Source organism: Notamacropus eugenii, chromosome 1 (genome assembly GCF_028372415.1).
Source record: "Notamacropus eugenii isolate mMacEug1 chromosome 1, mMacEug1.pri_v2, whole genome shotgun sequence".
Lineage (NCBI taxonomy): Eukaryota > Metazoa > Chordata > Mammalia > Diprotodontia > Macropodidae > Notamacropus > Notamacropus eugenii.
In genome coordinates this window covers 212323603-212566227 of record NC_092872.1, presented here as the reverse complement: position 1 = coordinate 212566227, position 242625 = coordinate 212323603, and the positions used below count along the sequence as shown (strand labels likewise).

The window sequence follows — 242625 nt, the reverse complement described above, 5'->3', positions numbered from 1 at the left end:
AGTTACAGGTATAGGTCATTTTGTAAAGTGTTACCTGAAGCCACTGAATCAAAAAGGCTAAGGAAATGCAATCATTAGGGAAAATATTACACTTTTAGATCTGACCCATCAATGATCCAATCATGTAACTGAGTCAAGAAGCCCTTCAACATTTTACCCAAAGGTGATCAGCTTGAAGATTTTAAGAGAAGAGAATTTTATTGTGAGGTAGTTCTAATTGTGGGGCAGCTAGATGGTACAGTGGATAAAGTGCCAGGCCTGAAGACAGGAAGACTCTTCTTTGTGAGTGCAAATCCAGCCTCAAACATTTATTAACTGTATGACCCTGAGCAAGTCATTCAACCTTGTTTGCCTCAGTTCCTCATCTGTAAAATGAGCTGTAGAAGGAAACAGCAAACCACTCCAAAATCTCTGCCAAGAAAACCCCAAATGGAGTCACAGAGTATTAGAGACAACTGAAACAACTCAGCAACAACAAAGTTCAAATTGTAAGAAGGAATTGATCCAAGTATTGTCCATTTGTTCTCAAACTGTTCTCTGGAGCCAAGAAAAACAAATCTAACCTCTCTCCTACATGGCAATCCTTAATTAGATATTTAAATATAACTATTATTCTTCCCATAAGCCAGCGCCAAGCTAAAAACATCCTCAGTCCTTCCAGTGGGTTATCATGGGGCGCGTATATTCACCATCTTGGTTACCTTTTCCTTGCCAATATTCCTACATGATACTTAGAACTAACCCTGAAACTCTGGATATGATTTAACCAGGATAAAGTACATCAGGACTTCTGCCACTATTCTCCTTACCAAGGCAAACTACATGCAGTAGTGGTTCCATTCCATCCCTACTTGTCCAGCATGTCTCTCTCACTTATCTTCAATCTTTCCTTGTCTGTTGGCTGCTTCCCTACTGCCTACAAATAAATGTCCATGTTTCCTAGCTTTGAAAAGACACTCACTTGATCCTTCTATCCCCCACTAACTATTGAACCATATCTCTCTCTTCCTCTTTGTGACTAACTCCCTTGAAAAGTCCATCTATAACAGGTGCCTCTGCTTCTTCTCATCTCACTTTTTTTTTTAATTCTATAATGGGAGTTTATGTTCACCATTTAACCAGCTAAAATTATTGATATCTTAATCACCAAACCTAATGACCATTTCTGATCTTCATCCTTCTTGACCTCCGTGAAGCCTCTGACACTGCTATTCACCTCTTCTCTGGATTTTTGGACACTGCCCTCTCCTAGTTCTCCTACTTAATCTTCTGGGATATTGTTCTCTGCTGATGTTCATTCTATTGTCTAATTTTTGCCCCAGTCTCCTCTACTTGATCATTTTCTCTTTGATCACTTAATATGACAGTTTCCAGGACACCCTTCTTTTTCAATACTGTTTCTTAGAGATCTCATCAGGTCCCATGGGTTGAAGTATGGTCTCCATGCACATGACTCCCAGATCTAGTCTTAATCTCATTCCTGAATTTTAGTCTCACGTTATTACCTTCCTGCTAGAAATCTCTACCTGTTCCATAGGTGTCTGATACTCATCAGATTTATTCTCCAAAAGCCCTTCCCATCTCTAAAATAACCTTGGTGAAAGTATCACCATATTCCAAGGTTTTTTACCTCTCTGACATCCCCCATTCAGTCTTATTTTCCATATACAATTGCCAAGTTTTACTGACTTCCTCCACAATCTCTCTTAAATTCATTTCCTCCTTCCCATACAGCCCCTACCTTAGTACAGGCACTTATCACTTGGACAGATCTATTTAAAAGACTGAATAGGTCTTCCCACTTCAAGTCTCTCCTCTGTCTAGTTCTTTTCCTCCACAGGTGTCAAAATAATCTTCCCAGTGCAAAAGTCTGACTATGTCATTCCCCCCATTCAAAACCTTCAGTGGCTCCCTATTGGCTCTGGAACAAAATAAAAACTCTTCAGCCTGGCATTTCAGGTCCTCTGCTTTCCTGCCTTATTTCATATGACTCTTCTTTAAGAACACTACATTAAACTTTATGTGAGCTACTGGATATTCTTGTACTCAGTACTCCACCCCCACCCCACCCCCACCTCAGTGCATTATATAGTCTGTCTCCTGAGACTGGAATAAATTCTTTCCTCATTTCCACTTCTCAAAATTACTATTTTCTTTTAAGATTTATCTCAGGTGCCGCCTGCTCAGAGAAGCCTTCTTTCTTCTACTCAGGAACTCTGTACCAGCCCCAACGACCTAAATACCCAAGGAACTATTCCATATGTATACAGCCCATAATCTGTCGCTTTGAATTCATTCAACTCACATGCCTAGAATGCATTTCCTCTTCCTCTTTCCTTAGAATCCTTTTCTTCCTTCAAGGTTCAGTTCAGTTAAATAACTTGGCCAACATAAATCAAGCTCCTAACGTGTGCAAGTACTGTGTTACACACTGAGAATACAAAGACAAAAAAGAAATAGCACCTGCCTCCTTGATAAATGTCCAGCACTTAGTGGTGGACCACTCTGACACTAATTAGTGGCTTTGGGCAGCTAGGTGGTACAGTGGATAGAGTACCAGTGCAGGAGTCAGGAGGACCTGAGTTCAAATCTCACCTCAGACAGTTGACACTCATTAGCTATGTGACCTTGGGCAAGTCACTTAACCCCAATTGCCTCATCCTGGGTCATCTCCAGTCATCCTGAGGAATATCTGGTCACTGGATCCAGATGGCTCTGGAGGAGAAGTGAGGCTGGTGACCTGCACAGTCCTCCCTCACTCAAAACAAAGTCAAGAGCAAGTCATGTCATCATTTCTCTGATGACATGGGTTTTTTGGCAACGAAGGACGAACACATACACAATTAGTGACTGACATATGGTAGGTGCTTAATAAATGTTTATTGAATAAATGAATAAATTGTTATGCTTTTTGGTTTAGCAAATGCATACTTTGGTTTCCCCCTCCCTTTCTTGAGACCCTTTGGAATATAGCCATGAGTATCCAGGGAACTGGGTTTTTCCCACTCTTTCTCTGCCTAAGACTCCACCCTTCTAGTATCTTAAGCAATAGTCCAGAAATTCCACTCCCTTTTTCCTGACATCAGCTGTTAGCCAGCTGTTTCCATTATCTTCCTTTCCTCTTAAGTCCTTCCAGCAACTGATCACCAGAATTAACTAGTAGTTTGCCAGTTTGGAGTCACCTTATTCTCTCCATCACATTCTGGGTATTCAGTGTGGAAAGAGCAATTTTCCTCAGTTTCAGAGTGGGAAGATAACCTCCAAGATCATCCAGAGTAACTCTTTCTGAACAGAAATCCCCAGTACATCCAACAAGTGGACATGTAGATGCTGTTTGAAGTTGCTCCTGTGATCAGTTACTTCCTGAAGCATCTCATTCTATTTTTTAGATGTAAAAATAGTTTTTCTTTACATCAAGCTTCCCTATAACTACTCTCTGTTGTTCATAATTCAGTTGTCTGGGGCCAAACAGATAAAAATCCAAACTACCTTTACATGAACAACTCATCAAATGTTTGAAGACAATTATGTTACACTAAAGTCTTCTCTAGGCTAACCATTCCCAGCTCCTCAACCAATTTTTGGTTTTATTTCTATTAAATTCCAGCTTATTAAATCCTGTCTATTCTAATTTTTCAATTAGATGGATCTTGGATCTTGCCTTCATCATCTAACATGCTAGTTAGATGTCTTTCCACCCTTTTCATTAATTTAAAAAGGCTGATCTCCTTCTGCCAGTCCTCATGTCATGCCTCCTACCCAGCTCCTCAGTCCAAACCCTTCCTCACCTCTTGGGCCCTGCATTTCTGATTGGTGAGAATTCTCCATCACTAACTCAACCCAGACCCACCATCTTTGAGCCATTCCCAAGCCATGTTCCTGCCTGCTTGCCCCAAAATCCTATTGAAGCCAGAGAGAAATAAGGGAGCTTAAACTGTTGAGTTAAAAGGAATCTTGGGGAAGGGGAGAGAGGGCAAATTCCTTCCTCTTCTTTTCCTTTCTATAGTCTATAGGAGCTTTTCTCTCTTTTCAGAGATTTGATTCATTGGTAAGATTTCCCAAGATATCCATAGCCAAGGGCTGTTAGACACAAGTCAACAAAGTCCTTTAGTTGAAATAATAGAAAAAAGAGGTGGTGTGAGGTGAACTGAATTTTAATTCTGACTCTGCCTTTAGTTAGGTTCTCTTCACTAATCTAATCTTCATAGTAAACTATGGGATTTGAAATAATAGAGTTGGTTCTAGTCTGAGCGTTGACACTAATTAGTTATTTGACTTAGGACAAATTACCCTCTGGACTTTAATTTCTTTGTGTAAAAATATAAGGAAGTTAGACTAAATTAATTTTTAAAATTTCTAAGCTATAGATGTGTATGACTTTTATAGCCCCTGAAAGCAAAGCCTCCCCCAGGATATGGATCTGGGTTTCCCATTGTCCCTGGTCTTACAGAGGGCCACCCCAGGGCCACTGCCCAGTAACAATACCATTGCACTGACCATCCCCAATGTTTGAAATGTTCTCCCTTTTTACCTGCCCCCTCACAGAATCCCTTACTTCAAGACTCATCTTAAGTACTACCTTCTTATACTTTCCTTATCCCTCTACCTTCTATTGCCCTCTTATTCCCCAAACCACCTTATATTAATTTCATATTTATTCTATATGTAATTATATTTGTAGACATATAATTATATAATATACATGTACATCTCCCCAGTACAATCTGAGCTCCTTGGGAATCTCAGACTTTTTTTTTAATTCTAGGGCCTAGCACATAGAAGGTACTAAATTAATGTTTATTGATTGACTCCAGGTAGCATATTTCCTCAACACCTTTGTCATCTCATTAAAGGATCACTTAGTAAGTCTTTAATAGATGTTTATTGAGTGCAGATAGTCATCTTCATAGGTAGACTCAGGATGTGTTCCTTAGTGGTTCTTTTGGTCAGACTGAGAATCATCTGTTGCATCAACTAAAAGATAAGAAGGTAACATTAAATTTGTAAGAGGCACACGAAGAGAAATTATGGCCACTAAGAATGCATAGATTTCAAAGTACAGTCACTATTAACGTAGTACTCCCACCATGTTTTTGTTGTTCAGACAGAAGTCGCCAAGTGTGGAAGATATGATTTGAAAAGTGTACCTGATTATAAATTAGGAGATCTCAGTTCTAATATTGTGTCTACAATGAATTCTCTTTTTGACATTAGAACCAAACATACAACCTTTACCTGGGCTTCAGCTTCCCTGTCCATTAAATGAGGATAATAATATTTAATCTACATATCTTCAAAGGTTGTTTTGAGGATTAAATGAAATAATATATAGCAAAATGTTTTTTTAAAAAGTTAAAATCTTTCTGCAAATGTACAGGGTAATTATTAGCCTTTTCTGAATTTTAAGCAAAACATGATCTTCAATTCAGAATAAAATTCTGACTGCAAAAAAACCCCACAACCTTTAAATAATTTCAAAGAGGAAGAAAAGGGAGACAATAAAAGAGACTGAAGGATACATAACAAACTTAATCCAGTTCAGATGTAAAAAACACTTCTAACTGAAGATGAATACATAACATTGGCATGGTCCTGTAGGGATAGAATTAGGAGCACTAAAGCCCAGAATCAGCTGAGAATGGTAATGAGTGCTAAAAACAAGAACATTCCCTTTTAGGTATATTGGGGACTATAGCTAGAAATAGATGGAACAATGGGCTACATACATCAATCATTTAATAAACACTTATTAAATAGCAAAGAGGAATAGTTTTAGGACTCAGAAGGATAGACTTTGGTTATTTTTTGACTCCCCCTGGCTTAGAGTGAATGTAAGTAGTAACTGATTCTCTTTTGGTCAACAACCCAGAGGGTCTTCTCCTCCCAGTTTGAAACTATTTGATTTGTAGTAGGTGAGAAGAGAACATATATGTAGAAAAGACTTCTATGTAAAGAAAAGAAGCATCCTTGAAACTTTTTTTTAAGTAGGTCATGTCAAACTAACCTAATTTTTTTTTGTTTTAGACAGAGTTAGACTGATAGATCAGGGGAGTGCTATAGATAGAACACTGTTATTTCAGCAAGGCATTTGACAGAGTTATTTCATTTTATCCTTGAGGTTAAGAGGAAAAGATGTGGACACTTTCATACTATAATCATACAGACTTGGAATTGCTTGGATTACTAGACCAGAGAGTAATTATTACTATTGAGGGGTGGGGTTGGGGAATGGAGAAGGAAGAAGAGGAAGAGAAATAGGCAAAAGGGGAGGAAAAGGAGGAGTCTAGGTGGTGAAATGAATAGAACACTGGCCCTGGAGTTAGGAAGACCTGAGTTCTAATTTAGCCTCAAATACTTACTGGCTGTGTGACAAGTCATTGGCAAGTCATTTAACCTTCCCCTGTCTCAGTTTCCTTCTCTGCAAACTAGGGATAATATTTATACTTGTCTCCCAAGATTGTTATCAGGGTAAAAGGAAAAAAAATATGTAAAGTGCCTTGCATGCCTTAAAGCACTACATAAACGTTAGCTGTTACAATTATTAATCGTTTTAATGTAAGAAGGTCCGAGAAAAAAAAAGGAAGGTCCACGACCTGGAACATCCTGTTTTCTACCCTTCCTAAACACCTTGTGTTTAACTCTCCTGTATTTATTTTGTATTTCCTTTATCTATGTTCGCATATATACGTCTTCCCGTCTTTGCCTCTTGCTATCTCCCCAGGGCTTAGCACAGTACCTGGCACATAGTAGGCATTTGATAAACGTTTATAGATTGATTGATCGATAGAATGCAAGTTCCTTGAGGGTAGGGATTAATATTTTCTGTTTTTATATCTGTATACCAAGCTCCTGTAGAGAAATGCCTGGCACATAGAAGGTACTCATTAAATTCTTGAGGATTGATTGTGATTAGATTGTTTCTAACTGAAATTCTCTAATTCTGTGAGGATTCTGAGTTGGAAGTTGGAATGGGGTTGGAATAAAAATAATTTCTCATAGATGAGAAGACTGAAAGTTAAGCAACTTATCCAAGGTCACATAGATATTAAGTTGCAGAACTACAATTTGAACCCATGTTCTCTGACTCCAGGTTCCCCATTCTTTCACCCCTCTGATATAGTAGTGAACAAAACATTTATAGACTCTTTTTTTGTTTTTTACTCAAAGGTGTCTTGGAAAGAATAACACGTCCTAGGAAAGTGACACTGCAGCAATACAAGTTGTTTGTTTTTTTCTTTTTAGTGAATTAAGAAATCATGAAATTAAAGAAATCCAAAAGTTATGACAAGTTATAAGTATTCCTGTATTTGGAGTATAAGATTGGAGCTGAAAATTAGTTTTTTCTTTAGTTCAAAGAGGTCAATAATATTTGAATACAATATGAAAATGAAAAGGTTGTGTTATAAACATTCATTTCTTGATTGTTTGAAGGTTGTAAATTGTAAGTCGATTTCCACAAAAAACTACTCAGTACAAAATGTAGCTACATTAAAGAGTTGTTGAAAAGTACTATTTGTTGAAGTAATAGCAATTAAAGCAGAAAAATATTTTAAAGTTTATTTGTGTTAGGTACCAGTGTTTCAAAGGGAGGGGGAAAGGGCTTTAATTACAGGAGAGCATAAAAGTACTTAGAAGTATTCTGAAGGGGACTTCTTGGAACTTTGCAAGGTTTTCGGGTTAATGTCAATATTTACACTGAGACAACTGCAATATGCTGACACCTTCCCACTGTATACACAGACTTCCCTTAGAAGAATTCAGGACCAGCTACGTCCAACAAACAGAAGACAGACACTGGTCTTTGGTGGTCATTCATGGACATGCACGTATAGCTTTGTGGGCATTAAGCCAACTTGAGTATTTAATGATAACATCTAAATAACTCCTAGCTTCATGTAAGTCTGAGTGATTTTTATATGCAGTAATATGTATATTTTCCTTATTGAATCAACTGAACACTTGACTAACAAATTATTTTATAAAGTAGAATCATCTTTAATTGAAGTTAAGGTATGTTACATTTTAAAGAAAGTTTCACATGTGAAAATCTTCATCTATCAAAAGTGTAAGTTAGGGAGTGATTTTTTTTTCTACATTATTAAAGAATTTTTTTAAATAAAAAGTTCACATTTAGCTTTTTCATAAATTATTAGCTACTTCACAAAAAGTCAGAGTAAAAAAGAAAGTTGTCACAAGTCATGACAAAATATTCCTGAAATCAAAATGTAATCCTGACAAAATGTGATTGTTATCGAGCCAGCTGTTGAAATGCTAAAAGGCCAACGTTTCTACTAATGTTTTAAAAAGTATAAATTATGTATTTAATACCTAAACAAAGTTGTTAATCTAACAGAATCTTCAGTTCTTTTTTCCTACCCTAACAAAGAAAAGAAGGGAAAAAATATCTTTTTTTATGTTAAAGATTATGAGCTATAGCAACAAGGAATTTCTTTATTTTCCACAAAAATGTAGGCCATGTCTTGAGATTTTCGGAGAAAAGAAATGCTAGCCAGAAAATTTAAAACTTACATGCTTAATGGACAAGAGAACATCCAGTAAATTAAATATCTTCCCTATAAAAGGGTTCTTACGAGTCCTATGATTTGCATCATTGGAATATTTTCTCATAATTGTAGCTTTTTGTGTTCACAGTAAATGAAGTACTGTGACACCCATTGATCAGGAACCCATTTTATTGCCTTCAAAGTGCCTTTAAAAGGGGTATGTACAATTTTATCCAGTTCATAATGAGAAGAATCTATGATAATGGGATTTGTATTTTTTTCTTAAAAATTAAAGTTTTATGTTTCTAGTAGACTTTTCTAGCATATCTTCCTCCCCCTACAAAGAATACAACTTTAATATTTTTAGACTAAATAAATAAATAAATAATCTTCAGTTACCCAAAATGGAATAGAGAGGAATGAATTCATTTTACATCATAGATACTTGATTTTGAGCATTGCCCAGTCTGTCAGATACAATTAATGCCGTGTCTGTTGGTTTAACATAACTTTTTCTTTGATGTTAGGGAATTAATTATATTGCTGCAAATTTAACATCCTAATTATGCTTTGCATAGGCTAAAGTTACATATTTGCTGTGATAATCTTTTTAAATTGTTAGTCTGAGTGGAATTCAGGAAGCTATAAATAAGAAATCCTGTAGACAGAGGCAGTAATCAGTCAGTGCAGCTGTAGAGGGGTAATTGGCTTGCTTAAATGAACCTGCATTTAGAGTAAGTAGCACCATCCAGAATATTTATTTATGAAGAATGATGAGAAAACAAAATTCCATATAGGTCTTATTCATATAAATATCTTGCTAGAATTCTTTGCCCAAGACCTCTTCCACTTAGTGCATTTTCATTCCTTGCTCTCCCTGCCCCCCTTAATTTTGTTTTATCTAAGATGTTTGTAGTTTCATTTATAGACCCTAGTCTTTTCCTTTTTCACTCTAGGCCCTCAGCGACTTACTACAACCCAAAAATTTATGCCAAAAGACTTGATTGGTAAAATAGTGCAATAAGAACACTAAATGTTGAGTTTGGATTAATTATTGACTTAACACATCCCACAAGATATTATGAAATTAAGGTAAAATTTCACCTGTATTTCATTTCCATTGGTAAGACTGGTGACATTCAAGATTTTTAATTAGTGATAACAAAGTCATGCAAAATATTCCTTTCCTTTAACACAAACATTTGCAATTTCATGGCAAAGTTCTATTAAATCTAGTAGCAGATGTAATATTAAGTGTAAAGTACTCGTTCTGTGTACTTTCTGAGATTAGCTCTTTTTTTTCCCCAGAAAAAAGGCACTGCTTAAAATTTCTAATTGCTTCACATGGTAATGACAATCTTTATTGGGCAGAGGAGAAACTTCATGGATGCAGAGTGTGTTTTAACTCAGCTCCCATCTTATTTTACTACAAAGTCTAGAGCAGAGGTTCCCAAATTTATTTGACCTACTGCACCCTTAAAACAAAAACTCAGTGCCCCTGGAAATCTACTTTCTTTAACCCTATAACAGTGTTGGTTTTTTTTTAATATGATTTTTGAAATGATGCATCTTCAATTTAGTAAGTTAGTGTAAATTTGTGATTTTTTTCCTGCATTGAAATTATGATGATGTAATATTGCAACATGTAACTGCATAGTGTTGTATTGTAAAAAAGTCATTACACACCCATGCTGGACTTCCCGACAATGTGTGACAGGCTCACCTGCCAACACTTGCTTATTAAGACTTGTAGGCAGACTTGACTACTGATTAAGTTATAATTCGCGTTTTGTGTGTTTATTTGGAAAATAATGTCATCAATACGACTTTAACTCTGCTACGCAAACAGATGAAACATGTACAAATGTTTTTTTTCAAAATTTTCTTCTTTTCTTTCCTTATGATTCTACCACCACCTTATTTTTATTCACATCCCCAGTTGAACCTGAAGTTACTACCATCCTCTTGGATGGTTCCAGGGCCCTCTAGGGGGCAGTATTGCCCACTTTGGGCTCTAGAGAAAGAGAAATAGGTCACACTAGCTTTTTCAAGCACCTCCTTCCCATCTCAATTTTTGGTTATGGCAAAATCCTTGTTTTTGCCTACCTGAGATACTAATCCTAATGCCTCAAAGCTGTTAAAATCATCTGTGTCAGATGGAAGCAGAAGCAGATTATACCTAGTAATTACCATAAAGTAAACAAAAGGAACACTAAAATTGAATGTCTTGTGATTGCAATGATGTATTTTGCCCCCTCTCCCTCTGAAAAGATGAAGAAACATATTTCTTTGCTTTCCTTGGAGAAGCAGAAGCTGTGGGTCCCAAGCACTCTATGGCTACAGGACGTTGCCTACCCCATCACATACCACTTCCTCTATGTCTGTTGGTTTGACATCACACTTTTTCTTTGATGTTAGGGAAGACTCATTGGGATAGAGGAGTAATAATCTGAAAATGACCCAAGACATCAAAAACTGAAAAAAAGAAGGAACAAAGATGTAAGATTTAGAAATAGATTAGCAACTTGTACAGATTTTAAGGCACAGATATAAATAAGTGGAGGAAACATAATTAACACTGCAAGGTTTTGTTTTCTTCTTCATGAATGATAATTTCTCTTATCATTGATATAAATATATATCAGTAATATAAAATACGATATACAGGAAATGTGATATATGTATGTATGTATGTATTATCAAGGGCAGCTATGTGACCCAGTAGATGGAGTGCCTGGCCTGGAGTCAGGAAGACTCATTCTCATGAGTTCAAATTTGACCTCAGACCCTTACAAATTATGTGATCCCAGGCAAGTCACTTAACCCTATTTACCTCAGTTTCCTCATCTGTAAAATGAGCTGAAGAAGGAAATGACACTCCAGTATATTTGCCAAGAAAATCCCAAATGGGGTCAGGAAGGGTTGGATATGACTAAACAATGACAATTTTATTAAAAAGTCCTAGTAGTTTTTTTCACTTCTTTCTTCCACATCAACACACCTGATTATACATGTACATTCTCCACCCTCAGAAGGGAACCACCATACTTCCTAAAATGAATCACTCCACCTATGTCCTTCTTGACTCTCACATAGCTTCATTTTCATATCTATCCTTTCTCTGCCCTGGATCTTCTTCAAATATGCACAGGAGTCTCTTTTTTAGAAAAAAAAAATAAACATTTACCTTTCCTCATCTGGTGATTACCCTCTTGTAACTACAATCTTCTTTTTTTTCCTTCTTTTTCCCCATCCCCTCCCTAACCTAGTAATCCCAGCACTTTCTGCTGGATTTAACTATGTAAGCCTCATGTTCTCTTTGACCTCTTTGTTGCCGGTTTCTGATCAACCACTCCTTGAAACTATTTCCTTTTCTATTTTATTTTATCACACTGTTGTTCTCCTGCCTTTCCAGTTGTTATTTTTTTCTTTTCCTTTAATGATTCCATCTAGGGGTATTCCCTCAAGGCTTAGTCTTTGATTTGTCTCCTCCTCCTCTTTAATAGAGTCAACGTAGAGGCAAAATTTCTTAGATTCATCTTTGATTCATCCTTGCCTGCCTTCTCCACTCCTAGTTTCTTTGTATTGTTTCTGATGTACAGTGCCTCATTAAGTCACTCCTAGGTTACTTTCCTGGTTGGTTCCTCATACTAATTCTCCCCCACTTCAAACCATCCTACATACTTGTAGACTCATTTTCCTTAAATATCATGTTGATCATGTGATTTCTCATTTGAATTCAGAGCCTTCACTGAGGCTCCATTTTCCTGGATTTAAAGTGTTCCATGATCTCTCATTTTCTGCCTCATATTTAACCTTATTCTCTATAAGCTTGCATCTCTTTGTATTATCTACAAATCTCTGTACCACTCACTGCATGTAATTATTCTGAGGAAACCACTGTCATCCTCAAACCACTCTATTAACTGAGCTGTTATCGCTGCCTTTGTTATGTTTATACTTAGTTTGTGCTTGTACTACGTGATAAAAGCCCACTCCAAGGGGCTTGATTTCTGTTGGCTGTCCTGCCTTCAGATAAGGCAAACTGAGGCATTTGAGCATCCCTGTACTCCCTTCTTTTTCCTTCTTCCTCACCCTCTCCCCAAATTGCAAAGCTGTGGTATTTTTTTTTATCTTAGTCACCCTTTCTACATCTAATCCCATCCTTTGCTGCTCTCTTCATCTTCCCTTACCCTTTTCCCTGCTGTTTCGTATCTGTTTTTGTAAGAAAAAGGTGACCTTTTAGCAACGTGGTCAACTAATCAGAATGTTCCTTTACTATTAGTTAGCAAACCAGAGACAGCATGGGAATTTACATCTTCAGCTCATCCCAGGGGTCCCTGGTCTTCCATGCTGCTCCAAGGGCTGCCCCTTGGTCCCATAGACTTGAAAATCTTTTGATCTGCTTCCAGCTTCTAAGCCTTTCTGAGAGTACCAGAGAATTGCCCCCTAGCTAAGGTTTTGATGTACACCCAACTTATTTAGACCAGGAGTTCTTAACCTGAGGCCTGTAAACTTTGTTAAAAAATAATTTGATAACTATTTTTCAAGATAAGTAGTTTTCTTTGTAATATTATGTATTTTTAAAAATTCATTTAAAGACATTATTCTTGAGAAAGAGTCTATCCAGACTGCTAGAAGGGGTCTATGATACAACCACACACAAATAGGCTACAAATTTCCTGTTTACACTGTGCCAAAGAACCAGGTAACAAAGGGAAGTACAAAACTATGAGTTGGAAACAAGCTCTCTATATAAAACATTTGAAAATTTATTTTATTGTTAATTTATGGAATAAAGCAAGCATTTCCATAACATAGTATAATGAAAAAAATGATTGCACGCGCAACTGCTAATCTATTATGTACAACTTCCTATTCCTTTTAAATACATAATAAAATTATCATGTAAATTTAAAAAAAAAGATTTAATGCCATCTCATATAACAAATAATATTTTTTAAAACAAAATAGGAAGAGGAAAACCAATTAGCAAAATCAATCAGTACTCATCCTCTTTTCTGGTGGGGAGAGGGAAAAGGGGAAAACTTAGGCATATGAAATCAAGAGGTATTAATAAAAATTTACTGTAGAAAATTTTTTAAAAGGAGGCTATTGCAATAGTCCAGGACAGAGGTGCTAAAGGCCAAATAACAGTGAGGGTTAGGTATCCCTTATATATCCTTCCCCTCCCCTTCTCTTCTTTTTGTCTCCCCAAAGCCTTGGACGTGCACTCTGAAGCCCATGGACTGAACAGTGAAGGGTCCTTGTCCAACCTCTGCTCAGTGGCTGTTTTTGGAACCTCCTGGCTTAGAGTGAATGTCAATAGTAACAGTATCTCTTTAAAACAACAACCCTGAGACTCCTGCCTCTCCCAGAATGATTTAGCTGTTTATTTTTTCTTTTCTATTAAAGGCCCCCCCCCCCCACTACCTTTTAAAGAGCCCTATTCACTGAATGTGCATTGCTTCACTTTAAGTGAGTATCTGAAAATTCCCTAGACTAAAAGGCCAAGGTCTCCCATTGCATCCTGGGCCATCTCCAGTCATCCTGATGGATATCTGGTCGCTGGATTTGGATGACTGAGGAGGAGAAAGGGAGACTGGTGACCTTGCACAGCCCTCCCTCACTCAAATCAAAGTCAACTGCAAGTCATGTCATCATTTCCCTGATGTCATGGTCCTCTTTGAGAATGAAGGATGAACACAGCACAACCTTGGAGCACAGTAGGTGCTTAAATGTTTGATTCTCCTCTTCAAGAAGGATGATTATTGAGAAGGGGCCCTTAGATCCTTTAATACACCCTTTTTTTTAGCCCTTATCATTTCTCTTCTGCTTGGCACATGCTAACCCTGTGTTTTTTGGGGTTTTTATTTTCAATAGGGGTAAAACTATCAGGATCCAGAGTCAAGTACCAAGTTATATCCTTGAAAAAAAAAGTCCTTGTCTCCTTGTAACTATTTCCCTATATTTTTCCTTTGATTTCAAATTCTGGAATATGGAGCTTGTACCCACTCTCTTCCTGTTTTTTTCTTAAACCCTTACAATATGATTGCCACCACCAATGAAAACTGATCTCTTAAAAGTCACTGAACCAAGGACCTTTGGCCCTTTTGCAGAGTTTGGTTCACATCCTTGTTCTACCCTTCTAATGTCTCCTGTCTCCACTTCTTTTTTTCAAGTACACTCCTCTCCTTATACACTCACTTTCTCAGAGACTCATCTCTTTATGGCTTCACCCACCACCTCTACAGGAACAATCCCTAAATCTTCATCTCTTGTCCTGGTTTCTCAACCGCATTGTAGTCCCACGTTTATAATAGTCTATAGGGAGTCACTTCTTAGAATCTTAAATTATCTAAGTTATTTTTACATAACAATAAATGTCATTCAAAAGCTGTCTTAGTCTTTGAAAAGTTAAGAATTTCTCATTCCACAGTGTTTAAAGGTTATGCTTGACAGGGATCTCAATTTGACGTTAGATAGCTGGATTTGTCCTATGAACTAGTTCCTGCAAAGTTAACTTTTTTAAAATTAAATTTTACATGATTACATTCAGCCCAGTGTTTTAACCTACCAATATTGTTGGAGATCCTACTTTGTCATCTACTATGTTAGCTCTCCTTCTCAGTTTTGTGTCATCTGCAAATTTGATAAATGTGCTATTTTATAAATGTGTTTTTATTCAAGTCACTGACAATGATGTTGAAACAGCACATGGTCGAGGCCAGACCTCTGGGTGTTCTGTTGGAGATACTCTTCCAAGATGACATTGAACCATTAAAGACTACTCCTTGGATTCAATCCTTTAACCATTTCCAAATCTAGCTAACTGTATTGATCTAGCCCATATCTCCTCATTTTGTCCACAAAGATAGAAAGAAAGACTTTTTCACATGTTTTGCTAAATTATTTCTAGAATACTTCCCTATATCTACCAATCTAGTAAACTATCCAGAAAAGGAAATAAATTTGGGCCAGCTTAAATAAGTTTAAGCCATCCTGGCCCTCTTAATACTGCTTCCTTTTATATATGTTCACTGGCCTCCCCTTTAATAATACACATTTAGAATTTTGCCATGAATAACAATCAAGTTCTCTATCATTTTATTTGCAAACTCTACTTTCATCCCTTTAATAGAGAGAGAGAGAGAGGGAGAGAGAGAGAGAGAGATTTGCCCTTCTCAAATTTCTCTCCCATTACCCATAGTCTTTCAAAATTCGTAGACAGTGGTCCACTTCCACCATTTTTTTCCTCTAGGATGTAATAACCTGGACTTGGTAACTTTAACTCATTAAAAGATAATAAAATATGTTCTGAATCAATATAATTTTTTAAGTTCCCAATACATGCTTAGGCACAGTGCTAAATGTTGAGAAAACAAAAACAATGAATGAAACAATCCCTACTTAGAAGGAACTTTGATATTTCAATGGATTCTTGCTTTCATCAATATGAGTAGTCCCTACCCCAGCACAAATTGTGGCCCCTGCAGCAGGAGAAGAAAAACTTTCTCTCTAGGTGCCATTCCTGCACCCAGTCTGTACCCAAACACTCCACAGTTGATATGCCCCATATGCTACTAGCTTTCCTCTAGGCTGGAGCTCTACTGTGTGTCATGGCCTCCACTGAGCAGTCTTGTGAAGCTTTTGAAGCCCTTTTATGAATAAAATAGTTCAGTGCGTTATACAAAATGCATAGGATTGCAAAGGAGCCATTCTATTGAAATATGGTCAAAAATATTTTAAAAAACAAGTTCACTCCAGGTTAAAGACCCTGCTCTAGGTCTTTTATTTTGTATTACCAGTGCCACACTTGAGCTACACCTCTGTCTCTAACCATACATGTTCTTCATGTCTTCTGTACTATTTCCTATGTCATTTGCAAATTTTAATGCAATGTAACCTGCTTAGGCCTAGAGACCATGTCTCCATTGTCCTTTAGCTCCCCCACAATTCTGATTCTTCAGAGATGATAGAATTCCCTGATTTTCAGACATAAAGCAACACAGGAGAGTGTTAGAAATATTTATAGAGATTGCCAGATACTTGTGTAGTCATTTATGTTTCTATAAACACATCTATTGATATGTAAAGTTTCACAGGTTCCAAATGCATTTTCTATTGTTCTGCTTGTTCTTTCATCCTTTAAATGGTGATACTATTCAGTGGTCTGAACCAAAAACTCATTTATTCTTAAGAAACTGTCGCTGAGTGAATTTTGTGTCTCATACTTTTCTTGTAGTAATATTGGAACAGATGCCTGGGGTTCTGATAAAAGTGCAAACTGAACTCTCAAATTCTATGGAGGGATCCAGAGATTGGACCTCAAATGAAACTTTTTTGGTCTTATTAGTAGGAATATAATTTACTTCAGTCAGATGACTTTCAATAAAGTTAGAAAAATACAATCTTTGTAGCCCAGCAATATCTTCAGATGTTATCGTTCAATTTGTCCCCATAGGCAAGTCAAATTCTGAAGTATAGGTGCCTTATATAGATTGTGTTGTGACATTAATACACACCCACATACCCATTTAAATAACTTTTTGCAAATTAGTCAATTCAGGAAAGAGCTTTAATTCAAGGAATTAAAATAAATGTCATTTGAAAGATTTTTTTCTTCATTTTTATTGAATAAATATTTGTTTTCTTATTTGTTCACCCTCCTTTTGACCTTTGTAACCTTATATATGTGCATTTAATATAGCTAATTTGCTGATGGGAAGAATTCAGTTTTTTGTTTAGTATTTAAACAAAAAAATTAAACTGTTCTTTGTATTATAATGAGAGTTTATGAAATACTAATCTAGCCAATTCCTTGCTACTTTTTTACCTAGTCTAACTCTCACCTGAAATAATTTTAGTGACTTAAGAACTATCCAGGAATGGATTTTCAAGAGGAATGTTGATTTTGGCTGTAGCCTCTATCAAATGAAAAAAAAATCAGCACTGGAAGAAATGACTTGGATTTCAGGGATAAGTATATGATGAAGATTCGGTGGTTCTTTAGCCTAATGGACCAAATGAGTTTTGACGAAGTTGCCTGTAGAGCTATAGCGTGAGCCTTCAAGTGGAGCTTCAAAAAAATGAAAAAAGAAAATTAAAGCGATCTCTTTTACTAAGAAAACAAAAGGATAGAGGCTAAGAAGTAGACTGTATTTGGGATGAATAAGCAGCACAGGTTTTACAAGGCATACTAGATACAATTGGACCTCTCTAACTTCTGTTAACACGTAAACAGTTGTACTTTGATGGATGGCTGAACCATCAGTGTGGATGCTCCCTCCATGGGTGATGATTGCAGACCCTCTAGGCCTTATCTTGTGAGATGTCTTGTACAATGTCTGTCTGTGAATCCTTCATAAAGAATCTATCCAATGTGTTGGAGGCTTTCCTTGGTTCTTTTCATTGTTTATGAATAGCAGTACAGCTCTTGGGCTTTCCATCCATTATCCCTCACTCTGCATATATGAATAACCCACCACTTTAAATGATGTTTTAAATGCTACTTTGTTTTCAGCATGCAGTGTTAAGTGCATCATTATAAATTAGCATTGATGTGTAAAGATTAGAACTTATATTGTTCATTTATTTTTTTCATCAACTGAAGGAATTCTTAAATTTAAGAAATGTTATGTAAAAGTATTGGCATTTTTTAATCTAGGTGTTACATTAAGCATTTTGCATAGCATAGGTTACAGGCGTTACATTTACACAGGTTTGTGGAAAGACACTATCTTTTCTTCCAGTTGGCTTAGTACTTAAAGAAGAAAAAGAACTTATCTATAGTTTTTGATGACAGAACTCTGGGGAAAGAACAGGACAGGACTTGATAGCAGTCACAACAATAATGATTTGGTAATATGGCAAACTCTTCCCTATCTAACTACAGCCAATGTTTCATCCCAGGTTGGTCTTCATGGTCTTTCAGCCTGTCCTTCAGAATCTTCTGCAAAGCCCCCCAGTCAGTGTATGTGCATCCCTGATACCCAGCTTGGTGTCTTTTCCCCACCTCCCAAAGACAGTTAAGGGGTGGGGAACCTGTGATACATTCTAGAGGGCCACATGGTTCAAGGCTGCAGGTTCCCCACTCCTCTAATCAATGAATTTAGAACAAAAATTTTCATGGTTGCTCCACAGAAACCCCCCATTAGCTTTCAAGATCATTTCAGAAAATCCCAAGCAGGACCCTCCTCATTTACAAGCTTGTATCTGGGGTGATTCTCCTCCTCCCACCCAAATGGGATATCTACTACTTATATAATTGCACTATCACTTCCCTCAAGGTGGGATCACTTCTCCCGGAGCAATAATCTCCTGGATTATTAGGTTGTTTCTTATATTCAACTGAGGCAAGATCTCTCCAACCCAGATTTATGCAAGTGCATTTCCAGTGGTCTTAGGTTCCCAGTCTCTCCATCAGGAGTCCTACTCCCACTGTTGTGCTACCCATTCCCACCCTGGGAGGCATAGATCCCAATAGTGGTGTCAACAAATTCAGGTTCTCATTTGGTTTTGAGGGACAGGAAGAATACTGGTTTCATCATCATTTTTATCTTGCCCCCTCTATCCATTCCTTGGCTGTCTTCTTATCCATTCCATTGACATGTTTTCATTTAAGACTACCCCACAGAAGATATGTACATCTTATAGACCACCTCCTATGAGGCATACTGCTTCTGATTGATAGGGGATATGATATAAATAACAGATGCCCAGGTTAGACCTACTCAAATGCAATCCATCCTTGCACTCAATGGAGAAAAATAGATTCTATTTAAGAACATCATTGGTGGAAGCTAACGGGAAAGTGGGTGAGTCTGGATTGTGCAAAACCAAAAACAATCTATATAAGGACATACTTCCAACCTGTGAGATAACTATTTCACAGGTGAAGAACCTAAGGCTAGAGAATCCAAGTGACTTGTCCAGGAAAGCTGCAACTCAGGTTTGCTAACTCCCTGGCTAGTGCTTTTCCCATTACACCATGCAGGGTTTTTTGATCAGTGTCTATTTTGCTATTAACATGAATACTTTTCTTTTTCTGTATTTTTTTTTAAATAGACTTAGGTCTTAAAAGACAAATTAATGTATTTCATTAGATAATGGAAGGAAACACACTAATTCCTAGATAATTACATGTATTAAAAATAGTAAATGACTAAAGTAATTGTGAGACAGTTTAGATAGACTTGGACTCTTACCTAGAAAATTCTTTTAAGATGGGAGAGTAGGAGAGGGGATGGCCCATAGCTTAAATGAGCCAGATTGGCTGATTGGATTTAGAGTCATGGAACACCACTATCATTGTGACATTGGGCAAATTATTCAACCCCCTTTGTCTCAGTTTCTTTATCTGTAAAATAAAGGGGTTCGAGTAGATGCTCTCTAAGATCCTTTCCTGCTTTAAAATTCTGTCATCCAGTTCAAGTAATAACCAAGTGTGATAACCAAGAACCATAGACATAGCAGTTGAATATGAAAAGAACCTTACCAACCTGAGTATGCATACTTGTCTCTCTTACTCTGGGCAGCTTGGTGGTGCAGTGGATACAGTTCTGGCCCAGAACTTAGAAAGACTTATCTTTCTGTGTTCAAATCTGGCCTCAGACACTTACTAGTTGTATGACCCTGGACAAGTCACTTACCCTGTCTATGTCAGCTTCCTTATCTGTAAAGTGATCTGGAGAAGATAATGGCAAATGACTCTAGTAGGTGCCAAAAAAAAACCCAAATGGGGTCACAAAGAGTCAGAGACAACTGAACAGTAACAATTATCTTACTTACTTTGTACCCCTGGTATTCTCTTAATTTGTGTTTTGTCAAGAGCATGGATTCAATTCACCTTGGAATCAAGAAAACTTGGGTCCTCTCTTTGTCACATGAAACATGCAACTAAGGGCAAATCACTTAACCTTTCAATGCCTCAAGTAACTAAGATGATAAGTTGTAGGAGAGTTGTTGAACTACATTGGCAGAGATAGTTTTCACACCAAGTGTTCCAAATATTGTCAAAATCACAGATCCAACCAATCTAATCACATATCTAGACCAAAAAACGAACTAACACATCATACAGCAATGCAAACCCCAATGTTTGGGGGCCCATTCAGCTCAGCTGCCAGTCATAGCAGAGCTGACAGCCTCTTGGTTGACCCTCAGGTGTACTGGAATATGTCCTGGAATGAGGCTCAAAGGAAACCAGATGGCTACATTACAAGCTAGAACATGTCTCAGCTATAGCCTTTGGTTTATATAAATGAATTTGGCAAGGTAAATTCCCTGGGTGTGTGTTGAGTCTTTCTCCCTTAAATCCTAAAACAACTGGAACATTTTGATGATAAGAATGGGATGCTGCCACCATTGTATCCAGTCCAGGCCATTAGCCTATATATCAGCTCCTGCTCATGCTTCACTAATGATTCATTCCCATAGGGGAAGGGGTAGGAACATTTTTGTATTGTCTCAGTGTTGTGAGGAAAACATTTTATAAACTAAGGCACTATGTCAATGAACTGTTATTATCCTTATTACAAAGATATTGGTCAAGAAACTGTGTACTGACAGTTGCCAGGTAGAAGTTGATGAGATCAGAAAACAAAAGTGGAGAGAGGTGAAAAATGAGTCAGGTCTGTGTCTATAGCCATGGCTTGCTATTTTAATTAATTTAGAGTATAACAAAGTGATTTTTTATTCTATTAAGTTATGAAAATAGAATTCTATCTGTAGGAATAGCTTTAGTTTCATATTTGTTATCAAAATTCATATGTACTACTAAATTCAACTTTTTTTGTAGGTCTGGGGGAAAATAAGACCTATTTATCATCACTCTTGCAGTAATTAACAGATAAAAGACTTTAGCTACATCAGCAATGGACTTTGCAATGAATGCAAAGCAACAGACTTTTTCATGACCCACCAGTATAATGATAACTTGCAAGGAGAAAATAAGCTGAGAACTTGGAATTTTGTCAAAAAGGGGCACAGACCAAGTTGTGTACTTTCTCCTAATCACCAGTGTTACAGGGACTTGCCAGATGTGATGGATTTCTGTAGCAAAGGACCTGACCCTTTCATGGCCCCTGGTCATACAGTGAGGAACCCAGGAAGGGCTTCCTCGACATGATTTTGATTTGGTTAACAATGGTCATTGGCAGAGCATGTGATCTTTTTATGACCATCAAGCCTATGAGCAGCTTCCTATGAGCAGAAAGATGCTGGGTTTTGGTTTTTTGGTTTTTTTAAACAGAGGACGGGGGCAAAAATGGAGACTTTTCTATGACTCCCATGAGTACTCACCTCTGGGTGATTTTCAGAACCAACTACAGCCGAAAGGGTAAGATTTTCTTAGTATCTGTAGAGCCCCAAAGCAAAGACTTCTCATGGGGCTTATCCTCATGGTGAAATGCATTGGGAAGATGTGCAACGCTAATTATGAAAAGCCAGAACAGGAACCAACATCTTTATATGACCACCAGTCCAACAATGGTTTCCAGGAGAAAAGTTTTGATTTTGTTAATAGAGATCTTTTTGGAAAAAATACATCACCTTTAAATGATAACATCCAGTCTCATGAAAAGTTTGAAAAAACTAATATATTTTAAAAATTTTAGCTTCAATAGTAGCACTGAGAAAAGGCCTTACTCTGACCAACCATTTTATAATTCACAAGAACAAATATCATTAAACAACTTTGATTTTGTAAATGAAACAACTGAACCAAGATAGAAATCCTTTCAAAATCACACACTACCAGATGATCTAACTCCTGAGTGGTATTTGAACAGATAAATTAATCATTTTGTTCATTCCCATCAGTAACAGAGTGTTGGATTTATAGAAAACTCTCAGACATTTTTAACCTTAAGGTCATTCTTAAATGATTAAAAACTATTCTTTAAAAAATCTGATATAAAACTAAGAAACAGTCAAATCTGTTCTTCCTGTTCAGTCTGAAACAAAACTTCCTCTCTGGTTACCTTCAGTTACAAACTTCCTTTTGAGTTATTTCCTTGGATAGATGGAAGTGTCATCCAAATATATTGGAGTAACTTATTCCTTCATTCATAAATAAGAATACATGTAGATGTCTTTTTGTATTCACTACCAAAATGTACAAATTTTGGAGAAAATTTCTATACCTTGCTGGTTATTTTAACACCAAATAACCTCAAGCTCCTCATATGACCCTTAATCCCCACCCTAGCAGCAGCAGCCAGTATGGAGCTGTCCATAGAGCTTCAGAGATGGAGAGAAGAAGAAGAGGAGAGTGGAAAGAGGGAGAAGACAAAGAGGAAGGATTCGAAAAAAGGGGAAGGAGAAAGATAAAAATGGACAGAAAAGAGAAAAAGGATAATGATATAAGAGGAATACAGACAGGGAGACAAGAAGAGAGAGAAGTAAGGTGAGGATGGAAAGGAGAACAGAGAAAGACCAAAAAGCCTGAGGAAAAGAGAGATAGGCAAAGGGAAATGACTTAAAATGGAGATGAGGAGAAGAACCCAATAATTGTCAGGCACACATTGTGTGCCAAGCACTATAGAGAATATCTCTTCCTTATAATTTTTTTACTTTAGATATAGAAAATGAATTATTTCCACCTCTAATCTTTCCTCCTGAGTCTTTCCTGCATTTAGTAGACATCATGTTAGTATTTCTTTAGAAACTGTTACTTTTCCACCCTTCACTTGCCTTTACTATAAATATTTTATCTTCTTTCCTCATATTCGCTTTACAGGAATTTTGAAATTGGCAATTGCAGTGGCAGAAGTTACAAGCAAATAGGTGGTGTAGTGGATAGAGCTCTAGACCTGGAGTTAGGAAGGCTTAAGTACAAATCTAGCCCAAGACACTTAGTAGCTGTGTAACCCTGGGCAACGCATTTAACTTCTGCCTGCCTGTTTCCTGAACTGTAAAATGGGGATAACAATAGCATCTATTTCCTAGGATTGTTGTGAGGATAAGTGAGATAATATTTGTAAAGGTCTTTGCAAACCTTAATGCTCTAAATAAATGCTAGTTATTACATTGATCTGTGCCCCAAGAAAATATTTCAGGGGACTTTTGAACAGGCAAAAAGCCACAAGGTATGGAACAGCATGAGAAATGACTTGTCTTAATGATTGATTACAATTATGGTTGGCCTTTAGATTTTAGACCAGAAAAGGAAAAAGGAGAGCAGTCTTTGCAAATGGAGCTGAATGGCTAGTTGTTTTCATGTGAATTGTCTATATGATCATTTGATTTGTATTTGCTTCCTTTACCTTGTTAATGGACCAGATTTTGTGAAAAAACAAGGAATCTTTGCATTTCATGGGAATAGAGAGCTTGTGTTATTGGCAAAGTAACTTCTCTGGGTAGATGTGGTACTTTAATTATCTCTGTCTCATATGGGTGTTTCCAAAGACCTATGGGGAAAAAAAGCTGAAAATGTGAAGTACAAAAAAGTTACTTATTTTTAAGCTGGAAACTGATTTAATTTGTTGAGATTATAATTTTAGTTGTATATGCTTATGGAATTGTGTTTCTAGTTGTACTGGAAATTAGGAAGCAAGCATTAGTAAGCCCCTACTTTGTGCAAGACACTGTGCTGGGCAATGGAAATACAAAGGGAAAAAATGAAATATGATTATCCCTTCCCCATCTCAGAAGTTAGGGGTGTGGCACCCCCTCTCCCCAACCTGGAAAATCCTCATAATTTTTTTTTGGCCTGCCTTTGTACTGGAGAAGAAATCTGATTTTTTTCTTTTCTTTTATGGGGTATTTTCAGTACTTTATTGTAAAATTTGGGTTAAGTATTTGATCAAAGGCTAAATAACACAAGATACCAGAAACTCCAGATTCAAAGATCACTGCAAAATCACTGAAAGATGTCAGGTAAGAGATTTTGAAATATACTTGGCATCCCCAAATCAGTATGTAGAACCACAGTTCTTTTACTACAAATTTAATTTTAAGAAAAGAATTGTGTAACTGTTCATTTGTGTTGTTAAACAGTAAAATACCTACTACATGGGTAATGTTATACATAATAGTACATACATTTTATGCATTTATGAGTTACTAAACTTTTTAAGATACCTCTACATTTCTAAGTGTTATGTGTTTGTCTGTTGGCTTTCTGCATTATTTTCTCAAACTTTAACTTTTTACTTATTTTAACTTTAAAAAAGAAATTATATATGTTCATGGTATTAGAAGACAAAATATGTTGTTATCAAATGAGATAATATTTGTAAAATACTTGTGCACAGTGCCTGGTACATAGTAGTAGGTGATTAGAAAATGTACAGGGGTTGGGGGGAGCGGAGCCAAGATGTCCAAGTAGGACAGACCTACTCTAGCTCTCCCCCATAACCCATAAAATACCTATTAAAAATTACTCTAAACAAATTCTGGAGCAGCAGAAGCCATCAAATGACATAATGAAACAGATTTCCAGCCCAAGACAGCCTGAAAGGCTGACAGGAAAGGTCTGTCTCATGGGTCTGGGAGAGGAGCACAGCCCAGTCTGGGACATGCAGCACAGACAGGACTGGAGCAAGCTCCATGGCACAGAATCATGAGTAACAGCTACTGTTCCCATATTTCTTAACCACAAATGCCAAAGAGAACTTCAAAGGTCAGTAAGAAAGCTCTTTCACCTGGGTGAGAGGGGAGCTCAGTCTGGCCCCAGGCCTGACCTCAGGGTTGTGGCAGCCAAAATCACTGCCCCCATATATTGAGAAATCATGCTGTGAATAAATACTATCCAATGAAGGATAGAACATAAAGAGACTCTAGTGTAGAGAAAAGGTTTGTAAAATCTTGAGAATCTCTAAAAGTAGGATTGGATCAATGAATTTGTGAGTAGTTAGAAATAAAGGAAGTTTAAGATGAAATACAATATCAATCGGGCAGCTAGGTGATGTAGGGGATAGAGCGCCAACGCAGGAGTCAGGAGGACCTGAGTTCAAATTGCACTTCAGACACTTGACACTCACTAGCTGTGTAACCTTGGGCAAGTCACTTAACCCCAATTGCCTCATCCTGGGTCATCTCTAGTCATCCTGATGAATATCTGGTCACTGGATTCAGATGGCTCTGGAGGAGAAGTGAGGCTGGTGACCTGCACAGCCCTCCCTCACTCAAAACAAAGTCAAGTGCAAGTCATGTCACCATTTCTCTGATGGCATGGTCTTCTTTGGCAACGAAAGATGAACACACATGTATGTATGTGCATATTATATATGTGTAGGTATATATATGCACATGGGTGTGTGTGCATGTATATATATGTGTACATATATATACATATACATAGACAGAGGGCACAGGGTGAGTTGAATATGAAGGGAGAATACCTAAAAAAGTAAAATTTACTGTTGAATGGAATGTATTAGGAGTAAGAGAAGGGAGAGGTAGAATGTAGCAAATCATCTCACATAAAAGAGGGAAGAAAGAACGTTTACAATGGAGGAGAAGAAGGGGGAGATGAAAGGAAATAAGTGAGTCTTACTCTCATGGGATTTGGCTTAAGGAGGAATAACACACACTCAATTGGATATGGAAATCTTTTTTTACCCTGCAGGAAGGCAAAGAGGGAGGGAATAGGAGAGGGAAGATAATAGAAAGGATAGCAAGTTGGGGAAAGGATTAATCAGAAGCAAACACTATTGTGGGAGAACAGGTTAAGGAAGAGAATGGAATAAATTGAGGACAGGGTAGGACAGAGGGAAATGTGGTAAGTCTTTTACAACGTAACTATTATGGAATTACTTTGCATTGTTACACATGTATGACCTATATTGAATTGCTTGTTTTCTAAATAAGAGTGGGTGGAGAGGGAGAGAGAGAATATGGAACTCAAAGCTTTAATAATGAATGTTAAAAATTGTTTTAGCATGCAACTGGAAATTAAGATATACAGGCAATGAAGTATAGAAATCTATTTTTCCCTACAGGAAAATAGAGGGGAAGAGGGATGGAAGAAGGGTTGGTAATACAAGGGAGGACAGATTGGAGGAAGTGGTAGATAGGGTGCATGCTGTCCTGAGGTGGGGGGTGGGGAGAGATGGGGAGAAAATTTTGAATTCAAATTCTTATGGAAGTGAATGCTGAGAAATGAAAAATAAATTTTTTTTATTCTTTTTTTAAAATAATTTTTAAAAATTTATTTATTTTTAGTTTCCACAAGATTTTGAGTTCTAAATTTTCTCTCCATCTCTCCCCTCCCCCACCCCAAGACATCATGCATTCTGATTACCCCTTCCCCCAATCTTCCCTCCCTCCTATCACACCTCTCCCTTCCCTTATGCCCATCTCCTCTATATTCTTGTAGGGCAAGATAGATTTCTATATCCCATTACCTGTATTTCTTATTTCTCAGTTACATGTAAAAGCAGTTTTTAATATTTGTTTTTAAAACGTTGAGTTCTAACGTCTCTCCCTTCCTCCCTCCCCACCCATCCCCACTGAGAAGGCAAGCAATTCAATATAGGTTATACATGTGTAGTTATGCAAAAGACTTCCATAAAAGTCATGTTGTGAAAGACTAACTATATTTCCCTCCATCCTACCCTGACCCCTATTTATTCTATTCTCTCTTTCGACCTTGTCCCTCCCCAGAAGTGTTTACTTCGAATTACCCTCTCCTCTCATTTGCCCTCCCTTCTGTCATCCCCCCGCACTCCATTTATCCCCTTCTCCCCTACTTTCATGTTGTGTAAGATAGATTTTCATACCAAATTAAGTGTGCATGTTATTCCCTCCTTAAGCCAAATGTGATGAGAATAAGCTTCACTTTTTCCTCTCACCTCCCCTCTTTTCCCCTCCATTGAAAAAGCTTTTTCTTGCCTCTTTTATGAGAGATAATTTGCCCCATTCCATTTCTCCCATTTTCCTCCCAATATATTCTTTTCTTACCTGTTAATTTTATTTTTTTAGATATCATCCCTTCCTATTCAACTCACCCTGTGCAATCTGTCAGTATGTATATAATCCCACCAACTACCCAAATATTGAGAAAAGTCTCAAGAGTTACAAATATTATCTTTCCATGTAGGAATGTAAGCAGTTCAACTTTAGTGAGTCCCTTGTGATTTTTCTTTCCTGTTTACCTTTCCATGCTTCTCTTGATTCTTGTATTTAAAAATCAAATTTTCTATTCAGCTCTGGTCTTTTCATGAAGAATGTTTGAAAGTCCTCTATTTCATTGAATAACCATTTTTTTCCCCTGAAGTATTATACTCAGTTTTGCTGGGTAGGTGATTCTTGGTTTTAATCCTAGTTCTTTTGACTTCTGGAATATCCTATTCAAAGCTCTTTGATCCCTTAATGTAGAAGCTGCTAGATCTTGTGTTATCCTGATTGTATTTCCACAGTACTTGAATTGTGTCTTTCTGGTGGTTTGCAATATTTTCTCCTTGACTTGGAAACTCTGGAATTTGGGTACAATATTCCTAGGAGTTTTCCTTTGGGGATCTCTTTCAGGAGGTGATTGGTGGATTCTTTCACTATTTATTTTATCCTCTAGTTATAGAGTATCAGGGCAATTTTCCTTGATAATTTCATGAAAGATGATGCCCAGACTCTTTTTTTTATCATGGGTTTTGGGTAGTTCCATAATTTTTAAATTGTGTCTCCTGGATCTGTTTTCCAAGTCAGTTGTTTTTCCAGTGAGATGTTTCACATTGTCTTCTATTTTTTCATTCTTTTCATTTTGTTTTATAATTTCTTGATCTTTCATAAAGTCATTAGCTTCCATCTGCTCCATTCTAATATTTAAATAATTATTTTCTTCAATGAGCTTTTGGATCTCCTTTTCCATCTGGCCAGTTCTGCTTTTTAGAACATTCTTTTCCTCATTAGCTTTTTGGATCTCTTTTGCCATTTGGGTTAGTCCATTTTTTGAAGTGTTATTTTCTTCAGCATTTTTTTTGGCAAGCTATTGACTTGCTTATCATGATTTTCTTTCACTACTCTCTTTTCTCTTGCTAATTTTTGCTTTACTTCTCTTACTTGATTTTCAAAATCTTTTTTGAGCTCTTCCATGGCCTGAGACCAATTCATATTTTTCTTGGAGGCTTTGGATGGAGGAGCTTTGACTTAGTTGTCTTCCGTTTGCATGTTTTGGTCTTCCTTGTCACCAAAGTAAAATTCTCTAGTCTGATTCTTTTTCTGGTTTTTGCTCATTTCTCCAGACATTTACTTGACTTTTGAGCTCTTTGTCAAGGTAGTTCTCTGCTTCCAGTGGGGAGGGGGATGTACTCTCAGTCACTAAATCCCCACCCCCCCAATCTGTGGGCCTAGAATTCCAGAAATAGTTGCTGTCTCTGCCCCTGCTGCTGCTGTGGCTGCTGTGGGTTCCTTCATCCCCTCCCCACTCTGCTGCCCTGGGGTGGGGCCAGACCACTCCACTTTCCTGCACTGGTCCCACAGGCTTTTTCCACTGACCTTCCAATTTGTCCTCAGCATTATGGGGTCCTAAAGTCTGGAAACTACCATAAGTGTGGGAGATTCAATCTCCCCAAGGTCTCCTCAGGACCCATCTGTGCCAGTGTGGCCCGCACTGGACTGTGCTCTACTCCTAATGTGGTGTGATAGATACTTCTTGGTGACCTTCCAGGCTGTCTTGGGCTGGAGATTTGTTTCAATCCATCATTCTGTGGGTTCTGCAGCTCCAGAATTTTAGAGCCATTTTTTACAGGTATTTGACTGGGCTTGGGGGCAGCACTCTAGAAAATGTGTGCTGTTACTCCCAATAAATTATTTTTTTTAAAATGGAAAAAAAATGTATCCTCCCTTAAATACTAGTGTTATCTGGCCCATATTTCCATATCTTGTCTACATGGATAATGTGAGAAATCATACTTTCTGCAAACTGATTTGATTTAGTGGGATTATATTTTAGTTATATGTACTTTTCTGAAATCTAGGTAACATAGATGTGTCTATCACTATTAGGAATTCTCAATCAACAGAATGTTAAGTGTGTACTTACACCTTTGCTGCATAGATCTGGGTTAAAATAGAATTATTTAGGAAAAGAATTTTTGCAACTGGTGTCTGTGATAAAGGCCTCCTTTCTAAAATATATAGAGAACTAAGTCAAATGTACAGGAATACAAGTCATTCCCCAATTGATAAATGGTCGAAGGATATGAATAGGAAGTTTTCAGGGGAAGAAATTAAAGCTATCTATAGCCATATGAAAAAATGCTCTAAATCACTATTGATTAGAGAGATGCAAATGAAAACAACTCTGAGATACCACATCACACCTATCAGATTGGCTAACATGACAAAACAGAAAGATGATAAATGTTGGGGAAGATGTGAGAGAGTTGGAACACTAATTCATTATTGGTGGAGCTGTGAGCTGAGATAACCATTCTGGAGAGCAATTTGGAGCTATGCCCAAAGGGCTACAAAAATGTGTATACCCTTTGACACAACAATACCATTTCTAGGACTATATCGCCAAGAGATCCTAAAAATGGGAAAGGGTTTCATATTTATAGCAGCACTCTTTGTGGTGGCCCAAAACTGGAAATCAAGGGGATGCCCATCAATTGGGGAATGGTTGAATAAATTATGGTATATGAATATAATGGAATACTATTGTGCTATAAGACATGATAAACAGGAAGACTTCAGAGAGGCTTGGAGAGACCTATATGAACTGATGCTGAGCGAAAGGAGCAGAACCAGGAGAACTTTATACACAGCAACAACCACAGTATGCGAGAATGTTTTCTGGTAGTCTTAGAACTTCATTGCAATGCAAGGACTTAAAAAATTCCCAATGGTCTCTTAAGGCAAAATTCCTTCCACATCCAGAGAAAGAACTATGGAATTCAATCCTAGAATGAAGCAGATCATTTTCTTTTGAATTATATTTTGTTTTGTTTTATGATTTCTCCCATTCATTTTAATTCTTCTATACAACATGACTAAGGTGAAAATGTATTTAATAGGAATGTATGTGTAGGACCTATATAAAATTGTATGCCATTTCAAGGAGGGAGTGGGGAGAGAGGGGGAAAGAGGGTAAGGGAGGGGGAAAAAATCTAAGATATATGGAATGATTGTAGAACACTGAAAACAAATAAAGTTTTTAAAAATAGAATTATTTACTAAAAGAAGAGAAATGAATTAGTTGACAAAGTGAGTTGGTTGTAGGGAAGAAAAAAATGTATCAATTGAAATAATTACCTTTCTACATATACACAAAGCAACTAGCAATATGAAGTCCTTGTCCTGGTAAGCTTGAGAGAGATCTCAGATATTTCTTTGTTGAAATAATCTACATATTCACCTTGAGCAGGAAGTCTTTTTATACCCAAATTTTTGCAGCTGTGGACTTGAGATGACTTCCTACAGATGTGGGTCTCCATATGTTCCCAAAATTCTGGCTGCTGTTACAAGTCCATGCATGTTCCATAAGATAAGAACTATCTTTGTTTCTTTTGCCAAAAAGCCAACTCACAGCAGCAACTGACAAGCTAGGGAAGGACACAATGGGGAGTGTGTCGAAGGAGATCAGACCTAAAAACTCTCATTTCACAGTGGAAAATGTTAAAATCTGTTCCCCAGGTATCTGCTTAATATCCCTTCTTGGATTTGTCTACTAAGCTAGTAGTGGCAAGTGTAGGTTCCATCTGTTAAGAATAACTGCGTTGAAATCTAGCCTCAGATACTTACTAGCTCCATGGGAAGTGATTTTCTGGGAAAAATCACTTGTCTTCTCTCTGCCTTAGTTTGCTCATCTATAAAATGGAAATAATAGCATCTACCTCCCAGAGTTTTTGTGAGGATAAAAATAAGATAATGTTTTTAAATGCTTTGCAAATGCTGCAGAAGCCTGATCAGAACTCCCACCTACCCTTACCTACCAACCTCCTCCCTAGCTCCACCTGGTCTGGAAATACAAGCCACAGAATCCAATGTCACTGCTAATACTATCTGTGCTTCGTTCAGTTATCAAAGGACCCCAGAGGGTGGGGCCCAATGTACTGGTCCCTTCCCCATCTTGTAACTGGTGTGCTAACTCATCTCATTCCTTTTGTCACTCTGATTCAAAATTACTATCTGCTAAGATCCAAATCCTTTTATATCTTCCCCTGTTCTCCCATTCCACTAAGGCTTTTGGAACTTCTTTCTCCTAGATATCAGCTCACACTCTTTCCATCTTCTAAGACTCTTGGAAACCTTCTCCAGGTAACACTAATTTAACAGTCACTCTCTTGAGGTCAAGTTATGTGCCTCATTCTTCCTGACACATTGGACCAGAGAGAAGTAGCCTTCTCTTCATTCTCTACTCCTAATTCCATACTCTTTGTCATCATCACTCTGCAGTTCTTTTCATGATGAATTCTCCTGTTGAATATACAGGCCTCCAGGCCATTCTCCTTCCAAAGTCCTGATGGTGTAAGGGCAGATAGCTAGACTTGGAGTTAGAAACAAGTTAAGTGGTTTTAAAATCTAAAATTTCCCCTCCTAGGCTTACATCTGTCTTCTGACTGATTCAACCTGAACCAGTTCTGCATCCTTACTATTAACTCTAATTCCTTCTATCCCTCTGTTTTTCTAATACAAAACCCCTGCTCTAGTCTCACTTTTCTTCCTTTGCTGTCTTGACTCACATAGAATGTCAGATGGTGGAGGTGACCTAGGCTTGAAGATTTGTAGGATTGTGAACAGCAGTAGGATAAAGGGGCAAGATGTTTCATTTGTACTGGTCAACTTTGGAGCCAGGACAGGCATCATTCCTTTCTTTTCTTTCATCTTCAGTGTCCCTTTCTACTGCCTCCACCCCTATTTCCTAAAAACATGCTTCTAGGTCTCCACAATTCTTTAAAAAAAACAAAAAAAACCAAATCCTTTCCTTGATCCCTTTATCTCAAACTATTATTTATCTCCCCTCCCTTTCACTATTAACCTCATAAAATGAGTTATCTATTTCATTGTCTTGACTACTGTTTCCTTTTCTTTTGCCTACTATTTTCTTTCCCTACTATTTCCTTGTCTACTAACTTTTCAACCCTTAATAATCAGGTTTTTAACCACAGACTTGTTTCTGTCTAAAATAATCCATCCAGTTAACAATTATCTCATAACTTTTTAATCCATTAGATTTTCCCCCTTCAATTTCATCTTTCTTGACCTTTCTGCAGTATCTGACACTGCTGACCACTCCCTCTTAGGAATTTTCTCCTCCCTTGACTTCTATGATACTGTTCTTTTCTGATTCTCCTACCTCTTACTACTCTTCTTTAGTCTCCTTGGTTGGTCCAGCATCTGTCTCCTCTTCCTTACCCATAGTTGTCTCAAGGCTCACTCTGTATTCTCTCTTGGTGTCCTCTTCAACTCCTCTGTGTTTGTCATCTCTACATAGATTACATGGCTCCCAAATTCTTATCTCCAGCCCAAATGTTTCTCCTGATATCCTGTCCTGAATTATCACATCCCTCTTGGACATCTTTGGATTCCCCACACTTTCTGTCTTATGTTTGACACATCTTAAATTCAATTTATCATCTTTCTCCCAGAACCCACCCATCCCTAAAATTTCCCTACTCCTTCCAAGGGCATTATCATTCACCAAGTTTCCCAAACTCATGACCTCAGAGCAGGAATATGCTGATAAATATCAGCTGTCTGGAAGAAAAAAAATTACACATGACACAGTATGAGAAAAAAGAATTATATTTGTTCTTCTTGAGTCCAGAAGGCAGAACTCAAAGCAGTAAATAGAAGTGACAAAGATGCAGAGTTTTTCTCCTGGCCCTCTTCTCCCCACCCCAAATCCTTTCCAATAACAGTAGAAAGGGCTATATCAGGAGGTTTCTTATCACTGAGATTCTTCAAGCAGAGGATGATGGATGGTCTCACTTGTTAGAGGGGATTTCTTTTCAGATACAGATTGAACTACATGATCCCTTCCAACTTTGAGATTCTCTACTTTGGATGCCTCTACTCAATTCGTGGCCTTCTGAAGCCACAGTTTGTGACTTGAGTCTCCATTATTAAGAGCAAAAGATGAGAGTGAACCAAACTAAAACAAAGCACGATGTGGTGAACTAGTGGCACAGTTGAATTTTAGGAAATTATTTCTATATTAGAGTTTCTGTTTACCATTGGCTCCAAGCATAGTATACTGGAAAGATCAGTGAACTAGATGTTTGGGGACCTGAATTTTTTTCATGACTGCCACTTACCTACTTCACCCTTCTAAGCTTCAGGTAATAGAAGGAAAGATTTGGGGAAAGCATTTATTAAGCATCTTCTATGTGCCAGGTACCATTCTAAGTGTTTTACAAATATTATCTCATCTGATCCTCATAACCAACCGTGGGAGGTAGGCATTATTATTATCTCATTTTATAGTTGAGAACATTGAGGCATATAGAAGTGATTTGTCCAGGCTCAGCTCTCTCTCATACCACCTAACTGCCTCTGTTTCCTGAGGGGCTTAGAATCTATGATTTTTAAGGTTTCTTCCAGCTTTGATGTTCTACAGTTCTAGAAGCAGTAATATTATGGCCTTGTGCGGCATTACTTTTATACCGAAGTCCACCTGTTTAGTTCTCTATTCCAAATGCTCTTTTTTTGGAGGAGTGTAGACTCAGAACTGCTGTTTTCCCACTGATCACGTAATAAAGAGGTAACTAAGACATTCAGGACACCATGTTAGCCAGGTTGTCAAGATGTCATTCATTCCCACGTAGAGGGTCTGGAGTATGGTAGATTTGAGACATGGATCTGGCCACCAGAAAAACAAAGCATGGAAAGAAGTGGGCAAAATGAACCAGAAATAATGAAGGTAAGCACAGAGAAAGACAGGGTGGTATCCACTACTGAGTTAGTAGACTGGTGTGAGAAAGCTCTGGAATTGGTGTCACAGAACCTAAGTTTTGTATCTTGCTCCCTTCTAAGTCTAAGACTCAGTGAAGTGTCTTTAGACCTCACTTCCTTCATCTAAAAGATAACAGCATCGTTACTCCATGACTACCTGATTTCTAAAAAAATGTATAACCCTAAATGCTATGAACTTATGATCTTGATCTCGCCACTGTGTGAGTTTGCCAGTCACTCAATTTCCCTCAATTTCTTTCCTTATTAGTAGGATGGATATAATCATGAAAAACTGATCTAGGACCAATATCTTAATTTCTGAGTGAAAAAAAAGATACTACCCTTAAGATATCTTACTGATCACATCTGGAGAAGAGTCATATTTGACTATTGCCCTTAATCCATTTTCCTAAGAAAGGCCAGAGTTTTTGTTTCGTCCACTTTCCTAAAAGAGAAAAAAAAAGCCTGCAAAAAAATTTTAGCCTAGAGAAAATACTGTTTCTTAGTATACTAGATCTTACTAAAAATGAGGGTTTTAAAAAATATCCTCCCTTTGCTAATTCTCTTTCTTCTGTCAAATGCATGTGCTTGTTGGTATGCTTAAGGCCTGCAACACCATTCCTAAAACATTCTCCCTTCTCATTTCCACCTCCCAGCTTCCCTGGACTTCTTTCAAGTCCAGCTTAAGTTGCATCTTCCACAGGAAGCCTTTCCCAACCCCTCTTCATTCTAGTGCTTTCTCTTGTTTATTTTCTATTTATTCTATTTGTTTGGTTGTTGTCTTCCACTTTACACTGTGAGCTCCTTGAGGGCAGGGACTATCATTTGCATTTTTTCTGTATTCCTCCAGTTTAGCATAGTGCCTGGTATATAATAGGTGCTTAATAAATATTTATTGACTGACGGATCATTAATTCTAGGATCTCAGTTTTATACCTGTTACTCAGTAGTAGTTGATCCAAAATATAGAGTTTTCTGTGTTTTGCTTTAATACAACAAATGTAGCAAAACACAAAGTTGTTGAGAACCATTCTAGGTGTCATAAAAGTATAGCGAGTGACATAATAGGATTGGGTCATTGCCTTGACCTGGGGACAGAAAACAAAGCAGTGAGTAGAGACACAGTTAAGGTACCCCTCCTGGTCATTGGTGTGTCCATGTTCCACCATCAGGAAGTTAGTCTTGACTTCTTGTCATGAAGTCTACTAATCATCTTTTCTTTATGAAAACACAATTAGCAAAACCTTTCTCACTATACATTTGATCGTTGTGAAGAAATAGGCGCAACCTGATTTTATATATAGCTCTAATTTAGTCAGAGGAGAAAGATTTATATATAAATTGTTTGCAGATTTTATAGTGGTACAGAAAAGTCAGTTACCATTTATGTCACTGTTAACAGTGTTCGTTACAGTAATAGTATTATTAGAAGCCATATTATTGAATGAAAGGACAATTCACCTGGATGGAGGGAGTCTGGGATACAGGGAAGTTTATATGCTTTTCTAAGAACAGTCCAGAAATATGTGGCAAAGGCAGAGCATAAAGGGGATATTTAGGGATATAGAGTGGTCAAAGTGTGCTTTAGCAGAAGAAAAATTGAGCAATTAATGTTCCAATAGGGGGTGTTAAAGGGATAATTAATTATTTCCTAAATTGCAGCTGAAAACTAGTTAGAATAGAAGACATCAAAAGGTGCTGGTGAAGCCTAGAGGTAGGGAAAAAAAAACATCAAAAAACTTAAAAACAGTTAACTGGTAGCAGGGATAACTAATTTGTTCTTAGAGATTTATATTTTTATTAATTTTTAATACAACTGGTATACTATGCATTTTGGTGTTCAAAAGGAAAATAGAAAAAAAATTCTTTCTTCTTAATATGGAATTATATTTTTGTTGGAAAAACAGTGAAGGTGGATCATATATCCCTATCTCACTCACCTAAAAAAAAAAAAAAGCCTAAGGAGTTAGGAGACATTGATTATAGCCAGTTAGTGTGTATACCAATTAGAGAAATGACTTGGGTCAAGCCATTTAACTCTCATGGTTTAAATTTTCTCACCTATAAAAGAAGGGATTTGGATTAGATCATTTCTAAAGTTCCTTTCATCTCCAAAATTCAATCTAATCTGTGAAATCTAAGCCTAAATTACCTAAGTGGGCACCACTGTTTCCCTGCTGTTCTAGGAATTCATTCATTAAACTCAGGCCTAATATTACTTACCATTTTTAAATCATTGCATTTTTATATTAAAATGACTTAAGTATCTTCTCTACTTTGAAGCAACTTGTGTTTTTCCCCATTATTTTCAAAGAGAAGCCATTGTATAGTTTATACAATCATGCCCAAATTTTAATGTGCTCTAATGGTCCCTATCCTCTTTAAGCATTTACATCAATCAATGGATAATTGGATGTTCTGTGCTCATACTTGCTGTTAAATTCTGTCTCCTAAGCAAAGACCAGGAACACATTTCAGATATCAGCTGCTGAAGACAGTATTCATTCATTCAAAGACATTTATTAAGTTCTTACTATGTGTCAAGCACTTTATGAGCTATAATGGATGAAGCAAAAAAGGAATCCAGTAAATTGCTCTTGAGAGCCTTGAATGCCACTGAGAGTTTATGTCTGATGCAACAGGGAATCACTGTAGCTTCATATATAAGGATAGGAAAACAGGAAATGATGTTTGAAAATATTGACCTGGTGACCTTTTGCGGGGAGCAGAGAGGGGAGTCATGACACTTCTGAAAGGTCCCATGAAATTTCAGTGCATTTTTGCAACAAGCGAATAACAAGGGTTCCCCTAGTGAGAGGCTGGATTTTCAGGCAATTTTCTTAACACCCAATTCTCTTAGCATGACTCTTTCCTCTAAAAACTTCCTGAATAGTTAAGCATCTGCATAGTCTACTCTATCCCTGCCCATCTGTACAAACCCTTTCTTTCCCTTCCTTCCTCTCCACCCCCCTTTTCTCTTTCCTTCCCTTCTTCCTCCATATTTTCCCATTCCACTCCCTTCTCTAGGTCATAGGAGGGAAGAGGGGGTGCCATAGCTTCTCAGAGGGTTCATTCAGGGATGTAAAGAGGTGTTGTCAAAGCCCTTTTCAGATGATGCTCTGTTGCAAGGTATCTCTTTACAACACAAAAACGTGGAGTCAACTTAATTGCTTCTGTCTGTAATACATTGTCGCACCATTAAATACTTTCAGACTCATACACATGCATGAGTACATGGACACACACACACACACAGAGTCTGAAAGCCTATACCAGTATTTACATGCTGTTTAGCTACCATAAAGTTCATTTAATAAAAGGACCTCAGCAAAACTTCTAAATATGGTACTACTCCACCAGCCCCTCTGTTAATCAGAGACCACTCAAGGAAGCCTATAGTGAATTAGCCCTTTTCATCCTCATTTCAGAGGAAATCTATGAGGCCAAGTCAATGATGTCATATGATTTAGAGGTTCATGTTGATTTTACAAGCAAGGGTAGGGGACCTGTAGTCCATGTACTTGGATCCAGCCTGTAATAAATGTGTCAAAATGAAATGTCTTTTGACCACCATTTCTTCCACTATTAAAACACATCTATGCCTATGACAAAACCAGCTTTAAATTTTATTGTATCTTTATTAAACTGAAACGGTTTTTCCTTTTTTTTTTTATTACATAGGGCACTGTGTGGGTAAATGAGAAAGAAAAGGGGGTACATGAGTCTTTAAGGAATTCTGTCAGTTTAAAATATGAGGCCATATGAGCTGCAGGGAATAACCTGACTGAACCTAAGAAGAGACTCTTCAGGGGAGAAAACAGCCCCAAGCAAGAGAATTAAATTTTTAATGAGAAAGAATATACTTCTAAATTAGTTCTATTAATAGAACATTAACTGGAATAAACAATTTTGCAGCTAACACTGAGATACTGTCATATTTCATTGCTAATGACAGGTGAGGTTCAAAGGTTGACTAGGCTGATTTCTAATGTAGCATTTCTAATGTAGAACTCATTTGATATAGCAAACAACTGTGTCTTTAAGCTAGCTGAGAATGACATTTAATGGATTATAATTTCATTATTTTATGTATTTTGCTCTGAGAAGACAGTGAGTTTTCCTTTCCCTGTCTCCCCTTGTATAGTAGAATAGAAATTCTTTGAGTTTGAGGACTGTTTTTCATTTTTTGTCTTTGCCCTCTCCCTTCCCCCCAGTGCCTAGCACAGGGCTTTGAACATAGCAGGTACTAAATGAACAATTGTTCATCAGTTTAATTTAATTTTTACTTATAATTTAAGTAATTGTCTTTATCAAAAAACCTAGCATCCATTTTGTCTTATCTCAGAATTAAGATTAGTATATATGTGTATATATACATATATATACACATACATACATACATACATACATATATATATATATATATATATATATATGCATGTATTCCTGAGGTTGCCAGACTCTTTAGGTATTGATACCAAATAACTGATGCTTGTCCTCACTTAAAAGGCAGCAAAACCTGAATATTGAATAAAAACTATTAGCTGAAATGTTAAAATCCTAATGAAAAATTACTTCAAAACTCAAATGCAATAAATGTCCAATGGAAACCACGTCATAGTCCTTGTGGTTCCAAAACTAAAATATGGTTATAAGTATCTCCTTCCATGAGGGTAAGTGAGGAAAAAGATATGTTTTCTCTCTCCCCCTGTTGTATTACTCTACCTGTCTTTTCTTGCCCTGAATGTCTCAACTTTCTTTGCCTTTCCTAGGCTTTCTCATAGACCATAATATGGAAATCGTATATGCTTTCTGTTATTTATTCTATTATTAACAAATTTCTGCGTATGTATTCTATAACTTAATGTTAAAAGTATATCAGTTGAATTCTATTTTTTTTTGAAGAAAAAGAAACACCCTATACTAATTATATGGTTTTATGGTGGTATATAGATCACTATGATTTTTTTTTTTGTGATCCATAATGTAAAAAAAAAAAGCCACTCACACATACAGCCCACTCCTCCCTCTCATCTTCTCTCTCTACCCTGTGTTAAGGAATGGGATTGCCAAATCACATAGGATTCTCTTGACTTAAGGCTCTAGAAAGAATTGCAACTAGCTGTAACTAATGATAATGGAAGTCCGATATCTAAAGATTTATCTGCCCTGACCTACTCCTGTATGTTAATCTGATTCTAGCTTGGTACTTGAAGTGAGCAGAGCCTTGGCCTTATTCCTTCCATATTTTTTCTGAGATTTGTAGAGACTAGTAGCTTGTCTCCTGAATTTTTTGATGACCAAAAGGTGTGAAGAAGCTCACTGTTGTCAGAAATTGACTTTGGAATGCATTGAATTGGTCAAGGAATTTAGAAGTGAAATGCTAAGAAGCCTTTATTTAGCCTCTTGATTTTTTTCTTGCTGTCATTATCAAATCCTGTTTAGAAGTGGCAGAAACATGATATTCCCCTGTAAAATGAGTGGGATAGAGCAGAAGAGCACTCAACCTGGAGTCAGAAGACCTGGATTTGAATTCCAGTTTTGCCACAGGCTAGCTATGTGACCTTGATGCATTTAAACTTTCTGAGCTCTAGTTTTTCATCTGTAAAATGGGATAAATAATCTTTGCATAAAGTTGTTATGGAGCTCAAATAAGATAATGCAGTACTTTATGATAATAAACCATGCCATAAACATAAAGGTCTCACAGGTTTGGAATGGATGTTTGCATGTTTTTCATAATTGAACTCAGAGATCCTGAAGAACTCAGTTTTTGCTCAGAAGATTTGGGGAAGAAGGCAAACAGGAATGGGGAGGATTCTCATCACTGATTAATTGCTTTGTCATAAGAGAGAATTAAAATGCCCAGATTGGACATCTGGCTCCTGCTTAAGGTCAAAGAGGTTCAGCTAGGGATAACTATAGAAGAGAAGGTGGTTCCCTCCTCACCAGTTTATACCCTTTGGACATGATGAAAAGCCAATCTGTTCTTGGGGAAAGAGACACCTACTCAGTGATGAGCCCACCGAAGGAGATATCAGAGACCTTGGAACAAGGTCAAAGTCATGCAGCATTATTCTTGCCTGTGAGGCAGTGCTTATAACAGTAGGTAGGTAGTAGTGTAGGTAGGTGGCACAGGGATTCTTTGCCCTCCTACCCTCCCCCATCCCACCCAGAATTAACAATCTCCCACATCTCCCACAAAAAGAAATGGGTCCGAAGGCAAGTGCTGCATCACTGTTTCTTGAAGCAGGTTAATTAACTTTACTGCAGATTGTCATGACAACCTAATGACCTGTTGCTCCATAGCAGCAGTTCTCAAAGTATGGTCTGGAGACCCCAAAGAGTCTGGGAGTCTGGGAGGTCAAAACTATATTTATAATAACACTAACATTTTAATTTCTAATATGGTAAACATTAGCAGATTCAACCCACACAAACAAAAAGTCTTTGGGGGTGGAGCATAGTTCTCAATTTTTAAGAGTGTAAAGGGGTCCTGAGACAAAAAAATCTGAGAATCTCTGTTCTACAACTGATACATAGGTTTTTCCACTTTTATCCAAAGCTAGTAGGACTCTCCCCATGCTAAAGTCTGACACAGCATTAAGATGTGCTACTCCCAACCCTGAGTTGAAAAGATATCCTTAATCTTGACATACATACACACACCCTACATGATACGTGCCCTAGGACTGGTATGTTTGTATGTTTAGCAGCTCTAAGAACAAACTCTGCACTGGCAGAGATGGGGCTGCCCCCAGGAGCTCACATCCCAGGGATGATACAGCATGGTACTGAGGTAAGCATTGTACTACCACAGAGGATGACCGTGTGATACTCTTTGGCCCTAGCCAATGTTGCCCAAGTCTAAGGACCTTTTCTACAGAGTCCCTTGGACTCTGCTCCATACAGAGGCACCATCTGCTCCTCACAAATGGGAGGCAGGAAAATAGAAGGAAATCCCAAGGAACTCAAACAATTCCTGAGATGAGGTATCGTCCAGCCATTTCAGCCTCCCCATATATCCCACTGGCCTTCACTAGTAACTGTTGCTGATTTGTAGCTTCATCATCTCCTCTCTTCCAAAGAAATGCAATCCAATAAAGCAAGGTTCTGAACAAATGGCGAATCCTTGTGACCCACAAAAGCATAAAACACACAGGAAAAAGAAAAGAATGACAAGAAGATGCTGGATTTCTGCCCTGAAGCATGAGACATAAGATAGCAAGATAGCCTCCTGAGAAAAATTGTGCAGCAGAAGTCAAGGGAAGCTTTGTGCTGGTAAAGTCTGACCCCCAGGAGGGAGTGCAGCATGAAATTGCAGAAGGGAGAAAAGTCCTCCCTATGAGTGTTTCTTCCATACTCTGCCCAGTGGAGCTCAGGCCAACTTGCTATACGACTCCTTTCCGAAGGCATGAAGGCTTTCGAAAGATAAGCCATCCAATGAAGAACACAGCCGCCAGCAACAGTGAGAAGAGGACCATGAGGAAAACATATGTTGAATGGGAGAAAGGTGGATACAATGGCTGCTCTGCCGGGATCATGTTGGTCAAGTTCAGCATGTAACCCAAAGTCCATCCAGCATCACTTCCACTAATCTGTAGACAGAAAGAAGGGGAGGGATTGGGCAGGATGGAAATTTTGTTATTCAAGGTTTGATTTTAAAACAACAAAATACCACCAACCTTCTGTACTGATTATTCAACAATCTTATTCACTTTTATACTTAGCCATGGGCCAATCATTCACTCAATAAGCATTTATTATATAACTACTGCATTTATCATTGGGCCCTTTTGGAGTGCATGGCCTCTGCATTCCTTTTCAAGGTTCATTCTAGATTTTCTCTACAATGTCCTCTCCGTTTCCTATCTCCCTGTCGCCTCCTTTTATGGCTTTCTTTTATGGGTTGGCCTCCTTGAAGGCAAGGACTGTCTTTCTTTCTACTTGTATTTGTGTTTCGAATACTTAGCACAAGTCCTGACACATAATAAACCCTTTATAAATACTGGCTCCTCATGAACCTCAGTAGTCCTGGACATTTACCTGTGACCATCTAGTGTCTAATGCCAACCCTTGGATAACTACTTTACAGTTTGTTGAGGAAGGTGCACTCAGCCTCATTCTAAGGGTGTTGAAAGGACAAATGGGGATGGGGTGTATATTGTATCTAAGGATACAGTTTATGATAGTAACATGATCAGAGCAAGGACAAAAGTCAAAGGCGAGAAGGATATGTATTTCCATGAAAGTACAAAAAACTTTTCCCCAGATGTTTGGAGATTTTGGATACATTCAATGTGTATTTGTATTCAAATTTGTATTCAAAATGACAGAGCTGTCAAACCCTCTGTGAGTCAGCCATCAAACCTTCAATATTCCTCTGATGAAGTGACTTCATTTTTAGCTCTTAAGTAACTATTTATGTAAAGAGTTTTTGTTTCTCCTTCCCCTCCCACCAACAGAACAAAACAAAACAAAACAGCAACAGAGTCCAATCTTAAGCAACAACAACCGAGAATCTCAAGGAAAGAATTCCTTTGCAGCATTTGTTATTTGGCTTTAATTTTTATCTTGGATAATGCATTTGCTTCTTAAAAGCTGTACTTTTCCACAAATGGAAGCATTGGCTGATTTGGAAAGCAGTATTGCTAAAAGGCATTGTGATAATTCATTCAACAAAATATTTATTGAGCTCCTCCTACTGTGTGTAGGATCAAAGATACAAAGATGGAAGTGGAATATATTCTGTCTTCAAGGAGTTTACATTCCATTAGGGAGAAACATGGACACAGAAAAATGAAAATAGTGTAGATTAAAAAGGCACTAGCCACTTGGGAGGATCATAGGCGTCCTGTTGGAAGGGACACCTGAGCTAAGTTTTGAAGGAAACTGGAGAAGACTGAAGAGTCCCTTGAACAGCATGGAGATCTAATCAGTTAATACTTAAATTAATTCAGTGGAAGGTCAATCTGATGCCAAAACTTAAGTACTTTGGCCACACAAGAAGATGATGGGACTCATTAGAAAAGACCCTGGTGTAGGGAAAGACTGAGGCAAAAGGAAAAGGGAATGGCAGAGAATTAGATGGATAGTATCATGGAAACAACAAACATGAGCTTGGATAGGCTTTGGGAGATAGCGGAGGATCTAAGGGCTATGTGGTTCATGGGATCACAAAGAGTTGAACATGACTTACTGAATGAACAGCAGAAAGAAATTCTAAAAGGTGGAGGGGATGAGGGAGTACATTTGAGGCATGGGGGATAAAGGCACAGACATGGGAGATGGACTCTCTTGTGCTGGGAACAATAAGGCAGCAAATCTGGCTGGAATGTCCATGAAGGAGAGTTAAGTACAGAAAAACCTGAAAAGTAAGTTGGAGCCAAATTCTGGAGGCTTTAAAAGGATTGGGAATCAGGAGATTCAAGTCTTAATGCTGCCAAGCTATGATTGAGTCACAGCTTTCTAATTTATAAAATGAAAATAATCATATGTGCCTTATCTACTTCATAGGTCTACCATAAACCCCAAATGTAATTCTGAAAGTGCTTTTACAGAAACATAAAGCATTTGACAAAGGGAAAGTTGCAGCTAGGTGGTACACAGAGCACTGGACCTGGAGTTGGAAAGACCTGAGTTCAGATCCAACCTTAGACACTTATTGTTTGACCCTGGGCAAATAAATCACTTAACCTCCTTCTGCCTCAGTGTCCTCAACTGTAAAACGAGGATAATAATATTATTTACCTCTCAAGGTTGTTGTGAGGATCAACTGAAATAATATTTGTAAAGTACTTCTGGATACCTGGCATATGGTACATAGGACCTTAATCAATGTTTATTACTTTCTTTATCCCATTAGATTGTAATTTCCTTGAGGGTTGCTACTGTCTTGTGTCTCTTTTTGTGTCCCCAGTTCTTCACCTCCTTAGCACAGTGTCTAGCCCACAGTAAGGGCTTAATAAATGCTCATTCATTCATTGATTGATCCTGCTCAGGTCACAGTACAGACAGATTGTAGGAGGGAAAACTCAGGAAGAGTTTTACGTGCACACACACACACACACACGCACACACACACACACACACACACACGTTTGCTTAGAATAAAAAAACAAAACTAAATAGACAAAAAAATGTAGTTATGGATCAAACTATCATGAGGATGATGCCCAAGAAAAGACACCCACTTTCATACCCCTGGGACCTTGACTGGAGCATACTTTCCCCCAATATCTGTCTCCCCATATATACACAGTGGTTACCTTGCCCATAAATTGGATATGTTTCCAGTTATTCTCAGTGAATCCATATCCCAGCTGTAAGAGGGCAAGAATGTAAGTCCCAGAGAAGCAATATTCACTGAGGTACTTCTTTTTGATGTCAGGAAATTGTGCTTTCACCTTTGAAAGAAAAAAAGATTTTTAACTTTATTTGACTACAATATACACCTGTCAAGAGAACTAGTTTCCAATTCTAGGGCTGATGAAGGATAAGGTATTTGGGATTGCAGTATCCAAATGAAACAGGTTGAAAGTTATAAGGCCCAGCTTTGAGAAGGGCAGAAGGCTGAACTATAGGAGATGATCTAGACTAGATCAAGGATTCATAACCAGTTTTGTACCATGGACCCCTTTGGCAGTCTGGTGAAGTCTATGGACCTCTTCCTCAGAATAATGTTTTTAATTGTGTAAAATAAATACAAGGACTGCACAGGAAACCACTTATATTGAAATAAAAAAATTTTCCCATCCAAGTTCATAAATGATGCTGAAATTTACCCACGGACCCTTTGAGAACTGTAGCCCCAAGTTTAGAACCCCTGAACAAGATCTAAAGGTTTTTTTCATCTCTAAATCTCTGGCCCTATCTCAGTGAGAAGTGGAAGTGAGACTGCTGTTTTTCCACTGGTACAAGAGTACATACTGTGGACCCTGTCTATTGAGGATATCTGTTTGAGGAGTCTAGAATTATTGCCTCACCCTACCTCATACTAAATTGTGTGGTACAAAGTAGAGTATGGATCAATGGAGTCTACCGAAAATGCAAATTCATTTTTTAACCTCTTCTTTCACCAGACTTTTTTTTTTACTAAAGGTATTAAAAAGTAGAAGAATAAAATTTGTTGCACCCCCTTTGATTTCCTTTACCTACTATTATTAATGAGGAAGGAATTTATTAGGCATGGAAATGGCCAAAAGAAAAGGAGCCATCAGAATTAAGAGAAGCCAAAGGCTGTCTGAGCCTTTATCCCCCATGCCTCAAATGTACTCCCTTATCCCCTCCACCTTTTAGAATTTCTTTTTGCTGTTCATTCAGTATCACATGTATGGAGCTGAGAGTTGGTTGTATTGGGTATTTGTGGGCTCATTACTATTCACCTCTCCAGAAGGACAAGGAGCTGGAATTCCCAGCAATGAGAGAAAACTGATCCAGTTCAATGTGATATCAAAGCAGGTCAAACTCAAAATCAATTTTGCCACACTTTGGAAGCTCTAGTAGAAAGTCTGGTGAGGGAAAAGGTTGAAAAGTGAGATGTTTTAATTTTCAACAGACTTTACTCATCTATGCTTTCCTCCATTTTCCCAGATAATCGAGTGCTGTCTTTACAGTGGGGCTCCCAAACTGAAGTACATGTACTTCATGGGGTACAAGAAGTTTATCAGGTGAGTACAAGTGATAGTTGGTAAATATATCATCCTATTGAAATTAATGATTTTATTTATTAGGTGCACATGCATGGTATACTCTAGAATTTAATTCCGCTGTTATTGCATGGGGGTAATGGGATCATTTACTCAAATCCAAAGAGTATGGGAATAGGTTGGGATATAAAAGATTGGAAACCCCTGTTACAGAGTGCAGAGCTAAGTTCAAATTCCATAGATATCCTTAATGGAAAAGATGAAAGCCACAAACTCTTTCAGTCATGGAAGGACAAAAGCCCTATGCCCAGTTCCCATCAGGTTAACAACTAAAATATAGTCTACTTTTGGTATAGTACAGACTTTCCCTTAATACTTATAACAGCTGCTTTGGCCCTTGTAGATGAGGTCTCTTCTGTAATCTGTCAGGGTTAGGCCCCAGGTCTCTCTTTCTTAACATGAACTATGAGATTAGGCTATGAGTGATACAAGTCTCCAGACCAGCTAGTTCTTTAAGTATAGGGGCAGCAAGGAAGGAGGGAAGGTATGCTGATTTTAGTTCTAGTTTTCTTATATTTTTTAAACTAAGTTTGATTGTATTTAAAAATGTAAAAATCAGTAGCTGCTTGGCTGTAGTTTGCTGATTCCTGGTCTAGAAGATGTCAAAGGTCCTTTCGAGCTCTAATATTCTGTGACTATGAAATGGTCATCTAATTGTCTAAATCATCTATAAAATCATTATTACTAGCTGTGAGGCTCTGAGTAAGTCACTTAACCTTCTTTAGTTTCCTCATCCATAAAATGAGAAAAATGATATCTATACCATCTCATGGAGTTGTTGTGAAGATCAAATGACATAATATGTGTAAAGTGCTTTGCAAATCTTACTGTGATACAGAAATAACTCACTTACCTCATTCCAGGGTTGGGAGCAGAAAGTTTGCATTTTGGTAATCACTTTTTCCAGAGTGGAATCTGTCATGTTCAGGAAATCCATCACAAAGTAAAAAGCAGAAAAAGCCTGAGACAGAGAGAGAGAGAGAGAGAGAGAGAGAGAGAGAGAGAGAGAGAGAGAGAGAGAGAGACAGAGACAGAGACAGAGAGAGAGAGACAGAGAGAGAGAGAGAGACAGAGAGGAAAGAGAGAGAGAGAGAGGATTAACATAGTCTAACATGCCCAGCAAAGAAAAATTCTCATGCCTAGGAGGCTCAGATGCAACGAATACCCAATCTAAAATTTGAGAAGGTCAAAGAGCATCAAGTCGTATTTCCTGTCTTTCTCAAAAGAGCAGTATCCCCCTAGGGCAAAAAAATAAAGGCTTAGTGAACGGGATTCACAAAACCTTGTGTTGGCAAGAAATCCCAAAGACTTTACTTAGTGAACAAAAAGCTACAGGCCTCCAAAGTGATATCAATCCCCAAAATCTAAGAGGCAAAATATGATAAAAATGACCCTTTCTTTGTGAACTATATCTGGTAATTACTATGAGTGTAATATACATATGGCATTTTCAAGTTGTCAAGGAAAAAATAAAAAGTTGTCAGGGGTCTTGAGTGGGATAAGAAGTGAGTCAGCAATCAGGGCCTGGGGAACAATTTGTATTGAATGAATATTTGATTCAATTTATTTCAACAAATATTGATCTACTATGTCCAAGGCACTGTGTTCATGCCTTGGCATGTAAAGTCTAGAAAAGAAAGAGTCCTGTTCTCAAACAGCCTGCATTTGGTTGGAGGGTGTTACACAAGTAAATACAAAGTCATTTTAAGAGAGAGAAAGTGAAAATAATTGGGGGCCAGGTTGGGCAGAATAAGAAAAACTCTCCTACAGAAGATGGTTCCTAAACTGTACTTTGAAGGAAACCAGTGGTGCCTATTGTGTGTAGAGCTCTGTGTTGGGTCCTGGGTCACAGGAATGTAGTTTAGCTAAGAGAGAGTTCTTTGCTAGTAGTGAAATAAGGTAAGAAGGTACTTTCCATCCAGGAGTAGAAGTAAATAGAGCTAGCAAGAGGGGTTGGGACAAGTGTATCATGTGTAATTGCACCCTAATAGCTGCCTGCTCTAGTCATAGTAAATAATGAGTTAAAAAAAAAATTCATAGGCGGGACTGAGTCTTAAGTGCTACAAGTGCATTCCTGCCTATAGTGGAAGTGTACTGCATAGGAAGCTGAAGCTGAAGTCAGGAGGACCTGAGTTCAAATCCAACCTCAGATATTTACTAGCAGGGTGACCCTGGTCAAGCCACTTAACTTCTCTCTACCTCCATTTCCTTTCTGTAAAATAGGGATAACAGTAGCACCTAGGCTTCCATGGTTGTTGTGAAGTTAAAATGAGATAATATTTGTAAAGTGATTTCTAAGCATTAGTTGGTTGTTGTCCTTTCTTCTCTAAGAGGACCACAATGACATCACCATGATAAAGTGAAGTTTCAGTGTGTCCGACTGTGACTGGTCAGACCAATACAAGCTCAGAATGCTCTGCCACAGGTTGGGCACAGATAGCCCATGTGAACATTGGGGGTGGATACTTCAGATTTGGCATCCTACGTTGACTTGGTGCTGTCTCAATCTTCTTTGCTCATAGAGCACAGCACCCTTTCTGATGTGGGCACCCTATGCTGAACGGTCCTGTGCCAGTGTCTCCCTTGTTGCAAACCAAATCCAAAGTTCTAGAGAGTGTCCTTGTATCACTTCTTCTGACCACCATACCTGCTTCTCTATGAGATTGAAGCATTATGTAAACACTAGCTATTTCTGTTAGTCGCTTCTTTACACAAGGTAAGAAGAAGGATAAGACACCCAGCTAAGGGAAGAGTTCCCTTCTTTAATTGAAAACTGTGAATTAAGGTGTCTCTAACTGGACCACTGAAGACTAGAGAGCTTGAAATGCTTTGACAGAAGCTATGCAGGCAACTCTGGGAGCTCTGTGGGTACAGAATTTCCCTGGGATGAAGGAGACTTGGGGAAATTTCGGAATAAAATAATTAAACCAATGTTTATATTGAAAGATTACAGAGGAATATTTTTGATGCATGCATAATCCCATTTAATATTTCAGAGGACAAATGATGGTAACTTCAAAATTCTCATCAAACCCTTACTCAGATTGCTCAAAGTACAATTTAGGAAACAGCGTCCTAGTAGTAAATGAAGATGCCCTCCCCCAAAGGCATCCATAATCCCAACATGATTCTTAATAATTCATTGCAAACTTGGAAGTTGTAATCTGCTGTGAAAATACGTTGAAATGATGTGTAATGACAAGTACAAACAAAAGACTAACAGAAGGCTAGAGGAGAAGAAAAGAGAGAGCTGGAAAATAAGTAATATAATACTATTATCCTCATTCTATAGATTCTATAGATTCTACTCAGTAAGATTAGTTGACTTGCCCTAGGTCACTATGATTAGTATCAGTGTCAGAGACAGATTGGAAATCAAGTCTCTGCTGACTCTATGTCCAACACTTTCCACTAATCCATAACCCCTTTCCATTCAAGCTATTGTATTTATGATTCTTTATTGACCAAGAAACATTCTTGGTTAAACCCACATAGATTTTCCTGCCAGCGAGAGGATAAACTTGATTGCTAACATGATTACCTGTCCACTGGGCATATTTCTTTCTGTGACTTGACAAATTGGTTTTCTGGTACTAACCAGGTTTGTATGAGTTTAGGTAATATAAACTAGTCTTCTTAGAGCCTTATCATTCTTGGATATATCTCAGAGCATAATCATTCTTGGATAAACAGGTTTCCAGGTTTCCATAGTTCAAAGAACAAATACAGAATTTGGGGGCATCCCAACCTGCCTACAAGGAATTGTTTGGTGGTACTAGAAATGTTTTAGTTCAAAACAAACACTGAAATCTGAAATTCTCAAACCACAGATCCAGAATACCTTGAGATATGGTGGATGCATTTGTTCATCTATGTAAATCTCTTCCACTCACCCATTTTGGGGGGGTGGGTGACTTCACACACACACACACACACACACACATACACACATACACACACACACACACTCCCTCTTTGCTTTCTTTTTCTCCTCTTCTTCCACCCTAGTTCTCTAGAAATGGTTTCTAGTTTCTTACTCTGCTATTTTGAAACCATGCCTAAATCCAGAATCCTAGAAACTGGCTGAGATAACTAATTTCTTTTTCCCTAGTCTAGGAGCCTGCATACCTTTGGGTATATTCTTTAGAAATCTGCTTTGTTTGGTTTTACATAGTCTAGGTAAACAATGGTGGTTTCCCCAATTTCCTCAGGGAACATTGTTCATCATCCTAATAAATCTCATTAAGAAGTCTTTGAATTTGATTTTTGATTTATCCCTCCTCATAATGTTCTAGTCAATTCTGTTTTCCTAGTTGTGCTGTTAACATAATATTCACAGATGTCATTAAAAATAATTTTAAAATTATCTCATTATCTCATCCCTGCAGATGCTCAGTCACTTATTCCCTCCCTTCTTGAGATGTTTCTAATTTGCCTACAAAATGGGATTCAGTCCAACAGCCCAAGAGAACAATTTAATCAAAATGACAGGAACAGTGACAGTCTTTGAGACTCTATTTACATCTAGAGAATGAGGTCATAAGTCCCAAACCCAACTGTGGCAAAAGAAAAGGAATCTGGGGCTAAAATCACATGTGGATTGAGAAACTTCGGACTGGTGGGGGGCTGTGATAATTTGATGATAGTTGGACTTTGGAAATGCTAATGATTATGTGAATGCTGGTGCTGAAATGCTAGGAAAGAATAATGAGATGGGAGGAGAGCAAGGTGAGAGAATGGGACCTAGATGGATGACACTGGGATGGTAGGTGGGGAGGGGAGAGTTATGAAGATATTATAGCTATTTTGAGAAACTTTTGGGATGGGGGAGGAGGAAAATGCTTTTAGAGCTAGGGTGGTTTAATGGGCTTTATGCTCAAAGAAGAGAGAGTCTGATTCAGGGAAATAGGCAAAATCATTAGGAACTACTGAGATGGTGTTTGGATGACTAGAGACTGAGAAGTTTCACCCTGGGCCTGAGCATGACCCTGGAGTCTGGCTTTTATGGTGACCCTAGAAGCTGAGACAAATGGCTCTGACACTGGGAAAAATCATGCACAAGAAATGGGAAACGTCTCTGGAATTCTGAGCCATGTACCATGTAAACCTGTGTCAGTCCAAGTAGAGTAATGTGAGACTAACCTTGTACTTTTTTATTTGGTATACAAACTGCACCCCAAAGTTCTATCAGAGTATGTAAAATAGTGCATTCTAACCAGGTGACTGGATGACTTTTTGCTCAAAAAGGCCATTACAGAAACAAGGCCATTCCTTGAAAGGGAAACCCTAAAGGTGATGATAACAAAGTGATGGCAAAACCAGTGAAGGAATCCACTGTTTCTGGGCTACACTTTTTATTGCAATATTCCATTTGAAGGCTGAGAAGCGCTTTCTTTCTCCTCCTCATTTAGGGTCATTTAAAGAGCCAGGACCCCTCTACCAGCAAAAACGATTGCCTACCATCATTTCCTAATCCTAAGAAAAAACAGGTGGCATAAGAGAATGATGCCAATCTTCCCTTCTCAGTCTTTCTTTTATTGATGCTATAAACTTTGATTTCCTCTCCCAAGGTTAGTAATTTCTTCCCTTCCTGTCCCTCTCTTTCACCTCCCTTTTATGTATCATCTTCCTTCCTTAGAAGGCAAGATCCCAGAAGGTGAAGACTTTTTGCCTGTATTTATATCTTTACCAACCATTTAGTACAGTTCCTAACATATAGGAAGCACTTAAAAAAATTCGAGTTTGCTGCCAGGCTCCCTGCAGGGCCCCGCCACCCCCCCCCCCCTCTCATTCTTGGTAATCAGTTCCCTGGGTAAGTAGGAAGGGGTGTGAACTCAAGAGGTGCTGCTTTCTTGCTCCCTTGAGGCTATCCCATCAAAACTAGTGCAGCAGCCAGGTGTGGCTTCCCATCACTTCCACTAGGAATGATCAGCAAACATGAGGTCGCCAAGTGTGAATGCCAGTCAACCGCTTATCCTCAACATGGGAAAGATTTATATCTTTTCATTCTAAAAAGCTATGAATCCATGAAATATAGCATTCCTAATTATGTTCCACACAGGAAAATCAGCCTTAACCCAGACCATAACCAAATTTCTCCTGCTCAACTTTGAATTGAAAGAAAGTCTCCTCGGGACTTTCAAAGTCAGTGATCAAGTATCTCACCTCAGGAAAAGCATTCAGTCATGGCATTTATTTCTGCCTGCTTAAGAACTAAGATCTGAAATGTAAATCATGTCCTCTACTTACCCCAAAATCTCCTTGTAAGAATGGTAGGAAAACTCCATTGAAAGAACACCTTGAGTAAGGACAATAGGTGGTGTTGAAGATCTTCTGTATGCTCTGCAGGCATGCTGAATAGTTTCCAGTACCCTGTATCAGAAGTCTCTGGAATGGAAATGATTTCTTATCCTTTGTGACGCAAGGTGTGTTGAAGAGCTCACTTATATTCATATCCTTTTCATAGCCAGGGTGGAAGCATGGATCCCTTAGGAGTCCATTCTCTGCATCCTACGTGAGAAAATACGGAAATCCATGACCTACAAGGTCATGGGAAGGGAAGGAGCCATCACACGATCTCACAACATACATCTTAGGTTTGTTTTTGTATCATCAGGACTTAGGACTGTTATTAATGCCCTCCTTGCTCCTTACATCCTGATTAAGCTGAATTAGAATAGTATATTAATTCCTTGATATAATACATTCACTGGTATAATACTTCACTTATCCAAGCATATTAAACACTTAGTAGGTGCTTAATAAGCACATAGAAGTGCTTCTGAGATTCAAAGATAAGAAAGACTGAGTTTCTGCCTTTTAGGGCCTTGTAATCAGAATACAAAATGGAACATAAGTATTTAAGAATGCTAAACTGTTATAGCCTTGTTTTTTGTATGTTTTCTGTGGCAACAAGAAAACAGAAGGATGAAAGCACAATCTGGTAGACAGAAAGTTAGTCAAAGTGTCAGGAAGACCTATTTAAGGACCACAAGCTGGTTGTTTGGTCCCAGGCAACATTCAAACTCTTGGAGCCCTAGGCAGGCAGACTATGGAGCCAATTAATCTGCTTTGGTAGAGGGGGTTTCCTCACTGGGAGTTCTCCACACCAGTGAAATCACAAGTCTAGTTCAACACCGTAAGTTGGAAACAAGGTGAGCATCCATCCATTGGGGATGGCTGAACAAATTATAGTGTATGATTGTGCTATAATAGATGATGACTATGAAGAATTCTGAGTGGATAGAGCACTGGGCCTGAAATCAGGAAGACCTGAGTTTAAATCTAGCCTCAGACACTTACTAGCTGTGTGACTCTGGACAAGTCACTTAACCCTGTTTACATCAGTGTCCCTGGTGAAGTGACTTTTCCAGGGACACACAGTTCCTAAGTGTCTAAGGCCAGATTTGAACTTAGGAAAATGAGTCTTCTTGACTCTCGGGTCAGTGCTTGCTCCACTGTACCACCTAGTTGCCTCTTTATCATCTCTGTTACCTTAAAAAGGTCGCCCTGATCTCCATGCCTTCATTCCTTGATCTGTAGGATTTGATAGATTCTAAAGTCCCTTCCAACCCTACAATGACAATGGTATGATGCTAAAACTTGGGGGAGCCTGAGTTAATTTGATGGAAGTACACACAGCTATAAATGTAAAAGTGAAGAACCACTGTCAGGGCCCAGAGAAGGGAGGCTGTAGAGAGCAATGAGGGGGACCAACTTTGTAGTGAAAAGAGACACAATTGGGAGCCAGCCAACCAGGTCTGGCTTGCTATGCCTTTAAAAACAGAAAGTGTTTGGACATGGAATTTAATATTCTGGACATGGTAGACTGAAACTATGGCTTTTACTATTAATAGACATTTAATAACAATCTTCCTTCTGTTATATTTATGAAATGAAGATGAAAAATTCCTAAAAAGGATGAGAAAAACTCATACCAATTCTTTCCTCTTTGTAATGGCCATGTGACCATAGCAGGTAAAGGCCACAGTTACCATCCTCAGAGAATATCACCCCTTGCCAAGCTATTTTCATTGCTAGTCCTATAGCAGTAAGAAGTAGTCCCCCAGGGAGTTTGAAAATTGTGGCTGGAGATATTTTGTGAGAGGTAGGACACTAGATTTGAAGTGGACAGGCCTCAGTTTGATTCTTGGCTTGGCCATTTACTGTCTTTGTGCCCATTAATACAAATTGTTATTGTTCAGTTATGTTCCACTCTGTGATTACCATGGGTCATGTTGTCCATGGGAATGTTTTGGCAAAAATACTGGAGTGGATTTCCATTTCCTTCTCCAGCTCATTTTACAGATGAGGCAACTGAGGCAAACAGGGTCAAATGACATGCCCACAATCTGGACAGAGCTAGTAAGTGTCTTAAGTCAGATTTGAACTCTGACCTTCCTGATTCCAGGCCAAGTGCTCTATCCACTGAGCCATCAAGTTGCCTCCTTTACATTGCTGGGCCTTACTTTCCTCATCTATAAAATGAAGAGAAATAGAATAAATAGTCCCTACGGGTCCTTTTTCTAGCTTCCAGTCTTTGATATACTAAAGAAATGTGTGGGATGTGTAAGAGGAGGAGATGCTGGGAACAAACAACTGTCAGAATTAGGGTACACCAAATTTTGTCAGATAACCTGCCAAATATTGTGTCTTTGGGGAAAGGGGGAGGGGGTTACTGTTGAGCCCAACCTCAGTCATGATAATGTGTGAGACAGAGAAAACAGGATGTGAGGTCATGCTTGCAGATGTGGGGGAGGCAGGATCTGGAATCAGTTAGACTTGCCTGAATGTTGCTGACCAACTTGAGCCGGAGAGCTTGATCCTTCCCATAACACAGGAAACTGTGTGTATACACATTGTAGCTCTTGCCATAGAGACGGAAGTGCAGGGAGTTGTTCTGGGACTCAATCTCCCCGCTGAGGGGCACGAAAGTTATTTGTGTTGAGGCTCCTCCAAGGTCCAAGGCCCCAGAGGTTTCCATGGGACCTTCTCTTCTGGGCAGAAATCTGAGCCAGCTGACAGTCTAAAAGAGACAATGCTTATTATTCTTCTCTAGGCAGAAATGGATATCTCTGCACCTATCATATGCCCTGTAACAAACCCCTTCCTAAACTCAGGTACAGGAAGAAAAGGAGCCGGGGTCCAGGGGCAAGGCTAGGCATGGCCATGGAAGAGGGATGGAGTCCAGGCCAAAATCAACGGCTGGGAAAGAAGGGTTCCCAGTAAACATTTAGGACACAAGTCCAGAGATTTTCCATACCATAAGACTCTCCCATTAGATCAGTGCTTTCAGGGATCTATGGTTTCATCAATGGGAGTTCTCCCTCCACTGAAACAGATTGCAATCCTTCTGTGCCTCAGTAGAGGGTTCTGGAGAGATGTTATGGCCCCAAAACTTCATGCTTCCTTGGCCCGCCTGCTGATAACCCTTCTTGAACTTGGCTAGGCTGGTCCTCAGAGGACAGTCCTTTGCAAGGAAGGCTGATCCTCAGACAAGCATCCTTTGCCAGGCTCTTGCATGAAGCCTTTGTAATTTGCTAGCATCTTCTACCAGCCTGGCCTTTTGAACACCCTGCTACCACAGCTAGACATCAAAAGAGGACTTTGGTAAAGGTTAACGTGTTATTATAATTATTCACTCAAAAAGTCATTTCCTCATTAGGGGCAGATATCTCTAGTTCTTTGAGAAAGATTTCACTCTGAAATCTCAGACCCGTATTTACATATCAATCAATAAGCATTTAATTAGTATTTACTGTGTGTGGGTGGGGGGTGGGGCTTCAAGTTGGAACCGAGGATGCCAGTAGAATCACACATTCTTAGCAGTGGAACTGGAGCTGCTTGTGACACTGGCCAATATACTTCCCTGGACACAAATTGTGCTGGCGTCCAGGCAGCCACTCCCACACATCCTAGAGAATTGATATTACCTGGTTGAATTTGCCTAACAAGTAGTTAATGGTAATCCAGCCATAGGCACCTTCTTCCTGGCCAGTGATGATCCTGGCCCCTTGAAAATCAAAAGGGTAAGAAGTGAGGCTCTCCTTCACAGCCTTCAGCACTCTCTCCGCCAGGAAATCGCTTTCCATTCTGGACCCCCAACACAAAGAATAGTTCTGTTAGCTGCTAATCCTGGGATCCCAACCTCCTCATCCACCCTATACCAGGGCAAATTACCACCAGGAAATGAGATCCCTAGACCTGAAAGGAGATAAAAGTAACTAACTAGGGACTCCTACTCTCAGACAACCTCAGTCTGCCATGGAAAGGGGTGGTGGCAGTTCAAGTGACAGCTCTTTCAAAAGGCCCTTCTTGATTGCCCCACTTGTCAGTTTGGCAGTCAACAAGCATTTATTAAGTGCTTAGTACCAAATAATGTACCTTGACCCCAACATTCACTATGTCATTTTGGTTCTCTTTGCCAACCAATGAATACTAAGTGCTTGCTAGTGCCCATGCCTGTTCACTTTGTATTTGTTTTGTACTGACTTGTCCATTAATACATATTCCTACCCCCCAGTTGTCCTGATCTGTTTCTTGCCACTAGACCCAGATGGCTCTGGAAGAGACAGCAAGACTGGTGACGTTACACAGCCCAGCCTCACTTAAATCCAGTTCACTTACAAGTCAAGGTATCACCTTCCAGATGTCATGGGTGCTCTTCAAGAACAAAGGACAAATAATAACGATCTTGTAGAATATAAGCTCCTTGAGAGCAGGACTTGTCTCACTTTTTAAATTGTATTCCCAGCACCTAGCATAGTGCCTGGTATATAGTAGGTACTTAATAAATGTTTTTAAATTAATTAAGGTGACTACCAGAATGGTGAAAAGCCTTGAGTTCATGCCATATGAGGAATGGTCAAAAGAGTTGGAGGTGCCTAGCTCGGAGAGAAGATTTAGGGAGTATATGATACCTGGTTTCCAGAATCTGAAAGGCTGTCTCATGGAAGAGGGATCAGACTTATACTTTATCCTTGAGGACAGACATAGGAGCAATGGGTGGAATTTTACAAGAATCAGATTTCAGTTTGCTAAGAAGAGAGACTTTTTGCAATGAGAACTGATCAAAAGAAGAAAAAAAGGGATGTGGCTTGGGAGTTTCTCATTAAAGACTGGATAACCACTGAAGCACAAGTAGCAATTTTGTCACTGCGGGCAATCGCTGCCTGGGAAAAGCAGCACCAGCTGGGTCAAGGGACATAAAATGTACCTTCAAAACAACTTTATGATTCGTGATGTGGCAAGACCAGAAGAAGCAATTAAGTCAGATTTCATTGAGAGGGAGGGAAAATGAGTTATCATGCAATCAACAATCACCTGAGCCAGGGGCTGAGGACACAAACATAAAAGTGAGACGGCCCCTGTCCTCAAGGAGTTCCCATTCTACAGGAAGATTTTACAACGTGTTCACAGATATGATCAATAGAGAATATTTGCAAAATAAATACAAAGTGATTTTTTTGAGTGGGAGGGGGGACTTTAAAAAGGCTTCTTGAAGGAGATGGCCCTTGAGCTAAGCCTTGAAAGGAACTGGGGTCCTAGGAGACTGAAATGAGAGAGAGAAGCCTTCCTGGTATGGGGACAGTCTTGTGTGCCAAGGCATACGAGAGAGAGAGAGAGAGAGAGAGAGAGAGAGAGAGAGAGAGAGAGAGAGAGAGAGAGAGAGAGAGAGAGAGAGAGAGAGAGAGGAAATATCATGTGTTGGGAATAGGTACATAGACTGGTTTGGCTGGATTATGGAGTGTGTGAAGGGGAGTAAAGTGTACTCAGCTTGCAAAGAAAGGCTGGAACCAGATTGTGAAAGGATTGAAATGGCAAACGGATGTTTGTATTTTATCCTGGAGGCAAAGGAGAACCAAATGTCCTCTTCCCAACTTTTTAGTTGGCATCTGAGCCCGCACTCCCTTCACCTCTTTCTAAAGAAGTATAAGATTCAAATTTTTGCAGCCTCTAAATTCCTCACCCTGGTGAAAAGTCTCGGTGGCCAGAGGCTAGTTATGTTTCTGCTTATTGGGGATATTATAGAAGAGATTCTCAGTTGAGTACAGGTTGGATGAGATGGTCTCTAAGCTCGCTTTGCACTCTGAGCTCCAGTTATTCTATTTAATAAATCTTGATTGAAATCCACGTTCCCACCCTTGGACTTTTCTTGAAACCCAAAGCCAAACTCTATCATAGGTTGCTAGATGCTGCTATACCTGAGCAATCTCATACCAGCTGTGGCTCCTAGATACACAGGAGTCTGTTGGTGTTGCTCCTTGGGAATCACTTGCCGAGCTCTGTCCATGCATTGGTTTAGGTAAAAGCCCATTTCTTCCACCTTCTGGGCATACTCTGAGATGCCAGGACCTAGAGATAGCAAGTACACCATAAAGGAAGGACTCTAATGCTGCTGAATAAGTTCAAAAGGCTCATAGATTGTACTGTGAGAAACCACGGGATAGAGCTGAGGTTGTATTCCCTGGGTTTGCATGCCATACCTACCCCCAGACCTCCCAGAGGCTTGTTTTTCTTTGCAAACCTCTGGTTTCCTATGTCCACTCTTCAAAGTTAGGACTAGAACCCAGATCTTCAGACTAACTCCATTGATATTTTTACTATACTATAGTACCTCTCCAGAAACATTTGTTCTCCAGCTTTGAATCAAATTGAACTCTTCTTAACCCCTACCCCCACTTCTTTGCAGAGGTGGAACATCCAAGGGTTTGGAATATTTTTCAGATTGTTTTCAATGTTTTGACTGGTTTTGCTAATTGTTTTATCTGTTCTTCCTCTTTTCTTTATTTCTTCTAAAAATATTCTTTGTTATAAAGAGTGGCTCTCTGGAAGGGGCAAAAGGAGAGGTAAAGGGGAAACTTTACACAATAGGTACCAATAACATTTTATTTTTTAAAAAAACCAATGTAGAGGACTAGATTATGGATAGATGGCCTCAGCATGTAGAGTCCCACATGTGCTATAAACTCTTTTGAAGGAAGCGACCCTTGAGCTGAACCTTGAAGGGAACGGAGGGTTCCAAGAGGCATAAACGAGAAGGAGAAACATTTCAGGCATGTGAGACAGCCTGAGCCAAGGCATCCAGGTGGGAGATGGAATGCTCATAAATATGAAAAATGTTATTATAATCCCCGCTCATAAATATAAACCTAGGTTGGCCTGAGACATCTTGCCCTTGCTGTACCAATGGGGCCTTAGGATATTGGCCTAAACACTTTAGGAAGCATAGGAAGAGGAAGAATGAAGAATGGGGCAAATTCAAGGCAATGAGAGTTACAGAAATCAGTCAATCAGTAAACATTTATTGTGTCTACTGTGTGCTGGGTACTATGAAACAAAAGGAATTAGTGGCCCAAACCCCTCATTTTACAGAAGAAGAAACAGATCTTTAAAACCCAAATCTTTAGGCTTTCATTATAGTGCCTTTTTCCTACACCAGGCTATAGAAGCTCAGTACAGCCTTAAATCTCTAGAAATCAGCCTATTAAAAACTTAACAGCCTCTGAGGTGGCAAGATCTCAGCCAAGCAACATACCCCAAGAAAGTGCTCAAGACAGTAGGTTTTCTTTTTATTTAATTTTTTAAAAATTCCTATAAGCAACCATCAGTAAAAACAAATTAATATTCATTATGAAGAAATAAAATCTTATATTAGAGCCCTGAGCATTTAAAAAAACAGAAGCAAGTGAAATAACAGGAAACAACCCCAAATCATACTGGTTCTTTGTCCTTTCCAAGCCTGTATATATTTACCACTTCTGATTTAGTTTTTCTTATACTTATATATAGGTATACATGTATGCCTATATATAACATGTATACATATATATGTATACCTATATAAGTATACCATATCCAGTCTCTAAATGTATACATGCGGATAGTACATGTATATAAATATAGGTATATATGTATTTTTTATTTTGAGACTGAATCTCCTTATTTTGCCCATGGTGGAAGAAAAACAGCTATTCATAGGCTCCATCTCAGTTCTGATTGATACAGAATCTTTAACCTGCTTAAGAGGGATTGGTTAACCCCTCTTTAGGAAGCCTAGTATCCCTCTACTCTGGCGGGATCACCATATTAGTGGTCATAGTGCAGAAACACAATTAGCTTTAACTTTTCTGAAGCTGAGAACTCCTTAACTCAAGAGATCCACCAGTCTCAGCCCTCCCAGCCATGAACGATATATGCTACCATGCCAGTCATGAATGTATTTATTTATAAAGCTTACACAGGGCATGTGTACATATATACATATACAGATAGATGGACTATAGATAGACTGACAAACTGACAGACCGACAGCCAGATAGACAGGTAGACAGATAGATAGATAGACAGACAGACAGACAGAGAGACAGACAGACAGACAGACAGACAGATAGATAGATAGATAGATGATAGATAGATAGACAGATAGACAGACAGATAGGTAGGTAGACAGACAGACAGATAGATAGACAGATAGACAGACAGATAGATAGACAGACAGATAGATAGATAGATGTAGTTAATGCGGAACCAGTTCTGGTATTGATCTCATTTTGTTCTTCATATAGGTCTTTCCGTATTTCCTCATATGTTTCATGTTTATTATTTTTTATCATCACAATAATCCATTACATCCATATAGCATAACTTATTCAGGTGTTTGCCAATCATTGAACATATAGGCTATTTCTCATGTTTTGCTATTACAAGAGGAACAATGGATATTTAGACACAGATGCGTACCACAGAGGTGTGGCAAGAGCAAGGAATCTGGACTCAAATGACTGGGGTTCAAATCCTAGCTCTGCTTCTTGCTGCCACTTTGTACTGGGCAAGTCACTTTATGTTGCTAGGCCTAAAAAATTCTAATGCTGTTTTACGATATTTCTGCAGATTTGCATGTAGTACTTTAGAACAAATTCTGCTGAAATGAACAGTATAAAAATTAACTTTGGCCCACTCTATGTGTAAATTAGTGATTGACTCTGGAAAACTTGTCCAAATCCTTTGGGAAGCATGCATATTGTGTTTCTTAAGGAATGAATCCAACTAAAGGACTTTGGCATGGAAACTGTTGCGTAAATTCCATTCTCCCCCTTGCCTGGGCCTCCAATCCTTCGTGACTCTTTTCCTTTTACTTGTTACCACTTGTTGGGATGAGACAGAGCTCTGTTTCTAAGTTGATACGAGAGAAATGAACTAAGATTCCTGGTTTCCATTCCAGTAGCTTTACTATTTATTATACTCTGATCTTCATAATCAGAGGCATTTGGTTCACCATGCAATTAAACTCTAGATGTTTCCAGTCCTTCACAGATCTGTGTAGATGTCCTTTCTCCTTAACAGGCTCAAGTCAGAAGGGGATGTTTAGTGAGAACTGATTAATTACAGGGGAAACAGACCACATGATTTACAGAGCATATAGAAGTTATGGAAAAGAGAAAGAAAAGAGTATAGGATCTCCTAAAGTGGCTAATGAACTGATTGGAACCAAAATTCCTAAAATAAGTAGCCTCAACCCTTGCTCCCCAGCTTGGATCAGTGGCTCTGGATGCAACCATTTTGTTCCCGGGAGTTACTCTCTCCACTTTCAGTGATTCGTTCTCTTTTCCAAAGCACACAACTTTTTAAGGTTTATCCAATTTTGTCTGTCCCAACTCCTGGTAGGGTCTCTTTCCTTGGCCTGGCCCCTTTGTGCCCCATGGCCCCCATCTAAGCTTTAATCTGCCAAGCCATAACTGGGGGATGATGGGGAGGGATGATATAGCTCTAGATTTTATCTCCCTTGTCTCCTAACATTCTCTAAAACTGTTTTCTTAAGGGTTAACAATAACCTTAGCTACTAAAAACGGTTAACCTTTTCTCTCTCCTCCTCCTCCTTGAACTTTCTATATTTTCTTATACTATGAATCAGCTACACAGTAGCTGTAAATAAAATGTTGGAGTTGGAGCCAGGAAAACTTGAGCTTAAATCCTGCCTCCGATAAGAAGTGTGTGACCACTGGCCAAGTCACTTAACCCCCTTTCAGCTCTGGTTTCCTCACTTATAAAATGGGGGTTATTCCTAGCCCCTACCTCAGAGGTTTGATGTCAGGCTCAAATGAGAAGGCATGTAATGTACTCTATTAAAAAGAACTGTTATTACTGCTATGAGCCACATTTTCCTCCTAGATACTCTCTCTTCCCTTGGCTTCATGACTGCTCATTCTTGTTTCTCTAGTTTCCTGCCCAACTGTTCCTTCTCAGTCTTCTTTGATGAATTACTATCCATCTCCTGTTTCCTTGAGATGAGTTATACAGAGTTCCATCCTGCACCCTCCTTTCTGTCTATACTTTGTCCCTTACTGAGCTCATCCATCCCCAAAGGTTCAATGATCATGTCTATACCTACAACTCCTGAATCTCTATGTCCAACTCTAGCCCCACATTGCCCAATGCTTCACCTCTCCACTCTAATGTCCCACTGGCATCTCATACTCACCACGACCAAAGTCATCTCCCCTCACAAACTCTCCTCTCTCCTAATTTTCTCTGTTTCTATTAAGAGCATAACCATCTTCCTATTCATAATAATTATAATAGCTACATTCATATAGCTGTTAAAACTTTGCAAAGTGCTTTCTTTAAATAGTAAATCACATTTGATTCTCACAACAACCCTGTGAATTAGGTGCCTTTATTATTACCATTTTTATAAGCTGATGAAGGTTTAATACTTTGCCCCTAGTCATACCATTAGTATGTGTCTGAAGTAGGATTTGAACTCAGATCTTTCCTACTCTAAGACCAGCACAGTAACTTGGAGCCCCCATCCCTTGGCTCTTTCTTTTCTGTCATCCTCCATATCCAAAAAGTTTTCAAGTGCTGTTGATTCTCCTTCCCTATCTTTAACGCCCATCTGCTTCTTTCCATTTATCCTTAATACAGGTTCTTAGAACCCTTTGCCTGTATTAATAGACTAGTCTCCTAATTGATCTCCCTGCTTCCAGTTTCTTCCTTCTCCAATCCATCTTCCACACAGCTGTCCAAATAATATTCCTAAAATACAGTTGAACAAGGCCACTCCCCTGCTCCAGTGACTCCTTGCTGACTCAAAGTAGAAACTCCTCCATTTCTAAGGTCCTTCAAAATCTGGATTCAAACCTGGTTTCAACTTTCCCAGTCTTCTTTCCCATTACTCCCTTTGAACCCTGTGTTACAGCCAAAATGAACGGGTAAGTTTTTTTTGAAGTTCAACGTTTCATCATGTCCTACCTCTCTGCATTTATAGAAGTCCCTCCCCTCGAAAGCCCTCCCTCCTCATCTCTACCATTCAGAATTCCTAACTTCCTTCAAAATTGAGCTTGGGGGTCATCTCTTCCATGAGAGCTTCCCTGTTCCCCCTCTCCCCAGTTGTTAGTGATTACATCTTTAAATTGCCATATATTTATTTGCATCTTTACATTTTGTGTATGACTACTTTTTGGGGGGGGTAGTAGGGTGGCATGGGGGGAGAAGGACATGGGGTGGGAAATCTGAACCTGTAGACTTACAGGTGTGAAAACTTCCTCCATCAATGTAGATCAGCAATTTATCTGTCAGTTACAATCTTAGATCACTGCCTGGAGCACTAGGAGGTTATAACTCACCCAAGATCCCTTAGTCAGGATAAATCAACAGTGGAAATTGCATTCCAGTCTTCTTGATTTCATGGTTAACATTCTACTGACTGTGCCCCCCCCCTTCTCATATATGTCATAGCTCTGCAGTAGAACGTAAGTTCCCAGAGGGTAAATTAAACGTTGTTTTTATTTTTATTTTTGTATCTCCAGGACTTACCACGGTGCCATACGTAAAACAAGATACTTCATAAATGTTTGCTAAATTGGATTGCATTCATGTCAATTATAATAGTGCCTACGTGGTAATATCAACAAATTTCCCCAAAGTTCACTGGAAGGGTCACTTCTTAATGTATGTTGCTCTACAGTCATGATTTCTCATGACCCTCTTGGTGTCCCTTCTCCTTTCCACTTCCAGTCTTTCCCACATTTCCACACCTTACCTGGTACCTTGCACTCTTCCACCTGTCGTACCACTCCGGTGTCATTCTCCTTCTCTGCTGACCAGTTGTAGATGTACATGCTAGTGTGAGAAGAGCCTGCATCCAGCACAATCCCATACTGAGGACAAAGCAAGCCAGGAACCAATCAGCCACAAACACCCTCCTAACCAGTTAGCTCACAGCAGGACACGCTGTTCTTGTGTTGTCAAGAGCCTTGGAACAATGTGTATTTTCTTCAAAGGCGGTAGTGGCAGTCCTTTTACATGAGAGCTGAGAGCACCCCAGTATCTCTGGTAACTGAATCTTTTTCAGATCACATGCCAGCAATCATGCTGATGCACATAATATGCTAGGCTGAGGGTGGGGAACCTTCTTTCCTCCAGAGCCTTCTAAAAGTAATAATAATAGTTCCAATTTATTTAGCCCTTTACAGTCTGCAAAGCACTTTACTTGCCTTAGCAACCTTATGAGGTGAGTGCTATTACTACTTCCATTTTACAGAGGGGGAAAATGAGGTTCCTAAGGATAGATGATTTGCCCAGAGTTACGTTGGTTGTTGTTCAGTCATTTCAACTGGGTCCAACTCTTAGTGACCACATTTGGAGTTTTCCTGGAAAAGATTTTGGAGTGGTTTGCCATGAGTTTCTCCAGCTCATTTTACAGATGAGGAAACTAAGGTAAAGTGACTTGCCCAAGGTCATATAGCTAATAAGTATCTGAGGCTAGATTTGAACTTCAGGACTTCCTGACTCCAGTCCTAGCACCCTATCCACTGTGCCACTTAGCTGCCTGCACTTACATAACTAGTAGGTATTTGAATTCCAAACTCGTTTTCACTGATTCCACTGTGTTTTATCCACTGTGCCATGCTGCTTCTTTCAAAGTAAAAAAATTAAAACAATTTAATTTGTTTAAAATGGGTTGTGCTTGTTTTGAGTGAAAGAGACAGAAACAGACAGAGAGATAGAAAGAAACTCACTTAATTTTTAATTTACTAGGAATGTGAAAATCTATTTAATAGACACAACAGATATTTTAAAATGGATTTTAATTCCATTATCATGCTTCAAAAATCCATGATTTCATTAGCAGGAGACTTTGCTCCCTCAGTGCATATCACAGCCCCTCAAGTCCATAGCAGATGAATTTTATGGGTTTCTGTGGTTGAAGTAATTTGTCATTGGTAGCATGTCTCTGGACTGAGCTGGGCTGGCCTTCAAAAAACATGCATACTGTCACCAGGCCTATTTATTCTTTCTAACCTTCTGATGGACCCTGCCAGAACTTGCAGTTCCTTGACAGAACTTTATAGATCCCACAGGCAACTCCACACCATGATGAGACATTGGATCAGGACTTTGGTGGCAATTCCATATTCCATTTTCCATGGACAATTCTCTGAGACTAAACATAAAACATTGCTATCTGCACTAGCAGAGGGAATTTCTTTACTGGAAGTTCCAGACATCAATAAAATCACAAGTCTGATCCAAAACCAAAAAATATCCACATTATGGACACTTAAAAGTAAGGGGAGAGGTAAAAGGATAAAGCGCAGAAGGGAGAGAGATAAGTATGGATGGAGGAAAAGAAAGACAAAAGGGAAAGAAAGGAGAGGCAAAGGAGAGGAGAAGACAGACAGACAGACAGAGAGAGCTATGAAAAAGCAAAAGCAACATAGACAAGAGAAAAGGAGACGGAGCAAGCATGAGACAGTGTTGGGCTCCTCAAACCTCACAATCAGGCTTTATTTCATTTAAAAGGGCTGTGAGGAGAAGAGATCTTAGAAAGTCTGAATCAGTCTTTATTGACTCTGAAGCATGAACTCAACACATACAATGCAAAACCTGGGGCAGGTCTTGTGAAGCCCCAAAGGAGCACTCACAGGATAAGGAAAACATAGACTAATAGATGTAAAATGATCCTTCCTCTTGCCCCAAAGGACACCATGGAGCCCTTGGCTTTTTCTCCAAGTATGAAAAGTCTAAGTCTCTGAAAATACATTATTAAGGGGTAAATTTCCAATCAGCAGCATTAGGAATAAGAGGTCTCCTGACTCTTATGAATTCTAAATTCTTTCTCCTAGTGAGCCACCAACCCTCCACCCCTACCCCCTAACCTGAAGTAATACTTTAATCCTGAAAGACCTAGGGAAGCTGAGGCCCTCTAGAAAGTTGTTTAACTCTCAGGCAATCTCAAATTCTTTTCCCTTGGGGTGGGGTGGGAGATGACTCTTAATAGTACCATTAATTGAGAGAGCTTTATTGTTCTCTAGGGAGGAAGAGGTCTACCACAAGGAAAGGAAGTTTTCTTATAAAAACCTTTCTGTGTTTTTTACTATGTAATTAAAATCTATTCTTTGACATCCAAAAAGGGGAAAAGGAAGTATTTATACAAAAATATTTATAGCAGCTCTTTTTGTAGTGGCTAAGAATAGGAAATCAAAGGAATGCCCATCAATGGGGGAATAACTAATCAAGCTGTGGTATATGATTGCAATGGAATATTATTGTGTTATAAGAAATGACAAGCAGTATGATTTCAGAAAAACCTGGAAAGACTTACATGAACTGATGCTGAGTGAAATGAACAGAACCAGGAGAATGTTGTACACAGTAACAGCAATATTGTTCAGTGAAGAATTGTGAATGACTTAGGTATTCTCAGTAATACAGTGATCCAAGACAATCCCAAAGTTCTAATGATAAAGCATATTATCCACCTCTAGAGAAAGAACTGATATTGAATGAATACAGACTGAAGCTTGCTATCTTTCTACTTTCATTTTTTTCTTTTCTTTTAGTTGTTTTGTACAAAATGACTAATATGGAACACAACTGCACCTATATGACCTGATTACTTACTGTCTCAGGGAAGGGCAAAAGGAAAAAAGGAGGGAGGGATAGAATTTAGAACTCAAAATTTTAAATAAAAATATTTTTAAAAATTGGGGGAAGATCTAGTCTTTGTTTAATGCCTTGTGATTCTGGGTGCTTTTAAGGGGAATTGATGGTTATCTGTTGGCAGAGTAACATGCATTAATATTCTCATCAGTCACCACCTGAGTAGAAGATAGTAAGTCAAATAAGTGAACTGATGACTACCATTCCGGAACTACCAGATACCTATGCTCCAAGGTTCCACTTGTGTGGGGAGTAGACAGAAAGAAGAAATTAAAGGTCCCAAATTGTATCCAGGCTTCTCATATAAAGCGAAAGTCTCTGATATATGAGTTACAACAAGAAGAAAATATAGGAGATACTGTTGTAAGATAAGATTATTACTTCCCACTCTCCAGTACACGCCATTATAATACCAAATAATAATAATAATTCCAAAATATGGATCAAAGAGTTTTGTACAAGGATGGCATAGATCAATGCCAAAGAGCCTTCTCATGTCTCACAAGTTTTAACCTCCCAGTCCAAAAGACCAAGACCACATCACCTTTCAGAGTACAAATGGACAATTCTAATAAAGAAGGTATGTCATGTTCCATATTCCCCTGACAATAAAAGGTAGAGAAGAAAGACCCAGGAATGAGGTAGTGTTCATTTTGTTGACACCACCCCCATAAGAGACAGATAGATTCAAGACATTAGAGAAGAGCAGTTTATGAGAGAGAACTAGCCCTATCCGTATATCTCCACAGAGAAACCAGAGCAAGAAGCCTTGTCCAGAAAGACTGGAATGAAAAGTGGTGGACCCTGATCAAACAGAAAGGTGAGGTATCAGAGAAACACAAGGGTAAGGAATAAACATTTTTCTCTTAAAAGATAGGTTTTTGCCCTTATTCTGAGCCATAATGTAAATCTTCATATTCTCGGCTTATCATGGGACATTGGTGCATGAGTAAAGAGGTTTGGTTTCTTCTGGTTCCACTTTTATCACTGTGTAACTTTGAACAAGTCATTTCACCTAACTAGGCTTGTTTCCTTAACTATAAAATGAGAGAGGGTTAAATTAGATATACTCAATAAACATTTATTAAGCACCTAGTATGTACAAAGCATAGCACTGGCCCAGGGCAGGGCTGGGGGAGAGAAAAGTTTAGACAAGGCCCCTGTCCTCAAGTTTATTGCCTCTAAAGTCCCCCACTCCAATATTTTCTCATTCTAAATCTAATGAGGTAGATCGCCTAAGGTTAACCTTAAGATAATACCAATACCTCTAAATGGAATGACATGAAAAATAACAGAAGAAACTCCTTTTACTTTCCTTAGATGCATTGTTTTTATGAGCCCTAAGATCTTTTTTTTTTTTTAAAAGCACTTGTTCCTTTAATACTCATTCCTGCAGCTCCATCAACCAGTCTTAGAAATTCTGATGGTTTATAAGCAGTCAGTCCTTCTAAATGTTACTTTAGTGATCTGTAAACAAATCTTTCTCTGTCCTCATGGAACCACTAATCTGGCCTGCTAAATCTTTAGTTTAGAGGGATGGGAAGAGGAATCTTTTTTGCAAGTGACAATAGTGGGTCCCCCTTGAAAACAGGGCCAAGATTTTATGTCCAACTAGAAAATATTTTGCAATTCAGTTTAAAAAATATTATATGGAACTGTACAAAAGTCTGGATACTAAAATCAGAACTGATCTTTCCAAATTATCCATAGATACATCAAACCACAAAATCTTTCTCATCTGAGGACAATCGTTTGATCCAGTTTTGAAGTGGAACTCTTGGGAAATTCCATGAACGTTGAACACCAGATGCATGTCTCAGAGAGTGCCAGCAACGGGAAATGTCCCAAGTGAAATGTTCATAGCAGAGTTCTGTTTGTAACATTGATTGGTCAAAGCAGTCCAGATGGGAAGAGGGGAACTTCACTCAGATACAGAGAAATCAAAGCTAATAATTGGCTGCCCAGCAAAGGTGTTGTGTCTGGAAACTGCCTGCCTGGAAGTAGAGGGAGAATTCTTTTCTATTAGCTGTTTTGTGTAAGTCTTTCTAACTGTTCCAAAAAAGGTTTGGCATTCAGGAATGGACAAGGCTGAGAATATCTTAAAACATGTACTTTTCCAAATGCACTTGAGACCCAGAAGCTTTGGGAAAGATGTGTGGAAACAGAGAGTTTTCTGATGTAACAAAGAACTGTTAGATATAATAAATATAATAGTAGCTCATATTTATATATTATGAGGAGGTTTTCCTTTGATCTTCATGATAACCCTGTGAGGTAAATGCTGTTACCATCCCTTGCTTACAGATGAAGAAACTACAGGCCTTGTTAGTGAGGGTCTGAGGGGGAATATGAACCACTGCTTTCTTTGACTCCAAGTCCAGTGCTCTGTCCACCATACTCCATGCCTCTCCAACTTAAGTAGGATCCAAGAAATGAGGACATGATTAGCATGTTTCTGTGACCCTCTGTTTATGTGCCAAGCTTCTCTTCCTGACTGATATTATCACCAGTTCCATCTGTTCCAAGTCCAAGCTGGTGTCTCTCTTAGAGACTGTAAAAGACCTTAAGAGATACATGCTTCTCTTCATTCTGGCTCGTGAGAGAGGCTGAATCATTCCTAGGGAGAAAAAAAGCCAAGAGGAAGAAGATTGCAAGATGGAAGACACTGACCCAGAGGAGAAGACAAGGAGTTACACCACTGCTTCCATAAAACATCTGTAAATAAGGTTTTCTCATGAAGAATGTTCTCAGATGTACCAAAAAAAACTTTGAGCCATGCAAAGAAAGATTCTCTGGCAATAGCCAAAATGCTGTTTTGTTTCCCAGAGTGGTTGGTGGCACTCTACTGAGAACTCTTGCTTAACAAGGCTAAGACTCACTATCACAAGTCCATGTTTCTGTAGAATACATCCAAGTTGTGACAGAGCTCTAGCCAACGACCTATGAACTGCTATCCATTTCAGCTCTTCTGTGTGAGAATGAATGAAAACAAAAAAATTAAATGCATTTCTAGAAGATTTTAAGGTCTGAGAGGGAAACTGAAAATCTGTGGTACTTAAATCTCTCTTTTTTTTCAATTAATAAACATTTTCTTTCCCTTCCACCTTGTCTTTTCTCATGGGGAAAAAACTCCTTGTAACAAAAATGCATGGTCCAGCAAAAAAATTTTCACTTTGGGATATTGAAGAATACATGTCTTGTTCCACCTCTTGAATGTATCACCTCTCTGCCAAGGGATAAGTAGCATAGTTCATCATGGGTCCCTCAGAATTATGGCTGATTGTTGTACTGATCAGAGTCCTTCAATCAGAAAGTTTTCTGTTGTTACAACATTGTGATGATACAAATTATTCTCCTGATTTTGTTGACTTCACTTTGCATCAGAAAGTCTTCCCAGGTTTTTCTGAAAATGTCCCTTTAGTCATTTCTTATTGCATAACAGAATTGTATTACCTTCATGTGCCATCATTTGTTCATCCATCCCCCAATTGGTAAGAACTCCCCTGGTTCCCAGTTCTTCATCACTATAAAGAGGCTACATAGCCTGTATATTAATAGGCTATGAGGAGCTTATTAAGATATAGACTATTAACATTTTTGTACTTATGGGTTTTTTTCCCCTTTTTCTCATCTCTTTGCTGGTAAAGGCCTTGTACTAGTATTACTGGGCATGCAGTGGATAGAGTGTGCTGGGCCTTGAGTCAAGAAGACTCATTTTCCTGGGTTCAGATTTAGCCTAATACACTTACTAGCTAAATGACTCTGGGCAAGTCATTTAACCCTGTTTGCCTCAGTTTCTTCATTGGAAAATGACCTAGAGAAGGAAATGGCAAACCATCCCATTATCTCTGCCAAGAAAACCTTAAATGAGGTCACAAAAAGTCAGATACAACTAAAACAATTAAAAACATCAACAAATAGCATCACTGGGTCAAAGCATATGCACACTTCAGTAACTTTGGGGGCATAGTTCCAAATTGCTTTCCAGTATGGTTGTACCAATTCACAGTTTCATCAATAGTATATTAATGTACCTACTTTCCTGCAACTCTTCCAACATTTGTCATTTTCCTTTTTTTTTTTTTTTAACAATTTTGTCAGTTTGAGGAGTATCAGATAGAAACCCAGAGTTTTTCATTTTCATCTCTTTTTCCAGCTGAGGTCATGACTTTGGAAGAAGGCAGAAATGAGGAGGCAAGAGCTGGCTATGTAGATGGTGACTATGATAGCAAGAATGTGGTTTCCTGGATGGTGATCCATAATACCAGATTGGAAGGCAACTGTCCAGGTGCAGAGACTGAGGAGGATATATTTAGCAAGAGACTAATCAAGAGGGCTTTAAATTAAATTCTGAAGAGGAGGGAGAAAAACCCCAGCTACAACTGCAAATCTGAATAAAGCAGACAGAGCACTGCAAAGATGGTACCATTAAATCTTAAATGAGAATAATGGGGAAGCTGGTTGGGAATGCAGCTTCCGATAGCTCTATTGACCTCCTTCCCTTTCGATTTTGAATTTCCTTTGTTAACTCTACTCTGTACCTTGATTATTATCACAGCCTTGGGGAAAATGACCATTCTACAAGCTTGGTCTTGAGGGAAGAACCTTACTGTGATACCATCAGGGCTATGAGGGATTCTCCGACTGGTTGGTTCAGCCTGACTGCTGCCTCTCCTAATCCTTCAGTCCTGATGATTACACACCTGGTGTCACAGGATCATGTAGTCATAGATTTAAAGTTGGAAGGGACCTGAGAGAGCTTAGTCTCTAACTTCTCCCCCATTTTGCAGAAGAGGGAACTGTGGCATAGAGTGGTTAAGTGGCTGGACCAGGGCCACAAATTATGAAGTGTTTGAGGCAGGATTTGAACCTAGGTCTTCCTGTGAAACAGTGGATAGAGACCTTGGATACAGGAAGACCCAAGGCTATGACAATAATCAATGCACAGAGTACAGTTAACAAAGGGAATTCAAAATTGAAAGGGAAGAAGGTCAATAGAACCTCAGGCTTTAAAACTCCTTGATTTGGTGGATTACAGGTAAGGATATCCTGGAACCAGCTCAAACTAGTTCAGAGAACTGATTGTGAAATTTTCAGTGTTAATATCATCACTTCAGAAATCAGCAAATGCTACAAATCAGAGCTTGATTTATTGTTTTGTCGATTATCTAGACTTAAGAAAGTGATGAGAAAGATGCTAATAACTAAGATTAAGCTTAAAAGTATGTCTTGGCAGCCAGTTGTTAAACATTTACCAGCAAATCTCTGACTGTAAGAAGCTTGGTGGGGACACAAAGAGAACTGGAAGGGTCAGGGCAGGCTAATTTACTCTCCAAATTCTTATAAAGTCTTTGACTTACCTTAACATTTTCTGGCAGTGGCTTGTTCTGGGTTAGGCCCACTGTGATTAAAGCAATCATAGCCAGGAAAAATAAGAATCCAAGGATGACCAGTACATTCTTGGACCCACATCTCTTTGGTTTAGTACCTGTAACAAAAACAAGTGATAGTCAGCCAATAAGCACTTATTAAGCTCCTACTATATACCAGGCATTGTGTCAAGTACTGGGGATACAAAGAAAGGTAAAAGACAGACCCCACCACTGTTTAGTCAGCAAGTATTCACTGAGTGCCAAAATGTGCTAAGTCGGGGGAAGACAAAGATACCAAAACATAAAAGCTAGTCTCTGTCATGGATAACTTGCAATCCATTGGAGAGGAGAGGACATATACATATGAGCAGTTGCAACACAAGGCCAGACATCACCCAACAGACCTGTGATAGCAACAGTAGGAGTGTTCTCCTCACCCACATAGGTCACCATTTCTATGTACCTTTTCACCCTTGAGATTAAATGATGAATAAATGTTTACTGACTGGCTAATTGAGTTGCTCCATAGTACAGTGCAGTGGCTACTGCTTAGTGATTCACAGATCTCTTGTGGGATCTGAGTCAATAGTTCAAGGGCTTATATATATACTTTATCCTGCAATAAATTAAGCAATAAATAATTGCCCAATTACATTACAAATATTTTTTCCTCTCTGACAACAAGCATGAGCATATTTGAAACATTATAGGTAGAATAAAATGTTATAATTTGTAATTACAGCCTATACATTTTAATCTGGAGCTTTTTGGAGAGGGTAAAAATTGTCATTGTAGCTTTTATGAACAGTTAATGAATAAATCTAAAAAATATATAAAGAGTGGTTTATTAAATTACCCTGGGAGTTCAAAACACAGTTTTGTTGCTGTTACTGTTGTTGTTCAAGGAACTAAAAAGACTGGGAACCAGTGTGGAAATATCGCTGGGCTAGGAGTCAAAAAGACCTGGGTCTGAAACCTGCCTCTAAGGCTAGCTACAGAACTGTGCACAAATCCTTTAACCATTCTGAGCTTCAGTTTCTTGATCTGCAAAATGTGACTAATAATACCCATAGCAAAAGTTCCCACAGTTGTTGTAAGTCTCTAAGGAGATAAGGCCTATAAAGCATTTTGCAAATTTTAAAGCAATTATTTATATAAATATCAATGGTTATTATTAACTTGTGTTGTTTCTCTTATTCATTTTCTCCCATAGATATTTCAGAGGATGTACCTAATATGAAGGGAAGGTCTAAATTTCATATTAATCAGTCCATCAACAACCATTTATTAAGTACCTGCTGTGTGCCAGGTACTGTCTTCTAAGAGCTGGGGATTCAAAGAAAGGCAAAGAACAGTCCCTGCTCTCAAGATCACATTCTAACAGTAGAGACAACATATTAAAAAAAAATTAGGTAGATATGAGATATAGAATAGATGGAAAAGATTCAATCAAATTGGTCCATGCCCTTTAGACTAAGTCTCAACCTATTAATCTAAGACTATGGATTAAATATGAAAGTCCTTGGATGAACCAAAGTGACACTGACAAGAATGTTCAGATTGACTGAGAAATCTTAGTCACGTATGCAGGTCCTGCATAAAATAGCAGACCAGTGAAAAATCAGAAATTGAAGATTCAGAGTTGAGAGATCTGAATGTGGAAAGAATGTAAAAACAAAGAGAAAGTGGGACTTCCCAGTGACAAAAAAGACAGAAAGTGAGGAGGACCAGACCATTTGAAATACTGGTTGTACCTACCCCATCAAAGATTTAGGGAAGTTTTCAGAAAAGATCTATTCTTTGTCTAACTTCTCTTTCCAGTACCTGTCAACAGACACTATGATATAACACTCTACTACCGCTTTTTTTTTACCCAAACATTCCCAGTAACCACAATTTCATTTCATTCACAGAGACCACCAAAGATTTACTAGAGATCAAGAGATAAAATGTAAATTAAAGCAGAGAGTCAAACCTTTGCCAGAATGTTAGAAATTTTTCTAACTGGGAACATGGAGAGATTGTGACTGTACACTTAATTTTTTTTGTTTAATATAAATTCGTTTAAAACAGTATGTGAACCTGAAGGGACATTCTACTGCCCCTAGGCTTAAAACGAGTCAGTTATTTTAACAGTGTGTTGCACTAAAATAGCAACAGCCTTCCCTTGTAACAAGTATAATCAAATGAAACAAATTTACACATTGGTCACATCTGAAAATAGATGTCTCATTTTGTACCATCTCCCTGCCAAAAAGTGGAAAAGAGGAAAGCATGCTTCATCATTAGTATATTGGAGTCATAACTGGATACTGCATTGGTCTGAGTTCTTAATTCTTTTAGTTAGTTTCCTATTGAGAGGATGCCCATTAATTAGGGAATGGCTGAACAAGTTGTGGTATATGACTGTGATGGAATGCTATTGTGCTATAAGAAATGACAAGGAGAATGGTTACAGATAAACCTGGGAAGTATCATATGAACTAATGCAAAGTGAAGTGAGCAGAACCAGGAGTATACATTGTATACAGTATTAGAACTGGGGAAAACTTAGCTACTCTGATCAAGACAATGATCCAAGACAATTCCAAAGGACTCGTGATGAAAAATGCTATCCACCTCCAGACAGAGAACTGATGGATTCAGAATACAGATGGAAGCATAATTTTGTCACTTTAAAATTTTTTCTTGTTGTGTACGTGTGCGTTTTTTCTTTTGCAACATGGCTAATATGGAAATATGTATTTCATGACTTTCCATGTATAATCAATATCATATTGCTTGCCTTCTGAAAGAGTGAAGAAGGGGAAAGAGGATGAAAGATAATTTTGGAACTCAAATTGTTAGAAAATGAATGCTAAAAATTTTTTTAATGTAATTGGGAAATATTTACTGAAATAAATTTAAAAATATATTTTAAAAAGTTAGTTTCCTTTAAATTATTGTACTAATTGTATAAATTGGTTATACTATTGCTCATACTCACTTCCTCTGTTTCAGTTCAAGCAACTCTTCCCAGACTTCTCTGAATTCCTCCATTTTGTAATTTCTAATAATGCAATAGTAATCCTTTACATTAATGTATTATACATTTGTTAAGCTAGTCTCCAGTTAATGAGCACCTACTTTATTTCCAATTCTTCCTAAAACAAAAAGTGCTGTTGTCAATACTTTTTGGTACATTTGAATCCTTTCCCTTTGTCTTTGACTTGTTTGAGGGTAGTAGCAGCATTTGGTAAAAGGGTCAAATTTGGTTAAATCCTGCATATGCATAGTTTAGTGACTTTGGGGGCATAGTTCCAAATCCCTTCTAGAATGGTTGAACCAATTCATAGTTCCAACAGTCCATTGGTGTGCCTATGTTCCCACAGCCCCTCTAACATTTTGCATTTTCCTTTTTTTGTCATCTCTGTCAATGATGGGCACAAGGTAGAACCTCAGTGTTGTTTCAAAATGTATTTCTTATTATTAGTAATCTGGAATATTTCTTCATATGGTTTTTGTGGTTTGGGTTTCCTCTTTTGAAAATTGCCTATTTATATCCTTTAACCATTTGAATGGCTCTTGTTCTTGTATATTTGCTCAATTCCCTAAATATCTTGAGTAACAGACTTTTATCAGAGAAATTTGTGCAAAGATTTTCCCCAATTAATTGTTACTCTCCTAATTCCAACTGCAATGATCTTGTTTGTGCAAAAGTATTTCAATTTTATGTAATTAAAAAATTTTTCCATTTTATCTTTTATGATCATCTCTATTTCTCATTTGATCAAAAACTCTCACTTTGTTTATAGTGTGAAAAGTATTTTCTTTCCTCCTTCTCTGATTTGTGTCTGTGTATGTGTCTGTGTGTACATATCCTTTTGTTTCTAAGACGTATATCACTTGGAGCTTATTGTGATAAATGGTGTGAGATGTTGGTCTAAACCTAATTTCTGCCTGGTTGCTTTCTAGTTGTTTTTGTTTATTTGTTTGTTTTTTTTGTAAAATAGTGAGCTCTTACCTAGTAGTCGATATTCTTGGATTTTTCTATTCTACTATGCTACTCTATTTGGCTGCTTCTGGGTCTTGTCTATACAATCTGTTCCACTGATTGACTTTTAAAAAATTAACCAATACCAAATAGTTTGGATGATTACTGCCTTTTAATTTAATTGAAGATCTGGCATTACTCTCTTCTTTCCCACCTTTTTTCATTATTTTCTTAAGATTCTTGACCTTTTACTCCTCCAGATGAAATTTATTTCTTTGTCTACTTCTACAAAGTAACCCTTTGTTAGTTTGATTGAGTCAGCATTGAATCTCTCAATTAATTTATGTAGTATTTTCATTTTCCTTCTAACTATTCAATGCCTGATACTTTGATGATCTACCCAGGCCTACCCTCCTACAAAATGTCCCATGCTCCAAAACTATTCCTTCTTTGTCTAAGATCTTTTCCCACTCCAAATTCTTATTTCCTCAGTGCCAGGGACTTCAGATAGATATTCTGATTATCTGATTAAAACAAATCGCACTGAGATATTGAGTAACTGATCATCTTAACCCCCACCCCCCCATACGCATTCCCTTAAATTTTTCTTGCTCTTCTTTTAATTTCTCTTCTATTCCACACCCAATCATTCACTGCTGAGATAAACAGGGTTAAGTGACTTTCCCAAGATCGTACAATTAGGAAATGTGTCTCAGGCTGGATTTGAATTCAGGAAGACGAGTCTTCCTGACTCCAGGGCAGGTACCCTATCCACTGTGCAACCTAGCTGCCCAAACACAGATAGCACGGCTGTCTTTTTTCCAGCCATCAGGATTTTCTTTTATTCTACACTGACAACTCAACGACTGGTTTTGGACCATCCTGGATTAGAGTGAATGTCAATAATAACAGTTTCTCTTCAAAAAAACAACCCTGAGGCTCCTGCCTCTCCCAGTGTGATTTATCTATTTATTTTTCTTTTCTATTAAAGGGGCCATCCCCCGACTACATTTTAAAGAGGCCTATTCACTTTAAGTGAGTACTTGAAAAGGCCTTAGCGTAAAAGGCCAAGGTCCCCCACTGCTTCCTGAGCCATCTCCAGTCATCCTGATGAATTTCTACTCACTGGATCCAGATGGCTCAGGAGGAGAAAGTGAGGCTTGTGACCTTGCATAGCCTTCCCTCACTCAAAACAAAGTCAAGTGCAAGTCATGTCCTCATTTCTCTGATGTCATGGTCCTTTTCGAAAATGAAGGACGAATACAACAACAACACAGGCTTTGTGAATAGGGTAGAAAGTAAAAGAAAAGAGGAAAAAAAGGAGAGGAGGGTAGAAAGTGAGCCAGTATTCCAAAACTGTATTAATTAGAATTGTATAATGTTAGAACTAGAAGAGAATATTGAGAGACATATGAAAGAGTGTAAAAGTATGGAAAGGGAAGCTAAATGGCGCAGTGGATAGAGCATCAAGCCTCGAGTCAGGAAGACTCATCCTTCTGAGTTCAAATCTGGCCTTAAACACTTACCAGCTGTGTGACCCTGAGGAAGTCACCACCCTATTTACCTAGGTTTTCTCATCTGTAAGATGAACTGAGGAAGGAAATGGCAAAGTACTCTGGTGCCTTTGTTACCAGAACCCCAGATAGGGTCATGAAGAGTCTGACATGACTAAATAGTGACTGAACAACAACAGAAAGTGTGGAATTTGGAGTCAGGAGACCTGAATTCAAATTTTGGCCATGATACTTATTAGTTATATAGCCTAGGACAAGGCATTTAACCTCTTAGAACCTCAACTTCCTCATCTGTAAAAGGTGACAATAATACCTTTCCTACTTACCTCATAGGTTGTTATAAAGCACTTTGCAAAACTTAAGACACCATGGAAATGTGAGTTGCCATCATCATCATCATCTTACTCTACTTCTCGTTTTAGAGATGAGAAAACGTAAGCCATTAGAGGTAAAGGGACTTCCCCAAGCTCAGAGCACAGAGAATGGAGCCCAAGTGGGGTCCAGTACTCTGTCCATCAAAGGGGATCTCTCAAAATTCATAGTGCAGCTTTAAGCTTTAATAGCTACTTTACCTATAATTCATTTTATGTAATTTTGATAGTTATTTAATGGTATTCAATTTAAAACTGCACTAAGAATTGCAAAATACCCCATAGAACATGGCCAGTGTTTTGAAATGAGTAAGTGGGATGATGACTGCTGAAAGAATCTAGTCATTACCTACTCTCTCTTCTTCTGTTGTATATGTAGCAGCTAATACCTCCCTCAAAAGATAGAAACCCTTGTCTCTATCTTGCCTCAAGAGCTGACATTCTAACATTGGGATTGGACTTGAAGTCAAAGAATTCCAGCATTGTCATAGGCTGGTGAATGTAGCAAAAATCAGGAATCTCTATAAGGGTCTTTGTATCACCACTCCCCATGTCCCCAGTGCAAAATCAGGGGAAATGGCACATTTTGGGAAGACTATTTATATTCTTCTGTTTGAGTTCTCTAGTGCCTCATTGTAGCATGGACTGGGCTCTGAGTCTAAAAGGCTATGTGAATAGGATGCACATTCTAACAGGTCCTGTGAAATAGTAAAGGCTTTGAGTACAGGCCTGGTAATAGTGTATCTATCACCCAAGGACCAGTGTAGTTAGCTAAATTCTTTACTGACAGTAGGTTGGCCACTGAGTGATGAATTTATGAAAATTCTTAATAATCAAGAAGGGAAGTGCAGTGGAAGGAGTGTCTACATTGATGAAATTATTGATCCTTGAAATATTGAAGCATTGAATTCAATTGCAGTTACAGAGGAAGGAATACAGGGTGCCCCAAAGGCTTAAAACTGCACCAAGACTTTTGGGACACCTGTAAAAATACTGGCAAAACAGAATAGAAAGATTTTGTGCTTAGAGGATTCTGAGAAGTTTTAAAACAAGTTGGTCCTTTTGTGCCTCTGGTTTTTGATGTAGAAGCAAAACCCTAGAAGATATGTACATTTAAAGAAGAGAAAAGAGAGGCTGCAGAGAGAGACGACCATGAGGGAGAAGAGAGGATTTTGATTATGGAGCTGAGAAGACAAGGCAGTAATAGCAGATCCCCGGCAAACCCTGGGTGTTCCTGAGTCAAGCTGGGAGCTGAAGAAGTCAGACAATGCCATGCAGAAGGTGGCAGAATGGTGGAACCCAGCGAGGCTCACTGGGTACCCCAATACCAACAACCTCCTGGAGCCAAGATACCAGGAGAAAGTAAAAAGGTGTCCTTTCCCCCAAACCCCCACCTCTTCTCAACACCACTTTCACTACTGGGATGCTCTTGTGAGTTCACTTTGTGGCTATTATGACTGACTTTCTGTGGGGGAGGAACAGCCCTCGCTGTAAGGTAGACTTTACCTGTCCTCTTTGTAACTGAGATGAGATCTGAGTTCTTCCTCAGTCTTTTAGATGCATTTTATTCCATGCCTTATTTACAGTCATCCTTGATTCTTGACTCTCTCTCTCTCTCTCTCTCTCTCTCTCTCTCTCTCTCTCTCTCTCTCTCTCTCTCTCACACACACACACACACACACACACACACACACACACACACACACGCATATGCACTCCTCTCTCCATATCCAATCAGTTGTCAAATATTATTGACTCTGCCTCCGTAACATCTCTTACAAATGTCCCCTTCTCTCCTTTCATGAGGCCATGACCCTAGTTCAGGCCTTTATTATCTCTCAACTGGATTATGGCAACAGCCTCCTCAATGACCTCCTTGCCTCTAGGCTCTCCCCAGTACAGCTCATGATCCACAGAGCCGACAAAATGATGCGCTTAAACTACAAGATTGATCCTGTCCCTTGCCTACTTGGGAAACTGGTGGCAGCTTGTGGCTTCTAGAACAAGACACAAACTCCTCTGTTTGTCATGTAAAGCTCTTGACAATCTGGATCTAGGCTAATGGTGCATTATTCCCTTTCACACATTCTACATAACAGGAAGTTATTCCTGTTCCTCATACACAATATTCTCTTTCCCATCTCTGGTATTTGCACAGATCGTCCCATACCCTGCACCCCAGTTCCTTCATCTGTATGTTAGTCCTTCTTCATCTCTATCTTTTAGAATTCCTGATTTCTTTCAAGACCCAGCTCAAGTGCTGCTTCCTATAGGAAGCCAGTCCCAATGACTCTCCCTGTGCCAAAAGAATTCATTGATTTTTGTAACGTGTTGTTCCCTTCTAAAAGAACACAAGATACTTAAGAACTATTCTACTGTATTTTGTTTTTATCTTTTTAACCTCAGTACCTCAGACATTTACTTCCTGTGTGATAACTGGCCAAATCTCTTAACTGTCTGCCTCAAACTCCTCAGCTGTAAAACGGTATCATAACAGAGCTGAATTCACAGGGTTGTTGTAAGAATCAAATGAGGTAATACTTATAAAGTGCTTAGCATAGCACTGGCCACATAGTAAGATCTTAATAAATGCTTATTTCATTCCCCCTCCATTTTAACATGCAATTTGTATGTCTATTATTATTATATTACAGTGAAAAGATCATTGGAAAAAGAAAGAAGGAATTGTTTTGGAGCATAGAACATTTTGTGGGAAGGTAGAGGATCTGCATTGAAATCTCATCCTCTCACTACTTGTGTGATCTTGGGCAAATCATTTAATTTTTATTGGCCTCAGTTTCCTCATCTGGACTAGGTAGCTTCTGAGGTTCCCTAAGATTTCTTCCAGTTTTAGATTTAAGATCTTATAACTCTTGAGAGAAGATATTACCCATTTGCTCATCTTAACCATGATGTAACTTGCCTGGTATTTTCAATTTTGTCTTCATAGCTGTCACTGTACAAGAGAATGCCCTTTGCTTGCTTTTTTTTCTTCTCTCCAAATGATAGCATTTACTCATTGGTTACTGTCTGTGAACAAAGTGGCTTACATTTTTTCCCACTTACCCTACTCTTATTATGCTGGCTACAGACTACATTTCAGACCACATAAAATATCCTCTCTTTCTCTCTCTCTCTTTCTCTCTCTCTCTTTCTCTCTCTCTCTCTCTCTCTCTCTCTCTCTCTGTCTCTCTCTCTCTGTCTCTGTCTCTCTCTCTCTCTCTCTCTTTCTCTCTCTCTCTTTCTCTCTCTCTCTCTCCATTTGCATGAGACCAAGAAGAAGAGCTAAATTCAGTTAAACTCTTAAAATAGTTCAACATTTACTTTAGATGATGCTAAAGGCTACATGTCTAATAACAGAGATAAGGTCATTCCCACCATTGATCACTCCACCCAGAAGGAGTGGAATCTGTGAGGGACCAAGTGCTCCAGGCTATGTCTACCAAGGTTCTAAAATTTACACAAAGGAGAAAGTGGGGGGGGAGGTGGGAAGAAAAGAAAAAAAAGGCTAAGTTTTTGTTCAACTGATGGCCTTTATCTATAGGACTGCACTCTCAACTGATATCAAGCACTGTGGGAAAAAGCACTGGATCTGGAGCCAAAAAACATGGCAGGCAATTATGGTACAGTGGGAAAAGCTCTATATTTTTAGTCAGAGGACCTGAGGCCAAATCCAAGTTCTGACACTTACCACCTTGCAAACTTTGGCAATTTCCTGCACCCCAGATTCTTCATTTGTATTATAAGAGAGTGAAGGTGGGACTAGATGGAGCAGGGAGGGAAGTGTGGAATTTGAAAGGACCTGGGGTTCCAATCTAGACTCTGCTACTTACTGTGTACCTTTGGGTTTATGACCTTGGGTGACCATAGGCAGTCACTCAACATCTCTGAACCTCAGTGGATTTTCTAACATCTCTTCCAATTCGAAATCTGTGAGCCTGTTAGACATAGCACGAAATGTTCAATGTCTCCATGTTACTGAGGTAGATAATGGCATCTCCAGGAGAGTTGGCAAACAGTACTAGGAGTCCAGATCAAATGATTTGGGATAAAAATGACCCCACTATAAATCTCTTTTGCTCCAGACTTACTTCATGTCTTGACAACTTCAATCAAGATTTATTATGTATACTTGGTCTAGTCCAGTTGTACTTTCCTCCTCTTTCTCTTTTATCTGATATCTACTTCCTCATGTAGCACAATGGGGACCATGTTGCTAAAGTCCAAATTTATGGTTCACTGAAGTTCCATGGATAGCTCACAAAACTGGCCCATCAATGAATATGGCTTGGATAGATGCTGCAGATGGATAATCAACTGGATCCAGAATTAAAGAGGAGAAAGGAACAAGCTGAATTGCATTTGGGAAATTACCTATGTTTATTATGATCTCAAGTTTCTTTCTGAAACAAAGACTCATCATTTTAACGTTATTCTTTCAGTGTATGGTTAAAATTCATAGAATGCCACAGGACCCAAAGAAAAGAAACTGCATGTCATCTAAAGGGTATATAGATGATAGGCATGAATAGGTGGCAATGTATTGCTAAAGAAGAATGAAGCAAAAAAAGGGTATAAAGGATATATTATCTAAGAGATGTAAGACCAGAAAAGGAGACATGATAAGCTTAATAACGAGCATGAAGTACAATTGATGGGCAACTTTTGTGCTCCATTGTTTTCTAAGCAATGCCAAGACATCTCGGGGAAGGAGCTTAGCATATAGGGTAGATCCTTTGTGATGAATTTATGGAAGGATATGGACAAGATTCACACAAGATGGAAAGGCATAGATGAGTCACAATCTGCATCACTGAAGGGAGTCCTCACATTGATGAAATCAAAGACCCATTGAAAGAGGGAAGACATAACCAAAGAGACAAAACTGAGGCAAATGAGATGCTTTTTGCATGTGATTAATTTCAGCATCATTAGCTATGTTCAAAGCAAGAAAGGAAGAGCCATCGTAACTCTAGTAGAAGCAACCATTGTTACATGCATAATTAGCAGCCTCCAAGGCAGCTTAAGAAATACCTGTTGAATTGAAGTTAATTGACAAAATCTATTTTTTCTTTTCTTTAACCCACAGTCTACTTTCAGTATTATCTCACTATCTCAGCCTAAAGATAGGAAAGAAATCTTATCATCTTGCTTTTGTAATCTTATCAAATTAACAGGAGATTTGGGTACTGGTGGACATACTGGTTTTCCAGTGAAAGAAAATACTGGTTTCCCTTTTCCCCAGATACAGAGAAAGGCAGTGTGATAGAGCTATTTTTCCTTGAGAAAGTTATTTCCTCCCTCTGGGCCTTAGTTTCCTTAACTATCAATGAAGGGGTTGCAGTAGATGGTCTCTAAGTTTGCTTTCAGCTCCAAATTTTTGATCTTGTTGAATTCGTTTAGTTGGTTGTAAATATTAAACCGGTCACGTCTGAAACAAAGCTTAATAAGTCTTAAGGAAAACAAAACATTGGAAATTAAACATCTGGGCAGCACACACTCAATTTGTTCCTGCATTTACATGGACCACAAAGCCAGCAGAAATAATGGAGTCAAAATCTCTTAAAATAAATGACCTTTATTAGACCTAAATATAGAACTATGTCCTCTGCATTCCCCATGTTCAAGATCATAGCAGCATCTTAAACTTAGCTCTTGTCTTTCTTCTAACTTTACCTTCTACCTTTAGGCCACCACTGAGTTCTCTCTGGCATAGGGACTATATTATTCTCTAATATAATCTGATAAGCACTTATTAAGCACCTACTATGTGTAAGGCACTAGATGCTGAAGGTACAAAAACAAAATGAGCAGTTTTTGACCTCAAGAAGCTTACATTTTCCTTAGGGAAATCATCTTATAGATGTCTTTTTTAAAAAATAGATAATTTTTTCATCCAGTGCCACTTGGCTCCTCTTCTTCCTTTCCCTTCTATAACCGCTTCACCCTGGAGATGTTAGGGTCATTGAAAACCTTGGAAACATGCTGGATTTCTTTCCAGTCCATGCTACCATCCATCTCCTCACTACCTGCCCTGCCAGAGTCACCACTTTCAATTTCTTGTTCTGGGTCCAGCAATCAAATCATTATAACTATTGCTTCTAGAAAGAGCATATCACTTCTTCTCTGTGGTTCCACTCACCATCCCTGTAACTGCCTAAACTAAAACATCCTTCCCTGGCCACCATTCTTTTCATGTGTTAGAATGTGAGCCAAACCTCATTGCAGACTGTCTTTTTTTTAGACAATAAATGACCACCCTAAGTGATGTATTCATAGATTATAAAGCCTACAAAGCTTGAAGTAGCACATTCAGCACTTAAAGAAGGAGTAGAACCTTCTACAAGTAAGTGAGTCACCCTCTGAATAACCCAATCCAAGATTATAAAAAGTATTCCCCTTACAAACTTTTGTTCAGCAGCTAAAGAAGTATTCACATGACCTCACTTCTTTAGGAGGTATAAAGAAACAACTTAATCAACTGGAGAAGATTATAGGGCATTGATGATTGGAAGAAGGCACTTGACACCCCACAGGGAACACATAGTAATTATATGGGAGGATCAGCTATCCCCCATATCCCAACATTAAAAACAAAAACAAGCTAGCCTAGATTGAGTTGAAAGAAGAGCTCTGGCATAAGAATTTGGGACGTTGGAGGGAATGATCTTTCATCTTCCCCCTGAAGTTAAGACATGGAGAGGTGTGCAAATGGGAATACAACAGAATGACCTGCCCAACAGAGATACTTCACCTAGGAAAAGCAGAGTGAGGACTCCAGGAGAAAAGACATAAGAACCCTTCAGTACCAGAAGTGTGAGTTGGCTTGGCCACATCTGTTTGCTATGTGAGTGCCTCTCTACTAACATTTTTTTTGTGTGTTTAATTACTCTTCTCCATTGAGACTTTTGGAGAGTCCATCCCAGGTTTACATAGGGAATATATTGTTAATACTGTTCAAGCTGTTACATTTCAGTTAAATGCCTTTCTTTGACTTAATTGGGTCAAATGGCTGACTATTACGGATGAAAACATAAGTTGGGGCTTGTGATACATAGTTTTAGGAATGAGGACCCATAAAAGTAGCTTGAACTCAGGGTAATCATGTCCCAATTTGTTGGATGAAAACTGGGGGTAATCCTGAGTGGGTATACATAAATATCATTTCCATCTACTAGCATTTAAGTTCATTGAAGGTAGATGTTTCTATGCACATAGAAGATAGAATTGCTGTCTTCCTTTTGTATCAGAATTCCTAGAACTTGGCACATAATAAGTTCTTAATAACTGCTTTTCATTTATTCATTTGAATGACTGGTTTCAGACAGTGTTAGCTACCTATTTTACTAAGTTTTTAATTTGGAGATCTTTTAGCCAGCAAGAAATCTAGAATGAACAAATAGAAACTTGACAAGATACTTCTATACTCTAAGCAAAGGACTGAAAGCTGCATTCCCTGTGTGCGCCCCCAGGGAAAACTACACATATAACAGTAACTTGGATTATTGCAAATAAAACCATATAATGGAATAGAGATAACAGTTTTCTGGAGTTAAAATATTCACTTTTATCTTTAAAAAAAAAAGAGAATACATTACAAGTGTTGCTGTTTATGACTCTCATGACATGCTACCCCTTTCATGGCTGCCTGCCTTCCCTGCTTCTATATCCTACTCTGCTAGTAGATAACACCACTCTATAAAACTGTCCTTGTGTACAGATTGGCTTTTTCCTTGAGGGAGGGAAATTGTGTTCATTTTGCAACCTTGACCCCAAACCACACACATGTCTAGTCTTTTGCAGACTGCAGCTGCTTCATAAAAGTGGACTTGCTGACTAATTAGAATGAAAGCTTTTCTGCTCCATTTTTTTCCTTGTAGATCCATAGAGAAAGGAATACACTGAGGCCGAGGAGGTCTTTGGCTGGTTCCTTTTAACCCACAGCTGTTTAGACATAGAAAGGGATAAGATTAGTCATAGCGTAGACTCAAGAGTCCTGCCCTGATGCATTGTTTATCTTAGTGAGGCTCTTTGCTCCAGGATGGTTCTGGAATTGATCCATTCTTCCTGAGGTCTTTTGAATCTATACACTTGGAGCAGGGCTGAAAGTGAAAATTCTATGATCTGTGATCCATTGATCGATCTATCCTCCTATTCAGAGGCCTCATTTGCCTTTATGGTCCAGCCAAACTGGATTATGGGACATCCCCTCGAATATGTTCAGTATTTTCTCATTCCCATGCCTTTGCTTATGCTGTGACCTACTCATAGATTGCTGTCTATCCACTATCTCTGCTTATTGTATATCCAAGACTCAGCTTAAATCCTTTTCTTTCATATGAAGCCTTCCTTTCCCCATCCCTTTCTCCCCTCATCTGACTTCAGAGCACTTTTATACTCTCTTATGTACTTACCTTGTAATTTATATTTTATCTTTGAGATAAAATCTCTCATCTCAGAGATATCTTATCTTTTCTCTTATCTCCTCTAGTAGACTGTAAGAGCCTAGAGGGCTCTTACACTGAGTTGAATTTGCCTTTGTATCTTCTCTAATGCATAGCACAGGTAAGTGCAATTACATAGTGGGTACGTAACAAATCTTTGTTGACAAGATTGGAAGGAAAGCAGAAAGCTGGGAAAGAATTTTTACAGCCAGAATACGATAAAGGCCTCAATACACAGACACCTGAGTCAAACTCCAAAGAATACAAATCATTCCCCAACTGATAAATGGTCAAAGGATATGAACAGATAGTTTCCAGATGAAGAAATTAAAGCTATCATAGTCATATGAAAAAATGCTCTAAATCACTATTAATTAGAGAAATGCAAATTAAAACAACTCTGAGGTTCTGTCACATCACACCTATCAGATTAGTTAACATGACAAAACAGGAAAATGATAAATGTTAGAGAAGATGTGGGAAAACTGGAACACTAACATGTTGGTGGAGTTATGAACTGATTCAATCATTCTGGAGAGCAATTTGGAATTATACCCAAAGAGTTATAAAACTGTGCATGCCCTTTGATCCAACAATACCCCTACTGGGTCCGTATCCCAAAGAGATCATAAAAAGGGAAAAGGACACACATGTACAGAAATATTTATAGCAATTCTTTTTTTGTGGAGGCAAAGAACTGGAAATTGAGGGGATGTCCATCAACTGGGGAACAGCTGAACAAATATATGAATGTAATGTATCAATGGATCATTACTGTTCCATAAGAAATGGTGAACAAGTGGATTTCAGAAAAACATGGAAAGACTTGCATGAACGGATGCTGAGAGAAGTGAGCAGAACCAGAACGTTGTACACAGTAACAGCAGCTTTGGGCAATGACCAACTTTGTTAGACTTAGCTCTTCTCAGTGATACAATGATCTAAGATAGCTCCAAGACTTATGATAGAAAACACTATCCACATCCAGAGAAAGAGTCTGAAGGAAGACCAAAGCATACTGCTTTCTCTATCTTTTTTGTTTTTTCTTTCTTGTGGTTTTTCCTTTTTATTCTGATTCTTTTTTCACAACATGACTAATAGGGAAATGTTTAATATGATTGTACATGTATGGTCTATATCAGACTACATGCAGCCTCCTAGAAGGGGACAAGGGGAGGGAATGTAAAACTCAAAACCTTATAAAAGTGAATGTTTAAAACTAAAAATAAACTTTTAAAAAATTTTGTTGAATGAAGTTAATGCAAAACAAAACTAAACTATACTGTAGAAGTCTCTTTTCTACCAAACCTTTTATCTAAATCCAAAACATAAATGCATAGTGAATTAATAACTGTGTATAACTTTTGCATTAGAGTTACCTAATGCAATGTAACTGCTGATAATGACTCCCAAAGCTTGCCTGCCTTCCTGGCTCAACCTTGCCTTTTATGGACAAAGTAGGAGCAGTCTCAGCCAGACCCTTAGAAACGTTTGTTTATCAATTTAACACATTCCCAGTTTATTCCATCTCATAGGCTGGTTCTTTCTGTAACCTGAGAAGTCAAGGCTGTATCTTGGCTTTCTCCTACAAATCCCAAACCTCTGCCAAGGTCCTTGTTCTGTCTGCATACTCCCTCCTCCCTCCCCCATTCTCTCTGCCTAGTCTCTCAACAAAGACTCACAGGACAAACCTGCTGGGTTCTTAACTCTAAAAAAGGGAATTCCCCCTTCATTCCAGGCTGCACTCCTGACTCTCCTGGTGTTTTTCTATAATGCCCCAGAAACCTTTTCACCTGGAAGCTCTCTGGACTCCCCATATTGAACGCATCTTCTACCCCTGCATTCTATCTCTCTAAGTGGCTGATTCCACACAGAACCTCCATTTTAAGGAGGATGTCCAAGCTAGCCATGATTTCATTCCTCTCAGGCTTCATGCTTGATTCTTCTGGACTTGCTCTTAATGTCCTAGATCCCCTTACCTTCACCTTCCCTCCCTACTGCCTTTTCAATTCTCTTTTGTGTGTTGTCTGTTCTTGTTAAAATGTAAACTCCTGAGAATAGGGGCTGTCTTTCTGTTTGCATTTATATTCACAGCTCTTAGCAGCTCCTGGCACACAGTAAGTGTCTCATAAATTCATGTTGATTTGTTGACTGAATTTTAGAAGCTTACAACCACTCATCCACAGAGACAGAGGAGGATGGAGTCCCAACGCCAATGTAAATATAGAAGTTTTCCTACATCCATGTTATGGGACTATGTCTGAGGAAGGACCAGCAAATGCCAGGAACCAGAGAAATTCTCAGGATGGTGTAATCCTCACCTGGGACAGGGTTGGGAGGAGTGTGTACACAATTCAGACTGAGAGGAGAGCGGAATGATCCAAAGGTCAGGCTAAGGTGAGTTACCAGAGTGATTATGGTTGCCAGTAGCCAAGGAATGAGAGGAGTGTGTGTAGTAGTACCAGTCAGAGTCCAAAATCAAAGGAGATAATGCTATGCTCTTGCCAAAGTCCAGGGGCTTTCAAAAATTCAGGGAATACCCTGGAGTTGACACTTTAAATTCAGACTGCTTTCCAGAAACTTAGGTCTTTTTATTTTGAACTCTTTTTCATCATACCACCTATTGATGCCAATACCCAATGGAATCTTGAATGGACCTCACTGCCTCCTGCTGACTTACTTACTCCAACAATTCCCACAGACACATGGCCCTGTCCTAATCTCCTAAATATCTACGGCATGATAACTGCACTGGCTTCTTTAGAATTAAGTGGTTAAGTCATCACCAGACTCAGATCTGAACTCAGCATTTCTTCAGCAGTCTTCTTCCTAATGAGCAGACTGGGGAAAAATTAGAAACAGCTAACTCCTTTGGGTTGGCAAGTGATTGCTGTGCCCACACCATAGATCTCCTTTCCAATGCACCCTCAGATTATGTGAACTATTGAATTGTAAAATTAGAACTGAAATCAATCAATCAATCATCAAGCATTTATTAAGTGCCTATTGCGTGCTAGGCACTGGGGAAGCAAACACACAAAAAAGAACCAGCTCTTGTGGGAAGAAGTAAATATATGGAGGAATATTCAAAATATAAGGTAACTTTGTGACCAGGCACTAGCAACTGAGGGCACCACAAAAACCTGAAGTAGGAAGTGGTTTTTGAGCTGTTTTGAAACAAACCAGGCAGAGGTAAAAGGGAATGGATTTTAGGAATGAGGGGCAGGCTGTGCCAGTGCATGGAGATGAACAGCAAGAAGACCAGTTTAGACACTTTGGAGAGGTATTGTCTAGTCTGATTAGCCCATTTTACAAAGAGAAAACTGAGACCCAGATAGGTTAAGTGATTTGTCAAAGGTTATGCTGGTAGTAAATGGCACAACTATTATTTGAACACAGGTCCTCTGATTCCAAATTTGGTAATTATTCCACTGTATGTATGCCTTTGACTCTGAGGTGTCAGTCTGCCTCCTAAGTGACCACATATCAGTAAGAGTTGCTTTTTCCTTGTGTTTCTATAGCAAATAAAGATGCCTCGTAAAAGGCAATCTAATAAAACATAATATAATATTAGCATCTATATAGTGCTTTAAGGTTTATAAAGTATGTAACACACATATGTCACTTGCTCCTCACAATAGCCCTGAGCAGTAGGTGCCATTATTATCCCCATTTTATAGATGAAGAAATAGAGGCAGACAGAGGTTAAGCAAATTGCCCAGGATTATACAATTAGTAAATACCTCTAAGGCTGGATTTGAACTTCTTGATTCTAAGAAGTCCAGTATTCTACCTATCTGCTTCCATAAATTCTATGTCCAAATATAGTTTCCTAAGATAACATGCTTCATCATAAGTCCCTGGAGACATGACTGGCCATGGCTTTGATCAGAATGCATCTTTTAAAGTTTTCTTTATATTTTTTGTTGTCCATGTACAAATTGTTCTTTTGGTCCTGCTTACTTCACTCTCAGTTTATACTATCAAGAATTATCTGAAATTGTCTCTTTTGTCATTTCTTATTGCTCAATAATATTCCATTACATCCACATACCACAATTTGTTCAGCCATTTCTCAATTAATGAATAAATCACCTTCCCTTCAGCTCTAGTTCTTTGTTTTTCTCCCTGCCCCACCCCTTTAATTTTCCATTCAGAATCAGGAAGTTTGCTTTGCTTATGTCTTATTTCCTACCCAATATTATCCACCCTCTTAATCCCAGTCCTCATCCTACTTGTTTCAACATATTAAGTTTGATGATTTTCTACACCAAATTGTATGTGTGTTCAATTTTCATTTGTCCATTTCAGATGAATACAATTCATCTGATGCCTGTTCCCTTCACTACTCCCCTCAAGTTTATATATTCTTTTCACATGTCAAACTATAACAAATTCCACCACATTTTCCTTCTTTTCTACTTTTCTAATTCTAGCCTATTCTCACTTTATTTCCTTTTTAAAAAATCCTCAGAACAAATCCATCTGAAGATTCTCTGTTTTTCGTATTTAACTTCTTCAATACCCTTTGAAGATATTTAGGTTTCGAAGGGACACTTATTTCTGCTCTCCTTATTGGAATATTAGCACTATATCATCATATAGCACCTTCTAATTGTTCAAATAAATGTATCTTTCTAGGTTTCTCTATATTTTTGTATTTGTATTTCAAAGTTCCTATTCAGTTCTAGTTTTTCATCAGAAATTCTTATAATTCCTTTATTCCAGTGGTGTCAAACTAAAATAAAATGGAGGCCATTAAACCATATATACCCATCTCTGAGGACTGCATATTGACTTAGTTTTAAAATGTAATATTATATACACTGTATTTTTTTTCTTTATCTTCCAATTATATTTTAATCTGGTTTGGGTTCCACTCAAAAGTATTGTGGACTACATGCAACCTTCAGGTAGCATATTTGATACCTCTGCTTTATATGGTTTTTGTTTTTCCCCTTTAGGGTTAAAATTAACTTTGCAGATTAAATTTTTCTTGGTTTTAAACCTCTATTTTTGGCCTTTAGAAATATGTATATGCTCTCCTTGCATTTGCACTAGAAGTTGTCACGTCTTATGTGACAATGAATGTAGTTCCTTGGTATTTGTACTGTATCTTTCTCTATGTTTGCAATATATTTTTCTTTGATGTGGGAATGAGGAATTTTGGCTGTGACATTCCTGGTACTTTTCCTTTTGGGTGCTTGTTAGGAGGTGATCAGTGGATTATTTATATCTCCACTTTGCTTTATGGTTCTAATACATTAGAATACTTTTCATTTTTCTTGAAATATGTGTCCGGTCTTTTTTAAATCAGGGAATGCAATGATTCTCAAATTATCTTTTCCTGACCTCTTCCATGCCAGTTGTTTTTATTATCTGATATCTTGTTTTCTTCTTTTTGTTCAAGTTTTAATTTTGTTCTAAAATTTCTTGTTATTTTATTGAGTCACTGATTTCTGTTTGGTTTATTCCAATTTTCAGAAAGTCCTTACTCAGGTAATATTTTCCATTTTCTTTTCTTAGTTTTTTATTATTTTGTCTCTTGCTTCATTTCCTTCTAGATAATCATGTAGTCCTAGTGGAACATCTTAGTTTTTCCTTGAGTCTTTATATTGATGTTATTATGGAGATACTCTCCTTTTTTTAGAGGGATCTATGAATTTAATCTCTCTCTCTCTCTCTCTCTCTCTCTGTAAATTTATATATATATATATATATATATATATATATATATATATATATATATATATATATATATATATATACATATATACTTTTTTGTATTGGATGGTGTGTCCTTTGATTTACTCATCTCTCCAGCTTTAGTTCTTAAGTATGAATTTTATGTGAGAACCTGCTTCTTGTGCTTTTGAGTGGAGTAGGTAGGCTCTGCTTGGTGTCACTCTGGTTCCCTTGAGTTCCTGCATTGATGTCTCTTTTCTGGGGTTAGGCCCCCCTAGATCTTTGATATTTAGAGGACTAGATCTTCAGAACCTCTGTGATATTTCAGGAGAGAGTGATAGGGACCTGAGAGGGCCTGAACACTTTACATTTTCCTATTTGAGCACCTTTGTCTACAATGATCTCCAAAATTTCTAAGTTCTCCAATCTAAGACTGCCTATCTTGGGGATTTCTGACCTCTCTAGGTCTGGGGCATGGCAGGATCTACTCTTGCTGTCTCCAGATACAAAACTTTGCAATTTATGTGTGTCTCTGGCCCATCACAAGCCATGCTAGAGGGCTGGGCTTTCTTGACTTTGGCCCCCTTTTCTATTGCCCATGGGCTTCTGGTTGATTTTTTAATGTAGCAGGGGAGAAGACACTTAGTACGGTTTCTCATCAGATTCCTTGATCCTTATTCAATATGATTCAAATTTCAGATTTTTGCCAGAGTAAGATATCAAGGAGCTGGGTGTTCCCATTGCATTCAGGCAGCCATCTTGGCCCGGGTTCCGAGTTTACATTAGGGCAGGATGACGGCAAGGCAATTAGAGAACATCTTGATGTTCTCAACAACTTTAAAAGAAGTCCTAAAGAGGATTGTTGTGAAAATCACAAATAAATAATGTAAGCTCAATATGAGTCAGCATCATGATGTGGCAGACAAAAAAATGAGTGAGGTCCTGGGCTGCATTAAGAGAAGTAAAGCTCCCATCAATCACATAGTGAGAGTCCCTCTCATTCTGCCCTTGTCAGACCTCATCTGGAGTACTGTGTCCACTTCTTGGGACCATGGTGTCTGAGGGACATTGATAACTGTTTTCAAGTTTCTAAAGTTGTCATGTAAAGGGAAGGATTAGATTGGTTCTTTTTGGCTTCAGAGGGTGGAACTAGGATTAGGGGTGGAAGATGCAGCTGCAAGGAATCCAATTTAGGCATGATGTCAGGAATAACTTCTTAACAATTAGTGCTGTCACAAAGTGGAATATGTTGCCTAGAGAAGCATTGGTTTCTCCCTCTTTGAAGGTCTTCAAGAAGAAGTTGGATGACCACTTAGGTATGTTATAGTGGGGATTCCTTTAGTGTACTAGATGGATGACTTCTGAAATTCCTTTCAGTCCTCAAATTCTGTGATTCTAATGTACGCCAAGTGTTTTTCAAACTTTAAAGGTTGGCGATACTAATGTTAGCTCTTATTTTTAAAATATGCAGTTGAATTAAATTGTTCCTTTCTGAGAGGTTCATTTTTTAAAAAATCAACTTGAGTTCATAGAGTCAGTTCTTTGTAATAAACACCAGATTATACCACATTGAACAGAGAAGCAGCAGGGTTAACTGCCCAGAGGCTCCTAGGTCTACTCTAGTCAGTACCAAACTGGTACTGATCCAGCTCATATCTTAGATGCTATTTGTTTTTGCATCCTGTGAGCATTCAAGGGAAGAGAAAGGGAGAAAATGGATATGTAGAAAGGGTAGAAGACATTTCTCTTTAGGGCATTTATAATCCAATAAATTCTTTTTCCAGATATGCTTAGCTCCCTCATTGAGCCTTCCAGAGGAAACAGTAGGATGCTTCTGGTTGATTTTTGATGATCCTGATTTGAGTTATTGCTCTATGGTAATATATGATTTTCAGCCCCTGCCCCTTTCTTTTTTCTTTCACCAAGAGCTAAAAGTTTTCCTTGGCTCCAAAAATTTGGGAGCTGTATCCTAGATATAAAACAAATTTGTTAAGCCTGATTTGTCAGTATCAATCTCTGAAATTTGGTCAAATATGTGAAATGAAAAGGAGTGATCATATGACCTATTATCTCACAAAAGACATAGAGTCTGACTCTACTTGACAAGATCTCATATCCTAATTCTGCAATTCAATACAATTACTTTGTTAAAAATTATATAACTGTATATATAGTTGCAATTCATATAAAGTTACAATTTGAGAGTAAAACAGCCCTGCCACTGAGTAGAGGTTCAGACAACTAAATTATGGAACAAGGCAATGGTAAAGGAATATCTGTGTCTTAAAATGCTGGAGAATCACCAACAGTTTTTAAGTGAACCACACAAGTAAAAAGTAAGCTTTTTCATATTTATCTTTAAAATACTATTCAGTTGCCATTTAAAAAATAAAATAGGAAACATAAAACTTTATTAAAAACAAATATAAAAATCCTTTAATTCTGTAATTAAGGCTATTTAACCATAGCAATAGAGCAAAGGGGGTTGGGGAAGAGACAGACAGACAGATAAGGGAGAGGGGGGGAGGGAGAAAAAGAGAGATAGGGGAAGGAGTGGGAGAGAGAAAAGGGGCAAGAGAATGGGGGAAAGAGAGAGAGTTACAGAAAAAAGAGTCGACATTGTATAAGACAGAGACACACAGCAAATAGAAACAAGGAAAGATGGAGAGATAGAAAGATGGAATGAGAGGTAGAACAAATTAGAGCAAGATGTGAAGATCAATAAATTTTGATACGAGTGTTATAAGTATCGTATTCTATATTGCTTTTCACTTTTATACTGAAGGCAATAGAAGATGTTATCAGTACTCATCTGCTCTGTTCACATTTCTTCAAACTGTCCTATATCCTTAAAACCCAGAAGACACCAACAAAGGCTACCAAGAGGAGTACCAAAACAGGTTATCACCCAGAAGACTGAATGAAAGCCAGCCTTGTTCCCCAGCTTTGTCTTTCTACTATTCCCAGTTGAGCAGCAACAGCTTTGAAAATTTTGCTGACTGATGAATGTAGGTGTCAAAATCCTGTGACGCATCCAAGAATATGAGGAAAGGCTCAAAAAATAAAGACAGAGCTGTTGACTGCCCTGCCTAGGACTTCCAAAGGCTTACAATATAAGCCAATGCACAAGGTTTATTCCTCAAAGACATATAGAAAGCAGAGAACCCTAGGGGCACTTCAGGATAACCAGGTTCCTCGAAGCTGTGCTGCTTTGCTGTAAAGAGTTCTCACTTGACTTTCTTGATCTGTTTCTTTCGGCAACAATTAGCTCTACAGCTGAAGTTTTAGGGACGGAGTAGGAAGTTTGGGCTATCTCTACTTTTATAGGCAGTCTCAGAATGAGAGGGAGGCTGCTACAACTGATGGAGTATATAATCCAACAAACATTATATTAGGTACCTATTATGTGCTGGGACCTGGTTTGGAGTTGAAGACTGGAAAAAGAAAAGACCCATTAGATCTATCAGTGGCCATTATTGCCTTATGGTTACACCAAGAATGTGAATGATTGCAAAAGAGGTTCTGTGTATGAGATAACAAATAAATAAGCTTCTCCTTCCTCTTCTTTCCTCCTCCTAGAGTCTGCATGCATACTTTTCTTTCACTAATTTTCTAGGGTATAGAAAGAGCACAGTAGGGCTTTGATTAGAGTGGAATCCCATATTTAATTTTTTTAGTTGGCAAAGGGGTTTATTTTTGGTAAAATGGCGTCACGGAGGTTACAAACAGGAATTCCCTGTAATCCAGCCTACACATTTAACAATTTCTTTTATTGATTGCCTCCAGGACAAGCACATTCCTTGCATTTAACTGTCTGCCCCAACATACCAAAATGGAAGAGCCAGCCCAATGGACAAGACCCATTTTGCAAAACACTTTCCTTTTTAAATTCTGATATTAGTTATATCCAGTGGTGAGAATATTGGCAGTATCTCCCACTAGCAACTTACCTATGTGTGGTAAGAATGTATATTTGTAGATACACATACCCCCAACAATGGATTCCCAGTTTCTTTGGCAATACTCTAAGGCTTCACATCTGTCCTTTAAAATCCACGGAGTCATTTGAAATATCAGCTATCTAGCTTTCCAGTACTGAACAAGCATTTATTAACTCTTACTATGTGCTAGACAGTGTGCTAAGCACTGGGAATATAAAAAGAAGGAAAAGAAAGGCTAAATCTGCTCTCAAGGAATTTTCTTTTAATGAGGAAAGAACACAGGAAATTGAAAAGGGGAAACAAGGAGAAGGTACTGGGTGGAGCATTGTAGAGGAAATGCAGAGAGCCAGGAATACATCCTGGACAGAAATGAATTCATAACCTGATCATCTGCCTTAAAAATGAAGGTTATGGTAGGAACCAGCCAATCAGAAGAGAATACAAGGGTGGAGGGTACTTCCAATGTGAGAAATCCAGGGATGACATGAATTTTCAGGGTGATTAGTTTTCTTCATCATGGTAGAGAAAATCCAGAGAGTCAGGAGTATAGCCCAGTCAGTGCAATAGTGAAATTTCCTCCAGTAGTATTTAGCAACTTATAAGTAAGAGTGGATATGGCAGATGGTACGAGTAATTTAAGGCTGACAAAAGTTTCCCTGAAACCAACCTCAGATAAGGCCTCCAGATTGTGGAAAATATTTGTACTGGTCCAGATTCATATCGTTATAGAGATAGCACATGCTCCTATCTGAAGATTCATTATAACTGTGGGCAAGATCAATCCTGACAGTTGGCATGGTACATCTTCTATTAATCACCAGGATGATGTTTGTTGGGTAATGCCCTTTTGGTTTCAAAGATGTAATATACCTCTTCTCACTTAAGATATATATTTATACCCAAATTTACTTCAAAGTAATGGCCTAGGCCTATGGCCAGTTTTTAGTAATTGCATATTGATCCAAAAGTACCAAAGATATTCATCATTATCAAGGAAGATTTTCTGTGAAGTTCAAACAGAAGAGGACTCCCTCATAATTGATGACGCCCTCTAGATGTTCTGTTTGTAGGTGACATTGTGCTGACTGTATCAAGCCCCAGAAAATGACATGGCCTCCTCAATTAGATCCACAGTCACTCAAAAGAGATTTTTCTAACAATAATGAACTCAGTGAGAATAGATCAAAGGCTCTTTTCTCAAAAAGTAGGAACCTCAATCTTCTACACCAGTTGGCTCCCAAAGTCTCAAGATACATCAAAATACAACTCTACTCTGTTACAGGATTACGAGGATGCTGCCACCCGTGCCAGCAGCATGTGGGCAACCTGTGAATAATGGATGGGGTGTTTGGGGTATGGAAAATGATGGGAGAGGAGCAGAACAGAGTAATTCATAAAAGAGCTAAAGTAAAGAAGATGGCTGATTGTACCTCAGAAATAATTTGGTTTTAGTTTGATGCGTATTAGAGTTCTGACTTTGTCACTTGCTTATCAACCTGTTCTTACCTTCAAAGCCACCACTTTTCTTCCATCTTCTAATTTATTCATTCACTCATTCTCTTGCCCAACCTCCAAGTAATGCGCCATCTCATCTGTAGGTTTCTCAACGTATATGAGTGTCCAAGAGCACTCTATAGTTATTGCCTTAATTATTGTTAGCTATTTAAAAAACCATAGGAAAATAAATGTTAAAAACAAGTAAGTTAGGATGTAATTATATATATGTTACTCAGTAGTTAAGTCAGGTCTAACTCTACATGATCTTACAGATTTTTGTTTGTTTGTGGGGTTTACTTGGCAAGGATACTGGAGCCATTTGGCATTTCCTTCTTCCAAATACCATCATTTTACAGATGAGCAACTGAGGCAAACAGGGGTTAAGTGACTTGACCAGGATCACACATCTAGTGTCTGAGGTTGCATTTGATCTTCCTGGCTCCAAGCCCAGTGCTCTATCCATTGTATTAATTAGCTGTCCATGATTATATATACATCTAAGGATATATAAGATTATACATACATCTAAGTAATATATAACATGTTCTTGGTTTAGAAATATACATATAAATAGTCTTTCTTTGAAAATTTAATTGTGTTTCTTTGCAAAACATAGTTGACAGAGAGAATAAGAGGCAAAGTAATTGGAAGCTAAAGTGCTATGAGGCATTTCCATATGAAGATCAGCCATAAATAAAAATGCAAGCAATTTTTGCATTTAAATACAAAATATGCCTGCAAAAATAAGTTTAAAGTAAATTGTTATAATGCAAAATACCAACTGTGCATGAAGTGTTGCATTTGTCTTTTGGGACATATGGTATCATGGGAGAAATTGGCAGATGAGTGGGTGTGTGTTCATCCTTTGTTGCCGAAGAAGACCATGCCATCAGAGAAATAATGACATGACTTGCACTTGACTTTGTTTTGAGTGAGGGAGGACAGTGCAGGTCACCAGCCTTACTTCTCCTCCAGAGCCATCTGAATCCAGTGACCAGATATTCATCAGGATGACTAGAGATGACCCAGGATGAGGCAACTGGGGCTAAGTGACTTGCCCAAGGTCACACAGCTAGTGAGTGTCAAGTGTAGGTGGTGCAGTAGATAGAGGACCAGTGCAGGAGTCAGGAGGACCTGAGATGGGTGAGTAAAGGTTTCAGGAAGTGAAGTGTAGGTATATATTAGGAAATGTTGAATCAATGATGCAATGAAACTTGAAGTATCAAAGAAGAGATTCTTAAATTGTTACCTGAAGGAACTCTAACCTATCTGGCTCTAGACTGATTGTAATCTTGCCAAATGAATGTTAAATAAAATATTTTATTCAGACAATAGGTACATATCAACATGGTTGTGTTATTTGCCACACTTTAAAAGATTTGAGAATATAGGTCCTACAATCATCTCCTAGATAATATGATCACAATCTAGTTGAGCTGCTGACTAGTACCTGGGTTATAGCTTTGGGGCTATAAGTAACTAATTTTTCCAGGCCCAGGCTTTAGGAAGATTATATTAACCTCTAGGTGGATTTAGACTAATGACTTGGCTAGAGATTAAACTGAAGGTAGACAGATCATTTGGGAGGATAATGAGGTAATGAGGGATGGAACTAGGGTAGTGGCTATGCATGGCAAAGAAAAAGAAACATGAGAAAAAAGTTGTGAAGGTAGAATGGATTTGACAACTGACTCAGTATGATTCCAAGCCTGGGTAACTGGGAGGATTGTGGTACTAGGAGCAATAATAGGAAGTTAAGAATAAGTGAGGCTTTGGGGGAAATAGATAATGAGTTCAATTTAGGATATGATGAGTTTATAATGAGATATCCAGTTCAAGATGTACACTAAGCAGCTGGAGAGTGAATAGGAATTAAAGAAGAGCCACACAAAAATAGGGGGTGGTCAAAGACAAAGCCCAAGCTGGCCTGAGTCAAGACACATGAAGAAAACTAATACAAGAGAACAGTCAAAAGCAGGTTCTAAGCTGAATAGGTCTAAGAGCTCACACTGGTGGAAACTTTGTCTGGGTGCTAAAATGATGAACAAGATGTTGTGATGGTTTGGGAGCAGTTCAGTCATTTAACATTATTTTATTATTATATTTTGCTCTGGTGCAGAGCCAGCTAGTTCTTCCTAGGTGTGGGTGGGCTGTTTGTCTTTTATCTTGGAAGCAACAAGGAGCCAGTAAGAAGTTTGAGGTTTTGTGTGTGTGTGTGTGTGTGTGTGTGTGTGTGTGTGTGTTTTAATCTGGAAAGTGACATAGTCAGGTATGTGCATAAGGAATATTTCAACAATTGTGTAGGAAATGGATGGGAGAGGGGAGAACTCCCCCTAGGAGTCCTGTTTTTTTCTATCATTTATTTTCCCAGTCTTTGGAATGGGCTTTACAAGAAGTTCCCCAGTCCCTGATTATTTTATCTTTCTCTTCTCCTGTCTCATATGCTCTAGGCTACTTTTTTTTTCTAATTAAAGGGGCCATCCCTTGACTCACTTCTTAAAGAAGTGAGGCCTATTCACTTTAAGTGAGTACCTGAAAAGGCCTTAAGCTAAAAGGGCCCGAGCGTCTCATTGCATCCTGGGCCATCTCCAGTCTTCCTGATGAACACCTAGCCACTGGATCCAGATGGCTCTGGAGGAGAAAGTGAGGCTGTTACCTTGCACAGCCTTCCCTCACTCAAAACAAAGTCAACTGCAAGTCATGTCATCATTTCCTTGATGTCATGGTCCTCTTCAAGAACAAAGGACAAACATAGCCTCATGTGCTCTAGACTGCTTCAGGGAGGAGTACATTCTTTCTCAATAGAAGTCTCCAAGAGAAAGCTAAATGACAACTGGTCAGAAACGCTGTCAAACTCAAGTAGAAATAGATCTCTGCAGGCACATATTGACTTGGAAAACCATAAGTTAACATCATTTATGTTGTATTGTATTTTTATTTATTTTGTTTCATATTCTCCAATTTTAATCTAGTTCAGGCAACACTCTTGATTGTTATTGGCCACATTCTTGGGGTATCTACAGTAAATCCCTAGTCAGATGTGGGTTGGGCAACATCACCTCTAAAGTTCCCTTCCAACTTGTGGATCATACATTTGTAGCTAGAAGTGTAGTGTTATGAATCTCTCTCTCTCTGATTCTTGTTTCTCTAAAATTATCCATTTACAGGACATGCTAAGAAGATGGCAAAGTAGGTCTGAAATTTATAGGCTCTAGAGATTTCCTCCACAAACAGAAAAGCACCACAAAATGAGCATAAAACAGAAAAAATAAAGGGCTAAAGCAGTTGTCCTCCTAAGATCACTTAAGAGGACCTCAGAAGAGACAGGATCTCCAGGGGCTGAGATTTGGCCTTGAGTAAAGTATAGATACCTCCAAGCCAGAGCAGCAGGCCTGGGAGCAGCTCTGTCAAGAAGCAGACTAGACTTCAAGAAATTTTACCTTACCAACCTTCACCTCACAAACTTTATTTGAAGAAACAGCAGATGCTGAGTGAAGCAAGATTGAAGGACCCCCAGGCCTACCCCTGTTTCCAGAGGCCAGGTCTATTGTTGCTGATCAGAGGTGATCCCAGCCTGGGGCTGTGGGTAAAGAGGAGTGACCACATGTCCAGGGAGTATGGTACTGGTACCAAAGAGAACAAGAACATTTTCAAGACAGAGTAGCTGGGGGCCCTAACTGTGACTTAGTAGAGGAGAGGAATCCCTCAGGTTAAGCCCCCAGACAAAATAACAGTAAGGAAGACCTGAGACCTAGGGAAACATTACTTACAATTTGAGATTAAAACCTGATCATAATAAAAATAAAGTAAAGCACGATAAAAATAAAAATGAGTAAGCAAAGGAAAAAGGACCTGACTAGATAGCTACTTTGATGTAAAAAAAGATCTAGGTTCATATTCAGAGGAAGATAGTGAGGTTAAAAAAAAAGTCACTCTTACCCAAAGAATAACATCAGAAGGTCACAAGCCCATAAAAGGTTCTTGGAAGAATTTTAAAAGGAATTCAAAAATCAAATGAGAGATTAAAGAAAAAATAGGAAAAAAATAAAAGCAGTCCAAGAAAATTATGTAAAGAAAGTTAACCAATTGGAAAAAGGAGACCAAACTGTTAAGGAAGAAAATAGCTCCTGGAAAACTAGAATTGGGCAAAAGGAATCGAATGACTTTATAAGACACCAAGAATTGAAAAAAAATAGAAAAACTAGAAAATAATCTGAAACATTGCATTAGAGAAACAACTGATCTAGAGAACAGATTGAGGAGAGACCATATAAGTATTGTCAGACTACCTGAAAATTCTGATCAAAAAAAGAATTTGAGTACAATATTACAAGAAATTATTAAGGAAAATTGTCCTGAAGTTCTAGAATAAGAGGGTAAAGTATAAGCAGAAAATAATCCATTGTTCACCACCTGAAAGAGATCCCAGGAGGAAAACTTATAGGAATGTCATAGCCAAGTTTCCAAATTCCAATATGGCAAGCAATAAGAAAAAAAAACAATTTAAATACTATGGAAATACAGTCTGGATTTCACAGGAAAGACCTAGCCATTTCTACTCTAAAAGACCATAATTCTTGGAACATTATATTTTGAAGAGCAAAGAAGCTGTGGTTGTATACAAGAATAAATTACCCAGAAAAGTTGAGTATAATCCTGAATGAAAAAAATAGATATTTGACAAACTGAAAAATTTTCAGGTATTTGTAACAAAAAGACCAGAACTTAATGGAAAATTCAATATAAAAGATCAAGAAGAAATATAAGGAAAACATTAAGGCACTTATTGAGGTGAAACTGTTTACTTATTATATAAATGAAAATATTATCAGTATTCTTAAAACTGTCTTCTTAAGTAAGGTAGTTTGAAAGAAAGGTTGAGGCTAAGTTGTGTCTGATGGATGATTCTAAAAAACTAAATTGGATAGGCAAAGGTAAAAGGGAGCAATTATATTATAAAAATGGGGCATGAAATCATGTTCAGTGCCCAGAGACCCAAAATGAGCAGAAGGTGATGGGCAAGGGTCAAGGTCTAGGATTCAAATACAACATTCCAACAAGGATACCATGAAACATCTCAGGATCCTAATCCTGATAAATGAGTCCACACAATTAAGGTTCAGAAGATATTATCAAAGATGTCGTTCACTTTATTTTATTTTTCTTCTGAACTTGAACACCAAATAGAATGAGTATTTGCATATGGATAGGAGAATAGAAAAATGTGTTTAGTCGCTTTCAGTCATGCCCAACTCTTCATGACCATAACTGGGGTTTTCTTAACAAAGACACTGGAGTGGTTTGCCATTTCCTTCTCCAGCTCATTTTATAGGTGAGAAAATTGAGACAAACAGGGTTAAGTGACTTGCCCAGGGTCACATAGCTAGCAAGCATGTGAGACCAGATTAGAAATAAGGAAGAAGAGTCTTTCTGACTCCAGGCATGGAGCTCTATCTGCTGTGCCATCTAGCTGCTGGAATTGTAGTCTGTAGAGTTTTGATTGGCAAAAGTTGCACTGGATTCATTTTGTGGTCTTCTCCCCCACTGCCTCCACTTTATTTCATCTCTAAAAATGAATATGTTTTAGAATCAAGGGTGGGGAACCTGCTGCCTCGAGGCCACTTGTGGCCCTGTAGGTCCTCAAGTGCAGCCCTTTGATTGAATCTAAACTTCACAGAACAAATCCCCTTAATTGATCTGGAAAACTTGGACTCAGTCAGAAGGCCAAACCCAAGGACCTAGAAGGTCACAGGTTCCTCATCCCTTTTCTAGATCTTTGATTCCAGAATACTAACTTGTATTTGTTTAGGCCTTTAGGGTTTATAAAACATTTTTCTCACAACTACCCTATGAAGTTTTTATGAGTATTATTATCCCCATTTTTGTGGAAACCAATGCTCAGAAGTTAAGAGAAGTCTAGAGTTCATAAAGCTAGTGAGTATCAGATTCAGAATTCAAACTCAAGTCTCTTCTGACTCACATTGCAGAGGGCCTGGCACCTAGCGAGTACTTAATAAATTCTTTTTGACTGACTGACAGTCCAGAAATACCATGACCTCCTTCTTGTTTTACTATAATATTTATAAAAGGATTCCTGTTCTAGTAAGTGTTGGCCTATAGGACCTCTGAGGTCCCTTCCTACTCTGAGATTACTGGGCAGTTTCTTCTGTTCAAGTTATTGCTGGTTTCTTGTAAACTAGGCATAGCTTCTTTAATGCCTAGCACCTTGTAACTCCTTTTGTTAAAAAAATATGAATACATTTAAAGACCAATTCAATTCTTTATTTTGTAATTATTTCCTTGTTAAGCAATGCTTTTAAAATTTATTATGCCAAATGTGGTAATTTAATGAGCAAAATCATGTACATATTTTTTATTTTTCCACTATTGGCATAATGGATAGAGAGTTGGCCTTGGAGTGAGAGAGGCCTGGCTTCAAGTACTCCCTCTAACTGGCTGTGAGACCCTGTGCAAGTCAGTTAACTTCCCATTGCCTAGGCCATTCTCTAAGATTATAAATTCTGAAGCAAGTGTTGCTTTATGTTAGTTTTTTAAATTTTTAATGTTATACTATTCTATTATCTCTAGCCATTGGCCCCTATGGGAATTCTTAAGTTTCTTTGTAGTTCAGCCTCTATCACTTCATCCCCTGGGTCACTGGTCCCCATTTTTTCATGTCTCAGACACTGGCCTCTTCCTCTCTTCTTCAAGAATAATACTCATGTACTGTTATTGGTCAATACCATTCTGAAAATCCAAACGACTTATTCTCTTTGAGACCTCTGGAAGCCCACTTTAACTACGCCTGCTCTCTATGCCATATCATTCCTCCCACCACTCTTCCATTCCTTTTGACTGACTGACAGTCCAGAAATACAGAGACTTCTTTCTTGTCTTATGATTTATTGACTTTAAACTCCACAGTGGGCTTGCCTTCTGTGGACTTCCCATGGCATTTTTTCCCTTACAAAATATTCCATATATATATTATATGCCCAGTACCTGCTTCCTGCATTTTTTCAACCTGACATAAATATTGAATGCAGGGCCCAGTCAGCTTACTTGGGTTTTGTGACTGGTCCATCGCTTCTAGTATCTATGGTACCAATATGCTTTCCTATTCCTCTTCTGCCCTTTTGGGCCTGTTATCTCTCTTTCCATTGGTTCACTCTAGATCAGGAGTTCCTAACCTTTTTTTTAACGTAACAAACCCCTTTGGCAGTCTGGTAAAACCTATGGACTCAGAATTTGTGTGGGTTTTTTAAATTGATAATTAAAGGAGATATTAAATTTCTGTTCAAGATTAGTGAAAAATAAAGATCCATTTTTTTCTCATCCAAGTTCACAAAACCCCTGAAATCTATCCACAGACCCTATGGGAGTCTCTGGACCCCAAATTAAAAATCCTTACTCTAGATTCTAGTCATAAGATTAATAACTAGCACTTAAAAAGCACCTTTAGGTTTGCAAAGGACTTTACAAACATTACCTCATTTCATCCTCACAATAATCCTGGGAGAAAGGTGACATTATTATCCCCATTTTATAGATAAGGAAATTGAGACAGACAGAGGTGAAATGATTCTGTCAGAGTCACATTGTAAGTATCTGAGGCTGGATTTGAACTCATGTATTTCTGACTATGTCCAATATTCTATTTACTGCACCACATAGCTGCTTCTGAAAGGTCATGACTTCAAAGCCTGTTCTTTTCTGTACCTGTTAAATTATAGTTCTGACATTTAAGTGAGAAACTTAAAAAGATTTTCAATAATAAGAGTTGAAAGAAAAGAGTTTTCTGAGTTAACCTCTTTACTATTCCATCTCCAATAAGATTTCTTGTGCTGATAAAACTATTAATATGTGCCACCCCTAGAGTCAAGAGAACCTGAGTTCAAATCCAGCCTCAGACATTTGACATGTTCTAGCTGTGTGATCCTGGACAAGTCAATTAACCACTACTGCCTCACCTCTCCCCTCAAAAACCCCCCCAAAAACCCTCATTAATATGATTGAACTTATTTTTTTCATTTTATAAGAAAAAATGCTGTCTTAGTTAACATTTTTACAACATTCAAAAATTATTTATACTGCTGACAGACTCCTCTAATCCAAGGTTAGAGTTTTGGGATAACACATGGTGTTTTCTCCCGCACTCCAATCTTAGTTCCTTAAGGGCAGGATTTATTTTTGCTTTTTCTTAATGTTCTCAGCACTTAGCACAATGGCTATCACATAGTAGCTTTAAATGCATGTCTGCTGATTGACTGACTGATTGCTTACATTACATATAGTACATACAATTAACAAATGCTAGTTGGGTTGTATTGGATTGGACTGGTGTTGGCAGTCCAGGAAACAGATGGCTCAAAAAGTTTCCAAGTGCCAAATGAAACCTGTGGACACCATTTGTGTGCTAGCAAATTTATTTTTCATGATCAATCAATCATTGAACATCTATCAAGTACCTACTGTATACCAGGTACTGTGTTAAATGCTAATTGAAGGCAAACAGTTCTGTGTTTTGTTGATTTTACCTGTAGTGTGTCTGGGGGAAAAGTTCAGGAACAGAAAGCATCTTTTGACTTCAATGTTTTATTCATTGTTTTATACAAACTTAGTTATTTATGAATCTAGAGTCCTAAAATTTCCTATTGAGAAATGGTTTTATGAGAATTTGTAAAAAAAAAAAAAATCCAGATGGATTCCACCCTCAGGAAAACAGAGCATACATAATCAGAACCAGGAAAAGTTACACAATGGGAGAAAAACATTTTTGTACGGCTCTGCTCCATTGCCCTCCTTCTCCAACATCCTGCTTCTCCCTAGGACCTCCTTGGTGCACCAAATTGCTCACCAAATTGTTTCCTCTCCAAACCATTTCTTTATGACTGTTCCTCCTTGCCGTAATCAGTGATATGTCTCACAGCCAAGTTTCTGGGGCAACCACAAATATTTGTTATTCTTTCTTTCATGTAACTTCCCTAAAAGACATTGAGACGTTTCCTATGATGAGAATGAAAGAATAGGGCTACAAGCCTCTTTTGACTGCTTACCTGAGAAAAATGTGGATATGCTATTGTCCCCCCTAAACCCCCACCGACTGAAATTTCTATGCTGAAATTCAGCATTTCATTATATTAACTCTGAGGTGATTCCAGAAAAAAAATGGCTTAAGTGAAAAGATTCGATTCGATAGAATTATCAAAAACAGATGGATCCCTTCTCCTTCATAAAGGTCAGTTCAATTCAACTCAACAAGAGTTTATTAAATGCCTACTATGTGGGAATGACGACAAAAACCAAACAACTCAGCTTCCAAGAGCTTATAATCTACTGGGTTAGGTCAGGGGTGGAGGCTGGGTTCCAATGTGTACACAAATTAGCAAATAAATTACCCAGTTTCAAGAGGGAGAGAATATTAAAACAACTGGGGAAGGAGACTGGAGCAGGAGGGGGCATTTGAAGTGTTGCTCAGAAGGATCTAAGAATTCTAAGCAATGGGCTTTTCTTTGGAGAAATCCAAACAAGGTCTAGTCTCCTCACTTAGGTTGCTGTTCTCAAAGAGGATCATGACATCAGGGAAGTGATGCCGTGACATAGAAGTGAGTTGGATTTAAGTGAGAGAGGGCTGTGCAAAGTCACCAGCCTCACTTTCTCCTCTGGAGCCATCTGTACATTGTCCCAAATCTGCAGGACAAAATCTCCAAAGAAGCATGTGCTCTGAATGAATAGTTCTTCCAAGAAGAGCAGAGGAAGGAGTCTCTGTGACTGGGGATAAGCAACTTTTCGGAAATGGCTCACCAAGTCTTCGGATCAGCTTTCCTGTAATAGTCCAAATGCTTACTTCGTACATCATTGTGGAGTAGAAAGTGACAGGGCAATATGGGGACTTCTTGAATTCAAAGTATGGCTGTACCATATACATAGATATATGTATGGACTGATTTCCCTGCCCAAGAGGAAATGTGGAAAAATTAGAGCCTTTCTTACTCAGATGTGATGAAGAACGAGGTAAAGGGGAGGGAGGAGAAAAGGAGGAAGGAAAAGGGGGAGGCTTTTTTTTAAAGAGAGGAAAAAACCAGTGGAGTCTTTAGGGAACTTGTGGTTTTAGAAGTGACTTCAGAAACTTTGGTTATTTTTTTTATTTCATCAAATGAGATAGTGTATGTAAAGGTCTTTGGAGACCTTAAGCACTACATAAAAGTGAATTATTATATTTTGTCATATTCCCAGTGTTACATAGAAAATGATTAATAAATTCTTGATGAATTGAAATCAAAATGGAGGAAAAAGTGAAGTACATACAAAAAGGAAAAAAGAAAGAAAAATAGTTTAGTTGAGCTGATTCCAGGGGCAGACACCAAGGAAAAGGGTAGGAAACACTACTTCTTCCTTTATGCCTCCCTTCCTATATGTCATTGTGGCCTTTGCCAAGACCTAGAACCCAAGCTGCTGCTCTCTCCTTTGAAGTTCTGGCAATAACTGTCCAAAAGAATTCAGCCAAAGTTCCTAACTTCATTTTTACACTCTGCTCAGATCCCTAGTATCTAGTATTATAATCACTCGATTTCAAATTCTCTTGAGCTGATTCTTACCAGTGTGGCTTCAATAATTTAGTCTGATGAGCTGTGAATTCTCAGAGCACCCCACACACTGATAGGTGAATGTCAGTACAAAAACTCATCCCCAAATCAACCACAAGGGGTTTTTAGAGTATTGTTGTGGATTATCTAATACACTGGCTCCCTTCAGTCACAGATAATTAAGAATGTACAGAACACTGGTGCATCCCCAAATCAGATCATAGGTTTAGAGCCAAAAGAAACTTTAGATATGATCTAGTCCAATACCATCATTTAAAAAATTTATCTTATTTTTATTGGTCTTCTTATATCATCTTTATTTTGGAATCAATCCTGTGCCTTCTGTTATATCTCTTATAATGAAGAATAAGGAAGAAGAGAAAAAGCTGTCCATTAAAATCAACCAATATACCAACCATATCTGAAAGCATATCCACTAATCTACAACATAGTCCCATATGTCTATGAAGAAAAAAGGGAGGTGCATTTTCTCAATTCTTCTCCAGGGCCAAGTATGGTCATTATAATTATATAATATTCATTTTTTTGTTCTTTTTATTTACATTGTTGTAGTCATGGTGAACACTGCTTAGTTTTGCTTATTTGAAAATATAGCTGTTCTTATACGTATCTCATGCTTCTCTCAATTCTTCATATTCTGTGGTCCTAGGGGGGCAATATTGCATTACATTCACTTTCCACATTTAGTTTAGTTATTCCCCAATCAAGAAGTATCACCTTCATTTCAGGTTTTTTTGCTACCACAAAATTTGAATATTATGGGATGTATAGGACCTTTTTTGTTGCCTCTGACCTCCTTAGAATATGTGCCAAGCAAAGGGAATCTCTAAATCAAAGAATATGGACATTTCAGTCACCTTCTTAGCATAATATCAAATTGCTTTCCAGAATGGTTAGACCAACTCATAGCTGCACCAAGAATATATTAGTGTATGTATCTCTCTCCATTATCCTTGATGATTTCAATGGCCATGTTGTGAACCCCTTCATCTAGCCCCCCAAGTTCATGGCTCTCCCATCTCCTTGATGCTGTAGACTCTAATCACATCCTACATCAGCTTCATAGCAACCAAACCACACTTTACCTCATGATAATGTGACACTTCTCCATCAATTCATTAATTAATTAATGAACAATTATTAAACACCTACTAAATTCTAAGTTATTAAACACCTACTAAATACTAGGCACTGCAAATACAAAGTCAAAACAAGCTCCCTCAAATTTACAGTCTATCAGAGAAAGCTATGTGTGCACATAAAAATAAATATGACATATATTGAGTAATTTCAGGGGGCCCACTAGTAGTCAGGGAGAGCAGAAAAGGGTATTGTAGAGGAAGGAATACTGGAAATCAGCATTGAAAGGACCTGGAAATTCTAACAGACACAGTTGAAAAGGGAGCACATTCCATGTATGGGGAATAGCTTGAGGAAAGGCACAGAAATGATAGATTGTCAAAACAACAAGGACACCAATTTCACTGGACTGTAGAGTACACAGAAGACAGTAATGTGTAATAAGCCTGGAAAGGTGAACTGGAGTCAGACTGTGAAGGAGTTTAAATACCAGAGTTGCTTCCTTTTTATCCTAGAGACAATGTAGGGGCTAATGGAGCTTTCAGAGTAAGGGATTAACATGGTCCGACATATACTATTTGAGAAATCTTAAACTTTCAGACATTAGCCTGTTACCTTTCAAATCTCCCATTTCCCAACACTAAAATTGTTGACTCGTAGTTCTGACCAGGTGCCCATAATAATGATGATGATGATGAATTTGTTATCCCTTCTGGCTATACTCAACTCCTATCCAGGCTTGATTGACCATGGACTCATTGTCTTCAGAAATGGATTGAACTTTCAAGTTCAACTAGTCCAGGTTCCCATCAATTGCAAGCATGTATTCTGCAATAAGGCATAATGCCATGGGCAGAGTGCTAGATTTGGAGACAAAGGTCCTGGGTTTGAACCTTGATTCTGTTGCTACCTGTGTAACCTTGAGCAATTCACTAAACTTCTCTGGGCTTCCATTGCCTCAACTATAATATGAGAATGTCGGTCTAGATCAGGGGTGGGGAAACTGCAGCCTTGAGGACACACATGACCCTTTGACCAAATCTAAACGTCACAGAATTGAAGTTTGAATTCAGTCAAAGGGCTGCACTTGAGGACCTACAGGGTCACATGTGGGTTGTACACCACAGGTTCCCCACCCATGGCCTAGATGATCTCTAAAATTTGACTCTACAAGCTCAGAAAAAAAAGGTCATCTAGCCTGTTTGAGCTCTTTATAAGATGAGACAACTCTTCTGCTGACTACAAGCTCTTTGAGAGCAAAGACTCTTACTAGGTTTTGTATCCCCTCTGATAACCAGCATGATGTGCTACATCATAGAGGTGTTAGCATGGAGCAGTAGAAAGAGTAGGATTTGAAGTCAGAGGACCCGGGTTTGAATCCTGGCTCTGTTATGTGACTAAGGACAAATTGCCCTTTTTGGACTACAGATGTCCCATCTATAAAATAAGAAAATATTATTAGATGATCACTGAAGACCCTTCTTATTTCAATCTATGCTCCTGTGAATCTAGACACCTTGTAAAAAAAAAATTGTTGAATTATATCACAGTCATTCCATTGCTGGAAAATCCTAATTGCTAAAAAGCTTTTTCTTATCTTTAGCTAAAACCTCCTGGGTCTATAACTTCCACCCATTGTTCCTCCCTCTGGAACAATCCAGTGCAAGACTACTCCCTCTTCCACAACTCAGCCTTGCTCTGAGAGGAAATAGACAAACAAGCAAAGAAAGTATTGTCCTAACTCCCAGGCTTCCTTGTTCCCCCACACCCTGCCTGCTCAGGGTGAACCTGCAGCTGCCAATTCTGCCACTGCTAAATTGGTAAGAAATATGGAAAATATGTGAATAAATAAGCTAGCCTACATTTATATAGCAGAAAGCTGCATTTTATCCACTCTGACTTTTGACCCATCTAACTCTCTAATAAGTATCACATAAACTCACTGGTCCTGGATTTCCAGGGTTCTAGAAAAGAAGTCTTTCCCTGCCCAACCCTGGAGATGTTAGAGATTGAACCTAGGAACCTTCTGCATGGCAGGCACATGGACTTCCACTGACCTAAAGCCCTGGTGCTATTGCCATAAACAACATATTTCCTATTAAAATGAACCATTTGAGAAATGATACATATTTGAAAAACATATCATATTGCTCCATAGAAATAAATACATTTAAAAACTATATTGAAATTGCCTCTTTGCATGTCATGATAAAAATACTCTCACATCACTGGAAGGGATCTTAGAGAACATCTAACTCAGTCCTTTTTAGATGAGGAAATTGAGTGTCAGAAAGGTTGTGTCTAAGTCTAATAGTCTAAGACTATTCAGTGAATTAATGGCAGAAGTGAAGCAATGATCTAGGCCAGGGTTATCATTAAGCTATACCACCTACACTCACCCTGCAGCCCCGGTGAAAACTCATCCTTAAAACAACATTAGTCTATTTGTAGTTTCTGCCACACTTTTATCCAGTTTTCCCAGCAATTTTTGCCGAACAGTGAGTTCTCATCCCAGAAGCTGGGGTCCTTGGATTTATCAAACAGGAGAGTGCTATAGTCATTGTCTACAGTGTCTTGAGTACCTAGCCTATTCCACTTGTCCACCCTTCTGTTTTTTAGCCAGTACCAAGTGGTTTTGATAATTGCTGCTTTATAATGCAATTTGAGATCTGGTAGTGCTAGGCCACCTTCCTTAGCATTTCTTTTCATTAGTCCCCTTGATATTCCGGACCTTTTGTTCTTCCAGATGAATTTTGATACTATTATCTGATAGTTTAATTGGTATGGCACTAAATAAGTAAATTAATTTAGGTAGAACTGTCATTTTTTATTATATTGGCTTGGCCTACCCATGAGCAACTGATGTTTTTCCACTTACTTAGATCTGACTTTATTTGTGTGAAAAGTGTCTTGTAGTTGTGTTCATATAGTCCCTGAGTTTGTTTTGGCAGGTAAACTCTCAAATATTTTATAGTGTCTACCCTAGCTTTAAATGGGATTTCTCTTTCTATCTATTGCTGTTGGGCTTTGTTACTAATATATAGAAATGCTGAAGATTTGTGTGGGTTTATTTTGTAACCTGCAACTTTGCCAAAATTGTTTATTATTTCAAGTAGTTTTTTACTTGAATCTCTGGGGTTTTCTAAGTATATCATCATATCATCTGCAGAGTGATAACTTAGTTTCTTCTTTGCCTATTCTAATTTCTTCAATTTCTTTATCTTGTCTAATTGCTATAGCTAACATTTCTAGTACCATATTGAATAATAGTGGTGATAATGGACATCCTTGTTTCACCCCTGATCTTATTGGAAATGCATCTAGCTTATTATCATTGCATATAATGCTTGCAGAAGGTTTTAGGTAGATACTGCTTATTATTTTGTGGAAAGTTCTCTTTATTCCTCTGCTCTCCAATATTTTTAATAGGAATGGATGTTGTATTTTGTCAAAAACTTTTTCTGCATCTATTAAGATAATCATGTGGTTTCTGTTAGTTTTGTTGTTGATATGGTCGATAATGCTAATAGTTTTCCTAATATTGAACCAGCCCTGCATCCCTGGTATGAATCCTACACGATCATAATATATTATAAAAAAAAACAAAAAACAAAACCATTATGCTACTAGGTTTTCCTGGCTCAGACGATCTAGTTCCGACAGTCCAACCCAACCCACCATGAGCAAGACATTGTGCTAAATTCTGGGGATACAATGTCAAAAATGAAGCAGTCTGCCAGATTTGGTGGTCCATATCTGTAATTGCTGCTATTTCAGAGACTGAGGCTTATGGATCTCTTGAGCTCAGGAGTTCTGAGCTGCAATGTGCTTGCCCTAAATCTAGCAAAAATAGGGTGAACCCCTGAAAGAAGGGTATCAACAGGCTGCCTGAGGAGGAGAGAACCAGCTTTGGTCAGACACAGCAGGATAAAGCTATATCCACTGACCAGGATAAATCGACAGCAAGATCTGATCATAAGTGGTTGCTGCACTTCCAATAGGCCAGATAGACAGACTCAGTCCCAAAAACAAACTAGAAAACAAACAAGCAAAAACCAATCCTTGTCCCCAAGAAGCTTATTCAAAGCATCTCTTTCTCTGGTCCCATTAATTCCCCAACTCAGTTCAAGGAGCCACTAGACACACTGAAAATCGCTCAGTTCATTACTTTTTCCAGGGATTATTTTAAAAATTGGCACATGATAAATGCTACAAATGTGTAGAGGTTTTGTCAATGTCACAACTGTCTCATGTCAATGCTGATTCTGATAGGGCTAACTCTGATAACGCTGACTGCGACAACACTGGCTCTGACAATGGCCATGGTTTCACATTGGACTACAGCCCAATGAGGACAGAGATAAGCTGCTCCCAAACATCATATTCAAATTAGTGGGATTTGATAAAGACAAGCTTTCCTATTTCATTGTACACACCACAGTGGGTATCATTTCTAATCTTGTCTTACATATTATGGGATCTGTCTTTTTGAGTTTTGAATTCTTCCATGAAATACCAGTTACAAGCAGACATTGTATGAGCCAGCTGCAACAATCCAACAGGTCACAAAAAATGTCATGATGAAGGTAGTTCTCAAATCTCTAAAAAAGGTCTCAGAGCTATACCAGCCTTATTGAGCAGACCCCACAGAGGCAGGCTTGTGAAGGGCATTGTGGAAGATGATGTGGAAACTGACACAGTATTTTCTGTTTCAGAATATCCAGTCTTTGTTGAGCTCATTAAGGCTGAACCAGGGAGAGGGTCTTGACAGAAAGGATAAAGAAGGCTTTGAATAATCTTGGAGCAGGAGGAGAAGGCAGCCAGAGAAAGCCATTCTTCAGAGGGTGACGGTGGGCTGCTGGGTGCCTATGAGACTGTAAGTGCTGCTGGGTTAATGGGGCCTTGCAATCTAGCATGATTCTCTTTCTTTTTGATCTGGGAATAACACAAATGATATGAAAGTCTGCCCAGTTCTTTATTTTGTACCATAGACCTTACCAAACTATATCCACTGACCAGAATATTATACAAAACATCATTTTGTTTTCCTATGCATCACAAATCATTTCTTGGAGTGACCAACCATTGGACTGATGAGAGGAAACCAATGGGCCATGTCACAAGCAAATCACAGAGAGACTTAACTATTGATGAAGTGCATTCTAAAAAGATTACAGAGACTTTGATGTCCAGTGCAAAACCACCTAGCATCAAGGATCTTAGAATTTTTGAGTTGTGAGGGACTTCAAAGGCCATCCAGTAAAACTTTACTCCTTCCTATGATACTGATACAACAGCCCTGCCAGGGGGTCAGCCAGCCTCTTCCAGGAACAGAGTGCTCCCTTTGGGGACTGCAGGTAAGAAATTAGAAAGAAAATTTGAAAAAGGAGCTTCTTTTCTGGAAAGAAATGTAAGCTGATGAGTCAATAAAATCATTAAAATGTGTCCCAATGTTTTAATTAATTTAATTTTTAAAATTAATTAATTTTAACTAAAAATTAATTAATTACAGATCCATTTCTGGTTTGGTTCTATGGGAAATATCATTTTCACAGTGGTCGTTTTTTTAAACTTTTACTAATGACAATTAGTGGACCAGTAGAATTGTATACAACATAGCACTGAATGTCAACTAATATTTTTGATTCATCATTTCTTTGTCTGAAGTTTTGCAGTGGAAATCAACATAAGTATGATGACCCTGGGAAGGGGATATATTCCACTATGTTGCTGAAATGGAATAGGCAAAAGAATCACAAATACTCATTATCATGTTTCCTCTTCAGCTTAGGTGGGCTGACGACACAAAGCACAAAGCACAAAAAATTATTGTAACCCATGCTGGCCTAGGCACTCAGCCTTCACCAGGTACTGAGGACTTTTCAAGAGACAAGGCCAATTGCTTGACTCTAGGGGAAAAGTTAAGGTAGACTGAAAGGTTTTCCTTTGGAGCTTAATACTTAACTGCACTTAACTTTCAAATAATTTGCTCTTCTGCTTCCTCAGCTGCTCTAATGAATGTTGTTGCTGCAAGACATATTGTTGTGTGTGTGTGTGTGTGTGTATATGCATGTCTTTGTGTATGCCTATTTAAGCACTGAGTCCATCACACAGACGGGCAGGTTGTCATTCACTTCCTATTTAAGTTTCTAAACAATTAATTATGGCCAATGGTTTTCAGGTGGAATTCTATTTGGTTTAAAAAACAAAACCCCATCATGTTCAATGAACTTTGAGACTTCAAGACTTCTTTTTTCTGAATGTATTTGTCAAAAGTGAATGTGGTACACTGTGCTATTTGTTCTTCATAAAATTTATTTCCTCTTTCTAATTTTTCCTGCTCATTTGTTCTAGTTGCAAAGACTTTTAAACAGTGGAATCCATGCGGGACACCTCCTTCTAACAAAATTAGCTATAACAAACTAGGCTGAATGCAAGCATTCTATTGATTTCTAAGCAAGGCTTTATTCAGTTAGATTAAAAAAGAAGTCCACAATCACGGTATAAAACTTTGTAATGACAAAAAAAAAGAGGTCACATTCATTTTGTATTTTGCTTCTGAAAGGTGTGTATACTACTATTTAAAAAAAATTATCACCACTGTTAGGTTATTCTCTACTTTTTTCTTTTTAAAAAATACTCATTTTTACGGATACCTTTCCTTTTTTACAGCATAGTTGTTTGTAGTACAAATCTCTTTCTCTTCCCCATCATCCACAACAAAGATTTTAAAAGGAAAGGGAAAAAAAGCAGTTCAAGAATACTAATCAATCCATTGTTTGGGTCTGACAATATTTGCAACAGCATTCCATATCCACAGTCCCTCTAAGTCTGAAATGAAAGGAAAAATCCATTTTCTCAACTTTTTTCTCTGCTTTCCTTCCCTTCTCCCCCAAAGTAACCACAGAAACTGCATTCCTGCTATGCTAAGTCCAAGGACTACCAGCCTAAAAAAAGAGATCTGCAGTTTCCCCCTCTGTAAAATGAGGGACAGGAGACTAGTGTCACTAACCCCTTCTGACGGATGTTACCATGCTCTGATTTTATACAAAAGAGTAGCAATAAGGAGAGAAAGACGGAAGCAGTGAAAGTGAGGCAGATACATTGTTTCATTTAATAAGGCAGCAATTGGCAAGCCTGGAGAATGAATCTTGATATATGAAACACTTCTCTGTATTGTCATCTCGCCCATCTGTCTATGCAGAGTGAGATTGTAGTTCTGCGCAGAGGAAGCAGAAAGCTGCCAGAGGACAATTCTGAAAGTCCGTTTTTGCTCACATTCAGTAAATAAGGTTGTTTCAATGACTTCTACTGTATGTTGGGCATTCTTTATCTCATTCAAGAGAATTCTTCTCTCTTTCCTCTCATTCTGATTTTCAGATACTTCCATTGATGGAGCTGTTCTGCCAAATTGCACATTTTACCCTATTATCCCATATGGGCTATTTACCCTATAAGTCTATTATATCCTAATTGGATAATTGGTAAGTTGAACCTCCAAAGGGTGCCTACTACTGGAGGGTGACTTTCTAGTACTGTCTTTCACAAGACCTTATCTGTGAACTTCCCTTTTTGATTATCATTCTAAATCAATTACTCAGTCAGACTTAATTAGCTTATAGAAATTAGCATTTACTATGGTAGTCTACTAAGAACAATTGGTACAAAACATACCCCAAACTTAAGAGTACATGTGCCAAAGGGGATGACTCACAGCTCCTGGAAATCCTTTTCCTGGATGGCTTTTAAAGTTCACCTTAGGTATGGTGAAGCTTTCGTTGTAGAGTACTGGGTTCCTGACGCAGACACTGTCACCAGTCACTACTATTCCAGGGATGCCAGTCCAACTCCTCTAGCCTTTGAAGTCCACAAGGTCCTCTGATCTGAAGAAAAGGAGGGAGGAGGGAAGGAGGGGAAGGAGGGGAAGGAGGAAAGAGACAGAGGCTCTCTCTTTTTCTCCCTCAAGTGCTTCCTTCTTGGGTTTGACCGGAACTGCTCTCTCCTCTACACTGCCAGACAGTAGAAGGTTAGAATCTGAACTGGCTTGTTATTTTGTGACCCATAGGGTGTGACAGGGCATAAATAAATATAATGCTTTTGTTTGATTGATTTAGAAGCATAGTATACCTTTGATAAAGGTATCAGTTAGAGTATTTTATTAATCACTTTAAGTGGGATTGGGTGATCGAGTGAATCAATTCAACACCCACTATTACATATCATTTCTAATTCAGGTATGTTACATATTTCTAATTCAGATGTGTTGTCTTTTTGTTACTGTTTGAGCAATAAAAACTGGAAGAGAGGAGTTCTCTATAAACAATTTTCATTTGTCTTCCAGCTATAAATAATTCATTTCTGGTCATTTAGGTATAATCATAAAATATACCAATCATAATAATATACCATTAATGTCACACCATTTATAAATATACCACCAATAAAATGACATAATAATACACTTTATATGGCAATCTGGCACATTATTACTAAACTGTTGATCTGAAAAATAGGAAATATAATGGTGTCTTCAGGTAGAGCAAGGTGAATCCTGAGCAAACTAGCTGGGTCTGTGGGTTAATAAGAAACAAGCCCTGGCAGTGAATTTGAAGATGAAAATGCCAATAGGCAATTCATGGACTTTCATACATCGCTCAGGACCCAATGGAATGAGTCAATTCATTGTCTTCTTTTAACTGCTTTTTAAGAGGTTGGAAATAGGAACTAAGAATTTAAGTTTATTTGTAAAGTTGACAATCTTTGTTGTTATTGAGTCCTTCAGTTGTGTCTGACGATTCATGACCCCATGGACCATGCTTGGCTCTTCTAGCCTCCATTATCTCCCAAAGTCTTTCCAAGATCATGTTCATTGCTTCCATGACACTATCCATCTTATCTTCTTCAGTCCCCTTTGCCTTTTCCCTTCAATCTTTCCCATCACAGTCTTTTCCAATGAGCCCAGTCTTCTCATTATATGGCCAAAGTATTTACATGTCAGCTTCAGTATTTGACCTTCCAGTGAATAGTCTTGAGTTAATTCCTTTAACTGACTTTAACAAACCTTGACTGATTTGATCTCATTTACAACCTTTAGCTTTAAAATTAAAAACATTCATTGATTTTCAAGCTATCCAACATAGTAGTCTTGTTTTCAGTTGTTTCAGTCATGTCTAATTCTTCATGATCCCATTTGGGGCTTTCTTGGCAAAGATAATGAAGCAGTTTGTCATTTCCTTCTCCAACTTATTTTACAGATGAGGGAGCTGAGGCAAACAGGGTTAAATGACTTGCCCAGGGTCACACAGCTAGTAAGTATCTGAGGCCAGGTTTGCACTCAGGAAGATGAGACTTCAGGGCCAGCCCTATCCATTGTGCCACCTAGCTGCCCCTATACCACCAGAAAGAATCATAAATATCTCCTTTGGCAAAGTTCGACTACATTTTCAAAACTGAATTTTCAAAATCTAAGAGTCATCTTAGGGAAACTGGATTTCCAAAGGGCTTGTTGATTTGTTAGCTTGTTAATTTCAAAGACTGTCTTCTGATGGTCAGTGTGGCTGGATTAAGGGGAAAGATGCAATACAAGCCTGCAACTGGTTAAGTTCGAAGAAAGAGAATAAAGATATGTGAAACTTGTCCTAACTGGAAAGAAGAATTGAGGCAAAATATTACTAGAGGAAGAAAAAACAATGTTCTGTAGCTGGTGGGAAGTATTAGCCCCACCTCCCCCAAGCCCATGCAGAAGATTGGCCCCCATACATAGATTATAGGGCTAGAAGCTGGGAGACCTGGAAGAAAGGCTGGAGGGTAAGAGAGAAGTTAAGCAAAGAGCATCCCCAAGGCAGAACCTGAAAGCTAGTGGTCAAGGGAGGACCAGGGATCTAGATTAAAGCTCTCTGTGCACAGGAACTATACCATTTACTTTTGGGTCCCCCATAGTATCCAACACAGTGCCTCAAACACACTAGGCACCCAGATTTTGTTGAATTCATTTATTAAACAATTACTAAATACCTACTATGCTACATCATAGGGATATTAAAATTAAAAATGACACAGCCCTATAAGGAACCTTATCATGAGGCTTGGGGTGGGGGTGGCGGAGAAGGGAGGTAGATAGGTGGATATTACATAGATGTGATAGAGACAAAAGGAATATCCAGACAAAATGTTCCAGAAAAATTTGAAGTGGGAGAGCTGGAATCAGACTTGGAAGAGGTGGGGGCATCAGTAGAATAGAAGTTACACAAAGTAGTAGGGTGTGTCTAAAGCAGAAAAAGGTTAAACAAAAGAGGGGGCGGGTAGGAGCAAGGCTGAGAGTCCAAATCAGGAGAGCCAGTTTAATTCAGGGTATAATACATGGATACCAAGAATCAGAACAAACATCAGATCACAGATTAGAGCAGAAAACAAACAGGAACCAAAAGAACATAAATACTAGAAGGCCAGACAGCAACATAAGAAAAGGGTAGTTGAAAGTCCACCATGCCAGTCAGAAAACAGGAAGTTTATAGGAACTGCAAGGGTAGGAAAAACAAAGCAGTTGAATAATACAAAACATAGGTACTAAGAAGGACTCTGATCATTCAGGTCTTAGACTCAAAGCTTTTATATGGTTCTTTTTGAGGAAGCAGCTAATTCTAACATGGCTAGCTAACATGGTGCTGCAGGTGGGACCACTAGGCTGAGAAGCAGGTATGCAGGTGGGGAAATCAGCAGCTTCCAGCAAGAAGATCCTGATACTGCCCCAATTTTTCCCAGGTAGTAAAAGATTCTCATTTCAGTAGGATCAAGGAAGGCCTTATACTTTAACCAAGGCCTATGGTCAATTAACTGCTTCCTAAGACTGGTCTTCTAGGTCAAAGTCTTCTTCATTTTGTGGTAGCAGAGTAATAGAACATGGGGCCTGGAGCCAGGAACACCTGAGTTCAAATGTGGCTTCAGTCACTTAGCTGTGTGGCCCTAGGCAAGTCACTTAATCATGTTTGCCACAGTTTCCCTATTTGTAAGATGAACTGGAAAAGGCAATGGCAAACCATTCCAGTATCTTTGCCAAGAAAACCCCATATTCATGAATTTGAATAAAATGACTAAACAAAACTGGTCTTCTAGGTCATAGATTTCTTAATCCACTAAATAATGAATTTAGACTTATTTTCTTGGAGTCTAGGACACAGCACATCGGGTATTCAGTCAATAAATATCTATTAAGTGCACACTATGTGCCAGGCACTGTGCTAAATGCTAGAGATACAAAAAGAGGCAAAAGGCAGTCCCTGCCCTCAAGGAGCTCACAATCTAATAATATTTTTCATGTTCTTGGAATATGGTAGAGTCTGAGAAATAGACTGGTCTTGTAGGGCTTCATCTGGAAGATAAGAAATGTGAAATATTTAAGTTGTCTGAAAGGGTAAGAGTCTAAGAGACCAGAGGTAGGCTTGAAAGTGGTAGCATGCTTCCTTGATAATGATGTTTTGATTTTGCCAGCAACCTGTCATGAATTGATATACTTCTTTCCTTATGCCTGAGATAGTGGCTTCAGGACTTAACCTTCCGATCAACTGCTACCAGGACTAAGGACGATGCAGCACTTAACTTGGAGTCTGCCACATAATAGGCACTTAATAAATGTATACAGACTGGTGGCTGATGGGGAAGCAGTCAAAGATGAGTAACATGAGTTAAGTTCATGTGACATAAAACCGTTTGTTGGGAAGTCCTGTTGATAGAATCAGAAGCATCTGGGAATTTTATTGAAACATTTGGTTTGAGTATAAAATGGCAGGATTGGACTACAGGATGTCTAGGGCCTCTTCCAACTCTGCATTCCAGAAGGTTTTTTTGGAGGTAGTCGGCTGGGAAAGAAGCCAGAGGTCTAGTATTACTAGTGACAATTTCCAAAATTAGGAGATAAATGAAAACTGTGGTCACATCTAACAGGTGATGAAGTTTTTAAAATGCAGTCAAAAACCAGTTCAATACTAATCTGTCACCCCAAAGGTTAAGTATGTATCTTAAATTACTTTCTATAACCTCCAGCAGTCTACAGCGGGGTGTCATAGCTTAGGTTAGAGGACTAACATGAAGGAGCTAACTTGGTTTATTTATTTGTAAATATCCAAAGGTCATTGGAGTAAGGGAGTGGGATGTCTTCCTGATGTAGAAGTGCAAAAGGATTGGGGGTGGAAAGTGGGTACAAGGAGGGAAAAACTATTTGCTATTGGAGAAAATATCTCCAGAAAAAAAAATCCAGACTTTGTCAATAAGGAAACTGAGTCCCAGAGAGATTGTGACTTACCCCAAGACACATAAGGAATAAGTGTCAAAACCGGTATGTGCACCCAAGTATTGGGATTCTAGATCCTCTTTTCATTTTTCCATACTCCTACCACCTGGATGGTGAAGCGGTCCTATTCCAGAGGACACTCATATCCATCAGAGATCATGAACCTCAGGGAGCCAGAAGGAGTAGAGGACCAGGGCCAGAAAGGACAGATATTAGAGGTCCAGAGAAGCTCTAACAGATACCCCTACCCTCTGGATGTCATTGGCACTAGAGAGCCTAAGCTTCAGTGGACCCAGAGATTAGGATATGGGAAATACTCCGTGTATGGACTATTTTCTGGACATGCTTCATTCTCTAACATCTTGGGACAAGGCTAAGGAATTAGTACAAAGGGGTGAGTTCAGTCTAACCTTGGAGGAACTTCAAGATATTTACTGTTCAAGACAAATACCAGGGTAGAATTCCCTGCAACCTATTCTCCTAGCTCCCCAGTGTTGATAGAGACAAGCCCTGGAAACAGATGCCATCACCCTACACAGAAACAATGCTCAGTCATCAAAGAACCCTATTGGGTAGAGGCCTCTGTTACATGGTTTCTTCTACAATCTATAGAGGGCAAAATCCCAGTTCCAATTTGAATTATCTGTGATTTAGTTACCAATATCCTTTCACCTGCTACCTATTTGCTACTCTGGCAATTCTCAAAGTGTGACTTGGGGATCCCAAACAGTCCTCAAGACCCTTTCAGGGGGTACATCATAATACTAAGGTGTTTTAAGTTCTAACATGGTAAATATCAATAGATATAACCCACATAAACAAAACTTTTGGGGGTCCTCAATAATTTTTAAGAGTATAAAAGAGTCCTGAGACCAAAAAAGTTTGAGAACCTTTGCCCCGCTCTCATGGCTATCCAAATCTTGGCCCCACAATAGTCCCCATTGTCCCCTGTGCTCTCTTCTCCTTGTGCCCTCCAGAACCCCTCCTTTATTGTTTTTCTTTAATTTTAATTGTTATTAATCTTTATATTTTATATTACATTCATTTACTAATATGTTTGTCTGTAAACAATCAGCAAGACTTTCCTTGTAACAAAAATTAAATAAAAAAACAGTAAAGAAAAAACCTGCTCAGTAAAAATAACCAACTTATCAGTTGCAGCCAACAGCATTTATTTATAGCATTTTCTACCCAGTCTCCCACCTCTTCAGTGAAGGTAGAGAAGTTCATTGTCTCATCTCTGCTCTGGGGCCAAAACTGGTCATTTAATTGATCAGCACTTAGATTCATTTACTGGTTCTTTCTGTTTATGTTGTTATAGTCATTGCATACATACAGTGATTTTAGGACTTCTGTTGACTTCACTCTGCATCAGTTCATGTCTTCCCATGTTTATCTGAATTCTCCATAGCTGCCATTTCTTGTTGTACAGTAACATTCCATTCTATTCATATGCCAATACTATGCTTATTCAAGGCCCCATTGATGAACAACATCTTTGACTTCAGTTCTTGGTTACCACAAAAAGCATTGCTGTGAATATTTCAGTATACATGGGACCTTGACTTCTAGCAGTGGGATCTCTGGGTCAGAGCATGGACATTTTAATTATTTTACTTCCCTGTTTATTTTTTTTTAACAAACTTCTCTCCATTCTTAATGCCTTCACTTCATATTCTTTCCATTTTATTTCACTGGCAAAACACCTGACTCTTGACCATATAGGCTTCACTATGTTCTAAGCTTATGAAGAATACCAGATGTACTAAGTGCTCAACTCCAAGAAAACAAGTCTAAATCCATTTTTGAGTAGACTAAAAAGGATATCACCTAGAAGACCAACCTCAGGAAGCAGTTAACTGGCCAGGTCCAAGTACATGGATAAGTTTTGACCCTACAGAGGTGAGAATCCTCCCAATTGCACAGGCTTGTAATCTTGGAGTTATTCTAGATTCTTGTTTCTTCCTCTACCCCTGTATTTGATGCACTAATCAAATTAACTAAAATTAACTAAACAAATTAGCCAAGCAAATCAGAAGTTGCCAAATCTTCTGAATTCTACCTCTATAAAATCTCCTGCATTGCCATCACTCTAATTCAGCCCTTTGTCATCTCTTGCCTGGGTTATTTTAATAGTTTCCAAATTCATTTGTTTGCTTCTAATCTCTCCCTTCTTCAAACTATCCTTTACACAGTTGTCAAAATAATCTTCCTAAGCGAAGCTCTGACCTTGTCACTCTCCTGGTCAATAACTTTAAGTTTCTCCCTATTGCCTCTAGGATAAAATATGAATTCATCAGCCTGACATTTAAGGTCCAGTAGGGTCAGATGCACATAAAAAGGGGCAATACATAAAGATCCCTATGGGCCCACACATTGATTTAGAAAATCATTTGTTGTGTTTTTATTTATGTTGTCAAATATTTCCCAATTATATTTTAATCTGGTCAGAGAACTGAGGAGTGTCGCTGCTGTAATGGCCCTGCCACCTGTTAATACCCCTGCTCTTTCTATATTCCAACTCACCTGGACTTCTAGAAGTTTCCCTAATTTGGCATTTCATCTGCCACTCTATTCGTTTTCATAAGCAGTACCCCATGCCTGGAATGCACACCTTCCTTTTTCATTTCTGCCTCTTGAAATCCTCAACTTCCTTCGAGGCTCTGCTCAGAGGTCAGCTCTTCTGTGAAGCTTTCCCCAGCTGGTAATGCTTTCTTTCTTTCCAAGCTACCTTGTATTTTACTTCTCTGAAGACCTGTTCTATGCTCCCAATAGAATGTTAGTTACTCAAGTCTGTGGTCTTTCATCTTTGTCTTTGTATTTCCAGTATGTGGTACAGTGCCTAACACAAAGTTGTCACTTAATAAACATTTGTTAAGTTGAATCAGAGTCCCTGGTCCCAAACATTGTAATTATGCTATTTCTGGATTAACTCTATGAGTAGTGGAAAGACTTTTATATGAAATGGCTTTAAACAAAAAGCCAAAACAAGAGAACAGTGTCAATGCTGACTACAAGAATGCGAATGAGCTTAGATTTAATGCAATGACCCGTTTTGGTCATGGAGGCCAAATGATGGGTAAAGGAAGGGAATAAGCTTAAGGTCACAATTCGTTAAGTGTCTGAGGCAGAATTTGAAATCAGGACTATCCTGACTCTGGGCCCAGTGCTCTAATCACTGCACCACCAGCTGCATCCAATGGCAAAGCACATTTCTCTACTTTCAGGGTCAGAAGTGGTCACTAAGTGGATTGGTTTTGTTTAAGAGCTTCTTGTGTGTTAAGTAAAAGGGCTTCCTGCAGGGCAGGGGAGGAAAGATAATAATAAATGAAGGTGGTGTTTAAAAAAAGAAAAGAAACAGAAAGCGGGGCACCAATAAAAAAATTTTAAAGTGCACAAAAAATAACAACTATAAATAGAAGACACGCAGGGGGCTGGAGCCCTGTCTCTGAGACAAAACCGCCTCATGGCTTGGCTTCTCCTGATTCCTTCAGCTGCTAGTGATTCTCACCATAAATTACCTTGTCTTTATTTTTGTATATACTTATGTGTATACACATTGATTCCCCATAAAGAATATAAGGTGCTTGAGGATAGGGACTGTTTTACTTGTGTCTCTGTATTCCTAGCATAGTGCTTCGTATGTGGTAGGCAGGTAATAAAGGTTTGTTAATTGCTTGTTTGACAAGAGGCATCTATAACAAAGGATTAGGTTCAGTCAGGGTGGCTCAGGAACTTGTCCCAGGCATAAGCCCACTGATATAGTATACCTTTTATCGTTGTTTTTTTTTAATGGGTGGAATAAAGTGAGTTTACTCCCCAACATGTACTCACAATCACAGTCTGGTTCCTTTGAAGGTGTCTACTGAGATTGTTGGGGTAAGCCTATGGGACTTTACTCCTAAAACAATAGCTCATAAGCTCCTATGGATATGCTTTCCCATTAACAATCAATCAATAGATTGTCTCTTAGCAAAGATATTTTTTCAAATGGCATAGCAAAAACAGTAGTTGCAAAAACTTCCTTCCCCCCACTAAATTTGAGATGTCCTTTCCCACAATGACAGTGTCCACTCTTCCAGTGGACATAAACTTAGAGTATAATGGTGGCAAAGTACCAGTGTAGGATTTATGTGTAGCAAAGGCAACTCACAACTACTGGTTCAACTGATCCTAGAAGTCTTTTCTTTCTTTGTAGAGTCCTCACAAAGTGTGCCTTGGGTGCAGCATTTTTGTTGGTCAGGTGGCTCTACTTTGTTCCCAGAGTCTGATCTTCTTCATACCTGTCCATCTTCTCTGCTATTGGGGGTCATCCTCCTTAAATCTGTGTCCTCCCTCAAGAGGCTTTCTCTCTGTATCTATTTGTATCTGTCTGTACGTCTTTGCTCCTTTCTAGATGCAGTGCCTCCTACTAGCCAAGTAACTCCCCTTCAAAGATGTGACTGATGTCAGGGGGCTGAGGAAAGAGAAATTCCCTCCTCTCTTCCTCCACAGGCAACTCCTGGTTTACAATCTCAATTTATCTTATCCTCAAACTGCTGAAATTTGTTCAGGGCATAGCTATTTAAATCTCCCATAGAAGTGGCCGGGTTTTTTTGTCTAGTTCTCTCCTTGACTCAATTAGAGAGGTGCTTGTTCCTTATAAAAGAATCATGTAGTGTTACTGCATTGTGTATGACTATGTTAACTAAGGGAGGGGGGAAAGGAATAAGGTGTGGGAGAAGGAAAATCACATCCCTGATCCCTTATACAATAAGTTCCAGGCAAATCAAGGACAAAAATTCATTACTCACAAGAACGGCCAAAGGCCTAAGATCTCTGTGGAGATACTAATATTAACGGCTGCTACTGAGTAACTACCATATAACTGAAAGAGCATTGGATTTGAGGTAATAAGAATAATAACAGCTAGCATTTATATAACACCTATTATGTGCTAGGCACTATACAAATATTTTCTCATTGGTGCTATTATTATCCCCATTTTACAGGTGAGGAAACAGAGGTAAACAACTTAAGTGATGTGCCCAGGGTCACAATTAGGAAGTATCTGAGGTTGGATTTAAACTAAAGTCTTCTTTTATCTAATCCCAATGTTCTATCCAGTGTTCCACCTAGCTACACCCTCCCACGGGTCAGAGATGATGATGATGAGGAGGAGGAGGAGGATACTGACGATAACAATGTCTAATCTTATTTCCATTTTTGACAAAATTTCTAAATTGTCAGATCAGGGGAATATTGTAAATATAGTTCATCTAGATTTCGGCAAAGCACTTGATGTATTTGATACTTTCATGTTATTCTTGTGGAATATGGGCTAGATCAGACATGTCAGATACATAGCTGGCAACACTCCCAAGACCCCAAATCAGATTTAAATGTAATTGAGAAATATTTAACAAAATGAACAAAAAATATGATAGGATGTAATGTTAACTTCTGGTTTCCAAAGTCAATATGCTGTTTTCAGGAATCCTTATGTGTCCCCAGTTCTATTTGATTTTGACACCACTGGGTTAGAAAATGGTACAGATAGGTGGATTCAGGACTATTTGAATGGTTGAATACAGAAAACTGTCAGTGATGGTTTGACATTAAGTTGGAAGGAGTTAATGGGTGAAATAAAGTGAGTGGAGCACACCCTAGGGCTACTCTACAATCTGAACTCCAATGGAGTACTTCTGGGTTCTGTGTTTGGCCCTGTGCTGCTGAACATTTTTTAACAGTGATTTGGGTAAAAGAGTAGATGGTATGCTTATCAATTTGCAAAAGACACTAAGTTGGAAGAGATAGCTAACACAGAGGATAACAAACAAAAATGAGAAAGATATTAGTGGTCTAGAGCAGTGGTTCTCAAACTTGTTGGTCAGAACTCCTTTACACTCTTAAAAAATTATTGAGACCTAAAAAGCTTTCATTTAAGAGGGTGATATTATGGACTTACCATGTTAGAACTTAAAATATTTTGGTATTACTATGAAGATAATTTTGAACTAGGGACCCCCTGGAAGTCTTTGGGAACCACTGAACTAGGACACTGAGATCAGTTCAATAAAATATCATAAAGACACATGTAAGGCTTATACCTTAGAAATAAATTTCACAAGTATAGAGATTAGACAGCAGTACCTCTGCAAAAGAGATGGAGGTTTTAGTGGACTGCAAATGTAATACAAATGAACAGGGTGCTATGATAGCCAAAAAACCTAATGCAAGTTGGAGAAGAAATAATACCCAGGACTAGAAAAGTAACACTCCCATTGTAGTCTTCCATGACCAGACCACATCTGGAGGACTGTGCTCAGTCCAGGGTGTCACATTTTAGGAAGAATATTGATAAGCTGGAGAGGTTTCACAGGAGAGCAACCAAGATACTGAAAGACTTCAGAGTTTTGACATATGAAAATCAGAAGAAGCTTGGGATGTTTAGCCCTTTAGCCTAGAGATGAGAAAACTTGGGGGGAAAGGGTGTAGGAATAACACATTGATAGGCTGTCTTCAAATATCTGAAGGACTGTCAAGTCTTGCTTGACCCCCAGAGAGTAGAGCTAGAAGCAATGGGTGGAAATGACCAAAAGGCAAGTTCAGGTTTGACATAAAGAAAAATGGGCAATTAATTTGATCTAAAAGTGAAATTGGCTGCACAGGAATATCTGAGACATTCAAGCAAAGGAAAGATTGCGGGCTCTTAATCTCATTCTACAAAGAGGTTTATGAATTTGGATGGGGAAAAAGACTAATGGAAATTTAGCATTTCCTTCAAATAAATCCCTTCACTTACAAACTTTATGCTGAGAAGGGATCTATAAACTTCCCTAGACACACACAAAATAGGGGAAAACCTAATGGTGTTGGATGATCACTTGTTGGGCACATTGTAGAAGTGGATGAGACAACCACTCCCTCCCAGTCCTGAATTCCTGAGGCTGCTTTCAGTTCTGAAATTATCTGAATTCTCCAAAACCCCATTTTAGAAATAGCCTTCAAACTGTGGAAGGTCAATAGGAAAGGTTCTATAGTTTTTGTTGCTTTCTCATTTTTCTGGACCTCAGGCAACAATTCCAGGTGCGGGGGAAGGGAGGGGTAGTGGAAAGATCACTGAATTTGGACTCAGAAAATTTAGGTTCAAATTATAACTGCTTTATTTACTTAATAACAGTTGAAATCAATTTGCCTCTCTGGGCCTCAGTTTCTTCATTTGTGAAATGGGGGGGGGGGGGGGCCGAAGTAGCTCTGTAAGTTCTCTAAATCCTGAGATCCTCCGTGAGCCCACTGATGTAGAAATTGTAAAAGAACCTAGAAGCCATCCCATCTCTCCCTGGGACCTGATAGAATATCAGAAATTTCACTGATAGGAAACAATCAAGGTTCCAATCCCTCAGCATCTGAATGAAATGTAGATCTTTACAAGACATGTTACCATTTCTCAAAGGAGTCTTAAAGATTATCCCTCTCCATCCCAAATATCCCATTATTCCTTGCTTGATGAATACGGAGGATGTCCTGGAGCCAACTCTAACTGGCTTGGAGGGTTGATTGTTAAATTTTCAAAATAAACATGTACACCTCAGAGATCAGCTACACATAGGGTTTAATGCATTGTTTTGTTGATTGCCTTAACTTAAGAAAGTGTTAACAATACAGATCAAACTTAAAAATTGTGTGCATACTTTCTTCCTTCCCTCTTTCTTTCTTTCCTTTCTTTCCTTCTTTCTTTCTTTCTTCCCTTTCTTTCCTCCTTTCTTTCCCCTTTCTTTCTTTCTTTCCTTTCCCTCTTTCCTCTTTCTTTCTTTCCTTCCTTTCTTCCTTTCTTTCTTTCTCTTTCTTTCTTTTTCTTTCTTTCTCTCTCTCTCTCTTTCTTTCTTTCTTTCTCTCTCTCTCTTTCTTTCTTTCTTTCTTTCTCTCTCTCTCTTTCTTTCTTTCTGTCTTTCTGTATTTCTAGTTATTTGTTAAACATTTAACGGTGTATCTCTGAGTAGATGGGACAGTTTATTAGGCACATCAGAGTGACCTCTAGAGCCTGGTTAAAAGCATTCATTCCCACTACAAAGGGCCACTGTGACTTGGGAGGATTTGGAGTCAGAAGACCTGAGTTATACATGCATAAACTTGAGAATTTTGATGCAATTTAACAAGCATCTCTTAAATACTTGCTGTGTGCCACAGCAACAGGCAATGTGGTTTACTGGCTCCAGGGATCTCTTTGGGACTCAGGAATACTTGGATTTAGGTTCTGCCTCTGTACACACTACTTATGTGACCGTGGGCAAAGCAATTAACCTCTTGCAGCCTCCAGGCATAGCCTGGACTCTAAATTGCATTTGGTACTCTCTGATCTGCCTGTATAAAGAGAGTTTCAACACAAGGAGTTCCTTGTTGTTGTTCAGTTGTTTCAGTCATGTCAGATTCTTCATGACCCCATTTAGGGTTTTCTTGGTAAAGATACCGGAATGGTTTGCCATTGTCTTTTCCAGTTCATTTTCCAATGAAACTGAGGCAAACAGGGTTAAGTGACTTACCCAGGGTCCCACTGCTAGGAAGTATCTGAGGTCATACTGCACTATGGCGCCACCTAGCTTCCCCAAGGAGTTCCCTTTTCCCTACATTTATGAAATCACAAACTTAGGTGGGGAAAAATGTGTGAAGCACTGTGTTACATACTGAGGGCGTAAAGAAAGGTCACTTTATGTCCTTGGACTTCTCTTTCTTCATCTGTAAAACAGGAGAGTAGACTAGAAGTTTCCCAATATTTCTTCCAGTCCCACTGTTTTCTGCTGTCCAAGGCACCTGGGTTCTTGAAGGATCCATGAAAACAAATTCTCCTTTCTAAAGGTGTGGAAGAATATTTGGATACAGTTCCATCTTGCACCCCTCCTCCTGGGCATCTCTGGGTAATTCTCAATTCTTCCATAGCCACCACTTGATATGGATTGGTCCATGGCCAACTGGGAGAGATGATGTCACTAAGAAACATTTTTCTTCTCTCTCAAACAGGCAGTTTTCTAATTTCCTATAGCGCTAGTGTCCTCTGAGGTGCTGAAAAGCTAAATTAATATGTATGCACACTGTCACATCTGCAGAAGAGACCAAGTGCTCCCCTGCCTACACAACCATGAAGAGTTTAAGACAACCCCAGAAAGCATTTTTTTGGAAGCCAGGGGTATTACACAGTTCGAAGAGTATGACCAGCTATTCAAAATGACCATATCAAATGCTGAAAACAGTTTTCCATTCTTCTCCCTTGAGAACCTCACACAGATCTAATTTCATAAAGAGCCAGAAGTCCTTCGGTCTCCCAAAATTCAGATGAGTGGGAGCAGGCACTAGCTTTTAAATCATAACCTGGCTGAGGTCATAGACATCAACATATCATATTAATATGGAGAGTCTGTCCAGAATGCATTACCTCTCCAGCCTGGAGGGTATCATCCAATTCTCTGATACAACATTGCCTTACTCTGGGATTTAAGATCCTTTACAATCTGTGTTCAGCCTTATATCTGAGGTTCCCATATTGGAATTCTCCACTCTAGCCAAACTGATTTACTCACTGTCTCAAACATACCTTATGCAGTCACATCTCACCACCATCATTCACATCTGCATAGAATGTCCTTCCTGATCTTCTTTGCTTACCACAGATCCTTTCCATCCTGGAGGGGCCGGCTTGTGTCTCATCCCTTCTTTGAAAACTTGGCTAATCATGTCTCCCTCTTCTGAACTACTGGCCACTTCTGTGGCATTTATCAGTGCAATTTTGTATTGTTAGCTACAAGGCAATGTAAAATATAAATATAAACTCATTCTATAATATAATATAAATTATACTATAAGCAGAGCACAAACTCACTCTAACCAATGAATGTAGGATCATAGATTTAGTTGCAAGGGACTTTAGAGGAAATCAACCTCATTTTGCAGATAAAGAAACTGAGGCACAGAGACATTAAAGTGCTTGTCCAATGTCACATAGCTGGTGCCTGAAGTGGGATTTGAAGCCAGGTCCTCCTGACTACAAATCCAGAGCTTTATCCACTCTATCATATCGCTTCTCAGTTAAAACACTAGAACAAAACCCTATTTGTAAAGTTGGTTTTCATTATATCTATAACACTACGCTGTTCCTATAAAAACAACTACCTCTAGTAATACTGTTTACAATAGTAACAGTAGATTTGCCCAAGGGCAACTAGGTTGCACAATGGATAGATAAGAGTGCTGATCCTGGAATCAAAAAGACCTGAGTTCAAATCAGACCTCAGACACTTACTAGCTGTGTGATCCTGGGCAAGTCACTTAACCCCATTTGCCTCAGTTTCCTCATCTGCAAAACAAGTTGGAGAAGAAAATTGCAAACTACTCCAGTATCTTTGCCAAGAAGACCCCAAATGGAGTCACAGAGAGGCAGACACAACTGAAACAACTCAGCAGCAACAACGTTTTCCCAGAGCCAATTAATATTAGACAGCCAATATTTCTATTTGTTTTATCTTCCTATGAATGTTATAAACTATCAGAGGAGAGATACCATGTCTGAAGTTTCTTTGGTTCTAAGTGATGTAGTGGATAATATCAGTTTGGAGTAAGAAAGACCTGAGTTTGAATCTTATCTCAGACACTTAGCAGCTGTGTGCCCCTAGACAAGACACTGAACTTCTGTCCACTGCTGTTTTCTTCTTTACTTAAGATGGGGAAGATAATAATTCCTACCTCCCATGCTGAAGGGGTCAAATGAGAAAACATATCTAAAGCGCACTTTGCAAACTTTCTCCTGCTATGTGATACTCTTCACATTTCACCAAATCATCGTACAGAGCAGTCACTTCAAATACTTCTGATTTGGTTGACTAATGCTCTTCCTTCCCTTATGTCCAGACCTTCCATCTCTACGTTAAAACAACTACATATATGCTCTTACTAAGTTTCTTCCAGAACCAAACACTATTCATGGTTTTTGTATTACTACAAACCTTCTGCTTTATCCCACATCCTTCTGCCTTAACATAAAGGGGTCTGCCCATAGTGTTACCCCAAAGCAAACAAACATAATCCCTACCCTCTCTTCAGGTGATGATAGAATATGCCAAGGAAGGTGCTCACATTTATATAGTGCTCTGTGGATACCACAGCCTTAACATATATTGCATTTGATATATATTAGACTCACACATGACAACTCTGTGGAGCTGGGAGTATTATTATCCTGCTTTTACAAATAGAGCAAGCATCTGGTTCCAGATCAGATAGCTAAAGAAGGAATAAGGCCAGAGACTCAGCACAGGCCTTTGGATTCCAAATCTAGTGTCCTTTGCTGTACTAGGCTGTTCCTGTACTAAGTTATTTTCCAAATGATTCATATTCACCTCAAAGTTACATTCCTTTGTTAACACAAACAAATTGAGATTGAAACTATAAACTCCTCGAAGGCAGAGAATAGAATTTGTTTTGGTCTTTGGATCTCCAGCCTCTAGCACACCATTCTGTACATGGCAGGTTTAATTCAACTTTGTTGAATTGAATTGAATTGTACTAAAGGATGCCAAATGTTTTCAGCAATAATCCTGCCACTGCGTTATGAAAAAAGACTAGAATACACCCACATACTCTTTCTATTTACCCACCACAGAAGCAAGGCCAACCCTTAGATAAGGCATTGGCATTAGACATTAGACAAAGTATTGGCATTCTGTCTCATCCTCTCTTTTTTGTATAATTCATCTCCTTCTGCCTTGGGGTCAGCTCCCTTCCCTGGTGTCAAGTAGCCACTGCCCAGTTTTTAACCTCATTTTCTCAAGCAAAACATGATATTCTCCCCACCCTTAAAAAGCTTTGACTTGGAGAATATAATAAAAAGAGAGTAAAGAAAACTTGGCTCTACTAGATACTGGCTGTGTGACCTTGAACAACTAACTTAAACTCTGGATGCCCCCCAGGAAACCCTCGCAAACCATAAATTGCAGAGAAGCAGTTGATCTGCTTTGGGCGAAAAAGTTCCTTACCTGAAACTTTCTATTTTGATGAAATCAAAGGTCTAGTGAAAATAGAAATAAAAATAAAAAAATCTTCGTGTGATCTCCTCAAGCTATTGTCCTACATCTCTTCTCCCTCTCATAGGCAAGCTCCCAGAATTAGCTGTCTACACTCATCGCCTCCATTTTCTCACCATTCAGCTTCACTTTTGAATCCCCTGTGATGTGGTTTCTGACCTCATCACTGAATTAAAATTACTCTCCACAAAGCTACCAATGATCTATTAATTGTCAAATCCAATGGCTTTTTTTCAGTCCCATCCTTCTTGACCTCTTGGCTCCTGACCAGGCTTTTTTCCCAGGATCCCTCTCTTCCCCAGGTTTTCATCACCCTGCTCTCCGCCATGTCTGGCCACTACTTCTATGTCTTCTTTGTAGCATCATCATTCTTCTTTTCCACTGCGCCCACCCCCCCAACCCTATGCATCCAAATTTCTATCTCAGGTCCTCTTCTACTCTCCTATAATCCTTTGGTGATCTAAGTTCTTCTGGGTTCAACTGTTACCTCACTCTCTTGAATTCCATTTCCACATCCCCAACAGCGATACTGGACAGCTCCACCTGAATAGCCCATTGCTGCTGTTCAGTCCCATCTGACTTTCTGTGACCTTATTTGGGATTTTCTTGGCAAAGATAGTGGAGTGGTCTGCCATTTCCTTCTTCAGCTCATTTTTCAGATGAGAAAACTGAGGCACACAGGGTTATGTGGCTTGCCCAGGGTCCCACAGCTACTCAGTGTGTGAGGTTGGATTTCCGGTACTCCATCCATTGTACCACCTGTCTGCCCTAGATGTCCATAGACATCTCAAATTCAACAGGTGCAAAACAAAAATCACATCTTTCCCTCTGTAAATGTCTTTCCTCATTTCTGAAGACAACACCATCATCTTTCATCTTTCAAATTACTCATGTTCCCATCCTCCCTACAGCTGCCAAATTCCTATTCCTAAAGCACAAATCTGACCATGTCGCTCCCCTACTCAGGAGGCTTCCATGGCTTCATTTGCCTCTGAGATATAATACAGGTTCTCCCATTTCTTTTTAAAGTCCAATCTCCACTACCTTCCCAGGCCTGTTATATATGACTGTCTTTCACATTCACTATTTCCAGTCAAATTGGTCAGCTTGCCTCCTTTACACAACCTGTCTCCTATACAGGCTGTCACCTCTGACTCACAGAATGACTATCTTCCTTTAAAATCCATTTCAAGTACGAACGCCTACAAAAATTCTGTCCTGATCCCCTTAATAGCTAACATTCTTTCCCATTTCCAGAAATTTCTCAGCATCTATTTTGTAGCTCCTCCCCTCACCTGAGAAAGTAAGTGCCTAGAGGGCAGGGATATCTTTAGCGCACACAGAAGACACTTAATAAATGCATTTTGAATTTTACACTTATTGGTTGGTTGATTATATTTTATAGGAAATATTTTTCTTTCCTTCCAAATATTTGCATTTTAAGCTGTTGTACTCCAGCTATATAAAGGTTAGTTATTAGCTGTTATTATCATATCTCACGTCCCTAGCACCTTCCCTCCCCCAATCATTTTTTCATCATGGCATCCCCCAGCACCTACACAGGGCATTGTGCATGGCAAGCAAAATGAATACAAATGGTATGTTGAACTGTCTAGTACTAAAGTTTTCCCTTTCAGACAGCTCCATGAAAGGATCAGATAGTAAGCAGAGGATTGGCCTAGAAGCCAGAGTACAATTATCCCTTCAAGACTTTCCCCATCGAGGTTTCACTATATCACAGATTGGCATAAGAAATTAAATGACATTTTGGGAGAGTTTTGCAGAAACCACAGACATTAGAAGTCTAGTAGATAACATAGAGCCCATGACGAAATACTTAACCCAAATTTTACAACAAAGTACTGGAAATACCCTACAGAAAGAAAAGAAAAAATTCAGGCTGCTTCTCTCCTACTGAAGAGAGGGCCAAAAAATTTTATGTGGATTTTCCAGATCTTGGAGGTGCCGTGCCCCTAACCTCTGCAATGTGGAAGGGATAACTGTATAATTCAAGGGTAACCATTCTGGTTTTAGAGTAAAACAAAATTCTGAGTTAAAATCTTGGCTTTGCCAATTACCAACTGTCTGCCTTTGGCAAATTACTTTATCTACAATGCTGAGAACAGTGTCTGGCACATAGTCAGATCTTAAGAAATGCTAATCGAGTGACTGACTCTCTGTACATCTGAATTTGTAAATTGAAGGCCAGATACCCACTGAGATACTTTCCAGCACTAAATCTATGATCCTATGAAGTGAGTTCTAGACCCAGCTCTGGCACCAGTTGACTGTGTGACCTTGGGCAAGTAACTTAATCTAACTGGAGCTCAGTTTCCTTATCCTTAAAATAAGTGGTCTGGGATGAGATAATTTCTAAGATCTCTTCATGCTCCATGATGCAGAATTCATCTGGCACAGTCTTCCCCTATCTTCTAAGTAAATATTGTCTTTGTTGGTGTAATGGCAGGGCTTCCACTCGAAGGTCGGTAAGGGAAACTTTCATCTTTGAAAGATGGAAGAAAGAGTGTTAAGACAGGAATAAGGTGAACTTTCCCTACTCTTAGCTCTCCCCCGCTATTATTCCTTGTTTATGGCTAGAGCTTCATTGCCCTTTAGTTATGTGACCTTGAGTAAGCTACTTAAACTCTGTTATTCTGTTTCCTTATTCTGTCAAATGTGAATAATATCTGCCTACTTAAATTATAGAATCATTTTAAGAACCTCAAAAGATGCAGTATGAAAGTACTTGGAAAGTGTTAAGGGCTGGAATATCTCTAAAAGCACCAACACTTTGCATACACAAGAACACATTCAGATGGAGCTTCCCTCACAATAACACTAGGATTACAGAGTTTTAGTGTATAAATGTGTATATACATATATATATATATATATATACGTACATATATATACAGAATATATATGTAAATAATGATGCATATAAATGATACATGTAAATAATTTATAACTTCTTTAGTTTGGAGAACTCCTTCCAGCTCTAAGACAGCATACGCCAGCAACTTGTCCGAAACACACAGAATGGTGTGAGCTGCAGAATTGGAACCCGTGTCTTCCAGACAAAGAAACTGAGACCCAGTGAGACTTGCCCAGGATCATATAGCTGTTGGCAAGGGTGCCTGCTAGGACATGAGTTCGAGTTTTCTAAATCCAAGACCAGTGTTCTTTCCACTCTCCTCCTTCCTGTATGCCCCAGACAGAATCAACTGTTATAAAACCTCTGGGATTTGTTACTGATTTTCCCCTGACCATTCTTCCATCTTTTGTACACAAAAAAATGACGAGAGCCTCTAGAATGTAGTGATAACAATAGACTCAAATAACAGCTGAGTTTGCAAAACTCTTTGCATTCATTAAGCCATTTGATCTCTACAAAATTCCTATGAGATAGGTTCATTGTCTCTTTTACTGCTAAGGAAACTAAGGCTCAGAGAAGTTAGGTGACTTAACCAGAGTCACACAACTAACTAGTACATGTCTGAGGTGGAGAATTTGAACCCAGCTCTTCCTGAGGCCAAGTCTAATACTCTATCTACCATACCAGAAGTAAGTAAAGCTCTATTTCAAAATTCCTTCATCCTTTTCTCCCCTTAAAGGATTTTAAACTTGTGGAACTATATAATTTTAGGTAATGTCTGAGATACTTAAGATGCAACCTATTATCTTCCACACTAAGGGGATATGTGAAATTGCTCTGACAACTTTTAAAATGCATCAGGATTCTTTCTGACTCCTTGGTTAGTATGTGCATTTCCTTTCCATTAGAAGATAACAAGCTCCTTGAAGGGAGGAGGAGGAGGAAAAGAAGGAGGAGAAGGAGAGAAGATGGAGGAGGAGAAGGAGGAGGAGAAGATGGAGAAAGAGAAGGAGAAGGAGGAGGAGAAAAAGAAGGAGGAGGAAGAGGAAGAAGAAGAAGATGGAGGAGAAGGAGGAGAAGAAGGAGATGGAGAAGAAAAAAGAGAAGAAGGAAGAGAAGGAGGAGGAGGAAGGAAGGAAGGAAAGAGGTAGAGACAGACAGAAAGACACACCTAGGTTACCCTGCCCAATGGGAGAACTCTTGGGTGGGAGAATGCCCTTCACCAACGCCTATCGAAACCCTCTATGACTTAAAACAGTGGCCACAAGAAAAGTCACTTGCTAGCCCTTAATGCCATGCTACTTTTTCAAGCAAGTTGCTATATCATATTCTGATTACTGATCGTGAGTCCCACTTGCCCTTTCTGCTTTTTACAAGGCAGTGACTCTTCCTGTCCCCTCCCCCTGTCCCCAGGCTTTCAGTCTTTTGCAAGGCACCCAACCCCCAAGTCCCGTGGTGACTTCGCCGCCACCACTTCTCAGGTCAGACTCCCCGCTAGGAAGGCACGGGTGCTCATTTCATCACAATAAGAAAGAATGCCGGCGCTGAATTTAATAGAACCCAACAAAGCCTGGAGACTAGAAGCCAGCCCAGCATCTTCCAACAAACCCAGAGGAGGAGGTCTAGGCAGAGGAAGTCAGAAGACACGCTCAGAAATAGACGGATTCTTTCCATCCTCCCCTCAAAACAATCTGAACGCCAACTGCTGATAAATAGCTGTGCCTTCCTCTAGCTAGAGGAAGAAAGAGCCGCAAGGACATCATCCATCTCTCTCTCTCTCTCTCTCTCTCTCTCTCTCTCTCTCTCTCTCTCTCTCTCTCTCTCTCTCTCTCTCTCTCTCTCTCTCTCTCTCTCCCTCCCTCCCTCCCTCCCTCCCTCCCTCCCCTGTCTCAGTGTCCCTGCCTCTGTGTGTCATTCTCTGTGTCTCTGTCTCAGCAGTTTCTCAAAGTTCTCTCTGGCCTCCCCATCTAGGGAAAGCTGGTGGGAACGTTCCTTCACGGCGGTGAGGGAGAGGAAAGGAGAGGAGGAAGGCTGAGTGGTCTTAGAGATTGTGGCGAGTGTCTGTAGGATTCAGGTCAAATCCATTTCGCTCTTACCCTCCATGAGCTGCCAGCCGCCGTGTCTTCCTCTTTCCTTGGTTTTGGGCTGCTGCAGGACTGCGCTCTGCCTCAGTGAGAGGTGATCATGAAAACTTAGCTTCTTATAATCAGCTCTTTGGCTCGTGGGAGGGGCTAACGCAGTTTCGGGAGGAACCTGGAAGCTGGGGGTCGCCCTGGGTCTTTTTTCATTGACGCGAGAGAACAAATTGACTCAGGAGAGTCCAGGACACAAAAATCTCCTGGAGCCAAACCGAGGCTCTATGGAATTTGTAGTTTTTATCTGGAAATCTGCCGTTCCATGGTGTTCCATCCTTTTCTTTGGAAAAGTCATCGGAGGTCATTTGCAAAAAAATTTTGCGCATTCCAGATTTGAAGTCAATAGCAAAGGAGAAACCGTCTGACCTCTCCTGGACAGCTTTCCTGCTGGGTAATTAATGAGCCTTTGCTTTTTAAATTCATTGGCAGTGCAGCGTAGCGGAACCGGCGTTGGACTGGGCGGCACAAAGAATCTGGCGCTCTTTCTCCCTTTTGACATTTTTATAGGTGTCCATTAACTAGCACTTATTAAGCCCCAATTATGTACCAGGCACTGTATTAATATCTAGGGAGACAAAGAAAAGCAAGAAATAGTCCCTGCAGTCCTGGAGAGGTAGGACCATCTCATTTGCGAATCCTGCCTGGCAAAATGAGATGTTTGCAAAAATGTTCAACTTCAAAGTGCTTTATAAATGTCAACTTATAGAATCTTTTCCCTGATTGGAGCAGTACTTTTTACATGAGCAATGATTCTTATTATCATTGCATTAGTAACTATAATAGAATATTATATATATAAGAGTAGTAGTATAATATCATAATTGAGAGGCAGCCTAGGGCTGTGGATATTGCCTTCTAGCCTAGGAAGACACAGGCTCCAATTCTGCAGCTCATACCTTTCTTTGTGTTTCAGACAATTTGCTAGGATGTACTACATCTGAGAGATAGAAGGTGTTTCCCCAGACTGAGGAAATGACAAATTATTAACGTATTATTTTTTGTTATTAGCAACAAAAAAAGTAACACATCTTAAAGTGCTTGCAAATTTGTAAAACTCGTTGCTCAGAGCAAACTTGGGAAGTAGGTATTGAAAATATTACGATTTATGTTTTATGGATGAGGAAACATACTCAGAAAACTTAACTGATTAAGACAAGTAGGGTTCGAGTTACTCAAAAGGGAAACAAAAACTTTTTATTCAAAGTAAAATGCATGTAAAGGATAGAGCTTCCAGATGAGTCAGAAGCTCAATTCTCAATTCCTGCACCATCATTTCATAGGACTTTATATCAACAGTCCCCCTCACTTGAGCTTTCATTTTCCACTCTTCAAAATTTTGAAAATAAATGTTTATAGTTAGAATAATTCAAACCCTAAGGTTAAATGACAGCCTAAGGGTTAGTGCCCCAAAGACTGTGCATAGATATACATGTGTATGTATGTGTGTACACACATATTTATTTCTATATTTGGTGATGGAGACTAGGACTAGGAAAGGATTACTTAAGGACTGTCTTCGAAAGAGGTAGAGAGGCTCATTCATCCTAGGCAAACCCTTTGTTTATCATAAATCATCAAAGTCTAGAGCTGGGACTTCAAAAAATATCTAGGCCAACTCTTTTATTTTTACAGCTGAGGAAACTGAAACTGAGATAGTGATCTACCCAAGGTCACACAGCTGCTTAGTGGGGAAAACAGAACTAGAAGTCCTGGCTCCCAGTCCACTGCTCTTTTGGCTACTCTCACACGGTGAGTGTGTCCATTAAGTAAATCAAGATTTGTGGATTTGATTTAATTCAATTCTACAATATAATTCTACAAGTATCTGTGATGTTGTTATGTGCCACATTGGAGGCTGCTTGGTTCAGTGAATAGAGAAGTGACCTCTTTGCAGCAAGTTTCTCTGATAAAGGTCTCCTTTCCAAGAGATATAAGGAATTGTTTCAAATTTATAAGAATAAGAGTTATTTTCCCCAATTAATAAATGGTCTAAAGATAAGAACAGATGAGTTCTCAAGAGTAGAAATCAAGGCTATCTGAAGTCACATGAAAAATGCTCCAAATCACTAGTCAGAGAAAGGCAAATTAAAATAATTCTGAGGTTCCCCATCCATCTGATTAGCAAAAATGACAAAAAAGGAAAATGACAAATGTTGGAGGGGCTGGGGGAAAACAGACAAATCAAAATTCACTGTTGGTGGACCCTGTTGCATGCATGGGCATAACCATTCTGGAAAGCATTTTACAATTATACACAAAAAGTTACTAAGCAGTATGTGTCCTTTGGTACCATTGCTAGAACTACACACAAAAGACATCAAAGAAAGAGCTAAAGGTTCCCTATGTATAGAAATATAGCATCTCTTCTGGTAGTGTCAAAAAACAAAACAAAACAAAGCACAAAACCTTGGAAACTAAAGGAATGCCCATCAATTGAGGAAGGCTTTAATAAATTGTGGTATATGAATGTGGTAGAATATGATTTTACTTTAAGAAACGAGGAGGAAATACATGACTTGGAAAGAGACATGGAAAGATTTGCATGAAGTGATGCAAAATGAAGTAGAACCAGAACACTTTATGCTATAACATCATAAAGAATGAACAATTTTGAAGACTTTTATAAGATGACGAAGAATGAAATGAGCAGAACCAGGAGAAAATTTTATGCAATTACAACACTGTAAAGACAGACAGTTTTGAAAGCTAGAAGAACTATAATGGATGAAATAACCATCCATGATTCCAGCGGGACAATATTAGCCATTTCCTGACAGATTGGTGATGAATTTTAGGTGCAGAATGAGAGAAATAGTTTTATATTCAGTAAATAAGGGAATTTATTTGGCTTGATTATGCATCTTTGTTACAAGGAATTTCTTTTCCTTTAATAGGCTGGGGAGGAGGTAGGGAGAGAAAATTGATTTTTGTTCATTAAGAAAGAATTTAAAAATAGAATGGTGGAGGCAGCTCCAGGTATGGAACATTACATGTATTTTTAGATGAGGTTACTATATTTTTAGTTTTGATTAATTGTTTTACTTTGCCACAAGCGACCTCTTACAGAGTGAGAGTGATCTTTAAATGTGTGGTTAAAAACAAAATTGATCAATAAAACATTTAGAAGAGATAGCCCCAGAGTTTATGAAGACCAGGCTTCTAGTCTGGGTAAAGTCTAGGTGACCCTAGGAAAGTCTCTCAGCCTCTTAGTGCCCCCAAGTCTCTTCTCTGAGACTATAAATTACAATACAGGTGTGGATCTGCTTTGGTAAAAGTTCCTCACCCAAAGCTCCCTACACTGATGAAATTCAGCTTTTAAAAAGGGATAAAAACCATGTTAAGCACTGGAGATGAGGGGTGGGGTGGGAAGAAATAAAAGAAAATTATTCCTGCCCTCCAAGATCTTGCATTCTTTTGGAGGAGGGAGGACAATATATCCATAAAAATTTCAGCTATATATGTGGGCATATATTTATATGTATGCATGTGTATATATTCACACATATATACACATGTGTACAAATATATGTTATCTATTGGTAAGTTGCCTTAGAGCAATATCTATATATTATATAACTATATACATAGTTATATACATGCATATATAGTTCTCTGAGGCAGCTGTACCAACTCCCACCCAATTTGATTTGCGGGGTCTTCAGAATGTGGCTTCTAATTCCTCTCAAGTTTCCCCCAAAGGAGTAGCTTTCTAATACTATAGTTAATGAGCCCCCACTAATGTGCTTTTGGCCATGATTATGAGCTGATTATCAGTTAGCCAGATAAGATTAACTTTAATCTTTAACTTTCATTATCTTTTCCCCAAATTCTATTCTATTCCCCTCTTCCATACTTCCCCATTATTGTCTAGGGCACTACTTCCAGTCATTTAGAATTGAAAATAGTGCCATTCTCTGCTCTTCACTGTTTATATTCAATGTATTACAAAGTCTTGTAATTTCTACCTAACATCTCTTGCATATACTTCTTTCTCTCCACCACCCTGGCACAAGCCCTCAGTACCTCACATTTGAACTTTTGCAATAACCTGCTAGTTGATTCCCCTTGCCTCACTTTAATCCATCTTCACTAAGATGTCAAATTGATCTACCAAAAATATGAATCTGGTTATGTCACCCCACCTCCCATTCAGTCATCTCTAGTGACTCCTTATTTCTTTCAGGATCAAATATAAAATTCTCTGTTTGGGTTTTAAAGCCCTTCTTCATAAATTAACCCTCTCCTAATTTTCCAGGCTTCTTATACTTTACTCCCTACATGTACCGTACAATCCAGTGATACTAGCCTCCTGACTGTTCAAGATATCCCTCCTGACTTCATGAATTTTCACTGTCTATCCCCCATACCTGGAATTTTCTCCCTCTTCATCTCTCCCTGGCTTCCCTGACTTACTTCAAGTCTCAGCTAAAATCCTACCTTCTGCATTCTCTTTAATGCTGGTGCTTTCCCTCTGAGATTGTTTCCAATTCATCCTGCCTATATCTTGCTTGGGATTGTCTTGGATTATTGTATTCCTGAGAACATCTAAGTTATTCACAGTTCTTAATCAAACAATATTGCTGTTATTGTGTACAATGTCCTCCTGGTTCTGTTCACTTCTCTTTGCATCAGTTCATGTAAGTCTTTCAGGTTTTTCTGAAATTATCCTGCTTGTCATTTCTATAGCACAATAATATTCCATTACAATCATCTACCACAGCTTGTTTAGTTATTCCCCAACTGATGGACATCCCTTAAATTTCTAATTCTTAGCCACCACAAAAAAAGCTGCTATTAATATTTTTGTACAAATGGGTCCTTTTCCCCTTGAAAGTAGTCTTTTGAGATAAGGAAACAAGTAAGGCAAAGGGATAATTCAAAGTTCCTGCACGTCTTTTCACTGGCATCCTCAAGAGGTTCCCCTTAGGGATGATGAAGCTTTTCTGCTGGGTTCTTTGTAGAATTTTGAATATCTAGTCTGTCCTTGGCTCCAAATGCACTGCAATCAGCAGATCTCAGAATGCCACTGGGATGTTAAAGAGAAGGTTGGAAGTCCTCTGGATCTCCAAAGTTTACAAAGTCTTCTTCTAGAGGAATGAGGTTGAGGGGAGAGCAAGGAGCCTGAGACCAAATGAATTCAGTCTTCACAGAACAAATCCCCTTAATAGAAGCATTTGTTCTGTAAAACTTGGACACAGTCAAAAGGTCACACCCAAGGACCTAGAAGGCCACATGTGGCCTAGAGGCCACAGGTTTCCCACCCCTGACCCAGGGGTGTTCCTCTACATCCCTCCCCATCCCCCATTATGGGGTTGAGGAGTAGCTGAAATGCTCTCTTCTCTCCACTTGTTTGAATCTCTCTAGCCTGTTACTTGCTGAATATTTTCAAGGAAACCTACTTGGCATGACCAAATTTCCTCAACCAATAGAAACATACACCCTCTCATTGTAATTCCAGTTCATCCAAGGACTGTTTAAGTTTTTAAACTAGACTAAAATGGGAGTTCTTACCTAGGGTCTCTCAAAGGGTCTACAGATTTCAGGGGTCTGTGAAGTTTTAAAAAAATTTTATAACTTTGATTTTTCAATATAATAGTTTTCTTTTGCAATCTCATGTATTTTTAATTTATGCATTTGAAAACAGTATTCAGAGAAGAGATCTATAAGCTTTACCAGAATGCCAAAGGGGTTCATGACACAGAAAAAGGTAAAGAACCCCTCTTCTGGAATCTTTGGTTGATCGAGTGAATAGAAGTACGAGAGAGAAGGAGAGAGAGAGAGAGAAAGAGAGAGAGAGAAAGAGAGAGAGAGAGAGAGAGAGAGAGAGAAAGGGAGAGAGAGAGAGCGAGCAGTATCAGGAAAACCCAGGGAGGAGAATGTACATATAAATGATGGCATAAATGTATTCTTCTTTTACACATTCTTTAATTTGTGAACTTTGAAGTTTGTCCTATTTTTTTCCCAAAGAAAAAAACTTATATCCAGTAAAATTTTAATCATTTTATCATTCTTTAGAAGGGTTACTCTTTTCTAAAAAGTTAGAAATCCATTTGATTTAATAGAATAACCTAATTCTCATTTATATAGTGCTTTCCTCATAAAGATTTTGTGAGATAGTACAAATATTATTCCCTCCCCCTCATTTTATAAGAAAACAGATTCAGAGAGAAGTGGAAGGTAAAGGAATTAGTGAGTAGAGAAATAAGGACTTGAACCCAAGTCTTCTGACCAGAAGGCCAATGCTCTAGGGTTAGAAGATTAGAGAAGAAGTGAGAATTGGTTAAAAAAAAAAAAAAAAGCTTACTTTAGGGGACTGGCTTTCTGATTTGAGACTAGATTAGCAAATCACAAAAAGGAGCAATTAAAATATCCTAGATCCTTTTCCAGAAAAAAACAAATACCTGAGCCCTCTGCACACACTTTTTTCTTTTAAAATTGTATTTTTTTCCAATTACATGTAAAGACAACTTTTAACATTCATTTTTTAAAAGTTTTTAGTTTCAAATTCTCTCTCTCCCTACCTTACCTTCCCCCTCCTAAGACAGTAGCACATAGGTTACACATGTGCAGTCATGAAAAACATGTTTCCATATTAGTCATGTTGTAAAAAAAAAAACAGAAAAGAAAAAAACATGAAAAAAAAGTAAAAATTTTATGCTTTGATCTGCAATCAGACTCCATTAGTTCTTTCTCTGAATGTGGATAGCATTTCCCATCAGACTTTTGGAATTGTCTTGGATCATTGTATCCTCTGCACACACTATTGCAAGAGTGCTCCTGTTTGGAGTTAAATTTTTATTTCATCAAAGAATCATGCTAGCAGTCCAATTAGTGATTTGGCTTCTTACTCAGCACGTAACAGGGATTGAAAGTTAGGATACTCGTTCATTCATCCTTCTTCCTGGATGAAATCCAGAGATCATTCAATCAATTGTGTCCATTTAATTATGTCTAGCAACCAGCTATTAAACACTTCTATTTTCAGAGATCTGTACTATGTTCTGAGGGGGATGCAGAGATAAATGACTCATGGTCCCCAACTTCAAGCCTTTAGGTCAACAACTCTAAGTGTTCTTGGAGCTCAAGTCCCATTGCAACAACAAAAACAAAATGTTCCGTGAAGATTTGGATCATCTTCTGGAGATCATTGAACTGAACAGGTAGCGCTGAATATAGTGTTTTAAAGTATACAAGGTACTATACAGATATTCTCTTATTTGATCATCAGAACAACCTTGGAAGTTAGGTGCCAATGTTATCCCCATTTTACTAATGAAGAAACCAAGGCTTAGAGAGGTTGAGTGACTTGTCCTGGGACTCACAGTAAGTGTCTGAGGCTGAATTTGAACTCAGGTCTTCCTACAGCCAAGTATAATTCTGTGCTATTTTATGGAGTTAGCCCTGCAACCAATATCCTCACCCATTTTTTTCCCTTTCCTTCTGTCCTTGGAGTATGCCATAGACTTTTTGTTTTTGAGACTGGATCTCAGTATCTCAATCAGGTATAGCATCTCACTGCTAATCACAGAAGCTTCTGAGCTGGGGCAGTCTGCCCCTTCCTAGGCAGCCTAGTGGCCTCCTGATCTCAGAGGTTTACCATATTGAGGTCAGACTTAGTGAAGACACTGGATCAACTTTATCTATTTGCAGTTGGGGTTAAGGGACTTGCCTAGGGTCACACAGCTAGTAAGTGTCAAGTGTCTGAGGCTGGATTTGAACTTGGGCCCTCCCTACTCCAGGGACAGTGCTCTCCCCACTGCATCACCTAGCTGCCCAGCGCTGGATCAACTTTAGTCCTAACCTACCAGTCTCAACCTTCCCTGTAGCAAGGACATAGTTGCACACCACCATACCCACTCCACTAATGATATGGACTTTCTAGTTCCTAAAGCTAACGTTTTCATCTCTGTTCTTGAGCTTGTTTCCTCTCTGTATTAGCAACACAGTAGCACATAGGAGGATTGCTAGCACAGGTCCTTCGATCTGCTTTTCTAAAGAAAAGACAGCTTCAAAAGGGGTCAACAATCATACTTTAATTAAACAATGCAGACAGATAAGTAGAAAGAAGTATCCACGAAAGAATTCAATAGACAGGGCTCCAACTGCCTGTACACACCACCAGACCAGGAAAGCCTCAACATCTGAGTAACTGGGGGAGAGGAGGTAGGTGGTGGTGGTGGGGAAGGGTCCTTAACAAATGGCTACCCCGAGTCTGGTCCAGGGAACCAAAAGGTCCTTCTCATGAGCAAGCCCACAAAGCCAAATACCAAATTCTCAGAATATATAACAAAGACTCAGTCCCTGATTGGCTCAGAACCAGAAGGCACAAAATCTATGTGACTCAGCACAACTATGAATTATCAGGGTTCAAAGCAGATTAATCCTTTAGATGTTTACAATTTAGCCTAAGCCTAGAAAATTGAACTCCAAAAACAACAAAAATCCCACCTTGCATGTGCTTACACCCTCCTATCCCCAAAGACCTTGCTCCATTACATTCAATTTAACTCAATAAACATATATTATAAATATTATTTATTAATAAGCATTTAGTAAATACACAACTTACTGTGTACATGGAACAGTTACTAAATGCTAGTATTAAAAGAACAAAAAAGTAAGTCTTACCTATGAAGAACTCATATTTTGCTGAGGAAAAAAAAACAAGCTCATAAAATCAACAAAAAGCTTGAAGTACAAAGGGAGCTAGGGTTTCCAAGAGGAGATGAGGGGTACATCAGTGCAGGTAACCATACCCCTCTCTCATCAATAGTCAGTCTCTTCCTCTTTACAAGTTGCTTCTCTTTAGCTTGACAATCTCCCCTATCAAAAAACAAAAGTAAACACCAAAAAATTACCCCCCTGCTACTCTCTGGGGCAGCTAGGTGGAATGGAGAATAGAGTGCCAGGCCTGGAGTCAGTAAGACTCATCTCCTGAGTTCAAATTTGGCCTCAGACATTTACTAGCTGTGTGACCCTGGGCAAGTCACTTAACCTTGTTTGCCTCAGTTTCCTCATCTGTAAAATGAACTAGAGAAGGAAATGGGAAATCACTCTAGTGTCTCTACCAAGAAAGTCCCAAATTGAGTCACAAAGAGTTGGGCACAACTGAAAATGACTGAACAACAGTAACTTTCATCTCAAGCTGTTATCCCATGTCTCCCTTCCCCTTTACCTCAAGAAAGAATAATCTATACTTTCTGCTTCTACTTCCTTACTTTCTACCTACGCCTAAGCCCCTTGTTGTGACCTCCTTCCTGGCTCTTTTCCTGAAAGTTATCCTAGCAAAGTTTCTAATCACTTGGTAATTACCATATCCAGTGAACAGCCTTTTCTTAGTCCTTATGCTCTGAGTTTTCTAATATACTGACACCCCTCCTTCATCTGCCTTACTTCCTTATATGTGATGCTCCTCATCCATCTCTGACAACTTTTTGGCTCTTTCTCTCCTGCCTTCTGAGTTTAGCTGTGTGGCAGGTGAAAGATGAAATGACTGAGGAAAGGAAGGTTTGATTTTCTAAGTATATCAATTTATTAAGTAGTTGCCCAACCAACCAGGACCAGACCTCCTCAGCTTAGGCCTGAACCCTTAATACAAGAGGAGACAGACTTTTATACGTTAAAAACAATAAATCAAATAGGCCAGTTGATTAAAAGGAAACAATACAACATTAGTTAATCTGATTTCTAATTGGAGGAAGGATTAGAGACTTTCCAAGTTGGAGGTGAGAGAGAACAGGTGCAATTTCCTGAATTCAGAAAAATAGTATCTGTAAATAATCAAAGGAACATGGAAACAACAATTGAATGAATAGCATGAGGTCAGTTTTAAGATAGGATATATGAGTTGCTTGATATGTACAATTATGAGAAAACTCCTTGCATCAGTCTTTGGATCTGACTGGGTTTCTGGTCAGCATAATCTAAGTCCTTGGTTGAAGGTCTCTACGTAGCAGGTAGAGGTAGTCCATCTTCCAAGCCACACAGGGCTAGGTTCAAACAATACAGTAAGGTTTTCTCTTAGTTTCCACAACTGAGTAAGTTTTTCTCACAGGACAGAATCTGGACTAGACCCATAATTTAATAGAAACTAAACTAGCTCCAAAATTGAGTCACAAGATGGAGTCAGTGTGGTTCACTCAGTTCCCACAATGAACCACTTGCTGTCCTAATTCCCTCAATTTCCTCAATTCCCCCTTTTGATTTATGAGGGAGTTAGCAACCCACTCCCTTATAGATCACTTATCTGTCAGCCAAATCTATAAGATTTTTCATAAATTTATTATCAGAATTACATGTCAGATTACAAATCAAACTACTTAAAGGACTCAGAAGTTTGAGGAGATTTACACGTCACCAAGAAGCCAAGAGAACTTAAAAATAAACATACACAAATACCATGAAACAAAAGGTCGAAGCAATTAATATCAAATCTCCTTCTGTCCTAGTAACCCACTCTCAATGTCCATTTAATCAGCACATTTGAGTCCCCAAAATCTCATGTAGTTATCTAGTCCCTGAATATTTTCTCTTGAACATTTTGGAATAGGTTTCATTCTCAGAGCATCTCTGAAGGGAGCTCTACTTCTCTGATTCCAAGTCACTTGTTCCTAGATAATTCTGCTAAAATCTGCCAGTAATAAGATTTAATACAGTTTAATACAAGCTTTTAAATTTGGTCCTCCAATCCCGAAACTTCAGAGAATTTCAGGGTTTTTAATATGCCACTTGCTGTTCCTATCTTTACCCAAATCCTATACCTTATGTAAGACTCTTTAAAAATTCATTTCTAACTTGCAGAATGACTTCTTCTGTCTCTTAAAATTATCAAATACTTTTAAAATGGGAAAATAATTTTACTTTCTTTAGAATTACTAATTCAATTTTATATGTGAAATCTTTATTCCAATTTTGAGAACTTGTTACTAAAATATACTCAAAACCTGAATTTCCATACTACATATATTTGAAAGCCAATCATATATGTATATAATATACATAGTTCTTAGTTCTTATTCATATATATATATAGTTCTTAACAAAATTAATTGTTATCTTAGAACTTACTACTCCACTTAATCAGAAAACTTCTATATTACATCTTTGTCTTATTACTTTGTCTAATTTCCTCTTAGAGTATATCATCCCTATATTATCATTTGACCACAAAAAAAGATTAAAATTATTTTGCATCCTATGATAGTAACTCAGAGATGTTCTAGGATCAATCTATTGATGAATAGATTTAGTATTGTACTTATAAGACTTCTACTACTCACCTGCTCTTATTATAGAAACTTGCTATGAAAGGAAAAAGAGGGATATGGTTAAAATCTGACATGTATCATAACAGGGCAAAAACTCCCTTAGCTCTGTTTGATTCCAGGCATGAGTCATATCTGGCAGCCAATCATGTAATTACAGGGTATCAAAAACCAGGTTTAGGATTAACCAGATGGGGAAATTTCCTGTTCAGAAAGGAAATAGCACAATAGGGAAACTGAGTCAGGAAGATCTTACCTTAGACAATGCTAAGATTGTCCCCTCAACTTTTTTCCGGGGACAGACATTCAATTGTCACAATTCTCAGACTGCAGCAATGCTGTTTTCAACTATTGGCTTCAGGACAATTCGGATAACCATCCCTGTAATCAAAATTTAAAACAATAGTAAATTATAGTCCCAAGAGTTTTTACCTCAAATAGCAAAATTTCTGTAATCACAACTTAGGGCTTGAATGCAATATTAATTTCTCATGTTTTCCTAATAGTTACATTTCACTTATCCTTTACTTATAAATCAAAACTAACCACATTCTGGGTTTTAGACATCAGCAAATACCCAATAGTTGACTCACTTTAATATATTGAAGTTAAATCTTTAAACTACCCTCTACATTTTCATAATTGTTAAAAGTGATAGCCAAAAATTTTCAAATGAAAACTCACCATCATAGAAAATTTATTATCTGTTCTAAAACAGAATATAACCCATTAAGTATTTTAACCATGTTCAAATATTTATTTTTATCACATTCTTTCAAAAGTTCAATCTGACAGCATTAGATAAAAAAGAGAAGTTATTTGTCTAACAGCATTTCTCACAACATAGACTTATAGCTAAAATACAGATTGCAAAAAAATTTTCAACCCCGAGAACATTGTTTATTACTTTTAAAAGGCTAACATTTACTGAATATTAATCATATAGAAATTATTGTGTTTATCAAGAAAACTAAATTAATTTTAACTAACCTTTTAAAACTTAAAATCCATACTTCAAAAATATAAATTTTAAATGACACAAAATACCATATGTTTGCACTAGTGATTATTAAGCATAAAGGTCCAGCCAATTTTTCTGATCTTGTGATCTTTAACCGCATAGTGAGCAAACCTAAACTGATCTAAGCCAGTTAAGATTTCTTCATCTTCCCGTCCTGGAGAATAAGACCTTGTTCACTCAGTGTTGTGGGCTTAAATTCTCCAGTCACATCATTGTAATTAACTGTGAAAGTCCAGTCTTGTTCAATGCATAAAATCATAAGAAAATTGAGGTGCTTTAGGTACATTTTCTTAACGTATTGGCCTGGAAAAGACTTTCATATGAACAGCTTGTAAAGGTAAGACTACAAAGCATTGACTAGATATGTAAAAGGCCCACAAAATGGAAGACCAGACTGATTTCTTTAGTTCTTTTAGGATTTCCAGCTGCCTTGCCATTTCATGAGGAGCCCCACACATGCTCATTTCTCTCTCAGCTCACGCTCTGAATTGCTCCATCTCCTCACCAAATCTTGGGGATACTCTCTTTTTATACATTTTCTATGCCCTTGCTTTAGAACATAAACTCATTTACTGTAGGGACTATCTTGTTTTCATATCCCCAGCAAACACTTCATCCTACCTACCTGTTAACCTGCCTATCTACCCTGTCTATCTACCTCTCTATCTATCCATCATTTTATCTGTCTCTCTAGCTACCTTTCCTACCTTTAGGAACAAATTCACCCAAACCCTGAAGCAATCTGACTTCAACTTCCGACTTTCCTAAGGACACTTTAAAGTTGGTAATGAACCTCATATCATCCCAAGCAACATCTAAATTCAGCAGTTTCCCCTTTGCAATCACCAGTTTGCAAGTCTCCAGTCAATGTTGGTAATCGCTGAGTCTAGGAGAGGGTGAAATGATGTTTCATACGCTTGCTCCTATTTTGTGTGAAAGTGATTGTGGGACTCAAACTAATCATCAACATGAATGAACGTTTATCTCTTTTAACTTTGCCCCAATTTAATATCTCTTCCTTTCACCTCTCCCTGCAACTGAAAAATAAAACCTTTGTAATAAATATGCATAGTTGGGCAAAATAAATTCCCACACTATGTCCAAAAATATTTGTCTCATTTTGCATCTTCTGTCCATCATCTTTCTCTCAGGAGGTGTGGGTAAGCATGCTCCATCATCATTCCTCTGGCATCCTGATTGGTCTCTCAGTTGATCAGAGTTCTCAAGTCTTTTAAAGTTGTTTATTTTTACAATATCTTTTTACTGTAGAAATTATTTTCCTGGTTATACTTCACTCTGCAGTAGTTCATATAAGCCTTCTCAGGTTCCCCTGAAGCCATCTTTCATCATTTCTTACAACACAGCAGTATTGTATCATATTCATATACCATAATTTGTTCATCATTGCCCAATAGAAAGATATCCCCTTAGTTTTCAGGTCTTTACCACAACAAAAAGAGTTACTATAAATATTTTGTACATATGAATACTTTCTTTTTTGATGTCTTTGGTTATAGAACTAATAATGGTATTGGCAGGGATATTTATCTCTTTTTAACTCGGGGAATTATTACAATATTTCTTATTCACATTTTTACATTATCATTGAAAATAGATTAAAAATATTCTGGACTACTTCTCATTACAGCAAAAGGGTTATACCAACTTTCACCCCTGGGTCCTCACAGTAAATTAAGAACTGGAGCTTTGCTCACTTTTACCAGCATATGAATAAAAAAGGCTAATTATGTAAAGGGCAAAGATGAACTTGAATGAATTTAGTTCATGCATAAGGCTCCTCCTCCTTTCATTCTAGCTTTAAAAAGGCAAGTTGTTTTGTAATTTCTTGTAAAGCTTATAAAATAAAAGAGTAGTTTTGTTTCACTCATTCTGCTCTGAATGCCCATCTTGTACTCAACAGTGACTTAAAAGTCATCAGCTGAGATCCTACTTCTTGTGAAATCTTCTCCATTACTGTATGTGCGGTAAAGGGTTCCCCTCTATGAAAGTATCAAGAGTCTGAAAAACACCCAAAGTAAAAGGGAAGTTCTGTTCTGTTTGAAGTGCAGGCATGTATTAGGATGAGGCTGAAACAATGTACATAGCAGTATATGCGTGGAGTATTTCATTTACATTCATTTCTTTACTTTTCTTTTTAACTCTTGTATTACATCCAGATATAGCAGACATTATTAAAACAGAGAGACATCTTTGATCCTCAGTAATTTTAAAGGATGTCAAGGATGTTATTTAAGTGGCAAACACTAGACGAAATATCAACTTAATAGTTTCTGAACAGACACAAAATGTTCAAATGGACTATGTTTTTCATTGTCAAAAGGCCACATCACAATGGACATCTGTTTGTGGTGTCCACAATCAGCAATGTGGCAATTATGAAGATCATTTCTCCTTTTAGTGACAACACAGTCTTTTGTGCATAGCATCATAAAGACCACAATTAAATCATCTTGGATACAGTTCTTCTAGAGAGGTAGCAACTTGTTGAAATTTTTACACATTTTGCAATTGCAGAATCCTCTGGCTTTGGGAACACACTGAGAAGATGCAGAAATAAGCCTTTCGTAAAACTGTTAGCTTGTCAGTTGGGAACTAGGTTCAAAAAGTTACTACCGTGCATACTCTTAGACCTATTAGGCCTATACTCCAAAGAGATCAAAGAAAGAGAAAACCAACTCATCTATACAAAAAGGTTTACTGCAGCTCTTTTTGCAGATCTCAAAGAACTGGAAAGTAAGGGGATGCTCATCCATTGGGGAATGACTGAACAAATAATGGTATATGAATAAAATGGTCACTTAATAAACAGGTTCCTACAAAGTACCAGCCACTGTGCTAAATGCTGAGGATATAAATAAAAGAAAAAAAACCAGTCCCTGCCCTCAAGGAGCTTATAATCTAAAGAGAGGGGGGAATAAGACACAAGAGGAAGCCAAAAAGGGAGTAGAGGATGAGGTACCCTGTGTAGGGTCATAATGAAGAAGTCCAAATGCAATGTAGATGATGGGGAATGGGGAGAAGGCTATGCTGAGCCACTTCTTTGTAATATAATGGAATACTATGGTGATAGAAGAAATGACAAAAAGAGTAGTTTTAGAGAAACTTGGGAAGACTTGTAGAAGTTGATGCAGATAGCAGTGAACAGAACCAAGAGAACAATTTACACATTAAAAACACTATAAACACAAACAAAATTAAAATACTTAAGAATTATGATAAACTGACTGACCAACTACAATTCCAAAGAACGAATGATAAAACATGATATGCACCTCCTGACAGAGAAGTGATGGATCAAGGGTAGACTATGAGACATATTTTTTTTTGACATGACCAGTGTGGGAATTTGTTTTACTTGACTATGCAAATTTGTTACAAAGGTTTTTTTTTTCCAAGTGGAGGAAGCATGAGAGGGATAGAAAATAGATTTTTGTCTACTGAAAAAAAAATTTAACCATCAGCTTCTTCATTATGACCAGGAAATGGTCTACCACTTTTTACCAAACATAGAACATCTGTCAGTTTTTCCATTACACTTTGGTTATATCATCATTATTCTTGTTTTTTTAGACAGATAAGTATACTTATCCTCATACAACTTCCCATCACAGTCAAAGAGTTATACAAGTTATAAAAGCTTTCTACCTCAGTATCCAAATAAGTTGAGAACTAGAGCTTGTAGAATATTAGTAATTTTCACCACTATCAATAGGTTTCCCTTCATTAAAGTCTGACCATGAAGAATAGTCCAAAATATGAAATTTTAGAGTTGGTGTTTTTTAAATCATTCAATTGACACATACCAGTTTCTGAATCCCTTCTCAATATAGTTTGGATCAGTGTGACATTTCTTTTTATTATCATCAGAGGAAAAGAGAAGGCAGTAAAGGTACAAATGTACAAAATGCTATTCCTTTGATGGATTATTCTAACCATCTATGTTTTTCATACCAGTTAGACTAAAACACATTTGCTTATTAAATTTTTGTTCTCAATTTGTTTATTATTTATTAAATTATTAAATAAAAAATTTTTTTTAATTTTACTTCTAGGAAACATACTCAAACTAGAGTGATGAGGATATCTAGGTAACTGAAACTGGAAGTCCAATCTATGTATAGTCATATAATAGACAGGAAGTCTTCCATCAGATGGAAATGTTTTCTGGTTTTGAAAAGAAAGAAACTGACTAAAACTAAGAGACAAATTTTATTTCTGCTGGTTGTTAGTCAATTTATTGTGTGAACTAGAACTTGTGATGGCATTATTTTCATGTAAGTTCCTAACTGAGAAGTCTAAGTTGTTTGCATTGAGATCATCACATTCATTGTTGTTTAGTTTGTCTGCTCCTTTTCAGGAAAATATGATCTGTATGTTAAAATTAGGAAGAGTTTTCATGTGACTAAATTATTGTAAAAGTAAAACCATGAGCTTGCTATGCTATTTCGCTACAAAGGTGATACATACTACATTACACCAGGGATGACTGCTGCTGCTGCTGCTGCTGCTGCTGCTGCAGGTCAAAGAAATTTTTAGAAGAGTCAGAGTAGAAGGGAAGGACCAATGATAATGTGGTGCTCTAGTAATGGGGACCCACACTATGAGTGAACACGAGCTTTTTGTGCATTTCTATAACATTTCTATCATGTAATTTGGAGTAATACAGCAAACTATAAAATTGAAAGAGCACATATCATGTGACCAAATTACAATTCACCACCGTTTTTTTGAGACATTAGGATGTTCCTGTGTATGCCTTTGCATACCCCAAACACATACACCTATGAATTGAAAGGGAATTTAAAGGTCTCTGACTAACCATCTCATCTACTCCTCTGCTTGAATAACCAACCCTGTGTATAGTAGATGACTCCCAAATGTTTAGATCCATCCTAAAATCTTCCCTGAGCTCCTGAGTCTTGCATTTCCAACTTCTTGCTAGAAATCACTTTGATGGGGAGCAGAGCCAAGATGGTGGAGTAGAAAGACACATATACTCTAGCGCTTCCCCCATAGCCCACAAAATACATGACTCTCAACAAATTCTAGAGCAGCAGAAGCCACAGAATGACAGAGTGCAAGAGATTTCCAGCCAAAGGTAACCTGGAAGGCCAACAGGAAAGGTCTACCCCATGGGATATGCAGTAGAGCCCAGCCCTGGCCAAGCTGCATGGGGAGGAACAGGACCAGAACACGCCTCCAGGGCAGAATCCCCAGCAGGAAGGGTTCCAGATCCCTCAACCCACAAGTGACAAAGAAAGCTTCAAAGGTCAGTGTGGGAGGGCTTTCCCAGCTGGGTGAGAGAGGAGCTGGGTCCCCCCAGCACTGGCCCCAGGCAGCGGCAGGCAGCAGGAGGCTACAGTGGCTGCAGAAGCAGCCTGGGTCCATTGTACCAGTGACTCAGCTTAAAGCCTCTGGGGGAATTGAGCAGGGGATCTGAACCTCAGCCCTCAGGTGCAGTCCCACCCCCACCCAAAGCCCCTGGGGGAATTGAGCAGCTGATCCGAATCTCAGCCCTGAGCATGGTCCTGGGGGGAGAAGGAGCAATAGGACCCTCCTCTTGACAAAGGATTCAGAAGTCAAATAACTGGCTGGGAAAATGCCCAAAAAAAGAGGGAAAAATAAGACATAAAAGGTTACTTTCTTGGTGAACAGGTATCTCCTTCCATCCTTTTGAATGAGGAAGAATAATACATACTGTCAGAGGAAGTCAAGGCTTCTGACTCTAGTATCTCCAAAATGAATATGAAATGGGGTCAAACCATAGAAGAGCTTGAAAAACAAGTCAGCAACTTGCTAAAGGAGAAGCAAAAAAATGCTGAGAAAAACAACACCTTTAAAAATAGCCTGACTCAATTGGAAAAAGAGGTCCAAAAAACCAATGAGGAGAAGAAGTCTTTAAAAAACAGAATTAGCCAAATGGAAAAGGAGGTTCAAAAGCTCACTGAACTAAATAGTTCTTTAAAAATGAGAGTGGAGTTCAGGGAAGCTAATGACTATACGATAGAAATCTCTTTGATGTCTCACTTATTCAAAGCTGAGCTTTTCATCTTCCACCTCAAACCTTTCCCCCTCTTAACTTCTTTGTTTCTGTTGAGTGTATCACCATTCTAGTAGTCATAAACTGGTAAACTTGGAGGAAAATCCTTAAATGTTGCTTTTGCTTTACTCCATCTGCCTTTCACACCTAATCCAGGTTGTGCTAAGACCTTACAATTCTACATTCATAATACCCCACAGCCAAACCCTTCTCTCCATTCATACTACACTAATTCATCTCCTTCTAAGTCCTTAGTTGAGTTATTTGAATAGCTTCCTAATTGGTTTCTACCTTCAGTCTTTCTTTTCTCCAACCCGTTGTGCACATAGCTGCCAAAATCATTTTCCTAAATGTACCTAACAATGTACGTTGCTAAATGCAATAATGGAATGTGACTTTATGATAACACTGTGCCTGTTTGAAAGTTAGCATGGTACAATTAAAAGAAAACTGACCTTGAAGTCAAAAAGCATGGGTTCAAGTCCTGGTCTTGTCACTCAATGAATTTCCTTAATCAAGTCCCTCAGTTTCCTCATATGTAAGATGAGGATAATAATATTTGTACTACCTAACTTCACTTCTCTGTTCACAAACTCTAGTAACCCCCTTCTTCCTCCAGGATAAAAGACCACCTCTTCAGTCTGGCTTTCAAGGTCTTCCCAAATCTATCTCTGACCTGGTTTTTCCAAGTTTCCTTTCATGTACTGCATTTCTGAGCCAAAATGTACTATTAGCTGTTCCCTGAAATGGACGCCCCATCTCCCACCTTCATAAATTCACACACATAGCAAATAACAAACCACTAGAAACCACTTTCCCCTCCTCACTGCTTGTCAGAACCTTGTCTTCTTCAAAGGCACAGAGTAATAATGCCACTTTCCCCATGATGCTTTCTTGATCTCCCTTAGACTTTTTTATTACTTGTGTGTGTCCATGTTCTATTCCCTCTCGAAGATGTAAGCTCCTTGATGGCAGGTAGTATGTGTGTATGTATGTACATATGTGTGTATATATTGTATATATATATATATATATGTGCATATGTGTATGTAGAGACATTTATTTACACATGTGTGTATGCATATCTGTTTGTTGTTGTTATATTCTAGTGCATAGAATAATGCCTTGTACATATTAGGTGCTCCTTGACCTGCTGAATTGAAATTTTTGAAAGAGATAGTAAATGAAAGTCATTCACAATCAAATAAAGTTTATCGATCAACAGTTAAATGTAAATGACTGAAATCAGATTTATTATCCTTTAGATTGAGGGGCTACTTGAATGTCTGTAGGCAAAGAACTGATACTGGGGTGAAAGTATAGTGGAAAAGATGAAGATTATAGAAGGAGAAATCAGAAGCACTACAGCCAAACTTCATAGATAAACCTTCAAAGCTTTATCTCAGATGAGCCCTGTTTGAACTTTAAACTATATGTGGACAAAGCACCGTTAGTGGCTCTCCATGCAGAAATAGAAGAAATGTACATTCAACAAAGCCATCTGCCTTTATTATAGAGAAAGTCTAACATAGAATTCAAGTTTAAGAGAAATGCCCTCCAAATGCCCTAGAAAATTATAGAACTATAATGACTAAAAACAGTTTGGTCTACCATCCACATAGGAAAGATAAAGTGGATGAAGAATGTCTATTGACCATATTATAACATATAATCATAACTGTATATATAGCCTATAGAGCTTCTTCATTTATTAGTGTACCTGGTACAGGCTGCATAAATGGACCATGAGTTGGGCACACAATTAAGCAGGACAAAAGGGTATTTGGTTGCCCTCAGGAAATTATGAACCTCTTATAATGACCCCCTAGATTTTCCTGTAAAAACAAACAAGTAAAATTGAACAGTTTCTTTATCTGTTAGGTGAGGATAATAACACTAGTGCTAACTGTTTCATAGGATTATGGGGTGGCCCAAATGAGATGATAAATGTGATGGGTTTGTAACAATAAAGTATTTTGGAAAGGTGAGTGCTTACCATTTTCACATTCTATCCCCAAGCTGAAGAAAGGGTATGAATTCTTTTTGTCTGTTTAATGTCAAAGTTGTAGAAAAACTGCTTTATGTAAAATTGTACTCAATGTGGAATAAAGCAATTGTTGCAGTAATTTATATATATTTTAGCGAAGCATTTTATTAGATCTCTTATGCTGTTATGGAAAAGCTGGAAAGATGTGAATTACACAATTCGGTAAGATGGATTTGGAACTGGCTGCATTCTGTAGAATGTAGCAATGTAAAAATATTAAAACATTGTCTCTAGAAAAAAACAGAATGTGCACACACACACACACACACAACTACCATGTGAAAAGAGATGATCAGGAGAGAAGGGAAGGGACACCAACAATCAACCAAAATATTTCGTGCCTACTTTGTGAAGATACATTGGTAAATATTAGGTGGGAGGGCAACAGTGCTGCAAAGCAGTCTCTTCTCAGTTTACAACATTAATAAGGAGAAGAGACCCACAGAAGTAGACCCTGCCTAATAATAGCTGATTCTGTGAAAACCTGCTGTTAATGCAAATTTGGGGGAGAAGCAATTTTTATGTTCAGAAAAGGAATAGGAGCAAGTTGACTGAGTCTTAAGTGCCAGTCCCCTCCTCCACCTCCAGAGTGTCAGAGAATATGAACAGTTTTCAAAAAAAGATTTGAGAACTATAAATAACTACATGAAAATACTCCAAATTACAAGTAGCAAGAGAAATGAAAATTAAAACAGCACTGGCAAATTGGCAAAGATTAATTTTTTAAAAAGACTTATAGTGTTGCAAAGGCTGTGGGAAAATAGGCAAATCAATGCATTGTAGATTCAACTGGGAAGTGGTCCAGCCCTTATGGAGTTCAATTTGGAATTTCTTTTTTAAGTGAGTAAATAACCCATACTCTTTGACCTCAAAATTCCACTACAGGGCACATATCTGAAGGAAATCAAAGACAGAAACAAAAGTGTAATGTATTCCAAAATATCCATACCAACATTCTTCGTGGTAGCAAAGAACTAGAAACAACATGGGTGTCCATCTGTTGGGGAACTACTGAAAAAAAACCTATGATATAACAACATAATGGAGCATTATTGGGCATTAAGAAATGATAAATATGAGGAATTCAGGGAAAAGTGGGAAGATGAACTGATGCAGAATGAAATAAACAAAAACCAGAGAACAAGATACCCAATGACTATAGCAGGGAAAATAAACATTCTGAAAAGAAATTTATCTCTGATAATGATGGGGAATGACAATGAATGTCCTAGAGAGAAGATTACAAAATGTATGTTTTCTCTTACCTCAGAAAGATGGGGAAATAATAAGACTGAATATTATATATATACTGTCAAGTGGGGTTTCTGTATCAAATACTCTATTCTGTGTTGGGTACTTTTTAAAAATTGTTTGTTTTTTTTTTTTTTGTCAGAAGGGAAGTTTCACTATGGAGGAGGTGGAGACGGAAAATGGCTATGATCAATACTGTATGTTTTTAAAAATGAAACAATGGGTTGCCTCACAAGGTAGTGAGTTCCCTATTAGTGGTCCATGAGCAGAGTCTAACACTTCTCAGAAACATTGTAGAAGGGATTTGTGCATCAGGTTGTTATCATACCTGATGATCTCTAAGGTTCCTTCAAATTCTGAGAATCCAGGGCTCTATTAAAAAAAATCTCTCTTGATTTTACCATCTCAGATAGCTATTGTCCTATGTATTTCCTCCCCCTTAGCAGCTAAACTTGAAAAAGCTTTCTAGTTTCAGTGCTGCCATTTCTTCTCCTGTCACTGTCTTCTAAGCTCTGCTCTCTGGCTTCTAAAGTCATCATTCAACTGAAACAACTCCAAAGTTACCCTGTCAGCTCTCCATTGCCAGATCTAGAGGTTTCAGACTTCTTGACTCTTTTGCTGCAGTTCTCTCTCTTGGTTATTCTTTCTTCTTTAGGTTTTCATGATTCTGCTCTCTGTCTCTCTGTCTATATGTCTGTCTCTTTGTCTGTCTCTCTGTCTCTGTCTCTTCCCCACCCCCCTTACCAAACCTTTCCTTCTCAGTTTCCTTTACTGTATCTTCATGCCCCTTAATTGTGAGTATCTTGAAAGGCTGTCCTGGGTACTTTTTCTTTTCTGTACTATGTTCTTATACTCTTTAGTATCCTGAACTGTAGTTCCATATCACCAACAGCCTACCAGACATTTTGAATTTGTTGTACTGTAGGCTTCTCTTTCTCAACATACAAAGCACAACATATCATCCTTTCCCCCAAACCCTTCTCTTTTCTGAACTTCTCTATTACTATCAAGAGCAGCACCTCCAATCTTGGCATCCAGGTTCTAGGTCTCAGCGTCATTCTGGACTTCTCCATCTCTCCCAACCCCCATTTCCAATCAATTGCCAGATCTTGTCATTTCTATTTTCACAGCATCTCTCCTATATAGCCCCTTCTCTCCTGCACACAGCTACTACTCTAGTTCACGCTTTCATTACCTCCCACCTGGACTATTACAGTAGCCTTCCAATTGATCTCTTGGCTTCAAGTGCTTCCATAGCTGTAAAAAGGAGTTTTCTGAAAGCATAAGTCTGACCATATTACATATACCCCCATGCAATAAATTTCAGGGGTTCCCTATGACATACAAAATCTCCTATAAAGTCCTTTGCTTGGCATTTAAAGCTCTTTGTAGCCTGGTCCCATCTTAACTTTCTACCTACTTATCTTCTAACTCCTCTGTACACCTCCATCACTTAGGCCTCCTTGATGCACTTTACATATGACCTTCCATTTCCCTCTTCCATTTACTGTGTTCTATATGTGTACCTAATTATGTATATGTTTCTATGCCAGTAAAATGTAAAGTCTTTGAGAGTCGATATTGGTTTTTTGGCATGTAGTAAATGATTAATAAATGCTGGTTGTTTGACTGGCTATTATGTTCCATTAAAAAATGCTAACTGGAAATCTACTTGAAATTATAACCTGGATATTACATAGTGATAAAATATACTTTGAATATAGTTTGGTGGCCAGTTTACATTTTTTGGTTTAGATTTACTTGCTGCCCAATTATTGTGATTTCATCTTTCAAGTTAATTTCTTTCTCCCTTTCTCAGTTCTTGGCATAATTCCTTAGACTAGAGATGAGACCAATTATCTGCCTTTGGATAAGTGCAATGTCCTCTCTAGGATTTTTCCTACTACAATATTCCTGAGACAGCCTAGAACATGGCTGTCTAAGTTCCATTTCCTTTTTTTATTCCATTTTATTTTCAGTTCTAAATTCTTTCCCTCTTATCTCCCTCTCTCCTAGTCATTGAAGAGAGTAAGAAAAGTAAAACCTATTACAAACATATATAATCAAGCAAAATAAATTCCTGAATTAGACATGTTTTTAAAAAATGCTTTAATTTGTACACTATCAGCTCTCTCTGGAGGTGGATAAGTTGCTTTTGTCTTATGTCTTTCTTCAGAGTCCTGCAGCAATTCCCAAGCATATACAGTGTTGTTCTAAATTTAGGCTGCCCCTAAATAAAGGTCACAGATTTTCTTGAAAGTTAAAAAAAAAATAGTGAAGTGCCCCATTGCCACAATCTGATTCCCAGAACCTGTTCAGGTTTACCCCCTCAGGCAGATATCTCAGCACCCAATACAAAGACAGAAACAACACGATCTTTGCCCTCAGAGGGTTTACATTGTGATGACATAGACAACATGTACGTATAAAGTAAATGCAAACTTTAGTGATAGGGGATAAACCCTGGATCTGAGATTTAATTGATAAAAACAACCTCCTTCCATGAGAAAATTGCCTATACCAGAGTAGGTTAGCATCTTCTTTGCAATTTAGAGTCTTAGAGAGTCACCTGAAGTACTGAGAGATTAAATTATTTGCCCAAAGTCTTGAAGCCAGTAGGTGTCAGAGGCAAGATATTAGCCCAAGTCTTCTGGCTCCAAGATCAGTTTTTATTGCTACACTGCCTCTCATAAATGCAAAATATAGATAAATACAAATATATAGACAAAAGTATAGTGGTGAGGTGAAGTGGTAGAAGGGAGAGACACCAGGATCTCGGACAGGGAAAATCAGAAAATATCTCATGTAGGACATGGCACCCCAACTAAGCTAAGGATCCCAGGGAGGAGGGAATATGCATTTATTTAGCACCTATTATTTGCCAGGCACTGTGTTAAGTGCTTTTTATAAATATTATCTCATTTAATCTTCACAATAAGAAGTAGGTGCTATCTACTATTATTCCCATTTTACAGTTGAGGAAACTGAGGTCAAAAGAGGTTAAATGACTTGCCCAGGGTCACACAGCTAATAAGTGTCTGAGGTCAGATTTGAACTCAGGTCTTCCTGACTGTGGCAAGGGGGTAACAATGGGTTCTTGAAGACTAGGCAGGGGATTCCAAGCTCTGAAAGGTTCTGTTTGAATTCCAAATTCTATCCCTTTTTACTCCCTCCTTCCTCCTTTCTTGAGACTGTAAACAATCAGATATAGGTTAAACATATACAATCATGTAAAACATTTCCATATTATGGATTGCCAAACTTTTGAATAATTAATTATACTTCTTTTCCAGGAAGCACCAAAAAAGTTTTAGGATTTGATACAGTCCACATACAATGTCATCTGCAAATAGAAACATCTGGAGTACCTCATCATCTGTCAAGAATCCCTCTTCAACTTGGACTTTACTCTAGATGTTCCTCCACAACAGCAGTAAATAATTTTAGAAGGCATATCTATCATTGCTTTACATTCCATTCAATATTTATAATGAGTGACAAACAAAATTATTTCTGTTTTATCATTAAAAGAATATTCAATCACTTTGGAGAGTGGAAGGGAACCACTTTGAAGAGATTTTAAGGCAGTGTTCTACAAAACCAAATGAAATAATCAACAAAAGTACATTGAGATCTTGTATTCTCTTCATCTTCCAGTACACTGAAATAGTAATGGTAAAGATATATATTGCTGAATATCACTTACAAAAACTACCCTTCCAGGATAACTTCACCTTTGGTACATGTATACTGGATTCTCATAAAACATCTATATAGATGGGAAAATAGACTTATAGAAAGTGGTTATTGATCCTCTTTTGGTTGTCTTTTTGGTTGTTTGTCCTTTCTTTTAAAGAGAACCAAGGACATCATGGGACAATGTCTTGACTTTCTAGTGAATTGGACTTAAGTGAGGCAGAGTTGTATAGTCATCAGCCTCACTTTCTCTTCCAGAGTCATTAAGGTCCAATGGCAGGACCAAAGTCAGGACAACTGGTGATGGCTGTCTTCGATGTCCAACCAACCTCTAAGTGCTCCACAGGCCCTGCTTCAGCAGGCCTTCATGGTTATTGGACCAAATTGTTCTCATTCACCCATGGGGTGGGAATCTTCATATGCTTGGGGTGGAAAGCCCCCTCAAAACTCACTGAAAGATTTAAGAACCTGTTGGCTACCCTCAACTTGGTTTAACCCATCTATATAGATGGTTTACTGGGGGCCTTGTACATGCTACAGCTTCTTGGAGACGCAGGTGAGAAAGTTGGGTGAAGATGTGAATTGATCGTTTAGCAATCATATTACCTTCAGCATCGCTCTCCTCTACATATTCTGGGTCTAACCCAATTGCTTTTCACATCATTATTCTCTTTGAGGCTATTTCTACCTCCTCTAAAAGCACATTCAGAGTTAGAGTCCAAGAGTTGTAGCTCTACTCTTCCCAATGGTGAAAAAAGTTGGATATAAACTTCTTTGTAGACTTTGTCTGTTTTTCTTCATTTTGTTGTCCTCCTATTTTTATCTAACTTTGCTTAGTTGGATCTCTCACTAAACTTTCTTGAAGCTGGTTTTATCCTTTACTATTTCTCTACATTTTTTGAGATAATGATATTGATAATCTTTCATCATTCTTCTTAATAAGATTTTACAAATAGTGTTGTCCTTCACTTCTATTTCTCCCCTCTTAGCAAGTACTGAGAATGGCAAGATTGACACAATTCAATTCCTTCAGTAACTTGTTCAGTTGCTAGTCACTGGGCAAGGAGCACATATTTCGAGTAATAATAGCTAAGTTAAAATTTGTAGATGGTTGGAAAATGGTGTGATTCTTAGCACACCTGCCTCCATTTCCTCTACTCTGCCACTTCCCCAAAGCCTTACTCCAGTGTATCATTATGGCATGGAGGGGACTTGAGTTCTCAAAGGTTGGAAGAGCTTTTCAATGCCATTGGAGTTTTAAGTACAGTGCATTAATAATAAATCAATTATGTCTTCACAAAAATGAAATTGACATTAAAAGGCAATTTGCTGATAACTGATGTGGGAATATTATGATAATTAGCAGTCTGTGTTTAAGGTTTAAGGCTGACTAAAGCAAAAGTCAAACTCGATGCCAAATTAGGTCAAAGGATAAGGATGACAAGAAGACACTTCATCGTTCCAACTCTTACCTTACCTGTTTAAAAGAACTATCAGCTTTGCAAGAAATGGTAAATGGTCAAAATTATTTCTTAACTGAAGCAAAATCATCAATACAATTAGGAGGATGAAAGGTCCCAGAAACCGCTTAAATCAGCAAACACTATATCTCTTTGTCAAGCAGAGAGACATATCAGCTGGAGGCAACATCAACAGGTTAGAGTAAATATTTATTTGAAAAAAATCACAGAAAACTGTTCATATCCTTTGTTCTGGATAGCCTACTGCTAGGCTGCTAGGTTTATACTCTAAAGGGGTCAAAGACAGGAAGAAAGGTCCCTTTAATATATTCCTAGCAGCACTTCCTGTGATATCAAAAAACTGGAAACAAAGTTGGTGCCCATTAATTGGGGAATGAATGAACAAAGTGTGGTAATGGAATATTATTGCATCATAAGACATGATGAATTCAAAGAATTTAAACATGAAAAGACTTTACATGAACTAATGCAAAGTAAAGAAAGTAGAACCAGTAAAGTATACAAAAGTACAACCGTGTAAATGAAAAGAATGTTAAAATTAAACTAAATGCTATGCAATCATTGTGACTAATCTTTTAGGGAAAAGATGAGGAAATGGATCTATCTCCTTTCCTTGGAGAAGTGGGAGGCTACAGGTATAAAATATAGATACCATATGTTAATTGGTTTTGATTAACTATTCTTTGTTACAAGAAAGGCTCACTAGATCTGGGAACTGGTGAAGGAATAAATATATAAACAGAAATGACTACAATGGAACAGTATTTTGGTATCTAAAAAAACCCTTTTTTTCTTTTTTTTTTGTAGAATTATGGTAGAAGATGATACATTACTATTTTCCCACAAAACATTCTAGCTGTCCAGGGGAAAATGAGTCTACAGAAAGTTTAGCAATGAAATCCAGCTGAAACAGATCATTAGAATGGCAAAATGACAATATAATATTTATATACTTTTTCAGATTTGCAATGTTTTTTATATATATTATGTCATCCTTAGAGATTGTTTTGCTTAGGACTAATTTATCCCTTAGTGTACATTCACTCTAATTTTCTCCCTGCTTCTTCTCTTTCCCTCATATTTCCCTGTTCAGTAAGATGTATTTCTGTACCTAACTGTATGCGTATGTGTGTACATATATGAATTCCTTGTTTTGACCAGTTCATATGAGGCTATTCTCTCTAGTTTCTCCTCCTTATTTATGTAGATGTCTACTTATGTACCCTAATTATGTGAGATAATTTTCCTTAACTTTCCTTTCTCTTCTACTCCTCCCACTGTATTCCTGTTCCCTTCTCTTTCCATTATTTTCTTAAGATCATTAATACATAACAGAAATGCTTCTAGACCTTGTCTAATTATGCTTTCTCTATGAAACCTGATAATAAAAGAATTTGGAGGGGATATGTATCATCTCCCCATATTTAAATGTAATCAATTTATTTTTCTTCAGTCCTTTGTCATTGTTCATTCATGTTTACCTTTTTATGTTTCTCTTTATTCCTGTGTTAGAACTATAGACTTATTTGTAGCTCTGGTCTCTTTATTAGAAATGCTTGAAAGTCCTGTATTTCATTAAAAATCCATTTACACCTCACCACACCTCCACCCACCCCCTATAGCATTATACTTAGCTTTTCTGGATAAATCAGTCTTGGTTGTAAGCCCATATATTTATTTGCTTTCTGGAATATTATTTTCCAAGTTCTCTGCTTCTTTATAGTGGTGGCTGCTAAATCATGTGTGATCCTGACTGTGACTCCTCAGGAATTGAATTCTATCTTTCTGAATGCCTGCAATATTTTTTCTTTGACTTGGAAGCTCTGGATTTTGTCTATGATGTTCTTCGGCGTTTCATTTTGGGGGTTTTCTTTGATGAGGTGGTGGTAGGTTCCTTCTAATTCTACTTTGCCTTCTGTTTCTAAGAAATCTGGGCAGTTTTAAGATTTCTTGAAACTTTATATGTAGGAGTTTTGGGGGGTATTTTTGGTCATGGCATTCAGGTAATCCAATGATGCAAAAAAATTTTCTCCTTGATCTATTTTCTAGGTCAGTTGTTTTTTCGCTCTAAGATGCCTTTTATTTTCTTTATTTTTTTCAGCTTTTTGACTTTGTTTAATAGTGTTGTCTCATGGAGTCATTCACCCCTGTTTGATCCATTCTAATGAAAGATGTTCTTATTAAGTTCATTCGTATTAAATGAGCAGCCAAGACAATGTGTCCTGTTAGGGACCCTGTAAGTAAGGGAGTAATTTGTCCACTGCCTATGCCACATATAGAAGTGACTTTTGGATACTTCATGAAGGGAAAAATGGATACCTGGGTTCAGGAGATACCCCTCAGATGCACTGTGTTCCCTTCATGTATGATCAGTGCCTTCAAGTTTGAGCCCATCCTACCAAGAGACCTTACATATATGCTAGAAGGAATGTGTCCCATGTTGAATGGAGGGGATGTTTTGTGCCAACCACCTTAAATTTGAACTTATTCTCCCTAGAGATCTAGTGTGTGCAAAAAGTTCAGTGTGTTCCCACTTTGGGAGAATGTTTTGGCAACTTCTCTCCTTGGTATACTTTTTCAATAATTATCTTTCTGTAAAAACTAATTAATATCAACTGACTTAAATTGGAAAGATATCAACTTATTATTTTATGTTATGGGAAGTACACTGAATAGAGGTTCGTGAACAATATTACTAGACTCCTCAATCCATCAGGTTTATCTCTAGAGCCCTGAGGGGAAGAAACAGTAACTACCCTATGGAGATCTGAGTTGGGAGAGTGATCCTACAGAGGTGCTACCTACACACACATACACATAAACACACACTATATGTGTATTATATATGTGTAATATACTCATATATAGATATATGTCTGTGTTGCAGATGAACAAGACTAGGAACTGAATGGAAAGATGAAATTGGACTGAATAGCATTGGTAGGTACACAACACTTCCAATGATCCCAACCTGATTTCTGAAAAATTCCATCTTTTAAAATACCAAGATCTCTCCCAGTAATGCTGTATGGCTGCTCTGTCTCCTATCCATGGAATAGCATGATCTCAGAAGAGTCACAATTGCAGGTGACCCAAAGGGCAGTGGAAAAGACAACATGAGAGTAAATATGCTGTAAAATGAACTGAGCATAACAAGTGAGATAAGTAACAAGCCAGGTGAAGGTGGGTGAAGCAAGGGATTACAGATGGGTAGCCTAAGGGCTGCAATGATGCCTATGAAATACTAAAAGATTCAGAGGAAGACATCCAGTGCATGGGATAGGGCTTCTTTGGAAGACCTATGAAAAGATGCAAACAAGAATACTGTGATCAGATTCTTAGAAGATCGTTAGGGCGTAATGGAAAGAGCACCTGAAGTCTGAAGACAAGGGTTTGAATTCTGGCTCTGACACTTACTAACCATGTGACCTTGGCTCACTCTCTTGGCCTATCATCACCTCAGTTGCCTCATCTGTAAAGTGGTGAAATACCTGCACTGTTTACCTCATAGAGTTGTTGTAAAGTTTAAGTCAAAATAATGTGTGTAAAAGTGGTTTGAAAATAACAAAGCATGAAGCATTACACAAATGTCAGTTGCTGTTAAGTTTAGTGTGATCCCAGTAATCCTGAGCTTTTTTTTCTTGATCTGTCCTTTTAACACTCTTCTGCACTGCTTCCAAATCTTTTTCCAGCTGAATTATTTCCTGAGCTGGTTTTTCCACTTGAATTGTGTTTATTTGCTGTTCTACATTTCACTTATTAACCCTGCTTTTGGTCATCAAGATTTGCATATTCTCTGAGCTATTTTCTATCTTGATAAATTTTCTCATTATGTCTCAAGATTTTTTGGTTGCTGTCAGTTCTTATTTTAAATCCCCTCAGCATTTAAAAAATGATCATTTTAATTTTTTCCCCGAAGACCTTCATTGTTTCCCTTATCCTTTGGACCATGTTTCAGGATCTCTCAAGCTGTTTTCCTGACAACTTCAAATACTGTCTGATCTAAATTTTTTCTGGTGTTTTCCCCTTTGCTTCTCTTACTCTGTTTTTGACTTGTTGTCTGAGCTTCATTTTAAAGAATCTTTTTGATGACATTTTATTTCTTGTAAATGCAGCCAGTGATTTTTTTTTCAGAGTGTTTTCATTTTTACCTTGAATAGGGACGATAAGGAGCTTGGCTTCCTTGGGACCTTTCACTGTGCTGTCTCCTGGGAAGCCTCTGACAAAGGTATTATTATAGTTTCATTATTTGCTTACACCATAAGTCAGTCAACTAGCATTTACTAAGCATCTCATATATGCCAGGCATTGTGTAAAGTGCCAAGACAGGGCAAGGATGCAACTAGGTGGCACAGCATCAGTCAGGAAGACCTCAATTCAGATCTGGCTTCAGACACATCCTAGCTGTGTGACCCTGGGCAACTCACTTAACTTCTGTTTACCTCAGTTTCCTCATCTATAAAACAGAGATAATAATAGCATCTTCTTTGCAGGGTTGTTGTGAGGATCAAATGAGATGCTTAGCACAGTACTTGGCATATAACAGGCACTATATAAATGTGCTAATTATTATTAAGTAGTCTTACGTGACTGTGGATAAAACTGATTGCTGTGGGGATATGTGGAGGATTTGGTATAGCTGGCCCCTATCAAATAGATCCAGTGGCAGATCTGGAGTCTGATCTTAAAGTTTTGAGTTCTATCTCTGATATTTATTATATTCTGTGTCACTTCCCCTGAGCAAGTTACTATCTGATCCTCAGCTTCCTCATCTGTAAAATGAGGATAATAAGACTGGGACGCCTTCCTTACAGGATTGTGATACTAGAAGTAAAGCACTTGGTAAAATCCAAGGCACTACAGAAATATGAGCTCTTATTAATAAAAATAATACTGACTGTTGCACAAATATTCAAATACAGTTGTTGTGCCTAAAATTCTGTAGGAAAAGTTGACTTTCATTTGATCAACTGCTATGTGAGCAGAAGTATGTGAAAACATTTGTCACAAATGATTCCTCATTTTGACTCCATTGTACCCAGATCAGCAAAGCTGTGCTAATCTGGGCCCTCTGCCAGGATGTGGAAATAGCTTCTATACAGAACTATATATTCCAATGTTAGCGTTCAAATTTTTCCATCTATGACACACATGATCCCCATTGGTTTAAGGAAAAATATCTGAGATGACACTCCACTAGCTCCGATTGTTTCTCAGTTGGTGTTGCTGGGAAAAAGTCAGAGGATCCGGGACAGGAGAGGGCAGAAAGGAGTGCTGGGCTGCTACTGCTTCCAAAAGTAAAAAGGAGGGGGTGAGGGGGAGAGAAAGCTTAAAAAAGGAAGGAACTCAGCTCCTCCAGACAGTCACCCCTTATATGGTAATGCTGCCCCAAAACTCAAGGTAGAGCTGAGAGGGAAGCGAGCCAGTCCCAAGCACAACTGCACTGCTCTTTTAGGGCAGACATTGGGCCAGAGCTACCACTTGCTTTGCTGGGCAATTTCTTTCTTCCACTTCCCTAATGATACTGCATCTCAGAGGCTCCAGAAAGCATTGAAAAGCCTAGGGTCCCAGCTTGTCTTCATGCTCACAACAAAATAAAATTTTTAAGAACAGCTCGGCCTCTAGCAGCAAGAATTTCTGTCCTACTCTTTGACACTACAGATATGGCCAGTACCGGGCTTAAGCTGGTCCTTTGGGGCTGAATCAAATTCAGATCTGATCTCCAATGCTAAAGTGAGACTGGTACAAATGGTAACACAGAAACAGCCATGACAATTCTCCAGCCTTGGAAGCTTTGAAATACTAAACAGGATGTTATTAATTATATTATCATATAAATTTTATTTTTATATAATTATCTTAGTAATTATGTTAAATAGGACTAGGGCTATTCTGCCTAATCTCTGAGGGCAGGCCCAAAGTTCACTTTTTTGACACTTTCTCTGACCACACCAGGTGAACAATCTCTACTCTGAATTCTAATAGCATCCTCTTTGGCACTCCTTTGGTTCTCACCAATTTTACTGCCTTGGAGTTCTCCTCAAGCACATGTGTCTTAGTTTCCCCATTGGTCTGTAAACTCCTTGAGGAGAAAAACTTGGATTTATCATTTTTTATACAAATCCCCCCTAGCTTGCACCTTGAATAGTGTTTTGTACATAGTAGGGGTTCAATAGATATTTGGACACCCTAGCCACCTTCAAATTGAAAAACAATAGGCATAAGTTAAGGTTTTCTCATTTTTCCTCTTTCTCCTGACCCACCTCTCCAGACACCAAAAATTTTGTCATAACTGTTCCCATTGGCTTCTGGTAAAATAGGGATTAAGGTTGGTGGGGTTAGGGAAAAGTCTTCTGCATCAATTATTTCAATGATATAGGGAATTTTCACCAGGGAAACTGTCTTCATTGATGCAGGTCAGTCAACTCGTGCAATTTTTAATCTGAGAGAGTTGCCTAAGGCCCTGAAAGGTTAAAGGTTATTAAATGACTTGCCCAGGGTCATACAAATAATTAGTTCATGTAGTGTAGGACTTGAATCTAAGACTTTTTTTAACCCATGGCCAGCCCTCTATCCACTGAGCCATGTTACCTCTCTAAAAGTATGGAGGTAAGGAGGAAAGAAGGGGTTCTCCCCCTCACCAGCCTGGACCATGCCATTTCCTGACAATGTTTCCTTTCTTCTAACTTTAGTTATAATAAATTTCTTCCCCCTGCCTTACTACTAACTGGAAGGACTGGATCATGTCCACCCAAACTTCTACACTGTGTCTCTGGGTTCTGGTCCCATCCACCTTGTCTCATGACCTTAGCCCTGTTCTAAGACTGGCAAGGGGAAGTGTTGCAAGAACTTATCACTCAATCCAAGAGCCCAAATCCACCGCCTACATTGGATCTTCAACTTATCAAAAATTTACCCACCCACTTCTGTCCTTGAATAATGGGAAATTCACCAGCTGATTGCCTATGAATGATGACTGCAACTAGTCTTAAGAAAGGGAATATGGGGAAAAGAACTGGAGAAGAAGATAGGATGACAAGGAGAGCAGGGGCAGACAAAAAGAGAGATCAGAAGAAACTGGAACTTTGGGGCTTTAGTCTTTGCCCACTCAGAATTGGCAGGAAAAACATTCAAATTCAACTTAGTTTTAATGTTTTAATGGATGCATGATTTCATCAACCCTTTGAGAAGCAGTGAGAAATGGTGGATAGAGAACTGGCCTTGGAATAAAACCTACATTCAAATCCTGCTCTGACACATACTAGCTACTAACGGTTGGTAGGTCACTTGAGCTCTCAGTATCCCAGGAAATGCTATACAACTGTAAACTACAAATAACTTGTCGATCTGTATCAGTGGAAGGAATTTCCACATTGGCAGCTGTCCCTCAGTCCCCAAAAAAAGTTCTCCTTCAACTGATATAGTTCATAGTCCTTCCATACCTTCTTATCCTGTGTAAAGTCTTATCCATGTCTTTCAAAAAAAACCCCTCCATTAATTATATCTCTACCATGGTGGATAGTACATAAATCTTAGAGGATAACATTATCACTCAGCTTGTCCACCTTTTATATTCATGTCTTTTGTACAATTTTACCCCATGAACAGAGAGCACCAGCCCCTCATGGACTGGGATGTGGGAGAGGAAGGTTCTCTGGTAATCACTTACCTTGGTTCACTGTGCCTCCACCTAGTCAGAGACTGAGGACTTCTAAAGGCAATTTGAGCCTATATAGTTATTACCATGCTGGTCTTAGTAAGACCTGAGTTCAAATCATACCTCAGACAACTACTAGTTGCATGATCCTAGGCAAGTCATTTAACTTCTGTCAGTCTCAATTCCTCATTTGTAAGTTGAAGTCAATAACAGCACCTACATCTCAGAGTTGATAATATATGCAAAGTGCTTTGTAAACTTTAAAGCACTGTATAAATCTAGCTGTCATCATCATCATTCTTAGACAAATAACAGCAAAGAATTAGTAAACAAACAGAAATAGAAACATTTTCAGTAGCCTTTTCTCAAATGAGACCATGCCACTGTGTTCTTTCCTGGCAGAATCTGGAAAGTTCCCACTTCCCCTTCAAGTTCCCACCTTCAAAGTTCTGCAAGGCAACACCTCTGGAGATACAAGGCACTTGTGTATGTCGTGTGGCTGTGTAGATCAGGACCCAGGAGCAAAATCAATTTTCTGATGTCATTTGCCCCCAACTATGCACTGTTTATAGATCCTGGTCATCATTTGTCCCCCTCCTGTAACCCTCCAAAGCTGCTGCACATTATTGTTAAGAGTATGGCAGTCTCTGAAACTCCTCTGCCCAATGTATTTTTTTTTAGCTTGGGTGGCAGGTTGCTCATCTGGTCCACTGGGGATCTCATTGCTTGTTGGCTCCATGACTTGGCACCCACTGCCACCCTGATGACATGACTTGACTTCTACTTTCTCCCTCTTCAGCTCTTCACCATGGTATCCCCTGAATCACTGGCATAACGTCTTACAGCAATTAAAAATCTCAAGTCATTTGCAATCAGACATGAATCTTTGAGCCCGAGATGTCATGGAAAATGTAATTCTTAATTAACTAGTCTAGAGCTTAACCTTGTCTTATTTCTGTTACATAACTCATATAATCAGTTATCTTGGCAGCATGTTGCAAACAACTTATATTCATCAGCTCTCATTCCTTTGACCTTTGGATTATTTATTTCAGTTTGGCTCCTGACCTCATCATTCAACTGAAACTTCTCTCTGAAGTTACTCATGTTCTCTTCATTGACAAATACGATGGCATTTTCTCAGTCCTTATCTTGCTTGACTTCTCTTCTGCCCATGACACTTTAGTCACCCTCTTCTCCTTCCCTTATTTTTTTTTTTTGCTCTAGATTCTCATGACACTGTTTTTTCATAGTTCTCCTTCTACCTGTCTTCTACCTTCTACCTACAAGAATCCCTTTTGCTAGGCTTTCCTGGGCCCTCTTCTCTTTTTTCTTTATAGTAGTTCACTTGGTGATTGCATCAACTCCTAAGGATTTAATTACCATCTCTATGTTGAGGATTCTCAGATCTATATAACCAGTCCTAATCTCTCCTGACTTCCAGCCTCATGTCTCTACTTGCCTATCAGACATCTCAAACTAGACATTTTGTGGAACTCATTTATCTTTCTCCCCAAAATCCACCCCTCTTCCTAACTTCCTTATCAATGTCAAGAGTACCAAGAACTGCCCAGTCACCCAGGCTTTTAACTTCAACTCATCATTCTCATGCCCCACTCCACCCCTAATATATTCTGTTGCCATGGCCTGTAGATTCTACTACTACAGGATCCCTCATACATGCCTCATTCTCTACTCTGACAGAACCTTGACCCTCACTACCTAATGCTTGGATTATTAGAATAGCCTTCTGATGGTCTTTCTGCCTTAAGTCTCTTCCCATTCCAGTGCCTTTTCTACTCACTTATCCAAGTGATCTACCTCAGAGCACAATTCTGATCATATCATTACCCTTTTCAATAAAACTTCATCAGCAACCTCTAGGATCAAATTTAAAATCATCTGTGATTCATATACAACATTAATAAGATACCCTTCTGTGGAAGCAAATAGTTTAGAATCATTGAAAAATATTTCTCAGTTTCCCCAAATATGATCCAGCCCAAGTTCCTCCTACTTAATTTTGGGCACAGATCCTGGTCCATCTGTAACGTATCATAGTTACACACACACATACAGAGAGAGACAGAGACAGAGACAGAGACACACAGAAAGAGAGAGAGGCTATAATGCTGGTCTTGGAGTCAGTAAGACCTGGGATTATGTCCTATCTCTGTCATATATTGTTATGTCACCCTAAAGAAGTCATTTACCATATTTCACCACATAATTGTCATAGATTTTATACCAATTTTTTTTTTTTGCAAAAAAGTGGGGTATGACCATTATTTTTTTTTAATTGTGCCAGTATTACTTAAAAATCATTTATTACTAAAAATCATTTAATACTTTGTTATTACTAATAAAAATCATTATTACTAATAAATTACATTTATTACCATCTTTGGTGTAGGATTAGGATGCATGGAATACTCGTGAATACATGTTAAAATCAAATACTGACAATGCCCATGCATTGAGAATTATTGGCTTGTGGCTCACAACACATAAGAAATAAATGTGTATCCATATGACATTGGTGAATATATTACTGCTCTGTTTACCTTTTAAGCAGTGGGACAAACAGAATTATATAATATGACAATTATGCAATGAAAGGTTACAAACCAATTTTTAGACTAAAAAACAAAACATAAGATGTGATAATTATGTGGTGGTGATGATTATGTGGTAAAATACTGTAACTTCTCAGTGGTCCATGAAACTTTCTGAGACTATAAATTAAAGAAGGTGTCCCTCTGCTTTGGTAGAGGGAGTTTTCTTACTGGGAGTTCATCTGTGATCTGAAATCACAGATCTCTCTCTCTCTCTCTCTCTCTCTCTCTCTCTCTCTCTCTCTCTCTCTCTCTCTCTCTCTATATATATATATATATATATATATATATATATATATATATATATATATATATATATATATATATATATATATATTTAGAAAGACACATAGTTATATCTATGCAGTGGGAGTGGGGGTGCAGGGAAGGGTAAACATCAGGCCTCCCTCTTCTGGCTCACTCACATAGAATGCTGAGCCTGTTCCCTGACTACTTTCAGGGAAACATGTGATTCAACCCTGAAAGTCTTGTCCCTGTGGCATGAAATAGCAAACCCTTGGTGCTCTCTTGGTCTCCTACCCCTTGATGACTAAACAAAGGGAAACTGTCAAAATTGTATCAGAATGGATGAGCCACTAAACCAAAAGGAATCCAACTCAGTGTCTTCTGACCTCTCTCTCCTCCTCCTCAGATCTCATTAGAATTCTTGGAGCACTTTTGGCCCCTAGATTGGGTGTACTTCACTAGGCAAGATGAATCTAGGACTTGGGCCCTTGCTATCATTTCTACTTGATATTGCCTTCCTTGATCATAGATGACTGAAGGGAGATTCTGAGATGAACATGTCTAGTCCTGGAGACATATACACTTTCAAAAAAATATATATGTAGACACACACACCTTTATTTATTCTTGCTCAGTCAGTCACTCATGTCTGACTCTTTGTGAACTCCAAGGAACATAGCATACTAGGCCTTTCTGTCTTCCACTATCTTTTGAAGTCTGTCCAAGCTTATGTTCTGTTCAAGCTCATGTTCATTGCTTCCATAACTGTTTCTATCCATCTCTCCCTCTACCATCCCCTTCTCCTTTTGCCTTTAGTCCTTTGCAACATTAAAGTCTTTTCCTATGAGTCTTGACTTCTCATTTTGTGACCAAAGTAATTGAGCTTCAACTTCAGTATTTATCCTTCCTAAGAATAGTCAGCTAATTTCTTTAAGTATTCAAATTCCTTGTTGACTATCAAAAGTCTTCTCCAGCACTACACTTCAAAAGTGTTGATTCTGGTTCTCAGCTTTCCTTATAGTCCAACTCTCACAGCCATACATTACTAGTGGAAAAACCATAGCTTTGACTATATGGAACTTTATTGGCAAGGTGATATCTCTGCTTTTTAGTATGCTGTCCAGATTTACCATAGCTTTCCTTTCAAGGAGCAATTGTCTTTTAATTTCATGGCTGCAGCCACCATCTGCAGTGGTCTTTGAGCCCAAGAATATGAAATCTGACACTGTTACTATTTCTTCTCTTTCTATATGCCAAGAAGTGATGGGATGAATCATCAAAACCACTTGATACTGGCTAAGAAATAGAGGGGTAGACCAGTGGAATAGGTTAGGTATTCAAGACATAGTAGTCAATAAATATAGCAATGTACTGTCCGATAAACCCCAAAACCCCAGCTTCTGGGATAAAAATTCACTGTTTGACAAAAACTGCTGGGAAAATTGGATAACAGTGTGGTAGAAATTGGGCATACACCAGTGCCTGACACCATACACAAGAATACAACCCAAATGGACACATAATCTAGGTATAAAGATTGATACTACAAACAAATTAGGGAAGCAAGGAATAGTGTATTTGTCAGATTTATGGAGAATGGAGAAATTTTTGAGCAAACAAGAGATAGGGAATATTATGAATTACAAAATAGATAATTTTGAATACATTAAATTGAAAATTTTTTGTGCAAATAAACCCAGTGCAGCCAAGATTAGGAGGGAAGCAGAAAACTGAGAAAGAATTTTTACAACTACCGTCTGTGATAAAGGCCTCATTTCTAAAATGTATAGAGAACTGAGTCAAATGTACAAGAATACAAGCCATTTCCCAATTGATTAATGATAAAAGGATATGAACAAGCAGTTTTCAGAGGAAGAAATTAAAGATATCTATAGTCATATGAAAAAATGCTCTAAATCACTATTGATTAGAGAGATGCAAATCAAAACAGTTCTGAGATACCACATCACACCTACCAGATTGGCTAACATGACAAAGCAGGAAGATGATAAATGTTGGAGAAGATGTGGGAGAGTTAGAAGATTAATTCATTGTTGGTGGAGCTATGAGCTGATCCAGTCATTCTGGAGAGCAATTTGGAACTATGCCCAAAAGACTACAAAAATGTGTATACCCTTTGACCCAGCAATATTGCTTCTAGGACTGTATCCCAAAGAGATCATAAAAATGGGGAAGGGTGCCACATATACAAAAAAATTTATAGCAGTTCTCTTTGTGGTGGCCAAAAACTGGAAATCAAGGGGATACCCATCAATTGGGGAATGGCTGAAAAAATTGTGGTATATGAATGTAATGGAATGCTGTTGTGCTATAAGAAATGATGAACAGGAAGACTTCAGAGAAGCCTGGAAAGACTTATATGAACTGATGCTAAGTGAAAGGAGCAGAACCAGGAGAACTTTGTGCACACCCATAACCACATTTTGCAAGGAATGTTTCTGGTAGACTTAGCAGCAATACTTCACAGCAATGCAAGGACCTAAAAAATTCCCAATGGACTCTTGAGGCAAAATGTCTTCTACATCCAGAGAAAGAACTATAGAATTGGATTACAGAATGAAGCCAACTATTTTCTCTTATGTTTTGGTTTGGTTTGGTTTGGTGTGGTTTGGTTTGGTTTGGTTTTTCTCATGGTTTCTCCTATTCATTTTAATTCTTCCAAGCAACATGACTAAGGTGAAAAAGTATTTAGTAAGAATGTATGTGTAGAACCCATATAAGATTCCATGCTGTCTTGGGAGGGAGGGGAGAGAGAAGGGGGAAAGACGAGGAAGGGAGGAGGAGAAAATATAAGATTTATGGAAGATGAAAAATGAAAACAAATAAATTAATTTAAAAAAGAAGTGATGGGAGGGGATGCCATGATCTTAGGTATTTTAATGTTAAGCTTCAAGTCAGCTTTTACACTTTCCTCATTCACCCTCCTCAAGAGGCTGCTTAATTTTTCTTCCCTTTCTGCCATTAAAGTGATATCCTCTGCATATCTGAGATTGTTGCTAGTTCTCCTGGCAACCTTAATTAAGAAGGTTTTCTAAAATGAGTGGTGCAAAGAAATTGAAGAAAACAATAGAATGAGAAGGACAAGAGATCCCTTCAGGAAAACTGGAGACATCAAGGGAATATTTCATGCAAAAATGGGCACAATAAAAGACAAAAATGGTAGGGACTTCACAGAAGTAGAAGAGATTAAGAAGAGGGGTAAGAAAACACCAAAGAACTATACAAATAGAATCTTAACATCACCGATTACTGATGAGGGCTGGAGAGATGTGAAAGATAGAGGAACCCCAAGACTGGAGTTCTCTGCATAGGTCATCTGAAAAAGCATTTGCAGACTCAAACATTCTTGAAGTCAAGGTGGTAAAGATTTATTACACTTTTCAGTGGGCTAGAAATCTTAGGGAAACTTCAACCTTAGAGGTACAGTTAAAGTTTATATAGGATATCCTATAGTATAACATGTGCCAAGTCTGCTGACTAGGTGATTCAGGGTGGGATTAGGGAGTGGTTAAGGAGTGGTTAGTTCTTAAAGGAACATGCATTTTTCATATCTACTGCACAAGTATTTCACCCAGAGCTCATTAGGAAATAGCCCAAGGGGTCGGGGGGGGCTACATGGAGGTGTGGTTTTAGACCTGAAATGTCACTAAGTCAACTAACAGTCAGGACTGACTAAGTAATAAACAGGCTGCTCTCATCAATGTCTTGTTAGACAAGATAAAGTAGGGAAGCATATGTATGTCCAAGTCTAGGATACATATAATTGATCAATGAGTAGTAAATGTCAGTTCTGCCAGTACACAGCTGGTTTAAACTAATAAATTCTTTAAGTGCAGCTGGCTACTATAGCAGGAAGATAATGGTTTTGCTGGGGCAGATTGATCTTGGGCTGAGGAGAAACTACCTGGGATAGTGTTTTGAGGCTAGGGAAAAATGTGATTTTTAGAGAGAAATGTGATTTTAGAATTGGGGTCCAAGCACAGGCACCCAAGCACCCCATCATTACCATGATGGTGTGGTTATTGACCTACATCCTGGAGAGTGAAATCAAATGGGCCTTAGGAAACATTGCTAACAATGAGGCTAGTGGAGATGATAGAATTTCAGCTGAACCGTTTAAAATCCTAAAAGATGATGCTGTTAAAGTGTTGCACTCAATATGCCAGCCAATTTAGAAAACTCAGCAGTGGTCACTGGATTGGAAAAGGTCAGTTTACATCCCAATCATAAAGTAGGGCAATGCCAAAGAATGTTCAAACTATCAAACAATTAAACCTATTTCACACACCAGCAAGGTTATGCTTAAGATTCTGCAAGTTAGGCTTCAGCAATATGAGAACCAAGAATTACCAGATGTACAGACTAGTTTTCAAGGAGGCAGAGGAACTAGAAATTAAATTGACAACGTTTGCTGGATTATGGAGAAAGAAAGGGAGTTCCAGGAAAACACTGACTTCTGCTTCGTTGACTGCACTAAAGCTTTTGACTGTGTGGATCACAACAAAATGTGGCAAGTCTTCAAAGGGATGGAACAGCCAGATAATCTTACTTGTTTCTTGAGGAACCTACATACAGGCCAAGAAGCAACAGTTAAAGCCAAACATGGAACAACTGATTGATTCAAGATCGGGAAAGGAGTATGACAAGGCTGCATGTTGTCACCTTATTTATTTAACTTCTATGCAGAGTACATCATACAAAATGCTAGGTCGGATGAATTAAGGTTGCCAGGAGAAATATCAATATGCAGACACACAGACATACACATATACTATATTATAAGACATTGTGTATATTATGTACATAGGTGTGTGCATATATATGTGTATAGGTACACACGTGTATACTGATATATATATAGTATATATATACATACACACATACATATATTCCTATATATGCCAGCTCTGTACATGTACCTGTAGAAGCTGACCTGGGAGCCAAGAACACCTGGGTTCATTGATTCATGGTGTCTTGGTGAACTTAGTGCTCCAGACAATTCTTTAGGATGATAAATTGCAAAGAATGTGCCAGCCCACAATGTTAAAGGGAATTTCCTCACCAGAGAGCTTCTTATACCAGGAAAATCACAGGTCCGGTCCCCATCTCCATTGTTATCCTTATTATAAATGTGTGTGTGTGTTTGGACTAACAGCCTATGTAGCTGCGTGTTGTAGTCTGGTCCATACATGTTTTTTATACACTTTGCTTTTCAAGTGTAGATGGTTAGAATGATCTCTTCTGCATTACTGTGAACTTTCTGTATCAGGCCTGCACAACATACAGTCTGCCAAAGGATTTCAGGAAGTCTGCCACTGCGCACTGTCTCCTGTTTTGTCATGTGACCAGTGGCAACCAACCATCATCCATCTATCTGAGCTGCTAAAAACCTACCTGCCACCCAAAGAAGTTTAGCCTATTCTAATTTTGTCCCCTACCTACTGCCAAGTTGTGCAGGTCTATTCTATATGATACCACATCTTTATTGTCATGAAACTATCTGATATTTGATCCCACTGTACTTCTGATGGTTAACTGAAATTTTGTTTAAAAAATCATTCAAACAAAATACAGCCTTGAAGTTATTTCTAAAAAAAGGTGTCTGACTCAAGAGGAAGGAGTGTGATACCCAGAAAGGGTCTTTGGCCTAGGAAAGAGTATTCAGACACAGTCCTGACCTTCAAGTCCTGAATCTAGCACGTACAGACTAGGTAGTCTTAAACAAGTCTTTTCATCTCTCTGTAATTCAGTTTTTCTCATCTAAGAAATGGGAAGGTGGGGGTTGGGCTCTTAAGATTCCTCTCAACACTAACATTATTTGGTCCTGTGAAGGCAACTCTTTTATTCGCTTTTCTGCAGAGAATCTAGCTTTGATTTCTAAATGGGTTTTTGTTCATTTCTAATGAGTCAATATGAAAGTGACTCAGTTCCTAATAGTGTTTGGTGTCAGTTCACTGGACACTTGACAGAAGCTGCTTCTTGAGTACCAACAGCTAAATGAATAGCTGTTGCCTATCAAAGAAAAAAGATTTTTATTAACCTCTGCCCCCTTTAAAATAATTTATTGACATATTCTGTTTTTAGATAACAATCACCTCTCAACGATTCTTAAACCCCTCCCTATCTCCCATAGTACCTTTTATTACACAAAAGAAACTGTTTGAGCAAACATTCGGATTATGCGATTTTGACTGACAGAGCATGTAACATCTGTGGTTTGCCATTTCTCAACAGAAAAGGAAGTGAGTTTTAACATCAGCTAAGAACCTTCCCTTATACTTGGATGAGAAAAATAGAAACCATTTACTGTGACTCCTTTTCTACATATTAAAACCGCTTGACATCATTTCCTATTTTCTCTTCCTTTCTTCCATCCTCTGATCATAAGGCAATCTTCTTGAAAGGTACAATACCTCTATATGTACTCTTGATCCCATTCTCTCCCATGTTTTTTTCTTTTAGCAGACTATCCCCACAATCACTTCCTCTGTGTGTGTAATCTTTCATCTCTGCTTATCTATTAATTCCTTATCTATTGTCTACAAATACTCCAAGTCTCTCTGATCCTAAAAAATACAAACCCTCACTAGACCCTCCAATTCCTCAAATTATCGCTCTGTATGTTAATTCTCCTTCAAAGTGGAAAAAGTTTTTTATATTCCCATTGCCTCTATTTCCTCTCTTCTCTGCACTGAGTCAACAAGCATTTAGTAAGTGCTATGTGCCAGAAACGTAAGGGCTAGGGATGTAATAAAAGGCACAACTATCCCTGCCCTCCAGGAGCAGTTCAAACTGCTCTCTCAACGTTGGCGGAGATCTCAGTCATCAAATAGGATGGCCTTTTCTCAATCTTTATCCTCTCTGATATATTAGAAGCCTTTGACCCTACAGGCCACCTTCTCATCATGGATATTCCCTCTCTTTTCTGAGTTTATGTGACAGTGTTCTCCTTTGGTTTTCTTTCTACCCATGTGGTTGCTCCTTATCCTTCTGTGCTGGTTCTTCAACCATATCATGCCCCCTAATTAAAGGTATACCCCAAAGTATACCCCTCCACAGGAATGGTCAATCCCAAGATCTCATTACTACCCTTTACAAGGGTAAGTGACTCACTTTCTTGATCAAAAACTCTGACAGCCTAACCATCCAATATTCCATCTCTCCCTATGCCTGTCCTAAATTGTCCTGTCCTAAACTGATTTTCCCCTAATCGTTATCTCTAGTCTTTCTACTCCCCAATACTCTTTCCTGAGTCCCCTTCTCTTTTCTCTCCACACTCTCACATTTGGTGACTTGGTCAGCTCTCATGAGTTTCATTATCATCATCATCATCATCATCATCACCATCATCATCATCTTCACCTTTGTGCCCATAACTCCTAGATCTATGAATCCAGCTCAGCTCTCTCTCGAGCTCTAGTCAAATAACTCCAATTGCCTATTCAACATTTAAAACTGGTTATCCTATGGGCATCTCAAGCTCAACATGTCCAAAGTAGAATTTATTATCGTTCACTCAAATTCTTCCCTCTTCAAATTTCCTGAATTCTATTAAGGGCATCACTGTCCTTTCAGTAATTACAGGTTTGGAACCTTGGTATATTCCTTAATCCTTTCACTCCCCAAACTCCTCCAAACAAGGGGCTTTGATGTTCTGATCTGTAGTTGCCTCAATGGCCTATATCCAGACTGGACTCCAGCCATGTTTCATTTTCCTCCAGCCCCCTCATTTTGCAGATGGGGTCAATGAGACCCACAAGTACAAGACTACTTCTTGTCATTTCTTAAAGTTTTTTTTTTAACCTTTCTAAGCTCCAGTTTCTTCAATAGTAAAATCAGCATGTTGGATTAGATGGTTCCTTCTAGCTCTAAATTCTGTAATTCTATAGTCCTTCTCTAATGCATCCATTTCCATGTTATGACTAAAAATCTTATTTTATTTAACATTCTTCTTTCTATAACTTGCTTTTTTTTCATTTTTAGATCCCCAGTTTTTATCTTCCATTTTATTGTATTTTTTAATAATGATAATTGACATTTATAATTATAATAATTACTAAGGAATCCTTTGAAGTTCACTCTATTAAAACTTTTGACTCTAAACAGATCATGATTGCTATTATCTGCTGCCCCATGGATCATTCTCCCTCTTTCCTCATAGAGTTCAGCACCGGGTTCACTGTCTTTCTCTCCTCCCCAGCTCCTGCCCTTATCTTAGGAGACTTCGGCATTCATTCTGATGCTCCCTCAAACACCTAACCCTCCATCTCCTTGGATCTCCTCAAATCCCATGACTCTGTTCCACTTCAGCCACACACAGGGATGGTCAAACCCAGGATCTCACTACTACCCTTTACAAGGGTTAAGTGACCCACTTCCTAGATCAAAAACTCTGATAACCTAACCTCCTATTATTCCATCTTTCTCTGTGTCTGTCCTAGACTGTCCTGTCCTAAAGTGACTTTTCTTCCCATCAGTTTTTCCCCTCATCATCTGGTCTTTCTACTATTCAATACATTCTTAGACCATTGTCTTGTTCTGACTCCACTTTCCAGCCTTCCATATACCTTACCTTATAGTTAAACAGTTTAACTCTACACTACCCTCTGGAATCCCTTGTTGTCTTATCATATCTCCACTCATTCCTTGCTCAACCCTAACCCTGGAGCACTCCCATCATCCTCCACTCCTACTCACATGCTGCTAAATAGAGCTGGAGGAAGGCACACAATCATGCAAACTGGTACACTACAGATTTACGTTGTTTAATTGGGCCCTCATTTCAATAAGGAAATCCCTTTACTACTCGATAATTGGTTCCCTATCTCAGGCCTCACAGAAACTATTACAGCCTTTTCTAGACTTAAGTAGCCTGTACTTCTCCCCTTCTCACCTCCCAGCTAAGGACTTTGACTTACTTTACTGACAAAAATTGGAACCATTCCCAGCGTGATCCCTATCATCCTCCTTTATGTATCTCAAAAAACTGTCCATATTTCCTACTTCTGTTGAAAGTGCCACCATTCTTCCAGTCTCCAAAGTTCATAATTGATGTTATCCTCACCTTCTTACTTTTCCTCTTCACACAATAAATTCCCAAAGTTTGCTATTTCTATCTCCATGTCTCCTGACCCCTATCTTATCTCTCTAGTCACATAGTCATCACCTTACTTCCTCTCACCCTCATTACCTGTGATAATGTTTAATATAAAATTTTGGAATAATCTCTTTGTTCTCTCTGAAGTAAACTCAGAGAGTGCCTCTTCCTATGTCAGCAAAAGCCAGCCAAGGCCGACTCTACACTCCTTAACCTAAGACACTATATCTTGAATAATGGGACTTTCCTTTGATCTATAGACATATACTATGTTATGGCGTATTAATGATAAAGAAAATATAGACATCTTAGATCATAATTTCTATTGAACATTGTTTACCCTTTCCTATGTCAATTATCTGTTTAAGGGAGGAAGCTTGCCACTTACTAGTGGTGGGGTTTCTTTCCTTATCACCGAGACATATGCTTACCCAGCTTGGAATCTCAAGGCCTGACTAACATTGCTTTGTTAATTGTCCTGTCTTACTGAATTTATGATTTGCTTAATTAGGAGAGTTTCTTTCTCATGGCAAAATGTACTTAAGACAGATGATTTCTGTACTAGATAGTCAGAGTCACCTCTGACTCCATAGCGCTATGTAACTGTTTTCTTTATGGGGAATTGATCAATTAATTAATTAAATCATAAAATGTATGCATTTAGCCATGTTGCCTTTTCTCTAACCAAGTTTTCAGGTCAACACCTGTTACCTAGATTTTTACAGTGCCTCCTAATCAGTCTACCTGCTTCAATACTCATCACATTCTAAGCTATCCTCCCCGCAACTGACAAAGTGATTTTCTTTAAGCACAACTCTGACCACATTATACTATCTAATAAACTCCAATGGCTCTGAATTGCCTCTAGGATCAAATGCAAATCCCTATGATTGGCTTTTAAAGACCTTCACAAATTGGTCCCAAACTATCTTTGCAGTCTTAGTATAATTATTGCATTGTACCATCTAGCCACAATGACTTTCTCTCTGTTCCTCAAACAAGGGGCTCCACTTCCAATCAATCAGTCAGTTAACAATCCCCCTGACTACTTTTTAAAGAGGCCTATTCACTGAATGGGCATTACCTCACTTTAAGTGAGTACCTGAAAAGGTCTTAGCCTAAAAGGTCAAGGTCTCCCATTGCATCCTGGGTCACCTCCAGTCATCCTGATGAATGTCTAGTCACTGGATCAGGAGGCTCAGGAGGAGAAAGTGAGGCTGGTGACCTGCACAGCCCTCCCTCACCAAAGTCAGGTGCAAGTCATGTCATCATTTCTCTGATGTCATGGTCCTCTTAGAAAATGAAGGATGAACGCAACAACAGTTAACAAACATTTAATAGGTGCCACCATGTGCCACCTTTACACTGATCAACCCCCATGTCTAAAATGCATTCTCTCCAGTGCTTTACCTTATAGAATTTATCTCTTCCTTTAGAATTCAGATCAACTTTTATAGGAAGCCTTTCCTCATTCTCAACTCCTACCACTACAACCCTAGTGCCCTCCCTCCCAAACTACTGTTTATTTTATATCTATTCTGTTTATTTTTATATACTTAAGATATGTACATTTTGTCTGTGCTGATAGAATGTAATGCCCTTAAATATGGGGAATACTTAATTATTTACATTGATATCCCCAGTGTTTGGCACCGTTCTTGGTCATGTGGTAGACACTTAGTAAATGCTTGATGATTAATTGTTTTAAAGCCTGAAAGTACTTTGCATGCATATTAATAAAAACTATCATTTATATAGCACTTTAATGTGTACAGGGCCCTTGAAAAATAGGATCCTCTTTTATCCTCACTTGGAAGGTAGGAGCTGTTATTATCCCCATTTTGCAGATGATAAACTGAGACAGAGGCCAAATGACTTCTCCAGGGTCACACAAATAGTAAGTGTCTGAGGTTACATTTGAACTCAAATCCTCTTGAGTCCACATCCAGTGCTCTACCTGTTGTGGCATCTAGCTGCTGCCTCCTTATTGTCTCACCTGAGACTCACAACAGCTCTGTGAGGTACATCCTCTGAGTATCATTATCTTTACAGATGAGAAAACACAAGGAAAGTAGAGCTTAATTGAGGTTAAATGATTTGCCAATATTAATTTGTCAATATTTACTGAGTCACCCTACCTGTGGTTGGAGTCAATAACAATTCACCTGCTTCAGAAAGTGGTGTCTTCTTTGTTATGAAGGGATGTGACACCTCTCCATCAATCCTTTGGGCGTGGCCAACACAAGTGAAAGGTAGAGTATCCAGGAGGAGAGCCACAAGGGGAGAAACCTTCTGCTCTAGACCTGTAAGAGTAAGGTCTTTCTGACCCCAACTCTAGGAAAGAAGCCACCTCATGGCAACTTTCCATGATGTCTTTTCCCTTCTAAAGATCCCTTCTTTTTCCTAAAGAACTGCCTTCCCACCAGAGGGTTGGCATGGGCAGACAATTTGAATCTTACTCCCTATTTTTTTTTTTTACTTGCTCTCACTGGGACACAAAATTAAGCTATTACAACAATTCTGGACTGATTTTGATTAATCACACTTTCCCCAGGGGCATATATATGTTCCCATTAAGTACAACACAAAGTGGTTGATATAAAGTGTTCTTGTTTCTCCGTAGCAACACTATGATGATTATTGATTGTGATCCTGACCTGAACTCAGCATCAAATCAGTCAATTAATGAAAAAGATTTTATTAAGTATTAATAATATGCCAGGCACTGGGCTAAATGCCATGAATACAAAGAAAAAGCAAAAATAATTCCAGCCTCTACAGAGCTTGCATATATAAGTCAGAACAGACAAGATAAATATAGAGTAGAGAGAGGGTAACCTTAAAGGGGACAGCACTAGCGCCTGGGGTGTTGCAGCCACACCCAAAGAACTGAGGGATAGGTGTCACATTTCCTTCATAGCAAAGAAGACACAACCTTCTGAAGCTTAACCTATTGTTTTAAGTTGGATTGTTACTGACTCCATCCACAGGTAGGGTAACTCAATAAAGACCTAATCCTTTCAATCTCTCAAGAATAGGGTTACATATCCTTTCCCCAAAATAATACGCTGACTGCCCCAGGGTGTTGTCTGTTGTCAAGTCAAAACAGGAAGCTTTCATTAAGTGCTTACTCTGTGGTCCTGAACTGTGCAAAATGCTGGAGATATAAAGAAAGCAAAAACCAAACAAATAAAAGGGCAGGACCTGCCCTCAAAGAGTATTCTAATGGAAGAAATAACGTGTAAACTACGAAGTAGAAAGAAGATACATACAGGGAAGATAAAAGTCATACTGAAAGGGAAAACTATTAGCAATTGGTTGATTGGTTGTTGTCTTCTTGAGGAGGACCAAAATGATATCACTATGTTAGAGTCAAGTTACAGTATGTCTGACTGTGGCTGATCAGACCAATATGAGCTCAGAATGCTCTGCCACAGGTTGGGCACAAACAGTCCCTGTGAACATTTGGGGTGGATTCTCCAAATTTATGCATCTCACATTTCTTTTGAGCTATTTCAATTCTGCAAATATACATTTGGCATTCAAACAATGCAACCAGCCCATTGGAGTTGTGCTCTCTCTGCAGTTGAGTTTCAATGTTTGGCAGCTTGGTTTGAGAAAACACCTCAGTGTCTGGAGCCTGATCTTGCCAGGGGATCTTCAGAATCTTCCTAAGACAATTCAAATGGAAGCTATTCAGTTTCCTGGAATGGGACTGGCATGCTGTCTGGGTTTCACAGGCATACAGCAATGAGGTCAGCACAATGGCTTGGTAGACCTTCAGTGTGTTAGTTAGTCTAATACCTCTTCTCTCCCACAGTTTCCTTTCAGAGCCACCCTAACACCAAACTAACTGTGGCAATGCACGTGTCAATCTCATTATCAAGGTGTATATCCCCTGGAAAGTATACTGCCAAGGTAAGTGTACTTATCCATAGTATTCAGTATTTATCCATTTGCTGTAAATGATGGTTTTATATATGAATGGTATGGTGCTGGCTGGTAGAGAACCTATGTTTTCTTTGTATTAATTGTTAGGCCAAAATTAGCACAAGCAGCAGAGAATTGATCCATATTTTGTTGCATCTCAACTTCAGAGGTTGCATTGACTGCATAGTCATATGCAAACAAAAAATCATGCACCAGTTTTCCCTCCACATTACTCTTGGCTTGTAGCCTTTTCAAGCTGAATAATTTACCATCAGCTCAGTAGCTGACTTTGATGTCATATTAGTCCTCATTGGAGGTATCTGACAACACTGATGAAAACACCATGTTAAAAAGCATGGGAGCAAGGACACAGACTTCGTTCACTCCACTGGTGCCTGGGAAAGTTCAAGACTATTGTCTATTATCTAGAACCCAGGAAAGCATGCTGTCATGAAATTGATATACAATACTAATGAACTTCTCTTGGCATAACTTTCCGTAAGCCCTCACAACTAATAGTATCAAAATCTTGGTTATATTGACAAACACTGTGTACAGATCTCTGTTCTGCTCCTAGCATTTCTCCTGGAGTTGTTGGGTAGCAAACACCATATCAACCATTCCTTGGCCATTTCTTAATCCCCACTGGCTGTCAGATAGATGACCATCTTACAGATGAAATATTAGCCCATTAAGGAGGATTCTGGCAAGAATTTTGCCAGCAATGACTAAGAGAGAGGCCCCCTGAAATTATCACAGGACAATCTATTTCCTTTATCTTTACAGAGATAGACAATGGAGGCATTCTTGAACTCCTGGGGGATAACCTCTTCTTGTCATAAAATTTGTGTCATCTTTTGTATGAGCAGTGGATTCCCCCCACCTTTAAATCTCTGGGTTGGGTAAGTAGACAATTTGAGGGTACTTTTTCTAGCTCCTTCTTTACACCAATAGGCGAGCAGTATGGTCCTTAAAAGACTGCTCAGACACCTGGTGGAGCGGGGTGGGAAGAGGGGTGGAGATGCTGAATCTCACTGCTGCTTCCAGTGAGAAGACAACCCTATGGCCTGAGCCACCTGTGCACAGGGTTGTAACTACAGCTCCAAGTGTATCTGTACTTGCTGCTTGCCTGTCACCACAGGATTTTGAGATAGGTAAAATGGTAAAACGATATGGGTGATGTCTTTGATTTGTGCACAAATTAGATTTAAGTGAAGCAGAGTTACAAAAAGTCATCAGTCTCACTCTCTCTTCCAGAGCCATCACGGTCTAGTGGCAAGACAGAATCAAGATGACTGGTGATGGCTCAAGATACAGTGGATGACTTTGGTGTTTTCAATGTATAACCAAGCTTTCAGCACCCCATAACACCTGCTTTAGCTGCCTTCATGGCTGTTAAAACAAATTGTTCTCATCCACCCCTTCTACCAGGAGAAGTATTCACATACTTGAGGTAGACACCCCCCCCCAACTCACCAATGGGTTTGAGTCCTCTTGGTTACCCTCAACCTGGTTTAGCCCACCTGCTGAAATGGTTTCCCAGGATATGGCCATTGCACAGGCAGCAGATTCTTGGGGTCACAGAGGAGAATTAGGTGGATCAGGTGGACACCAAAGGTGGAAAGAAGCCCTGAAAAGGACTGGGCAACCTTCAGATCAGAGGTACTAGTCTTCCCTGAACACACCCTACACACCAGCAGCTAGAGAGACCAGGGAAGGTTGTGTTTGTCCTTCGTTGACGAAGAAGACCATGTCATCAGAGAAATGATGACATGACTTGCACTTGACTTTGTTTTGAGTGAGGGAGGGCTGCGCAGGTGACCAGCCTCACTTCTCCTCTCCAGTGCCATCTGAATCCAGATGGAGATGACCCAGGATGAGGCAATTGAGGTTAAGTGATAGCCCAAGGTCACACAGCTAGTGAGTGTCAAGTGTCTGAGGTGAGATTTGAACTCAGGTCCTTGTGACTCCTGCACTGGTGCTCTATCCACTGCACCACCTAGCTGCCCAACCAGGAAAGGTTACCTGGAGTAGGTAGGAATTACGCTGAGTTTGAAAGAAATGTCATGGGAACTCAAGATGAGAGAGTAGAGCATTCCAGGTGTGAGCTAGCCTCAGAGTCAGGAAGACCTGGCTTCAAGTCCTACTCTGACACATACTAGTCCTGTGATCCTGGCCTACTCACTTAATCTCTAAATGACACAGACATTTCTCTGAGACTAGAAATGGCAGAACAAGTATGTTGATTCATATTTCTAGAAGGACTGTTTCATTAACGATACCCTCTGCCAAAGAAATTTCTAGGTCTTGTACAAAAAAATTTAATTTGAATCATGATTGTTGTTCAATAATTGGATCCCAGCATTAAACAGGAGGAGAATGTTTTATACAGCCTTTTTAGGATTGCAAAACTTTAATAACTCTAATCTTCTCACAGAAACATCAACTTCATATTTTTAATACAAATACTCTATTTGTGTTGTTATATGGCATCAAGACACGGAACACAACAATCTCCTTAAGAAGTGAAAATAAGTTTCACTATTAGGGCAATGGAGAGGTGCATGGTGTCAACATAATGACAAACACTGTGTGATGGGGAAGAGGAAGATGTACCCCACATTAAGCTAGTTTATTTAATCATAAAAATAATGCGCAGATAATAACAGTAACAATTTTTTTTCTTTACCAAGTTTGAAAAAATTACCTGATTGAATTGGAAAGGCTATTGGTTGGAAAAAGGTTAACCATTCGCCCAGCAGCCTTTAGCAAGCTCAACTGGACAACCCAACGAACAGTTCTAGAGTTCAAGATATTCGAGGCAAAGAGCTGCTTTATGAAGTGTCAAATGAGCAGAACCAGAACAATTCATACAACAACAATATTATAAAGAGCAGCAGCTTTCAAACACTAAGCACTCTAATCAACTCAACGACCAACCATGACTCCAAAGGATTCATGATCAATCATGTTACTTAGTTCCCAACAGAGAGGCCAGCGTGCAGATTGAGCTATATATGTTATGGGACATAGCTAATGAGGGGAATTTATTTTTTTGACTGTATGTATTTGTTACAAAGATTTTGTTTTTCTTTCTTTTTCGATGAGAAAAAGTCAATTTTATCACTGAAAAAAATACAATTTTTAAAAAGCCAACACCTTCTATAATAGAGAGGGTAGCAACAGTAGTACTGGAGGAAAGCTGCCAGTGTCTACCAGTTGGACAACATTCTTATTTTGGGGCATTTCTTATAACCTCTCCTGGAAAATATGAGCCACAGAGTGACAACAAAATCCTCTTTAACAACATATCATATTTTCCATTATTTTGTACTGAATTTTTCAAGGAATTGAAAACAATTACATTAAAAGAAATATATACATACATACATACATATATACATACATACATATATATACATATATATACATATATGTATATATATATATATATATATATATAGGCAATGTCTCATCTGTACAGATACAGAACTTTTAAAACCTGATTCCTCTCTCTTCTGCACAAATGTACCCTGAGGCTCATCCCCTGCCAGATTGATTTTTGGGGGGGGGATTATGTAAAAGAGGCCATTCTCTGCCTTATTTTTTACCTAGACTTAATTGTTGAATGAGGTGCTGCCTCAAAAATGAGATTTTTACTTGATAATTGTGGAGAAAAATTGAATGACATTCAGATTAATTTTTCACAAGTAAAGAGAAGTCATTTGGAAATATGTGGAGGGTTTGAGGTGATGAAGACTATGATATTGATCCAAAATCAATATGATATTGAGCCAAAATATTGTAATAGTTCTATGTCTTTATTATTAATTTCATTAGCTAATAAATTGTAGCCATTTAGTAAGTTTGATATTCATTTTAAAAATACAAGTAATTACTATTTGTAAAAGAAATTTCTCTTGTTCGTTAAATAATGAATATTTAATTGTCTGTACTGGGAAGTTGGATCTCTAGCTAATTACCCAATGAGAAAGATAGTACAAGTATATTAATGAAAAATAAATTATCTCCATATAGTACTAGATCACTCTAGATATTTGGAGGAGAAATTAAATATGTAATGAGTCAAGTGGTAGATTGAGAGACTTAAAAGTATGTGTGGCCAGTCCCAAGTCTTTATTAAATGCCTATTATGTGTCAGGTACTGTACTAAGCATTAGGAATATGAAAACAAAAAACCATGCTTGTTCTCAAAGAGCTCACAGTCTAATGGGAGAGATGCTAAAATGTAAACAACTCTGTACAATCATGATATCTCTAGAGATGGAGTATCTAGTTGAGGACAAAGCTAACAGTAATGTTTTCTGGAAAGTAGAATTTCTGAAGAGTAGAGAATGACTTTTTTTTTTCTATTTTATAAAGATATTCTAGCTGCATCACCATCTTTTTAAATATAGCTCAAACCATCCTTGGTTAATAATGAGAGGCATGAGAAGTAAGCTTAGTAAAAAGGCAATAAAAGACACTCTTTAAGAACACTTGCAAAATTAGCATTTTTACTTATAAAGCCTATTGTTTCAGTTTCTTGGGGATAAAGAGAGGGAGAGAGGGGAAGAAGATGATTAAAAATAAGGGAGGGGAAATTATTTTTGCTGCCTTTCTGTTCTTTAAACATAGTTACTTCATATCACTTGGGCTCTTAGGAACTGGAATCTCTGTTCCACCTCAGGAACACTGTGACCTCATTATCATACCATCTAAAAAACCCAACCCATCCTCATAACTTTCTGCCAAAAGACAAAACAAATACAAATATTCAAGATTGTCTATTTGGTAAAGTAAACTGCAAACCTTTTATGCAGTATCCTATATGTTCTAGGGCTGTTATTTGTCCTTCGTTCTTGAAGAGTACCATGACATCAGGGAACATGATACCATGGCATGCAGTTGATCTGGATTTAAATGAGGAAGGTCTGTGCAAAGTCAGCAGCCTCACTTTTTCCTCCTGAGTCATCTGAGTCCAGTGGCAAGAGAAGATGACCTAGGATGCAGTGAGAGATCTTGGCCTTTTTAATCTAAAGCATTTAACGCAAATTAAAGCAAAATTCTTTTCATAAGATAAAACTAAAAATAAAGAAATAATAATAAAAAAAGGAAAAGAACTCGGATCTCTCTCTTCCTCTTGAAGACAATAGTTCTCCAGCAATAGGAAGGAAAAATCATTTTATCTTCAGGTTGTTACTCTGGAGAGTCTCTCTTCTGTTTACCAAGTACATCTTCGTAGAGTCTTGATGGATCACACACCTTTTCCCTGACTATATAGAGAGAACGATTTCACATTCAACCATTTTCCTGGTTGTCATTTCCAAACTGCCAATAAAAGCTTTGTGTCATGATTATATTTGAGCTGTTTCTGTCTTGTAACCATAAAGAGACAGCAATAGTTTCTATAGTCTCCATAAGTTCAGACATTCAAAGTCTGAACTACACTAGAAAATGTTAGAAATGCAGCTTCAGGGCAGTATGGGAGAATGAGGTGAGGCTTCTATGCACAACATAGCCTAGTCTCTTCCCACCTTCCTAGTGGTCTTACTCATTAGATTCTTTTATGTACATTTTTTGATAGCAACACTAGTCTACTCCAACACCGATCTCTCTTTGCAGTGCCTTTGAACAATTATTCATAACTCTCTTTCAGACTCAAATGCATACTAAATTATAAATAAATGGCAAATTCTGAGCAAACTTTGGTAGTAAGAATGAATGAATAAATGAAGATTGATGACACATTTATTAATGCTTATTATATGCTGAGCACTGTCCTAAGCAATGGGGATACAAATGCCAGCAAACAAGATAGTCCCTGTCCTCATAGAACTCATATTCTAATAGAGGGAGACTGTAATAAAGGGGTGCTAGAAAGGGAGGTTCATTATGTGTGTGTGGTGGCATGATATACATGGAAAAGAGCTGGAAGGACAGTCTACCTCAGTTTATTGTGCTTTGCTTTATTGCACTTTGTAGATATTGCGGTTTTGTGGGGGGTTTTGTTGGTTTTTTATACAAATTAAAAGTCTGTGGCAACTCTGCATCTGGCTGTTCCCCATCTCTCTTCTTCTCCTCAGGCCTCCCTATTTCCTGAGATACCATAATATTGAAATTAGACCAATTAAGAGTCAACTGATGCGGCAAACTTCATTGTTTCCTTATTTTAAGCAACTGCCACAGCCACCCCACCCTTCAGCAACTACCACCCTGATCAGTCAGCAGCCACCAACATAGAGGGAAAAGGAGCCCTAATGATATTTTCCCTTGATGGTACTGCAGCTTTGTGCTGGGCTCCTGCTGGAGTAATGAAGCTTGCTTTCCTCAGGAGGTCTTGTTTTTCAGTTTCCAGGCACTGCTATTTTATCCAGGCCTCACAGGACACCGAGTGTCTTCAGCCAATCTTAATACACTTCTGCATAGCATAATTTCATTTCATCCAAGGCTTTCACTCCTTCCAAATTAATTAGGAACTTTTCATAGTAGTCTAATGACCTAGATTGACTTAAAAAATGACTAGTCACATCCAGTTTATGCCACTGACTGATTAATTTATTCAGGGAAGTGATCTCCCCTGATGAAGGTAGTTACTTTAAGTGGGGAGGTGTAATTGAGGGGACTGATTAATTCAATTGACTCTACTTTTCCATACCTTTCTGGGCTTATTACATATTACTCCCCCTGAACACACTCTCCAGTCCTGCTAAACCGGCTTTCTTGCTGTTTTTTGAACTTGGCCCTCTATCTTCCTGCCTATACGTAGGTTGCTTTCTATGCTTGCAATATACTCCAGTCTCATCTCTGTCCCTTGGTGTAACCTTTCTCTTCTAATAACAAGAGACAGTTTGCTGGGATTACATTTAGAAGGGAAATCTAATAAGATTTTAAAATGAGATTTCCTTACTGGTCATTTTAAAAGAAACTATTAAGAGAGGGTAGCCATTGAAGGAAAGGAAATATGAAAGATGAAATGTATAAATGTGAGACTGGAACAAATTCACAGGAAAAGGGCAATGAAAAGGGAAAAAGAGGAAAAGAAGAAAGGCAACTAAACAGTGGAATTATTGCATAAATCTATAGAAATAAGATGAAAGAGAGCGATGAGAAATCAGTTTTAAGTGGCAACAAAAAAATCACCTGTGAATGAACAACAGTGAAAATAATGCAATAAAATAGAAATATTTTAGCAAAAGCTGTTAAAAGCTAAATGTTAGGAGATAAGGAAAATATCCATTATAGCATGTAATAATCACCCTACTGTTTTGCCACAAGAATTTTGAGGTCTATACTATGCTATTTTATATTGGGAGGTTATAATTTAGGGGATTGCTTTGCTGCTTGACATTATGTTGTAAACATTTTTGGAATGAAAGATTAGTTCAAGTTTCAAACTTTTCTAATTCAGAGTATTTTTGTATACTTATATAAGAATTTGACTTCTACCTTAGAATAAAGGATCTGTGATTTCCTTGGCACTGATTCAGAACTCCCTGCAAGCTAATTCCCACCACCATGGCAATTCATAATGAACAGATCATAACCTCGCTAGAACTTAGTAAATTGTAGGGTGCTGCCTGAGGCACACAGAGGTTAAGTAAATTGCCTGAGGTTGTGAGATTTCTCTATAGGCCCATGTTAAAAATGTTAAATTTGTAATATTGCCTTATTTAAACATTCCAATTGTGTGATAGTTGAGACGGAAAACTAGTAGTCTTGAAAACTAGTTTTCTTGTGACTAAGAATCTGATCTAACACCTAGTACAGTGATCAAAATGTGGTAAGCCTAATAAACACTATGAATGGTTAGATGTCATGGAAAATTTTACAATTACCTTCACCATCAACATCAATTGATCATTTTGCATGTAAAATTCTTGTCAGAAAACTCTGGTTTCTAAACCTGAAGACTAAAATGTTACAAGCAATGAAAGCTTCAGGTCGTTACCCTGTTAGTTTTCCAAACCTGACAGAAGATACTTAATAAATTGGTTGGATTTTCTTTTTTCTTTTTTTTAAGTGTTTAACAAATCCTTTATTCTTTCATTCAAACCTTTTTTATTTAATTTATTTATTTAACTTTTAACATTAATTTTCACAAAATTTTGGGTTCCATATTTTCTCCCCATTTCTCCCCTCCCCCAACCCCAAAACGCCAAGCATTCTAATTGCCCCTATCACCAATCTATGCTCTCTTCTATCATCCCTCCCTTCCCTTCTCCCCATCTTCTCTTTTGTCCTGTAGGGCAAGATAACTTTCTATACCCCATTACCTGTATTTCTTATTTCCTAGTAGCAAGAACAGTACTCGACAGTTGTTCCTATAACTTTGAGTTCCAACTCCTCTTCATCCCTCCCTCCCCACCCATTCCCTTTGGGAAGGCAAGCAATTCAATATAGGCCATATCTGTGTAGTTTTGCAAATGGCTTCCATAATAGTCATGTTGTGTAAGACTGACTATATTTCCCTCCATCCTATCCTGCCCCCATTGCTTCTATTCTCTCTTTTGATCCTGTCCCTCCCCATGAGTGTTGACCTCAAATTGCTCCCTCCTCCCATTGCCCTCCCTTCCATTATCCCCCCCACCCTGCTTATCCCCTTCTCCCCCACTTTCCTGTATTGTAAGATAGTTTTTCATACCAAAATGAGTGTGCATTTTATTCCTTCCTTTAGTCGAATGTGATGAGTAAGCTTCATGTTTTTTCTCTCACCTCCCCTCTTTTTCCCTCCACTGAAGTCTTTTGCTTGCCTCTTTTATGAGAGATGATTTGCCCCATTCCATTTCTCCCTTTCTCCTCCCAATATATTTCTCTTTCACTGCTTAATTTCATTTTTTTAAGATATGATCCCATCCTATTCAATTCACTCTATACTCTGTGTGTGTGTGTGTGTGTGTATGTGTGTAATCCCACCAACTACCCAGATGCTGAAAAGTTTCAAGAGTTACAAATATTGTCTTTCCATGTAGGAATGTAAACAGTTCAACTTTAGTAAGTCCCTTATGACTTCTCTTTGCTGTTTACCTTTTCATGCTTCTCTTCATTCTTGTGTTTGAAAGTCAAATTTTCTTCTCAGCTCTGGTCTTTTCATCAAGAATGCTTGAAAGTCCTCGATTTCATTGAAAGACCATTTTTTCCCCTGAAGTATTATACTCAGTTTTGCTGGGTAGGTGATTCTTGGTTTTAGTCCTAGTTCCTTTGACTTCTGGAATATCCTATTCCATGCCCTTCGATCCCTTAATGTAAAAGCTGCTAGACCTTGTCTTATCCTGATTGTATTTCCACAATACTTGAATTGTTTCTTTCTAGCTGCTTGCAATATTTTCTCCTTGACCAGGGAACTCTGGAATTTGGCCACAATGTTCCTGGGAGCTTCTCTTTTTGGATCTCTTTCAGTTGGTGATCGGTGGATTCTTTCAATATTTATTTTGCCCTCTGGTTCTAGAACATCAGGGCAGTTTTCCTTGATAATTTCATGAATGATGATGCCTAGGCTCTTTTTTTGATCAAGGCTTTCAGGTAGTCCCATAATATTTAAATTGTCTCTCCTGGATCTATTTTCCAGGTCAGTTGTTTTTCCAATGAGATATTTCACATGATCTTCCATTTTTTCATTCTTTTGGTTTTATTTTGTGATTTCTTGGTTTCTCATAAAGTCATTAGCCTCCATCTGTTCCATTCTAATTTTTAAACAACTATTTTCTTCAGTGAGGTTTTGAACCTCCTTTTCCATTTGGCTAATTCTGCTTTTAAAGCATTCTTCTCCTCATTGGCTTTTTGAACCTCTTTTGCCAAATGAGTTAGCCTATTTTTCAAGGCGTTATTTTCTTCAGCATTTTTTTGGGTCTCCAAGGAGTTGACCTGCTTTTCATGCTTTTCTTGCATCTCTCTCATTTCTCTTCCCAGTTTTTCCTCCACCTCTCTTATTTGATTTTCAATATCCTTTTTGAGCTCTTCCATGGCCTGAGACCATTGAATATTTATTTTGGATGTTTGGGATACAGAGGCCTTGAGTTTTATGTCTTTCCCTGATGGTAAGCATTGTTCTTCCTCATCTGAAAGGATGGGAGGAGATATCTGTTCACCAAGAAAGTAACCTTCTATGGTCTTATTTTTTTTTCCCCTTTTTTGGGCATTTTCCCAACCAGTTACTTGATTTTTGGATCCTTTGTCAAGAGTAGGTTATACTCTGGGAATCTGTGAGATCTCAGTTCCTCCAAAGTGGCATGATCAAGCGTGTACTGGTCCGGATGCAGAGAGGGATTTTTGTGCCCAGAATCTTAGCAGCTACCTCTCCACAGCCTCCTGGCCTCCAGTTCCACCAAGTCAGCACTGGGGTCTGATTTTCAGATAAGTTGGATGGGCAGGGCCCCTATTCAGTGTGAGACAAAGACCAGCTCTCCCAGGGCTTCCACCCAGGGCTGAGGTAAGACTCAGCTCTTCAGTGCCCCCAGGGGGTTTTATGCTCCAACAATGGGGTGGTCTACAGGCTGCTGTGCAGCCTCTGTGGCTGCTGCCTGCTGCTGGAGCTATGGGAAGGCCCTTCTCCCTTCCTGGCCAGCTGAAAAACCCCATCACTGACCTTTGGCGCCTGTGGGTTGAGGGATCTGAGGACCCACTGCTGCGACTGGAGATTCCGCCCCCGAGGTGTCCTCCTCCCAGGGTCTTGTTGTGCCAGGTCACATGCAGCCAACGCTGGGCTGGGCTCTGCTCTGGGTCTGGTGGAACCAATGTTTCCCATGGGCCTTTCAGGTCACCCTGGGCTGGAAATCTCCTCCACTCTGTTGTTCTCCACTTCTGCTGCTCCAGAATTTGTTGAGAGTCCCTCTCTACAGGTATTTTGTGAGCTGTGTGGGGAGACCCTGCGTAAGTGTGTCTTTCTAGTCCACCATCTTGGCTCCGCCCTCCCCCCCCCGGATGTTCTCATAGACAAATTCAGATGATATTATAGAACATTGCTATGGGTCACTTAATATTATCATATTTTGCCATTTGTATTACTTCAATACTGCCAACATCTCCTAACTTAGCCAGGCTTAAAGTACATCAGAAACTATTCTTCAGTGACAGTATCCATGGAATAAACTGCCTACTGCAGAAACTATGCATTTTGAGGACCCCTATAGCTCAAAAGTTAATTTCTGGCAATGAGCACAAGAATGATTATGAGAATCCCAAGATTTCAGTGAACTTCAATTTTGTAATCTACCCTGACCTTTTACCCAGAGTAAAGCGTATCCAAAGATGGTCATAAATAGAAAAATATCTTTTCATTCAGTACCAGTGCTCCAGTGAGCAATATTATCATCAGCTTTATTAATAAGATTAACATATACATATATATGATCATGTCTAATATTGTTGATTTTTATGTTAATATCAGAAAGTCGCATTGAAGAGCTAGAGGCCTTACTTAACTAATCAGATGCTTTCAGCTACAAATGTTGCTCTAAAAGCCAGAAGTTCATGCAGTATGTGTGATATAGCAGAAATGATAGAAAAAAATTCCTAGAAAAAAATATTTATTTCAAGTATTAGTCACACTGTTGAAATGCTCACCCAACATTAATCATTTGTTATTCAGTAGAAAATAGACCATCATAGCAAATGCCCCCAAATTGCTTCATTTGCTTAGAACTGGTTAAAAACCAAATATTTAGAAAAATCAGCAAATGTGTATTTGTGTATGGGTAGGCCTTATTTAACATGTGCAACTTTGTCCTCTACTAATTATTTCCATAGGCACTACAGTTACTTGCATAAATAACAGCAAATAGCATCTGACAGATACTAAAATTAAGACTAAGTACAATATTGCAAAAAGCCTACTACTGGTACATGTGCTGGTGCACTGTTTGATGCACATAAAACCAATTCTAATCAAAGCCTTTTGGGGCACTGAATGGAATTTACTTTGCCTTTGTTGGTTCTCCCTCTAACCAGCACACCCTAACTTTTTGTTTATAGGTGATACTCCTTTAAAAAATCTTTTAACATTGATGGTAACGGGAGACCATCAGTCCCATCTTATGTAGTGCACCTACAGATTTCCATATGGCATGTACACTGTAAGAAAAGTCCTATTTAGTGATCTAGTAAGCAAGAATTCAAAAAACATGCAACAACTTGGAACTTCATAATGTTCTAGAAGCCCTGTTACGGTGGAATGAAACACTCAGGGATCAGGGACATTGAAGCTAAAATTGTACTCCCACTGCTTGTTGCATGTGTGTAGGCATTGGTTCTATAAAAGGAAGACATAGTCCTGTTGCTCAGAGTCCCTGAGTGAGAAAGTGCCTTTGGGCTTCCCTTGGAGGAGGGCTTCCTTTCATAAGGGTCCATCAGTCTCCAGGCCTATTCAATGAATGGGCATTACCTCACCCTAAGTGAGTACCTAATAGGCCTTGGCCTAAAGGGGACAAGGTCTCCCATTGCATCCTGGGCCTTCTCCAGTCATCTTGATGAATATCTGGTCACTGGATTCAGATGTGTCAGGAGGAGAAAGTAAGGCTGGTGACCTTACATAGCCCTCTGTCATTCAAATCAAAGTCAACTGCAAGTCATGTCATCATATCTCTGATGGTATGGTCTTCTTCAGCAATGAAGGACGAACACAACAACAAAAAGCAGGAAGAGACTTGGGTTTAACCCCAAGTCTAGTCACTATTTCTCTAAATGATCTTGAGCAATTCACTTCACTTCTATGGAATGCTGTTTCTTTATCTGTAAAATGAAAAGGCTTGACAAAGAAATCAAAGAGAATAGAAAAGATCTCATAAGTACAAAAATATTTATAACAATTCCTTTTATAGTGGCAAAGGATTTGAAAATCCAAGGGCATTTGTCAGCTGGACAATGGCTGAACGAATTATTTCATATCAATGTAATGGAATATCGTGTTGTGAGAAATGACGAGACTTTTCAGAGAAATCTCAGAAGAACTGGATGAACTAATGCAGAGTGAAGTGAGTAGAACCAGGAGAGCAACCTTCACTATAACAACAACAATGTAAAAATGAACAATTTTGAAAGAACGTTGATTAACTCAATGACCAGTCATGATTCAAGAGAATCACTAATGAAGAATACTAGATTAGAGAGATGACAGACTAAATATATAGAATGAGACACATTTTTTGGACATGGACAATATGAAAATGTGTTTTGCTTGACTATGCATATTTTTATGGGTTTTTTTTTCCTTTTTTCTTAGGGGGAGGAGGAAGGTGAGTAGAAAAAATGTTTTATAATTTTTCAAAATAAAAATGAAAGGGCTGAAGTGGATTTCTATAATGTCTCTGTCTGTTCTGGCAGTTTAGAAACCACAACTAACTCTAACACATACAACTATCCTCTCATTTAAGACACATATTTCCTCAGTATAGAACCAAGGCAAGGTGATCATAGATTTACTCCAGGGCACTGAAATTTTTAGGGTGTGCAATAACATTTGGACTTCTTTGGGAGCATAAAAACAAATATATTTAGCACCTAATTAGCAAGAACAATTGAGAAGCTACCTATTTTCCTCTTTACTACTATATTCCTTAATCTAAAACTTCCCTGCTCCCCAACATAACTTTCCCATGCAGCAACTCATTGTGGCAATTCATCATGTTGCCCTATTCCACCATACCCCCTTAAATGAAATTTTTTAAAAGGCATAATACTATCCTGGCTCCAGTGTAGATACATCCAGACAACCCTCTTTACAAAAGCTTAATTGAAGGGTGTGCTTCACGCAACTTGCCCTGAGTGACAAAATTGCTAGTTACAACCTTGTCTCAGCATTACAGGTTATTGTGCTATGATATTGTGGACTACTTCATACATGCTCTCCAGTGCTACATATAACTCTGTTTTTATGATGATATGTTCAGTTCAATGTCATTTCCACTTTTATTTCTACCACATGCTTGAAATGCTTCTTAGTCAATATGCTCTGATACATCACTTATATGCTAACACTGCATGTTTGTTTTTCAAGTCAGGACAACAAGCATTTATTTCACACTTACTATGTGACAGGCTCCATGTAGAGTACGACCTGCTTTTCAACCTTGTTTTGGTAAATATCATCAAGCCAGTCCTGTTTGCATTGTTTTATCTGCAGATGTCTTCTATAGCCTTCAATGCATTGCTAACATAGCTATTTTCACTAGAAGTCCCAAAACTGAGAATTCCAGAAGGATTATGGAGCTTTTAATTCTCTCATTGAAATACTAGGACGATTTGGATCCATTTTTTAAAAAAAATTGCAACTTACCAGGTGATCATTAACTTTGCATTAGATGTTTTGCATTGTTTTAATAATATGTTTTTGGTTCTTTTGATCAGCAATATTTATCAAATGGAGTTGATTATTCAGATAGTATGTCTGTGATTGTTTCCCTTTATTTTGTAGGGAGAATATGGTGGTGATGACCATGACCTAAGTTCCACTGAAAATGAATATGCTAATATAGATTAAGACCAAGTAAGACACAGGAAGGTAAAGTTTATTTTTGTTCACTTCCAAATCCTACTACATATGGTACCCTTCCCCCATGGTTTCCACATGCCTACTATGAGGATAAACTTTCTGGCTGCTGAATGGAGCAATGATAATAGTGATAAAACACTTCTCTTACAGATGTGTTCTGATGCATCTTGGAAATTTTGGAAGCATAGAGACCATATATCTGATTTCAAAATTGTAGTCTACTAGGTAATTATCTGAAGAAGGAAGAAAACCCTAAGAGAAAATAGCTTTACATGTTTCATGTTTTATTGTTCAAATCCTGCTCAATGTTTAGTTCTTAGATTTAGTGCCATGAAAGGAAGAGAAATTCCATTTAAACACTAGAATACAGCCTTCTTGAAAAGAGAGAGGCAAGTCTATCATCCTGAAGCTGGAGGCACAACCTGAGACTACTGGTACTATTGTAAGCAGTTACAAGTAGGAAAATTCAGAGAATGTGGCGTTTCTGAAATCAAGGGAGGAGAGGGTACAGTAGTAAGAACTGGTTCACAATATCAAATGCTGCAGAGAGGTCAAGGAAGTTGAATTGTGATAAAAAAGGACATTGGGTTCAGTGACTAGGAAGTCATTAGTGATCTAGTTTTAAAAGTATAGAGAAAATGGAAGATAGATTGCAAAGGGCAGAGAAGAGAGTGATCGGTAAGAAAGTGTTTTTCTAGTACAGACAATTAATCACATCTAATAGTATCTATATTGCTGCCTTGAAGAGATTAGACCTAATTATGCAAGACAGAAGTGGGTAACTCTCCCAACCTAATTCATTTGACCAGTGACTAGTTTTCTAAAATTAGGCATCCATTAATCCTGGCCTCTATCATTAGGATTAATAATAATAACTGACATTTATATGGAACATTTATAGTCAACAAATACACTTGTGCCCACATCTGAAAGTTCCCAATTGCCTAAGTGACTTACTCTGGAAAGATTCTCTCAGTTAAGTTTTAGTGGATCCTAAGTAGATATACATACTATAAGAGCTACAGGACTCAGAGTGGAAGGAATCTCAGAGACCATCTCTTCTAAAATGGTACCCACATCATGGATCTCCTGTACAACACTTTCCCACTAGTCATCCAGTCTAAATTTGAAGACCTACTGGTGACAAGTTTATTGCTCCCTAGTCTTCATTTAGAGAGTTCTAATTGTTGGAGGGAAGGTAGAAGTTTGGATAAAGGCTCATCAGGTTGGGATTGGGGTAGGTTTAGTTGGACCAGCAAGTAGAAGATATTGCAATCCGCTTAGGTGAAGAGTGCAGAGGGCTGCAGAGAGGGGAACCTGGGTAGTTAAAAGATGACTGTCTTTTTACCTCTCCTTCTCCCTCTTTATTTTCCTACTTACCTCTCAATTCTTTCCTTGCATCCAACCACTTTTCTCACCCAAAAGTACCTGTCCCTCCTCTTCTTTCCATCTTTTCTTCTTCTCTTTTCTTTTAACCAGCCAGCTATGGAACTGATGGTTTCAACTGACACCCTTTATTTATTGAGTGGACGCTTATGTTTTAATTTTAGCAGCTGGAGAGCTGGATTTTTTAAAGATTTTTCCTGTGGAATGTGGTTATGGGGGTGGCCCTTTTTTCCATGGGATGATTGACTTTTGAGCAAACTGGACTGAAGTGAAACCAAGATGCCCAGATGTCTTCAGCCTCATTCTCTCAGTCCAGTGGCAAGACCAGTACCAGCCTGGGATGCAGGGAATGTCCTTGGCACCTTCAGTATCCACAGTGACCTTCTTCAGGCTGCTGGAGCAAGTTGACCTCATCAGCCCATTCCTGGGAAACCCAAGCTTCCCAATACATTTGTATCCTCGGTGTCCAGCACACTACCTGGTAAGCAGCAGGTGCTTAATAAAAGCTTATGGACAGATTTCTCATTTTTTTAAAAAGTGGAACTTTCCACTCACTTCTCTTACAGATGTCTGTGACCATCAATTTGGTTTTTCTTCCTTCCTCCCCTCCTAAGTTTATGGCTCTAAAAAGTCAACGCTCTAGCTCAGGCGGGTCCCTTTCTCCTGGAAGTCGCTCCTCCTCCTCCTAAACGCCAGGGGGCACTGCAGCTTTCTAATGGAAGGTATTCCAGTCAGCATCGCAGTCTCACTGACCGGCCGCACAGGCCCATCTAGCGGAAGGGCTGCGTAACTGCACCGGCTCTCCGAGAACTCAGTAACCCGAACGTTGCCAGAGCAAAATCGCGGCGCGCAACCACCGCGATTTCTATTGGTGAGTGCTCTGCCAATAATCCCAAATCTCGAATAAGCGAGCGTCTACGGGATGAGGTCACACGTACTGCGTCTCCCGCCCTCCTCAAGCCCCGCCCCCCGCCGGTGCCATAGCAACCACGCGCCAGGCGACGGCGGGCCCTTCAGTTCTCGGGGCTGTGGAGGGCTTGGGGGCCGCAGACGCTTCATGGCCCCGGCGCCCCTCGAGCTGCTGGTGCTCCCCTGCTTCCTCCTGGCGGGGGGCGCCAGGGCCCAGACTGAACTCCCGCCCCGCGGAGGAGCTGTCTCCACGGCGGGAATAGAGCCTCCCGACGCCATGACGCCGGGGCTTCTCGTGGAGGAGACGACGCCGGGGGTCCTCCTGGAGGAGACGACGCCGGGGCTTCTCCCGGAGACGACGCTGGAGGTTTTCCTGGAGGAGACGACGCCGGGGATTTACCCCGAGTTCCTGGACTTGACCCCGGACCCTTTCGCCACGGAAGCTGTGGAAGATGGGCACCAGCTCTGGTCTCAGTTCCGCCTGGCCGGGGTCTGTACGTGTGACCTGACGCCGACCTCGTGCGATGTGAACTGCTGCTGTGACCGGGAGTGCTACGTGAGCGGGCCCAAGACGCTGTTCTCCTTCTGCCTCCCGGGGAGCTACCGGTGAGCGTGCGGGGGCTACGGGGGAGCGTGCGGGGGCTAGGGGGAGCGTGCGGGGGCTAGGGGGGAGCGTGCGGGGGCTAGGGGGGAGCGTGCGGGGGCCAGGGGGGAGCGTGCGGGCGCCAGGGGGGAGCGTGCGGGGGCTACGGGGGAGCGTGCGGGGGCTAGGGGGGAGCGTGCGGGGAGCTACGGGGGAGCGTGCGGGGAGCTACGGGGGAGCGTGCGGGGGCTACGGGGGAGCGTGCGGGGAGCTGGGGGGAGCGTGCGGGGGCTAGGGGGGAGCGTGCGGGGGCTACGGGGGAGCGTGCGGGGAGCTGGGGGGAGCGTGCGGGGGCTAGGGGGGAGCGTGCGGGGAGCTACGGGGAACTAGGGGGGAGCGTGCGGGGGCTAGGGGGGAGCGTGCGGGGAGCTGGGGGGAGCGTGCGGGGGCTAGGGGGGAGCGTGCGGGGAGCGTGCGGGGAGCTACGGGGGAGCGTGCGGGGGCTAGGGGGGAGCGTGCGGGGAGCTACGGGGAACTAGGGGGGAGCGTGCGGGGGCTAGGGGGGAGCGTGCGGGGAGCTACGGGGGAGCGTGCGGGGGCTAGGGGGGAGCGTGCGGGGAGCTACGGGGGAGCGTGCGGGGGCTAGGGGGGAGCGTGCGGGGGCCAGGGGGGAGCGTGCGGGCGCCAGGGGGGAGCGTGCGGGGGCTAGGGGGGAGCGTGTGGGGGCTACGGGGGAGCGTGCGGGGAGCTGGGGGGAGCGTGCGGGGGCTACGGGGGAGCGTGCGGGGAGCTACGGGGAACTAGGGGGGAGCGTGCGGGGAGCTACGGGGGAGCGTGCGGGGGCTACGGGGGAGCTGGGGGGAGCGTGCGGGGGCTACGGGGGAGCGTGCGGGGAGCTACGGGGAACTAGGGGGGAGCGTGCGGGGAGCTACGGGGGAGCGTGCGGGGGCTACGGGGGAGCGTGCGGGGAGCTGGGGGGAGCGTGCGGGGGCCAGGGGGGAGCGTGCGGGGGCCAGGGGGAGCGTGCGGGCGCCGGGGGGGAGCGTGCGGGGGCCGGGGGGGAGCGTGCGGGCGCCGGGGGGGAGCGTGCGGGGAGCTACGGGGGAGCGTGCGGGGGCTAGGGGGGAGCGTGCGGGGGCTAGCGGGGAGCGTGCGGGCGCCGCGCCGCCTCGGAGTCCGCCAAGAGGGGCGAAGGAGGCCCGACCCGGGCGCCCAGCGCTGGGCCTGGCCCACGTAGGTGATGAACAGAGCCGGGTCACAGGGAGTACTGATCCGCCGCGGCTTCACTTGCCGGCGTGGTCCTGATGGCCGGTGCTTTGAGGACGCGTGTGTAGACAGACCTGCTGCCGGGAAGCAGCCCCGCCACCTGTGTGAGTTGGAGCTGGAAGCCCTACCCACCGCGCCTGGCATGGTCAGCCGTCCCGCCTCCGAAATGAGGCACCAGAGGGCCTCTGGTTAAAGCTTCCTGACGTGGCTCTGTTTTCTCGCCACCTCTCCTTTTCCTCATGCCTTTATGGTCTTCACTTCTGCCCCCGTGCTGTTGAAGCTGTTCTCTTAGAGATCACCACGTTGCCATATACAGTGATTGTTTTTCATGTCTTATTCCGACCATCCCTTGCTATTGGAAGATCTTTCCTCCCTTGGTTTTAGACATGCATCACTCAATAAATATTAAGCACCTACTCTGTACTGTGTACATTAGCGCAAAAAGTTAAACAGTCCCTAGTCATAAGATGTTTCCTTTTTAATGGGAGAGGTAAGTTCACGTAAAAATATATACAGCATAAATAAATGTGTGTGTGTATAGGCAAAGTAATTTAATACAAAGGAGTGTAGAAGTTGGAGATATCAGGAAGAAAGGCTTTATGCAGATGGTGCCACAGTTATATTTTAAAGGAAGAGAAAGACTGGTGGAGGGAGGTAGAAAGGGAGAACATTCCAGACCCAAAGTGTGAGTGAGGAGCAGAGAGTGGGCGTGTAAGAAGGGAAGTTATAGCCACTGAGACTTAAAAGGTAGGTTGGAGCCAGATTGTGTAAGTCTTTAAAAAGACTGAAGAGTTTATATTATATTGTAGAGGCAATTGGAAGCCATTGGAGTTGGTGAGTAGGTGAGTCAGGTGGTTGGTGATACTTGGGGCTAAGGAAATCACTTTGGCAGCAGAGTACTAGAAGACCATTTAGGAGACCTTGCCATTATCTAGGGGAGGCAATGAGCACCTGAACTAAAGTGTTGGGATGTTGAGAGGGTAGAAATAATCAGATTTGGCCACTGATTAGGTATGTGGGGTGGAGTTGAGTAAGGAGTCCAGGATGATAGCAAAGTGATGGACCTGGGACACTGACACATCATGCTCTTAGGGTTCTCCTGCCTCTCAAATGACTTTCTATGTCTCCTTTGTTGATTCCTGTCTTCTTTCCATCTTGGCTACATCCCAAGGTTGTTATCATGGTCTTCTCTTATCTCTTTTCACCCTCTCCCTTGGCATCTCATTCGGTTCCATGGCTTCAACTGCCACCTTTATGAGGATGATTCCCAAATATTTATCTTTTCTGAGATCTAGGCTCACATTTCCCTTGGCCTACATTCATCCAAATGTGTGAATGTTACCTGACTTCATTATGATTCTAACTGTGGTACCATCGTTCACCCAGCCTTCCTTGTTCATGCTTCATGTAAGACTTGGGAATGTTCTGAGGATGTACTTCTCACACTTACATTGTTGTAATTATTGTATGTATTATTTTCCTGGCTCTGCAAAGGTCATTCTGCATCCTCTAAATGTTACAATGCTTCTCTTATTTATCATTTTTTACAGTACAGTTATACTGCATTACATTCATGCACCACAATTTATTTAGTCAGTGATCTGTGTAATGTCCTCCCAGCTGACAGTGATGCCTCAAATTTTTCATCTGAGTCTTGCTCTATTATATTCCACCTTCTATCTCATACTTGTTTACGTCAGCTCTTTTCCCAACTTGTCTAATAGATTGTAAGCACAGCTATGTTTTTTACCTTTATATTCCCAGCATCAGAAGATAAAAGGTACTAAAGCAGTGTGTTTGAAAATTAATTTAAACATGAGATTTGTGCTATTTTTATCTTGTTAGATGTGTTTGCTTTGAAATTTTAGAATTCTGTACAGATACTTAGAATACAGTTTTCCTCTTAGTTATGAAGATTACTGCCTTGAAGTGGAATAATCTACTTTAAAGTTTCACACTCTTTTATGTCTTCGCAGGGCAATAGAATGGAAATGTGTAGACTCTACCGTTATTTTCCAAAGCAATGCCCCATTTTATTCAAGTATTTTGGAGATGCCAGATGAGGGTCAACAATTTTGTGTTCAGCTGAGAAACCGTGAGTTGAAAACATTCTCTTCTTACTTTGTAACGCATATGGGTGCTGGAATTATTTCTGACTGACTTTTGGATTGCTTCCTGTTTAAAAAAAAAATTCTCTGTATTATCCACCCTTTTTCTCAGCAAACTAACCTTTTATCTTCTCTCTCTTCTTCTCCTGCCCCAACATTTATTTCCCATGCGTCAAGAGTCTTGATAAATAGTTTAAAACTTTTAAGATCTTTAACTGACGCTGGAGGCACATTTAACTGTTTTAATGAATCTTCCATTAGCTATATAACCACAAGAAGATCTGTGCAAAAATGAAATGATTGTGTAACTGAATCTGAGACAATGTTGTATTTATTTATTGCATGTAAATGTTACAGTTAGACCATGCATTTGTCTTTGCAGTATACTGTCATAATTTTAAAATACAGTATACAAAATTAACAGAACTTATGAAATTTCTCAACAAAGCAAAAGTACAGCAGTACTTACATATCTATTTTACACGTTCAAGATCAGTAGATTTTGGCAGAAAGGAGTGAAGTTTTAGAAGTTTTGCTGATACCTTATCTTTAACACCCTGTTTAGTTCCCTGTTGAATGGGGAGCCCTTCCATCAGTTGTTTGAAACTTGGGTTTATTAAATACTGTGCTACATATTTGATTCCTTCTGGGTTTGGCTTATCTGTCTCTTCGACCTACCTTAAGTTAAATATTTCTTCAAAGTAGTCTTCAAGATTTTTGAGAGCTCAGAAAAGGCATGTGAAATAGCATTTTGCAGGAACTTGAAAGCATGGACTGAGGAATAGGGGAGGAAGGTGCCAGGTTCAAAAGCAACCTGGAATACTAGTCAGAGACTAGACTTTGAAACCTCTATTCATATCCCACTTCAAAGAGTGGAGAGTTGTGTGGTCATGGGAATGTTACTTCATTCTCTGAACATTAGCTCCTCTACGTGTAAATAATAATCCTCGTAATATCTACCTCTCAAGTTTATTTTGCAAATATGATATGGATGAAAGGGACTTGTAAACCTTAGAATGATATATGTAGATATATTTCAACTATCATAATTGTTTATAGTAATAAACTGAAGAAGCATTAGAACTAAAATAGTAACTTGAAATGGAGGCTGTGTATTATATTCATTTGAGTGTACTCTTTTGTATAACAATAGACTGCCTAAATCCCTTGGGATCCTCCATTTGGGAATAATTCAGACACCTGGCATCTGAAGAACATTCAGAGATCTAGTCCTGCCTGAGATCTTTCTCCTTCTATTTTGATTCTCCTGATTAGAGAAAGGACATAAGCTATCATAGAGGAATATGCTCTTGATAACTCCCTTTTTCATCAGATTTGCTGAAGGTATAGAAAATATGATAGAGTACAAAAAGTGTTTATCATGAGTAACCCCTCCAAGCAGAAAGTAACTTCATGCACCATTGAATCTTTTTTCTTATATCCCTCTCCTAATCTTGATGGTTTTAAAAAAAAAGGAAAATTGCAGAAATCTAGAGAACAGAACTTTTTTGGAAGAATTAGAATTCTATCCTAGAGTATAAGAAGTAAAAACAATGACAAAACCATGAATCTGTGAGATGTAGATAATATCAAGATTTAGGGGAGAGGACAACTTAATGACAATAAGAAATTTTGTCTAGTCATATTGTTAGGAGTAGTAGCTTTTTATTTTATTGAAGAGTGGTCTTGTATAGAGCACATCTTTTCCTTGCTGAGCTTTATTTGTTTTCTTATTTTATTTTATTGCTGCAAATGAACAATGAACAAATTTCTGGTTGCCAGGGATCTTAAATATTCTTAGAAGTAAATGCCTTTTATTACCTTTCCAGTAACTGGAAATAGCTATTATAAGCCTTGAGACAAACAAAACAAAACAAAAAAGCAACCAAAAACCAAAAAAATACCCTCAATTTCCAGACCTAAAACAAATTAAATCTCATGTTAGATGGTATAAATTTTTTTCCCTTTTCTTTAAATACCTATTTATTTATCTTTAAAACATTTTTATTTTAAAGCAAAATTGAACTATTTCCAGCCTCTTCGAAAGGTTGATAGGACCAACATACAATCCTTGATAAAAGAGTATGGAAGTACATCATTCCTTTCAGTGCCTCAATCGATGCCAACTTTTTCTTCTTTTTACATGGTAAGCTTATGGGAAGGGGTTATGATTTTTTCCCTTTATGGTAAAATTGGCAGTGGTGGTTTGGAAGCGTCTTGACTAGGTAGACCTCAGTCAATTGTAATGAACATCTTGTTCACCCCTTCTGTGATTCCACCTATCGTATACCCAGCATTCCATTTGAACTTATTCTGCTATAACCCTGTTTTAACTCTTTTCTGTTATTTTTCCTTCTCTTGTATCCTGCTTAGGCCATTTGTCACTACTAACAAAATATTCTTGGGTTTCTTTCAGGCCGGAGATCCCATTCTGATCTACTTTCCTAAGTGGTCATTACTGAGTTATTTCAAACAGCCAACAGGAATAGGACGCAGAGAAATTTGCAATGAGAATAATGTTGCAAGTGAGTAAAATGAGGGTATTTGGGCTTATTTGCTCAAATTTAAAGTAATTTTCTCGTTTATTCTCTTTATTCTTTGTGTTCTAAGGATTCCTGGAAAGTGGAAGTACCACCTGTAACCGGTTCTTTAGCAATCTAACAAGAAGTTGCACCACAGATGCCTTACTCAGGGGCACCTCTTACCATAACTTCATGGTCTTGAAGGTATGTAACCCATTTTAGATCATTGCGTTACTTTTTTTAGCTCACGGTATGTGCTGTTCTTACCTACTGATAAGTGTAAGTATAAATGTGGGTCCAAAAAAAGATCCCAGGTTTTTTTATCCTAACTCTTCTACTCAATAATTGTGTAAATTTGAACCTCTCTCTGAGACTCAGTTTTCTTGTTTATAAACTGAGGGAGTTGATAGATAAACTTACCTGTAAGGGCCTTTCCCAATCTAAAATTCTCATCTATAATTGTCTGCACATGTTTCTGACCACAAAAATTCCCTAGTTATTCCTTCCTAATTTCTGGAGTCTGTTTTCCTACTTTCAGAAACAATAATGTCCTTCCTTGCTAATTTGAAAAAAAAGGAGGACAATGTTCTCCTTTTATTGGTTTCCTATTAATCTTCTATAGATTCTGTCTTCTTTGATATTTGGTTTAAAGTGTCTGAAGTCCAAAAGGAGAACCAAAGTAAACTACTGAAGTATGGGGTTATTGAAATTGAATTTTTAGTTTAATTTGAATAGGATTTGAATTAGAATTTTCAGTGTGATTTCAAGTCTAGAGATCCTTGATCATGGAATTTTGACCTTTTCATTTCATAGATTCCTTTGGCATTCTGGTGAAAGTTATAAACTGCTTCTTAGAATAATATTTTTAAATAATTGAAGGAAATCCTAAATTTCAGTCAGAGGTTGATGAAAATAAATATGTAATTTTTCTTTCCTATCCAAGTTCATAGACCCTCTGAAATCTCTCTATGAACTTTGAACCTGGCCCAAGAACCCCTGTCCTAGACCCTACTTCCAATCATATGTCAAAACAAAGGTTGGTTGAACCAAGTGCTTTGTTATCCAAGTGAAGTTGATGGAGTATGGAGAAGAGTGTGTAATTAATGGAGGCATTTGGGATGAGGAAAAGAACTATTTTTGTTTTCTCCTCATAAGGCCTGCTTGTAGTAAGATGTTGCTGCAGGATCCTGGTGGTTTCCTACACAAAGAGCACCTTCATAACCCTCCATTTCAATTATTTTAGGTTCCAAAAGGTGTGACAGATCTGGAGAACATGCAGGTAAGGACCTGTTGGATGAGAAGGGAGAAAGAAAATCTCATCCCTAGATTATATATTGGGAATGAAAACTCTTAAGGGAGTGGTGTTGGACAGGAAATTAGAAGTAATATGCAAATCAGGAATAGATACTCCAGGGAAAGTAGAATACTTCTAGATTTAGAATGCAGTCTTTAGTGAGGAAAGGGAGGGTCCACATCTTGTGGATAGAGAACTCATCAACATGTAATATGAATCTGAAAAAGAATCTATCGCCTGGATGAGATCTGTGTTCTGTATCAGTGGGCAGTTTTTTTTTTTTTTCCAGGTGCCGATAACACTTACTTCAGAGCCCGTTTCACCTCAGCTAAATGGAAACACCTGTCTTAATGTTGTTTCCCAGGTATGGGAGCTAATTGTGGGGTCTGTTTTCCTATGTTTAGAACCAATAAGTATTAATATACACTCTCAAGAGTGCATTAGTGTTTCTTAGCTACAGGGCATCCCTCCATGTAAGTCACAGTATCACTGAAATTATCAAGAGATGGAGGCTGATTATCTTCTCTGCCTAAATTGTCACTTCATCCTGTTTTCTCCCTTCCCTAGCCTTCAAACACTTGAAAACTCTTACCTTTATTTCCTGTATCCCATCAGCTATTAAGTCTTGCTCATAATTCTGCTGTATTTCATGAATGTCACTCTCTCACCCTAGATTCTGAGCCCACTAAGCATAGATTGCTAATAACTTCAATACTTTCTATTCCTTCATCTTCTCAACTGTTTTAAACATCTGCCTATAAAAGCAAAAGTCATTTTGATTGTATCAAAATGTATTCAGGTCACTCTAGTTATTCTCATTTACTTTTATACCAAATGCAAATTCATTAACCTAAACCAATTACATATACTCCCTTACCTTCCTCTAACTACTTTTAGCTGTCCTTTATATCTGAGCTCGGCTTTTGCTCCAGCTCTTTGCTTATGGTGCTTCTCATGTGACTCTGTTGCTCCTATCTCTGCATGTCCCCTACCTGGAATGCATTGCCTCTTTATTAAGTCATCCATCTTCCCCTTTTTCAGAATCTTAACCTAAAATCTCCTTTTTCATGATACCTGCCTTCAATAAATTGCACCTCAATTATTGTTCCATTCTGTCTTTCACATTTCTTTAACACTTATGCTGATACACTATGTAGGTGGCAATTATTTTTTCATTGCCTCCTCCATTAGACTGTAAGCTTCAAAAGACAAGAAATCTTTCACTTCCCAGTAATGCCTAGTGTGTTGCTCTTTGTACAGTGAGTGTTCAAGATTTTGGATTGACTGATTTTATCTTCTGTTTCATTTTAGGTTCTCTATGACATAGAAACCAATGGGACTTTTGGCATCCTGAAAATCACTCTCTCTTTCATCCTGACAAACCTGTCTGGGGATCCAGGAGCTTTTATACAGCAACACTTCACTACACGTTTCCATGTCAGGGTCCTTTTCTTATGGGGTATTGGGGCCTTGTGGAATGAAGAAATATTAGAAACAATATGTCTTCTTTTAAGAAGGTTTAGAACTGAAGGGAGGATGTGAATACCTATTTTGGTTCTTCCTTTGTAGCCTTTCTACCCAGTTCTCCAGTGTCTTTGGCTAAGGGAGAAAAGGAGAGCCAAGTAACTGAAATCCAGATGTAATCTGCCAACCATGTTTTTGTCTAAATTTTCAACCTCTTTATCCACTGCACCTTTTCGTTAACATTGTTAGCAAATTCCTTGATTTTCTGAATTTATTCTTTCCCTGCTTCTTGATAGCTTTACTAATGAACAATGGCATGTTAAGGAATAGGTAAATGAGAGGTTAAAGGAAAAAGGAGTCTGTATGGTCTTAATTCTAAATAGTTGGAGAATTTATAATACTTCAGTGCCTTCTCCAAAGAATAAACATGAAATTTGCCTTTGAAATACATGGTTGTTAGTTAATAATGTTTCTGATGAAATAGATCTTCCTAGAGTGATCTCCAAACAAAAGACTACTTACCGTAGGTCACCTTTGGGCAAATTCACGCTGGTTCCCTTCTCAGAGAGAGGTGAGGTTTCTCTAAAGAGATAGACTCATAGATATTTGTCCTTTCTTTTCTCTGGTGGTACCCTTACTATGTTTTGTTTTGTTTTTTTTAACTATAAAGTGAAGTGATCTCAGGGTAGATTGTTGAGATAAGTTAAGAGTATTCATACTTAATGTTTCCTAGTTAGCTTTGCAGGAATTTCCTCCAAGATCTCACAATCCTTGCTTGCTAGTTACTTTAATTTATATTCTCAGGCCTGGGCTGAACTCTATTGGAAAAGCAGGGTTCTTTTCTGTCAGGACTCAACTTTCTTCCTGTAGGTCAGAGCTCTGCTCAGTTCAGCCAGTGTGCCCTAGACTTAGCCCAAAGAAATGTTCTGATTATTCCTTTGGTGTTCCAGGTAATCATTATAGTACTTATTTGCTTTAACTGAGTCTCACACATCAGCCAGTACCTCATGAGTTTTTGCTAGCTGGCTCTGCTTTTGAATCCTTTGTACTTCTTCCCCTTGTACAGTTTCTTTACAAGTACTAACTAGTCCTTGTACAACCTTCCTGCCTCGCAGGGAAAGAACTCCCACCATTGTTAGAAGCACCTTGGGATGACAAATTCCAATGTCAGTGTTTCTTCTCAGACAATATTTACGGAATGATAACTCTCCTGCAACTCAGTTACCTTTTAACTCTTTTGGATCAGTGAGGCTGGACAAAACCCCAGTTATTTGGGGTGAATACATGATTTTCCTTTTTCCTTGCCTCAAGATTATAAGATAGTGGATTGGTACTAGAAAGGAATTTAAAAGCCATTGAGTCCAACACCCCCTTTGCCAAAAGAGGTTGAAGTACCTTACAAGGTTATTGTGAGAATCAAATGAGATAACATATATAAACATTTGTTAACCTTAAAGTGCCATATCGATACAAGTAATTAGACTCAGGTCCTCTGACTCCTCACCCAGCATACTACTACTGCGGACATTTAACTAAAGATTATTTCAGCATTAAAACCACAGGAACTTGTCTTTTAAGGGTTTCTAGTCTAAGTGATTTTACTTTTTCTCCATGATTTGCTATTTTTCTTCTTACAGACTTTTCAGCATAGAAGAACTGCTCTTCCTTTGACTAGAAGTGGGAATCCTGGCTATATTTTTGGAATGCCCCTCTTAGTTTTAAAAGGTGATACCAGTGATCCAGTATCCTCTTCAGAGTAAAGTCTAATTTATTAAGGCAGTCTAGAAATTCTGAAGAAAAAAAAAACCTACTGTTGACAATTTATTGGTTTATCCTAATGTCCCAGATCTTTCATCTAGGAACTTAGCATAGATTTACCAGATTGTTATCTGGTCAGATATCACCAATGAAGTGTTGGGCCCACTATAAGCTTTATAGCATACTGTAGATTGGATAAAGGTACACATTTAATGCTCTTTTTTTTGCTAGAATATTCATATATTGGTGGATAAATATTTTTTGAAAATGTCATAGTATTATGTACTATGAAGTACTGTGAGTACTTCATTGAAATGCATGGACCAAAAAAATTTCCATTGAACTCTTGAGGCAAAATGCCTTCCACATCCAGAGAAAGAGCTATTGGATCACAGATAGAAACAGACCATTTTCTTTTGTATTATGTTTTATTTTGTGGTTTCTCCCATTCATTTTAATTCTTCTATGCAACATGCATTTAATAGGACCTATATAAGATTGTGCGTCGTCTCAGGGAAGGAGTGGAGAGGGAGGGGAGAATGAGGAGCAGGGAGTGGAAAAAAATCTAAGATATATAGAAGTGATTGTCGAACACTGAAAACAAAATAATTCAATTAGAAAAAGTAAAGAAAATGTCATACTCTGATTAATATAATGAATTAAGAAGAAGAAAGTCTTTTAATGCAGTCTTTTAAAAGGTGAGATATTAAGGTATAAGCTGTGTTAGAGGAGCAGATACCACATTTTCCATTCTTTTCTATTTTTCCTTGTTATTTCCTTGACCATCACTTCCCATCTTAACAGATGACTATCTCTCAGAGCCACAGTGATGGAAGCTGCTCTGTGAATAGACGAAAAGTAGAATTTGGGGTGAACATGATGACCGGTTGCAAGTTCAGGTAATGTACTCTGTTTCAGCATTGCTTTCCATGATTGTATTTCTGCCCTAGCTAAATAGTATGTTCCAAATGGCTTGAAGGTTCAGGGAAGAGAGGGAGAAAGGACTCTTAGGGGTCACATCCTGAATGTGAAAACCATGAAGAAGACCTGTCCTAGGTTCTGGGAATGCTCCCTCTGGACAAGGTAGGATCGCTTCTTCTGGGGAATTTCCTAATGCTGTGTGTTATTTATCCATTGATCCACAACTTTTGCTGAGTGACAGAAAAGTAAAAGGGGAAAGAATTGTCTACAGCCATCATCATATGCATAACACATAGCTAATGGTTAATTTCTTAGATCATTCCTCTTTGATTTGTACTCTGATTTTCTTCCATGTGCATTTATAGGGTACAGTACAGAAACTGTGACCATTTGCAGGATGAGATCTATAAGACTCTTAGTGGAACATCCAGTCCAGTATACCTTGGCATCGTTGGTAATTCGGAGCCATCCCACAGAGGACATTGGGTCACAGTCTTCACTAAGAATTGCAGTGCTCTGGTAATGAGGGAATTAGTCTATTTACCTGAAATCTAATTAACTTTTTCAATTTTTCATTAAAACATGCAGCTATATAGAGAGAGTACCATCAAAATCGGTCCTCTTTACCTAGATAAAGTTTCTAGATGAGAAAGGACATCTAGTTTAGGAGTTAGTTCCATTGAAAGTAATTGATGTCAGTATTTCAGGTTAGGTCACATATGTACTCAGTTTACCTTAGTGTGACATCATGGTACGTGTTCTAAACTTGGGGAGAGAACAAGTATTTATTAAGTGCCTATTCCGTGCCAGGCCCTGTACTAAGCACTTTTACAAATATCTCATTTGGTCCCCCCACGAACCCTGGGAGGGAGATGCTGTTGTTACTATCTCCATTTTACAGTTGAGGTAGCTGAGGTATACAGAGATTAAGTGACTTCCCTAGGGCTACACAACTAGTACATGTCTGGAGGCCAGACTGGAATTTAGGTCTTCTTACTTCAGGCCCAGTGTTCTATCCATTGTACCACTTAACTTGAGGATTAAGAGACTCAGGTTCTAGGTCACTCTGCTTTGCCACTGGCTTGCTTGCTTTGTGACCTTGGGTACATTTAACCTTTCTAAGGCCTCAGTATAATGAGTAGATTGGACTAGAAAAGATTTCAAAGATTAAGTGGTAAAGAGGATGGAGTATTGTTTTGTAAATGAAAGCATTTACAGTAAGTTATCAAGTTAAAAGCACTGAAAGTGGTGGTCTGATGTTCCCAAACCAATCCATATACGCAGACCCACGTGTTCCTGTTGGATCCTTAATTTTTGGTCAGCCTTTTCCCCTTACCTTTGGGGGAGTGGAAATAGAAAAATAACAAATTAAAGTGTAAACTAAGCACATAAAGAGAGAGGTTTCAGAGTAATGGGATGAATGGAAGCTGATGAGTGGTTATGAGACTAGAGGAACGTTCCAGGCAGAAGGAATAAGAGCATAAGGCAAGAATGAGCAAGATGTATGGGTCAGACAGTATGATCCAACTGGGTAGGGATTAGTAGGCCTTAGAGACTAGTGAGAACTAAGATAGGAATGGGGCAGAGCCAGATTCTGGAGACTGGATGAGGGGATGCGGTCAAGAGGCATAGGTTTTTCATTTGAGTAGTGATGTGATGAAAAAGCATTTAATGGACAGTGAGTCCCCTTGGGTGAAACAATGTTAGGGCAGGAGATTTTATTCTTAATATACTTGACATGGAACCAACTGGTACAAATGTGGTTTTGCCCCCTAAGCAAAGCTGCTCTGTGGCCCAGGGAATATTTATGCTTGGTGAGTAGAACAAAGAGATTTCATTGGCATAGAGAGTTATACCATAGGTGGCAAAAACTTATTGTGGCTAATATTAATTTTTGAATACTGCAGACACTTCCAGTAAATCCCATGCCCTTTAACACAGAGAAATCTCTAAGAACAAGCAATAAACGTGAAAGCCATGTCAGACAGTATATGTAACTTCCTGCAACTGCAGCCAGCCCCCACCACTTTTTTTTAAATTGAAATAATTTTTATTATCGTAAAAGCCATATAAAGCAGACGTATTGTATGAGAGACAGATACTTTACATAATGGTTTCTTAAATGAAAACATGCCACACCAACTTTTGAACTTAGATTAAAAAATAAAGTTCCAAATGCCAATTTTTCTGCCTTCAGCTATAGGATTAGATGCAGAGGTTCTTAGCTTGCAGTTCATTAATTTTTTTAAAACATTTTGATAACTGGTTTTCAGTAAAATTGGTTTTCTTTTTTATCTTATATATTTTCAAACCCATTATTCCGAAAAGGGGTCCACACTCTTACTTTAATAAATTTTTGTTGATATCTTTTTATGTTGTTTGAATTTCCCTCCTTGTTCTTCCCCCTCCGAGAGTGCCATTTGTATGGAACAGAATTTTTTTTAAGAAAAAAGAGAAAAAAAGCATCAAAATTGAATAATACATCAACAGAGTCTAAAAACATGTCCCCCCATGGACCTCCCACCTCTGTAAAGATGTGAGAAGATTTGTCTTCTCAGAGCTCTTTGAGGCTGCTTATTCTTTGTAATCTTGTGTCATTCACTTCTGTTGTTGTGTCCTTTCTTTGCATGTACTTTGTTGTAATATTTGTGTTTATTGTCTTCTTATCTCTGCTTATTTCATTCTTTATCAGTTTGTCCAAGTCTTTCTATGCTTCTCCATACTCATCACTTCCATCTCTCTTAACAGGAGTGAAATATGTTTCATCATCTATTCTCAGGAACCAGAATTAATTCTGTCTTTGTATTTGATCTGAACTCAGCTGTCTTTTAGCATTGTTTTTCTTTGCATTATTATGGCTATTGCGCATGTTGTTTCTCTGGCTTCTCTGGCTTCTGTCAGTTCTCCTAAGTCTTTGATCAGCTCACAAGTCTGCTCATGTTTATCTGAATCCCTCACATTCATTTTTTATTATAGTGTCATGATAATACATTCATATACCCCATATTCCTGTGTGCCTTCATCATTCAATCATTCTCCATTTGATGGCTACTACTGCATTTTCAGTTGTTTGCTACTCCCGTGCTTTTGCTATGAGTAGTTTGCGCAGAGAGGATCTTTGTCATTGATGACCAGGGGTATGTGTCCAGTAGTGAGATTGCTGTGTTAGAGGCCCAGATTTTTTCAAAAGAATTGCAAACTATCCGTGGTCATAGGAGATAATGCTTCAGATCACTCATAATGAATTAAATGGAAATTAAAACAATCCTAAGGTCTTAACTCATAGTCAGCAAGTTGGCAAAGATGACAAAAGCCTTTTCGTTAACTTTTTAAGGGGCTAATGAGTCTTGTTTTGTTCCAGTTCCAAACAGCACCAAACCAGCCAAGTCAGACCTGATGCACACCATCTCCCACTCAGTTCCACCCTTAAACCCCCTCATTATGATCCTGATTAGTAGGGGCTCTTACTGAGCTTTCTGTAAATTGACTTTTCCTTGCCCTGCTTCTCTGTAGCTCATGCTTTCACACTATCCTCAGCTATGAGATTTTGTAATGTGTTTATATTCCCAATTTTAGAATAGAAAGACAGCTAGGCAGTGCAGAGGATGGAGGTTTGGATTTAGAGTCAGGCAAACCTGAATTTGAATCCTGCCTGTGTAATTTGGGCAAGTCCCTGAACCTCTCAGCTTCACTTTTCTATAGTAGCACCTACTTCACAAAATTGTTGAGGATCAAATAAATTAGCATAAGTAAAATGCTTTGCAAACATTAAAGCTCTCCATGGATGCCAGGTGCTGCTGCTGTTATTATCATTATAGTTGTGTTGTATTGGCTGCCTTTCACCTTCCATTTGTCAGGAAGATCACCTCTGGTTTCTAAACTGTTAGTCTCTGTGTTACCCCTGAACTATAAGTTAGCTTACATTGGCTAAATTTAAGAAAATGATCCTATTCTGTGTCAGTATTTGTTCTATCCATTTCTCTGTGTATAAGCACAATTAAATAGATTAGGTTGATGTAACCTCAACATCCTCTCATCTTTATTCTCATTTTTTAGGTTTCTGTGTAGTCTAGATTTCATTGGCCCCTCTCTTCTTACTCCAAAACCATGTTTTTGACATTTTTTTCCTTTTCCCCTTTACATCCACCTTTCCGTTGAAGTTGTTAAGGATTCGTATACATGTTAATTTGATTTGAACTATCTTGTCGTATTCCTCATTGTGTAAGTGTGGGTTTTTTTTTAAATCTCCCAGATGTTCTGTAAATATCTTAAATTCAACATATCCCAAAGTGACCTCATTATCTTTCTCCCCAAACCCTCCTCCCATCTTCCAGCTTCTCTACTACTGTCAAGGGTATCACCATCCTCCCAGTCACCTAGGGACACCTTGACTCCTTGCTCTCACCTCTATCACTTTCCAGTTCCTGTCATTTCTACCCTTGTAACATCCCTCAAATAGACCTTTTTGACTCTGAGACTGCCATTGCGCTGGCTCAGGCCCTCATCACTTCACACTTAGACTTTTGTGGTAGTCTGGTGGGTTGGTCTCCTTCCCTCAGATCCCACCACTGGTCCCTCCTCTGGTCCCTCCTCCACTCAACTGTCCAGTCATTCTTTAAGAAAAGATCTGACTTTGTCACTCTCGCTATTCACTAAATCTTAGTGATTTCTTACTACCTCCAGGATCAAATGAAAACTCCTATGCTGGGTTTTTAAAACCCTTCATAAACTGGCACCTTCCTAGCTTTCCAGGATTTTTTTACACATCATTTTTCTCCATGTGCTCTGAGATCCAGTGACAATAGCCTCCTTGTTGATCCCTTCCCTCCTTTTCTTCCCCTCCCCACTTCTCTGGTTCCTTCAAGTTCTAGCTAACATTCCACCTTGTACAAGAAGCCTTCCCTCTGATAAGATTTCCAGCTTATCCTCTACAGTACGTATATTGTTTGTGTACAGTTGTTTTGGTATTGTCTCCCCTGTTAGACTGTGTGTTCCTTGAGAAAGGGGCTGTTTATAACCTTTCTTCATATTCTCAACACTTAGCATATTGCCTGGTACATAGTAGGCACTTAATAAGTATTTGTTGCCCGATTGGCTCATTTGTTCTTTGCAAGATATTAGTTCAGAAACTGAAATTATTTTCATGGTAGTCATTTTGAAAATGTCTGTGAACACTGCAATATGAGATAGCCAAGTATACCATGAAATTCTATTTTTTATTGCCTTTAGATGCATGATAAAACCATCTGCTGACTACTTGTTTCTCCAAGGAGTACTTGGAAGCCATTTTTATATTTAAAACTTCTTTTTCATTAGTTTCATTGATAGTTGAGAGAATGTTAAGAGGGATGTGACTCAGTTTCCTCAATGGTTTTTCCACTTACTGGTCACTGGATAAGGATCTCATATTTAAAGTACCAATAGCTGTTAATGTTTGTACACAATATAGAAACTGTGATTTTGGGCACAATGCCGCATTTGCTAGAATTCTCAGTAATGTCACTTGATAATAATGTTGACTCTCTCACTACAGGCTAAAAATTGTACCTCTTGCTGTTGCATACCGTTTTCCTTGGAGATCCAGATATTGTGGGCTTATGTAGGCCTCCAGTCCAACCCAGAAGCTCATGTGTTTGGAGGCCGGTACCTGTATCAGTGCAACTGTATAACGGTAAGATGTAGCTTTGTCGTGGACTGATTATTCTTGCAAATGTCACTACACATGTGGTGGGCCAGGTGATTCACTAATGCTGTAATTTTAAATAAAAATCAGCTGGTGCCATTTAATGCAACTTGTCCTCCCTTCGCTGGAGTTGGTCAATATCCAGACAGCAAATTTATTAAGTACCTACTGTTTGCCTGAAGCTGTGCTGGACCCAGGAATTAAGCTCCATTTCCCCTCACTCCTATTCTGTACTGCCCTTTCATTGAAAGTGATCCATTGCTAGGGTGCTAACACAGTCTATACATGTTTACTCCACTTTGTAAATCTCTTCCCTAGTCTGTTGTTACCATCTTCCACGATAAATTATGCATTATCTAATTATATCAGTTTTAACTGTATTGAATTCAACCAACAGGTGCATTTGTTCGTGACTGAAATTTAAACAGCTAATGTGGCAGAATTAATTCAGCTTCTAATGATTTATAAACTTAAGACTTATTCTAACATCCAAACATTCTCTACTTTTCTGGTCATGTTGTCGGTTATTGCTATAGAATACAGCTTAAATTTATCCATCATTTTTTGTTTCAATATTAACATTAAAATAAACAAAGAGCTTTCATACTTAATAAGCTTTGGCTACTAGGAGGTAGAGTTGTATTCTTAAAGGCACTGATATGAGGTAACAGAGACCCATTTTGTTATAAGGGAACCATCCCTGGAAGATTTACTAATGAAGCTGTTACTGAATGGTTCGAATGGTTCCTACCCAGTAGACTGTTTTCAAGGCCTTACCTGCTAGCTTGCTAAGCCAGTTGTCAATGCTATAGTTCCCCACCTCCAAGGACAGGCAGCAGCCCCTTTTCTTGTTTCAGCTCAGGAATTTCATTGTCCCCATTCCTTTCCTCAACGTGAAGGGCTTGAGTTCAGTCTTCGCAGAAAAGCTGACCACCTGTGGTTTAATTCCAGATGGATTTCACCCTTGGTTAAAAAGAAAATATCATGTATTAGGACATCCTGTGCTGGAACATGCCAGTAAATTGAAGTGTTACTGCTAATATTGCTGCTGCTGCTGCAGTTGCTACCACCGCTACTACAAGAGTCACTTGTTAACTTATTTATCATCAGTAGCCAAATCATTGTTTTATTTATGTAGACTTTTCAAACGGACATTACTGCATTTTTCTAAATATTCTTTTCTTTGTTTGAAGGGACACTGTTCACTTGTTAATTCCTTTTCTTATAATTGATTCTTTGGTGCCTCAAGACTGTCTTTATAATACCTCTTTCTTGTCTTGGGACTTGGCCACCATATTTCCTTGGTATTTGTTGGAGTGTTTGACTTTATCTTGTCTGCTTAGAGAGACCATACTCTATAATGGTTCCATTTTGTTTGAATTCTTAATGTTGGCTCTCCACAAATTCTGATAATTACACCCAGGAAAATATTTTGAGACATTGCTTCAAGACATAATGTTTCATCATATAGCTAAGAACAATCACACTTTCCTTATCATCTGGGTAGATTATCTCTAGGGATAATGGCAAGGTAACTATGTTGTGTTTAATTTTCTTCAAGTTGTATTGGAAACATGATTTCTAACATATATGTGCTAAATGTGAGTCAGCATTCTGGGGGTGGGAGGTAAGGGTGGGGTTCTGGATTCAAATGTTGGCTCTGTAATTCACCACCTAACTGACCTTGGGTAAGTCACTTAATCAGTGGACTTCAGTTTCATTATCATTAGAGTAATTGGCTTAGAGATCTTGTTCTTTGTACTTTGATCACAATGCCTTCCCAGTGTCACCACATAGGTGATTCATAAATACTTGCTGACTGGTTGATAGCTCTATAAAATGAGTACCTCTAGGATGTTCCTATGACTTTTTTTTTGCTGCTTGCATTTATCATACATATTTGTATTGAGCCCTTTTTCAGTAGATATGTCCTTGAATAGATGAATCCTCATGTTACTATCATATTTGCCCTTATTGCAGCACCAGTTTTTCCAAAGTACAAGAGCCCTTGATTTTCAAAAGTGATAGGAGTTTGAGAATGGACTGGCATCCTGGGATTTGTGTTGCTGAAGCACAAGCATTCTCTCTCAGTTCTGAGCATTGTCAAAAGGCTCATCAAAATCTTTGAGCCGGAAGGTGGATGTAAGTCATGTCTGAGAGTTCTTAAAGGGAGGAGCACAGTTCTGAGGGAAAAGCCTAAGAGGAAGAAGCAAGACTCCAGGAGCCATCTAGCTGCAGTGAAAAGTTGACTCCCCCGCAGCCTTCTGGGACTTAGGAGAGGAGATATAAAGAAGTGGTGGCACCAAAACAATAAGAGAACATGGAAGTGAGAGGAGGGCTGACCTATGACAGTGAAGGGATCGATGCAGAGCCGTCAGGCCTGACAAGCATCTCAGAATGAAGGGCTCATTGGGCCATGTTCACCTTGTCAAGGACTGGAAGAGGTGCTGGACCAAAATGTCGGTTTTTTCTCAATTTCCTCACTGCATACCTTTCCTACAACAAGCAATATAACATACTCTGCTTGCTATTTTTGCCTAAATATTTTCTGTATCCTGATTTTTGCTTTAAACTTAAAGAGGAAAGGGGTTACCTAGAGGTATACAAAACTTTGCAGAGAAGAACCTTTGTTTGAATGTTAGGAATTTTCCTAGCTGGAGGCTTAGAGCAATTGTAATTGTACTAGTAACTTTTCATCCAATATAAATGCCATATAACAGCACAGAAAGTGGACTCGAGGGCCATCATATATTGACCATAGCTGTTGTAACAGGATCAGGCTAATTAAATATCCATCCTCCAATATGAGAAAGGAAAAAGGAACATAGTGGAAATAGCTGAGGCCTAGGTAAGGGTCAACTTGGCCTCTTCCAGAAAGGAGGAAGGGGTGGAAACTATCCTTCTGCCATGCTACCCACCAGTGTTACCCAACAAATATTGATTACTATGTGCAAGCCATTGGGGGAAAGAAAGACAAAAATGAAACAGTCCTTACACTTCAAGAACTACCTTTCAGGTGGGAAATGGCAACATATACACAGTAAATATGAAGTAAGAGAAAATAAATTTCCTGATGAAGTATCTGTCTTGTGCAGTTCCCCTACCGTAAGGGACAGAACCTCAGAGCAAAAAGTAGCACCATCAACCAGAAATAGTGACAGAGACAGATTAAATATTCATCAATGATGAATTATAAAAGTTTATCTCCTTTACAAGTCATTTACTCCTGACTGATGACAATATCTCTTAATGAATTATTAGACAATGCTAGTACTTTGCCCCTTCTACAGTAATTATTGTTAATAATCTCTTTAGTAGACTTCCAAAACTCCAAGTTCACTGAATTACTTTTATTGTTTTATTACCTTTTTTAAAAGAAATATCTTTTTTGAAATTAGACTCAGCATTCCCTCTGGATATGTCCATATTTGGTTGAGGTCTCTTATGTGAAGTTATTTATAAATTAAATTTTATTCCTTATGCTCCTTACTTTACATAAGTTATTTGTGACTTCTGATGATAACCATTGACTTGGTTTATTTAAAAAAAAAAGGAAGAAGAGAGAGGTACTATCCCAGACAATTGAAAAAATTTAGCTTTTCACTAGCTTCTAATATATAGCCACCTTAACAATTGGAATGGAGACTTCATGAATTTGAGGGATAAGGAGACTTGATCAGATTCTCCTACCCATTTTATCTCCTTCATTTGGTCGCAAATGCCTCTCAGTTATTTTGTGGTAACTTTAATTCTGAGGTTCCCTTTTTCTATTTAGGGAAGGGAAAAGGATACCCTTCATAAGACTTAAGTGTCCAAAGGAGATTTATTCAAGGGAGTTCTTCCATTTGGAATGCCACAAGCTGTCAAATCTACGTCCAGGTTGGGGCAGTGGTGTGGCAGCATTAAAGATGGTCCTCCTGCTCTGACTTTTTAATATATGAAAAGCCACATCTCCACTGTGGAATAAAAAAATGTCATCTTTCTTAGAGTTCTGGAGTAGTGATGAATTGGGAGCAGCAAAGTGCTGTCTGCCATCTTGGCTTACAAACCTATGCTTAGAGATCTTAGAGTATAGGAACTGATTAAGGGGAAATTGAGAGTATGAAAGAGTTGTGTTCCCTCCTTTACTCTAAGTTAGCTACAGCTAACAATGTGGGATATTGTGACACTGTCTGGACCCAATTGATATTTTTTTATCTCTAGTGTTATTGTGAAATCAAGAGAGAGCCCTCTGGAGATTTAGGGCTAAGAATAAAAAGCAGAGGCACTGTTAGCATTTACAGGATCCATGGAAATTATCTGTGAAGTGCCAGTGTAACAATCTTGAGGGATTCTCTCACAGAAGGGATCAAAGGACTCTTGGAAGTGTTTGGGTTAAAAACAGGAGCTGAATCTGGATCTTCCTGGTTCCTCAGGGCCAACTCTGTACTCTAAGAAATTAATAAATGAAGCAGAAGATATTTAGCAAGTGAAAGGAAGTTATTTTGGTTTCTTGAACCAAAAGTTGTGATCACGACATTTTAGAGATGAGATTTAAATTAATGTATTATTAATATATTATATGTTAATATATAATTAAATCTAGTCAAACATCCCTACTCAACTTACTGTCTACCCAAACTATGAACCCCATTTACAAGGGGTCTTTCAGCCTCTCCTTAAAGACCTCCCATTTTGAACTTTATCATTAAGAGACTTGTTTCTATTTCAGTTTAAGATAGGGTAAAGAGAATAAAACCCACAAAAATGCACTTAATTTCTGGTGATCTTTTTTTTTTTTTTTAATTTATTTATTTAACTTCTAACATTCATTTTCACAAAATTTTGGGTTATAAATTTTCTCCCCTTTTATCCCCTCCCCCACCCAAACACCAAGCATTCTAATTGCCCCTATGACCAATCTGCTCTCTCTTCTATCATCCCTCTCTGCCCTTGTCTCCATCTTCTCTTTTGTCCTGTAGGGCCAGATAGCTTTCTATACCCCTTTACCTGTATTTCTTATTTCCTAGTGGCAAGAACATTACTCGACAGTTGATCCTAACACTTTGAGTTCCACCTTCTTTACCTCCCTCCCTCTCCACCCCTTCCCCTTGGAAAGCAAGCAATTCAATATAGGCCAAATCTGTGTAGTTTTGCAAATGACTTCCATAATAGTTTTGTTGTATAGGACTAACTATATTTCCCTCCATCCTATCCTGTCCCCCATTACTTCTATTCTCTTTTAATCCTGTCCCTCCCCATGAGTGTCGACCTCGAATTGCACTCTCCTCCCCATGCCCTCCCTTCTATCATCCCCCCCACCCTGCTTGTCCCCTTATCCCCCACTTTCCTGTATTGTGAGATAGGTTTTCCTACCAAAATGAGTGTGCATTTTATTCTTTCCTTTAGTGGAATGTGATGAGAGTAGACTTCATGTTTTCTCTCACCTCTCCTCTTTATCCCTCCACTAATGAGTCTTTTGCTTGCCTCTTTTATGAGAGATAATTTGCCCCATTCAGTTTCTCCCTTTCTCCTCCCAATATATTTCTCTCTCACTGTTTGATTTCATTTTTTTTTTTAAGATATGATCCCATCCTCTTCAATTCACTCTGTGCACTCTGTCTCTATGTATGTGTGCGTGTGTGCATGTGTGTGTATGTACTCCCACCCAGTACCCAGATACTGAAATGTTTCAAGAGTTACAAATATTGTCTTTCCATGTAGGAATGTAAACAGTTCAGCTTTAGTAAGTCCCTTATGACTTCTCTTTGCTGTTCACCTTTTCATGCTTCTCTTCATTCTTGTGTTTGAAAGTCAAATTTTCTTTTCAGCTCTGGTCTTTTCATCAAGAAAATTTGAAAATCCTCTATTTCATTGAAAGACCATTTTTTCCCCTGAAGTATTATACTCAGTTTTGCTGGGTAGGTGATTCTTGGTTTTAGTCCTAGTTCCTTTGACTTCTGGAATATCCTATTCCATGCCCTTCGATTCCTTAATGTAGAGGCTGCTAGATCTTGTGTTATCCTGATTGTATTTCCACAATACTTGAATTGTTTCTTTCTAGCTGCTTGCAGTATCCTTGACCTGGGAACTCTGGAATTTGGCCACAATGTTCCTAGGAGTTTCTCTTTTTGGATCTCTTTCAGGCGGTGTTCTGTGGATTTCTTGAATATTTATTTTGCCCTCTGGTTCTAGAATCTCAGGGCAGTTTTCCTTGATAATTTCATGAAAGATGATGTCCAGGCTTCTCTTTTGATCATGGCTTTCAGGTAGTCCCATAATTTTTAAATTGTCTCTCCTGGATCTATTTTCCAGGTCTGTTGTTTTTCCAATGAGATATTTCACATTATCTTCCATTTTTCCATTCTTCTCTCTTTGTTCTGTGATATCTTGCTTTCTCAAAAAGTCATTAGCCTCCATCTGTGCCATTTTAATTTTGAAAGAACTATTTTCTTCAGTGAGCTTTTGAATTTCCTTTTCCATTTGGCTAATTCTGCTTTTGAAAGCATTCTTCTCCTCATTGGCCTTTTGAACCTCTTTTGCCAATTGAGTTAGGCTAGTTTTCAAGGTGTTAATTTCTTCAACATTTTTTTGGGTCTCCTTTAGCAGGATGCTGACCTGCTGTTCATGCTTTGACTGCATCTCTCTCATTTCTCTTCCCAGTTTTTCCTCCACCTCTCTAACTTGATTTTCAAAATTCTTTTTGAGCTCTTCCATGGCCTGAGCCCATTGGGTGGGCTGGGACACAGAAGCCTTGATTTCTGTGTCTTTGCCTGATGGTAAGCATTGTTCTTCCTCATCAGAAAGGAAGGGAGGAAATGTCTGTTCTCCAAGAAAGTAACCTTCTATTGTCTTATTTCTTTTCCCTTTTCTGGGCATTTTCCCAGCCAGTGACTTGACCTCTGAATATTCTCCTCACACCCACCTCACCTCCTGATCCTCCCAGCCAGCGTTTGGGGTCTAAGATTCAAATGCTGCTTCCAGCCTTAGGGCTTTTAGCGGGGGCAGGGCTGCTATTCAGTGTGAGAATTAAGTTCAGATGGTCAGGTCGGGGCAGGGCCACCTCTCAGGCTCAGTTCCCTCAGGGGGTTTATGCACAGACCTTCCACAATGGATCCAGGCTCCAGCCCACTTGGGGAGCCCCTGTCTGCAGCTGCCTCTCAGCTTCTACCTCCCGGGGGGGGGGGGCCTGAATTATGGGGGCACCCCACTCCCCTCTCGACCCGCCAAAGAGACTCTCTCACCAACCCCTGTCACCTGTGGGTGGAGGGACTTGTGCGGCCGCTGCAGATCCCTGTCCCTGAAGCCGCGGCCGTAGCAGGTCTGGGCTGGGCTCCCGTCTGCAGCGCAACAGACCTTTTGCAAGAGGTTTGCAGGTCCCTCTGTGGGTGGAGGGACCCTTGTGGCCACTGGAGATCCCGTCCCTGAAGCCCGCTCGGATCTTTTCCTCTCGGTGCCGCAGCCGCGGCAGGGCTGCACTCAGCTCCCAGTCCCGGCCCCCAGTCCGCAGCGCGAAGGACCCCCCGTGAGAGGTTTGCAGGTCTCTCCGGAACAGAAATCTCCCTTGCTCCAATGTTCTGTGGCCTCTGGGTGCAGAATTCGCTGTGAGTTACTTCCTTGTAGCCGTTCTATTTGTTGTGGGTTCAGAGCTATGTGTATGTGCGTCTTTCTACTCCGCCATCTTGGCTCCGCCTCCTGGTGATCTTTTTGAAATAACTGAGATCAAAATATTAATTTCAATCAGAACAATTAAAAACAATAAGGACAAATAAGTTGAGCATTACCAATGTGCTGATTCAGAATTTTCCATTTGTGTTCATGTTGATAAAAGAAATAAATGATCAGACTTTAAAGGAGTTTAAAACTTTTTTCCTTCAGTTTTTTTTCCTTCTCCAGCTGTAATCATGCATAGAATAAAGAATGATTTTGAAAAAGCAAATGGAAAAAAAGCCTCAGCCTTTAGCCTCTTCAAATCTAACATACTAAATGTGGTTAAATGTGGTTTGGGAACCTCATCCTCCAGATGGCATTGAAGTACTCCCCTCATCCTGATGTGTTCTCTTCTTCCCTAGTACTTTCCTGTGACCCAAAGAAGAGAGTCTACATCCTTTCCCCACCACAGCCTCAGCATCATTGGGAGCATGAACTTTCTTTAGCAGGCTCAATTTCATGAATACTGGGAAAGCATAAGGGAAATAATAGCCACTGAGAGCACTGATTATAGTATGATTGTTGTTATTATGGCCTTTAATGTAACGATCAAAGAATTCTAAATAACCAGAGCTATATCCCTGGTAAATTCTATATCCTACTTGAGTTGGTGTCTCATATATTCCCCAAATTGTCCAAAGCTGATGTTGTTCATTCTTTGTGAATAGGAGAATACCTATATAAGGCAGATATTCCTGTTAACTAACTCTTAACATTACTTGCTTTTTACAGTCACACATTATTCTTGCTCCATATTTAATTTGTTTGCATTATGGTCTAGTGCTTCCATTGAAAAATCAGAATCCGCCTGTTTTGAACTGTTGGGCTTATAGATTAGCTCAAATAGCTAATTCCATAGTTGTCAGTGCCAGGCCAGGGGATCATTGGTCAGTGTAAAGACCAAGGACCAAGGTAGTCTGTTAACAAAACAAAAAATATATCTGAATGGACCAGGAGTCAGCAATATCTATCAATCAATCAGTGAATCATATACTGATTTCAAAAGCTAGAGAGTTAGCAAGGAGACAATAGCAAATGCCAGGATTCAAGGCAGACTAGATGTCAGAAGACCTTAGAAATTATCAGATTAGAAAAGGATCAGTCTGAAGCAGTTTGAACTAACAGAGGCAAATAGACCAGCTAGTCTGTAATAGGTCAGGGTAATAGTAGCAAGAATTTATTGCCAGTGTTGTTAAGACAGGATCACAGAAACAGTGTCCTGCCCCTGCCCTGGATTTTCTATGGATTCTGTGGGGCAGAAATTAGTCTTAAGAGTATAGTTCTTGTAGACAGAAACAGGCAATAGAATAGGCTAACTAAGTGGGAGTTACAGAGGTAGAAAGTAGCAGTAGTTTCTGGTGAGCAAATCTCAACATCCTGAAGCAGCTTTGGCCATAGAACTGTTTGGAACTGTGATCACAGGGTGTCTCATTTAGCATGACTTTGGAGGGATGGATTTATTTCACAGGATAGACCCAGAGAGACCGTCTGAATTCATGTTTACCATTGAAGTCATTTGGACTTGAGATTATCTCAGTGATCCAACTTTTTTTCTTTTTTTTCTAAGACTTATTCTCCCTACCTCACCCAGGCGGGAAGTGTAACAGTCATTCATGAGCCCAATCCCACTACTGATTGACACAAGCTTTGACTTCCCATTTCTGTCCTCAACTGATGACCTTCCATCCCTTGAGGATTCACTATATCGAGCCCACTGCAATTCAGAACTCCCCTCAGGCCCCAGGATCTATATAAGTGGGTCCTCATCTCAACTCCACTTCATTTGGAATTAGATGGACCCCAGGGATATCAGAGCCTCTTCAGACATGAATGTACAGACAAAGGATTGAGTTCTGCTGAAGATCTTTTAAGATCTGTCAAGATACTTTCCAGGTCAGTATTTGGCCCAGTCTGTAAAAGGCACAAAGTGAACTGGGAAGTGCTTCATCAAAAAAAAGATTGAATAAGCTTCAGGCTCCCCTACCTTTTTGATTCAGCTTTTACATTTGTGGGGTACTATAGTCCACCCAGTTTTCACCCCATATACCCAATCCTTAGCTATTTTATATTAATGCCATTAGATGATCCAGTTTTCTTGATGTGTAGGGGAATGTTTAAAGGAATTTTTTAAAAAGATTGGCTTGTCCTTACATACTGGAGAAGAGAAGTTTCACAAGCATAGCACATGTATACCATGCTTTTGAACCCTGAAGCATTGTGGGATCTGACAGAGGAGAGGGGCTGCAGGGCAGCAGTTGGGCCATGTGGTTTTCTCTGCTTTCAAGGAGGGGCTCCCCTGGTGGAAAAGCTGTGTTCCTCCTAAGGGGATTTTAGTTTTTCATGGTCTGGCCATCACCGACAATACACAGGATGCCTGTATGACATCCATTTCAGTGTTTTAAAAATAAAATACTTTCTAGAATTATACTGTAAGCTGAAAGCTGGGAAGAATTATAGCAATGTAGCTATTTCCTTTTTCTTCACTAAGAGAGGTACGATTGAGTTGCAGACTGCAGCCATGCAGCTGAGAACCTTGAAACTTAGCCCCGTTGCTTGCCTTCCCTCATCTCCCACTTCTTAGTTCTTTGCATGCTGGCTGTTGATGTTGTTAGAAGATTGAAAGTATAAGGCTAGAAATGCTCCCTTTTGTTTCCCTTGGCTTTTTGTTATTTAAACGTGTTTTATTGATGTCTTTTATTTTTACATCATGGATGTAAAAGTTTCTCCCTTATTCATTTAAACCTCACCTTGAGACAAAAACAACAGGGCCCTACCTAAAGTCATATAAGATCCATTAGTGACAGTGTATATGAGATTCTGTCTTACTACTCCCTCCCTTCTCCACTCTCACCCCCCCACCCCTAGCCACTGTAATTAGGGTGGTGAGGGACAGGATGAATCTTTTAATTTGTCATTGCAGCTATTGCATAAATTGTTCACTTGGATCGGATTATTTTCATGTGCGTGACTTAATTTAAATCTTCCAATGTTTCTCGGAATTCTTCATATTCATCATTTCTTGCTGTACAACAATATTCTATCATGTTCATTTGCCATACTTTTTTCAGCTATTTCGAGGTAATGGGCACCAACTTTGTTTTTAGTTCTTTGTCAGAACAGAGTGCTGTTATAAATGTTGTGGTTTACATCCAGTTTTTGTCCCTAGTTTTTACTTCCTTGGGATGTATGTCCAATAGGGACAACTAGGTGGCACAATCGAAAGAGGGCCAGGCCTGGAGCCAGGAATATCTCCTCTTCCTGAGTTCAGGTCTGACCTCAGACACTTGCTAGCTGTGTGACCCCGGACAAGTCACTTAACCCTACTTGCCTCGGTTTCCTCATCTGTAAAATGAACTGGAGAAGGAAATGGCAAACCACTACACTATGTTTGCCAGGAATGCCCCAAAACAAGGTCACAAAGAGTTGGACATGAGTAAATTGACTGCACAACAAAACACGTCTAGAAGTGGGATGGATGGATCAAAAAGTATGGATGTTATATTATTTATCTTTGAGACTAGGTCTCCCTAACTCGTTGAGGCTGGAAGTGGAAGGGGCACTAATGGGCCCTATCCGTGTACTCATCAACAAGTAACAAGTTTATATATAAACTTCTTGATCCAGCATTTAAAACCTTACACACACTGGCTACTGCCTGTCTTATTTCATTGTTTTACTTCTTGCATGCTCTATTTCTAGTCACACAAGCCTGCTTATGTCCTGTGCACTTCCTTCTACCTGCCCCCTCCATGTCCTTTCATGAGTATGCCTTTCCATGCCTAGAATATCCTCCCTAGTTTCCTCTGATGCTACCCCCTACCTGAGACATTTGCTGATCCTTCTAGCTGTTGGCACACAATTATTCTTGAAATAACTTCATTCTACTTTGTATTTATGTCTCTAGGGCCAGGGAGGGGCAGGTGGGCTCCTAATCGACTACCTAGAGTTTCATCTGGCCTAATCACACAAACACTCTTCCATTGATTTGAGTCTCAAAGCAAAACCTCACGTCAGAGTATATATCCACTTTTCAGAGGCAGAGGGCCTCATGACCTTTGTGACCCAGTGCCTCATTAGAAATTAAGAAAAGGTGTGGGCCTTCATAAAAAATAAGCCTCCCCTAATCAAACTTCCCTTAATAGCCCCACCTGAGGCTTATTAATAGGTCGGGAAGATTTTTAACTCCCATTACAGTCTCCCAAGAGTAATGTAAGCTTCTTAAAGCCAGGGAGTTTCATTTGTTTTTGTGTCCATAATTCCTCACAGCACCCAGGCAATTAACAAATGTTTGTTGAATCAAATTGAAATTATGTGCCTAAGCCAGCAGGCTGTTTGACATGTCATTTCTTTCTTTCTGCAGTTGCCCTCATCTATGGTAGAAGTATCTTTGAGAACTTTTGTGTCCTTCACTGACATCACAAAGAAACCAGAGGTTACAAAGAGCCTGCTAAACATAGACTGGATATTGCCATTCCACTATTTTTCTCAGGAGGAATCCAATGGGAAAATGGAATCTCTAAGAAGCTTGAGCACTTCTGTTGTTCTTCTGTGCGTGTTATTACCTGGCTTTCTCAGCTTAGAGATCAACTGAAAAAAGAAGGAGAATCACATTTCACTCTTGCCAGTGAGAGTTGTAAGATGGCCTTCCTGCTTATTCTATAGGAATGGTTCCTATTCATCATTATGACCAAGGAAAAAATGTTTCCTTCAGTTGTGGTGCAAGAGGGAAGGAGTCTTTGTGTATGGTGGTGTTTCATAAGACAGATAACAAAAATGCCTTCATCTTAATTCTTTCTAGATGAGTGGCAGCAATGCATAGTACATGGCTAGATTGGGAGTCTGAAACCTCTTACCACGTGTTGGCCCTATTATTGGCCCTGTGATCCTGGACAGCTCTTATGTCCTCGAACTCTGGTCACGAACTGCAGAACAGTTGCTGATCTTCATTGGTATTGGAATTGTCCTACACCAATGGAAGCAAAAGTCTGGAACAGGAAAACACTGTTTAGGCATAGTCTTAAGCAGAGAGGAGTTGTCTCCTTCAGGAGAAAGTAAGCTTCTACGTACCCAAAGCCATATTCAAATCATCTGTTAGAGGAATAAGAACAAGTTTTACTTAACCTGAGAAGTATTGACACCCCATATTGGCTCCATTTTGCTCATACAAAAATGGGAAAAGCAATTCTCTTTCCCTTTTCGCAGTGTCTTTGGAGCACACTCTCAGTTCGCCTTTTCAGCAATTAAGGGTTGTATTGTTTGTCCTCCTCTTCCTTTCCCCCACGGTCAGGAAATATAGAAATGATTTAGTATTTGGTATTGTACTAATTCCCAAGAAAAAAGTACTGAATTTAAGTTTGAATCCTGACTCTACTCCTTGTTAGTTAATTATCTTTGTTATCTTGGGCAAGTCACTTAACCTATCTAAACTGTAGTTTCCATATCTTTAAAATGAAAAAGACTGAACTAGGTGACTTCTCATTCCCTAGCTCTAACATCTATGTTCCTTTGATTTCTAAAAGTTGACCTCATCATCTCCAGTGGAAAATGCACTAGGATCTGTGCTTGGTCTTTGGCCATTTAGCATTTTTTGTCAGTTACTTGGATAAAGTCATAGATAGCATGCTTTCCAAATTCTCAGTTTGCATAAATTTTGGAGAAAAACTGATGCACTAGATGACCAAGTCAGGATCCAAAAAGATCTTGACAGCCTAAAACATTGGGCCGCATCTAATAAAATGAAATTTAATAGGGCTAAATTAAAATTTTACACGGGTCAAAAAAAATCCTGAACCCACAACTAACTTTATAAGATGTGGGAGACATTGGTAAGGGGCAGTGTGTTTATAATTTAAAAAAACCCAAGAGGATACAGTAAGAGAAATTTCATTCAGAATTGCTACAAAATGCATAAAATATCTAGGGATTAACTAAGCAAGACAAAAGTAATATGTGCATAATATGGCAGCTCCTTCCCCACCACCTACCCTGCTCCTCCAAAAAAAGCTAATACCATCTTTAGACTTCCTTAAGAGAGTCATGGCTTCCAGAAATAGGTGTATGTGGAAACGCTCTTTTTTGGCACTTAAATTTAGAATAAACCCAATAATTTTATTTGCTCACCTCCCATTCACTTTTCTCAACCCCTTTGCAGTCTGACTTCTTTCCCCACCATTCAGCTGAAACTTCTTTCTCTTCTCACCAAAGAACTCTTCCTTTGACCTTACCTCAGGCCACATTCTTTTTGATCTTTCTGCAGTTTTTGGCACTGTTGACCATCTCCTCCTTGGATATTCTTTAATTTCTGCCTATGAAGGAGTTAAGGATAATGCTGAAGTTATGAAATTAGGAGACTAGAATAATTGTGGTGCCTTTGACAAAAATGGGAAATTTGGAAGAACAGTGGGTTTAGGAGGAAATATGATGAACTCTGCCTTCTGTGTGTTGAGTTTGAGTTGTCTCCAGGACAGGTTTTTATGTCTAATAGCCATTTGGTATATGGATAGGAAGCTCAAGGAAGAGATGTGCTGTGTTTAACAGAAAAGTGAGTTATATGTGCAGTGATAATATTAAATTCATAGGGGCTAATGAGGTCACCAAGAGAGACCATTTCTTCTCTACATAGAGAAGAGCCACAGGAAATCACCATAGTTATGGGTCATGATAGGGATAAGCCAGCAAATGAAACCAAAAGCAATAAGATGGGAGAAGTGGGACCAAAACCCAGAGAAGAGAGTATTCTAGAGGAAAGCGATGTTAACAGTGTCAAATGACTCTGGAAAAAGTTGAAAAGGATGAGGTCTTAAGAAAAGACTGACATGTCAAGAGATCATGGGTGAAGGACAAAGCCAAGATAATGAAGAAATGGTAGAGACTCTTCTGAGCGCTCCCCCAAATCCCTCAAAATGACTTTAAATAATACCCCCAAACAAATTCTGGAATGACAGAACCCACAAAAGGATGGGATAAAATAATTTTTTTACCGAAGACAACTTGAAAGGTCAGCAGGAGAAATCTGTTGCAGTGGGGTAGGAGTGGAGTGCAGACCAACCTCCAGCAAACCAGCAGTAGGGCTTGAGGGTGACTAAATCAGAGGCAGCAGTGGCATTTCCAGACTTCTCTGCCCACAGATGGTAAGGGGGTCAGACACCTGGTTAGAAGGAGATTATAGGTATCTGTTTTCTAGCACTGGGGGCAGGACTCTGTTGCATTGCCCATACTTGGATCTGGATCTCAGTCCCAGGGTGAGGAGGAACACTGGCACACCAGAGCTTGTGGCCTCCAGGGAACTGGGACCCTGGTCACAAATCCAAGGTAGAAAAGAGTGCTTGTAGTTACTAACAGACCAGAGTGTAGACCAGGAGAGGGGTAAACACATCTCTGCCTAGATCATACCACCTCAGAAGAACCATAACCTTACAGGTTCACAGAATCATCTCTGAAAATAGCTGCACAGAAAACCTGAAGCTTGAGACAGTTCCCTCTGCACTCTGGAAGCAGAGCCCCACTTTATCATACAGTTAAAAGTCAAGAAATAGGAAAAATGAACAAATAGCAGTAAAACATCCTGACTGTGGAAAGTTATGTGACAGGGAAGCTCAAAATACAAACTCAGAAGAAAACAAAGTTAAAACAACTACACCCAAATAAACAAAAATATGAATTGATCTCAAGTCAGGGTAGAGATCAAAAAGGATTTCTAAAATCAAGTAAGAGAGACTGAGAAAAAATTGGGAAGAGGAATGAGAATGATGCAAGAAAATCATGAGAACAGCTTGGCAAAGGAGGCACAAAAAATCCTGATGAACAGCCAGAAAGAAACAATTCAAGTATTGTGGAAATACCATCAGGCGAACAGGATGTGGCAACTAATACATGAAGGGATCAAAGAGCTTGCAATATGATATTCCAGAAGTCAAAGGAACTAGGATTAAAACCAAGAATCACCTACCCAGAAAAGCTCAGTGTAATACTTCAAGGGAAAAATGGTAATTCAATGAAATAGAGGGCTTTCAAGCATACTTTGAAAAGACCAGAGCTGAATAGAAAATTTGGCTTTCAAACACAAGAATCAAGAGAAGCATTAAAGTTGAACTGTTTACCTTCCTACATGGAAAGATATTTATAACTCTTGAGACTTTTTTCAGTATTTGGGTAGGTGGAGGGATTATACACACACACACACACACGCACGCACACACACATGCACGCACACACACACGCGCGCACACACAGGTTGAGTTGAATTAGAAGGGATGCTAGCTATAAAAAAGAAAATTGAGGTATGAAAGGAATATGTTGGGAGGAGAAAGGGAGAAATGGAATGGGGCAAATTATCACTCAAAAGAAATAAGAAACATCTTCAAAGGAGGAGAAAAGGGAGGAGGTGAGAGGGGAAAAGTGAAGCTTACTCTCTTCACATATGGCTTAAGGAGGGAAGAAAATGTGCACTCAATTTGGTATGAAAATCTATCTTACACTACAGGAAAGTAGGGGAGAAGGGGACAAGTGGAGTGGGGGGGATGATAAAAGGGAGGGCAAATGAGAGGAGGGGGTAATTAGAAGTAAACACTTGGGGAGGGATAAGGTCAAAAGAGAATAGAATAAATGGGGGAGCAGGGTAGGATGGAGGGAAAAGTAGTCTTTCACAGTATGACTTACAAAAGTCTTTAGTAAAACTACATAAAATATAACCTATATTGAATTGCTTGCCTTCTGGGGGGGGGGGGGGGAGGAAGAGAAGGTAGAACTCAAAGTTTTAGGAACGAATGTTGAGAATTCTTTTTTCATGTAACTGGGGAATAAGAAATACAGGTAATGGGGTATAGAACTCTATCTTGCCCTACAAGATAAGAGAGAAGATGGGGATAAGGGAAGGGAAAGGTATGATAGAAGGGAGGGTAGATTGGGGGAAGGGGTAATCGGAATGCATGGTGTTTTGGGGTGGGAGGAGGGAAGAGATGGGGAAAAAATTTGAAACTCGAAATATTATGGAAATGACTGTTGAAAACTAAAATGGGGGGAGGGAATTCTGATGAAAATAACATCTTAAATAAATAGAATAAGCCAAATGGCATGAGATACACAAATCCAATGAAGAGAAGAATGCCTTGAAAAGCAGACTTGACCAAATGGAAAAAGAGGTATGATAATTCACTGAAGAAAAGACCTTAAAAAGTAGAATTGGACAAATGGGAAAAGGAGGTGTAAAAGCTCACTGAATAAGATCACTTAAAAATTAGAATTGGGCCAGCAGAAGCTAATGACTTTATGAAACATCACGAAATAAAACGACTCCAGTGGCTTCCAATTGCCTCTACAATATAATGGGGGTGGGGGCTATGGATATTCAATGAAATGGAGGACTTTCAAGCATTCCTGATGAAGAGAGAGCTTAATAGGAAGTTTGACTTTCAAATAGAAGACTCGAGAATCATGAAAAGGTAAACAGGAAAGAGAAATAAGGGTTTTAATAAGGTTAAACTGTTTACATTCATATGTGGGTAAATAATACTTGTAATTCCTAAAAGCTTTGTCATTATTAGGGTAGCTGGAGTATACATAAGAAGGGATATGAGTGTGAGTTGAATATAATAGAATGATTATCTAAAACACCAATCTCAAGGGGTGGAAAAGAAATGCTCTGGAAGAAAGGGAAAGGGAGAAGTAGAATGAGGTAAATTATCTAACAAAAAAGACACAAAAGCTTTTATAGTGGTGAGAAAGACCAGAGAGATGGGAGTGAGTGAATCTTTCTCATCAGAATTGGCTCAGAGCAGGAATTACACACTCAGTTAAGTGTAGAAATCTTTCTTACCTTACAGAAAAGCAGGAAGGGAAAGGAATAAACGAGGGGGCAGGACACTCAAAAGGACGGGTAGGTTGGAGGAGGCAATAGCCAGAAGCAAAACCTTCGAAGAGGGATGGGTTAAAAGGAGAAAGAACAGATTTAAAGAGAACTAGGATGGAGGGAAATACAAGTTTTTAATATCTTTTTTGAAAATTACTAATTTTCAACATTCACTTTTATAAGATTTTGAGTTCTAAAATTTTCCCCCTCCATCACCTTCCTCCTCAAAACAGCATGAAGTCTGATACAGAGTATACATGTACAATAATATTAAACATTTCTATATTAGTCATGTGAAAGAAGAATCAGAACAAAAGGGGAAAACCCTGAGAAAGAAAATAAAATAGTGTGCTTTGATCTACATTCAGATTCCATAGTTCTTTCTCTGATTGTGGATATGATTTTTCATCATTAGTCTTTTGGAATTGTGTGAGAAATTGTGTTGCTGAGAAGAGCTAAGTCTATCAAAGTTGGTCATCTCACAATGTTTCTGTTACTGTGTTCTATTTTCTGGTTCTGCTCACTTCATTCAGCATCAGTTCATTCAAGTCTTTGCAGTTTTTTTTTTCTGAAATCTACCTGTTCACCATTTCTTATGGAACAATAATATTCCATTACATTCATATACTGCACCTTATTCAGCCATTCCCCAGTTGATGGACATCCCCTTAGTTTCCAATTCTTTGCCACCACAAAAGGAGCTGTTATAAATATTTTTGTATGTATGTGTCCTTTTTGTTATGATCTCTTTGGGGTACAAACCTAGTAGCGGTATTGCTGAATCAAAGGGTATGCACAGCTTTATAGCCCTTTGGGCATGGTTCCAAATTGCTCTCCAGAATGGTTGGATCAGTTCTCAACTCCATCAACAATGCACTAATGTTCCAGTTTTTCCACATCTCCAACATTTATCGTTTTCCTATTTCATCATGTTAGTCAATCTAATGGGTATGATGTAGTACCTCAGAGCAGTTTTAATTTGCATTTTTCTAAATAATAGTGATTTAGAGTATTTTTTCATATGTCTATAGATAGCTTTATATCTTCATCTGAAAACTGTCCCTTAAACCTATTGCACTCTGAAGCTCATACATTGGATAACACTAGGCCCCTGCCTAAGGGCTCTTTTCTGGACCCTCCTGGCTTAAGAGTGATTATCAGTAGTAATTGTTGCTGTTTCCCTCCTAGCCTGATGTCTTTCTTTGCCTCATTAAAGGGGCCATCTCCTGGCTACTTCTTAAACAGGCCTAATCAATGAATTGATTAGGCACTCACTCTGCAAGAGTGCCTGAAGGGGGCCAAGGTCTCCCAGTGCATTCTGGGTCATCTCCAGTCATCCTGATAAAATATCTGGTCACTGAATTCAGATGGCTCTGGAGAAGTGAGGCTAGTGACTTTGCACAACCCTCCCTCACTCAAAACAAAGTCAAGTGCAAGTCATATCATCATGCCTCTGATGACATGGTCTATTTTGGCAACGAAGGACCAACCCAACA

General features: G+C 38.8%; 2 protein-coding genes and 2 long non-coding RNA genes across 9 annotated transcripts; 3 read left to right on the top strand and 1 right to left on the bottom strand.

Annotated features, from left to right (window-relative positions):
- Positions 1 to 36843: 36843 nt before the first annotated feature.
- Positions 36844 to 138937, bottom strand: ENTPD1 (ectonucleoside triphosphate diphosphohydrolase 1). 4 transcript variants are annotated; one of them, XM_072626338.1, is made up of 11 exons: positions 138789 to 138875; positions 97804 to 97956; positions 72358 to 72485; positions 64095 to 64212; positions 58255 to 58405; positions 55984 to 56143; positions 54837 to 55076; positions 52301 to 52561; positions 46905 to 47012; positions 44612 to 44749; positions 36844 to 41941 (listed from the first exon to the last, which is right to left on the bottom strand). In XM_072626338.1, exons 3-11 carry the CDS (start codon positions 72415 to 72417, stop codon positions 41735 to 41737), a joined length of 1443 nt encoding a protein of 480 aa, XP_072482439.1. In that variant the 5' UTR covers positions 72418 to 72485; positions 97804 to 97956; positions 138789 to 138875; the 3' UTR covers positions 36844 to 41734. The 4 variants fall into 4 exon arrangements, with proteins under 4 accessions (XP_072482439.1, XP_072482430.1, XP_072482450.1 ...); XM_072626329.1 differs by lacking the exon at positions 97804 to 97956 and having other exon boundaries at positions 138789 to 138937; XM_072626349.1 differs by lacking the exons at positions 97804 to 97956; positions 138789 to 138875 and adding an exon at positions 117196 to 117364.
- On the top strand, positions 66846 to 70098 carry LOC140515600 (uncharacterized). The gene is made up of 2 exons (XR_011971099.1): positions 66846 to 67817; positions 68708 to 70098. It is a non-coding gene; the product is annotated as an uncharacterized lncRNA (long non-coding RNA).
- Positions 138938 to 139300: 363 nt separating the features above from the next.
- LOC140515593 (uncharacterized) lies at positions 139301 to 190135 on the top strand. The gene is made up of 3 exons (XR_011971097.1): positions 139301 to 140576; positions 189105 to 189202; positions 190001 to 190135. It is a non-coding gene; the product is annotated as an uncharacterized lncRNA (long non-coding RNA).
- Positions 190136 to 205456: 15321 nt separating this feature from the next.
- Positions 205457 to 237393, top strand: TCTN3 (tectonic family member 3). Of its 3 annotated transcripts, none has more exons than XM_072626207.1 (13): positions 205457 to 206600; positions 209820 to 209938; positions 211967 to 212097; positions 212368 to 212476; positions 212562 to 212677; positions 213717 to 213752; positions 214057 to 214131; positions 215079 to 215204; positions 216869 to 216973; positions 217794 to 217888; positions 218276 to 218429; positions 223444 to 223581; positions 235643 to 237393. In XM_072626207.1, the coding sequence occupies exons 1-13, from the start codon at positions 206008 to 206010 to the stop codon at positions 235871 to 235873; spliced, it is 2028 nt and encodes a 675-aa protein (XP_072482308.1). In that variant the 5' UTR covers positions 205457 to 206007; the 3' UTR covers positions 235874 to 237393. The 3 variants fall into 3 exon arrangements, with proteins under 3 accessions (XP_072482308.1, XP_072482319.1, XP_072482329.1); XM_072626218.1 differs by lacking the exon at positions 235643 to 237393 and adding an exon at positions 232850 to 233018; XM_072626228.1 differs by lacking the exon at positions 235643 to 237393 and adding an exon at positions 225574 to 225720.
- The last annotated feature ends 5232 nt before the right edge of the window (positions 237394 to 242625 follow it).

Excerpts from the sequence above, each read along its gene's own strand:
- ENTPD1 (XM_072626329.1), bottom strand. Across the intron at positions 56,144-58,254 it reads GCTGGTATGAGATTGCTCAG|AATGGAAAGCGATTTCCTGG; the intron begins GTATAGCAGCAT and ends TTGGGGGTCCAG. Across the intron at positions 55,077-55,983 it reads TGTTAGGCAAATTCAACCAG|ACTGTCAGCTGGCTCAGATT; the intron begins GTAATATCAATT and ends TGTCTCTTTTAG.
- TCTN3 (XM_072626207.1), top strand. The coding sequence starts at position 206,008 with ATGAGGTCACACGTACTGCGTCTCCCGCCCTCCTCAAGCCCCGCCCCC. Across the intron at positions 206,601-209,819 it reads TGCCTCCCGGGGAGCTACCG|GGCAATAGAATGGAAATGTG; the intron begins GTGAGCGTGCGG and ends ATGTCTTCGCAG. Across the intron at positions 216,974-217,793 it reads AAGGTGATACCAGTGATCCA|ATGACTATCTCTCAGAGCCA; the intron begins GTATCCTCTTCA and ends CCATCTTAACAG.